At 45.3% G+C, this 288,358-nt stretch overlaps 6 protein-coding genes, 1 long non-coding RNA gene and 1 other non-coding gene across 17 annotated transcripts in view; 5 read left to right on the top strand and 3 right to left on the bottom strand.

Moving 5' to 3' along the window:
* Nucleotides 1-3,012: 3,012 nt before the first annotated feature.
* LOC121549373 lies at nt 3,013-3,067 on the bottom strand. The gene has a single exon (XR_005996813.1). It is a non-coding gene; the product is annotated as a U7 small nuclear RNA (small nuclear RNA).
* A 44,239-nt stretch (nt 3,068-47,306) lies between these two features.
* Nucleotides 47,307-53,284, bottom strand: LOC121549265 (pro-opiomelanocortin-like). The gene is made up of 3 exons (XM_041861126.2): nt 53,150-53,284; nt 48,119-48,245; nt 47,307-47,916 (listed from the first exon to the last, which is right to left on the bottom strand). Exons 2-3 carry the CDS (start codon nt 48,230-48,232, stop codon nt 47,341-47,343), a joined length of 690 nt encoding a protein of 229 aa, XP_041717060.1. The 5' UTR covers nt 48,233-48,245; nt 53,150-53,284; the 3' UTR covers nt 47,307-47,340.
* Nucleotides 53,285-69,000: 15,716 nt separating this feature from the next.
* Nucleotides 69,001-83,907, top strand: LOC121549266 (microfibril-associated glycoprotein 4-like). 2 transcript variants are annotated; one of them, XM_041861127.1, is made up of 8 exons: nt 69,001-69,163; nt 69,823-70,293; nt 81,069-81,188; nt 81,293-81,407; nt 81,664-81,801; nt 81,944-82,160; nt 82,977-83,172; nt 83,459-83,907. In XM_041861127.1, exons 2-8 carry the CDS (start codon nt 69,919-69,921, stop codon nt 83,603-83,605), a joined length of 1,308 nt encoding a protein of 435 aa, XP_041717061.1. In that variant the 5' UTR covers nt 69,001-69,163; nt 69,823-69,918; the 3' UTR covers nt 83,606-83,907. The 2 variants fall into 2 exon arrangements, with proteins under 2 accessions (XP_041717061.1, XP_045066014.1); XM_045210079.1 differs by having other exon boundaries at nt 69,986-70,293.
* A 2,537-nt stretch (nt 83,908-86,444) lies between these two features.
* On the bottom strand, nt 86,445-126,206 carry snx9b (sorting nexin 9b). Of its 6 annotated transcripts, none has more exons than XM_041860399.2 (20): nt 125,864-126,206; nt 111,019-111,105; nt 110,369-110,443; nt 109,211-109,339; nt 100,657-100,734; nt 98,811-98,976; nt 98,317-98,352; nt 97,515-97,638; nt 97,037-97,121; nt 96,745-96,870; nt 96,421-96,538; nt 96,111-96,241; nt 95,863-95,966; nt 95,671-95,774; nt 95,512-95,589; nt 95,311-95,387; nt 88,897-88,986; nt 88,514-88,628; nt 88,271-88,362; nt 86,445-87,889 (listed from the first exon to the last, which is right to left on the bottom strand). In XM_041860399.2, exons 1-20 carry the CDS (start codon nt 125,873-125,875, stop codon nt 87,842-87,844), a joined length of 1,875 nt encoding a protein of 624 aa, XP_041716333.2. In that variant the 5' UTR covers nt 125,876-126,206; the 3' UTR covers nt 86,445-87,841. The 6 variants fall into 6 exon arrangements, with proteins under 6 accessions (XP_041716333.2, XP_045066140.1, XP_045066143.1 ...); XM_045210205.1 differs by having other exon boundaries at nt 97,037-97,124; XM_045210208.1 differs by lacking the exon at nt 100,657-100,734 and having other exon boundaries at nt 97,037-97,124.
* LOC121548811 (DBH-like monooxygenase protein 2 homolog) lies at nt 110,450-145,422 on the top strand. 2 transcript variants are annotated; one of them, XM_041860401.1, is made up of 13 exons: nt 110,450-110,727; nt 134,336-134,553; nt 135,157-135,303; nt 136,563-136,715; nt 137,237-137,320; nt 137,452-137,607; nt 137,708-137,810; nt 138,035-138,207; nt 138,381-138,472; nt 144,014-144,110; nt 144,213-144,403; nt 144,605-144,713; nt 144,809-145,422. In XM_041860401.1, the coding sequence occupies exons 2-13, from the start codon at nt 134,362-134,364 to the stop codon at nt 145,022-145,024; spliced, it is 1,713 nt and encodes a 570-aa protein (XP_041716335.1). In that variant the 5' UTR covers nt 110,450-110,727; nt 134,336-134,361; the 3' UTR covers nt 145,025-145,422. The 2 variants fall into 2 exon arrangements, with proteins under 2 accessions (XP_041716335.1, XP_041716334.1); XM_041860400.1 differs by lacking the exon at nt 110,450-110,727 and having other exon boundaries at nt 134,096-134,553.
* Nucleotides 145,423-151,036: 5,614 nt separating this feature from the next.
* Nucleotides 151,037-189,164, top strand: rps6kc1 (ribosomal protein S6 kinase polypeptide 1). 2 transcript variants are annotated; one of them, XM_041860402.2, is made up of 16 exons: nt 151,037-151,406; nt 158,392-158,427; nt 169,572-169,692; nt 169,775-169,890; nt 170,368-170,461; nt 170,583-170,642; nt 170,725-171,156; nt 172,033-172,157; nt 172,302-172,400; nt 173,561-173,608; nt 174,432-174,564; nt 175,634-177,379; nt 178,299-178,388; nt 183,824-183,906; nt 186,957-187,052; nt 188,429-189,164. In XM_041860402.2, exons 1-16 carry the CDS (start codon nt 151,305-151,307, stop codon nt 188,528-188,530), a joined length of 3,483 nt encoding a protein of 1,160 aa, XP_041716336.2. In that variant the 5' UTR covers nt 151,037-151,304; the 3' UTR covers nt 188,531-189,164. The 2 variants fall into 2 exon arrangements, with proteins under 2 accessions (XP_041716336.2, XP_045066145.1); XM_045210210.1 differs by lacking the exons at nt 151,037-151,406; nt 158,392-158,427 and adding an exon at nt 169,273-169,311.
* Nucleotides 189,165-232,264: 43,100 nt separating this feature from the next.
* Nucleotides 232,265-245,895, top strand: LOC121549267. The gene is made up of 3 exons (XR_005996779.2): nt 232,265-232,482; nt 236,343-236,444; nt 245,636-245,895. It is a non-coding gene; the product is annotated as an uncharacterized LOC121549267 (long non-coding RNA).
* Nucleotides 245,896-286,294: 40,399 nt separating this feature from the next.
* Nucleotides 286,295-288,358, top strand: part of LOC121548813 (prospero homeobox protein 1) — a 44,647-nt gene continuing 42,583 nt past the window's right edge. Inside the window, exon 1 of one of the 2 annotated variants that reach the window (XM_045210213.1) lies at nt 286,295-288,358. This exon is cut by the window's right edge and continues 907 nt beyond it. The gene's annotated coding sequence lies outside the window, so the exon portion shown is untranslated. The other variant, XM_045210211.1, reaches the window with a different exon arrangement.

The following is a 288,358-nucleotide window of genomic DNA, read 5'->3' on the forward strand; positions in this document are numbered from 1 at the left end:
AGGCTTTTAAAATTCAATATTCGTGCACAATTTCAAAGGCGGTAATTTTGTGGATCGACCCATATAGACTAATTAACCAACCAACCCACATTATTCTTTGTCATACACAGATCTGCTATCTTAATTTTCTCACTCAGTTGTCACTAGAAATGCAAATTGTAGTGTATTCAAGGTTTAAAAAGGCTTCTAAAGTTTGTAATTTCCACTTTAAAATGTGACTTGATTTGCCCTAACGAAAAATGTATCAACCCCTACAAAAAGGTCCAATAATTATAATCCACATAATTCACATTTCCTGTTGCTGCAGGATTCTTTTCCTGCTGTGAGAAGCAGGGTCAAATTAAGATAGTGTGTGTATACAGAGAAGTACATTACATATCGAGCTATAAACATGATGTAAATGAGTGTTATTTTGTGTACAGACCTATAAATATAATTTTAGATTGCCATAGTTAAGGGAAAGATCTACTAATATGTTTAAGAGTATACATAAGACCTCTATGTGAGCTAGCCCACTGAGAACTAACCAGCATGGCATCAAATTAGGACAGACTGTGACTGGAATAGGGATGGCCAATAAAGAGACTGCAATATGTCTAGAGTTACTGCCAGCCGGAGAGGAGTGGAGGAGAGGGATGAAGATCTAGTGAGTAGTTCCCTCAGACATATTAAAGGGTGACTGCACTTCCTAATTTGCCCTCATTTTGAAGATTGCTCATTAAGAAATGCTAGTGGCCATAACTGAAGTCAAACGAGAGTTGTCTTAGGGGTGTGGTTTGATGTGGGTGTGTTATGTTCGCATATTGTACCCTGACAGGTACTGTTGTTTGTCCCTCCTGAGTCACCGTAGCAACAGCACAACCACTTCCTCAAAATAGTAACTTCCTTAAAATAGTCTGATTTAATCTAAGATCAATCAAGACATCTGTAGTTAATTTAGTCACGCAATTTTACATCTAGCTAAGGTGTTTGGTGCAGTATATCTCAAGTAAATAAATGTGCACGAAAAACTAGTCAGTGCACTGCATACAGTCTATCGAGTTGGGAAAGTCTGGCTGCGCCCTCAGGACTGATTTCTGAGAACAATAACTTGTCTACAACTTCATCATCTGCAAGCTGTAAAACTATTGTAATTAAAGCACAAGTTCACTTGCTATCAGTGCCCAAAATCACTTGCTAGCTAGCTAACTTTCAAACACATCAGCAAGTGGCCACTCCGTAAAGGGCTTACGGCCAAGAGTTATTTCAACATAACATTAGCGACGGGTTGTCTTATGTAAACAAGTCTGAGGCGCTGCGTAATGGCCAGGTCTGTTTCACTGTCTGGAGGTTCTGGCTGTTGATTGATAGACTGCGTGCAGCTAATATAGCGCAATCCTCACAGCTGTTTCTCTCGTGTTACTGGGCAAGTGGGCATGATCGTAATCCATACCCAACGCTCCAGTGAGTCGTGACGAACTCACTTAAAAAACTACCTTTTTTCCTATTTACACTTTGTAATCAATTTTGACACTAGAATGAATGTTTCTGACTCATATCGATGCCACATAGGCTGTTTAAAACCAGAGAAGTTAGAGATGATCTAGTGTGTAGTTCCCTCAGACATATTAATGTCTGTAATCCAGAGAGATGCTGCAGGAGGGAAAGCAAGTTAGCAACATACCCCACTCCCTGTAATCATACTGCCATTTATTATAGTTTATTACAACTACAGTCACTGTGTTTAGTCCAACGATAGTGCCATGTTATTATATCAAATCCCCCTCATCCTTTTCCTACTGATGACATCATCGTTCTGATTATTAGCCGTTTGTATGCGAGTGGAGAGAACCATCTCTGCCAGTGTGTCTGGGGCTTGTACTTTAAGCTCATGCTCTTACATATTGTCGCAAAACAAAGTACAATGGCAATAATTATAAGTCTGATGATGGTTTGAGTGTTTCTGAACTAGCCAGATCAGGTAGTCTAGAGTCAGTTTAGCTAACTCAGAAACAGACTGGCCTTCCAGGCTGAAATAGCCCCACCTGAAGGTAGTCCATATTCTGTCTGTGTTTTGATAAATGCCTTCTGTACCTGGACGGTGCTGTGACACCTTCTGTACCCGTGACATTGTGAGACTCCTTCCTTCCTGTGCAAGTGTAAACTGACTCCCAATGGGTGTGCTCTATATGTGTCACTGTCATAACCAGTTGATGTCTGTCACTGACAAAATGGTGTCTGGGTTGTGATGTTGTGATTAGTGTTAACTGCCCAATATGCGGTGTTCTGTAGGTTTTGTTTCTACTATGTATTGTCTGTGTCAAGTCAACACATGCCAGTAGTTTACCGGATTGTCCATTGACGTGTCCATTTTTACAACGTTCCTGTTTACTGAGTAACTTTGTCATTGTGTGTGTTCGTCCGTGCATTCATGTGTGTGTGCTTGTGTATTCAGTTATCACCCCAAGACCAAACTAATGATCAAACCCAGTTTACAACCCAGCCCATTGACTCCTCTTCCTCCTTCTCATGAAGAACAATGTAATCAGCATCATGCAGCTCTCTGTCCTTCCAACAAAACCAATGTCAAGTCACAGTTACAGATTAACACAGTATAACAACTCTTTACCCACATGAAAAAATACTATAGTATACTATGGTATAAATACTATAGGAGTCACTGTAGTGTTTTTGCGGACTTTAATATAGTATTCACTGAATAATGTAGTATTTACTGTAGTATACTGTAGTACTTACAGTTAACTATTGTATAAATACTGTAGTAAAAGATAACTTTAGTATATACTATAGTATTTACTGTAGTGTTTTCGCGGATTGTAGTATACTGTAGTATTTACTGTAATGTTTTTGCAGACTGTAGTATACTGTAGTATTTACTGTAGTGTTTTTGCAGACTGTAGTATACTGTAGTATTTACTGTAGTGTTTTTGCAGACTGTACTATACTATAGTATTTACTGTAGTGTTTTTGCAGACTGTAGTATTATTGTTTTATTATCTTTGACATAGAAGTGGAGGCTTTCTCCTTCAGGAAACCTACTGGAGAAATACTAAAATAGCAAATTTTTCATAACCTGTAGGTAGGTCTGGGGTCTGAACGGATAGTTCAGAGCTTCTGCTCTTTTCTATAACCTGTAGGGAACAGAGTATATGGTCTATACTTGGCATGTAGGTTTCTCACTTATGGGTGGCACAAATTGCGATATGGGGAAGGGGAAATGGCAGGGTATATGCAAATTGAATACTGTATTATTTACTATAGTTTCAAAATTGTAGTGTTTTTGCGGATTGTAGTGTTTTTGCGGACATTACTGTAGTATTTACTATAGTATTCTACAGTATACTACAATATTATATTGTAAGTACTACACGTGATTGAGGTGTGTAGTATTCTATAGTAAGTACTGTAGGATTCTATAGTAAACTGTTTTTTTCTTCATGTGGGTACATTTCTTAGTAACAAAACAACAGTTTGGCTTGGTGTAAATGTATTGCGCTATTAGACCTGTTACACCTTTCTATCCACCCATCTCCATTTCCTTGTATAGTAAATGTAGCTCTTTACATTGTAGTGGCGTAGGTCAAGCTATCTAATCTGTGAACTTTGCACTTTAAACTGGATTCCATAGTGACAAAGAGGCAGCTTTTACACAGAGAAAATGCCTTATGATGAGTGCCGGACCTGACTTTGCATGCTAGTGATGTAGCTACGTACAGTTCAATGACCGTCTAGCTGAATATATGTATGTTACTGTTTCTTCCTGATAAAATTTCCATTAAACATTTCATTTTGTCTTTGCCAATTGCACTGAAGATGCTCTGTTTCGAAGGAACCTTTATTGCTGAAATTATAAGAAAAACACACTTAAACACTTTTTATTTGAACTGCATGTAGTAGAGTTGTTGTAGAAGCACCATGTCTCTCAGTACCAATGTCGTAAGATGTAGACATATTGTCAAATACAGTAGGACGCCCACACAGTTGGTGTACATACAGCAACATTTTTACGGACAGAGCTAGTAGAAGTCAGCATAGTTTATTGCCAATGAGTAAAAGAAGAGACCGTTTTAGTATTGGCAGTGACATTGAGGGCTTCCACCATTTTAATGTTGTCAACTGGGTGGGACTTCCAACTTCATTGGCTGATCCCTCCTGGTGACTCTGTTGGACTCCAACCAGGTGATCAGGAGAGATCAGCCAATCGTGAAGAAAATGGACTACCTCAAAATGGAGATAGCCTCAAAGACACTGCCCATGCTGTCACAGACGCTATAATGACACAGATGCAAAAGATGAGTCCTCTATCTATCTCTGAGTAAAACGAATCTCAGAAGTGAGACTGGACTGTGGCAGAATGTCCCCCTGTGATTTCACCTAGCTTTTTCAGGTGAAATTGAATTATTTCTGTACAATAGGCTACAGTGTTTCAAGCAGTCGTAGGTTTTTCCAACACAATACAACAGCATGCGGTTGTGTGTGACTGATTGTCAGACTATAGGTGAGGTGTTCTCTCTCTTCCACAGTTTGATAGACTACAGTATGTGATGTGTTTGTATTGTCATTAAAACACTACTGTGCAGCATTGACTGACTGACTGACTGTATCCTCCTGATCCTGAATGTTTATCCTGTTTGTCCTGCTCAGCTGTTATTTTTTTTCATCCCGATTGTCATTTGATTGGTTGTCAAATAAATGAACTTTACGAATGTTGGCGTCGCCAAAATATGCTGGTATGGTGTTTCTTTCTGAATCTGTAAAGGTCAACCTGATGGCAGCAGCTCTAATACATATTGTAGCATTAAAGGGTATTTCCATACCCACTGAGGGTTGGACAGTGCTCTACTGGGGAGCCTACCGTATATCTGACAGCTGAGTGAAGCAGGACTTTTAAGACCAGGGATTTAAGAATATAATTAGGAGTGTGCCTCTGAGGAATGAAAGACTGTCCACCAGTACAGCACACAGTCTTCTCACATCATTAGTGAAAATGTAGTCTGCTTCAGAGGAAAAGAGAAGGGAAAAGAGAAATACGGTGCCTAGTGAAAGTCTACACACCCCTTGCAGCACAGTCTTCACATTTTGCTACCTTAAAATAAAATCAAAAAAATGTTAAATTAGATATTTTTTCTGATGTACACAACCTACTTCACATCTTCAAAGTGAAATAACAATTATAGACAAATAAAATAAAAATTAAGATATCTCGATTGCGAATGTCTTCACACCCCAGGGTAAATACTTAGTGGAATCACCTTTGGCAGCCATTACAGCTGTGAATCATTTAAAATAAGATTCTATCAACTTCACACAACTCTCAGGGCAACATACATCCATTGTTTTTGTCAAAATTGCTCAAGCTCAGTAAATTTGGTTGGGAGTCATTGATGGAAAGCAATATTATTTAAGTCAGGACTGAGACTGGAACACTCAACACCTATTGGAAAGCCTTACTGGTGCGTCTTCGGCATAAAGATGTGTGTAATTGTCCCTCTGAAAAATAAAACTGTCCCAGGGTTAATTATTTAGAAGACAGGTGGGGTTTCCTCAAACTTTTATCTGGGCTTTGCTCTTTTTAAATTTATTTTGATCCTGAGTTGTGCCAAGTTGGTGGTAATGCCAGCCAAAGGTGCTTCCACCAAGTATTATCTCTGGGGTGTGAAGCTATCACATAATGCTCTCAGAACCATATGTTTCTTAGGCGGGATTTTTTTCTGCAGGTTTCTGCAGGCATAACGTTTTCTGCAGGTGTCTTCCATGTTTCTATTTAATGTCATGTTCTAAGAACATTAAGAAAATGTTTCATAAAAACCACAATAAGTCTAAGAATGTTATTACAAACATACACTATATATACAAAAGTATGTGGACACCCCTTCAAATTAGTGGATTCGACTATTTCAGCCACATCCGTTGCTGACAGGTGTATAAACTCGAGCACATAGTCATGCAATCACCATAGAAAAAAATTGGCAGTAGAATAGCCTTACTGAAGAGCTCAGTGACTTTCAACATGGCACCGTCATAGGATGCCACCTTTCCAACAAGTCAGTTCGTCAAATGTATGCCCTGCTAGAGCTGCCCCGGTAAACTGTAAGTGCTGTTATTGTGAAGTGGAAACGTCTAGGAGCAACAACGGCTCAGCCAAGAAGTGGTAGGCCACACAAGCTCAGAACGGGACCGTCGAGTGCTGAAGCGCGTAAAAATCATCTGTCCTCGGTTGCAACACTCACTACCGAGTTCCAAACTGCCTCTGGAAGCAACGTCAGCACAAGAACTGTTCGTCAGGAGCTTCATGAAATAGGTTTCCATGGCCGAGCAGCTGCACACAAGCCTAAGATCATGATGCACAATGCCAACCGGAGGCTGGAGTGGTGTAAAGCTCGCCGCCATTGAATCATGCTTCACCATCTGGCAGTCCAGACGGATGAATCTGGGTTTTGCGGATGCCAAGAGAACACTACCTGCCCGAATGCATAGTGCCAACTGTAAAGTTTGGTTGAAGGAGAATAATGGTCTGGGGCTGTTTTTCATGGTTCGGGCTAGGCCCCTTAGTTCCAGTAAAGGGAAATCTTAACGCTACAGCATACAATGACATTCTAGACGATTCTGTGCTTTCAACTTTGTGGCAACAGTTTGGGGGAGGCCCTTTCCTGTTTCAGCATGACAATGACCCCGTGCACAAAGCGAGGTCCATACAGAAATGGTTTGTTGAGATTGTGTGGAAGAATTTGACTGGCCTGCACAGAGCCCTGACCTCAACTCCATCGAACACCTTTGGGATGAATTGAAACGCCGACTGTGAGCCAGGCCTAATCGTCCAACATCAGTGCCAGACCTCACTAATGCGCTTGTGGCTAAATTGAAGCAAGTCCCCGCAGCAATGTTCCAACATCTAGTGGAAAGCCTTCCAGAAGAGTGGAGGCTGTTATAGCAGAAAAGGGGGGACCAACTCCATATTAATGCCCATGATTTTGGAATGAGATAGTGTATACATTCTGTTCTCAGCATCAACAGCTTGTTTTTCAAATGAAATATGGTCTGTTTGAATATACAGAAATTATAGGAGAAAAAATAATTGGTTTGAATCTCACTGATGTGTTTGCATGATTAATGCCTAAGCAAATTAATTTCCATTGCTGCGTTTACACAGGCAGCCCAATTCTAATATTTCTTCCACTAATTGGTCTTTTGACCAATCACATCAGATCTTTTCACATCAGATCTTTTTTTAGAGCTGATCTGATTGGTCAAAAGACCAATTTGTGAAATAAATATCGAATTGGGCTACCTGTGTAAATGCAGCCCATGTGTCCTTTCTGTGCTTGGACAAGTAGGACAGATTGTTTTAGTTGTCCAAAGGCTCAAGTCACTTGTTCCCCCCAAAATAAAAAAGTCTGTAACACCACGGGCCAAAAAGGTGACCGAAAATTGTGTTGTATGATGCAAGGAACCACTTCACAAAGTAACATTCATTATTAACACTGGTATTGACAATGGAAGGCTGCTGGTCTCTGATCCCATGTATTATTGTCACGGATTCGGCCGAGGCTGATCCTCCTCCTTGCTCGGGCAGGCTTCGGCGTTCGTCGTCCCCGGAGTACTAGCTGCTGCCGATTGATGTTTCGTTGTTTGTCTTGTTTAGTCTTTATTGTTTACACCTGTTCCCCATTATGTTTGATTGTGTTCCCTTTAATACCCTCGGTGTCTCATTGTGTATTGTGCGTTATTGTTTTTGGTCTTTGCGGCAGTTGCCCTTGTGTGCGGGTCTTGTTATTTTCCCTCGCTGTTCGAGGTTGCCAGTGTACTTTGTTTTGTTGCACTGAATCTAGTAAAAGTTCTGCCAGTAGCTCGGTGTCCTGCTCTTGACTTCGCCTACCGCATACACGTCTCCCTAACAGAATAACGCACCTATTAGACATGGAGTCAGCAGGAGCGGCGGTGCCAGCTGGATCAATAGAAGAGCGCGTAGAACAACAAGCGGCTATGATCCAGGCTCTCGGCACCGCCATGGAACAGGTGGTGAAAACCGTGGAGCGATGGGAAAGAAGAAGTTGGTCTACACCTCCTCCGACGATACCACCACCATCAGCTATGCCCATCGCTTCATCTCCGGGGTCCAGTGGGATTCGGCTCTCGCTCCCGAGGGCTTATGATGGCACAGCTGCCGGGTGTCAGGGTTTCCTGCTCCAGGTGGAACTCTACCTGGCAACCATCCACCCGGCGCCCTCGGAATACGAGAGCGTGTCCACCCTCATCTCCTGTCTGTCCGGCAAGGCGCTGGAGTGGGCCAACGGAGTGGGGTGGAATAGATGCAGACACAGTCAACTATGCGGAGTTCACCCGCCGCTTCAGGGCAGTATTCGATCATCCACCAGAGGGTAAGGCGGCGGGTGAACGTCTATTCCACCTTCGACAGGGGAGGAGGAGCGCGCAGGAGTTCGCACTGGACTTCCGGACACTGGCTGCTAACGCGGGATGGAATGAGAGGGCCCTCATCGACCACTACAGATGTAGCCTGAGGGAAGACGTGCATCGGGAATTGGCCTGCAGGGACACCAACCTAACCTTCGATCAACTGGTGGACATGTCGATTCGCCTGGACACCCTGTTGGCTACCCGCGGACGTCCCGACTCGGGGCCGTCCATTCCATCCCCCAGCACTTCCAAGCCGACCCCGATGGAGCTCGGAGGTGCTGGTACTAGGAGAGAGACCAGGAGAGAGGCCGTCCCCTGCAACAACTGTGGCCGCAGAGGACACACTGCTGGTCGGTGCTGGGGAGGGTCTCCTTGGAATCGAGGCAGTAGGCCGCGCACTGATGAGTCATTCCAGGTGAGTAGGCGCCCAACTCACCCAGAGCTCCCTGTTGCGCATATGTGTAATAAAGTTGTGTTTCCCGAGGTTTCTCCTCATTCCCAGCATAAGGCGCTAGTCGATTCAGGCGCAGCTGGGAATTTTATCGACCGCCATTTCACCCATAAGTTAGGGATTCCTATAGTTCCAGTGGAGGTGCCCTTCCCTATCCATGCCCTAGATAGTCGCCCTTTGGGGTCTGGGTTGATTAGGGAGGTCACAGCGCCGCTCAGGATGTAAACGCAGGAGGGCCATGAGGAGATAATTCGGTTGTATTTGATTGACTCTCCTGCGTTTCCCGTGGTGTTGGGGCTTCCCTGGTTGACGTCTCATGACCCCAACATTTCATGGCAACAGAGGGCTCTCAAGGGATGGTCTGATCAGTGTGTCAGGAGGTGTGTGGGTGTTTCCGTAGGGGCCACGACGGTGGAAAGTCCGAACCAAGTTCCCACCATGCACATTCCACCTGAATATGCCGATTTGGCTCTCGCCTTCTGTAAAAAGAAGGCGACTCAATTACCACCCCATCGACAGGGGCATTGTGCGATAAACCTCCAAGTAGGCGCTGCGCTTCCATGTAGCCATGTGTATCCTCTGTCTCAGGAGGAGACGGCGGCTATGGAAACATATGTCGCCGAATCGCTGAGACAGGGATACATACGGCCGTCCACTTCCCCTGCGTCCTCAAGTTTCTTTTTTGTGAAGAAGAAAGATGGGGGTTTACGCCCGTGTATTGACTACAGTGGTCTCAATCAGATCACCATCAAATATAGCTATTGTGATGTCACGAGAGGCTGTGTCCTGGAGGGACGTTACATCCCCCTGAGATGGCTGCAAACCCAGACAGCTATGGCTCCATCTGCTGGTATGGTCGGGAACTCCAACCCTCTATGGCCAATCTTCCCACGCAGCTGAAACCAATCAGGAGCTGATGAGCTGAAGGTTTGGGAAGTGAAGAGACACAGGCTCCAACCTGGGCTCTCTGGAGGACAAGAGTGCTGCACGTCCACTTCCATGAGGAATATAAGGATTTGGAGATACTTACCTTTGGGAAATACTCACCTTTGGATATATGCACCTGTGGAAATACGTGTGGGACATTTGGAAGGACGTTTTGCTGGGTTGGCCACTAGCTGCAACGTGGAATACAGTAAGACTGGGGAAAAGTTATTTGAGCGAGGGAGAGTTATGATTTTGGATGTGGAAGAGACATCCCTGAACTGTTAACCCTTAAAGAGCCACCAGAGAACAGAATTGTGTTATACTTTCGTTAGTTTCCCAAGACCTTTAATAAAATCCTTGTTTTGGTTGAACCTGGTCTCCTTGCACTACTTGAGCAATCCCGCTGAAAGCTGTGTAGCCTCTCGTGACATCACAGATGGTGGAGAATACGGGCACGCTCAAGCGTTAATAGTGCATGTCAGAGGAGGATATCGAAGGTTTGATCACCCAGTTTTCCAAGTTGGCCGTAGGCTCCCCGCCGACTGAAATGGAGGACATATTGAAAGCCCTTGTTGCTGGCCAGCACGCCCAGATGCAAGCAAACGTGGCTCTCTTGGAGGAGCAAAAGAAAGCCAACCTTCTGAAGGCAGAGGAATTGCAGTTGCAGAGACAGAGGGTTGTCCAAAATACCCGCCCAATAAAGGCAAGTGACTTTATATCTAAGATGGGAGAAGTAAACTACAAGGTGAGGCAACCAGATAAAAGGAAAACTGAGCAGATTTATCATGTTAACCTTTTAAAGAAGTGGCACGCCAGAGAGGCGCTGTTCAGCTCTCTACCCCCCACAGAGACCCAGGAACCGGCGCGAGAAGAGGTTCAGCTGGGTCCAAATCTGTCCCCACATCAACGACAGATGGCCCTGGAACTCGTGGAGCAGAACCAGGATGTCTTCTCCTCCCTTCCCGGTCACACAGAGGTGGTCCAACATGAGATCCGCACCATGCCTGGCCGAACGGTAAACCAGCGCCCTGCACCGCGTGCCAGAGGCTCGTAAAGTGGTTATACAGAAGGAGGTAAGGAAGATGCGGGAGTTGGGAGTAATCGAAGAGTCCCACAGTGCCTGGGCAAGTCCCATCGTACTAGTTCCCAAGCCAGACGGTTCAGTACGATTTTGTAATGACTATCGGAAGTTGAATGAAGTGTCTGAATTTGATGCATACCCAATGCCTCGTGTCGATGATTTAATAGACTCCTTGGGGCATGCTCGTTTCCTAACCACTCTTGATCTCACAAAAGGCTACTGGCAGGTGCCCCTTGACCCCGGCGTCTAAGGAGAAGACAGCCTTTGCCACCCCGGGAGGGGCTCTACCAGTATACCCGACTTCCGTTTGGTCTCCACGGGGCACCTGCCACGTTCCAACGCCTGATGGATCGAGTCCTTGCGCCCCACAAGAGGCACGCAGCGGCTTATTTGGATGATGTTGTTATACAAAGTCAGGATTGGGCCAGCCACCTACCCCCGGGTACAAGCGGTGCTGGATTCGCTCAGGGAAGCAGGGCTCACGGCAAACCCGAAGAAGTGCAAGGTGGCCTTCAGTGAGACAAACTACCTGGGGTACACCATTGGGCGGGGGTTGGTCAAACCACAGGAAGCCAAACTGCGGGCCATACAGGACTGGCCGCAGCCCATCAACAAGAAGCAAGTAAGGTCATTTTTGGGCCTCGCTGGCTACTATAGACGCTTTATTGCAGATTTTGCTACCATAGCTGCACCGTTGACGGAGCTGACGACCAAACGCCACTCACGAATGGTGAAGTGGAACCCTGCGGCGGAGGCGGCTTTCCTCAACCTGAAGCGAGCACTCTGCTCCAGTCCGATCCTGGTGGCACCAGACTTCAAGAAGGAATTCATTGTCCAAGCGGATGCTTCGGAGGTGGGTCTGGGTGCTGTCCTCACCCAGGCACATGACGGTGAAGAACATCCCATTCTCTACCTAAGCAGAAAGTTACTTCCAAGAGAGAAGAACTATTCAACGGTGGAGAAAGAATGTCTGGCTGTAGTCTGGCCCTGGAGTCCCTTCGGTTCTATCTCCTGGGCCGACGTTTCATGGTGGTATCTGATCACGCCCCTCTGCAGTGGATGGCCAAGAACAAGGAATCAAACAGTAGAGTAACCAGATGGTTTTGAGCTTGCAACCGTTTAACTTTTCTGTTGTCCACAGGGCTGGCAAGCACCACGGCAATGCGGACGCCCTCTCCGGCGTGATGCCTTCTTCGCTGCCTTTACCCCGACGAGGACGTCGGTCCCGAGGAGGGGGATGTGTGATGTCACGAGAGGCTGTGTCCTGGAGGGACGTTACATCCCCCTGAGATGGCTGCAAACCCAGACAGCTATGGCTCCATCTGCTGGTATGGTCGGGAACTCCAACCCTCTATGGCCAATCTTCCCACGCAGCTGAAACCAATCAGGAGCTGATGAGCTGAAGGTTTGGGAAGTGAAGAGACACAGGCTCCAACCTGGGCTCTCTGGAGGACAAGAGTGCTGCACGTCCACTTCCATGAGGAATATAAGGATTTGGAGATACTTACCTTTGGGAAATACTCACCTTTGGATATATGCACCTGTGGAAATACGTGTGGGACATTTGGAAGGACGTTTTGCTGGGTTGGCCACTAGCTGCAACGTGGAATACAGTAAGACTGGGGAAAAGTTATTTGAGCGAGGGAGAGTTATGATTTTGGATGTGGAAGAGACATCCCTGAACTGTTAACCCTTAAAGAGCCACCAGAGAACAGAATTGTGTTATACTTTCGTTAGTTTCCCAAGACCTTTAATAAAATCCTTGTTTTGGTTGAACCTGGTCTCCTTGCACTACTTGAGCAATCCCGCTGAAAGCTGTGTAGCCTCTCGTGACATCACACTATCCACTCCCTCTGATTGCTAGTATGACGGAGTCATTACACGGGGCGCGATTCTTCACAAAATTGGATCTCAGGAGTGCGTACAACCTCGCAACAAAGCCTCCTTCACTCATGCTGCCAAACATGCCCTCGTAAAACTGACTATCCTACCGATCCTTGACTTCGGCGATGTCATTTACAAAATAGCCTCCAACACTCTACTCAGCAAATTGGATGTAGTCTATCACAGTGCCATCCGTTTTGTCTCCAAAGCCCCATACACTACCCACCACTGTGACCTGTACGCTCTTGTTGGCTGGTCCTCACTACATGTTCGTCGTCAAACCCACTGGCTCCAGGCCATCTATAAATCACTGCTAGGCAAATCCCCGCCTTATCTTAGCTCATTGGTCACCATAGCAGCACCCACCCGTAGTCTGCGCTCCAGCAGGTATATCTCACTGGTCATTCCCAAAGCCAACACCTCCTTTGGCCGCCATTCCTTCCAGTTCTCTGCTGCCAATGACTGGAACGAATTGCAAAAATCTCTGAAGCTGGAGACTCTTATCTCCCTCAATAACTTTAAGCATCAGTTGTCAGAGCACCTTACCGATCACTGCACCTGTACACAGCCCATCTGAAATTAGCCCACCCAACTACCTCATCCCTATATTGTTATTTATTTTGCTCTTTTGCACCCCAGTATCTCTATTTGCACATCATCTCTTGCACATCTAGCATTCCAGTGTTAATACTATTGTAATTATTCTGCACTATAGCCTATTTATTGCCTTACCTCCATAACTTGCTACATTTGCACACACTGTATATATATTTTCTGTTGTATTTCTGACTTTATGTTTTTTTACCCCATATGTAACTCTGTGTTGTTTTTATTGCACTACTTTGCTTTATCTTGGCCAGGTCGCAGTTGTAAATGAGAACCTGTTCTCAACTGGCTTACCTGGTTAAATAAAGGTGAAATAAAAAAATAAAATAAAAAAGAAATAAAAAAACAAAAACAAAAAAAAGTGGAAGACAGCATTCAGTACCACCTCGGGTCATTATGAGTACCTCATCATGCCATACGGGTTAATGAATGCTCCTTCAGTCTTCCAATCGTTTGTGGATGAGATTTTCCGGGACTTACATGGACAAGGTGTAGTGGTGTATATTGATGACATTCTAATATACTCCGCTATCCGCGCAGAGCATGTGTCCCTGGTTCGTCGGGTGCTTGGTAGACTGTTGGAGCATGACCTGTATGCAAAGGCGGAGAAATGTCTGTTCTTCCAGGAGTCCATCTCCTTCCTGGGACACCGGTTGTCCGCGTCAGGGGTGGAGATGGAGATTGACCGTGTTTCAGCCGTGCGCAATTGGCCAACTCCCTCCACGGTGAAGGAGGTGCAGCGGTTTTTGGGTTTTGCCAATTACTACCGGAGGTTTATCCGGGGCTTTGGGCAGGTAGCAGCTCCCATTACCTCTCTGCTAAAGGGGGGCCCGGTGCGTCTGCAGTGGTCGGCTGAGGCGGACAGGGCTTTTGGGCATCTGAAGGACCTGTTTACCTCGGCTCCGGTGCTGGCGCATCCGGATCCCTCTTTGGCATTCCAAGTTGAGGTGGATGCGTCCGAGGCTGGGATCGGTGCTGTACTGTCTCGGCGCTCGGGTACACCACCTAAACTCCGCCCCTGTGCTTTCTTTTCTAAGAAGCTCAGTCCGGCGGAGCGCAATTATGATGTGGGGGACAGGGAGCTGTTGGCTGTGGTGCAAGCCCTGAAGGTGTGGAGGCATTGGCTTGAGGGGGCTAAACACCCTTTTCTCATTTTGACTGACCATCGTAACCTGGAGTACATCCGGGTGGCGAGGAGGCTGAACCCTCGCCAGGCTAGGTGGGCTATGTTTTTCACCCGATTTGTGTTTACGCTCACCTATAGACCAGGGTCACAGAACGCTAAGGCAGACGCCCTGTTCCGACTATATGACACAGAGGAGAGGTCCATTGAGCCTACTCCCATACTTCCGGAGTCTTGTCTGGTGGCACCGGTGGTATGGGAGGTTGATGCGGACATCGAGCGGGCGTTACGTACCGATCCTACTCCCCCACAGTGTCCAGAGGGTCGGAAGTACGTGCCGCTCGAGGTTCGTGATCAATTAATATATTGGGCTCACATGTCACCTTCCTCTGGCCATCCTGGTATTGGACGGACAGTGCACTGCCTTAGTGGAAAGTACTGGTGGCCCACTTTGGCTAAGGACGTGAGGGTTTATGTTTCCTCCTGCTCGATGTGCGCTCAGTGTAAGGTGCCTAGACACCTACCCAGAGGGAAATTACAACCCCTACCCGTTCCACAACGACCGTGGTCTCACCTCTCGGTGGATTTCGTCACGGACCTTCCCCCCTCCCAGGGGAATACGACGATCTTGGTCGTTGTGGATCGGTTTTCAAAGGCCTGCCGTCTCATTCCTATGCCAGATCTCCCTACAGCCCTACAAACTGCTGATGCCCTGTTTACGCACGTCTTCCGGCACTGCGGGGTACCTGAGGATATAGTGTCTGATTGGGGTCCCCAGTTCACCTCTAGAGTCTGGAGGGCGTTTATGGAACGTCTGGGGGTCTCGATTAGCCTTACCTCAGGGTTTCACCCCGAGAGTAACGGGCAGGTGGAGAGAGTGAACCAGGATGTGGGTAGGTTTCTGAGGTCCTATTGCCAGGACCGGCAGGGGGAGTGGTCGGAATATGTCCCCTGGGCAGAAATAGCCCAAAACTCACTTCGCCACTCCTCAACTAACCTTACGTCTTTTCAGTGTGTGCTAGGTTATCAGCCGGTCCTGGCACCTTGGCATCAGAGCCAGATCGAGGCCCCTGCGGTGAACAAGTGGTTACGGCGCTCGGAGGAAACCTGGAACGCTGCGCATGTCCATCTACAGCGAGCGATCAGGCGGCAAAAAGCGAGCGCCGATCGCCACCGCAGTGAGGCTCTGGTGTATGCACCGGGAGATCGGGTCTGGCTCTCGACCCGACACCTGCCCCTTCGCCTGCCCTGCCGGAAGCTGGGTCGGCGGTTTGTGGGGCCATTTAAAGTCCTGAGGAGATTGAACGAGGTATGTTATAGGTTACAACTGCCAATGAATTACCGCATTAACCCCTCGTTCCATGTGTCTCTCCTCAGGCCGGTAGTAGCTGGTCCACTCCAGGAGAGTGAGGTACGAGAGGCTCCTCCGCCCCCGCTGGACATCGAGGGGGCTCCGGCGTACTCAGTCCATTCCATCTTGGATTCGAGGCGTCGGATGGGGGGCCTGCAGTATCTCGTGGAGTGGGAGGGGTACGGTCCGGAGGAAGGAGGGGCATCCTAGATCCCTCCATGTTGAGGGATTTCCACCGGAGTCATCCGACTCGCCCTGCTCCGCGTCCTCCTGGCCGTCCCCGAGGCCGGGGTCGGCGCACGGCTGGAGCCGCGCGTCAAGAGGGGGGTACTGTCACGGATTCAGCCGAGGCTGCTCCTTCTCCTTGCTCGGGCAGGCTTCGGCGTTCGTCGTCCCCGGAGTACTAGCTGCTGCCGATCGATGTTTCGGTGTTTGTCTTGTTTAGTCTTTATTGTTTACACCTGTTCCCCATTATGTTTGATTGTGTTCCCTTTAATACCCTCGGTGTCTCATTGTGTATTGTGCGTTATTGTTTTTGGTCTTTGCGGCAGTTGCCCTTGTGTGCGGGTCTTGTTATTTTACCTTGCTGTTCGAGGTTGCCAGTGTACTTTGTTTTGTTGCACTGAATCTAGTAAAAGTTCTGCCAGTAGCTCGGTGTCCTGCTCTTGACTTCGCCTTCCGCATACACGTCGCCCTGACAATTATACAGTATCTCCTGCCATTGTGACCTTGAGCAAGGCACTTAACCCCCCACAAAGTAAAATACTGCACTGATAGGCTTCTGTATAAAACACGTGGTCCGTCAACCCTCCATCTGGAGAGCTACTGAGTGTGCAGGCTTTTGATCCAACCCTGCTCAAAGTCACCAGTCAGCTTATCAAGGTCCTGTTGAGCAGCTGATTTTTTACAAAGTGGTGTGTTCCAGCAGGGCTAGAGCAAAAGCCTGCACACCCTGCAACATTACAATTACAACCAAATACCTTTTATGTCTTTATAAAATAATTCCCTCATTCAATGAACCAGGGATCAAATGGCTAAGGTAGCTAACTAAGATGTTTATCTGTTTGTAAGGTTAAAATATGCAGTGTTCAAGGGAGATCTTGACAGCATAGGAGTTACTTGTCAATTAGGCTATTCTAAGAATATTTTTTTACATAGTATTACATAGTATTGATTAGAGGAGAGTCCTAGCCAATTTTGAGCACTTGAGAGACAGTTTTACAACTGGAGTATGCAGCATTGGTTTCATCAACTGCGCACCTGTATCAAATGCATGTCTGCCATTTGCAGTTATACACAAGTGCCAGTGGAAAGTTATTTTAGGACATCAGACATGACAATGACATTAATACATGCTAATAGCTAAATAGTTAACTAGCGAGATAACCAGCCAAACTACACTATGTTCTGAATTGGCTATCTAGTGTGGGGATCTGGATGTGATACCTAGCTTAGAAAGAATGCATTAATGATTAAGCATAAAAGGTTTGTACTGTACTGATATAAATTGTTTAACCTAACAAGCTGTGATTAATGTGAGGAGCTGTTTTAGGGAGTAGGGGGAGATAAGAACTTGTGTCTCACAATACCCGAACACTGCCTCTTTGTGATCTGTGAACCGTCCAAGGACGTGTACTGCAAAAGTGCTGACTTTCTGGATAAGTTGCAAAACAACTAGACACCTGGCAACAGTGGAGTGCCAAGGGGCTGGGACCAGCCTGTGCGCCAACGGATTGGCTGAGTAAGTCTAAACCACGCTCAGTCTCTACTCTGATTGGCCAGCAAGGAGCGGGAACTATCTCTGTCAGAGTATTTTAAGAAGAACTCATAACAATGGCTTAGTTCTGTCACGCGTGCTGTAGGTGGGTGTAGTGGTGGAATCAAACGCAGAACACCGAAGGATAGTCCAACAGACTTTAGTCAATCTCCAAACAGGAAAATATGACACGACTTGCCCGAAGGCAACAATTACGCACGAAGGCGAATGAACAAAAGCGCACTAACAGGTGCGTAACACTCCAACGCAGTGGAGGAAAGCTCAACCGAGCGAAAGGGCGAAAATAAGCCCAACACACGACAGACCAAAATCAATAACACACAACACTAGACAAACACAACGAGAAACTTATAGGACACTAATTAGGCTAAACGAGAACAGGTGTCACAACAAACAGACAAAAGCAAACGAACATGAAACATACAACGGTGGCAGCTAGTATTCCGGAGACAACGAACGCCGAAGCCTGCCCGAACAAGGGAGAGAGGCAGCCTCGGCCGAAACCGTGACAGTACCCCCCCCTTGACGCGCGGCCCTACAAACCGCCGACCCAGTTTCCGACAGGGCAGGCGGAGGGGCAGGTTTCTGGTAGAGAGTCAGACTCGATCACCAGGTGCGTACACCGGTCCCTCACTGCGGTGGAGATCGGCGCTCGCCTTATGACGTCGGAGGGCCCGCTGCAGGTGGACGTGTGCAGCGTTCCATGTCTCCTCCGAGCGCCGCGCCCACTCATCCACCGCAGGAGCCTCGATCTGGCTCTGCTGCCAAGGTGCCAGAACCGGCTGGTAACCTAACACACATTGGAAAGGGGTTAGGTTAGTGGAGGAATGGCGTAGGGAATTCTGGGCCATTTCGGCCCAGGGAACGTACCTGCCCACTCCTCCGGCCGGTCCTGGCAGTATGTTCTAAGAAACCTACCCACATCCTGGTTCACACGTTCCACCTGCCCATTACTCTCCGGGTGGTAACCCGAGGTGAGGCTCACCGAGACCCCCAACCGCTCCATAAAAGCTCTCCAGACTCTGGAGGTAAATTGGGGACCTCGATCAGACACAATATCCTCGGGTACCCCGTAGTGCCGGAACACATGGGTGAATAGGGCTTCGGCAGTTTGCAGGGCGGTAGGAAGGCCCGGCATGGGGAGCAAACGACAGGCCTTAGAAAACCGGTCCACAACGACCAGTATAGTGGTATTCCCCTGTGACGGAGGAAGGTCAGTAAGGAAATCCACCGAGAGGTGGGACCATGGTCGTTGTGGAACGGGCAGGGGTAGTAACTTACCCCTAGGCAGATGTCTAGGCGCCTTACACTGGGCGCACACCGAGCAGGAGGAAACATAAACCCTCACATCCTTTGCCAACGTGGGCCACCAGTACTTGGCACTAAGACAGTGCACTGTCCGGCCGATAACCGGGTGTCCAGAGGAGGGTGACGTGTGAGCCCAATAGATCAATCGATCCCGAACCTCGAGCGGAACGTACTTCCGACCCTCCGGGCATTGTGGTGGACTAGGGTCGGTGCGTAACGCCCGCTCGAGCTCAGCATCGACCTCCCACACTACCGGTGCCACCAGACACGACTCCGGCAGTATGGGAGTGGGCTCCACGGACCTCTCCTCTGTGTCATACCGCCGAGACAGCGCATCTGCCTTACCGTTCTGTGACCCAGGGATGTACGTGATCTTAAATGTAAACCGGGTCAAAAACATATTCCATCTAGCCTGCCGAGGGTTTAGCCTCCTCGCTGCCCGGATGTACTCCAGGTTACGGTGGTCCGTCAAAATGAGGAAAGGGTGTTGAGCCCCTTCAAGCCAGTGCCTCCACACCTTTAGGGCCTGTACCACGGCTAACAGCTCCCTGTCCCCTACGTCATAGTTTCGCTCCGCCGGACTGAGCTTCTTGGAATAGAAGGCACAGGGGCGGAGTTTAGGTGGCGCGCCTGACCGTTGTGAAAGCACGGCTCCTATACCGGCCTCAGACGCGTCCACCTCTACCTGAAATGGTAAAGAGGGATCCGGATGCGCCAGCACTGGAGCCGAGGTAAACAGGTCCTTCAGCCTCCCAAACGCCCTGTCCGCCTCGGCAGACCACTGCAGACGCACCGGACCCCCCTTCAAGAGAGACGTGATGGGAGCTGCCACCTGTCCAAAACCCCCGGATAAACCTCCGGTAGTAATTCGCAAACCCCAAAAACTGCTGCACCTCCTTCACAGTGGTTGGTGTTTGCCAATTACGCACGGCTGACACCCGGTCTACCTCCATCTTCACCCCTGACGCAGACAACTGATACCCCAAAAAGGAGACCGACTCCTGGAAAAACAGACACTTCTCTGCCTTAACATACAGGTCGTGCTCCACCAGCCTCCACAACACTCTGCGCACCAGGGCCACATGCTCGACACGGGTAGGCGAGTACACGAGAATGTCATCTATGTACACAACGACCCCCTGCCCCTGCATGTCCCTGAAGATCTCATCCACGAATGATTGGAAAACTGACGGAGCGTTCATCAACCCGTATGGCATGACAAGATACTCGTAATGGCCCGAGGTGGTACTAAAGGCTGTCTTCCATTCATCGCCCTCCCTGATGCGCACCAAGTTGTACGCGCTCCTGAGATCTAATTTAGTGAAGAAACGCGCCCCATGCAAGGACTCAGTCATGGTCGCAATCAGCGGGAGTGGATAACTGTACTTCACCGTGATCTGATTGAGACCACGGTAATCGATGCACGGGCGTAAACCCCCATCCTTCTTCTTCACAAAAAAGAAACTCGAGGACGCAGGGGAAGTGGAAGGCCGTATGTATCCTTGTCTCAGAGATTCGTCTATGTAAGTCTCCATAGCTTTCTTCTCCTCCTGAGACAGAGGATACACATGGCTCCGTGGGAGCGCAGCTCCTGCCTGGAGGTCTATCGCACAATCTCCCTGCCTATGGGGTGGCAACCGCGTCGCCCTCGACTTACTAAACGCGATGGCCAAATCCCCCATACTCAGGGGGAACGTGCAATGCGGGCACCTGGTTTGGACTCTCCACCGAGGTAGCCCCTACGGAAACGCCCAAACATCGACCCACACACTGGGCAGACCACTCCATCAGAGCCCTCTCCTGCCACGAAATAAATGGGTTATGGGTACTCAACCAGGGCATGCCCAGCACCACCGGATACGCAGGCGAGTCAATCAGAAATAGCTGAATCATCTCCTGATGACCCCCTGCGCACACATCCTAAGTGGCGCAGTGACCTCCCTGATCAAGCCCGCACCCAACGGACGGCTATCTAGGGCATGAACGGGGAAAGGGACATCAACAGGAAGAAGGGGAATCCTAAGGCTAAACAAAACTTCTTATTAACAAAATTCCCAGCCGCGCCTGAATCTACCAGCGCCTTATGCTGGGAATGAGGTGCTACCTGTGGAAAACTCACAGGTATACAGAAATGTGCAACAGAGAGCTCTGGGTGAGTGGGGCGCCTACTCACCTGGAAGGAATCCCCAGTGCGGGACCTGTCGTCCTCTCCCCTAGGAGGCCATCCCCAGCACCTAGCCGCGGTGTGTCCTCCCCGACCACAGTTGGTGCAGGAGATGGACCCCCTAGTAAGCCGACCCCTCCTCTCTCTAGCGCCAGTGCCCCCGAGCTCCATGGGGCACGGCTCGGAGGCGCTGGAGGGTGAAATGGACGGACCCCCTCGGGACGTCCGGCGGGTAGCTAGCAGGTTATCCAGCCTGATGGACAAGTCGACCAACTGGTCGAACGAGAGGCTGGTGTCCCTACAGGCCAGCTCCCGACGGACGTCCTCTCGTGAGACTACATCTGTAGTGATCGACGAGAGCCCGATCATTCCACCCTGCATCTGCCGCTAGAGTACGGAATTCGAGGGCGAACTCCTGGGCACTCCTCCTCCCCTGCCGGAGGAAGACCAGACGCTCCCCCGCTCGCTCCCCTCCGGGGGATGGTCAAACACCGCCCTGAAGCGGCGGGAGAACTCGTCGTGACGTGATGGTGTCCGCGTCGATCCTCCTCCACTCCGCGTTGGCCCATTCCAATGCCTTCCCGGAAAGGCAGGAGATCAGGCGGACACGCTCTCATGTCCCGAGGGCGCCGGGTGCACGGTGGCCAGGTACAGCTCCACCTGGAGAAGGAATCCCTGACACCCGGCCGCGGTCCCATCGTAGGCCCTCGGGAGCGAGAGTCGGACTCCTCTGGGTTCCGGTGCGGGAATGGGCGGACTGGCCGATGGTGCTGGCAGGGAGGGTGGCGGTGGAGGCGTTCCCCAGCCTTGGATGGTGGTGATCACCTCCTGCAGTGCGGTCCCCATCTGCAGGATCTGGTCCCGTTGTTCCCGGACCCGGTCCTCCAGCGTCGTCTGGGCTGCTGCGGCTCCTGCTGATTCCATTTATGGTGTGTTATTCTGTCACGCGTGCTGTAGGTGGGTGTAGTGGTGGAATCAAACGCAGAACACCGAAGGATAGTCCAACAGACTTTAGTCAATCTCCAAACAGGAAAATATGACACGACTTGCCCGAAGGCAACAATTACGCACGAAGGCGAATGAACAAAAGCGCACTAACAGGTGCGTAACACTCCAACGCAGTGGAGGAAAGCTCAACCGAGCGAAAGGGAGAAAATAAGCCCAACACACGACAGACCAAAATCAATAACACACAACACTAGACAAACACAACGAGAAACTTATAGGACACTAATTAGGCTAAACGAGAACAGGTGTCACAACAAACAGACAAAAGCAAACGAACATGAAACATACAACGGTGGCAGCTAGTATTCCGGAGACAACGAACGCCGAAGCCTGCCCGAACAAGGGAGAGAGGCAGCCTCGGCCGAAACCGTGACAAGTTCTCTGAGTGCCCTGCATGGTATTTCAGTGGACCCGTATATACGAACATCATATTTACCATTGAAGTGGTTTGCATTAATTAAAATACTAGTCTATTTAGAAGACGTGTATTGACCTCTTTTGTTCCTAATACCAGATTTGAATTGACGCAACTTAACAATTGGTGACCACCGACTGTGATCTGGTAGAAGGGACTTCGCTGGGTATTGTCCGGCCCATTGGACATCTCTGTCATTGAACGGTGTGTTTCACAAAGAGTCCGGACTACTAAAAAAAGGTTAGCAGACACCTATTGTTATATAACTAAAGTTCTGCACATTGGCTTTATCCAAATTAATTTTGTGAAACACCTGTTTGATGTAAGTGAACTAAATTATGAAACTATTATGAGTAGATAAGCACCATATTGTGACATGCAAACCTTTGGTGAATGTGATGTTAAACCATGGTACCAGAGAGTATTTGTTCTACCGGCAAGTTCCGTAACTGCGGGGTACGGCTAGGTTCGGAGACAATACTGACATCTATCGGCAAGGTCCGTAACTACGAGGGTACGGCTAGGTTCGAAGAATTACACCGGCAAGGTCCGTAACTACGAGGGTACGGCTAGGTTCGGGAAATTTTAGATAAATACTAGCGACTGGCAAGGTCCGTAACTTCGAGGGTACGGCTAGGTTCAGCTGAATATTTTTTAGATAGGGAGGAGGATAGTAGGTGATGTTGAATTTGACAATGTAAAGGTAAAGATAATGAATAACTAGTATGACTAAACTGAAACGTTTGAACTGATATAACTGAACTGTAACGTTGGTGTTTGAAATAACATAATACTGGTTTTAAATAATTATGTTGAGGTATATTATTTGATTTAACGTTTGATGTTTGACCCTGCAAAATACTGGTTAAATAATTAGACTGAAATAATTTGGTTTATCGTTGAAATATAAATATGTACCGACTTTAACTAATTAGGTGGGAATAATTTGATTTAAATAAATAGACTAACGTACTTTAAATAACGGCAGAATATTGGAAACGAAAAACAGACAAAGCCTGTTCTCACTGGACACAGAAGGGAGAGCCGCGAGGGGAGGGGCTGGAGACAGCGAGAGTGTCAGGAAGGACTAGGGGGTGATTTGTGTCGATTGGTAGTTGGCTGGGAACACCACGGGGCGATTGTTTGAGAGGTACCTATACATTTCTAACGATATATACGTATGAACTTGCTCACCTGAACGTAGACGTACATCATGGGTGAGAAAGTAGAGAATATTTACATTTGCATTTTTGGTAATTTGGCAGACTTATGGGAGCGATTGGGGTTGAGTGCCTTGCTTAGGTGTACATCGGCAGATTTTTCGCCTGGTCGGCTCGGGGATTGGAACCGGCGACCTCTCGGTTGTTGGTGCGGCACTATTGGTCACTAAGCTGCCTGCCGCCCCAGATGAGTTTAAGGTTGTGCCGTTGTTTGATCATGTGATAAGGTTTAATGGGTAATCGGACCATAACTAATGTGGTTATGGAAGTAATGTATAAATAGTGGAGAGCCAGTAGGGGGCTCCATTGAACTATTATGTTTTGTTTGGCATTTCAATGGCATAAGGTGAAATCTGTGTGTATGAGTGAATTCGGCGGCTGGTATGGGTGAAGGGAGAGAGAGTTTTTTGCTGAGGTGAAAGCTAGTGCGATTTTCATTTGGTGACGTCACTTGCTCTATGAACTGGAAGTAGTTGCTTTAAGAGAATCGCAGATGGTGTGGAGTGACTGGCGATGTATGTAGAGGGTTCCTGGTTCGAAAACAGGTAGGGACAGTAGGTAAAGCTTTCGCATTGGGGCTATAGACCTAGATTACTATGTGGATTGAGAAATGTGAAAGGTTGAATTAGATAGCTTAAGTAGAAGTATTCTAGAAAGGTCTATGAAAATATGTTACAAGGTCCCCGCGCCTTCCCCGTAGTTCAAAAATGATAAGGATATGAATTAAATGTGTGCTGGTAAATTATAGCAAGTATTTGTTTTATTAATTAGGGCCTAATCAGAGAGAACAGTTAAAGAAATTGAATAGAGAGACAGTAAATGGCGATAGAGCTGTGAAAATTGAGTTGAGGACAAAGGAGAGTAATTTATGGCTCTGGTTAGCGAAAAAATTATAAAAATAATAATAATAATAGAGACAGTCAAGCGAGTTGGGTGGAGCTGTGGGATTTCAAGTGGAGGTCTGAATGCTTGACTGGAAGGCAGTGCTTTGATACATTCTAAGTGTTATTACTTTATTCGATGGGTTGCTTGACGCCAGTGGTGTATACAAATAGTTGGTACATTTTAGAACGATAATTTATTTTCGTTACGGGGAACAGGGGATGCAAGTGGCATTGGCTGTTGTGCTGGGGGAATAGCGCCAGCCTGTGGTGGGTTCTGGATTTGTTACATAAACAAACTTATATTTTAAACTAAAGTGATGGAATAGGCTACAATTATAACATTATCAGAAAAAGGGCACAACATAATGTGTAATAGTTATTACAATTATTATTGATAGTTATTACAGTTATTATCATTGATCCAGTAATGATAGAAGGATAGTAGAGGAAAGGCAGGGGATTAAATCTCATTTAGGGAAAGCAGAAGAGTATGAAATATTAGGGAGAAAATACCATTAACTGAGGGAACATTTGATGTAACCGTGATTGTATTGGCTAAAAACTGAAATATGACATTTACAGGGGGGAAAGGAACAATAGAAGGGGAGACAGATTTTCCTAGGGGGTTGAACAAATCATTGATAATGGATCATTTGAGATTAGATCACATGTAGCAGAGTTAGGGTAATCAATTAAATAATCATTGTATACTCGAGGAATTTTGAGTGGTTTTATGGATTAGTTATGAGGAATTAGATTGATACAAACAATTATTGATGGGTTAAGACTGGGGATATCTGTATCATGTTTTGTGTGTACTACCATCTTTAGATTATAACCAGGAGAAAGAGATTAGCTCATCTCATTGGAATGTTGCAAAGGGCTAGGGGGAGCAGTAGTGAAGTTAGGGAGTATTTAGGTGATAAAAGTGAGCTACCAAATTAAGTGAGGCCTGGCTATTTGTGGTTGTTGTTTTTCAAATTGGGTTTTTCAAACAAAAAACAACACACCTAGTATGATGTTTATAAAGCCTTGTTGTTTCAATTTTGGGGGGGTTTCAGCAGGTCAAGGGTGATAGGTCTTAGAGGAGCACGCACAGTGAATTTTATGGAGTTTTTTAGGTTTTGGCTGAGTTTGGGGTATATATGATTTCTTATGAGAATGAATGTCATGAGGACTTAATGAACACTTGGGATAACTAACATTTATGAAATATTTAGAATAATGGTAATGTTTAGTATACTATGGGATGGAACAGTTCGTTGAATGATTTCAATGGCCTCTGAACTCTGTTTTAACTTTCTGGTGTTAATTAATCATCCACACTAGTAAATTTTAAAGGCATGAGAGGAGGACTTTAAGATAGTTTATTTTACTAAGTTGAGGGTAATTTATAATACTGTGAAAAGTGTGAAGAAGATTATAATTTGGTAATAATATATATGATTTGAACCATAAAATAACAGAAGAGAGAGTGGAGGGATGGCAACTGGATAATGAATTACCAATATTACCTAAGTGATTGTTTAGGTAGGTGGTAATATTGACACATGGGCAAATCATGTGTCAAAAGGGGGATGGTAGGATTAAATAAAAAAATATACGAAGGAGAGGACAAAATACTTAAAAAAAACCCCCAACAAGAATAGAAATTGAGAGCTGAACATGTATGTGTGAAGATAGTTTATTAACCACACCCGTATGTCAGAGGTTTTGTGCCCCACAGGTGAACTAAAGGAGAAGGTGACCCACTCTATCTAACCAGGAGACTGGTGAGCATCCAGTCCCTAAAGAATAAAAACTGGAAGCAGGCCTGTTGGGAAGGGCCCTACCAAGCACTATTAGATCCACCTGGGTGCATGTCACACACTGCAAAAAGGTAAACCCAGCTACACCTGACGAACAAACACAGAGTTAGGAGAAAGAACCGATCACCACTAGGGCTCGGGGGTTGGCTCCTTAATGAAGATTCCCTTACCCTGTCTGATCATCCCTGTGTGAGTTCGATAGAAGGTAAAGCAATGGGTTGGCCTCTGGCGTCTGACATGTTCTCAGGGCGAGGGTGGGGATTCACAGGTCTCCTGACGGTAGGTAGCTGTCTGATTGTGGGGGCCATATTCCTAACACACTCAAACCCTCCTGATCTGCCAGAAGTAGTAGTTAACCTAACACAAGTTAATAAAATAATACCTGAGCACAGTCTACGAAGGCATAGGAGACAGCTAGACGTAGGGAAAGGGGAAGTACTAGGGACCGTAGGGAAGGACATCACCTTTTGAGGTCTTTGGGGAGTTGGGGACTACTGGCAGGTAGTATCGTAAAGGATGGGAGATATATATGTATGTCACCATGTACATCCTGGGACTATGTAGTTGCTCATACCAAGCGGGGGGAGGATATGTCAATCTCCATACACAGTTTAAGGACAGGTGTAGTATTGTGAAAGTAGGGAATTACCAGAAATGGCAGTGCGACCCATATAAGGGTAGGTACTGTCTGAAAGTCTGAATTACGCTAAAACAGGTTACAGACCTGACAAGTGAGATATCCTCTTCAACTGGGGCACCCTATAGAGTAAACCTCTCTGAGGGAGGTAGTGAGACCGGGGCTGTGGTGAAGATAGTGCAAACTGTAGACCTGAAGGAAGTAGTACAGGTGGAGACGGGGTGTGGAGATCTTGACCTGTGGTTGGAATGGATTCAGTATACGGCAAGAACTATGTCTAGAGAGGACTGTTGTGCCTGTGGGACAGCCAAACCAAGGTTAACAACTACTCCGTTCCCCTTGACAGGCTTTAACTCTCTGTCAGGTTTATCCTCCATGATTAAATTGTTCAAGCCACCTGGGAATGTGGTGAAGGAGTCTTGTAGTAACTTGCACTATCTGTATCCCCCGATAACAAAGTCACCCCGACCTAGGTTGCCTCCGTTTGAAGTCTCAGGGGATTCTTATTATTGTTTTTCTAGGACTAATAAGATAGGATACAGGGTAGGGCATCTTAGCTCCTGCTCCCACACAGAGAATGTCACAACTAAAGAGACCATGACTTATCTCTCCTCTTTGTTGCAGCCAGAGGATTTTAGGAACCAAAACCAGGCCCGTGCTGACATCTGATGGTTGTGTGGTGATAACAGATTGTGAACTCACCTACATACGCAAAAAATCAAACGTGTCAGAGACTGGTGAGTTGTCACGTAGAAAGTGGGACCTCATCCCGGGATCCTTTGATGAAAGGATATATATTGATGGGATAGGAGTACCCCGAGGGGTTCCAGAAGAATTCAAAGCTAGGAATCAGAACGCAGCTGGGTTTGAATCAAGTCTTTTCTGGTGGTCAACAATTAATAAAAACGTAGATTGGATAAATTATATTTACTATAACCAGCAAAGATTTATAAACCACACTCGTGATGCAATAAAGGGATTAGCTGAGCAGACAGCGGAAACTAGCTTAATGGCATGGCAGAATAGAATAGCTTTAGAGATGCTTTTGGCTGAGCGGGGCGGAGTTTGTGTTCTGTTTGGATCTATGTGCTGTACTTTCATCTCCAACAATACAGCACCGGACGGGTCCGTGACCAAAGCGCTTCAGGGACTCACCACGCTGACGAACGAACTGGCTGAGAACTCTGGTATTGATAGCTCCCTAAACAGTTGGTTTGATAACATATTTGGTAAATGGAAAACTATTGTTGTAACTATTATGGGTGAAGTTATAGCTTCTATGGGTATACTTGTTTTTTGTGGATGTTGTCTTATTCCCTGTGTCTGAGGGTTGGTGAGAAAGGAGATGGAGAAGGCGGTTTCCCAACAGATGGTGAGATACGGCCCAATCCCGGACTCCGACCTAAGGAATGAAGGATATGACCTACCAGGCTTGGTGGAGTGACACCCTAGAGGGTGTCAATAGGGTGGCAAAATTTACTTCCCTGTTTGTGTTTTATGTTTTAATAATCTTGTGTTTTGTGTTCTATTAATCCTGTGTTTTATGCTTTATTAATCAAGTTAACCATTGTGAATGTTTGTCTTTCCTTATGTGAAGGTTTGAAGTTCCTGGGTGGCTGGTAGCCAATCTAGTACAAGTTAGGTGTAGATGGAAGGACTGAAGGCCTTTTTATTATCATTATTGCCTATTAATAAAAGTGTGATTCTTTTTGTTTGTATTTTAATGAGTGACACCCTGTGTTTTCTTATTTTGGGTTCACACCCAGTGGGTGTGAAAAGGGGGATTGTGGGGATCTGGATGTGATACCTGGCTTAGAAAGAATGCATTAATGATTAAGCATAAAAGGTTTGTACTGTACTGATATACATTGTTTAACCTAACAAGCTGTGATTAATGTGAGCTGTTTTAGGGAGTAGGGGGAGATAAGAACTTGTGTCTCACAATACCCGAACACTGCCTCTTTGTGATCTGTGAACTGTCCAAGGACGTGTACTGCAAAAGTGCTGACTTTCTGGATAAGTTGCAAAACAACTAGACACCTGGCAACAGTGGAGCGCCAAGGGACTGGGACCAGCCTGTGCGCCAACGGATTGGCTGAGTAAGTCTAAACCACGCTCAGTCTCTACTCTGATTGGCCAGCAAGGAGCGGGAACTATCTCTGTCAGAGTATTTTAAGAAGAACTCATAACAATGGCATTAATTAAAATACTAGTCTATTTAGAAGACGTGTATTGACCTCTTTTGTTCCTAATACCAGATTTGAATTGACGCAACTTAACACTAGTTAGTCTGTTGTATATCATTATTTTACCTGCTGCACAAATGTCTCTCTCTCTCTGGTTCTACTTCATACCTTTCAGACCGTCAGTACGGTTGGGTCATTTCCCTAGATAACCATGTCTAGGAAGGATGTTAGCCTAGCCAGCTATAAAATGTGAGATTCAGATTGCCTCTCCATGGTATTCCCTCTCCCCTGGTATTACTAGCATGCTACAAGCTAGCTAGTTTACCAACTCAACCTAGCTACCACTGTGTGTCGTCAGCTAGTTTACCAACTCCACCTAGCTGTCACTGTGTGTTGTCAGCTTGTGTCACGATCGTCGGAGGAAGTGGACCAATGCGCAGCGTGATAAGTGAACATACTTTATTCTTTAGAGAACACCACACGAACAAAACAACAAACGATACGAAACGTGTAGTCCTTGGTTACAATACAAACCATACGGAACAAGATCCCACAACACACTGTGGGAAACAGGCTGCCTAAGTATGGTTCCCAATCAGAGACAACAAGCAACAGCTGATACACGTTGCCTCTGATTGAGAACCACACCGGCCAACACAGAAACAAATGAACTAGAAAATCACCCTAGCACACAAAACACATAGAAACAACACACCCTGGCTCAACATAACAGAGTCCCAGAGCCAGGGCGTGACAGCTTGGCATACCAAACGACGGCCATTCGTGCGTGTTCCGCATAAATCCTGCTCCAGCCCTGTGGTCATAACTAGGCTCACCCGAAATTATTTTGCGGGTGCTGTACAGCTCCCAACAGATTATTGTAGCTCTCTACCCTTACTGTGTATTGTGGTAGCTGTTGTATACAGTCTCTGGTTACTATTATATTAGTTAATTGATGAATCAGTGTATTGCATAAGAAATATTTTATATTTATATTTTATAATTTATTTTCTTCACATTCTGAGCTGAGAGAACACTGCATCACAATGATACTGGGCATGCATGGCTGCTCCTGAACTACAAGTAGAAGATGGTCATGACCTGTGCCCCGCCTGCCTAGGCATTGGCCACCTGCGTGAGGCCCTTTCTGACCCCTGCATTAACTGCACCATCCTGCCTGTGATTGTGAGGGAAGTGCGGCAAGCCAGAGTTGAGGACCAGATTTTCACAGATAATTTACCAGCGTCCGGCGTTGTTCTCCAGGACCCACCCAGGGCCACCAAAAGAGGGACAGCCCACGGAACCGATGGAAGGTCGATTCCTTATCCTCTGTGTTGTGGACCCATTCAGTCTCAACACTAAAGATGGGTCAGAGGAGTCATTCCGAGGCTCTGATCACACGGAGTCAGAAGAAAGCTCTGCCTCACTACGCATGGTCCTGCGTGCGGCCTTAGCTAGGCTAGAGCTTGATGACCCTCAAGCCACATCCCCTGCAGCTAATCCATTTTTTAAGAAGGCCCCAGGAGCTACACCGTTCAGTGTGCCACCTTCAGCAGCTTTTCTTATGGAGCTTCAGAGATGCTGGGCTGACCAGCAGGCTCTTGCCCACCACGGCAAGGACAGTAGGACGCTATCTGCCATGCGCAATGCAAAACAACATGGGCTGGACCATATGCCAAAGATGGAAGAATGCATAACAGAGCTAATGCTCTCCCCAGATAAAGCACTGAAGGATGATGCCCGCTGCCCCAGACCTCAGTGTAGGGTCACAGATGAGCTACTGTCACGGGCCTACGACACAGCGGCCCGCATGGCCCGCATTTGGAACTCCCTCTCAGTGCTCATGCTAGCACAGAACAGGATGCTTCAGCCGGAGCATGCAGACCTGGACCTCTGCAACCTGAAGGACACATCTCTTCAAGCGTTTGCGTTCATGACCAGAGAGCTAGGCAGACTGATGCCCACCATTGTTGTGACTCGTCGCCAGGTCTGGCTCGCCCAAGCCCCAATGTCTGATGACTCCAGACAGGTGCTGAGAAAGCTCCCAGTGGTCCCTGGACTGCTCTTCGGCCCCGCGGCTGAGCGGGCCATCGAACATAGAAAACAGCTGAGTCAGGCTACACCACTGTGGAACCCACAGCCCAGAAACCAGGCATCACAGAGTCGTGGCAGAGGGAGGCCTGATGCGCGTGAACCTCGCCGCTCTCACTCGGCCCAGCCCTATACACGCCCTTGGTCCTACCACCAGCCTAACACAGATGCTCGCCAGAGCCCCAAGAGGCCGTGGTCGTGGTCAGCGCCCCTCCAACCCCACAAACAGACGTGGGGGCAGAAACAGAATGGCGGGGGTCGGCCATTGGCCGATTTACCCAGCAGCACCTGACCTACTGGGCATCACACTCCTCAGACCCATGGGTGGTGATGACCCTCTCACAAGGGTACAGGCTGCAGTTCCGACGCCGGCCCCCAGCATTCTCAGGGATCAGAATGACTTCAGTCACAGAACCCCTGAAAGCTTGCACTCTCCTGGAGAAGGGCGCGATCACAAGAGCAAGATGGCTTTTACTCAACCTATTTCCTGGTTCCGAAGAAAGACGGAGGCTTCCGTCCAGTTCTGGATTTAAAACGGTTCAATGTTTTCCTAAAAGTTCTCCCCTTTCACATGTTGCGGACGGTCGATGTTCTCCAGACAGTAGTCGCAGTGGAATGGTTCACGTCCCTGGACTTAAAAGATGCTTACTTTTACGTTCTTGTGTTACCGAAACACAGGCGTTTTCTGCGGTTCGCCTTCCAGGGCCAGGCATACCAGTTTGCAGTATTACCCTTCGGTCTCTCCTTGACTCCTCGCATCTTCACAAGATGCGTGAGCGCAGCCCTGAGCTCCCTCCACCTACAGGGGATCAAGATCCTTCCTGACCTCGATGACTGGCTCATCTGCACCCCCTCTTGTGAGTGTGCGGCCGAGGGCACAGCGCTGACACTGACCCACGTCAACGCACTGGGTCTTACTGTGAACAATGAAAAGAGCAACTTCACACCAAGCCAAAAGGTCACCTTTATTGGCATGGCTCTGAACTCCCGCACTATGAGGGCATTCTTCTTCTTCTGCAACAATTTCAGTTGAATGCATTGGTGAAGGTACGAATGTTCCAACAACTGATGGGCATGCTCACGGCGGCCTCCGCAGTGACACCGTTAGGCCTTCTTTCTTTAAGGTCATTACAAGTGTGGTTCAATGACCTCCGCATGGACCCCAAGCGGGACAGAAACATCAAAATACAGGTGGCAAGGGCGTGCTACTCTACTCTGCGGCTGTGGAGGAAGAGAGCCTACCTGACTACAGGTGTCGCTCTCTGATCAATTCCGGCAAGGCGGCAAGTAGTGACGACCGACGCTTCACTAACAGGCTGGGGAGCAGTGTGGCAACACAGATCTGTACGGGGAGAGTGGTGCCCCCGCTGGAGGAAAGAGCACATCAACGTGCTAGAACTTCAGACAGTTTACCTAGCCCAGAATCACTTTCTGCCGGTTCTCAAACACAAACATGTCCTGATACGATCAGACAATACATCGACAGTGTTCCACATCAACCATCAAGGGGGAACGAGGTCTGTACGGTCCCTACAGGTGGCCCAACAACTCTTGATATCGGCCCTACCACATCTGGCCTCCCTACGAGCCATTCATCTCCCAGGCAAGGTGAACGAGGTGGCAGATTTCTTGTCGCCACAGAAACCGCCCCCAGGGGATGGAGACTTCACCCACAAGTAGTGAAGATGATATGGCAGCGGTTCGGAATAGCACACGTGGACCTGTTCTCCTCAGAGCAAACATCCCACTGCTCCCTCTGGTTCTCTCTGGCAGAGTCCAAGAGCCCCCTTGGCATGGATGTCTTAGCTCACACATGGCCAGAGGGCCTACTGTATGCTTTCTCTCTGACCCACCTGATCTTAGCAACGCTGCACAGGGTCTCTCAGGCTCAGCACAGGCTGCTGCTTGTAGCCCCCAGATGGCCAGCGAGACCCTGGTTTCCAACCATCCTCAGGCTTCTGGAGGGAGAGCCATGGCAGCTCCCTCACAGACAGGACCTGCTCTCACATTTGGACAGCAGGATATGGCATCGCAGCCCAGATCAACTACAGCTATGGGTGTGGCCTCTGAAGAGCCCGACCCTCTACTGATTGGCTGTGATCCTGCTATTATCGAGACGTTACAGAACGCCAGAGCCCCATCGACCAGGATTATGTATGCTGGTCGCTGGAAGCTGTTTACCGAATGGTGCTCTACCAGGGCGGAGGAACCGGTGTCCTGCTCTGTACCTGTTATACTGAGCTTCCTTTAGAAACTATTGGATTCAGGTCGCTCTGCCTCTACCTTGAAGGTGTATGCCTCAGCCATATCGGCTAACCATTTACGCATCGATGGAAAATCATCAGGGGCCCACTACCTCAGCTGCCAATTCTTACAAGGTGTCCGCCGGCTGCATCCCCTCAGGACAGTCCGCGCAGCATCCTGAGACCTGCCACTGCTTTGACAAAACCTCCTTTCGAGCATACGGAGGAGCCGGACATAAAATGGTTATCTCTGAAAACAGCTTTCCTCTTAGCTATTTCATCAGCGAAACATGTGAGTGAGCTCCACACGCTCTCCATGAGCCCGGTCTACCTACGATAGAAGGCAGACGACCTAGGCGTGACCTTATGGCCCAATCCAGCCTTTTTGCCCAAAGTTTTATCACCCTTTCACATCAATCAAGCCATCGAGCTGGCGGCCTACTGCCCCACTCCTTTCCAGAATGCAGAGGAGGAGCGAGCAAATCTCCTATGTCTAGTCCGTTCCCTCAAACGCTATATACAAGCCTCAGAGTACTACAGGATGTTAGACCAGCGGTTTCTGTGCTTCGATGGGAAGTCAAAAGGCCTTGCATTGTCCAAGCAGAGGCTTTCACACTGGGTTGTGGATGTCATCACTCATGCCTACAAGGGTGTAGGGCTCCCTGTCCCAGAAAGTGTGATGTCACTCGACTAGAAGTGTCGCCACATCCTGGGCTGCGCTGAGAGGCGTCCCCCTGAATGAGATGCTACCTGGTCGTCGCCCTGCACATTCTCGAGATTTTACAAGGTCAACGTTGCATCCTGCCACACCATGGGCTTTGCCATTCTTCCAGTGGCACTGGTGCATTAATCAGAGGTTAGTAGTGCTATCCCACGTGACCTTGTTGGTATGAGTCATCCATACTTTCAACTGGACTGACGGTCTGAAAGGTATGAAGTAGAACGGAAGTTACGGATGTAACTATGGTTCTACGAATACCTGGAAGACCGTCAATACTTTCCTGTCACTCTGAATCTTTTGGGCGAGAAGATTCTCTGAGACAGTGCGTGGTCTGACGTACGGTTTTATATGAACCACAGGCAGTGGCGGTTTTACACGGAGGCCGGGGGAGGCCCGTGCCTCCCTGGAAATGTCCCTGGCCACCCCTGTGGCCCCCCCGTGCTGACCAAATAAAAAAGTATGAATTTATAACTATTTTACACGCGAGCGCCAAAAGCGGAACTAATGCAACGCTCTACACGGCAACGTTCTACACGGGTAAATTAGAGTGGCGCACCCAAAAACTGTATCCTGCCATCTGCCTGCCTGCCACGTGTGGTGCTGCTTCGGTGAATGAGAGCTCAGCAACTACTATTTGCGAGAGGAGCTACGATTTGCAGGAGTCGAAGGTAAGAGAAAAACGATTTAATATCATAAGTGACTTGTTGTTCTTGCACATAGCCTACATGTTCCTTTTGTTCCTCACACATAAATCAAATCAAGTTTTTAAATGTCTGGTCTCGATTTGTTTAGAAATGTAATCATATCTAAGCAAACTCATCGAAGCAGAAGCAAATATCCAAATGTTAGTAGGCTATCCTTGCTAGGTCTACACAATGTTGTGATGTTAACCACGTAACTTCATCCGTCTTGGCTGTTGCATCGCGATAACAAATACATTTTTAGTAAAGTAATCAACAGGTTATCTGCCAGTGTTAAGTAGGGAGGGATGGTTAGGTAACAAAATGTAATGCATGCCCCTACGTTTTTTCTTCTTCTAATAGTTATCATGAAACGAGGAAGGGACATAAAGTCATTTTTTGCCCCAGCAAACAAAAAAGTGAGAGAAACAAATCGAGGTTTTGAGAAAGTTGAGGAAGAGGGAGAGCCAGCATGTGATGAAAGTGAGGGGTCTGACAAAGAGAGGGAAATTCCAGAGGGTGAGGAGGATGAAGAAGAGGGTGAGGAGGATGAAGAAGAGGGTGAGGAGAATGAAGAAGAGGGCGAGGAGAATGAAGAAGAGGGTGAGAAGCATGAAGAAGAAAGCATACAGGGACAGAGAGATGAACAGCCAGAGGGACAGCAAGTGGATCCATGTGGATCAAGTACTGCACCATCAGGTTTGTGATGAGGAAGGTTCTTACTATTTGCAAAGCAATGCAATTACAATGTAATGGTAGGCCTGCTGGGTGTCCTTAAAATGCTGCTTTCTGCTGTTAATTCTTTTTTGTGTCAATATGGTTCTGTTTTTTTTTAAGTAAATACTTTGCCTACATTTTGAAATACATGCAGATATACAGTAAATAAATGTTGTAGTTGTGCCCTATGTTTACTGTCCATCTTCTTCAGATATCAGCAAGTCTAAGTATGACGTACCAGTACAGCCGAACTTGAAGATATTCCCAACCACACTGATGGGGGACAGAAGACGAAGCTTCAGACCAAACTGGTACACTACTCATCCATGGCTTGAGTATTCTGTAATGACGGACTCTACATGTTGCTATGCATGTAGACATTTTAGCACACCAAATGCCCCAGACACCGTTTTTGTTTCAACACCTGGTTTTACAAACTGGAAAAAGGCAACTATGAGAAATGCAGGGTTTTCACTACATGCAAAGTCTGAACGACACAAGTGTGCAATGATCGCATGGAGGGATTATCAAAGAGCTGTTAGAACTGACGCAACACTAACAGATCTCCTTGACAAAGAACACACTAAACAAGTACAAGAAAATCAGGCATACATTAAAACAGTTGGGGAAGTGCTGTTGCTTACAGCTACACAAAACATAGCACAAAGAGGACATGATGAATCTGAAGGGTCCACTAACAAAGGAAACTTTAGGGAAATTCTTAACACAGTTGCTAACCACGACCAACTTGTTAAGAGAAGATTAACTTCCATTCACAATGCAAAGTACACAAGCAAGATCATCCAGAATGAGGTTTTGGGTTGTTTGGCAGAAATGGTTCGGTCTGAAATCATAGAAGAAGTGAAGAAAAGTGAGGTTTTTAGCGTCATGGCAGATGAAACAAAGGATATTTCAAAAAAAGAACAGATGTCCTTCACACTCAGGTACTATTACAATGGGGCCATTAAGGAGAGTTTTCTCCATTTTGAATCTGCAGAGAGGTTAGATGCAGCAGGGCTTACTGGAAAAATAGTACACTTACTGGAACGTTATGGCCTGGACTACAAAAATAACCTCGTAGGCCAAGCGTACGATGGCGCTGCCGTTATGAGCGGTAAGCATTCAGGGGTTCAGGCAAGGATCAAAGAACAGGCTAAATTTGCCTTCTACGTCCATTGTAGTGCTCATTGTCTGAATTTAGTGTTAGTTGATGTAGTCAAAAGTGTCCCAGAAACGGAGGAGTTTTTTTCTTTGTTACAGAGTCTTTATATGTTTACTTCTTCCTCATATGTGCACCCAAAATGGCTGTCTCTCCAAAGAGAAATGTATGGCAGAACCAGAGAGCTGCAACGTTTAAGCGACACACGTTGGTCATGCCGATTTCTAGCCCTACGTAATATCATGGACACTCTACCTGCCCTTAAACGACTACTGCAAGAGATTGCTCAAGAACGTCATGGTGAAAGAACTGTTGAGGCCCGAGGTCTTCTTGCTCAAATTGACCTAGAATTTGTTGTGCATCTTGTTACTCTGCGTAAGTTGTTTGGGGAGACAAAGCTATTGTCTGACATGTTACCGTCACAAACTGTTGATCTGTCAAGTGCTGTTGACTTAGTAAATGCTTTAGTCCTGACATTGAAAGACCACAGGCAGGAGTCTTTCTTTGATGAGTTGTGGGATGAAGCATTGAATATTTGTGAGCAGTGTGATTCTGCAACAAGGTCAGTGGCGAAACGTCAGAAAATGCTGAGCTCTAGACTCAGTGGCTACTGCACGCTAAGCACTGTTGGTCAGAGGGAGGTAGAACGTGACAAAGATATGTTTCTCACATCATTTTTCTATCCTGTAATTGACAGCATGCTCAATGAGTTGAACAGACGTTTCTCCAATACAAACTGTGAGCTCATGAGAAGCATACAGTCTCTCAGTCCCCAGAGTGATACCTTTTTAAAGGAGAGCAATGTTTTTTCATTTGGCCGTTTGTATAATGCAGACATTGATGATTTAGGGCATGAGCTCCATCAATTTAAGAGAGTTTTGGACAGAAAAATACAGAGTGGTGAAGTCAAAAAGCCATGCAGTACAGTTGAGCTGGTTTGTTTTATTGAGCCATACAGGGAAGTTTTCTTTGAGCTCTTTAGACTGTGCAAGATTGCTGTAACCCTTCCTGTAAGCTCAGCCTCTTGCGAACGCAGTTTCTCCACACTGAAACTGATAAAAACCTTCCTGCGGTCCACCACTAGTGATGAGAGACTCAGTGATCTTGGTGTCCTGAGCATAGAGTCCAGAAGGGCCAAGGCTCTGGATCTTGATGTATTTGTGGACCGTTTTGCCAGACAGCACAACCGCCGTATCCTGTTGCTGTAGTGTATCTATATGATATATACGCTAGTAGCGTATGAGTGCCGCTGTGAGGAAAAAGAGATATAATGAACAATAAAACAACAAGCTTGAGCTTCTTAAGACACGGTGGGTTTATCTGTTCTCAATACCACCGGTAAAATGAATGGAGTTAGTCTGGTGTCCACATGAAGTTACGTGTGTAGACAAAGAGTCTGGTGTCCATATGAAGTTACATGTGTAGACAGAGACAGTCTGGTGTCCATATGAAGTTAGATGTGTAGACAAAGAGTCTGGTGTCCATATGAAGTTACATGTGTAGACAGAGACAGTCTGGTGCCCATATGAAGTTAAATGTGTAAACAAAGACAGTCTGGTGTCCATATGAAGTTACATGTGTAGACAGAGACAGTCTGGTGCCCATATGAAGTTAAATGTGTAAACAAAGACAGTCTGGTGTCCATATGAAGTTACATGTGTAGACAGAGACAGTCTGGTGCCCATATGAAGTTACATGTGTAGACAGAGACAGTCTGGTGTCCATATGAAGTTACATGTGTAGACAGAGACAGTCTGGTGCCCATATGAAGTTACATGTGTAGACAAAGAGTCTGGTGTCCATATGAAGTTACATGTGTAAACAGAGACGGTCTGGGGTCCATATGAAGTTAGATGTGTAGACAAAGACAGTCTGGTGTCCACATGAAGTTACATGTGTCTACTTAGATGAACCCACCGTGTCTTAAGAAGCTGAAGCTTGTTTTATTTTTCATTTTACATCATCTATCTTTTTTTCCTCACAGTACCAGTAGTTCCACACACTACTAGAGTGTATGTATGTTTGTATTTATGTATATATATCCCACCAATACTCTCTCAAGAGGTTTTCAAAAAGGGGCAAACTCATGTCTCAAGACCTGCTTCTGTTGGTTCCCCTCTCCTGCCTGTAACTTTCCATCCACATCCCCAAAGTTTTGTGGCCCATTATGACATCACTCCATTAAGTGATTGCTGCATGTACTGCTCTAAGGAAACACTTCTCTCTCTCTCTCTCTCTCTCTCTCTCTCTCTCTCTCTCTCTCTCGATAGATAGATAGAGTTTATGATTTTATTCTTTTGAATTATCTCTGCCAAACATCTATGTACTACAAATCTTCAAGCTCCACAGATGTTTTATGGCATCCACTAAACCTCTTTAGATATTTGTAAATTATACAGTGTGATACCTTTCAACGAAAGTTTATTTTATTTTTACCAACTATGATTTTTCCTTTTGAAAACAAGCAAAGCAAGAAAAAAAGAAACAAAATCACTCCAATCATTGCACACTTGTGTCGTTCAGACTTTGCAGGTCCAGCTTTGACATGATGATCTAACTAACACTAATATTGTAACTAATATTGTAACTGAAATATGTATGATCCTATGATGAGCGATTGCTTACTTCCCTTTCACTCTTAAAAAATTACTGAAAAAAAATGTGTATAAAAAGGTATATGTAGTATATGTTTGTTTAGTGAGCATTCATGCTGTCATTTTTCCTAATGTGAACTATGGTGGAAATGTGCTGTCCTAAATGGACTTGCCCATATATGTTGTAAAGCCTTTTTTGTACACCTGCTCATCAACTGACAGTGAAGTACACAAAGACACAGACACACACACACACACACACAGACACCTGTAATATTCTTGTTTTCATGTTGTTGCTGATATCCATCAGTGTTGTTCATATTGCTACATTGTGTTGACATGATTGTTGCTTTTAAACGAATGTTAACTTAATGTTTATTGTCTGCATCCTATTGGACTACTGGATGTTAATGTGTAACACGTTTCCCTGTTTATGTGCTTTAGCAATACTGTATGTCAATATGGTCATGCTAGTAAAGCCTCTTTGAATTGAATTTCTTTTCTGATTTGGTTTATTTTACCTAAATGGATACAGGGTAGTGTGTTTTGTTTATAAATCACTCAGAAAGTTTTCTTTCTTAAAACAAAATGTGGAATCAACTGTCCACAGTAGTGGGGCTTCCATAAATAGGAAATGGCACATTGTTGTACCCTTTGTTGTATCCTGGAGTTTTGTTCACATTGAATATGAACCCTGTATTTGTACCCTGTACTTTTTAATTTTTATTTATTTATTTATTTTTTCATTTTTATGGCACTATCTCTCTTGCATCTGCACTCTTGTACAAAATACGTGTTATAATAAATGTCATATGATTTTAAAGTAAAATAAAGTTTATAATCTTTGAATATCATGTGTTGCCAGTTTTTTTATGTGTGCCCCCCTGATTAAACACTGGCCCCTCCTTGGCCCCCCTAGTAAAATGTGTCTAGAACCGCCACTGACCACAGGGGCACGTCCTCCCACGCTGTCACATCACCGGCGTGACTTTGTTGTTATTATTACTCGACCTGCGTGGAGAGCGAGGGATGTAATCCATACTTTCAACCGTACTTTCTTCCAGGTATTCATAGAACCATAGTTATATTCATAACTTCCATTCTCTCTCTCTCTCCTCTGGCAACGGCCCACTGGCACACGCAGGTGATGCACAAACCATGACTTTTCCAGGATTTTCATTGCTGACCAAAAATGAACTATAACTGGGTAAATAACTCACTAACTAGCAATGAATATCAACTAATGTGCACACGCAGCTAGGCTCGCTTTGATCTCAAAAACGCACCTTGCGACTGCATGACTGAGAGACTGTTGTAGCCTGTCAATGTAGGCAGGCCTACAATAATTATACTCCGATGCGCTCTGCAGAGATTGGGAGGAGAGTGCGCAACACATTGCATCCAGAGGATACTGATCCAATTCTGATCGGAGTAGCCTAATTTTTTTTATATTGTGATTTTTGTCCATTCGGACAACTTACATTTATATTCTTCTTGTCCAATGACTTTTTTTTACTTAATATGATAAATATAATAATAATAATATGCCATTTAGCAGATGCTTTTATCCAAAGCGACTTACAGTCATGTGTGCATACATTTTTTGTGTATGGGTGGTCCCGGGGATCGAACCCACTACCTTGGCGTTACAAGCGCCGTGCTCTACCAGCTGAGCTGGGCAAGCGGACAAGCGTTAATGTTGAGCCCTATTAATAATAATAATATGCCATTTAGCAGACGCTTTTATCCAAAGCGACTTACAGTCATGCGTGCATACATTTTTTTTGTGTATGGGTGGTCCCGGGGATCGAACCCACTACCTTGGCGTTACAAGCGCCGTGCTCTACCAGCTGAGCTACAGAGGACCACATTACAGTGCATTCGGAAAGTTATCAGACCCCTTGACTTTTCCACATTTTGTTACATTACAGCCTTATTCTAAAATGGATGAAATAAAAAAAAATCCACACAATACCCCATAATGACAAAGTGAAAACAGATTTTTTGAAATGTATTTACATAAGTATTCAGACCATTTGCTATGAGACTCGAAATTAGGCTCAGCTGCATCCTTTTTCCATTGATCATCCTTGAGATGTTTCTACAACTTGGAGTCCACCTGTGGTAAATTAAATTGATTGGACATGATTTGGAAAGGCACACACCTGTCTATATAAGGTCCCACAGTTGACAATGCAGGTCAAAGCAAAAACCAAGCCATGAGGTTGAAGAAATTGTCCGTACAGCTCCAAAACAGGATTGTCGAGGCACAGATCTGGGGAAGGGTACCAAAACATTTCTGCAACATTGAAGGTCCCCAAGAACACAGTGGCCTCCATCATTCTTAAATGGAAGAAGTTTGGAACCACCAAGACTCTTCCTAGAGCTGGTCGCCCGGCCAAACTGAGCAATCGGGGGAGAAGGGCCTTGGTCAGGGAGGTGACCAAGAACCCGATGGTCACTCTGACAGAGCTCCAGAGTTCCTCTGTGGAGATGGGAGAACCTTCCAGAAGGACAACCATCTCTACAGCACTCCACCAATCAGGCCTTTATGGTAGAGTGGCCAGACGGAAGCCACTCCTCAGTAAAAGGCACATGACAGCCCGCTTGGAGTTTGCCAAAAGGCACCTAAAGGACTCAGACCATAAGAAACAAGATTCTCTGGTCTGATGAAACCAAGATTGAACTCTTTGGTCTGAATGCCAAGCGTCATGTCAGGAGGAAACCTGGTACCATCCCTACGGTGATGGTGGTGGCAGCATCATGCTATGGGGATGTTTTTCAGCGGCAGGGACTGGGAGACTAGTCAGGATCGAGGGAAGAATGAACGGAGCAAAGTACAGAGAGATCCTTCATGAAAACCTGCTCCAGAGCGCTCAGGACCTCAGACTGGGGCGAAGGTTCACCTTCCAACAGGACAACAACCCTAAGCACACAGCCAAGACAACACAGGAGTGGCTTCAGGACAAGTCTCTGAATGTCCTTGAGTGGCCCAGCTAGAGCCCGGGCTTGAACCCGATCTAACATCTCTGGAGAGACCTGAAAATTGTTGTGCAGCGACGCTCCCCATCCAACCTGACAGAGCTTGAGAGGATCTGCAGAGAAGAATGGGAGAAACTCCCTAAATACAGGTGTGCCAAGCTTGTAGCGTCATACCCAAGAAGACTCGAGGCTGTAATCGCTGCCAAAGGTCCTTCAACAAGGGTCTGAATACTTATGTAAATGTTATATTTCAGTTTTTTATTTTTGATACATTTGCAGAAAATTCTAAAAACCAGTTTTTGCTTTGTCATTATGGGGTATTGTGTGTAGGTTGATGAGGGGAAAAAAACCCAATTTAATCCATTTTAGAATAAGGCTGTAACGTAACAAAATTTGGAAAAAGTCAGAAGGGTCTGAATACTTTCCGAATGCACTGTATGGCTTTGTTCTCAGAACCAATGGGAAATCAAAAACATACGTTCCCACAACTTCTAAGGAACCAAATGTGCTAGCTGGGATGCAATCAATACTTTTTCTGATGTTTTTTTGTGTGGAATATTTTCTATAGTTTTTCTGTCACTTTGAAAATATGGAGTAGGTTGTGTAGAAAACAAAAATGTATTTATTCCCTATTTGGATTTAACTTTAAGACAGCAACATGTGAAGACTGTGCAAGGGGTGTGTAGACTTTCACTAGCAACTGTACAGTATATAGAAAAGGCCTGAGAAAATGAGACTGATAGAGAAAGAGAGATTATATCTTGAGGCATGGTTTTGGTATGATAATGATCTGATTCACAGACTCTACCCTCTACTGTTCATCACTATCCTTTCTCTTACTCTCGCATTGTCTCTCCCTTTATTTCTCTTGCTCCATCTCTTTCATATTATCCCTCTATTTCTCTCGCTATCTCCCTTGCCCTCTATCTGTGGAACTGCTTTAATAATGACTGAGTGTACTGTAGGTGTATGGTTTTTGATTATGTGCTGTATTATTTGACTGGCTCCTCCGGTAATGTGGTTATAAAACAGAGCACCGCTGCTTATCCCTGCCATCTTTCACTACTGTTTTACGTCTCTCATCACCCTACAGGACCTGAGTGAACCCATCCCATGCACTACCACTTGTCACTTTCTTATACCTGTATATTGACAGCATCAGTGATTTTTATCTTGGTTGCTTGTTTGGTAGACCTCAAATAAACGTCATGTACAGTACAAAAAAGGAAGTAATTTGTGTTGCTTGCCACAAAGCAGTATCTGTTTAATATATACATTTACAATATGGTACAATTTATCTCAATAAAAATAAAGAGGAAAAATAGTATTCCATTTGAAATGATCTTCTGTCATACCCACTCCCTACCACAGTCTGTCATCTATACACAGTATTCAGTATGGTCATTGTTACCGTCATTGTACTTCCTTCAATCAATACTTTCTCATACAGCATTCAAGCTAAGGCCATAAATGAATTCTATAGCAATCAATTGCCCTATTCAATCAAAACCGTTATGGGCTATCCAGGGCAATACTAATATCCCTTTAAAATACAGACAAAAATCCCACAATTTTACCATGCAAGCTTTTTTATACCAGTTTTTTTGTCAATCTGAAAGGGGTAAGGTGTCACGATCGTGTGAAGGAGGAGACCAAAGCGCAGCGTGTTGAGCGAACATCGTAGACTTTATTTAATTAAAGCAACCACGAAGAAAACAACAAATGACGATACGTGAAGTTCAAATACTGATACAGACTAACAGCAACACGGAAACAAAAACCCACAAAACCAAGGTGAAACCACACCGTATAAATATGGCTCCCAATCAGAGATAACGAGCCGACAGCTGACACTCGTTACCTCCGATTGGGAGTCATCTGACTAATCAACATAAAGAACAATTAACCCAAACATAGAAATGCACAACCAGAAATCCCCAACATAGAAATACACCCAACCAATGAAAATAAACAACCCTGGCTCAAATATCAAGGTCCGTGGAGCCAGAGTGTCACATTACCCCCCCCTAAAGGTGCGACCTCCGGGCGCACCAGCATACAGTCTAGGGGAGGGTCTGGGTGGGCGTCTGTCCCTGGTGGCGGCTCTGGCCCAGGTCGTGGTCCCCACCCCACCTTAGTCACTCTCCGCTTCCGTATTCCCTTCCTCATGACCACCCCCCAACTAAACCCCACTGGATTAAGGGGCGGCACCGGACTAAGGGGCAGCACCGGACTAAGGGGCAGCACCGGACTAAGGGGCAGCACCGGACTAAGGGGCAGCACCGGACTAAGGGGCAGCACCGGGCTAAGGGACAGTACCTGACTGAGGGGCAGCACCGGACTGAATGGCGGATCCTGGCTGGCTGGCTCTGGCGGATCCTGGCTGGCAGAAGGCTCTGGCTGATCCTGTCTGGCAGAAGGCTCTGGCTGATCCTGTCTGGCAGAAGGATCTGGCTGATCCTGTCTGGCGGAAGGCTCTGGCTGATCCTGTCTGGCGGAAGGCTCTGGCTGATCCTGTCTGGCGGAAGGCTCTGGCTGATCCTGTCTGGCGGAAGGCTCTGGCTGATCCTGTCTGGCGGAAGGCTCTGGCTGATCCTGTCTGGCGGAAGGCTCTGGCTGCTCCTGTCTGGCGGAGAGCTCTAGCGGCTCCGGTCTGGCGGACGGCTCTGAAGGCTCATGGCAGACGGACAGTTCAGACGGCGTTGGGCAGACGGGCAGTTCAGGCGCCGTTGGGCAGACGGGCAGTTCAGACGGCGTTGGGCAGACGGACAGTTCAGGCCCCGTTGGGCAGACGGCAGACTCTGGCCGTCTGAGGCGCATCGTAGGCCTGGTGCGTGGTGCCGGAACAGGAGGTACCGGGCTGAGGACACGCATCTCAGGGCTAGTGCGGGGAGAAGCAACAGGGCATGCTTGGCCCTGGGGACGCACCGTAGGCCTGATGCGTGGTGCCGGAACTGGAGGTACCGGGCTGAGGACACGCATCTCAGGGCTAGTGCGGGAAGCAGCAACAGGGTATGCTGGACCCTGGGGACGCACATAAGGGCTAGTGCGGAGAGCCGGAACAGGGCATGCTGGACCCTGGGAACTCTCATAATGTCTAGTGCGGAGAGCAGCAACAGGGTATGCTGGACCCTGGGGACGCACATAAGGGCTAGTGCGGAGAGCCGGAACAGGGCATGCTGGACCCTGGGGACTCTCATAAGGCCTAGTGCGGGGAGCAGGAACAGGCCGGGCTGGGCTGGCGACGCGCACCGTCTCCCTGGTGCGGGTGGCCGGAACAGGCCGGGCCGGGCTGGCGAAGCGCACCGTATCCCTGGTGCGTGGAACAGGAACAGGCCGGGCTGGGCTGGCGACGCGCACCGTATCCCTGGTGCGGGTGGCCGGAACAGGCCGAGCTGGGCTGGCGAAGCGCACCGTATCCCTGGTGCGTGGAGCAGGAATAGGCCGGGCTGGGCTGGCGCCGCGCACCGTAGTCTTGGTGCGGGTGGCAGGAACAGGCCGGACCGGGCTGTGGAGACGAACAGGAGGCCTGGAGTGCACAGCGGCCACCACCCGTCCTGGCTGAATGCCTACCCTCACACACTTTGTGTGAGGCATCAGCACAGGACGTACAGGGCGGTGTACCCCTGGCCTGGTGGCCTCCTGGATACTCCCCCTTTTCTCCTCCATCAGCCCCGTCGTCCATGCCGTGTGCCCCCCCCTAAAAAATTTCTGGGGTTGACTCACGACCCTCCGACGATGAACCTGCTGCCTCCGATGCTCCTCTCTCGCCAGGGCCTTGATCTTCCCCCAAGGTCCCTTGCCTCCGAGCATGTCCTCCCAGGACCACGATGTGCCCACCTGGGCCATCGCCAGCCTCTCCATCTCCTTGCCCGGCGCCTCCTCCCATGTCCAGTCACCTTGCTCCTGGACACGCTGCTTGGTCTTTCTTTGGTGGGTTTTTCTGTCACGATCGTGTGAAGGAGGAGACCAAAGCGCAGCGTGTTGAGCGAACATCGTAGACTTTATTTAATTAAAGCAACCACGAAGAAAACAACAAATGACGATACGTGAAGTTCAAATACTGATACAGACTAACAGCAACACGGAAACAAAAACCCACAAAACCAAGGTGAAACCACACCGTATAAATATGGCTCCCAATCAGAGATAACGAGCCGACAGCTGACACTCGTTACCTCCGATTGGGAGTCATCTGACTAATCAACATAAAGAACAATTAACCCAAACATAGAAATGCACAACCAGAAATCCCCAACATAGAAATACACCCAACCAATGAAAATAAACAACCCTGGCTCAAATATCAAGGTCCGTGGAGCCAGAGTGTCACATAAGGGTTTAAAAAAAACATGGTAATTTAAAACCCACCTAAAGATCTAGTCATGATTCCTGCATTTTCACAGACCCTCTAACCAAAATACAGGTATCAGGTCTGTGTGAATGGTTCTCTGCTTCTTTGCAGGTAAATTAATTAACACTTCCATTGTTTAACAACACCCCACTCCCCTCCCAATTTGCCAGTTACCCACTGATATGTATAAAAGGGTATACCTGCAAATAAGTGGTAAAAATAATAAGGGGTTGTTTGAAAGGGGGTCCTATAAACATTGCCTTATCTTTTTTACAGGTAACATACCATATATTGTATGAAAGGGGAATAAGAAAGATTATTTTGACTTATTTGTTGTTTCATTGTTTTATATTGCGGAGCTTTAATTCATTTTTTGTGTTACTCTGGAAACTTGGCCACAGATGGAATACGACCCTTAGTTTTCAACAGTTGCCAAAACTGTTGGTCATCAAAACATTCAGTTCATCTTTCCTCTTTTCCTTCTTTACTACACTCATCCCATCCCTCTCTCTTCTCCCTCCCCTTCCTCTATCCCTTGTTCCTGCTTCCCTCCTCTACTGCTCATTTTTATGGATGACGTGCTTGAGCAGCGTGATCAGGGGCTTATGGGATTGCTGGGCATATGGCTTCATGAAGCCACCGTAGCGCTTGACAGCGGGTGGGCTGCCCCAGCGGAAGTGACCCATCTGATAGGACCCATCCTTCTTATTCTGCAGCCCCATCTCAGTGAGGGGTCTGGGGACTACCTTGGTCTGAGCCTTGGACCCCTGGTTCCCCAGTCTCTGGTGCTCCAGAGCCCCCGCCATCTCGTCCTCCCAGCTGCTCAGCTGCCTGCGTGCCTGCGGGGGGAAGGTGCCCTCGGAGGAGTCCCCCCCTTCCAGACTGGAGGCATAGACTTTGATGGGTCGGCGTTTGCGCCCCATGGGTTTGCCCCAGCGGAAGTGCTCCATGGAGTAGGAGCGTCTCTTGTCGCTGTGGGGCTCAGGGTCAGCATCCAGGGCTCTCTCTCCAGAGGTCAGGGCTGCCAACAGGATGCCCAGGGAGAGGCTGTCCTCGGCGGACTGCTGGGCAGCCGATCTGGGCTCTGGGGATTCGTCCTGGAGCCCACACCTGCACAGGGGGATGCACTCCTGCCAGACGGAAGAAGAACAGTTCAATACAAATGGATGGACAGGAACAGTGTTTTGTGATATATCGAGGGATGGGTTAAAGAACAAACCATGAATAGTGAGTGATGAAAATTGCTATAGATGATGATGAAATGTTATACTGATTTTGATGTAGATGATGATGATTAATGAATGAATGGTGAATACTTTAACTCTGACTCACCAGTATCTTGTCCTCTGAAGTGAGGTCTTTGCAGTGGGAGCTATCCCAGCACTGCCCCCACACCCCAGGGTTGCACACACACACCACCACTAACAGCCAGGATGCACACACCATATTCAACCTATCACTGCACAGGACACACAGAGACACAGGGAGGATTAGCCAATGACAAAGACACATGTACAATTATTGAATTCTGATCAGAAACACGTCATGGAAATAGACTGCAGATGATGAGGCCCATAGAGGAATAGGGCTTGAGTCTGTGGTCATTTCATAAGGCCTTACATTGAATAAAAAGTATGTATGACATAAAAGTGAATGCAGTATTCACAGGTAAACTGGTGAAGGGCAAACTATAAGAATTATGGAATAGAACTAATACCATTGGAATTCTATCACCTGACGTATGTGACGCTCAGACATCCTTTTCAAAGATGACTTCACAGACCTTTGTTTTTCTGTTGCTCCTATATATCAGTGCCCTTGTGAACACACACACACACACACACACACACACACACACACACACACACACACACACACACACACACACACACACACACATACAGATATGGCGCTCATTCATGCCCCTATCCCACGCATACACTGGAACATTTTCTATGAGATATTGTGGAAGATGCGCAAAAGAAGTCTCTGAATGGGAGGCAGCCTTCAATGGCCTTGTGACGCATCTCCCCTAGTCTACCACCCCCTGTTATCTTTAAATTAGAAGTTAGCACATGTTAAAGTTGACGAACCACCGCCCCTGCTTCCTATATCCTTACCTTGTACCTCAGTCATCCCATCACTGATAACCATTCAGGTGTTCTATAATAGAACATAGAACATCCAATTATGTCTTTTCATTCAGAAAAAGAACCCAGCAAACCATAACTTTCCCCTACAAAATTCTAATAACACAACATCTGTCCAGTTGTGTTGATGATTATACAATGTTTGTATTAGGATGGTAAAAGCATACCCCAAAACATTCAATTGGGATCTTTGGAGTGTTATCCCAGGAATTAATCCACTGCACCACTGGGATGGGACTAACACAAGTACAAAGCTGTTTACAGCGATAGTGTAAGAGTTCCAGGTTGTGTTCTTTGTCCTTGTAGAGAGAGGATAAGTACATCTAGAAAAACAAGTACCCTCTATTATTTCTTACTCTACCAATCAATTATATATACAGTAAAGTTGGGATGTTTTGACTTTTATTTCCCTATGAACTTGATTTCAGAAATCATATTACATTTTTATTATTGCCTGATAGATTGTGGTGAGGTGTAAATAGATGTGAAATATGTACTAAGAGTAAGCCATAGTTTGAATCTTATAGCCATAATTTGAATCTTAATTTAAGGATTTCAGTGCAAAGGGAAATCCAATGGAAACATTGGGATTTGAAAGAAAGAGAGGATACTTGTGAATTAATTATTTTTCTCTCTCAATTAGTTATATCTTATCTGCAAAGGCAAATATGAGACATAATTCTCAGATTAAGCGTCAATATGCATGTGTGTTTGTCTGTGTTTGTGTGTTGCAGTGTCAGTGTAGTACACTACATGGCCAAAAGAATGTGGACACCTGCTTGTCCAACATCTCATTCCAAAATCATGGGCATTAATATGGAGTTGTTCCCCCCTTTGCTGCTATAACAGCCTCCACTCTTCTGGGAAAGCTTTCCACTAGATGTTGGAACATTGCTGCGGGGACTTGCTTCTATTCAGCCACAAGAGTATTAGTGAGGTCGGGCATTGATGTTGGGCGATTAGGCCTGGCTCGCAGTCGGCGTTCCAATTAATCCCAAAGGTGTTCGATGGGGTTGAGGTAAGGGCTCTGTACAGGCCAGTCAAGTTCTTCCACACCGATCTCGACAAACCATTTCTGTATGGACCTCGCTTTGTGCATGGGGTCATTGTCATGCTGAAACAGGAAAGGGCCTCCTCCAAACTTGCCACAAAGTTGGAAGCACAGAATCGTCTAGAACGTCATTGTATGCTGTAGCGTTAAGATTTCCCTTCATTGGAACTAAGGGGCATAGCCCGAACCATGAAAAACAGCCCCACCCCATTATTCCTCCTCCACCACTTTACAGTTGGCACTATGAATTCAGGTAGCGTTCTCCTGGCATCTGCCAAACCCAGATTCGTCCGTCGGACTGCCAGATGATGAAGCGTGTTTCATCACTCCAGAGAACACATTTCCACTGCTCCAGAGTCCAATGGCGCCAAGCTTTACACCACACCATGGTGATCTTAGGCTTGTGCGCGGCTACTCGCCCATGGAAACCCATTTCAGGAAGCTCCCGGCGAACACTTCTTGTGCTCACGTTGCTTCCAGAGGCAGTTTGGAACTCGGTAGTGAGTGTTGCAAATGAGGAAAGAAGCTTTTTACGCACTACGTGCTTCAGCACTCGGCAGTCCCGTTCTGTGAGTTTGTGTGGCCTACCACATCGCGGCTGAGCCGCTGCTGTTTCTGGACGTTTCCACTTCACAGTAACAGCACTTACAGTTGAGCAGGGCAGCTCTAGCAGGGCAGAAATTTGACGAACTGACTTGTTGGAAAGGTGGCATCCTATGACGGTGCCACGTTGAAAGTCACTGAGCTCTTCAGTACGGGCCATTCTACTGCCAATGTTTGTCTATGGAGATTGCATGGCTGTGTGGTCGATTCTGTATACCTGTCAGCAACATGTGTGGCTGAAATAGCCAAATACACTAATTTGAAGGTGTGTCCACATACTTTTGGCCGTGTAGTGTATGTGTGAGTGTGTGGTTAGAGTCCAGTGAGTGTACATCGAGCCTGTGCAAGAGAGTCAGTGCAAAAGAATAGAATAAATCCTAATAAAATAGGTGGGTCAATGCAAATAGTCTGGGTAGCCATTTGATGAAGTGTTCAGCAGGGTTATGGCTTGGGGGTAGAAGCTGTTAGGAGCATTTTGGTTCCAGACTTGGTGCACTGGTACTGCTTGCCGTGCGGTAGCAGAGAGAACAGTCAATGACATGGGTGGCTGGAGTCTTTGACCATTTTTAGGGCCTTCCTCTGACACCGCCTGGTATAGAGGTCCTTGATGGCAGGAAGCTCGGCCCCAGTGATGTACTGGCTGTACTGGAACGTCATGTCATGACATTGCAGAATAACAGTCTCGCAGGAATGTTTCTTGTTTGTTTGTTGTAGGTGTTAGTAGTAATACAGTATATTCACCAACATCAGTTGAATATTCCAGGAATGTTCTCCAACATTTTCTATTTCTCCTACATTTTATTGCTGAAGTATGTTCAGGGAACGCTAATGGAACAATCATGTCATAACATCACACTATACCTATATGAGAGTCACCTGTAATGTTTTCATAACCAATTAAACTGAATCCAGACATAACTTCATGAAGTATGTTCAGGGAATGTTTTTGGAACATAATGTCATAACGTCCCACTATAACTTTATGAGACCATTCATTGTAGAAATATTCCCTGCTTCTTTTTTTCTTTTTTTTGGACATATTCATTAAAATAAGCAGAACGTTCCTGTAATGTTTCCTTAGAACCATTTCTATTGCTCCCACATTTTGTTGCGGCAGTATGTTCTAAGAATATACCGGAACATTGTGTTATTACATTCCCTGGCAACCTAATGAGAAACTTTAGGGGAATGTTCTGTGGTAGTTTTTACAGTTGCACAACATGTTAGTGAATGTTAGGAGAACAGTCCAAGGATATACTGTATTTGGTGATCAAAAACATTCTTAGAATGTAAGTGGGATGTTATCAGATGATCAAATCAAATCAAATCAAATTGTATTATCTCTAACCATAACAAGAACTTAATGGGAATGTTAGCTAATGTCCAGGGAATGTTCCCGATTTGCTGAGAATAAGCGGAGCTCTGCATTCCAGAAAGGTCAGCCACTTGTTTCGCCAGAAAGACTAGAAGAGAAAATTCCATTTGCTTTTGATTGGCTCGAAAAAGGTTATCTTGGGGGGAAATTAGCATTGATTTTACAGTAACTTTTAAACTCTACTCAATTGATGACGACAAATACATTGACACACAAATATACCTTTGTGTCCGAAAGTTACAGTAAAATAAGTATTCCCCCAATATTCTCCTAATTACTAACAAAGTAGTTTATATTTTTATTTCCAGCACTACAAAATTCAAAAGGCACTCACACATCTGAGCTATCTTTGTTGCAGGTGCATGTGTGCGGGTTTCTTCTTTATTTCTTATCTCATTTCCAGCACAACAAGAAGTGATGATATGAGTTGGTAGGCCATGCATGCATGTTCATATTTACTCTCCCTGATCAATTGATACCTAATCAATATTTATCATCTCTCTACTTCAGGACAATAATCTCACTGAATGATTTGGTGTTGTATTAGACAGATTTCATTGTATTGGAATGTAATAACCGCACCTTCTTCGCTATTGTAATGAATGGATGTTTTTATTAAACCTTTGAGATGCACCTTGCAAGAACTTTGTTAAACTTTGTTTCAATTGTCAGGAAACTTTAAACGTTACCAAATTCGAATTCTTACTTATAACCTAACATTGATTTCATCGTTATTTGATAGTACAAGTATTGGATGTGTCCAATCATTTGTGTCCTAAAATATTGGAATATTAGTTATCCTAGTTGATATACAGTAAATGTCCAATGTTTCAATGTTTATTTAAATGCCAACTGACTAATCTGTGTTTAATAGAGATTAATAGAGACATTATTAATCTTACATTTATACAACAAATGTATTTAAAACATAATTAAATCTATATTGCAGATAAGCAGATTAGTCAGTTTACCTCCGCTAATATTCAGGGTAGGAATGTTTCCATGCAATAGACCTGTGCAATTATCTATAATCAACACTTTTGCACACAGCCCAGTGCTAAGTCTTACTAACAATTCTCAACAAAATAAGACAACAGCTAATTCAGAGCATGAATGGAAAATGATGCAGAAGTTTGCTGTAGCGTTAGTATGCTGTTTCTCTTTAGCAGGTTCATCTTTCTTACCGTCTTTCACTCTCTCCTTTTGTTCTTCCACAGGTCTCCTGTCTTTCTCTGCAGGATCTCACAGCGCTGAATGGAATGCCTCCTTCTCTCTCTCTCTCTCTCTCTCTCTTCCCTTGGTTGTCTGATCAATTTCTCTGTAGGAGTGTGTCCTGTGTCTATGTCTGTGAGGTGGGAGCTCCTTTTATACAGTAGCCACAGACACGTGGGGGTCGGTGCTCCTGCTGCGTCTTCCTGTTGCGTCTTGCATGGGGGGAGGTGTGTGTGTGTGTGTGTGTGTGTGGGGGGGGTGTTGGCTCACACGTCAACGGGCGACAGGTGAGGTCTTAGCAGGTAGCCGTCACTTGTTGAGTCATGCCACAGCAACTAACTTTATGTGTTTGTGCCACTTGGGGAATCGTGTATGTCTTTGCGTTTATCACTTTTTCAATCATATGTGTACGTGGGCACATTGACACATCTCTTTCTGGGTTTAAAAGGTGACGCTGACACCAGATCTGAGGTCCTCTCCAGCCCCTATTGTCAGTAGATGGATACTCAAAGAGGTGCTAAACACTGCTACCTAATCAGTTACGGAGGAGTGGTGTGGAGTAACATGTTTTCATAGGAGAAAGGGCAGCAGGGAGCAGCGTGCAAATCAATCGGCCTCAAATCAAGTTGGTTCCATTGGTTTTCATCAAGGAGAGTGGCGCAGTGGTCTAAGGCACTGCATCGCAGTGCTAGCTGTGCCACTAGAGATCCTGGTTCGAACCCAGGCTCATGGGGCGGTGCACAATTGGCCCAGTGTTGTCCAGGGGAGGGAATGGCCGGCAGGGATGTAACTCAGTTGTTAGAGCATGGCGTTTGCAATGCCAGGGTTGTGGGTTCGATTCCCATGGGGGACCAGTATGAAAAATAAAAAAATGATGTATGCACTCACTAACTGCAAGTCGCTCTGGATAAGAGCGTCGACTAAAATGTAAATGTGAGAGCATTTAAGGACAAATCAAATTATTCTCGGATATCTGACTCATTGATGATCACCGCTACACCTTAAACCCTTTGAAGTTGGGTTGTAGAGGGGCTACAAGGAGACTCTCACATACACAGCAGTATAGTACCACATTATTGTTTGAAATTCTTATTATCAGGAGCAGTTTTTATTAAACCTTTGAGATGCACCTTGCAAGAACTTCGTTCAACTTTCTTCAAATTGTCAGGAAACTTCCACCTTACCACACACAAGAAGGGTTGAAGCAGACACCCACCCACACATACACATACACACACACACACACACATAGGGTTGCGAAATTGAATTTTCTTATATTTTGGCATTCAGACCCCTTGACTTTTCCCACATTTTGTTACATTACAGCCTTATTTTAAAATGGATTAAAAAATAATAATCCATAGCAATCTACACACAATACCCCATAATGACAAAGTGAAAACAGGTTTTTAGAAATGTTTTCAAATTGATTACAAATAAAAACAGAAATACCTTATTTACATACGTATTCAGACCCTTTGCTATGAGACTCGAAATTGAGCTCAGGTGCATCCTGTTTCCATTGATCATCCTTGAGATGTTTCTACAACTTGGAGTCCACCTGTGGTAAATTCAATTGATTGGACATGATTTGGAAAGGCACACACCTGTCTATATAAAGTCCCACAGTTGACAATGCATGTCAGAGCATAAACCAAGTCATGAGGTCGAAGGAATTGTCCGTAGAGCTCTGAGACAGGATTGTGTCGAGGCACAGATCTGGGGAAGGGTATCAAAACATTTCTGCAGCATTGAAGGTCCCCAAGAACACAGTGGCCTCCATCATTCTTAAATGGAAGAAGTTTGGAACCACCACGACTCTTCCTAGAGCTGCCCCCCAGCCAAACTGAGCAATCGGGGGAGAAGGGCCATGGTCAGGGAGGTGACCAAGAACCCGATGGTCAATCTGACAGATCTCTAGAGTTCCTCTGTGGAGATGGGAGAACCTTCCAGAAGGACAACCATCTCTGCAGCACTCCACCAATCAGGCCTTTATGGTAGAGTGGCCAGACGGAAGCCACTCCTCAGTAAAAGGCACATCACAGCCCGCTTGGAGTTTGCCAAAAGGCACCTAAAGACTCTCAGACCATGAGAAACAAGATTCTCTGGTCTGATGAAACCAAGATTGAACTCTTTGGCCTGAATGCCAAGCGTCACGTCTGGAGGAAAGCTGGATCATCCCTACGGTGAAGCATGGTGGTGGCAGCATCATGCTGTGGGGATGTTTTTTAGCGGCAGGGCCTGGGAGACTAGTCAGGATCGAGGGAAAGATGAACGGAGCAAAGTACAGAGAGATCCTTAATGAAAACCAGAGCACTCAGGACCTCAGACTGGGGCGAAGGTTCACCTTCCAACAGGGCAACGACCCTAAGCATACAGCCAAGACAACGCAGGAGTGGCTTCGGGACAAGTCTCTGAATGTCCTTGATTGGCCCAGCAATAGCCCGGACTTGAACCCGATCTGGAGAGACCTGAAAATAGCTGTGCAGCGACGCTCCCCATCCAACCTGACAGAGCTTGAGAGGATCTGCAGAGAAAATGGGAGAAACTCCCCAAATACAGGTGTGCCAAGCTTGCAGCGTCATACCCAAGAACACTCGAGGCTGTAATCGCTGCCAAAGGTGCTTCAACAAAGTACTGAGTAAAGGGTCTGAATACTTATGTAAATGTCATATTTCAGTTTTCTTTATTTTTAATACATTTGCAAACAATTCTAGAAACCTGTTTTTGCTTTGTCATTATGGGCTATTGTGTGTAGATTGATTAGGGGAAAAAACTATTTAATTAATTTTAGAATAAGGCTGTAACCTAACAAAATGTGGAAAGAGTCAAGGGATCTGAATACTTTCCGAATGCACTGTAATATATTGTACATGTTATAAACTTTTAAAGTTACCAGTAATACAGTATACCCTCCCTTTGCAACCCTACACACCAGTGGAGGCCACTGAGGGGAGGACGGCTCACAATAATGGCTGGAAATTAGTGAATGGAATGGCATCAAACACATGTGTTTGTGATGTATTCGATACCGTTCCATTTATTCCACTCCAGCCATTACCACCAGCCTGTTTTCCCCAATTAAGGTGCCACCAACCTCTTGTGCTACACACACATTATGAAAAACAATGGCTTCCATTGCAGTGGAGGATGATCTGAATACACCATTGTGACTGCTTCATATGATTAAAGGAAACAAGATACAAAAAAAAACCAAGAACATCTCTGTTGGGCTGGGGAAAGAAAGCAATTACACTTAGTTATTGACAGATTTTTCTAGAAACAAAGGACTTTCACGCTTTTCAGTAAATGTTTTATTGATTTGAAAAAACAAAGGGAACCTATGATGTAGGCTAGCCACAGAATGGCAGAGGGTGACGAGGTGGATTCCAAATATAAAGCTTTTCTCTCTCCCATAAAATGTTGCTTTGATGTTGCAAAAAGTGTTTTGAAAAGAGTATTGAACCATTCTTTTTTTGCTTTAAAGGAGCAATCAGCAGTTGAAACTTTAACAAAGCATACCCCCCTCAGCCTCTGATTCGGTAGAAAGCTGAGGGATGGGGTTGGATAAATGTAACCACTCTCAAATTCATAGACAGAGCTATGGATGCATGGCTATGGCCATCCATAACATCAAAGTTATGGTTTTAACCATGTTTTGAGGCTATATAGTGCTTGTTTACATTTACTTTGTTTACAAACATTGGAGTAAAACAAGCTCATATTTTGGGTTCTGATGGGGTATGAGACATTTATAATGGGCCTCCCGAGTGGCGCAGCTGTCAAAGGCACTGCAGTCAAAGGCACTGCATCGCAGTGCTATAGGTGTCACTAGAGACCCGGTTTCTATCCTGGGCTGTGTCACAGCCGACCGGGAGACCTATGAGGCGGCGCACAATTGGTGGGTTTGATCCCGGGCTGTGTTGCAGCGTCGTCTGGGTTAGGGGAGGGTTTGGCTGGCAGGGAGGTCCTTGTCCCATTGCTCTCTAGTGACTCCTTGTGGCGGGCTGGGTGCATGCATGCTGACTTGTGTCGCTAGATGTACAGTGTTTCCTCTGTCCCATTGGCGCGGCTGGTTTCCGGGTTAAGCAAGCAGTGTGTCAAGATGCAGTGCGGCTTGGCAGGGTTGTGTTTCAGATGACACATGGTTCTTGACCTTCGCCTCTCCCGAGTCTGTACAGGAGTTGCAGTGATGGGACAAGACTGTATCTACCAATTGGGGGTAAAAAGTACAACAACAAAAAAAGAATCTATGGGTACATATAATACATTTATAAGTCCAAAAATTGATGTAGCAACTGCAGATTGTCACTTTCAAGATGGATAAAAAAAAAAAAGAAGCCTACCATTAGCTCAAAGACCTGACCTTGTTCTTAAAACGGTGTGTGTGTGTGCGTGTGTTTTGGTTGGGTTAGGAGGCTTTTAATGTTTGGTTACTCATATAAACATCAAACCAGAAGATCACACACTTTGATGTTTGGAATGCATTTCTATCCAGGCTCTGTCGTAGCCGGCCGCGACCGGGAGACCCACGGGGCGGCGCACAATTGGCCCAGTGTCGTCTAGGGTAGGGGAGGGAATGGCCGGCAGGGGATTTTATTTTATTTTATTTTATTTCACCTTTATTTAACCAGGTAAACCAGTTGAGAACAAGTTCTCATTTACAACTGCGACCTGGCCAAGATAAAGCAAAGCAGTGCGATAAAAACAACAACACAGAGTTACATATGGGGTAAAACAAAACAAAGTCAAAAATACAACAGAAATACATATATATACTGTCACGGTTTACTAAGCCAGAACCCAGAAGCAGACCAGGACAAGGTAAATTGAAACAAAGGTGAGTGTTTATTTAATAGGTCCACGAGTGAGGCTGAATAATCCAGGGAACAGAGCGGGTGGCGTGGATGGGTTGTTGAGGGTGCAGTGGTAGGTCCAGTAATGGCTCGGCAGCCGCCGACCATCAGGCAGAGGTTGGGTGAAGGTTCCGGGTGAGTGACTGCAGATAGAACAAAACGGAGGTAAGTATACAGCAAGTCAAAAAGGTGCAAAACAACAAAACTAACGCTAGAAGTTCCAAGGCTGATACACGGACAAACATACTGTTCATGGCTAACGATCCGGCAGGGAATGGATGTTAGGACAGAGCCTAAGAAGGGTGATGATCAGGACCAGGTGTGCAGATTGCTGATGGGATGCAGGTGCGGAAATCAAGAGAGCTCCCGCCTAGCAACGTTGCCCGGCAACCAGGCAGGAGCGTTCCAGAACCCTCGGGAAACTGGAGATCCCGAGCAGAAAAACTAATACCCAGACAGAAACCGACTCAGACTGCAGGGATCGTTACAGTACCCCCCTCCGGCGAACGCCACCGGGCGGACTCCCCGGAGCGCCAGGATGGAGGCGGTAGAAGTCACGAATGAGGTCAGCATCTAGGATCTGTCGCCGCGGAATCCAACTCCTCTCCTCAGGACCATACCCCTCCCAGTCCACGAGATACTGGAAACCCCGGCCCCGCCGTCTGGAATCCATGATGCGTCGCACCGTGTAGGCAGGACCACCTCCGATCATCCGAGGAGGAGGAGGAGGAGGAGGCGGAGGAGGCAACAGAGGACTGAGGAGAACAGGCTTGAGGCAGGAGACATGAAAGGTGGGATGGACTCTGAGCGTCCTCGGTAGTTTGAGTCGAACTGCCACCGGATTGATCACCTTCTCCACCACAAACGGACCAATGAACTTCGGTAACAACTTCCTAGACTCAGTCCGTAAAGGAAGATCCCGTGTGGCCAACCAGACCCTATCTCCGATGGTATAGGTGGGAGCGGGGATCCGGCGACGATTCGCCTGGAGCTGATACCGGTCCGAAACTCTAAGGAGTGCCTTTCTGGCCCGATGCCAGGTCCGGTGGCAACGACGAATATGGGCCTGAACAGAGGGCACTGAGAGCTCCTTCTCCTGAGAAGGGAACAAGGGGAGGTTGGTAGCCATACAGGCACTGGAAGGGAGACATCCCAGTGGCAGATGTAGGGGAGAGTATTGTGGGCATACTCAACCCAAGGCAACTGAGAGACCCAGGAGGTGGGGTTGGAGGAGACAAGGCAGCGTAGCGTGGATTCCATCTTCTGGTTGGCTCTCTCCGCCTGACCATTAGATTGGGGGTGAAAACCAGATGTGAGGCTGACTGTAGCTCCAATGGCCAAACAGAAGGACTTCCAGACAGCAGAGGTAAACTGAGGGCCACGGTCGGAAACGATATCACTGGGCAAACCGTGGACCCTGAAAACCTCCCTAACCAGGATCTCGGACGTCTCCGAGGCAGAGGGAAGCTTGGCAATAGGCACAAAGTGGGCGAACTTGCTGAATCTGTCCACGATAGTCAGAACGACCGTGTTTCCCTCAGAAACGGGCAACCCAGTGACAAAGTCCAGGGCCAGATGCGACCATGGTCGCCGGGGAATAGGAAGGGGGGTGAAGTAGTCCAGAGCTGGGCCGATTGGTACTCTTATTCTGCGCACACACTGGACAGGCAGCAACATAACCCCGAGTATCCTCGGCCATGGCAGGCCACCAAAAAGCGTCTGCGAAGAAACGCCATCGTCCGAGCCACGCCAGGGTGACAAGCCATCTTGCTGGCGTGGGACCATTTGAGGACAGCAGGACGAACCGACTCAGGCACAAACAACCGACCGGGTGGACCGTTACCGGGACCGGGCTGCGTCCGAAGGGCCGCCATCACCTCCTCCTCAATCTTCCACCTAACAGCTCCCACGACGCAGTTCCGGGGGAGAATTGTCTCGGTCTTGGACCCACTCTCCTCCGTCTTGGAGAACATCCGGGACAAGGCGTCCGCCTTGCCGTTCTTAGATCCAGGTCGGAACGTCAGGGAAAAAATTGAATCGTCCGAAAAACAACGCCCACCTGGCCTGGACGGGGAGTTGAGAGCGTCTAGCCGATTGCACGTAAGCAAGATTCTTGTGGTCAGTCCAGACAATAAACGGTTGCTCCGCCCCTCCAACCAGTGGCGCCACTCCTCCAAGGCAAGTTTCACCGCGAGAAGCTCCCGGTTACCCACATCGTAATTCCTCTCCGCAGGCGAAAGGCGACGAGAGTAGTAGGCGCAGGGATGGAGTTTACTGTCCGTGGAGCATCGCTGCGACAGGATGGCGCCAACTCCCACATCAGACGCGTCCACTTCAACGACGAACTGACGGGCCGTGTCCGGCTGAGAGAGAATCGGTGCGTTGGTGAATCGCCTCTTCAAATCCAGAAACGCTCGATCCGCCTCCGGATTCCACTTGAAGGTCCTGATACTGGAAGTCAAGGCAGTTAACGGAGCGGCCACACGGCTGTAATCCCGGATGAATCTGCGGTAGAAATTCGCAAACCCCAAAAATCTCTGGAGCTGCAATCTCGTACCGGGCTGGGCCCATTCCAGAACCGCTCTAACCTTCTCCTGGTCCATCCTAATCTCTCCCCTGGAGATGATGTACCCGAGAAAGGATGTCGTGTGGGCGTGAAACTCGCACTTCTCGGCCTTCACGAACAGGCGATTCTCCAACAATCGCTGCAGAACCTGCCGGACATGCTGGACGTGGTCGGAAGGTTCCTTCGAGAAGATCAGAATGTCATCCAGGTAAACAAACACAAAGAGACCGATCATATCTCTCAGGACGTCGTTCACCATACTCTGGAATACCGCTGGAGCATTGGTCAGTCCAAACGGCATCACCTGATACTCGAAGCGACCCATCGGTGTATTGAAACCCGTCAACCACTCGTCCCCCTCTCTGATCCGGACCATGTGATACGCATTGCGTAGGTCTAGCTTGGTGAACACCGTAGCACCCTGTAAGGAGTCGAAGGCAGAACTCATCAAGGGCAGGGGATACTTGTTCTTGACCGTGATGTCATTCAACCCCCGATAATCAATACACGGTCGAAGAGAGCCATCCTTCTTACCCACAAAGAAGAATCCTGCCCCCAGGGGTGATGACGAGGGACGAACGAGACCAGCAGCTAGGGACTCCTTGATGTAGGTCTCCAAAGCCTCACGTTCAGGTCGGAGATACTGTATAACCTTCCCTTGGGGTAGACAGCTCCAGGGAACAGGTTGATGGCACAATCATATGGTCGGTGGGGAGGGAGTGACAGAGCCTTCTGCTTACTGAACACTTCCCCCAAATCGTGATATGTCTCGGGAACCAGGGACAAATCTGGGGGTTTAGCCTCAATCACCTGACTGGGAACCGAATGGGGACAGGCAGTCTTGAGACAGTTAGCATGACAATCAAGGCTCCAACTCGTTACCTTGCCCGTCACCCAATCGAACGTGGGATTGTGTTCCTTCAGCCAGGGGTATCCAAGGACCAGAGGAACATGGGAAGACGGCAGAATGAAGAATGAAATCATCTCCGAATGATTCCCCGACAACAGCATCTTAACCGGTTCAGTCCTCATCGTGATACGTGCCAGACTACTGCCGTTCAGAGTGGTCGCTTCAATGGCTTCCGGCAATTGCTCCTTGGAAAGCCCCAGCTGTTCCACCAACTCGGCATCAAGAAAGCTTCCATCGGCACCTGAATCGAGCAAAGCGTTAATCGCTAAGCTCTGATTCCTGTTCATAAGGGTAGCCGGGAAACGGGGTCTGACAGAGGTATTGAGAGGTCGAAACTGGCTCGCTAAAAGTCCTCCCAACTTTAGCGAGCCGCGCAGTTTGACGACCGCCGGGAACAGGTGGCGAGGTAATGTCCCGAACCACCACAGTAGAGGCAACAGTTAGTCCCTACGTCTGAGTTGGCGTTCCTCCTTGGTTAACCCGTGCCGCCCTACTTGCATTGGTTCAGAATCGGGAGACAGGACCTCTCCACTAATCCTGTGTGGTGGACGATGATCGACGTATTCTGGTCCAATCCCCGACCCGACTGGAACCTGAGAAGCTGATCGATTGGACGGAACCCATTGCTTCTCCCTCCTTCGCTCTCGGACTCGATTATCCACCCGAATAGACAAGGCTACCAAGCTGTCCAGGTCACTAGGCTCCGGATAGGAGATCAACTCATCCTTGAGCTGCTCCGACAGACCCTGGTAAAAGGCCGCTTGCAGAGACTCCTCATTCCACCCACTCTCCACAGCCAACGTCTTGAACTCGATCACGAAGTCGGCCACGCTGCGGAGTTCCTTGGTGAAGCGAAAACAGGCGCCTAGCTGCGTCCCTCCCTCGGACGGAATGGTCGAAGAGCTTCCTCATCTCGGCCGTGAACCCCTGGTATGAAGCCATGCAGGGGTCTTGTCGTTCCCAAACGGCTGAAGCCCACTCCAGCGCTCGACCACGCAGCAACTCAATCACAAAGGCTATCCTAGCCTTGTCTGTGGCATAAGAGTAGGGCTGTAGATCGAACACTAACCCACACTGCATAAGGAAAGAACGGCATCTTCCCAGCTCCCCCCTCATATTTATCCGGCGTCGGAACCTTGGGCTCACGGAAGGACACCGCTCCAGAAGCGGCAGGCGAGATGGGTGAAACCGGTAGTGGATCCTCCACCGGAAACTTGCGCTGGTTCTGGACCTCCGTCAGACCGGTAGAAAGGTTCCGAACTGCCAACGCGATCTCCTGTAGCTCCGTGCTATGATGGCCCAACATCTTCTCCTGATGGGTAATGGCATGGCGAACAGAGTCCAGGTCCGCTGGGTTCATTACTGGCCGGATCGTTCTGTCACGGTTTACTAAGCCAGAACCCAGAAGCAGACCAGGACAAGGTAAATTGAAACAAAGGTGAGTGTTTATTTAATAGGTCCACGAGTGAGGCTGAATAATCCAGGGAACAGAGCGGGTGGCGTGGATGGGTTGTTGAGGGTGCAGTGGTAGGTCCAGTAATGGCTCGGCAGCCGCCGACCATCAGGCAGAGGTTGGGTGAAGGTTCCGGGTGAGTGACTGCAGATAGAACAAAACGGAGGTAAGTATACAGCAAGTCAAAAAGGTGCAAAACAACAAAACTAACGCTAGAAGTTCCAAGGCTGATACACGGACAAACATACTGTTCATGGCTAACGATCCGGCAGGGAATGGATGTTAGGACAGAGCCTAAGAAGGGTGATGATCAGGACCAGGTGTGCAGATTGCTGATGGGATGCAGGTGCGGAAATCAAGAGAGCTCCCGCCTAGCAACGTTGCCCGGCAACCAGGCAGGGAGCGTTCCAGAACCCTCGGGAAACTGGAGATCCCGAGCAGAAAAACTAATACCCAGACAGAAACCGACTCAGACTGCAGGGATCGTTACATATACAGTGTGTGCAAATGTAGCAAGTTATGGAGGTAAGGCAATAAATAGGCTATAGTGCAAAATAATTACAATTAGTATTAACACTGGAATGATAGATGTGCAAGAGATGATGTGCAAATAGAGATACTGGGGCACAAATAGCAAAATAAATAACAATACAGGGATGAGGTAGTTGGGCGGGCTAATTTCAGATGGGCTGTGTACAGGTGCAGTGATCGGTAAGGTGCTCTGACAACTGATGCTTAAAGTTAGTGAGGGAGATAAGTGTCTCCAGCTTCAGATATTTTTGCAATTTGTTCCAGTCATTGGCAGCAGAGAACTGGAAGGAATTGCGGCCAAAGGAGGTGTTGGCTTTGGGGATGACCAGTGAGATATACCTGCTGGAGCGCAGACTACGGGTGGGTGTTGCTATGGTGACCAATGAGCTAAGATAAGGCGGGGATTTGCCTAGCAGTGATTTATAGATGGCCTGGAGCCAGTGGGTTTGGCGACGAATATGTAGTGAGGACCAGCCAACAAGAGCGTACAGGTCACAGTGGTGGTGGGTATTATATGGGGCTTTGGAGACAAAACGGATGGCACTGTGATAGACTACATCCGATTTGCTGAGTAGAGAGTTGGAGGCTATTTTGTAAATGACATCGCCGAAGTCAAGGATCGGTAGGATAGTCAGTTTTACGAGGGCATGTTTGGCAGCATGAGTGAAGGAGGCTTTGTTGCGAAATAGGAAACCGATTCTAGATTTAACTTTGGATTGGAGATTCTTAATGTGAGTCTGGAAGGAGAGTTTACAGTCTAACCAGACACCTAGATATTTGTAGTTGTCCACATACTCTAGGTCAGACCCGTCGAGAGTAGTGATTCTAGTCGGGTGTGCGGGTGCAAGCAGCGTTCGGTTGAAGAGCATGCATTTAGTTTTACTAGTGTTTAAGAGCAGTTGGAGGCTACTGAAGGAGTGTTGTATGGCATTGAAGCTCGTTTGGAGGTTTGTTAACACAGTGTCCAATGAAGGGCCAGATGTATACAAAATGGTGTCGTCTGCGTAGAGGTGGATCTGAGAGTCACCAGCAGCAAGAGCGACGTCATTGATATACACAGAGAAAAGAGTCGGCCCAAGAATTGAACCCTGTGGCACTCCCATAGAGACTGCCATAGGTCCAGACAACAGGCCCTCCGATTTGACACATTGAACTCTATCTGAGAAATAGTTGGTGAACCAGGCGAGGCAGTCATTTGAGAAACCAAGGCTATTTAGTCTGCCAATAAGAATGCGGTGGTTGACAGAGTCGAAAGCCTTGGCCAGGTCAATGAAAACGGCTGCACAGTACTGTCTATTATCGATCGCGGTTATAATATCGTTTAGGACCTTGAGCGTGGCTGAAGTGCACCCATGACCAGCTCGGAAACCGGATTGCATAGCGGAGAAGGTACGGTGGGATTCGAAATGGTCGGTGATCTGTTTGTTGACTTGGCTTTCAAAAACTTTTGAAAGGCAGGGCAGGATGGATATGGGTCTGTAACAGTTTGGATCTAGAGTGTCACCCCCCTTTGAAGAGGGGGATGACCGCGGCAGCTTTCCAATCTCTGGGGATCTCAGACGTTACGAAAGAGAGGTTGAACAGGCTAGTAATAGGGGTTGCGACAATTTCGGCGGCTAGTTTTAGAAAGAAAGGGTCCAGATTGTCTAGCCCAGATGATTTGTAGGGGTCCAGATTTTGCAGCTCTTTCAGAACATCAGCTGTCTGGATTTGTGTGAAGGAGAAGCGGGGGGGGGCATGGGCAAGTTGCAGCAGAGGGTGCAGAGCTGGTGGCCAGGGTAGTGGTAGCCAGGTGGAAAGCATGGCCAGCCTTAGCAAAATGCTTGTTGAAATTCTCGATTATTGTAGATTTATCGGTGGTGATAGTGTTTCCTAGCCTCAGTGCAGTGGGCAGCTGGGAGGAAGTGCTCTTATTTTCCATGGACTTTACAGTGTCCCAAAACTTTTTGGAGTTAGTGCTACAGGATGCAAATTTCTGTTTGAAAAAGTTAGCCTTTGCTTTCCTAACTGCTTGTGTATATTGGTTCCTAACTTCCCTGAAAAGTTGCATATCGCGGGGGCTATTTGATGCTAATGCAGTACGCCACAGGATGTTTTTGTGCTGGTCAAGGGCAGTCAAGTCTGAGGAGAACCAGGGGCTATATCTGTTCTTAGTTCTGTATTTTTTGAATGGGGCATGTTTATTTAAGATTGAGAGGAAATTACTTTTAAAGAACAACCAGGCATCCTCTACTGACGGAATGAGATCTATATCCATCCAGGATACCTGGGCCAGGTCAATTAGGAAGGCCTGCTCGCTGAAGTGTTTTTGGGAGCGTTTGACAGTGATGAGGGGTGGTCGTTTGACCGCGGACCCGTTACGGACGCAGGCAATAAGGCAGTGATCGCTGAGATCCTGGTTGAAGACAGCGGAGGTGTATTTAGAGGGTAAGTTAGTCAGGATGATATCTATGAGGGTACCCATGTTTACGGATTTAGGGTTGTACCTGGTAGGTTCGTTGATAATTTGTGTGAGATTGAGGGCATCTAGTTTAGATTGTAGGATGGCCGGGGTGTTAAGCATATCCCAATTTAGGTCACCAAGCAGTACGAACTCTGAGGATAGATGGGGGGCAATCAATTCACATATGGTGTCCAGGGCACAGCTGGGGGCTGAGGGGGGTCTGTAGCAAGCGGCAACAGTGAGAGATTTATTTCTGGAAAGGTGGATTTTTAGAAGTAGAAGCTCAAACTGTTTGGGCACAGACCTGGATAGTATGATAGAGCTCTGCAGGCTATCTCTACAGTAGATTGCAACTCCACCCCATTTGGCAGTTCTATCTAGACGGAAAATGTTATAGTTGGGGATGGAAATTTCAGAATTTTTTGGTGGCCTTCCTAAGCCAGGATTCAGACACTGCTAGAACATCAGGGTTGGCGGAGTGTGCTAACGCAGTGAATAACTCAAACTTAGGAAGGAGGCTTCTGATATTTACGTGCAGAAAACCAAGACTTTTACGGTTACAGAAGTCAACAAATGATAGCTCCTGGGGAGTAGGAGTGATACTGGGGGCTGCAGGGCCTGGGTTAGCCTCTACATCACCAGAGGAACAGAGGAGGACTAGAATAAGGATACGACTAAAGGCTTTAAGAACTGGTCTTCTAGTGCGTTGGGTACATAGAATAAAGGGGGCAGTTCTCCGGGCGTTGTAGGAAAGATTCAGGCCATTATGTACAGAAAAGGATATGGAAGGATATGAGTACAGTTCAGGTAACCCTAAGCGTTGGGTAACAATGAAAGAGATAGCGTCACTGGAGGCACCGATTGAGCCGGTCTCGGCGTGTATGGGGGGTGGAACAAAGGAACTATTTGAGGCAGTTTGAGAGGGACTAGGGGTTCTACAGTGAAATTGTATAATAAGAACTAACCCAAACAGCAATAGGCAAGGCATAATTGACATGGGAGAGAGGCATAAAACAGTCACAGGTGTTATTAGATAGAGCTAAGACAACAACTGGAAATAGCGATAACGTTTGGGCTAAGGCTAAACAGAATAAACAGAATAAACAGGACAGGGTACCGTGTAAAGGAACAGTCCAGCAGGCATCAGCTGTGCAGCTGAGTGATCATAAGGTCCAGTGAACAGCAATATGTGAGTCCGAGAGCAGTTCAAATTGGTGCTTCAGCACAGCTAGCAGGGAGCACAGTTGTAGTTTGCGTGTGCTAGCGGGCCGGGGCTGGCAGATGGATCTTCGTGGTCGTCGCAACGGGAAGCCTGTTGAAACCACATCAGAATATTTCGTCGGCAGACCAGTCGTGTTGGATCGGCGGGGCTCAGTGTCAACACTAGGAGGTCCCGTCCGGTTGACAGAGAGGTAGATAGCCGGGAGATGGGCCTGAGGCTAGCTCAAGGCTAACTGGTGCTTGCTATAGGGCAATGGTAATCAGCCAACAACAGGTTGCAGCTAGCTAGCTGGTTGCGATGATCCGGCGCTAGGGTCCAGTGATTCCGGCAGAAAGTCCAATAAGTTCTGGGTCGATAGCACGCTGTGCAGACTGGCCGACGAATTGTCCAGGCTAGAGCTAGAGCTGGCTGGTGGATAGTGTAGGCCACGGACAGTGGTGAAGACGCTAACGGTGACTAATAACAGGTAGCCATTCAGTTGCAGCTACACGATTTTCAGCTTACGGTTCTTGATGAAAGTTATAAAGAAATAGTAGAATCCTTTCCACGTTGGGTGAGGCGGGTTGCAGGAAAGTATATTTAGTTAAAGAATGAAAAGTAAAAATTGAGAAATATATACAAAATAGACAAAAAAACAAGAAACGGGATATTTACACAGGGACAATGAATAAAAGCGACCGCACTGCTACGCCATCTTGGAACATCAGGATGTAGCTCAGTTCGTAGAGCATGGCGTTTGCAACGCCAGGGTTGTGGGTTCGATTCCCACGAGGGGTATATATAAAAAAAAAAGTAATGTATGCACTAACTGTAAGTCGCTCTGGATAAGAGCGTCTGCTAAATTACTAAAATGTAAATATGATGTTGCTGTTTCTGTCTTCATACCTCTGCCTCTAAACTGGTTGGGGTTAGGGTTAGGTTTAAGAGGGTTTCTGTTTGTACTGGTTACAAACCTTGGGTTGCACGAGCCTATTGCAACTTCCTGCTCTGTCTGCATATTGTTAGGGTTAGGATTGGGGTTGGAGTTAGGGTTATGGCTAGGGATGGGTTTGAACCAGGGTGTGGACATGAAGCTAGAGTTAGGGTTAGGGTTTGAGTTAGGGTTAGTGTTAACCTAACCCAGAGGTTCCCAAACCTTTTAAACCCTCACCCTAACCCTAGCTTCATGTCCACATCCCAGCTCATCCCTAACCCTAACCTTAGCTTCATGTTCACATCCCAGTTCATCCCTAACCCTAACCTTAGCTTCATGTCCACATCCCAGTTCATCCCTAACCCTAACCCTAACCCTAGCTTCATGTCCATATCCCAGTTCATCCCTAACCCTAACCCTAACCCTAGCTTCATGTCCATATCCCAGTTCATCCCTAACCCTAACCTTAGCTTCATGTCCACATCCCAGCTCATCCCTAACCCTAACCTTAGCTTCATGTCCACATCCCCAGCCTGGTCTCATAGACTAGACGTAACATAGTAAACGTTTTGTCTGTTTTTTCAGTTTAGTAAAATATTGTACATTTTGCAAATTCGTAACATATCATATGAAATGGGTGATGGATATCCACAAATTAATACATACAGAGAGGCAAAAACGTAACATATAATACTAAATAGAGTGTGGCGTATTTACATACAGAATATTACGAAATGCTCTGAGACCAGGTTGATGTCCCAGCTCATCCCTACCCATAACCCTAACCTAGCTTCATGTCCACATCCCAGCTCATCCCTAATCCTAACCTCACAGCATCTCCCTCCCTCCCTCCCTCACTTTCCCTCTCCCTCAGGTGAATCCTCTTAAGTGGACTATGGGGATAAGATGTCCACTGTGTTACAGCCACACTGCTCTAAATCACTCTTTCACACGGAGAGATAGACAGAGAAAGAGAGGTGGAGAGTGGAGAAGAGAAGGAACGACGTAAACGGAGAGGAGAGGAGGGGAATGGGGAGGGTCTTACGACCAGGATGGTGTAAGGACTGGGGCGAGAGACTGGCCAGGAGAAAGGTAAAGAAATACCAAACTTCTTTGTTTACAGCAGCCTTGTAGCTAACTCTGTACATGTACAGGGGGGTTCTATACTGGGTTTGTTGTTGTGTTTTATTGTGTTGTGTTGCGTTGCATTTCAGTAAAAGACTTGAAGGGAATGCATTGGCCAAGAGCGAATAACTAGGATGTTGTTTTGGAGGGGGGTTTGAGATACATTGGCTTATATATTTGTGTGTCAGTAAAAGCTACTCAGTCATTTGAAAACATGTATAGCAGTCATGATGCAATTAAACTATTATAACCTGGTAGGTTCACCTAGTATTAATTTATATTTATCACACTATTAGAGCAGGTCAAAGGTAGTGGTTGAGAGGTGGGCATCGATGTGAACTGTGAATATGTGAGAGATTAGTTAATGTCTGGACTACGATGGGGCGGCAGGTAGCCTAGTGGTTAAGCGCTTTGGGCCAACAACTGAAATGTCGCTGGTTCGAATCCCTGAGCTGACTAAGTAAAAAAATATTTTGATGTACCCTTGAGCAAGGCACTTAATCGTAGTTGCTCTGCATAAGAGCGTATCCTAAATTATGTTAATGTAATGATGATCTGGTGGTACATATAGGCCTACCAGTGTACAGTGATTTTATAGTACTAAGGCTTTATTGTTATTCCTACAGAGAGAAAGCTAAACCTGAACCTGAACCTGTCAGTCTCCAGAGCCAGACAGACCACTCTCTCTGACCAAGCTAGGACGTTCCAACCAGAGGAGAACAATGGCCTTCCTACCCCCTCACTGTACCCCCCTCTTGGGCTTGTGGTTGTCTCTGTGTGTCCTCCTAGTCCTGGTCCGGGAGGTCCATGGAGAAGACCCTACTAGTCATCAGATCGGCGGGGGTAGCGGGGGCTCCCAGTGCGGGGACTACAGTAACCAGGTGATGGAGGATGGGATGTGCCGTCTGGTGGCCACCCTGCCCCAGACGGAGGACCAGCGCTGTCCAGACATGTTCCGTTGCACAGACGAGGTCTCCTACTGGCTGCATGAAAATGAGGAGAGGAAACAGCAGATTCTGTCGCTGAGGGAGACCATCTCAGAGCTTCAGGAGGAGCTGAGGAACCACAGGCACCGCGTCAAGGTTCTGGAGCTGCAGGTGGGTTCTAGAGATATAACTGGAGGAATAGGCTAATGGTGTAGAGAAATAGATGGCGTTCAAATTCTAGAACTAGAGTTCTAGAACGACAGTGGAAAAACAAGTAGGCCAGTTATAGAGCTTTATGGAAATGAAAGTTCAAATACAGATACAGTGCTCTAGTTTCTGTATGAGTGTGTAAGGCTGGAGGTGAGCCACTGCTTCAGACTCAGAGCAGGACGTGCCAGTGGTCTAGAATTGCAGGTGAGCAACTGTTCTTGAGATACTGCTGTGGTTACTTTACGTTAAACTGAATGCTGAAAGCTTCTGGAACACGCTCTAACCCTACGTCATAAAGGATTACTTCAGCCAACTAACACACACATACTGTAGACACACACATACACACTGACACCTGTCTCTGTTACTCCCCCTGTGCTGTGGCAGCCGGTTGCTTACGGTATCTCTCCAGGTGTCCCTCCCTCCTAGCAAGTCCTTGACCCTGGCGCTAAGGGGATTAGCCCTGGGTACTCTGGCCTGGCTCTCCTGGCCCTGCTGGCCCTCCTCCACCACGTGCTGCCTCGTGTGTCTGTGACACTGGGACTTAGCCCTTTGGCTAACCATGGCTTTTACCTGGTCTGGGACGAAAGGGGGATCGGGCCACTGGGATGTGGTTAGGGATATGGGCTGGGAATAGAGCGCCTGTAGGTGGGATGGTTGGAGTTAGGCCTTGCTTAGGTGGTTGAATCCCGTCTGTCTGTCTGTCTTTGTAATTTCCATTATCCTTCTTACTCCCTTTCTCTCACTCTCTCTGCATATCTCTTTTTCTGGCGTCATACAGTATATTGCCCCACTCTTATATCACAACACTTCTCACCTTATTCCAGGGAAAAAGGGCATAGCAGTTAGACAGACTTTTCTTAGCATGTACAGTACATCCGTGTTTTATGAAAATGTACTATTTATTTATTAGACATTTTGTAGGATGAAATCTCTTGAGATGCACCATCTCGTGTCCAAAAAAACACAAAAAAACAACAACAATACTTAATAACATGAATAATATGGCAACTACTGTCTAAAAATAATAACATTGAAATAATAATAATAATAAAATTAAAAAAGTACATTAACAACATAAAAAAAGTGTTAATAGGCCTACAACTAATAAAAAGTACTGCTACAACTACTAATACAACTAAGTACTTATAATACATACATACAGTGCCTTGCAAAAGTATTCATCCCCCTTGGCGTTTTTCCTATTTTGTTGCATTATACCTGTAATTTAAATGGATTTTTATTTGGATTTCATGTAATGGACATACACAAAATAGTCCAAATTGGTGAAGTGAAATGAAAAAAATAAATAACGGAAAAGTGGTGCGTGCATATGTATTCACCCCCATTGCTATGACGCCCCTAAATAAGATCTGGTGCAACCAATTACCTTCAGAAGTCACATAATTAGTTAAATAAAGTCCACCTGTGTGCAATCTAAGTGTCACATGATCTGTCACATGATCTCAGTATATATACACCTGTTCTGAAAGGCCCCAGAGTCTGCAACACCACTAAGCAAGGGGCATCACCAAGCAAGCGGCACCATGAAGACCAAGGAGCTCTCTAAACAGGTCAGGGACAAAGTTGTGGAGAAGTACAGTTCAGGGTTGGGTTATAAAAAAATATCAGAAACTTTTAACATCCCACGGAGCACCATAAAATCCATTATTAAAAAATTGAAAGAATATGGCACCACAACAAACCTGCCAAGAGAAGGCCGCCCATCAAAACTCACGGACCAGGCAAGGAGGGCATTAATCAGAGAGGCAACAAAGATACCAAAGATAACCCTGAAGTAGCTGCAAAGCTCCACAGCGGAGATTGGAGTATCTGTCCATAGGACCACTTTAAACCGTACACTCCACAGAGCTCGGCTTTACGGAAGAGTGGCCAGAAAAAAGCCATTGCTTAAAGAAAAAAACAAGCAAACAGGCATGTGGGAGACTCCCCAAACATATGGAAGAAGGTACTCTGGTCAGATGAGACTAAAATTGAGCTTTTTGGCCATCAAGGAAAACGCTATGTCTGGCGCAAACCCAACACCTCTCATCACCCCGAGAACACCATCCCCACAGTGAAGCATGGTGATGGCAGCATCATGCTGTGGGGATGTTTTTCATCGGCAGGGACTGGGAAACTGGTCAGAATTGAAGGAATGATGGATGGCGCTAAATACAGGGAAATTCTTGAGGGAAACCTGTTTCAGTCTTCCAGAGATTTGAGACTGGGACGGAGGTTCATCTTGCAACAGGACAATGACCCTAAGCATACTGCTAAAGCAACACTCAAGTGGTTTAAGGGGAAACATTTAAATGTCTTGGAATGGCCTAGTCAAAGCCCAGACCTCAATCCAATTGAGAATCTGTGGTATGACTTAAAGATTGCTGTACACCAGCGGAACCCATCCAACTTGAAGGAGCTGGAGCAGTTTTGCCTTGAAGAATGGGCAAAAATCCCAGTGGCTAGATGTGCCAAGCTTATAGAGACATACCCCAAGAGACTTACAGCTGTAATTGCTGCCAAAGGTGGCTCTCCAAAGTATTGACTTTGGGGGGGGGGGGGGCACGCTCAAGTTTTCACGTGAATAGTTATGCACGCTCAAGTTTTCAGTTTTTTTGTCTTATTTCTTGTTTGTTTCACAAGAACAAATATGTTGCATCTTCAAAGTGGTAGGCATGTTGTGTAAATCAAATGATACAAACCCCCAAAAAATCAATTTTAATTCCAGGTTGTAAGGCAACAAAATAGGGGGATGAATACTTTTGCAAGCCACTGTACATATTTACAAACATCCTCACATAGTGGTGTTTTTATTAGTTAAAACCACAAACAGTTTGATCTTAACATTTGAAAAAGGGCTTTCTTAAATTCACTGTATGATTGTAATGTCCTGATTTCTGTAGGTAAATTGTTCCAGTCAGTTGGGTCTTTGTATCTGAAAGATCTTACTCCAACCTCATGATGTACCCTTGGAATTTGTGACTGCTACTGTTGTTGAAAGGAGTAGTGTGAGTCTTGTAAAGTTAGTAAATACAGGGACATTTTTTATATATACAGGAAACAGGAGGTTGGTGGCACGTTAATTGGGGAGGACGGGCTCGTGGTAATGGCTGGAGCGAAATTTGTGGAATGGTATCAAATAGATAAAACAAATGTTTTTTTCCATGTGTTTGATGCCATTCCATTTACTTAGTTCCAGACATTATTATGAGCCATCCTCCCCCAGCAGCCTCCACTGATACAGGGAAATTTAAGTTGATACATTTAGAAAGAAATTGGTACCAATGCAGCTGTTGTCAGAACGCTGAGTGTGGATGTGGTGCAGGGAATCAAGCGCAGGAACAAGGGTGTTCGTCAACAGACTTTAGTAATCCAAAATAGTAACTCCAAACAGGTGAATAGCCAACCCAACCGGGAGGCATGAACAAATTACGCACACACACAGCAGTGCGTAAAACAAGAAAAGGCGCACGCAGTGCGGACTCTCGACACAAACAACACGAGAGAGAAAAACCATCAACAGCAACAGCTGACATAACAATCACACATAACACCTGCCCCAACACACGATAACTAAATAGGAAACAAAATCAAACACTAACAAGGGACAGGTGTACAAACAGACAAAACCAAACAAACATGAAACATCGAACGGTGGCAGCTAGTACTCCGGGGGACGACGACCGCCGAAGCCTGCCCGAACAAGGAGGAGGAGCAGCCTCGGCCGAAACCGTGACAGTACCCCCCCCTTGACGCGCGGCTCCAGCCGTGCGCCGATCCCGGCCTCGGGGACGACCAGGACGACGCGGAGCAGGGCGCGTAGGATGACCCCGATGGAACTCGGTCAGCAGGGACTGGTCTAATATGTCCCTCCTCGGCACCCAGCACTGCTCCTCCGGGCCGTACCCTCCCACTCCACGAGATATTGGAGACCCCCATCCGGCGTCTCGAATCAAGGATGGACCTCACAGTGTGCGCCGGAGCCCCCTCGATGTCCAACGGGGCGGAGGAGTCTCTTCTATCTCATAGTCCTGGAGTGGACCAGCTACCACCGGCCTGAGGAGAGACACATGGAACGAGGGGTTAATATTCCTGTAATCAATAGGCAGTTCTAACCTGTAACACACCTCGTTCAACCTCCTCAGGACTTTGAATGGCCCCACAAACCGCCGACCCAGCTTCCGGCAGGGCAGGCGGAGGGGCAGGTTTCTGGTCGAGTGCCAGACTCGATCTCCAGGTGCGTACACAGGCCCCTCACTGCGGTGGAGATCGGCGCTCGTCTTATGCCGACGGATGGCCCGCTGCAGATTAACGTGGGCAGCGTTCCATGTCTCCTCCGAGCGCCGCACCCACTCATCCACCGCAGGGGCCTCGATCTGGCTCTCGTGCCAAGGTGCCAGAACCGGCTGGTACCCTAACACACACTGGAAAGGGGTTAGTTGGGTGGAGGAGTGGCGGAGAGAGTTCTGTGCCATCTCGGCCCAAGGAACGTATCTCGCCCACTCCTCCGGCCGGCACTGGCAATAAGACCTCAGAAACCTACCCACATCCTGGTTAACACGTTCAACCTGCCCATTACTCTCCGGGTGGTAACCCGAGGTAAGGCTCACCGAAACCCGCAACCGTTCCATAAACGCTCTCCACACTCTGGAGGTGAACTGGGGGCCTCGATCAGACACTATATCCTCGGGTACCCCGTAATGCCGGAAGACATGGGTAAACAGAGCCTCAGCGGTCTGTAGGGCAGTAGGTAGACCCGGCATGGGAAGGAGACGACAGGCCTTCGAGAACCGATCCACAACGACCAGGATGGTAGTATTCCCCTGTGAGGAGGGAAGGTCTGTAACAAAATCCACCGAGAGGTGTGACCAGGGTCGTTGTGGAACGGGCAGGGGTTGTAGCTTACCCCTGGGCAAATGTCTGGGCGCCTTACACTGGGCACACACCGAACAGGAGGAGACATAAATCCTCACATCCCTGGCTAACGTTGGCCACCAGTACTTAGTGCTAAGGCAGTGAACTGTCCGGCCGATACCTGGATGTCCAGAGGAGGGGGACGTATGAGCCCAATAAATGAGGCGATCGCGTGCCTCGAGCGGAACGTACGTCCGACCCACTGGACACTGTGGAGGACTTGGGTCGGTGCGTAACGCCCGCTCGATCTCGGCATCGACCTCCCATACCACCGGTGCAACCAGACAAGACTTTGGTAGTATGGGAGTGGGCTCAACGGACCTCTCCTCCGTGTCATACCGCCGAGACAGGGCATCTGCCTTCCCGTTCTGGGACCCAGGGATGTAAGTGATTTTAAACACAAACCGGGCTAGAAACATAGTCCAGCGGGCCTGGCGAGGATTCAGTCTCCTAGCTGCCCGGATGTATTCCAGGTTACGGTGGTCAGTTAGAATGAGGAAAGGGTGTTGAGCCCCCTCAAGCCAATGCCTCCACACCTTTAGGGCCTGTACCACGGCTAACAGCTCCCTGTCCCCTACGTCATAATTCCGCTCCGCCGGACTGAGCTTCTTAGAATAAAAAAGCACAGGGGCGGAGTTTAGGTGGTGTGCCAGACCGTTGTGAGAGAACGGCCCCAATACCGGCCTCGGACGCGTCTACCTCTACCTGGAAAGGTAAAGCGGGATCCGGATGCGCCAACACCGGCGCTGAGGTAAACAGGTCCTTCAGTTTCCCAAAAGCCCTGTCCGCCTCAGCTGACCACCGCAAGCGCACCGGACCCCACTTCAACAGAGACGTTATGGGAGCTGCCACCTGTCCAAAACCCCGGATAAACCTCCGGTAATAATTCGCAAAACCCAAGAACTGTTGCACCTCTTTCACAGTGGTTGGTGTTTGCCAATTACGCACAGCTGACACCCGGTCAACCTCCATCTTCACCCCTGACGCAGACAACTGATAACCCAAAAAGGAGACCGACTTCTGAAAGAACATACATTTCTCTGCCTTGACATATAGGTCATGCTCCAACAGCCTCCTCAACACTCGGCGCACCAGGGCTACATGCTCTGCTCGGGTAGAACTGTACACCAGAATATCGTCTATGTACACGACTACTCCCTGTCCCTGCATGTCCCGGAAAATCTCATCGACGAAGGATTGGAAGACTGAGGGAGCATTCATTAACCCATATGGCATGACGAGATACTCCTAATGTCCGGAGGTCGTGCTAAACGCTGTCTTCCATTCATCGCCCTCTCTAATGCGCACCAAGTTATATGCGCTCCTGAGATCCAATTTTGTGAAGAACTGAGCACCGTGTAATGACTCCGTCATAGTCGCAATCAGAGGGAGTGGATAGCTGTACTTCACCGTAATCTGATTGAGACCGCGGTAATCAATAAACGGGCGCAGACCTCCATCTTTTTTCTTCACAAAAAGAAGCTTGAGGAAGCGGGTGAAGTGGAGGCCCGTATGTATCCCTGTCTCAGAGACTCGGCGATGTAAGTTTCCATTGCCTTCCTCTCCTCTTGAGACAAGGGATACACATGGCTCCGCGGGGAGGGCTGCTCCTGACTGGAGATCTATCGCACAATCCCCCTGTCTATGAGGCGGCAGCTGCGCCGCCTAGTCTTACTAAACACCAGTTTCAAATCCTCATACTGGGGGAATATGCAGTGCTGGCATTAGATTCGGACTTTCCACCGAGGTCGCCCCTATGGAAACACCCAGACACAGCCCCTCACACTGAGCAGACCACCCTTTAAGAGCTTTCTCTCGCCACGAAATAGTAGGGTCATGGGTAATCAACCAGGGAAGCCCCAGCACCACCGGATACGCAGGAGAGTCAATCAGATAGAACTGAATCGTCTCCTCATGACCCCCTGCGCCACCATCTTAAGGGGCGCTGTGACCTCCCTAATCAACCCAGATCCTAACGGACGGCTATCTAGGGCATGTACAGGGAAAGGCTTATCAACGGGAAGGAGAGGAATCCCTAACTCTACACAGAACTGGCGATCTACAAAATTCCCAGCTGCGCCTGAATCTACTAGCGCCTTATGCTGGGAACGAGGTGCAACCTGTGGAAAACAAACAGGCAAGGTTATGTGAACGACAGAAAGCTCTGGGTAAGTAGGGCGCCTACTCACCTGGGGGGGACTCCCCAATGCGTGGCCTGCCTTCACCTCCACCGGGGGACCTTCCCCAACACCTAGCCGCGGTGTGCCCTCCACGGCCACAGTTAGTGCAGGGAACGGCCCCCCTCGGGTTCCTACTCCTCCGTTCTCTAGCGCCAGCACCCCCGAGCTCCATAGGGCTCGGCTCGGAGGTGCTGGAGGGTGAAATGGGCGACCCCCACCCGGGACGTCCACGGGTGGCGAGCAGGGTGTCCAGCCGAATGGCCATGTCGACCAGTTGGTCAAACGACAACGTGGTATCCCTGCACGCCAACTCTCTCTGGACGTCCTCCCGGAGGCTGCAGCGGAAGTGGTCTATGAGGGCCCGCTCATTCCACCCTGCATCTGCCGCTAGAGTCCGGAACTCCAGAGCAAAATCCTGGGCGCTCCTCATCCCCTGTCGGAGGTAGAACAGACGCTCCCCTGCCGCCTTCCCTTCTGGTGGATGGTCAAACACGGTACGGAAGCGGCGGGAGAACTCCGCATAGGTAATGGTAGCGGCGTCCATTCTCCTCCATTCGGCGTTGGCCCACTCCAACGCCTTGCCGGTGAGACAGGAGATGAGGGCGGAGACGCTCTCGTGTCCCGAGGGCGCCGGGTGTACGGTGGCGAGGTAGAGCTCCACTTGCAGCAGGAACCCTTGACACCCGGCAGCGGAGCCGTCGTACGCCCTCGGGAGCGAGAGCCGAATCCCACTGGTTTCCGGAAGGTGGACAGGAGGACTGACCGATGGGGATGGTCCGGTAGGTGGGGACGTGGGTACCCCGCTGCTTTCCCATCGGTGGAGAGTGTTCATCACCCGATCCAGGGCGTGACCGATCTGGTTGATCCTGTCCTCCTGCCCACGAAGACGGTCCTCCATGATCTCTGTTGGCGCGGTTGCTCCTGCTGATTCCATGGTGTGATGTGTGATTCTGTCAGAACGCTGAGTGTGGATGTGGTGCAGGGAATCAAGCGCAGGAACAAGGGTGTTCGTCAACAGCCTTTAGTAATCCAAAATAGTAACTCCAAACAGGTGAATAGCCAACCCAACCGGGAGGCATGAACAAATTACGCACACACACAACAGTGCGTAAAACAAGAAAAGGCGCACGCAGTGCGGACTCTCGACACAAACAACACGAGAGAGAAAAACCATCAACAGCAACAGCTGACATAACAATCACACATAACACCTGCCCCAACACACGATAACTAAATAGGAAACAAAATCAAACACTAACAAGGGACAGGTGTACAAACAGACAAAACCAAACAAACATGAAACATCGAACGGTGGCAGCTAGTACTCCGGGGACGACGACCGCCGAAGCCTGCCCGAACAAGGAGGAGGAGCAGCCTCGGCCGAAAACGTGACAGCTGTCTTCTGTTAGGGAGTGACAGCCCATTTAGTGATTCACACATTGTGCAATAATGTGTCTTTACAATTCTTAGATCTGTATAGTAATCCAAGCTTATAGTTTTTAGGGGGTAGATCAGCTTTAATTTTGCAGATAGATTGTAGCTTCCATCAATGTAATTGTCTGCATCACTTCCAATCCCCCATGTATTTTTTGCAAATATATACACTACCAGTCAAAAGTTTGGACACACCTACTCATTCAAGGGTTTTTCTTTATTTGTACTATTTTTTACATTGTAGAATAATAGTGAAGACATCTAAACTATGAAATAACACACATGGAATCATGTAGTAACCATAAAGGGGGGGGGGGGGGTATACAGAAGATAGCCCTATTTGGTAAAAGACCAAGTCTATATTATGGCAAGAACAGCTCAAATAAGCAAAGAGAAACGACAGTGCATCATTACTTTAAGACATGAAGGTCAGTCAATATGGAACATTTCAAGAACTTTGAAAGTGTCTTCAAGTGCAGTCACAAAAACCATCAAGCGCTATGATGAAACTGGCTCTCATGAGGACCGCCACAGGAATGGAAGACCCAGAGATACCTCTGCTACAGAGGACAAGTTCATTAGAGTTACCAGCCTCAGAAATTGCAGCCCAAATAAATGCCTCACAGAGTTCAAGTCACAGACACATTTCACCATCAACTGTTCAGAGGGGACTGTGTGAATCAGGCCTTCATGGTCGAATTGCTGCAAAGAAACCACTACTAAAGGACACCAATAGGGAAGAGACCTGCTTGGGCCAAGAAACACAAGCAATGGACATTAGACCGGTGGAAATGTCTCCTTTGGTCTGGAGTCCAAATTGAAGATTTTTGGTTCCAACCGCCGTGTTTTTGTGAGACGCGGTGTGCGTGAACGGATGATCTCTGCATGTGTCGTTCCCACCGTAAAGCACGGAGGAGGAGGTGTTATGATGCGGGGGTGCTTTGCTGGTGACACTGTCTGTGATTTATTTAGAATTCAAGGCACACTTAACCAGCATGGCTACCACAGAATTCTGCAGCGATATGCCATCCCATCTAGTTTGGGCTTAGTGGGACTATCATTTGTTTTTCAACAGGACAATGACCCAACACACCTCCAGGCTGTGAAAGGGCTATTTTACCAAGAAGGAGAGTGATGGAGTGCTGCATCAGATGACCTGGCCGCCACAATCCCCTGACCTCAACCCAACTCAGATGGTTTGGGATGAGTCGGACGGCAGAGTTAAGGAAAAGCAGCCAACAAGTGCTAAGCATATGTGGGAACTCCTTCAAGACTGTTGGAAAAGCATTCCAGGTGAAGCTGGTTGAGAGAATGCCAAGAGTGTGCAAAGCTGTCATCAAGGCAAAGGGTGGCTATTTGAAGAATTTTACGACCTAAAATATATTTGGATTTGTTTAACACTTTTTTGGTTACTACATGTGTTATTTCATAGTTTTGATGTCTTCACTATTATTCTACAATGTAGAAAATAGTAAAAATAAAGAAACACCCTTGTATGAGTAGTTGTGTCCAAACTTTTGACTGGTACTGTATACATACACATATAAATACATACATATACACATACATACATACATACATATAAATACATATACATACATATATATACATATCCTTTAAAACAAAAATCCTTTATTAATTGCTAACCCTACCACCTCTCCCCTAATTGGAGTAAACTAGTGAACAACAACGCGTAGGCCTCTACTTCCAGCTTATACATACTATATACATTTTATGGACACGGTCTATTTTACAATAGTTCTGTTTTGTTTGTTTTTACTCCTGTCCTTCCTCTACCCTCAACCTCTCCCATCTATTTCTGATGTCCATCCGGTTTGATTTCTATTTGCCATATCTTTCAAACTGTGCTCTTTCACAAAAGTTCTTAACCTATAACCTATATACGTTTTACGGACACATTATGTTTTACATTAGTTATCTTTATGTTATTAGTTGTTATCCAAGCTTATAGTTAATTGTTTTTCTAATATAATCAATATGCTTTCCAAAAGATTATTCAGAATATATCCTCAAACCCAGATATTTCAAACAATCAACACTTTCAAGCATTGTTCCATCACTTGCATGGATTTTGAAATGGCCAGCTGTGGAGTTTATTCTTTGCTGTGTACTTATCCATGCATCATTTTCTTAATGTGTGTGTGTGTGTGTGTGTGTGTGTGTGTGTGTGTGTGTATATATCAGAGTGAGGAGAAGAACCGTATTAACTCATCCTTGGAGAATCGTTTCCATGAATTGGAGACGCACTATGCCGAGGCCACCACACTAGTGCACTTACAAGGGACCCTCATCTACGACCTTCAGGTACACAGTACAGTACAGTACACATATTAATAATCCAAATACTTTTTTCAAACATGTTGAGAGCTTGTTGCCAAGTTTTTTTTGCCGGTTGTCTGTCTCTCTAGGCCCAGATCCATAACCTGTCTCGGCTGGTAGAGAGCGTACGGAGGAACCCTGGCTGTATGATCAACATTGTCGGCACCAGCCCTCAGATGAGTTCAGAGGAGGCCCTGCATCCAGGTACATATACACCCATTCTTGATAAACACACACAATATCAGATATATAAGTTAATATTTTAGCCTTATTTTAGATTTATTTAACACATCTACAATTCATTGGAGCCAAGTTCTACCATTTACCAGTAGGGGGAGACAAGCCTCCTTAAAAGTTCTCATCTGAGCCCAATATCCCACTGTTCATCTCTGCTCAAATACTGCATTTTTTTAGATTGTGTCAAATACTGATGAAACGCTCTGTTTTCTCTGTCCCCCAGAGGTGCAGCATGTGAGGAACTGTCCTATAGATTGTGCGTCTATCTACTATAACGGTGTGAGGCGCTCTGGTCTGTACACGGTGGTGCCTTCACTGGGGGCCATGCCTGTCGAGGTCTACTGTGACATGGAGACAGAGGGTGAGGGTTATATACACTCACACGTGTCACACACAAACATAGTTGGTTTTTGGTTTGAAGAACCAGTTTGATCAGTCAATAACGTTTCCTCATAATGTGTGTTTTGCATGTTTAATGTATACGTATCCTCTCCTTCTCCCAGGTGGTGGCTGGACGATGCTCCAGCGGCGTGTTGATGGCTCTGTGACCTTTGACCGGAGCTGGAGGGAGTATAAGGATGGGTTTGGTGATTTGCATTCTGAGTTCTGGCTGGGCAACGACCACATCCATGACCTGACCAGCCAGGGAGACTATAGCCTCAGGATTGACCTGGAGGACTGGAGCAACAAGCACAAACACGCCCTCTACGAGAGCTTCAGGTGGGGCTTAGAGACAAACATGCACACACAGGCACGCAGCCACATCACACACAAACATAGACATTCTACCAATAGAGTGCCTTTTGGGTAGTGTGATTGGTAGTGTAATTTGAACATTATGTCATGAAAGAATATTATAAAGAATATTATAAAACGGACTGTAAAAGTGACTGGGTTGACCGTAAAAGTGTTGACAATTTAATATTTATCAGCCGTAACTCCCCATGTGACAGGGGGAATGAAAGCTTGTTGTGTGCAACAGGGAGGGGGAATTGAATGCAAGCTTAGCAACAATATTTTAACTTGTTAAAACATTTCTAGCCTATAATGGGTAACAGGGTTGACGACATGTTATGCTCGATGTGCTCAGTTTTCCACCACAAAACACCAGAAAATGGCAAAAAATTGTAGAACCAGCTCACCTGCTTTTACACTATGATTTGACTATTAATGTTCAATGTTTCTTTTGAAAAAGGAATAGTTTTACCATATTAAAACGAGAGTCCAGTTCACGTTTCAGGGTAGACCTTAAACCCGAGGGACAAATGTTAATTTATCACTAATCACATTAAATAGGTAAAAACCTCAGAAATTACTTTTCCAAAGCAACAAAATAACCAGGGCTTTACAACAATGGTGAAAACTTGGGAAAATCTTGGGGTTATGTAGGTTAACTTTTTTGCAGAAGTTGGACATTCCAAAATGGGGATTTTCTGAGAAAACAAATTATTTATTTGAATGAAAACACGCACTGTTATTGGAATTTGGAATGACCCAGACATTCTCTTTTGGGTGGCATTGTGTGTCTCGATACAGTGTGGATGGGGAGGACAGCCAGTACTGTCTCCACGTGTCTGGGTTCAGTGGCACGACGGAGGACTCATTCAGCTGGTACCATGACAAGCAGGGCTTCAGCACCCCCGACACGGGCAACATCTGTGCTGAGATCTCCCACGGAGGCTGGTGGTACAACCAGTGCTTCTACGCCAACCTCAACGGAGTCTACTACAGGGTAACAACCTCAACATACAGACAGACCCATGCACACACACAGCACAATAAATGACCTTATCAGATAGAACGTGAATGGTATGTGAGTGTTTGATAATGTTATGTGTGTAATGATAACAAAAAACATATTCATAACCAATCAAATGTTTTTTTATAATCCCCTTTTTACATCAGCAGTTGTGACAAAGTGCTTTGCCGATATTTACAGACCTATAGATATCTGATCACCGGTATTCCTCCCGTTACCACCCTGACCTCTGACCCTGACTGTGTTTGTGACCCCACAGGGAGGCCGGTATTCCCCCAAGGGGAAGAACCCTCTAGGACCAGACGGAATCGTGTGGTATTCCTGGAAGGACTCGGACTACTACTCTCTAAGGAAAGTCAGTATGATGATCCGCCCACGCACCTTCCGCCCACGTATGTCGCCCTGAGCAACCACCGCATGGCCATGACAACCACCCCTGACAATGGTCAGGCTCCATGATGGCTCGTCTGATCTGATGACATCACCATAGATGTACATGCTCCACACTTTTACAGTGAAATGTTCTGTAACCTTACTCACTGGTCTGGACAAGGAGTGAGATGGATTTTCAATGTGTGCATATATTTTTGCATAATGTTTACATTTGCATATGTGGCCATGCCACCAATAAGCCTGAAGTTCAGCAGAACAGAGCAACAGACTGGCAGGCACAGGAGGCTGGTGAGGGGAGGACGGCTCATAATAATGGCTGGAATGGAGTAAATGGAATGGTATCAAACACATGGAAACCATGTGTTTGATACCATTCAATTTATTCCATTCCAACCATTACTATGAGCCCATCCTCCCCAATTAAGGTGCCACCAGCCACCTATGCTCAGTGAGACAAGCTGAGTCCTGGATACAGTGGCATGTTGTACTAAGGTCTTCTGACCAATACAGACACAACAGATATTATCCAGTGAACTCGGAAAAACAAGTATTGTATGGAAGGGGTGGCACACGTCGAGTAGTCCTTTATGTGTGTGTTGACCTGCCTAGAAGATGGTTGGAGTTACATAGATTCCACAGTCCTGTACTAAAATAACATGACTGTGCCAAACTAACAGCCTATTGCTGGAGGGAGGAAGGGGAACTATACTCCTATAGAGTCACAGTCGGGTGGACAATATACTATACAGTACATAACGTGCTATATATTATACCATACATAATATATAGAAGAGGAAAGACACCGTTTAAACTGCAATGTGTGTTAGTGTGATGACTAAGGGCTGAATCCCAACTGGAAAAACACAAAACTCACATTAATGTCAATCTAACGTTCTTACATTTTAGCAGATGCTTTTAACCAGAGTGACTTAATGGAGCAATTAGGGTTAAGTACCTTGCTCACGGGCACTGACAGATTTTTCACCTAGTCGGCTTGGGGATTCAAACCAGCGACCTTTCGGTTATTGGCCCAACGCTATTAACCGCTAGGCTACCTGCCGCAGTTCTTAAACTGCAGTTAGCATTCAGACATGAGGAATTATGTGTATGTTTATGGCCTTGTGTGCAGAGTGAGATATTTAACACTGTGTGTGTGTGTAGAGTGAGATTTTTAATTATTTGTGTGTATAGAGTGAGATACACTACATTACTAAAAGTATGTGGACACCTGCTCGTCGAACATCTCATTCCAAAATCATGGGTATTAATATGGAGTTGGTCCCCCCTTTGCTGCTATAACAGCCTCCACTCTTCTGGGAAGGCTTTCCACTAGATGTTGGAACATTTCTGCGGGGACTTGATTTCATTCAACCACAAGAGCGTTAGTGAGGAGGGGCGCTGATGTTGGGCGATTAGGCCTGGCTTTGCAGTCAGCGTTCCAATTCATCCCAAAGGTGTTCGATGGGATTGAGGTCAGGGCTCTGTGCAGGCCAGTCAAGTTCTTCGATACCGATTTCGACAAACCATTTCTGTATGGACCTCGCTTTGTGCACAGGGGCATTGTCCTGCTGAAACAGGAAAGGTCCTTTCCCAAACTGTTGCCACAAAGTTGGAAGCATAGAATAATCTAGAATGTCATTGTATGCTGTAGCGTTAAGATTTCTCTTCACTGGAACTAAAGGGCCTAGCCCGAACCATGAAAAACAGCCCCAGACCATTATTCCTCCTCCACCAAACTTTACAGTTGGCATATCTCCTGGCATCTGCCAAACCCAGATTTGTACGTCGGACTGCCAGATGGTGAAGCGTGATTCATCACTCCAGAGAACACGTTTCCACTGCTCCAGAGTCCAATGGAGGCGAGCTTTACACCAATCAATCAATCAAATTGTATTTATAAAGCCCTTTTTACATCAGCAGATGTATACAGAAACCCAGCCTAAAACCCCAAACAGCAAGCAATGCAGATGTAGAAGCTTGGCATTGCGCATGGTGATCTTAGGCTTGTGTGAGGCTGCTCGGCCATGGAAACCCATTTCATGAAGCTCCTGACTAACAGTTCTTGTGCTGATGTTGCTTCCAGAGGCAGTTTGGAACTCGGTAGTGAGTGTTGCAAACAAGGAAAGAAGATTTTTACGGGCTTCAGCACTCGGTGGTCTTGTTCTGTGAGCTTTTGTGGCCTACCACTTCGCGTCTGAGCCGTTGTTCCTCCCAGACCTTTCCACTTCACAATAACAACACTTACAGTTGACCGGGGCAGCTCTAGCAGGGCAGAAAGTTGACGAACTGACTTGTTGGAAAGGTGACATCCTATGACGGTGCCACGTTGAAAGTCACTGAGCTCTTCAGTAAGGCCATTCTACTGCCAATGTTTGTCTATGGAGAATGCATGGCTGTGTGCTCGATTTTGTACACCTGTCAGCAACGGATGTGGCTGAAATAGCCGAATCCACTAATTTGAAGTGTCCACATACTTTTGTATATATAGCATATTTAACTCTTCGTAGAGTGAAATATTTAACTCTTTGTGGGTGTAGAGATAGAGACCCAGCTGCACCTGATTTCAGTCAGAGCTGGGTGCAGGCAGAGTACAGGGTGAAAGACCTCTTTCTTTCCTCCCCTCATAATCAGCACAAACACACTCTTTGACACTCCGCTCCGCTCATAGACCAACTCATTCTCATTCCTATCCATCTCTACACATTTTTCAGACGGGGGAATAAGGGGTCTGCTGTGTGTGTATGAGTGTGTGTGGGTGTGTGTCCTCCCAAATACACACACAGTCCGTCAGAACAAGACATGACTCACACTCACTCCCACAAACACACTCAAAGAAAATGCAGAAATGTACACAGAGTACAAATCATTTTTATTAAATCAAACTGAATTTTTCCTCTTTCTGGGTGACAACGTATCGCAAATATTTCTATACATAAAATAATATCTCAACAACCAAAAAGCACATGCATCAGATAGAATATATATTTATTTGTATTTATCATGTGACGAGAATAGAAAGAGGGAGATTAAAGAATGATTGAAGATTGCACTGCGGTATTAAGTGGAGTGAGGCAGAGAAGAGCAAAGCTGTCAGACACCTGGATAAAGGCATGGCTGTGTATCAATTGGGAGGAGCATTGGCTCGCTGAAGTTTGGCTTCCATGGACAAGGAGTAGCCTCCCATTGCATAACCTCTAACATTCCCCATCGGAATCTGTCCTTCTAGAAGGGAGAGGAGCAGGATTCCATGTTTTGGGAAAGGCATGAAGAGTAAAAACGAGCGAAGCATGCAGTTCTATTTTCTACAGAACGTCAACAAGGCACAGTGACAGGAAAGGGTCGAGCTTCCTGTTAGCAATTGAGGAAGTGAGTGAAGGAAGGGGCGGGGCACTGCCAGCAGTGTTCAGACACACTCACAAGCAAGGGGCGTGGTGACACACTCTCTCTCATATCTGCCAGAACTTAGCTGACATGGCATAATGCAACATCTCTACGCTGAACTGTGTGTGTGTGTGTGTTTCAATCACTTAAAAAAATCATAATCACAATTTCTGTGGAAATGCTGTGATTAGAAAAAAAAATGATGCTGGGGTAAGGTCCAAATGATGACCAACAAAGGGGATAATAACGGACAATGGAGGGAAAACAACATCCACAAAGACGTGCTTGGTCACGGGACAGATCCATAACACATACAGCCAAACATTAGCAGAGAACCAAGGTAAGGAACTGTAGGTTTACTATAATGCGGAACTGAGGAAGTCATGACTAGCCCATGGATTCAGTCAAACATGGAAATGCACACAGTATCCCCTATGCCAGCGAAAGAGAGCTGCGCTTTGAGCTCTGCATTTTGAGTGAATCATTGAGGCAGTGAGGGCAATGCTTAACTGTGCAATATGTTCAGAGGGCCTGAATTTTTGTTATGTTACCTTGACCTGAGACACAGGAAGTAGTCAGTGTTGTTTCCTGTGGGACTGGGCTGTGTGGTGCTGTATGTGGCACCAGCTGTGTATCAGGCACTGCTAACATCCACCCATCTGGTTTTCAACTGTTTATACCTTTTCCTAAACAGTTCCTAGACTGTTTATAACAGATTACATTAGCATCATTAGCTAACGACTCCAGGAAATGAAATTGCACTGAGCGCAAAGGGAAAAAGCAACAGAGAGAGAAATAGAAAAAGAGAGATCTCTAGGGTGTTGAGCTGGCTTCGGCTTGCATCTTCAGTCTTGGGAGGCAGGTGGGTTTACATGGTGGTGAATTGACTGTGTGCTTGCTTCAGCTTCTCAGCAATCTGCCCAAACAAGGAATAAAGAGAAAAATCCCATTGAAAGCCATGTGCTGAATGCCTAAATAAAAGCATTCATCAGATTGGAGAATTGTTGATGGACTAATATTTGTATGTACAGATGTATCTATTCATAGCAGTCACTCTCATTGCAGACCTTGTGACCAGGATCGGAGACAATTGCATGTGAGCATGTGGAAATTACCCATTAATTAATATAATTACAATGCTAGCAATACTCAATTGCTTGAGATCGACTGTCATTCAGGCTAAGAACTCATAGGTTTTCTATTTGAGAAGAAGCTACTGACGTGTGAGCTAAAAGTGTGTTTTCTGGCTATGTGGGAGTGTTTCTTTGTACAGTGTGGCCTGGACGACTGTTCTTACAGTCTCGTAGAACTTCACTTGCTCCTCCAGGTACAGCTGCATCACCCTGTTGTAGTCGTAGATACGGTTGCTATGGAAGTGGTTCATCTCAGCTGTGGGCAGGGAGAAAACAGGAAATCCACTTTGTCACATTATGTAGTACAGATGATGGAACCATCTCTTTATACGCCATAGGCTTACAGCACCTTGTGCTAGCACATTTAACCATTGCTAACACATTTAGCATTAGCCCAGTAGCCTTACCTTGTAGTGCGTATGACATGGTGCTAACACGTTTAGCCATGGTCACTTTGTCCTGAGGGGTGATCTTGCTAGCTGCCACCAGCCGGTCTCCCTCCTTCACCTTCTCTATGGCCGCCTACCAGTGAAAAGAGAGAACAGTCTACAGCTTTGCACAAAATACCTAGGGATTCAACTTTACAGCTATACTGGATTAAACATGGATCTACATTAATGGCAAAGACACTGTAGGTCCTAACCAAAATAAAATGTCATTTTCATATGGTTGTTATTCTCTCTCTCCTCTGCCCTAGACTCAGTATCATGTGAACACCAATTCATCCCTCCCTCCCTCCCTCCCTCCCTTCCTCCCTTCCTCCCTTCCGCCCTCCCCTGTAGGAGCCTACCTTGTGTACTCCAATGGTGTCAGGGAAGCATCCCAGAAGGCCTTTGTACTCATTGTTGTTCTCCATGAGGAAGTGCAGGTCTTTCCTGGGCTACAGGGAGAGAACAGGGACAATTAGATATCAATCACACACACATACACACAGCCGCACAACCCAATATCCGCTGCAAACAGAGCAAAAGCCAGTTCACAATGCACTTTTTGTACTGAGACAGAAAAGCCAATGAAAAAGATGAGTACATTAATACAACTGTGACATCATCATCGGACAAAGAAATAAATATCAATGTTTCAAATGGCAAAAAACAGGAAACCACAAAAAAATGATAGAAAAATGACCAAAAAAGGAGATAATAAAGAACCATGGAGGGAAAACAACATCCACAAAACGTGCTTGGTCACGGGAGAGATCCATAACACATCCATCCAAACATTACCAGAGAACCAAAGTAAGGAACTGTAGGTTTGCTATAATGTGGAACTGAGGAAGTCATTAGTAGCCCATGGATTCAGTCAAACATGGAAATGCAAACAAATTATCCCCAATGCCAGGGGAAAAGTGCTGCGCTTTGAGCTCTGTACTTTGAGTGAATCCATGTACTATCTATAATATACAGTGCCTTCGGAAAGTATTCAGACCCCTTGACTCTTTCCACATTTTGTTAGGTTACGGCCTTATTCTAAAATTGATTAAATTGTTTTTTTCCCTCATCAATCTACATTTACATTTTAGTCATTTAGCAGACGCTCTTATCCAGAGCGACTTACAGGAGCAATTAGGGTTAAGTGCCTTGCTCAAGGGCACATCGACAGATTTTTCACCTAGTCGGCTCGGGGATTAGAACCAGCGACCTTTCGGTTACTGGCACAACGCTCTTAACCACTAAGCTACCTACCGCCCCCAATCTACACACAATACCCCATAATGACAAAGCAAAAACAGGTTTGTAGAAATTGTTGCTAATTTATAAAAAATGAAAAAGTGAAATATAACATTTACATAAGTATTCAGACCCTTTACTCAGTACTTAGTTGAAGCACCTTTGGCAGCAATTACAGCCTCGGGTGTTCTTGGGTATGACGCTACAAGCTTGGCACACCAGTATTTGGGGAGTTTCTCCCATTCTTCTCTGCAGATCCTCTCAAGCTCTGTCAGGATGGATGGGGAGCGTCGCTGCACAGCTATTTTCAGGTCTCCCCAGAGATGTTCGATCGGGTTTAAGTCCGGGCTCTGGCAGGGCCACTCAAGGACATTCAGAGACTTGTCCCGAGGCCACTCCTGCGCTGTCTTGGCTGTGTGCTTAGGGTTGTTGTCCTGTTAGAAGATGAACCTTTGCCCCAGTCCTGAGTGCCCCAGTCCTGAGTGCTCTGGAGCAGGTTTTCAACAAGGATCTCTCTGTACTTTGCTCCATTCATCTTTGCCTGGATCCTGACTAGTCTCCCAGAAAAACATCCCCACTGCATGATGTGCCTTTTACTGAGGAGTGGCTTCCGTCTGGCCACTCTACCATAAAGGCCTAATTGGTGGAGTGCTGCAGAGATGGTTGTCCATTTGGAAGGTTCTCCCATCTCCACAGAGGAACTCTAGAGCTCTGTCAGAGTGACCATAGGGATCTTGGTCACCTCCCTGACCAAGGCCAGCTCTAGGAAGAGTCTTGGTGGTTCCAAACTTCTTCCATTTAAGAATGATGGAGTCCACTGTGTTCTTGGGGACCTTCAATGCTGCAGGAATGTTTTGGTACCCTTCCCCAGATCTGTGCCTCGACACAATCCTGTCTCGGAGCTCTACGGACAATTCCTTCGACCTGATGGCTTGGTTTTTGCTCTGACATGCACTGTCAACTGTGGGACCTTATATAGACATGAGTGTGCCTTTCCAAATCATGTCCAATCAATTGAATTTACCACAGGTGGACTCCAAACAAGTTGTAGAAACATCTCAAGGATGATCAATGGAAACAGGATGTACCTGAGCTCAATTTCGAGTCTCATAGAAAAGAGTCTGAATAATTTGCCAAAATGTCTAAAAACCTGTTTTCGCTTTGTCATTATGGGGTATTGTGAGTAGATTGATGAGGGGGGAAAAAACAATTTAATCAATTTTAGAATAAGGCTGTAATGTAACAAAATGTGGAAAAAGTCAAGGGGTCTGAATACTTTCCGAAGGCACTGTACACAGACAGCACTGTGTCTGAGTGCTAGTAACTACCCAGGACTGGAACTACACAGCTAATGCTATTGATTGGTGGAGGTCAAAGGTAAAAAATAAGTCAAACAGAGTCTGGAGTGAGGACAGAAACCTCTGGACTGGAGCAACACATGCTTACCAGATGAGTCCTCCATGTGGACGCTGCTGTGACAATATCAAAAACAAGGCCAGGCTTTGATTTCAGTACAAACCACACTACACCATCATAGATATAAGTCAGAGAACTGATATTCAAACATTATGTTCAACTGAACTGTCAGGGGAACATAGGGAACATATTGGGCTCTGGTTAGTGCTGGTGGCCTTGAATTAATGTCATGGAGTAATCTATATAAGTCTTGACCTCTTCCCTTCAGATAACACACACAGGATGCTTAGTGAGAGGTTCAAAAGAAGGTCAGAACTAGGATATAAACAGACACTGTGAGGCCACAGGAAATGCATGCGGACATCCAGGAAGTGACATCAGACAGGAGCAGCTTGGGGCGATGAAGAGAAGAGAGAGACCAAATGAACGGGAATAGAGCACAAGGCCTCTGGGGTTACAGGAAGTACTCAGAGCACCCCCAAAGCTGCTCCTCAAAGTACACTAGTATACATTCCTTCAAAGGCTTATTTTGGATTCCAAGGCCTCAACAACAACCGAGACAAAAAAAACAAGGCTACGTCTGATGTATAGCACACATTTCCTTTGAAATACTAATAAACATATTTACAGCCCTTGAGCAACTACACTCAACAGGAGACTCTTCAGGAGCCTCTGAGTGGAATAATCTGCCTCTGTTAAAACTATTCCCACTCTGAGTATCTTTAAAAGAAGGTGAAATCCTGGTTAATGGATAGTGTGCTTGTGTGAGCAATCCCTCCTAGCCCAATGATGATGACCAAATAGCATTCCTTTGTGTATAGTGTGTAAACTGGATGTTGTTTTGTTCTTATTATGACTAAGTAACCAAATTGATCTGCCAGTTTAGATTATTATATATTTTTTATACTGCCACATTATGCCAAACGCTATCATGAAAGAGGACCACAATGGAAATAAGTCGTAGACCTTTTTGTGCTTTTTTTGTGTTTATCCTCAATGATTCTTAATCAAGTGCATACTTTTGTATGTGTATTGTTGGATTCTAGCTTGAAATTTACTTAGTCATGTTACCATTCTAGAACTTACTGATTACATTTTCACTTAGGGGTGTACTCACTTTTGTTGCCAGCGGTTTAGACATTCATGGCTGTGTGTTGTGTTATTTTGAGGGGACAGCAAATTTACACTGTTATACAAGCTTTACACTCACTACTTTACATTGTAGCAAAGTGTCATTTCTTCAGTTTTGTCACATGAAAAGATATACTCAAATATTTACAAAAATGTGAGGGGTGTACTCACTTTTGTGAGATACTGTACATACATACATATCCTTTTTTAACTTATATTTCCCTTCATTACTTTCCCACCCCACCACCCCTTCCCCAATTGGAGTAAACTAGTGAACAACAACGCTTAGGCCTCTAATTCCAGCCCATACATACTATATATATTTTATGGACACAGTCAAATTCTACAATAATTATATTTTGTTTGTTTTTACTCCTGAACTTCCTCCGATCATTTTCATGATGTCCATCTGGTTTGCTTCTATATGCCATATTTTTCTAACTGTGCTCTTTCACAAAAGCTCTCAACCTATAACCTATATACTTATTATGGACACAGTATGCTTTACATTAGTTATCTTGTTGTTATTAGTTGTTATTATTAGTCCCATCCTTCAGCTCCATTCAACACCTCCTATCTACCTCTTAACACCATCCATATTGGATTTCTATTTGCCATATATTTTTCAACTGTACTGTGATATTTTACAAAAGTTCTGAACCTTTCTATTCTCATTGTTTCTACAGATCGTAAATTGAAAATAAACATTTTTGCTAAAAGTATTATTATATTATTGATCGATTGACTATGACTTTTCAGATCACCCAGTAGTGCTATCTGCAGGGTTAGCTCCAGGTAAATATTGCAATCCTTTAGCCATTCCTGGATCTGTGACCAAAAACAAGCTCAAGGTTGGTGTGAAATCATTAAACATGTATTCTCTCTCTTCCCTGTTCAAGTCAATATGTATTCTAGGTGGCGTGGAACATGAGTGATCATTGTTCCAGATGAGGGACTGTTGGACACTGACTAATTGACTTGAGCACGTTTTAGTATGTTTATAACTATATAAGTGGCCTAGCAGTAGTAATTAATGTGTAATGGGTTAGATGGAATGATATATGTGCAAATGTATTTGTGGCAGGAGAAAAGTACAAAGGGGGCCTGTCTCTGAGACAGAATGTTCCCATAATAGTGAGATAGGAGGCATATGATAGAGCTAACACTATAGATTGTGAACTATTGCCCTATAACACTGTCTTATAGCTTCACTGTTTTATATCATTATATTCTCTCAATATGTTATAGCTTCACTGATTTATATTATTGTATTCTCTCTATGTTTTGCATCATGATATTCACTTGAGTAGGAATGGGTTGCTTATTCTCAAATAGCTGTTTGTGTATGTCATTATCAGTTGACCAACAGGAGGGGTAATGGCAGATAATGGGGGTGGGAGTAAGAGTGTGCATAGTGATTATAGGGTTGAAGCCAGGGCCTTATGCCATAGAAGCGGATTACATAGTCAAAGGCCATAAGTCTCGGAGGTGTAAACATACAAATCAACTGAGAATTGCTGATGCTCCAGATACTCAACTAGTCTCAAGAAGACCAGTTGTATTGCTTCTTTAAATCAGCACAACAGTTTTCAGCTGTGCTAACATAATTGCAAAAGGGTTTTCTAATGATCAATTAGCCTTTTTAAATGATAAACTTGGATTAGCAAACACAACGTGCCATTGGAACACAGGACTGATGGTTGCTGATAATGGGCCTCTGTACGCCTATGTAGATATTCCATTAAAAATCAGCCGTTTCCAGCTACAATAGCCATTTACAACATTAACAATGTCTACACTGTATTTTTGATCAATTTGATGTTATTTTAATGGACAAAAAATGTTATTTTCTTTAGAAAACAAAGCAATTTCTAAGTGACCCCAAACTTTTGAACAGTGGTGTATATGTTGGGGTCAATGAAGGGTGGATAGGAACTTGGTATATGGGAAGTTACTGAGTGAGACAAGGGGAAGTGCAGAAAGTTCATATTCTGTTCCTAAGGAGGGAGGCAAAGGGCAACAGTCTAGTTAGTCTCAGATAAGTCAGGCCAGCTGCGGAACTAGGGAGAAGCGAGGAATTCGGCTCGAGGTCAAGTCAACAGATGAAGTGAGAAGAAACCTCTGGGAGGGGGGCCAAAGGGGCCCACCACACTGACTCTCCTACTACAGTGTCACGCCCTGATCTAGAGAACTCTTGTTGGTTGGGTCAGGGTGTGAGTTTCAGTTGAGATCTATGTCATTGTATATCTATGTTTAGATCTAGTTTGGTATTTCTATGTTTGGCCGGGTGTGATTCCCAATCAGAGGCAGCTGTCGCTCGTTGTCTCTGATTGGGGATCATACTTAGGTAGCCTGATTGCCTACCTTAGTTGTGGGATCTTGTTTGTGTTCCTGTTAGGCTTGTTGTGTGTATAGCCCATAGGACTTCACATTTTCGTTGTTTTGTTATTTTGTCAAGTGTTTATTCGTATAAATAAATATGTACGCATATCACGCTGCACCTTGGTCTGACCCGTCTCTCAACGACCGTGACATACAGTCCTATCTCACAAACACACTTCCACGCCCACGAAGATTCTAGCATCAGACAGCACCATCACTACACCAGTGAGAGGAACCAATTAATTCCTGCCTAGCAACAGAAATGTATTGGCTGTCCAGATGTGTAAGGAGTTGACCCCGCCTAGTAGGAGGTTATAAATATGTGCTTGTGTAATCATGCTTTGTCTTTGCAGCTGTATGACCCAGTGGGTGAATAAAGTTGGTTTGAGCTTTTTCTAGTCGTCCGTTTGAGTTTTTACTCTGTTTGTTCAGAACCTAACAGTTTCTTGTTTTTAAATGATCAAATAAACTAAAATGGAAATTCAATTCTGACACTGAAAATAACCACACATTCTGATCATGACTTTAAACCCAGAGGAGATAAAGGGTTAAGAGAGAGACCCAGGAGAGAAACCTGCAGGTGATGACCTGTAATGGTACTGTACCTGCTCAGCCACCATCTGAGCTATCTCCTCATAGGTCTTTCCTGCTGAAGTCATGGCATCGGTGAGGGTGGCCTCTCCTGCAGATACAAGAACCTGGTTTTTACATTACATGCAAGAATACTTATATTGAACAAACTAAAACATACAGAGATCCATATATATCCCATTTAGTGGGGTCAATGTGTGTCTAAGCATGCCTACCTTGGTATCCACTGCTGGTGAAGACAGACGAGAGGTTCTGGAAGGCCTTGCCAATCCTCTGGTACTCTTTGGGCAAAGCTGAGGACACAGATACGGTCATGAGCTATAACTATGTAGCCTGCATAGCTGCTGTGTAGTGTTTATGTAGTGTATACATACGTCCTGTGCATCTCTTCCAGTGCTCCTGGCCCACTGTGAGTAGGTCCTTCACACCATCATCCATGGCTTTGGTGAAACGACTGAACTGATCACACTTCTGCTCCCTGTTATACAATGGAAACAAAATGAAAAAAAAAAACATAACATTTCATATTGTGTATGTCTGCTACAGAGTGGTGTGATGTCACTCACACTTCGATGGGGTCCAGGTCGGGGGCTTCAGGCTCTATGGAGGAGAAGATCATCACTCCCACGTCCTCGTCTTTCTCTGCTTTTCTCTTCCCTGTTTTCCAGTCCTGCAACACAACAACACAGTGCTCAGTAGCCAATTCTAATTGTCACTACCAGTCCTGTACAGTCAGAGCTCCATGTCTAGTCTGATGCTGCACCCCTCTGCTGTTCCTGTTCCTGGGGGAGGAAGATGAGGAAGACTACTGTACCTTCTCGTCCTTGTAGGTCAGGAAGAGTTGGAAGACGTCGCTGTTGGAGACCACAGGGTGCCGACACATCCTGGTCATCCAGCCCTGCAACCTCTCCATCCTCATCTTGATAAACTCCTCCTCAAAACGCCCTGGCAGAGAGGGAGGGAGAAAGGGCTAGAGAGAGCAGATATAAGCTGTGTGCATTGAAAAGAGCACCCCAGCCTCCCCATATTCCTTCCTACATTGAGTGAACTCCTCTTCTATAGGATAGACATAACGTTTTTCAGTGGAGGAGAGAAGAGGAGAGGTTAGCAGGTCAGTCTCTCACCTGTGACCTGCTTGTCCGGTAGAGAGGGGATGGGGATGGCCGAACCAAACTTGTCCAGTAGCCTCTCATACAGCCAATCAAAGTGCTTGTATCGGTGATTGACGGGTCTGTTTGTGGTCTGCAAACCAATCACACAAAGTTAACATGCACTATAATGCCAATGGGTTGGCATAATCTTGGCTTTCGGCAACTGCAGCTTTTCTATGAGACAGCTTGTTATTTATATCAGGCATTTCGACAATGTATCTGTCCCTAGAAATGATAGAGACATAAACATTAATGACCATTCACATTGATACTAGTAGTGGTCCCACAGATACTTACGTTGGGTATGACTTGGTACTCGATGTAGCTCTTCAGGCCGTACATCTTGGTGCCCTTCTTGGGGTCGGCTACGACACAGTCCAGCTGAGCCTCTGGATAGGACCACACTGGACCAACCTCCCCCATCTGTGACGGAGCAGAGACAACACTACTAAATCCTACAAGATGATGCTTAATTGTACTGCCAACATCAGCTATTTGAAAAGACTACAGTACAAAAAATTGCTAAACAACACAGCCAACCACACTCCATTCAATGTCCAGTACTGATGAAAGTCCTCCACCAACTCACATAGATGGTTATCTTATCCTTTCCCTTGGGTGGCTGCTTGCAGAGGAGGAACAGCTCAGGACCAGACTTGGAGAACCCGGGGAACCTGCTCAAAGAAGAACACACAGGGGTAAAGGTCAGGGGTTAAGGGTCAGGGTTTAGGTAGAAAGGGACACTTGACAGTCTGGAAATCCAACGGCAATGGTTTAACAGAGTTGGGCTAACTATCTTCCACCAAACGTCTCAGATTCTAAACCTAAAACTAATATAGCCAAACTCTGTATATTGACTCAATGTTTATGACTGTGGGTAAAACTGGTCTTTAGGTCATGGCTAGTGTTGGTGGGTTCAGTGTGATGGTTTGGAGTAGCAGTAGCAGTAGCAGTAGCAGTAGCAGTAGCAGTAGCAGTAGCAGTAGCAGTAGCAGTAGCAGTAGCAGTAGCAGTAGCAGTAGCAGTAGCAGTAGCAGTAGCAGTAGTAGTAGTCAGCTCTGTCTTACTTGTTGAGGGAGATCTTCATGGAGGAGCCAGTAGCCCCTCCTCTCTGGATGGCCCCTCCATCTCCAGACTCAGAGTTCGACTTCACATCATCCCACTCATCATCCCACTCATCGTCCTCCGCTCCTACCCACACACACACACGCACACACACACACACACACACACACACACACCCTTAGTAACCAAATACATGGAAGAGAGACCAAACAGCATAGAAAGCCTTTAACCGAGATCAGAGAACATGCACTAGACCAGTGGGTTTCAAACCTCTCCTCGAGGACCCCCATCCGTTCTTATTCCAGAGCTAGCACACCTGATTCCAATCATCAACTAATCATCAAGCCCTTGATTAGAGAATTAGGTGAGCTACTTCAGGGCTACACCGAAACTGTGAAACATCTGGGGGTGCCCGATGAGAGGTTTGAAAACCGCTGCACTAGACTACCCCGTGCTATGTTTTGAGAGAAAAATTATAAATATACTGTAGAGTATCTATATACTGTAGAGTATTTGTTCAAACAGAAACCACAACCTACGACCAATCAACAAAACAGCAAACCATTATATCAGTCTAGATAATCAGTTAGATATATCTTCAAAATCAACCAATTCATTAATTTGAGCTATTAATACACTATGTGAATAGCTTTCTTGAGGGAAAATACACACACATGCCTGCAATAGAGAAAGTAATGTAATGTTACTGGTTATACACATGCCAGACATTTTCTTAAAACAAAAAGCAGTCAACACTCGCACAAACAGGGAAACCCTCCCGGCAGGCAATGCATGGTGGGATACCTGACCAGTCAATAAGGTAGGGATATGGATAGATATCTTTGGAGGAAGAAAAAGAGGCACTTTGTTATTTTGTTCATTCAATCAGTCACTTCTTTATTCAGGATATGAATAGTTTTAAAATAGGAAGTGAAAAACCAAAGCCAGCAGAATCTCTGCAAAGGCGAGTGATCTCATAACTATCGCTGACATCACTCTCCCCTGTTTAAGACCACAACTTGAAAATGCATTGCGAAACACCACTCTTCATGCATGCCAAAGGCTATATTCTTAGAACACAAAACATAGATATTAACAACGGATAAAGTTCCTAAAAAGAGGTATAACAAGGGGAAAAAATAATAATCTGAAGACAGACATCTTTCTGCAAGGCTTTTGCCAGAAACTTGCTAAAGTAGGTCTTTACTACAGTATTTCTACCAAATTATTACCAAAGTATTAAGATCCATAAAGGAGCCCTCATTGACCTTTAGTTCCCCTAGAACAGTGGCTCTTACCTGGGCCCTGGTAGGCCTGAGGATGGCTCTGTGCTGTGGAGCCCCAGGGGTCAGGGGCAGCACTCTTGCCGGTCATGGTGCCCTCCGGCTGGGCCGCCCAGTTGTTGGAGGAACCTCCCGTGGTGTCCTGGTTCCATACCGACCACGGGTCTTTACCGTTACTCGCCTAGAGGAGAGAGAGAGAGGAGAGAGAAGAGAGGGAGAGAAAAGGAGGTAGGGGTAAAGGACAGCCTGTTTAACAATCAACCAATACTGGTTTTAAATGACTTGTCAGGGAAATAAAGTACAGGGCTTATAACTTGACTTTATAGAAATTTGAATATAAGACTGCTTGAGAAGAATGGACATAAAACATGAAACAAGGAAGAAAAGATGGTGTTCTACCTCCAACCCTTACCTGTCAGACTACCTCCCCAAACATCCCACTCAAAATACAGAGTCAGAAAACACACACGTGTGATTGTGTGTTGAATGGTATGGAAGTTGAACCCTGGCCTTGAAGGTACAGCGTGTTTCCTCAAGTCACACAATATAATATAAAAAAGTCTCTCTCGCACAATGCCACTGTCACTGTAATGCTTTTTTTAATAATTAAGAAATTCATGCCTCCTATTCAAGTCCAGCATTGTAACGTACTGTACTTGAACCATTCAGATCATGCCAAGGCACGGCAGGATGCAACAAGTCACTGTAAGTATTTCTCCCATTGAATTCCATGGCTGGAGGACCACACAAACAGAACAGACACACATCTCATGCTGTCTACAGTCAGTCAGTCATTCACTGAGACCATAGAAGGACTTTACATCAAGACAATCCACAGGACAACTGCATGCCATGCGTATGGGGCAGACGTTTGCCATGCCGCAAGAATGTGTGTGTAGATCAGGGCTGTTCCTGGAGAGCTACCCTTCCCTAGGTTTTCGCTCCAACACCATTTGTAACTAACCTGATTCATCTTATCAACCAGCTAATTATTAGAATCAGGTGCGCTAGATTAGGGTTGGAGCGACAAACCTACAGGATGGTAGCTATCCAGGAACAGGATTGGAGAGCCCTGGTGTGGTGTGTGTGTGTGTGTGTGTGTGTGTGTGTGTGTGTGTGTGTGTGTGTGTGTGTGTGCGTATGTGAGATGTGTGCATTTGGATAGGAAGTTGCTGACCAAACATCTCCATAGTAGGCTACTTACAGTAAGCCACAAAACAAACAGAGGGAGAGAGAGTACAGTAGAGGAACACTGTGGTGGGGAACACAGGCTCACAGCAGCTGCAGTGTGTTACCACAGAACAGTTTTGAGTTATTCTGCTGAATTGTTTAACACTTTGTTTACAACATATAAAAACAATGGTAGAATTGAGACAAATGATTGCTGGCTCTTGCCTGGTGGGAGAGCATGTTCACTGATCACTGTAATAATTGATTGGTTATAGGGATATGTGAATGTTGAGATAATTTGTTTGGTGTTCTGTGCTGATAAGAAACATTGATCCATAGCGGTGCATGTTGTATCAGAGAGGTGCTGATCAATTTAATTAATCTGTGATGGGATCGGTGTTTGGGGTGTGTGGAGGTGTAGGGGGATGGTAGGCCTGATTAGGCCTCTGATTTGAAGGTTCCAGTTACCATTTACCCTTATCAACTGGCCCCAGGTCAGTTGTAGTTTGATGGGCAGAAAGTAAGTGGATCCTGCTTTGGGGAGTAGGAGAGGGTGGGGGTGGTATAGTGTAAGATCATGCTCTTGCAGGCTGAGCTGGGGGTGGGGGGGGTTGCAGGTGGGCAGATTGGAGATGGGAGGTGGGGGACGGGGCCATGTTTGTGCCCCTGACCCCCGCCCGGTGCTGGTTACCTCGTCTGGGGAAGAGGAGGAAGGGGGGACCGGGGTGTCGGGGGTGTCCGGCTGAGGACTACAGGCCCCAACATCCACCTTGAGGGGAGAGAGGGTGACATCATCACAAAGCGCCTGCGAGTGAAGGGTAACCTGGGCAATGCGGACCCCAAGCGGGGGCCACAGTGAAGTAAGAGTATTTGATGAGAGACAGTTATTTGATGTTCTGTTGTTGACTCCCCTCTACCTTATAATAGGGGTACCATGTCTTCGCAGTTGTATAGCTATCCGTTTTCCAAGAAAAAGAAAAAGCTTGCATCTAACATACAGTGCCTTGCAAAAGTATTCAGACCCCTTGGATTTATTGTGTTACATAGTGCGATTCAAATGGATTTAATTGTCATTTTGTCAACAATATACACAAAATACTCTGTAATGACAAAGTTAATTTTTTATATATATTTTTATTAATACTAAATGTAATAACTAAAATATACTTGTTGCATAAGTATTCAGTTCCTTTGTTTAGGCAAGCCTACATTTGTTCAGGAGTAAAATGTGGCTTAACAAATCTCTGGAGAGACCTGAAAATAGCTGTGCAGTGATGCTCCCCATCCAACCTGACAGATCTTGAGAGGATCTGCAGAGAAGAATGGGATAAACTCCCCAAATACAGGTGTGCCAAGCTTGTAGCGTCATACCCAAGAAGACTCGAGGCTGTAATCGCTGCCAAAGGTGCTTCAACAAAGTACTGAGTAAAGGGTCTGAATACTTACGTAAATGTGATATTTCATTTGTATTTATGTATTTTTTCCAAAAATGTATACAAACCCGTTTTTGCTTTGTCATTATGGGGTATTGTGTGCAGATTAATCCATTTTAGAATAAGGCTGTAATGTACAAAATCTGAAAAAAAGTGAAGGGGTCTGACACCCATGCATTCCCCACAAGATATGCCACCAGAGGTCTCTTCACAGTCCCCAAGTCCAGAACGGACTATGGGAGGCGCACAGTACTACATAGAGCCATGACTACATGGAACTCTATTCCACATCAGGTAACTAATGCAAGCAGTAGAATCAGATTTAAAAAAACAGGTAAAAATACACCTTGTGGAACAGCGGGGACTGTGAAGAGACACACACACACAGGTACATACACACATACATATAGACACTCACTCTACACACATGGATGTTGTATTGTAATTATGTGATAGTGCAGTAGTGGCGTGAGGGAACACACTAAATGTATTGGGTAAAGTGTTATGAAATATAATGTCATGTAATATTTTAAATTGTATATAACTGCCTTAATGTTGCAGGACCCCAGGAAGAGTAGCTGCTGCCTTGGCAGCAGCTAATGGGGATCCTTAATAAATAAAACATACAAATACAAAGGGTCTATATAAGGATCTGTGCCATTTACTTTGAACTGGACTGTGTTTACAGCATGAGCGGTCGTGAGTTGATGCACTTGTTTGAGAGCAAAGTGAGACCTGCATGTAGCCACGTGTGCACATTTTGTTCATATGGTCCTCTGTATGGGTATGGGTGGTCCTCTGTAGCTTAATTGGTAGAGCATGGCGCTTGTAATGCCAGGGTAGTGGGTTCGATCCCCGGGACCACCCATACGTAAAAATGTATGCACACATGACTGTAAGTCGCTTTGGATAAAAGCATCTGCTAAATGGCATATTATTATTATTATTATAATATAATATAATATAGTTATAGATCATTTGTAGTCAGCAATAGGGGAGTGTTTGCTACCTACAAGAGCACAAAACTTCTTCTTTGAAAAGCGAGTCAGGTAAAGAGCTTTTTTTAGTCTTGTGACAGTCTTGAATAAGCTAGGTAGCCATTAGGCAGGGGTAGCATAATTTGTCTGATTCGCTGTAATAATTATATGGGAATAATAATGCATTTTCTTGCACAACACAACAACATTTTCAGTGACCTCCTTGTCTGAAGGACAAGTGGATAAACAGGTTAATGTCAAGCCCTGCATGTTTTTTTCAAAAGTCTCATGGAATGTAGGCCTACATTGAACACCACACATTGGCTGCTACTGTAGGCTAAATGATAGAACAGCTATTTCCATGTTAAAATGCTATGGGATGCATTTTCTCTATTGTTTTCGATGGTAGGCCACTCTGGTAGGCCTACATTATGATCAAATAGCCACAGTAGCCTTCATGGCCACTGTTAAAACTGTAACTTAAAGCGGGTACAGCCTCAGTGTTCACAGTAAACGTGCGGAACATTGGACCCTATGTGTTTTAATAAAATCAACTATATATACAGTTGAAGTCGGAAGTTTACATACACTGAGGTTTGAGTCATTAAAACTCGTTTTTCAACCACTCCACAAATTTCTTGTTAACAAACTATAGTTTTGGCAAGTCGGTTAGGACATCTACTTTGTGCATGACACAAGTCATTTTTCCAACAATTGTTTACAGACAGATTATTTCACTTATAATTCACCCTATCACAATTCCAGTGGGTCAGAAGTTTACAATACACCAAGTTGACTGTGCCTTTAAACAGCTTGGAAAATTCCAGAAAATACATGTCATGGCGTTAGAAGCTTCTGATAGGCTAATTGACATCATTTGAGTCAATTGGAGGTGTACCTGTGGATGTATTTCAAGGCCTACCTTCAAACTCAGTGCCTCTTTGCTTGACATCATGGGAAAATCAAAAGAAATCAGCCAAGACCTCATAATTTTTTTTGTAGATCTCCACAAGTCTGGTTCATCCTTGGGAGCAATTTCCAAATGCCTGAAGGTACCACGATCATCTGTACAAACAATAGTACACAAGTATAAACACCATAGGACCACGCAGCCGTCATACCGCTCAGGAAGGAGACGCGTTCTGTCTCCTAGAGATGAACGTACCTTGGTGCGAAGTGCAAATCAATCCCAGAACAACAGCAAAGGACCTTGTGAAGATGCTGGAGGAAACAGGTACAAAAGTATCTACAGTAAATCGAGTCCTATATCGACATAGCCTGAAAGGCCGCTCAGCAAGGAAGAAGCCACTGCTCCAAAACCGCAATAGAAAAGCCAGACTACGGTTTGCAACTGCACATGGGGACAAAGATCGTACTTTTTTGAGAAATGTCCTCTGGTCTGATGAAACAAAAATCGAACTGTTTGTCCATGATGACCATCGTTATGTTTGGAGGAAAAAGGGGGATGCTTGCAAGCCGAAGAACACCATCCCAACCGTGAAGCACGGGGGTGGCAGCATCATGCTGTGGGGGTGCTTTGCTGCAGGAGGGACTGGTGCCCTTCACAAAATAGATGGCATCATGAGGAAGGAAAATTATGTGGATTTATTGAAGCAACATCTCAAGACATCAGTCAGGAAGTTAAAGCTTGGTCGCAAATGGGTCTTCCAAATGGACAATGACCCCAAGCATACTTCCAAAGTTGTAGCAAAATGGCTTAAGGACAACAAAGTCAAACCTGACTTAGTTACACCAGCTCTGTCAGGAGGAATGGGCCAAAATTCACCCAACTTATTGTGGGAAGCTTGTGGAAGGCTACCCGAAACGTTTCACCCAAGTTAAACAATTTAAAGGCAATGCTACCAAATACTAATTGAGTGTATGTAAATGTCTGACCCACTGGGAATGTGATGAAAGAAATAAAAGCTGAAATAAATAATTCTCTCTACTATTATTCTGACATTTCACATTCTTAAAATAAAGTGGTGATCCTAACTGACCTAAGACAGGGAATTATTACTAGGATTAAATGTCAGAAATTGTGAAAAACTGAGTTTAAATGTATTTGGCTAAGGTGTATGTAAACTTCCGACTTCAACTGTACATTGAGCTTGTGTGATGCTTTAAGCACACTGTTTGATGAAATAACACACAAATGACTCAAAAGGCAGCCAGAGATCAAGATAACCCGACCATCCTCCTCCCGCTCCTACTGGCTTTCGCAGATTCTGCCGTTACTCTCCTCAAGTTACCGGTAATAGGCTACACGAGGAGTCTGCAACCTTTCTCATGTGGAATGCCAATTTATCTTACCATTTCTTACCATGCCAACTATGTAAAAATAGCCTATAAAGCCACCAAATAAAAACATTGCAGCCTGCAGGTAGAAAATATTTGGATAAAAATAAATATCCTATGAATCACATTGGCTACGCATGGCCTGTCTGCAACGAACTTGCATTAACTATTAACTTGGGTCCGGTCCCGATGCTACATTGTATAAAATATTCGGGGCCCTCAGAGTTTCCCCGCGCCAGTGAGCTCTGGACAGAAACAGCTGTAGGCTATTTGCGCAAGGGATAAGTAAGTAAGTAATCAGGTAGGCCTATTTTAAGGCGTTTCCACTGGATCAGAGCATGACATTTCTCCCTTTCACTCTGAGTGGTTATCGAGAGGGAGAGAGCTGGAAAGATTTTTCAATACATCAAGGAACTATTGTCATTCTCAATGGATGTAAAAACAGACTTTGTTTGCTTGCTGTTTGAGGTGAAGAAAACAATACTTTGAGAAGCTCCACAGCTCATTAGTGGTGGTGCGTTAAGCCAATCAGAAATACTAATCAGATCCCCAAATCGGCACATTTGTATGTCTACATTTGTGTGCAAGCCAGCTAGCCTATAGGCCTACTTCTATGCATAATCAGGTGCACGTCCTTACACAACACTGACAGGAGCGCTCCAAACAAAAGACAATGACTAAATTGACAACTTGTAAGTGGAATGAAATAAAACCAAAACTTGTTTCTCACAAGTGTAGCATAGGTTGTGCACTCTGCAAACAACGTGTCCACTCCAACAATGAGAATGGTAAAAGACTGGAATAATATATTGAGTGCACAAATTGCCGGGAGAGAGGGCATTCTAGAGAGAGACGTGCATTGTGCATCTTAGCCACACACCCCTTCTTCTTGGACTGTGCCATCCCCACAGCCTCCACAATGAATTAGTTCACTGAGATGGCTGCGAATAAGACAGGTGTCTAGTGTGCAAAGAGTGTGCAAAGCAGTCATCAAGGCAAAGGGCAGCTATTTGAAGAATCTCAACTATAAAATATATTTTGATTTGTTTAACACTTTTTTGGTTACTACATGATTCCATATGTGTTATTTCATAGTTTTGATGTCTTCACCATTATTCTACAATGTAAAAAATAGTAAAAATTAAGAAAAACCCTTGAATGTGTAGGTGTGTCCAAACTTTTGACTGGTACTGTGTATATACAGTGGGGGGAAAAAAGTATTTAGTCAGCCACCAATTGTGCAAGTTCTCCCACTTAAAAAGATGAGAGAGGCCTGTAATTTTCATCATAGGTACAGAAAAAAAAATCCAGAAAATCACATTGTAGGATTTTTAATGAATTTATTTGCAAATTATGGTGGAAAATAAGTATTTGGTCACCTACAAACAAGCAAGATTTCTGGCTCTCACAGACCTGTAACTTCTTCTTTAAGAGGCTCCTCTGTCCTCCACTCGTTACCTGTATAAATGGCACCTGTTTGAACTTGTTATCAGTATAAAAGACACCTGTCCACAACCTCAAACAGTCACACTCCAAACTCCACTATGGCCAAGACCAAAGAGCTGTCAAAGGACACCAGAAACAAAATTGTAGACCTGCACCAGGCTGGGAAGACTGAATCTGCAATAGGTAAGCAGCAATTATTAGGAAATGGAAGACATACAAGACCACTGATAATCTCCCTCGATCTGGGACTCCACGAAAGATCTCACCCCGTGGGGTCAGAATGATCACAAGAACGGTGAGCAAAAATCCCAGAACCACACGGGGGGACCTAGTGAATGACCTGCAGAGAGCTGGGACCAAAGTAACAAAGCCTACCATCAGTAACACACTACGCCGCCAGGGACTCAAATCCTGCAGTGCAAGACGTGTCCCCCTGCTTAAGCCAGTACATGTCTAGGCCCGTCTGAAGTTTGCTAGAGTGCATTTGGATGATCCAGAAGAGGATTGGGAGAATGTCATATGGTCAGATGAAACCAAAATATAACTTTTTGGTAAAAACTCAACTCGTCGTGTTTGGAGGACAAAGAATGCTGAGTTGCATCCAAAGAACACCATACCTACTGTGAAGCATGGGGGTGGAAACATCATGCTTTGGGGCTGTTTTTCTGCAAAGGGACCAGGACGACTGATCCGTGTAAAGGAAAGAATGAATGGGGCCATGTATCGTGAGATTTTGAGTGAAAACCTCCTTCCATCAGCAAGGGCATTGAAGATGAAACGTGGCTGGGTCTTTCAGCATGACAATGATCCCAAACACACCGCCCGGGCAACGAGGAGTGGCTTCGTAAGAAGCATTTCAAGGTCCTGGAGTGGCCTAGCCAGTCTCCAGATCTCAACCCCATAGAAAATCTTTGGAGGGAGTTGAAAGTCTGTGTTGCCCAGCGACAGCCCCAAAACATCACTGCTCTAGAGGAGATCTGCATGGAGGAATGGGCCAAAATACCAGCAGTGTGTGAAACCCTTGTGAAGACTTACAGAAAACGTTTGACCTGTGTCATTGCCAACAAAGGGTATATAACAAAGTAGAGAAACATTTGTTATTGACCAAATACTTATTTTCCACCATAATTTGCAAATAAATTCATAAAAAATCATACAATGTGATTTTCTGGAGAAAAAAAATCTCATTTTGTCTGTCATAGTTGACGTGTACCTATGATGAAAATTACAGGCCTCCCTCATCTTTTTAAGTGGGAGAACTTGCACAATTGGTAGCTGACTAAATACACAGTGTGGAAAAAAAGTATCTATATATATTTTTTTGTTAAGCAGTAGCAAATATATATGTCGACCAACTGCCTATCAACTAAACAACCGACCAGTCGACTATTTTGGGTCAGCCCTAAAAACATCTTGAATATCTCTTTAAGCATGGTCTACTTAATAATTATGCTGTGCATTATGCATTAAACCACCCAGACACCTCAAAGATAGTCATCCTTCTGAACTGAGCTGTAGGACAGAAATCAAACTGCTCAGGGATGTCACCATGAGGCCATTGGTGATTTTCAAACAGCTACAAAGTTCAATGGCTGTGATGGGAGAAAACTGAGGGTAGATCAACAACATTGTAGTGACTCCAAAATAATGACCTAAATGACAGAGTGAAAAGAAGCACACAAATATACAAAATAAATATATTCCAAAACATGTATCTTATATGCAACAAGGCACTAAAGTAATACTGCAAAAAAGCATGGCAAAGGTATACAAATCCAACACAACACTTCACTGACTAACTGCCTCCTTATTTTCAAGCAATGTGGTATAGGTATGCTTGATGGTATAGGTATGCTTGATGGTATAGGTATGCTTGATGGTATAGGTATGCTTGACATCGGCAAATAAAGGGGAGTTTTTCCAGGATAAAAAGAAACGAGATGGAGCTAAGCACAGGCAAAATCCTAAAGCAAAACCTGCTTCAGGCTGCTTTCCACCAGACACTGGGAGAGGAGCTCACCTTTCAGCAGGACGATAACCTACAACACAAGGCCAAATCTACACTGGAGTTACTTACTAAGAAGTCAGTGAATTGGCAAGTTTTTACTTAAATCTGCATTAAATACTATGGCAAGACTTGAAAATTGCTGTCTAGCCATGTTCCCCAACAACTTGACAGAGCTTGAAGAATTTTAAAAGAATAATAGGGAAATATTGCACAATCCAGCTGTGCAAAGCTCTTGAGAGACTTACTCAAGAAGATTCAAAGCTGTAATTGCTGCCAATGGTGTTTCTAACATGTATGGACTCAGGGAGCTGAACATTTATACAACGACTATATTTTATTTATTTTATTAATGTAAAAAAATATATATAATTGTTCTTCCACTTTGACAGAGTATTTTCTGTAGATTACTGACAAAAAATGACAATTAAATAAATGTTAATCCCACTTTGTAACAAAATAAAATTTGAAGAAATTCAAGAGATCTGAATACTTTTGCAAGGCATTGTAGTTCACACTCATTCATACTCACATTCTATTGTATTTTTCAATACATACACAATCACACATAATGTAACCCCTGTCTTTTGCTGAGTGGTCACCTGTCCTAGACCAATATCTAAAACCAGGGAGTTTAAAACCCACAACCGTGCAGAAATAGCTACGGCAGCTGCTCTTGCTTCTTCATGTCAGAGAGGTTAGGATGGAAGAATAATATTAATTTGAGTAATAAAAGACTGAGGTCATCCCTCACTTCTGCATTCTGCTTTCTTTTTCACTCAAAACATCACACCACCATGGGATAGTTGGGAGCAGTGCATTGTGGTTTAGCAGGCACAGAGGCCACTGTAGTGGGGGGGACTAGTATAGAGTGATAAGCATTAGTAAGGGGTGATTCACATTTAAAAGCAGAGGTAAGGAGACAAGGGAAGCAAGATATTATGAAGTATTGGGACACAGTCAAAGACTCAGAGGCAGACAGAGACATGAGGTTACACCACAATTATGATGATTTAAAACACATTAGCTCCAATTAAATATTTTCTCCATGTGGATAAGCATGTCATTACTTCTTCTGTGTGCTACCTGGTTCTGTGTGGTGTTGTTGGCTGGGGCGGCGAAGGCATCAAAGAACGATAGGTCTGGGGCGTGGGCAGCTGCTGGGGCAGCTACTGGGGGTGCTACATGTCCTACATTTCCCCCTCCTCCTGGGAGCTGCAGACAGAGACAGAGGAGAGAGAGACAGAAGAGAAACGAGCGGAGAGAGAAAGACAGAAAGACACAGAGAGAGAGAGGGAGACATACATATTTACAAACACAACCACATTTTACACCCTCAAGTTCTAAGCTCAAGTTATGGTTGATTTATAGAAGGTTGAGTGACTGAACACCTGTGAGGCCACTGAAATGGTATAGTAAAAATAATTGAGTAGCCACACACCCACAATAGTTGAAGAGGTGCTGACTTACTGGAATGGCTGCACTGATAAACAAAAGCAAATCCTAACTAACTCTTTAGACTCAGTAGAAGTAGCCTTGTACTGCATACACCTCCCCCTCAGATTGTAGTCTGGTCTGGTGTACTGAGATAGAAACCGCTTGCTTTAGAGACACAGTGAACTTTAGTCCTGCTGTTTTCAATGAAAAGCACTATAACAGCATGTGGATCTCAGTTGTCAATGGGAATATTATGATCCTGTAAGGAACCAAAACAGTCTAGGACAGCTGGGGAGGTAACTAAGGGTGAAATAGCTGGTGGGAGTCTGCCCAATAGTAACACAAACACAAACTTCCATCTTGTGAATAAAGAGTGACTCACCCCATACTGAAGTTGTTACTGGATCACACACACACACACACCACTCAAAGGGTCCCTACATCACTGCTCTATATAAACATAGTGATAAAAACCCCCAGTCCTGAAGGGGGTATATCCTGTTGTGGTTTCCCAAAAACAGAGAAACTAGGCGTGTGCTGCCTTTTCCTCCTGCCACAGTCCTGAGCCCATTCCCATTTAAAATCCCAGTAACACTACACAAGTTGCTTATCCATGTGTAGTAACACTGTAGTTACACTACTAACAGGTTCAGGCTACAAGGCGATTGCAACTGGTAAAAAATAAATAGTGAATTATACATAGAAGATTTAAAAAAAGGTGAAACAGTATATGAGAAGGAATAAGACATTGATATACAGTGTAAATGAAGCCAGTTTCATCGACAAGACTCCAAGCCACTCCCTAACCTCGATGTAGTCTTCTGGCACTAGTCCAACCTCTCCTCTGGAATTCTGTGCTTCTATCCAGCCTCCTCCAATACCCTGAAACAAAACACACCAATAAGAGAGACTGTGATTGGCCTTGTGAGGAGAGAGTGGGTTTCATGATATGACGTGATTGACTGATAACAGATTTGATGATGAAACAGTTACAGTCACTGCAGTGACCTTCGAACTGCCGTCACCACATGATAACAGTGACAGTAACATCACGTTGGCTCATCCTACTACAGAGAGGAGCTTTTATTGTCTATGGGATCATGTGAGATATTGCTCATGTGACTTTACAAGGCTGATGTAACTCAAAAACAGGACACAGAACATAGGTGAGCCAGCAAAATATTACTTTTATACTCACATAAATGCCACATGAACTGATGATGTGCGTATAGTGTGGTGTGAGAGAGAGAGATGGGGGAATGATAGGGGGGGTAAGAGCACACGAGAGATGGGGTGTTAAAAAGAGAAAGAGATACTGTATGAGGACAAAAATAGAGACAGATAGAGAGATATGTGGAAGAGAAAGAGAGCGATAGAAAAAGAGAGATGGGTAACGAAGGGGATAAAAAGAGAGAAATTGAATAATGAAGGCGGGGTGGGGGGGGTGATGTGCTCACCTGATTGGTGATAGTGACTGTCTCTCCCTCTCTCACGGTCAGCTCGTTGTTTCCAGGCTCAGCAGTGAAGTCATACAAAACCTGTGCCTGAGAGAAACACAACAAGAGTCAACACAATCAGGGCCATGGCAATCAGGCCAAACACACACACAGACAGACACACATAATCATTTATCTGCTGAGGAGTGGAGTGAGGAAATCTCAACCTCAAACAAGCTAAACTAGTTCTGCTGCCAAGGACTTTTGCTGTGTTGTATATAAACCCCAAACACAGAGCTTGAACCCTGATAGTCCCATTCCTATGGCCTCAACTCACCCTAGTGACTCAGTCCACTAGACCAGTGGTTCCCAAACTGTGGGGCACACCCTGGAGGGTGCGTTTTTTAAATTACATTTTTTATCAACTCAGTCCTTCTTTGAACTTACTCTTGAAAGTTGTAGTAGTAGAATGCACAAAGTGCAATTTCGAAATTGGGTATTGCATCATCAGTTTTCCTCTTGTTATGTCAGTCATTGCATACCTTAGAGAGCTATTTATAATTTGTCAGAAATGTCCAGATCAACTAGCCCATGTCAGATTTTTTGCCCATAGATTTTGTTGTAATGTTTGAGTCACTCGAATATCACATGAACACACATAAGACATAGCAAAATGTGCAGAATTGCAGGAAATTAGCTTCAAAATGGTAACATTTTCTTTGCACCCCATGACAAAATGTGTAGAATTACAGGAAATAAGCTTTAAACCTGCTAAATGTTCTCTCCGCCAACAAGAGGGATGTGAACAGTTTGTGTCATAAACACCTCGGTGTTACTCTTGACCCTGATCTCTCTTTTGACGAACATATCAAGACTGTTTCAAGGACAGCTTTTTTCCATCTACGTAACATTGCAAAAATCAGAAATTTTCTGTCCAAAAATGATGCAGAAAAATTAATCCATGCATTTGTTACTTCTAGGTTAGACTACTGCAATGCTCTATTTTCCGGCTACCCGGATAAAGCACTAAATAAACTTCAGTTAGTGCTAAATACGGCTGCTAGAATCCTGACTAGAACCAAGAAATTTGATCATATTACTCCAGTGCTAGCTTCCCTACACTGGCTTCCTGTTAAGGCAAGGGCTGATTTCAAGGTTTTACTGTTAACCTATAAAGCGTTACATGGGCTTGCTCCTACCTATCTTTCCGAGTTGGTCCTGCCGTACATACCAATACGTACGCTACGGTCACAAGACGCAGGCCTCCTAATTGTCCCTAGAATTTCTAAGCAAACAGCGGGAGGCAGGGCTTTCTCCTATAGATCTCCATTTTTATGGAACAGTCTGCCTACCCATGTGAGAGACGCAGACTCGGTCTCAACCTTTAAGTCTTTACTGAAGACTTATCTCTTCAGTAGGTCATATGATTGAGTGTAGTCTGGCCCAGGAGTGTGAAGGTGAACGGAAAGGCTGGAGCAACGAACAGCCCTTGCTGTCTCTGCCGGGCCGGTTCCCCTCTCCACTGGGGTTCTCTGCCTCTAACCCTGTTGCAGGGGCTGAGTCACTGGCTTGCTGGTGCTCTTTCATGCCGTCCCTGGGAGGGGTGCGTCACTTGAGTGGGTTGAGTTACTGACGTGATCTTCCTGTCTGGGTTGGCGCCCCCTTGGTTTGTGCTGTGGTGGAGACCTCTGTGGGCTATACTCGGCCTTGTCTCAGGATTGTAAGTTGGTGGTTGGGGATATCCCTCTAGTGGTGCGGGGGCTGTGCTTTGGCGGAGTGGGTGGGGTTATATCCTTCCTGTTTGGCCCTGTCCGGGGTTTCTTCGGATGGGGCCACAGTGTCTCCGGACCGCTCCTGTCTCAGCCTCCAGTATTTATGCTGCAGTAGTTTATGTGTCGGGGGCTGGGGTTAGTTGGTTATACCTGGAGTACTTCTCCTGTCTTATCCAGTGTCCTGTGTGAATTTAAGTATGCTCTCTCTCAATTCTCTCGTTCTCTCTTTCTCTCTGAGAACCTGAGCCCTAGGACCATACGTCAGGACTACCGGGCATGATGACACCTTGCTGTCCCCAGTCCGCCTGGCCTTGCTGCTATTCCAGTTTCAACTGTTCTGCCTGCGGCTACGAAACCCCTACCTGTCCCAGACCTGCTGTTTTCAACTCTTTAATGATCGGCTATGAAAAGCCAACTGAGAGACCTGAGCCATAGGACCATACGTCGGGACTACCGGCCGTGGTGACTCCTTGCTGTCCCCAGTCCGCCTGGCCTTGCTGCTATTCCAGTTTCAACTGTTCTGCCTGCGGTTATGGAACCCCTACCTGTCCCAGACCTGCTGTTTTCAACTCTTAATGATCGGCTATGAAAAGCCAACTGAGATTTATTCCTGATTATTATTTGACCATGCTTGTCACTTATGAACATTTTTGAACATCTTGGCATGGTTCTGTTATAATCTCCACCCGGCACAGCCAGAAGAGGACTGGCCACCCCTCATAGCCTGGTTCCTCTCTAGGTTTCTTCCTAGGTTTTGGCCTTTCTAGGGAGTTTTTCCTAGCCACCGTGCTTCTACACCTGCATTACTAGCTGTTTGGGGTTTTAGGCTGGGTTTCTGTACAGCACTTCGAGATATTAGCTGATGTAAGAAGGGCTATATAAAATAAAATTGATTGAATTGATTGATAAACAGTGCTAGTGCCCATAGAAATAGACGTGGCTCGCGCGTGCGGAGGATCTGACTGTGGGAACAGTGTCAGCAGCAACGTGACAAGGGGCTCCTTCTAGAAACAGTAACCCCCCCCCCCAATTCCCTCTACGACTCTCTAAGAGGGAAGTGAGAGAGAAACAGTTAATTATATCACTCCAAGATGAACTTCTTTCACTTCTTCATGGATGCCGTTTTTAGAAAGCTCAGCTTGACCTCTGCACAGACTGGTGTATTGGTAATCCCAAGGCTACAGCAGTAACTACACAGAACCTTGTAGCATTTCAGTATGAAAGGCCTCTGGGAGTTAGGAAGCCATAGCTAGGGCCAAGAGTTATTCTTGGTTAGGTCACATGGTCAGGGAAACCTCCTGACCTACGCTATGTATAGAAGATAAAAGAAAGAGGGGGATGAAAGTCAGGGATGGAAGAGGGAATGCTATTGTCATAATGGTGTAGAATTCACAGAGCTATGTCAGTGCTTGGCCAGCTAGCGTATTGATTAGACAGACTGAAACAATGTCTGTGGGCAAATCCACGTTATTTTGGTTATTGAACTACAGTAAGTGAATTATGGTAACAGAATTACATCATGGTCCCTGATCTGTAAATTTGGATATCACAGCCCAGCGCAGCAGAGCACAGTAGAGTACAGTGCAGTACAATACAGCAGAGTAGAGTAGGGTAAAGTATAGTTCAGTATAGTAGAGTTCAGTACAGTAAAGTAGTGCATAGTTCAATACAGTACAATATACTGTACTATACTCTACTTTTCTTTACTGTACTACTGTATTATATTGGACTGTACTCTACTGTGCTCCACTCCCTATACTGTACAGTATTGCTGTGCCCTACTCACTGTACAGAACTGTGCTGTAATGTACTCAATACTGTACTCTACTCACTGTACTGTGCTATCCAAACTTGTGAAATATACAGTTGAAGTCGGAAGTTTACATGCACGTAGGTTGGAGTCATTTAAACTCATTTTTCAACCACTCCACACATTTCTTGTTAACAAACTATAGCTTTGGCAAGTCGGTTAGGACATCTAATTTGTGCATGACACAAGTAATTTTTCCAACAATTGTTTACAGACAGATTCTTTCACTTATAATTCACAGTTTCACAATTCCAGTGGGACAGAAGTTTACATACACTAAGTTGACTGTGCCTTTAAACAGCTTGGAAAATTCATGTCATGGCTTTAGAAGCTTCTGATAGGCTAATTGACATCATTTGAGTCAACCTGCGGATGTATATCATTTGTATTTTTTTTTCTTCTTTTGTATTTTACCCCCTTTTTCTCCCCAATTTCGTGGTATGCAATTGGTAGTTACAGTCGTGTCCCATCGCTGCAACTCCCATACGGACACGAGAGAGGCGAAGGTCGAGAGTCGTGCGTTCTCCGAAACACAACCCAACCGAGCCGCACTGCTTCTTGACAAAGTGCCTGTTTAACCCGGAAGCCAGCCGCACCAATGTGTCGGAGGAAACACTGTACACCTGGCATTCGAGTCAGCATGCACTGCACCCGGCCTGCCACAGGAGTCGCTAGTGAGCGATGGGACAACAACATCCCTGCAGCCAAACCCTCCCCTACCCTGGACGACGCTGGGCCAATTGTGCACCGCCCCATGGGTCTCCCGGTCGCGGCCGGCTGCGCAGCTAGCACTGCGCCACTCGGGAGGCCCGCTGTGGATGTATTTCAAATCAATCCCAGAACAATAGCAAAGGACCTTGTGAAGATGCTGGAGAAAACAGGTACAAAAGTATTTATATCCACATAACCTGAAAGGCCGCTCAGCAAGGAAGAAGCCACTGCTCCAAAACCACCATAAAAAAGCCAGACTACGGTTTGCAACTGCACATGGGGACAAAAATCGTACTTTTTGGAGAATTGTCCTCTGGTCTGATGAAACAAAAATAGAACTGTTTGGCCATGATGACCATTGTTATGTTTGGAGGAAAAAGGGGGTTGCTTGCAAGCCGAAGAACACCATCCCAAACGCACGGGAGTGTCAGCATCATGCTGTGGGGGTGCTTTGCTGCAGGAGGGACTGGTGCACTTCACAAAATAGATGGCATCATGAGGAAGGAAAATTATGTGTATATATTGAAGCAACATCTCAAGACATCAGTCAGGAAGTTAAAGCTTGGTCGCAAATGGGTCTTCCAAATGGACAATGACCCCAAGCATACTTCCAAAGTTGTGGCAAAATGGCTTAAGGACACCAAAGTCAAGGTATTGGAGTGGCCATCACAAAGCCCTGACCTCAATCCTATAGAAAATGTGCGGGCAGAACTGAAAAAGCATGTGCGAGCAATGAGGCCTACAAACCTGACTCCGTTACACCAGCTCTGACAGGAGGAATGGGCCAAAATTCACCCAACTTATTGTGGGAAGCTTGTGGAAGACTACCCGAAACGTTTGACCCAAGTTAAACAATTTAAAGGCAATGCTACCAAATGCTAATTGAGTGTATGTAAACTTCTGACCCACTGGGAATGTGATGAAAGAATTAAAAGCTGAAATAAATCACTCTCTCTACTATTATTCTGACAATTCACATTCTTAAAATAAAGTGGTGATCCTAACTGACCTAAGACAGGGAATTTTTACTAGGATTAAATGTCAGGAATTGTGAAAAACTGAGTTTAAATATATTTGGCTAAGGTGTATGTAAACTTCCGACTTCAACTGTATGATAGGTTCAGATTTGGTCCAGTCGGGTCCATCTGTGGATGTTAACATAAAGTCCAGGGTGGACTGACCAAATTTCAACTACTTTTGAATGATTAAAGTAAATGGAAAGATAGAGGGGGCTCATGGTTAGGTTTCAGTAAGAGCTGTGAGAGGTGACATTAACTGGAGTGTGAGAGAGAGGCAGAGAGAGTGAGAGGGAGGGGTTGTCCAGACACAGACTGTTTTAACACTCTTGGTTTAACCACCAGACAACAGAAAGACAAAGAAAACAGTTATGAGCTGAACATAACAGTATGCCAGTGGAAGGGAGGACAGTAGCAAGTAACCCAACTGTGGTTTGTAACTATTATGATTTCCCATTGTAGCCAATTCAGTTGCAGTAATTCCGTTACTGATTTTTTTTGTAATTATGTTACCAATTTAGTAACGGAGTTACACGTTTTAATCACTTAATAATTCATAAACAAAGTTGATATCAGTAAAATTACTATAACTAACTGGTAGGTCTTGGTAGACAGTGCCTTCAGAAAGTATTCCTACCCCTTGACTTATTCCACATTGTTGTGTTACAGCCTGAATTCAGAATGGATTAAATTGTTTGTTTTTCTCACCCATCTACACACAATACACCATAATGTGTATTATGGTTTATGTTTTTAGAAATGTAAGCAAATGTATTGAAAATGAAATACAGAACTATCTAATTTACATAAGCATTCACACCCCTGAGTCAATACTTTGTAGAAGTACCTTTGGCAGTGATTACAGCTGTGAGTCTTTCTGGGAAAGTCTCTAAAAGCTTTCCACACCTGGATTGTGCAACATTTGCCCATTATTATTTTCAAAATTCTTCATGCTCTGTCAAATTGGTTGTTGATCATTGCTAGACAACCATTTAAGTCTTGCAATAGATTTCTAAGTAGATTTAAGGCAAAACTGTAACTCGGCCACTCAGGAACGAAGGTTACATATGTAATCATGGTAATGTGAGCTATATGGATCACTCCAATATATTGGTATCACTCCGCGGCGGAGGGATACATCCGAGGTGAGGATTTACAGATTTACTTCCGTGTACACCTGTGTCACGGCTGGGGTCCGCCCCTATATATAGACCCTGTGGCCGCGACACACGTTCTCTACATAATTTTTGAGGCGCCTCTAGCACCGTAGAGGATTGGAGTGATCCATATAGCTCACATAACCGTGGTTACATACGTAACCTTCGTTATGTTTCACTATATTGGATCACTCCAATATATTGGTATATTCCCGTACCAGATTTAGTCGGTGCTAGAGGGACCTGGCCAGCCAGCGGCGAAGTCCCAGCGTGGAACCGAGACGCAGGTGTCGTCAATGTGGAAGGGGGGTCCCGGCACAGTCCTCAGAAGGGGAGGCGACGCCCAGGATCGCTGAACCAGCCACAGAGGGAGGTGCCACATTTACCCGATAGTACCTAGCAAAGGTGCAAGAGGAAGCCCAGCTGGCCGCAGCACAGATATCAGTGAGGGGCACTCCTCTCAGTAGAGCCCAGGACACAGCCACACCTCGTGTTGAATGTGCCACCACAGATTCCAGCACTGGCCTGCCAGCCAGGCGGTATGCTGTCGTAATCGTATCCACGATCCAGTGAGAGAGCCTCTGCTTCGATAGCCCAGCCCCCAGGACTCTCTCACCATAGCAGACAAATAGCTGGTCTGTTGTTCTCACTGACCATGTCTGCTCCACATAGGCAGCCAGTGCCTGCACAGGGCACAGCATGCCGGAGGGAGGCTCAGACTCCCCCGCCACTGCCGGGGGGTTGTAAGCAGACAGGATAAAAGGGATGTTCACATGCCTGTCTGACAGAACCTTCGGGAGGAATGAAGGGTTGGGGCAGAGAGATGTACTCCTCCCACCGGGGTCCATCCGGTAGCACTCAGATCTTACCGAAAAAGCATGAAGCTCACCCACCCTCTTCATGGAAGTAATCGCTACCAAGAAAACCACCTTCATAGAGAGGTGTTTCAAGGAGGCAGACTCCAATGGTTCGAAAGGCGGCTTTGCCAAAGCTTCCAAGACCACATCCAGATCCCAGCTCCCCATTGAGCGGGTCCTAGCTGGACGCAGGCGACGAACCCCCTTCATAAACCTGGAGACCAAGGGATGGTGCCCCACTGATCTGTCCATCCACCCCACATGGCAGGCAGATATAGCGGCCAAATACCTTCTCAGTGTAAAGGCTGCCAAGCGAGACTGCAGGTATTGGAGGACATACTGCACCCCGCATGACTCGGGCACAACCTCAATACCAGTGCACCAAGAGCAGAACAACCGCCAGCGCAACTGGTATGCCGCGGTTGTAGCCGGTGCCCTTGCGCTCAGCATGGTGTTCATTACGCCCTCCTGTAGTCCTAACATGGACCATTGGTGCCGTTCAGCGGCCAATCCCACAGACTGAGGCGGTGCGGTCTCGGATGCCACAGAGTTCCCCCGGCCTGAGACAGCAGGTCGGGTCTCGGGCAGTTGCCAAGGCGTCCCAGACAACGTCTGTGCCAGTATGGGGCCACCAGCAGCAGACGATGCTCCGCCATCCTGGTCCTGTCCAGCACAGCCTGGATCAGGGGAAAAGGGGGAAATGCATAAAGCATTCGTGAGCCAGAGCATCCAAGCCCAGAGGCCCTGGTGGCTCTGACATGGAGTACCACAGGGGGCAGTGTGCATTGCCCAGGGAGGCAAACAGGTCCACCTGCGCCCTCCTGAACTTGTACCACAGGTGCTGCACCACCTGGGAATGTAGGCTCCAGTCCCAAGGTGGCGGGCCCTCCCTCGAGAGCATATCCGCTGCCACATTCAGGATGCCAGGTACGTGCGCTGCGCGTAGAGACGCTAGACGTCCCTAAGCCCAGAGAAGGAGCTCCCGTGCCATAAGATGGAGACGGTGGGACCTCAGTCCACCCTGATGGTTGATGTAAGCCACCACTGTGGGTGTTGTCCGTTCTCACCAGGACATGTCTTCCCTTCAGATGTGGAAGGAAAGATCGCAGGGCCAGCAGTACAGCTCGGAGCTCTAGAGTATTGATGTGTCTGCCGCTCCAAGGGGGTAGCCAACAGCCGCTGGCCGACCTGCCCTTGGTCACACACCCCCAGCCGATCTGGGAGGCGTCTGTGCTGACCAGCTCCCAGCGGCACATCCTCAGCATCTCCACCCCACCTGAGAGAGAGGAGCGACAGCACCACGTCAACAATGCCCTGAGGCACTGTGCGGTGACCCACATCTGGCGGTGACGGTGGAGCTTCGGGTGCAGCCGGTGGGAGCTGAACCACCGTTGAAGAGGCCGGAGATGGAGTAGGCCCAGGGGAATCAGCAATGAGGCCGCCGTCAGCAAGCCCAACAGGCGTTGGCAGATCAGGGCGGATACCACCTGCCCCTGCCGAAAGTGGTCGAGGCAAGATAAGATCGCCTGAACCTTTCTGGTGGGCAGGCGTGCTCTCATGAGGACGGAGTCCAGTTCCATGCCAATGATGGCCACCCTCTTGGTGGGCGTCAGACGACTCTTCTTGTCGTTTACAGTAATGCCCAGCCCGCCGATGTGGGTCAGGAGCGTGTCTCTGTCTGACAGGACCTGGGTCCTGGTTGGGGCACAAATCAGCCAATCGTCCAGGTAATTGAGGATCAACAATCCTCGGGACGTGAGAGGTGCCATGACAGCGTCTAGGGAAGAACCATGAATTCGTAAGCCGTCCCTTCGAAAGTGAATCGGAGGTACTGCCAATGAGCTGGGTGAACAGGAACATGGAAGTACGCATCCCTCAGGTCCAGCGTCACAAACCACTGGTCCCTGGACATGGCCTGCAACACGCGGGCTGTGGACAGCATGTAGAACCTCAGTACCTTCAAGTACCCATTGAGGTTGCGGAGGTCCAGAATCGGACGAAACCCTCAGTCTCTTTTTGGGACCACAAAATAAGTGGAGTAGAACCCACCTAGCCGTTCTGATGTCCCGGAGTGAAGAGGAGATCTCCAGCCGCAGGGTTTTCTTCAGGGGGTCGGCCACCGTGGTGACACGAAGGCCCCTGAATGACGGGGGATGGCACCGGAATTGGAGTCGGTACCCCTTGAGCATTGTGGACAACACCCAGGGGGACTCCACACCCTCCTCCCACTTTGCCCTTTGAGAACGGGAGAAGTGGCCGAGGCCGGGGAAGGGTGTGTCAGGGGTCCTGCCGGGACCAGCCTCTCCTCTGGTGCCCCGAGCGCCTGGGTCCCCCAGGCACGTTCCTATGGCGGTGACAGTTGACAGGTTGTTGCTTCACTGCACGATGTACCACTCCCCGCTGTCGTCCATCAGCACGAGGCGATGGTGCAGGAGATGGACTCCCCCATCGTGCGGGTGCAGGTGGGTGGCGATGGTCCGTCTGCCTTGGACCCGGGCCTAAGGAGGCGGCATGAACCATCTCAGGGTCTCCCGGTCCCTACAAACCTTATCGGTCTGCTCCAGAATGTAATCAACCCCTGGACCAAACATCAGCCCTGGGGTGATGGGGAGAGCGGCAAACATGCTCTGGAGAGCAGCTGGCAGATGGGTTTGGGCCAGCCAGAGATTTAGCCGGGAGGGAACCACCTGGCGCAGGCCACATCCCTCTGGAGCAGGAAAAGCGGGCGAGACACCTCCATCCCGGAGGAGCTCCTCTGTGCCCTCCTGCAGCTGGGACAACAGAGTCTGCAGGTAGGCCTGCAGCAGCATGGCCGCGTTGGTATGGTGGCCAAGAGAGCAGAGGGACCCATGTGGCTTTCAAGTCTGCATCAAAGACTCTGGGGGATCCCGGCTTCAGTCACGGGTGCCGCCCTATAATCTCCCGGTCCGGGAGGACCATGGCAGCTATCATGGTGTCCATGGTCAGGTACTCCCGGAGGGCGAGTGACTCCGCGTCCGCAACATAACTCCATTAACAGTCTCTGCCAGGGGGCGCTTCCGACTCACAGCAGAGGCCCAGCTCTCCTGCAAGGCCTCGCGGAACTCAGCAGAGAGTCATCCCTGTCCACCAGTTTGATGTCCAGTGCAGTGGCTACCCGAGTGAGTAGGCTCCTCATAGCCTCTCGAGACGCTGGGGGCGATGAAGCCCCGCTGCCGGCTTCTGATGGCCTGTCAGCCTGGTAGCCCCGCTCACGGCGGTGAACAGTGCCAGCATTGTCCCCCAGGAACAGCCTATTACTGGCAAACAGGGAACAGCTGTCGCCGCCATCGAAGCTATCAACCTCCTGACGCAGGGCATGCGCCCTCCGTTCCAGGTGGTCCCAGCGGTCCGACTCCTGCCCCCCGTCCAGGACTGGCAGATGGGCTCTGCCTGCGGTGGCTCCGGCCACGCTTCCTGGGAGGGGTACTGGGCCCAGTAGAGGGACTAACAGCCTGCTGGCGCACCACTCCTGAGGGAGGGAGCTTGTCCCCAGCCTGAGCCCGAGCCTGGCTGACCCACTCGCGCATGGCCTCCAATCGCGCCAAGCGCAGGCCTTCTGAGAATACCACACAAAACAGGCATCCAGAAGGGCGCTCCCCCGCCCTCTCCATGTGGCTCAAACCCAGGCAGTGCATACACAAGGTATGCGGATCACCTGTCACAAAGGGAAGCCATAAGCTCAGCCAAGTCATCAGAGCAGGGGTCCGACGCCCTGGGAGAGATTATGTCATGACCCGCTTGGTGGAATAGGAACCCGGTGAGGGATAAATTACCCAGTACCTCTGCAAAAACCGGGGAAGACCTGTGTGGGAGAAACAGGCAGACAAAGAAAACAGCAACCAGGTAATGGATTTGATTGATTTGTTTTTGTTTTACGCCAACTGCAATATTACCTAGCCGGTTTATAATAATAATAATAATAATAATAATAATAATAATAATAATATGCCATTTAGCAGACGCTTTTATCCAAAGCAACTTACAGTCATGTGCGCATAAATTTGTACGTATGAGTGGTCCCGGGGATCGAACCCACTACCCTGGCATTACAAGCACCATGCTCTACCAATTGAGCTACATGTTTAATATCCAAGCAGCAAAAACAGCACCATATGATGGAGTAACTCCGTTAAGGAACTCCAAAGTTAATGTCTCAACTTAGTGGAAAGCCCACCACGATACTCTTACACTCTGCAGGGGAAAGAACAAGGAAAAACCCTGCGCCTCTGGCGCGGGGAGCAGCATGTTAAAGCAATTCACAACACACACATAGAACAAGCCAGTCGGCAAGTTGTGCAAGGTAAATTACAGTTTGTGCACCAAGAGCCACCATACTAATGGATGCACATGGAGTCGTAGTGTAACGCTAACGAAACACAAGTACGACAAACCACGGGCGGAAGATAGAGATCAACCGCGCACAGCGAGTGGAGCACTCAAGAGGAGGGGCTGGCCATGTGGCCAGCTGCAAACAGCCAGTGAGTATACTTCCACGCAAGATATTACACTTAACAGTGACTTACCTAGCGAACTTGAAAGAAAGTTTGTACCTCAAACCATACGGATGTCCGCCGAGAAAATGAAAGAGAACGTGTGCCATGGGGTCTATATATAGGGGCGGACCCCAGCCGTGACACAGGAGTAAATCTGTAAATCCTCACCTCGGATGTATGCCTCCGCCGCATAGTGATACCAAAATATATTGGAGTGATCCAATATTGTGAAACATAACATTGGTAAGCAACTCGTGTAGATTTGGCCTTGCGTTTTAGGTTATTGTCCTGCTGAGAGGTGAATTCATCTCCCAGTGTCTGGTGGAAAGCAGACTGAACCAGGCTTTCCACTAGGATTTTGCCTGTGCTTAGCTCCATTCCGTTTCTTTTTTATCCTGAAAAACTCCCCAGTACATAATGATTACAAGCATACCCATTACATGATGCAGCCACCACTATGCATGAAAATATGGAGAGTGGTACTCAGTAATGCGTTTTATTGGATTTGCACCAAACATAACTCTTTGTATTCAGGACAAAAAGTGAATTGCTTTGCCACATTTTTTACAGTTTTACTTTAGTGCCCTGTTGCAAATGGGATGCATGTTTTGGAATATTTTTATTCTATACAGGCTTCCTTCTTTACACTCTGTCAATTAGGTTACTATTGTGGAGTAACTACAATGTTGTTGATCAATCCTCAGTTTTCTCCCGTCACAGAAATTAAACTCTGTAACTGTTTTAAAGTCATCATTGCCTTCATGGTGAAATCCCTGAGCGGTTTCCTTCCTCTGAGCAACTGAGTTAGGAAAGACGCCTGCATCTTTGTAGTGACTGGGTGTATTGATACACCATCCAAAGTGTAATTAATAACTTCACCATGCTCAAAGGGATATTCAATGTTTGATTTTGTATTTATGTACCAATAGGTGCCCTTCTTTGCGAGGCATTGGAAAACCTCCCTGGTCTTGTGACAAACAATCTACATTTAATCCATTTTAAATTCAGACTGTAACACAACAAAATTTTGAAAAAGTCAAGGGGTGTGAATACTTTCTGAAGGCACTGTATTTGTTACTTCTGTGAACTTTCATTATCCTCCCCCTTCATAAGGGAGAGAAATTAAAAAATATCTTAAAGATACAGTATGTGGGTTTTTGGTAATGGAATTTCAAGGCACAAGGCAATATTTCTTAAACGTACAGAAGGTAAGCAATTTCTCCAAAACTAAATATAACTGTTGATATTAGTTGGCAGGGGTCTTTACTTTTTCTGGTAGATGTTTTCTAAGACCCCTTTTCCATCAGTTTATCCAGAAATCAAAGCCTTTACTTATGCCACATTTTTAAGATGGAAAATTGTTGAAAAATGAATATATGCCTTAATTTCCCAAAAATATAGACTTTCATTTGACACCCAATTTGATATGCTCCTATGAATTTCACATTGGTACTCATGGGTCCTTTTCGATGGAAATGCCCCTGTCTGTCTGTCTATTTAGCACCTTCAGTCTCTGAATAGAGGTCTATTTTAATGTTAGCCTCCCAGCCAGCTTCCACGAGGCCGGGGGACGATTTCATACAGCAACGAAGACGGAGGGACAGAGAGAGGGAGGAAGAAAGAATGACACCGTAGATAGATAGTGAGTCAGTCAGTTTTGCCAGCAATGCAAGTTGTCAGAAGTCTTCTAGGGTGCTCTTTAGCTCAGTGTCTGGATCTACAGCTGGGCTACACCCTGAAGCTGATGGAAGAGAATAGCGTTGGCTAATACAACATTCCTGATGATTCATAGAATGGATTACAATGAGACGAGAGGGTGGAAGCAAATAGCCAACATTTTTTTGAATGTCTGGACAGATCATAGAAAGGAATGCAGAACCTAGGCTATATTATAGGATCTATTTGATCTGGCCTTAGTGTAGCCTACATCCTCTTACTGATGATAAAAGTACAGGGATGTCTGACATGTTTAATTTGAATACTCCATAGAAAGGCTTTGAATAGCATTAGAGGGCAGAACCAAATAGTCAAGATTCATATTACCTCAACTAGCCGGTGCCCCCGCACATTGACTCTGCACCGGTACCCCCCTGTATATAGCCTCCCTACTGTTATTTTATTTTACTTCTACTCTTTTTTTCTCAACACTTTTTTGTTGTTGTTGTTTTATTAAAATTTTTAATTAAAAAATAAATGCATTGTTGGTTAAGGGCTGTAAGTAAGCATTTCACGGTAATGTCTACACCTGTTGTATTCGGCGCATGTGGCAAATACAATTTGATTTGATTTGATGATTCCTTAGAATGTGAAATCAATTTAATTCCTGTCCTTCAAAAGCTACCCCAAAAGGAAGCATGCAGTCTCAAGAGAAATCACCAGAGAGGATGAACTCAAAGGACTGCATGTTTAATACAATGTACACCTCTATAGAAATCTAGGATGCTCCATTATAGAACGTTAGAGGAGGAATGCTTCATAGAATGAATGGGCCTTTCCCTTTCACTCCTAGCCTCATCGCAGCATTTTGTACATAATAATAGCAGCTATGGACTACCTAGTACTCTGCATAGTGCAAGGTTAGTAGCTTGGTACCTTAGTTATCTTTAGTGGGCTTTTATACGTAGCAATAAGTTAACAGCAAAGTGTTAACACTTTCACCCTCTGCCACTAAGTTCTGTGCTCAAAACACTACACTTCCCAGAGTTCTTAGCGTGAAGAAATGACCCGCACTGGAAGGGTAATAAAATGTCACAAGACACTTTTTTAATGACACATATTTTCCATGTTTATTAAAAAGCGTTCCTAAGCCATTTTGAAGTACGAACAAGAGAGAAAATAGATGTCTTCTCCGCTGTTATAATACCAGGGAAAGAGTTAAAAAATGTAACACATTTCGAGGTGAGCGCCAGACTAAAACTACAACTATCCCAGCCCTGATATTCTCCTTCTAACTCTGGTGCTAAAATAATTCAAAATGGATAGATCGCCAGCTTTCAGAAAAATACACTTCTGTAAAGATGTCATCCTACCTTGTTTGCCATTGTCGGTGCATTAATCTATCATTACAGAACGGGCCAGGGTTTTCGTGGGTTACAAATCCTCAACCAGACATTTCGTCGCCGCTCAACTGGGCGAAAACAAGGCACTTCTTCTTGGGCGAGCCGTCGCAGAACAAATTTTAATACATCACTAAATACAAGATGCCCTTTAACCTCAAAACTGAGAGAGACAGTTGAAATGGTTCAGCGCGAAAAAATCCGCGACAGTCAATCGCAATTGTGTATATCCCGTCAACCCAATTTGACGTATCTTTCTAGCGCGGGGAGCAAGATTCCTGTAGCCTACCGGTAGTATGACAAGTTAGTTGTGTGAGTTAGCAGATCCAGGTCAGGACTTTCCTTTCACTAGTAGCCTAGGCCTAGAAAATAACGTCAATAATAATCAAACGTATTATAATAATAATTATAATAATACTAACAACAACAATAATGATGATGCCTAACAATAACATAATATACTAGCACTACTTCTACTTCTAATAATAATAATAATAATTGGTATTAATACATTTAGCTATGTTGTCTTTTATTTTGAAATTGTATTTAAAGAAGGCTACAATTTGTAGGCCTAACAGCAACGATCAGAGAGTAGCATTAATTTGATGTAAAATTAGATAAAAATAAGAATTGGTTAGTGCCATGATGTTTCAATGGAATAATTTAGGTGTTACAATGTATCCTTGTGAAAAAGTTTTGACAGCTTGACAGCACATGACGTACAGGTGTGAAGGGCGCTGTTCAAAAGAGGACTAATAAAATCCAATGTCGCCATCTGCTTGACAGAAGCAGTACTGCAGCCAGGCTGGCTCCATGGTTAAAGGCCTACAGGCCTTCTAATGAATTTACAGTATCAGTGTCCATTAGAAACCCATTCAAATTGTTTTAAGTTTGACACAGGCTTTTCTTCCATCCTATATGAATTTGCTCAGGAGTTTGTCCCACTGTTTAAAATTATTTGGAGTAATAGTTATAGGTAGATTCTGGAAAAGGAATACAAATCTTGGGAGGACAGTCATTTAATAGTTTCAATTATTCCTGTTATTGTTAAAGGTACTAATGTCCATCTTTGTACATCCTGTTTAAGCTGGTTTTCCGATGTTCCAAAGCTATACTGATGAAGTTTCGTCAGGTATTGGGGGATAGTAATCCCTAAGTATTTCAGTTTGTTTTGAACCCATTTAAGTTTAAACTTAGTTTTGATGTCTTTGGATATTGGTTGACCTACCGTCATTACTTCTGATGTCCCTGTATTTAGTCTGTACCCAGATATGACACTGTATTGTTTTATTTCATCCACAGTGGCAAGAACTGACTGAGGTATGTTTGTTAAGTGAAGAATCACATTGCTAATTTGTGTTCTTCCTGGAGACCTTGTATTTTCTGAATGTTTCTTATATTTTCTGGTAGCAGTTCCATACTTAAAATGATGATTAAAGGTGAAAAAGGATCTCCCTGTCTTGTCCCCCTTAGAAGGTCAAAAGAGTGTGACAATGTACAGGTAACTGCCAAAATAAAGGAATCATCAACACAAAGTGTCTTAATAGGGCATTGGGCCACCACGAGCCGCAGCTTTCCATGACATAGACTGACCAGGTGAATCCAGGTGAAAGCTATGATCCCTTATTGATGTCACTTGTTAAATCCACTTCAAATCAGTGTATATGAAGGGGAAGAGACAGGTTAAAGAATGATTTTTAAGCCTTGAGACAATTGAGATATGCATTGTGTATGTGTGCCATTCAGAGGGTGAATGGGCAGGACAAAATATTTAAGTGCCTTTGAATTGGGTATGGTAGTAGGTGCCAGGCGCACTGGTTTGTGTCAAGAACTGCAACGTTGCTGGGTTTTTCACGCTCAACAGTTTCCTGTGTGTATCAAGAATGGTCCACCACCCAAAGTACTTCCAGCCAACTTGACACAACTGTGGGAGGCATTGGCGTCAACATGGGCCAGCATCCCTGTGGAACGCTTTCGACAGATTATAGAGTCCATACCCAACGAATTGAGGCTTATCTGAGGGCAAAAGGGGGTGCAACTCAATATTAAGGTGTTCCTAATATTTGGTATACTCAGTGTATATTGAGGCAAAAATTACAGACAGTAGGCTAGCGTACAAATAGCTATCATTATCAATATCATTCAAATATGAATTATATATTTATCATTTAATACAGTCATCTCGGATTTCATTTGAAGTGTCTTTCTATCCTTCAATTGTTATGCAAAGAAATTGGCAGCTTTATATTTGTAGTCACTGTCACATTCGTTCTGAAGTTATCAGAGGTCACAGAAAGATAGATAAACTTATTGATTTTGTGTTTAGCGGAGATCTTTTGTGTATAAAGTAATAATAATAATAATAATATGCCATTTAGCAGACGCTTTTATCCAAAGCGACTTACAGTCATGTGTGCATAAATTTTTACGTATGGGTGGTCCCGGGGATCGAACCCACTACCCTGGCGTTACAAGCGCCATGCTCTACCAATTGAGCTACAGAGGACCACAAGTGACGTGGAAGGGCAAAAAAAAGCATCTAACGACGTACTTAGCTGTTCTATGAGTGCTCTGAGGCAGTTGTTAAATAACAAGTGTTTTCAAGAGGAATTTTAGTAACGATGGTTTTGGGAAACAGCTCTGAGATTTAAAGATGCTCCAACAAAGGTTCTAACGATGAATGTAGCCTTAAGATGCTTTTGGGAAACCGAGCCCAGTTCAGTTTATGCTTGGTGATGCCACGGGGCGGCCCTATCCTTCCTCCTTCCATTGTGTGTGATATGATGAAATAAGTGCCCTTTGTTATTATACTGTTAGGAGAAATGTAAGTCCTAAATAATAAATATACAGTATATACACTACCAGTCAAAAGTTTGGACACAGCTACTCATTCAAGGGTTTGTCTTTATTTTTACAATTTTTTCTATTGTAGAATAATAGTGAAGACATCAACACTATGCAATAACACATATGGAATCATATAGTAACCATAAAAGTGTTAAACAAATCAAAATATATTTTATATTTGAGATTCTTCAAATAGCCACCATTTGCCTTGATGACAGCTTTGCACACTCTTGGCATTCTCTCAACCAGCTTCATGAGGTAGTCCCCTGGAATGCATTTCAATTAACAGGTGTGCCTTCTTAAAAGTTAATTTGTGGAATTTCTTTCCTTCTTAATGCGTTTGAGCCAATCAGCTGTGTCGTGACAAGGTAGCCCTATTTGGTAAAAGACCAAGTCCATATTATGGCAAGAACAGCTCAAATAAGCAAAGAGAAACGACAGTCCATCGATACTTTAAGACATGAACGTCAGTCAATACGAAATATTTCAAGAACTTTTAAAGTTTCTTCAAGTGCAGTTGCAAAAACCATCAAGTGCTATGATGAAACTGGCTCTAATGATGACCGCCACAGGAATGGAAGACTCAGAGTTACCTCTGCTGCAGAGGATACGTTCATTAGAGTTACCAGCCTCAGAAAATGCTTCACAGAGTTCAAGTCACAGACACATCTCAACATCAACTGTAACCAAAAAAGTGTTAAACAAATCAAAATATATTTTATATTTGAGATTCTTCAAATAACCACCCTTTGCCTTGATGACAGCTTTGCACACTCTTGGCATTCTCTCAACCAGCTTCACCTGGAATGCTTTTCCAACAGTCTTGAAGGAGTTCCCACGTATTCTGAACACTTGTTGGCTGCTTTTCCTTCACTCTGCGGTCCGACTCATCCCAAACCATCTCAATTGGGTTGAGGTCGGGGGTTTGTGGAGGCCACGTCATCTGATGCAGCACTCCATCACTCTCCTTCTTGGTCAAATAGTCCTTACACAGCCTGGAGGTGTTGGGTAATTGTCCTGCTGAAAAACAAATGATAGTTCCACTACGCACAAACCAGATGTGATGGCGTATCGCTGCAGAATGCTGTGGTAGCCATGCTGGTTAAGTGTGCCTTGAATTCTAAATAAATCACCAACAGTGTCACCAGCAAAGCACCCCCACACCATCACACCTCCTCTTCCATGCTTCACGGTGGGAAACACACATGCAGAGATCATCCGTTCACCTACTCTGTGTCTCACAAATACACGGCGGTTGGAACCAAAAATCTCCAATTTGGACTCATCAGACCAAAGGACAGATTTCCACCGGTCTAATGTCCATTGCTTATGTTTCTTGTCCCAAGCAATTATCTTATTATTATTGTTGTCCTTTAGTAGGGGTTTCTTTGCAGCAATTCGACCATGAAGGCCTGATTCACACAGTCTCCTCTGAACAGTTGATGTTGATGTGTCTGTTACTTGAACTCTGTGATGCATTTATTTGGGCTGCAATTTCTGATGCTGGTAACTCTAATGAACTTATCCTCTGCAGCAGAGGTAACTCTGGGTCCTCCTTTCCTGCTGCAGTCCTCATGAGAGACAGTTTCATCATAGCGCTTGATGGTTTTTGCGACTGCACTTGAAGAAATGTTCCGGATTGACTGACCTTCATGTCTTAAAGTAGTGATGGACTGTCGTTTCTCTTTGCTTATTTGAGCTGTTCTTGCCATAATATGGACTTGGTCTTTTACCAAAAAGGGCTATCTTCTGTATACCACCCCAACCTTGTCACAACACAACTGATTGGCTCAAACGCATTAAGAAGGAAAGAAATTCCACAAATTAACTTTTAACAAGGCACACATGTTAATTGAAATGCATTCCAGGTGACTACCTCATGAAGCTGGATGACAGAATGCCAAGAGTGTGCAAAGCTGTCATCAAGGCAAAGGGTCGCTACTTTGAAGAATCTCAAATATAACATATATTTTGATTTGTTTAACACTTTTTTGGCTACTACATGATTCTTTTGACTGGTACTTTTGACTGGTTGTCAGTTTGATAATGCTAATTACTCCTTTGTTATGTTTATCCTGGCAATCTCCACCATTGGATGTTATATGTTAAGCCTATTCCCCATAGTCACCTGGCACTACTCTGTCATGTCTGCACCTCAATGTTATATGTTCCTAATGTTTCCGTTTTGTATCTCCCTTCCAGACCATTACATTCTTGTTATCCACATCCTATCTCCAAGGCCTTACAAGCCACAACTCCTAAAACATCCTTCCTAACCTTCCCACCGGCCTTACAAGCCCTACAAAACCTCAATTCCAAACCCTCCCCCAATGTGCCTCTGTTCGTTCCTGTGTTCAAGTGTGTTTGTGTAATAAATACACCTAAACCTGGATTCCTGCTCCATCTCCTCATTTGCATTCTGACCGATGTGCCATGGTGGCAGCAACAGTCCTGAACCTAGCTTACAGTCCATCCTAGCCCTGGTCCTTTTCTTCACTACTACTATTTGGATAGATAGGAGGTGGAGGATAAAGGTAGATAATGTCTACCGTATCTAATTCTATGGTTGCAGGTCATTACTTGGCACTGATTCTCCTCATAGGCAGTACTTATATGAGTTTGACCTAAAAGTAATGTTACTGTGTGAATTGCATCCCGATTCCCCACCTTTCTCCCAAAGTGTGCACTTGCACACTTTCTTGTATGGATTTAGCAAAGCAATGCTGGAAACTATCCTATGCTTTTAAATCCATGACGAGGAGTGTGCAAGTGCACACTTCAGGAGAAGGGTGGAGAAGTGGGATGTAGCCCTTGTAACTGAAGCCTACAGTGCTCTCTCAATCACTTCTACGCCTAGTCCTGTAGCTGAAGCCTACAGCAAAATATTCTGGATGTAAGTGATACTCTACAGTATGGTAGTGTTCAAGGTATTGTAGTCCCATCCTCCACCACAGTTCTTGTGACATTTTGTTTGAAGGTCAAGTTTCTGTTTGCATACGGTAGTAAATATTGTCAATTGTCAACGCTACATTAGTGAGTTATTATATCCCACAGGGGACAATACCAGATACTCTGTAAGGGGGCTGATCTATTATATGGACTGGAATCAATCTGATTCTTCTGAATTTCTGAAGGGTACAAAACATTTTTGGGGAAGAAAAGCTTTTTCTATATTCGCTTAATTGCTCCAGTCCAGACCTTATATTGTGCCTTTCAACTCATCTATTTTGTGTTCCAACCCGTTGGAAACTATGAGAAGGGAGTGGTTCACCTAGCTAACATCAGAGATCTGTATATAATGATGAGATGTTCATTGTCACGCCCTGGCTCTGGGACTCTGTTATGTTGAGCCAGGGTGTGTTGTTTCTATGTGTTTTGTGTGCTAGGTTGATTATCTAGTTCATTTGTTTCTATGTTGGCCGGTGTGGTTCTCAATCAGAGGCAACGTGAATCAGCTGTTGCTTGTTGTCTCTGATTGGGAACCATACTTAGGCAGCCTGTTTTCCACAGTGTGTTGTGGGATCTTGTTCCGTTTGGTTTGTGTAACCGTAGGACTTCACGTTTCGTATCGTTTGTTGTTTTGTTCGTTGTGTTGTACATTCAATAAATATTATGTACGCATATCACGCTGCGCCTTGGCCCGCTTCTTCTCAAGACGATCGTGACATTCATGTCTCCGCCCTAACAATGGGAATCATTGTCCCATAAGTGGGAAGGCAGGGGACAAGCTTAAGTCCAAAATAAGCCCATAGAAACGCATTGGGCTTATTTTGGACATATTTTGTAAAGAGTGAAACCTCTCGCTTCACCTCTTCCTCTCTGCTAACGTCATTGCTGTGTGCAGGCAAACCCCAGCAGCTCCTCCAGCAGACTGTGGTGAATGATGGACTGAGTCAGGCGCATGAGTAAAATAACCGGATGCAGATGTATTCCTTCCAGACATACAATGCGCCTACAATGGCAATCGAAACAGGTATAGGGGAAACAATCCTCCCTGACCAAACACAGTCTCAGAAAATACAATAAATGTAATGACACAAGGGAAAATCAACCCTGGCAAAATAAATGAGAGAGTATCTCAACCGAGCTACTCTCCTCCCACATAGAACAATCACTCACAAAGACAAGGGGGCAGAGGGAACACTTATACACAGACTAATTAGGGGATGAGCACCAGGTGTGTGTGATTGACAAGACAAGACAAGTGGAGTGATGAGAACGCCTTACACTGGGGAACTACCATGTGATCGGGAAAGGAGATAGATAGGGTACAGTGCGCCGCAAAGGGCTCTGAACAAGTGTGGGTGTTCGATACCTGGGGTGATGCGTGAGTGCCCTGCCTGCCGCCTCCAGACCCAAAATAACGTTGACTGCGACATGAGGTGTATTGTCCCTTCGTGCCACCAGAATGGCACTGTCACTGTCCTCCTCCGCTCTCTCGACCGGCGGCTCCACCCAGCTCCATCTGCTCGGGATCCAAGTTGTCCGGGGTGGGAATGGGAAGACCCCTACCAGGACGTCCTCTGGCTGCCGGCAGATTGTCCAGCCGGATGGCCATGTCCACCAGTTGTGAGAACGATAGCATGGCATCCCAGCAGGCTAGCTCCCGTCGGACGTCCTCCCATAGGTGGCACCGGAAATGGTCGATCAGGGCCCTCTCGTTCCACCCAGACCCCACTGCCAGCGTCCGGAACCACAGCGCGTAGTCCTGTGTGGTCCTCATCCCCTGCCTCAGCTGGACCAGCCACTCGCCCGCCTCTCGACCCTAGGGCGGGTGATCGAAAACCGCCCGAAAGAGGCGAGCGAACTCCCTGTAGTCTTCCAACACGGCTCCTCCTTCGTTCCACACCACGCTGGCCCACTCCGAGTTGTGCGTTCCGAGATGCTGTTCTGCACACCACTGTTGTACTGCTCCATTATTTGCCTGTTTGTGGCCCGCCTGTTAGCTTGACTGGATGTTTTTTGTTTGTCACATCATTCTCGGTAAACCCTAGACACTGTTGTGTGTGAAAAGCCCAGGAGGCCGGCCATTTCTGAGATACTGGAACCGGAACGCCTGGCACCGACGAACATACCACGCTCAACGTCGCTTAGGTCACTCATTTTGCACAGCCTAATGTTCAATTGAACAGTAACTGAATGCCTCAATGCCTGTCTGCCTGCTCTATATAGCAAGCCACGGCCACGTGACTCACTGTCTGTTGGAGTGAACCATTTTTCACTCCTACATGACTCCAGACCCAGGACTTCCAGTAATCCACTGACAGTGTCATTTGTCCATCAGTGGGTGGGAGGGAGCTGTAGGAACAGGTTTATATGGGGAAGGAGGGAGGAGGTAGGAGGAGGGTGGCAGAAGGAGAGAGTTAGAGCTAGGGAGTGTATGTGTGAGTGTGTAATGACCCTGTAGGACTATGTTGTTTGAGTGAGTGAGTGAGTGCGTGTGTATCAGAATCTTAGCGGTGCTCCATAGCTAGGTAGCTGTTTTTTTGGGAGTGTGTGTCTCTCAGCAGGTAGAGTTATCAGTCTCAGGGTCTATTTGTGGGTGACAAGACAGTATGATCCCTCTACTCCTCTCCCTGCTCCTGGCTTGGCCTCCAGGGACCGGGGCACAGCAGGACCCACTCATGCCCTTCATGGAGCACCTTGATACAGACGTCATCCTGAAGTGGGGGTTCAGTGAGGTCCAGGGCACCATCATGTTCCAGTTGACCGTAAAGACCACTGGCTGGCTGGGATTCGGGTTCAGCCCAAATGGAGGCATGGCTGCATCGGATATCGTTATTGGAGGGGTCGGACCTAATGGCACCTATTTCATGGTATCTAAACGATTAACCTGTTATTATTAACTCATTTATAATCATTACTATTAGACACAAGAGAATCAGTGGTAATGTATTCTAGTAGTTGTTGTTCTTTTACTTGCAGGAGTAGCACTAGTTATATTGTAGGTATAGGTCTTAGAAGTAGGCTACTGTAACAGTAAAGTGGTTATAGTAGTAGCAGTAATCATCATCATCTAGTCCAGTGTTTCCCATCTCCAGTCCTCCAGTACCCCCAACAGAACACATTTTTGTTGTAGCCCTGGACATCTCACCTGATTCTACTCATTAAGGGCTTGATGATTAGTTGACAAGTTGAATTAGGTGTGCTTGTCCGGGGCTACAACAAAAATGTGTGCTGTTGGGGATACTGGAGTTGGGAAACACTGATCTAGTCATCTGGAGTTGCAGGTGTCTTGGTTTTCAACACCTGCAAACCTTTGGAAGATGAAATTACTCTTTAAAGTTACATGTGAATGTGTTGCTCCTGCTTAAGTTTCAGAGAAACTCCACAACATTTTAGTTTAATAACACAGAACTCTATTAAGCTTTATATGGACTCCAGGTAACATCAGTATTTCTGTGTTGTCTCTCTTTTAGGATTATCATGCCACAGGGAACTCATTTCCCCTGGTGGATAAGAAACAGAGCTACACCCTCCTGTCCCTGATCGAGGCAGACGGTCAAACCACAATGACCTTCTGGAGGTCCATCTATTCTTGTGATGAGGAAGACTTCCACATCACCGTGAGTCAATTGTTTCACACAGAGACACAAACTGTTAACAAGTAATCTGTACTAAAAGTCTTGAAAGGATTGAAGAGGAAAATCATGTTCCGTTATCATGATGGACTATTTCTATTCATAAAAGGTCAGTTTACAAATATCTAAGCAACCTGGTTTTGAGAGTTGTTCCCTTTTTACCTAAATAAATGAATTCTGTAGAACAAACATAGAGTTAGTTAGTGATGGTTGGCAAAAATATCCTTCCCCATCTGTTGCCATGGTAATAATGGTATGGCCTTTAGGCGCTCACACCCCTGGGAAATAGGATCTGCTCCTATGGCCGTTCCCATGGTTCAGTGCCTAGTTTAAGGTGTGTTATGTTCCATTGTTTGGACCATAATCTTTTTCCTGGGCTCTGCCCCAGGTTTTTACACTATATTGTGGTCTGGCTTTTCATTGTTGTTCTTCTCTTCTCATACTCTCACTACAGGCCTCAATGCAAAGCTCCAGTTTCCTCCTAATCCCCTGATTCATTTCTCTTCTGTTCAGTGTGTTCACTCTAATGTACCTGCTCTTTGAAAGCACTATGGAGACCATCTCTAGTTTACATCCACCTACTGATTATTTTATTTAGATCAATTCAACACAAATAATCAGGGGATTGGAACAATGGCCTAAACACAGGGAGGCAGGCAAACATTTTCAAAAGTGAGCAGTTGTAACCCTAGATGGTTCACAAAAACATTACATTTACATTTACATTTTAGTCATTTAGCAGACGCTCTTATCCAGAGCGACTTACAGTTAGTGAATACATTTTTTTTTTTTATACTGCCCCCCGTGGGAATCAAACCCACAACCCTAGCGTTGCAAACGCCATGCTCTATTAACTGAGCTACATCCCTGCCGGCCATTCCCTCCCCTACCCTGGACGACGCTGGGCCAATTGTGCGCCGCCCATGAGTCTCCCGGTCGCGGCCGGCTGCGACAGAGCCTGGATTCGAACCAGGATCTCTAGTGGCACAGTTAGCAATGCGATGCAGTGCCTTAGACCACTGCGCCACTCAGGAGTCTAAAACAGCATTAATAAAGACAATGGTGTCATAACAAGTGTCAAAACACCAATGTCACCACATTCTGCAGGCCCTACTGAGTGTTTACTGCCTACTAGGCTTTTCCTTCACACGTAGTCCTCACCCTGTGATTTTTGTTTTTCTGTGCTCTTGTATGTTTTATGTAAATTGATGTTGTTTTGTTCTATCCCCCTCTTCTTCTCATAGGAGATTCCAGTGAAGCTGATCTATGCCTATGGGACGTCTGATGACATAAGGTACCATGCCAATAGAAGGGGGACCAAGGAGGTCAACCTGCTCAAGTTCATGCCCAAATCCAGCCCCCCAGACAGCAACTATCTGGACTTCGTTGTGGAGAATGTAAGAGTGACCTCACATACATGTCCTGTAGGGGGATCATGCATTTCCTCTAGATCAGGCACAGCAGGACTTTTAGTTTGAAGTAAAATCTTTTACTTTACTCCTGGGGTGGAACAGGTCAAAGATGATTGAATTAAATTAATTTGAATTAATATTGTGATATTGAATATACAGGAGGTAGTATCTTTAGTCTACAACATGTGACTGTGGAACAGAAGGGATTGGCAACACTTATAGTATTAAAGTGATGCTCCAGAACATTTGTATAATTTCGGCCAGTAGTTTTGAAAGTGGCGCTCACAAGCCAAGACGGGTCCCTGTTTTTTGTGTACTACGTCATCCATTTTGTATGCTATGTTACGTCCTGCAAATTACTATGATTAATTATTATTATTATCGTTTTTTATTTTTTGCAATTCGTATGATATGTTATGAATCCAATTCATACAAAATGTTACAAATCTGTTGTGCTTAAGATCACGGACTGCATCTTTAACACAGTAGTTCCTCTTCCATTGCAGGTTACTGTCCCTGCTGAACATACATATTACCACTGCAAGATCATGAAGGTGCCAAAGCTCAACGGGAAAAATCATATCTATCGGGTAAATGACCCCTCTCTCATTTCATGGTCTAATCATTTTACAATTACATCATAAGTTTGTCATTAGAGTAATCTCTTCCCTCTCCCTGCTTCTTCTCTCTATGCCTCCTTCTCTCTCCCTGTCGGTTTCAGATTGAGCCGGTGATTGAGCACCTGGACCTGGTCCACCACATGCTTCTCTATGGCTGCCCCTCCTCTGTGAACCAAACCTACGAGCAGAAATGCTACATGGGAGTATCAGGGGAGGACTGCATCAGAGTGGTGTCTGCCTGGGGGGTGGGAGGAGGGGTGAGAGACTGCCCCCTTCTGGAAACATTAATATATACACATGCATGCATGAACACACTTTAGTCTGATCTCTGTCTCTACATTGTCTTCTATATTCCAGGCTTTCGAGCTTCCAGAAAAAGCTGGCATCCCTATTGGAGGACAGAATAATGATGAGTTCTACAGGCTGGAAATTCACTACAACAACCCGGCCCAGGAAGCAGGTAACATTTCACGAGCTACTAGCTAGTAATTCAAATTTTCCAAACCACTAATATAGGATTAACAGGTTTACGCTGCTCCAATATTGATGATTAGGTGAATCTTGTGCTAGTCCTTGAATAGAACAAAGCCTACACACCCTGAAGTTCTCCAGGACTTGGATTGAACTAAGCGATCATCTAAAGCCCTCATCATCACGTCTTCTACTCTGTGTCTCCCCCTGCAGGCCGGAGGGATAGCTCAGGCCTGAGGCTGTACTACACTGCCCAGCTCAGGCAGCATGACGTGGGTATCATGACTACAGGCCTACTTGTGGCCTCTGGCTGGGGCTACGCTATCCCTCCCAATGCCACAGCATTCCACAGCTACGGCCTCTGCAACACATCACACTTCTCAGACGTACGTTCAGTGCCCTTTGACACTGTATAAATTGAAGAAGGGTGGGTTAATGTTGGTGACATTGTAGAGCAGATTGTCGTCTAAAAAAAGGAAAAGCAAGCTTACTCTTTCCTTTCTGGTAAACTATGCATAGCTATTTGTTCAAAATGACCCTGCTTTCTGTCTTTCTCCAGATCCTGCCTGACCCTGTCCCTGACCTCTCTGTTTTCTCCGTGGTGCTGCACACTCATCTGGCTGGGAGGAAGGTGCGAGCTGGCCACATCAGGTGAGAGAGAGAGGCATGGTCCCCCCCACATTCTGAAATCGCATTTTTGTCCCCCCCCAGTTTTATCATTGGAATGTGATACAAAACAGTGTGTGCTTTGGGACCATGCGGCGCCTCCGAGCGGTTGGGTAGGCTGTTTGGAGTGTTTATCTGACTGGATAAAAAATATATATACAGTACCAGTCAAAAGTTTGGACACACCTACTCATTCCAGGGTTTTTCTTTATTTTTACTTTTTTCTACATTGTAGAATAATAGTGAAGACATCAAAACTATGAAATAACACATATGGAATCATGTGGTAACCAAAAAATTGTTAAACAAATCAAAATATATGTTGTATTTGAGATTCTTCAAAGTAGCCATCCTTTGCCTTGATGACAGCTTTGCACACTCTTGGCATTCTCTCAACCAGTTTCATGAGGTAGTCACCTGGAATGCATTTCAATTAACAGGTGTGCCTTGTTAAAAGTTAATTTGTGGAATTTCTTTCCTTCTTAATACGTTTGAGCCAATCAGTTGTGTTGTGACAAGGTAGGGGTGGTATACAGAAGATAGGGCTATTTGGTAAAACACCAAGTCCATATTATGGCAAGAACAGCTCAAATAAGCAAAGAGAAATGACAGTCATTACTTTAAGACATGAAGGTCAGTCAATATGGAAAATGTCAAGAACTTTGAACGTTTCTTCAAGTGCAGTCGCAAAAACCATCAAGCGCTATGATGAAACTGGCTCTCATGAGGACCGCCACAGGAAAGGAAGAACCAGAGTTACCTCTGCTACAGAGGATAAGTTCATTAGAGTTACCAGCCTCAGGAATTGCAGCCCAAATAAATGCTTCACAGAGTTCAAGTAACAGACACATCTCAACATCAACTGTTCAGAGGAGACTGTGTGAATCAGACCTTCATGGTCGAATTGCTGCAAAGAAACCACTACTAAAGGACACTAATAAGAAGAAGAGACTTGCTTGGGTCATGAAACACGAGCAATGGACATTAGACCGGTGGAAATCTGTCCTTTGGTCTGATGAATTCAAATTTGAGATTTTTGGTTCCAACCGCAGTGTCTTTGTGAGATGCAGAGTAAGTGAACGGATGATCTCTGCATGTGTGGTTCCCACTGTGAAGCATGGAGGAGGAGGTGTGATGGTGTGGGGGTGCTTTGCTGGTGACACTGTCAGTGATTTATTTAGAATTCAAGGCACACTTAACCAGTATGGCTACCACAGCATTCTGCAGCGATACGCCATCCCATCTGTTTTGGGCTTAGTGGGACTATCATTTGTTTTTCAACAGGACAATGACCCAACACAACTCCAGGCTGTGTAAGGGCTATTTGACCAAGAAGGAGAGTGATGGAGTGCTGCATCAGATTACCTGGCCTACACAATCACCTGACCTCAATTGAGATGGTTTGGGATAAGTCGGACAGCAGAGTGAAGGAAAAGCAGCCAACAAGTGCTCAGCATATGTGGGAACTCCTTCAAGACTGTTGGAAAAGCATTACAGGTGAAGCTGGTTGAGAAAATGCCAAGAGTGTGCAAAGCTGTCATCAAGGCAAAGGGTGGCTACTTTGAAGAATCTCAAATATAAAATATATTTTGATTTGTTTAACACTTTTTTGGTTACTACATGATCAAAAGTTTGGGGTCACTTAGAAATGTCCTTCTTTTCGAAATAAGCAATTTTTTTGTCCATTAGAAGAACATCAAATTGATCAGAAATGAAGTGTAGACATTGTTAATGTTGTAAATGGCTATTGTAGCTGGAAACGGCTGATTTTTAATGGAATATCTACATAGGCGTACAGAGGCCCATTATCAGCAACCATCAGTCATGTGTTCCAATGGCACGTTGTGTTTGCTAATCCAAGTTTATCATTTTAAAAGGCTAATTGATCATTAGAAAACCCTTTAGTAAGTATGTTAGCACAGCTGAAAACTGTTGTGCTGATTAAAGAAGGAATGAAGTTGAGTATCTGGAGCATCAGCAATAAAACTGTCCTTCTTGAGACTAGTTGAGTATCTGCAGCATCAGCAATTGTGGGTTCGATTACAGAATCAAAATGGCCAGAAACAAATAACTTTCTTCTGAAACTCGTCAGTCTATTCTTTATCTGAGAAATGAAGGCTATTCCATGCGAGAAATTGCCAAGAAACTGAAGATCTCGTACTACTCCCTTCACAGAACAGCGCAAACTGGCTTTAACCAGAACAAAAAGAGGAGTTGGAGGCCCTGGTGCACAACTGAGCAAGAGGACAAATACATTAGAGTGTCTACTTTGAGAAACAGACGCCTCACAGGTCCTCAACTGGCAGCTTCATTAAATAGTACCTTCAAAACACCAGTCTCAACATCAACAGTGAAGAGGCGACTCCGGGATGCTGACCTTCTAGGCAGAGTTGCAAAGAAAAAGCCATATCTCAGACTGGCCAATAAAAATAAAATATTAAGATGGGCAAAAGAACACAGACACTGGACAGAGGAAGATTGGAAAAAAGTGTTATGGACAGACAAATCGAAGTTTGAGGTGTTCGGATCACAAAGAAGAACATTTGTGAGACGCAGACCAAATGAAAAGATGCTGGAGGAGTGCTTGATGCCATCTGTCAAGCATGGTGGAGGCAATGTGATGGTCTGGGGGTGCTTTGGTGGTGGTAAAGTGGGAGATTTGTACAGGGTAAAAGGGATCTTGAAGAAGGACGGCGCTTGATTGGAGACAATTTCCTCCTACAACAGGACAATGACCCAAAGCACAGCTCCAAACTAGGCAATAACTATTTAGGGAAGAAGCAGTCAGCTGGTATTCTGTCTATAATGGAGTGGCCAGCACAGTCACCGGATCTCAACCCTATTGAGCTGTTGTGGGAGCAGCTTGACCGTATGGTAGGTAAGAAGTGCCCATCAAGCCAATCCAACTTGTGGGAGGTGCTTCAGGAAGCATGGGGTGAAATCTCTTCAGATTACCTCAACAAATTGACAACTAGAATGCCAAAGGTCTGCAAGGCTGTAATTGCTGCAAATGGAGGATTCTTTGACGAAAGCAAAGTTTGAAGGACACAATTATTATTTAAATTAAAAATCATAATTTCTAACCTTGTCAATGACTGCATTTCCTATGCATTTTGCTATATTTCCTATTCAAACTCATTTCATGTATGTTTTAATGGAAAACAAGGACATTTCTAAGTGACCCCAAACTTTTGAACGGTAGTGTATATGTCCTTCCCACTTCTAAAACCAAAGTTGCACCCCTGGAGAGAGGACACCCAAAAATATGATCATGACAGGGGATATTGTCACTCAATGTCACGAACGTTGACTGATGACTCGTGGAACCAAGGCACAGCGTGATAAGCGTACATTTTATTTAGTACACAACACACGAACAAAACAACAAAACGAACGAGACGTGAAGTCATGAGGTTACAACAACACAAACCTTTACGGAACAAGATCCCACAAACTAACTGGTGCCAACAGGCTGCCTAAGTATGGGCCCCAATCAGAGACAACGAGCTACAGCTGCCTCTGATTGGGAACCACCCTGGCCCACATAGATCTAAACGATCTAGAACAAAAAACATAGAAAACTAAACATAGAAAAATCCACACCCTGGCTCAACATTTAAGAGTCCCCAGAGCCAGGGCGTGACAGTACCCCCCCCCAAAGGCGCGGACTGCGACCGCGCCACACAAACACAAGAGGGTAGGCACCGGTGGAACAGGCACGGGCCGTGCCGGACTGGACACACGCACCACTAGCTTGGCGCGGGGAGCAGGAACGGGCCGGACCGGGCTGACGACGCGCACCACTGGCTTGGTGCGGGGAGCAGAAACGGGCCGGATCGGGCTGACGACGCGCACCACAGGCTTGGTGCGGGGAGCAGGAACAGGCCGGACCGGGCTGGCGACGCGCACCACTGGCTTGGTGCGGGGAGCAGGAAAGGGCCGGACCGGGCTGACGACGCGCACCACAGGCTTGGTGCGGGGAGCAGGAACAGGCCGGACTGGGCTGGCGACGCACCACTGGCTTGGTGCGGGGAGCAGGAACAGGCCGGACCGGGCTGGCGACGCGCACCACTGGCTTGGTGCTGGGAGCAGGAACAGGCCGGACCGGGCTGGCGACGCGCACCACTGGCTTGGTGCTGGGAGCAGGAACAGGCCGGACCGGGCTGGCGACGCGCACCACTGCCTTGGTGCGAGGGACAGGAACAGGCCGGACCGGGCTGGCGACGCGCACCACTGGCTTGGTGCGAGGAACAGGAACAGGCCGGACCGGGCTGGCGACGCGCACCACTGGCTTGGTGCGGGGAGATGGAACAGGCCGGGCTGGACTGGGAACACGCACCACTGGCTTGGTGCGGGGAGCCGGAACGGGCCGGGCCGGACTGTGGAGGCGGACTGGAGGTCTGGAACGGAGAGCTGACACAACCCGTCCTGGCTGAATGCCTATTTCCACACAATATGTGTGAGGCATCAGCACAGGACGTACAGGGCTGTGCACTCGTACTGGCGCTACAGCACGTGGCACTGGCGCAGGATATACGGGACCGAGGAGGCGTACTGGAGGCCACGAGCGTTGAGCCGGCACACCCCGTCCTGGCTGCATGCCCATCTTAGCATGACACGTGCGTGGTGCTAGCACCGGACGTACAGGACTGTGCCGGAACACTCGCGGCACAGTACGTGGCTCCGCATAACACGGAGCCTGCCCAGTCTCACGCTTCCTAGCCTGAGTACAGGGAGTTGGCTCTGCTCTAACTCTAGGCTCCGCCAACCACCCTTTTAGCCCCCCCGAAAAAAAATCTTGGGGCTGTCTCTCGGGCTTCCTCCTCGGCCGGTACCCTCTGCGAAGCCGCTGCTCCTCTCTGTAGCGCGCCTCCACAGTCTCCTCCCAAGGACGGCGATCCATTCCGGCCTGAATCTCTTCCCAAGTCCAGGATCCCTTCCCGTCCAGGATCTCCTCCCAAGTCCAGGCTGTCTGTTCCTGGACACGCTGCTTGGTCCTTTTTGGGTGGGATCTTCTGTCACGAACGTTGACTGATGACTCGTGGAACCAAGGCGCAGCGTGATAAACGTACATTTTATTTAGTACACAACACACGAACAAAACAACAAAACGAACGATACGTGAAGTCCTGAGGTTACAACAACACAAACCTTTACGGAACAAGATCCCACAAACTAACTGGTGCCAACAGGCTGCCTAAGTATGGTCCCCAATCAGAGACAACGAGCTACAGCTGCCTCTGATTGGGAACCACCCTGGCCAACATAGATCTAAACGATCTAGAACAAAAAACATAGAAAACATAGAAAAATCCACACCCTGGCTCAACATTTAAGAGTCCCCAGAGCCAGGGCGTGACACTCAATCCATATGCCAGCCTTTGATATGACCAATACATGTCTGTATTTTGACCACCTGTTGGCGTAAAGTGTCATTGTCAGGATAATTAGCGATAAGCTTTGATGATCGTTCTGGATGGTCCTTCACTCTCAACACCGATGTGCTCTTGATTCTACCCTCCGCAGGAATGGAGAGCAGATTGACTTCTTGGGCTTGGATGAGAACTTCAACTTTGAGATGCAGCAGGCCACCAATCTGGGAAATATTAAGACCATCAAACCAGTAAGCAACCATATACTTCCTGTATTTCAAATGGTTGTCATGGATGAGTGGTATTGTTAGTCTTTAGATCTTTCTTAAGGCAGTATCTCTTCCCCACTGCAGGGCGATGAGATTGTTGTGGAGTGCACCTATAACACAACCAATCGCAAAGGAATCACACAGTTAGGGCTGGCCACCACTGATGAGATGTGTCTAGCCTTTGTCTTCTACTACCCAGCCATCCCTGTCACCAGCTGCTGCAGCCACCCTAACATGCGTGCATACATGGCCATGATGGGGAAGACAGTCGACCAGTAAGAGCCTTCACATTGTCACAGTTTTCACCCACAAATGTCAATTTCTAGACTGGTACTGTGTCTGTTTGTTTTAGTGGATAGTTATGTGCATGCATGACGGTAAGTCGCTTTGGATAAGCATCTGTTAAATGGCATATATTATATTAAGTCCACCGGCTGTTACATGTAAACCAGAATGACTATGTGTGTGCCCCACAGAGACATTGAGGAGATGTTGAAGACTGCAGCTTGGGACCAGGCGTCTACTGCCGTGCACGAGGTCACAATGAAGAGGGTCCCTCAGATTGGGTTCATCATAGATGTCAATGTAAGCATCCACTCAATGAAAATGTTAATGCTCATGCTGTAATTTCAAAACATACTCTCCATCCATGTCGTGTTTGTTCCTTGCTCCTTCTACAGAGCAACTACACCATGTATGAGGGAAACATCCGCAACATGACGGCTACCCTTTCAGTGAGTTGCAGGAGTGATCCATCCTTACAGGGCCTCAACACCACACAGGCCGGGCCCCTGGAGCCATTTAACTACAACACGTCCTCCAGAGGAAGCAGTTCCTGGGTCGTGACCTCCGCTGCTGGAAGTGTCTTGCTGATGCTCTGGATGACAGTGCTATAAGAATCTGTCCAGGCCAAGATGAGAAAAAACATCAGCACAACATCAGGTCCCTGAATTTTTTTTGTCCATTCTATACATTATATTTCTATTGCTCCCATTCGTGCTCTAATAATTACAATGAATTAATCAAAATAGCCCAATGGCTATGTCTATTTAGCATTGATTGCTCTTTGATTGCACTAATCAAGTATACACAGGCAATTGCACATTAGATCAACCAAACTTTGATTTTGATGATAGGTCTTTGTTTATTCATGGAAATAATTATTAGCCTGGAGCGTCCATGATATTTCTGTAAAAGTAGGTCTATTCAATTTTACAACATATTTAGTTAATTTTGTGATTAGACTGAAATTGTGATGAGTGTGATTAGATTAAAATGTGTTTCATCACCTTGACTGTGTTTGTGTCTGTCTTCTACATTTACATTTAAATGTACATCATTTAGCAGACGCTCTTATCCAGAGGGACTTACAAATTGGTGCATTCAACTTATGATAGCAAGTGGGATAACCACTTTTTTTCTTCTTTTTTTTATTTTTATGGGGGGGTGGGGGAGGGGGGGGGTAGAAGGATTGCTTTATACTATTCCAGGTATTCCTTAAAGAGGTAGGGTTTCAAGTGTCTCCGGAAGGTGGCTAGTGACTCCGCTGTCCTGGCGTTGTGGGGGAGCTTGTTCCACCATTGGGGTGCCAGAGCAGCAAATAGCTTTGATTGGGCTGAGCGGGAACTGTGCTTCTGTATAGGTAGGGGAGCTAGCAGGCCAGAGGTGGATGAACGTAGTGCCCTCGTTTGGGTTTCTATGGTGTTTTTATCTCATTGGTCTGTAAATCAAAATCATACTGCTTTGCTCTCTCAAAAAAGTTAAAACATATTGCTCATTTTTCTTTAAAGTTTATGGTTCCTTTCGGTGCTTAATTTGTCAATTGGGAGGTCCCGGAACACATAGTGTGTGTGTGTGGGGGGCTCTGAGGTACCAGAACACATTGAGAAAAAAAGTGTCAAACTCAACGTAGCAGCCAAGTAGCCTACTATCTATGGTGGTGAAACGGATCAGCACGGTGTAATTAATTCAAAGCATTTTAGACGTCACTGCAGTATGCCCAGATACTTGAGTATAGCTGCGGGGCTTACACAAGTCCCAATTTCTTATAGCCTAATTTTCTAGACTTCAATGTACTGTAAGGACAGACGCTTGGAGACGAGAAGCAAGTACAGGGAGTGAACATTTAATGAAAAAACAGACAGGAACAAAACACTGACAGCGTCTGGACAACGGAAATGAAACAACATTAATGCAGACACGGGGATCAAACTGAGGAACAGACAGATATAGGGGAGGTAATTAAGCAGTGATGAAGTCCAGGTGAGTCCAATGAACGCTGATGTGCGTAATTAAGGTAACAGGTGTGCGTAATGATGGGCAGCCTGGCGCCCTCGAGCGCCAGGGAGGGGGAGCAGGAGCAGGCGTGACAGTACCCCCCCCTAGGGAATGAGATGGCTAACGCGAATGAAATGATGAAGGCCAACAAGTCGGGTTCGGGTTAGCGACCATGCCCCCGGTCATGCGGTTACACCATATCAACAAAATATACTCTTGTTTGTTGTATTGTATGTCTCGGCTTGGTGCATGCTCAGGCTGCCCTTGCTTGAACCAGTTTGCATGCACATTGTCACCGGCTGCTTGGTGTTTCCAACAGTGACTTTCCTCTCCCGGAGGCCTGTACCTCGGCTGAGTCTGAGTTATGGGATGGATTTGGGTCTTTGGTCAGATCAAATGTCTCGTTTAGCCTGGGTTGTTGCATGCGGAAGCTGCCCTCGCTCAACCCGGGTCCTGTGCGCATTGTCGCCGGTTGTGGGAGGCTACTCTTGAAGGGAGAGGTTGGCCAGGTTCGGTGGGGACTCCCTGCCTTGGTCAAGCGTCACTTTCCTCTCTTCCCAGACTTGGTAAAAGAAGGGTCCGGCTCGCCTCTGTGATCTGGTTCTATGAGACTGTAGAGACAAGAATAGATAAACGCTGCAAAGCGTTGTTAACGCCAAGGCATGCTAGCTACTGCTACTAGCTATTACTGCCTCCCCACGGTAGAATTGAAGAGCAGCTCTGTCTTATCGAGGTTGAGCTTGAGGTGGTGGGCTGACATCCAAGCTGAGATGTCTGTCAGGCATGCAGAGATGCGTCACCACCTGGGTATCAGAAAGGGAGGAGGAGAAAAGTAGTTGTGTGTCATATGCATAGCAATGATAGGAGAGACCATGTGAGGATATGATGGAGCCGAGTGACTTGGTGTAAAGAGAAAAGAGGAGAGGGCCTAGAATCGAGCCCTGTAGTACGAACACATGGTGCTGACAAAGGACGACACAGGACGACCTGCCAGGTAGGATGCAATCCAGGAGTGTGCAGAGCCTGAGATGCCCAGCCCTGAGAGGGTGGAGAGGAGGATATGATGGATAACAGTGGCAAGGAAGTGGATAGATCTAGGAGGATGAGAACAGAGGAGAGAGAGTCAGCTTTGGCAGAGCGGAGAGTGTCTGTGACACAGAGGAGAGTGGTGTCAGTTGAGTGAGCCTCCTTGAAGCCTGACTGGTTAGGGTCAAGAAGATCATTCTGAGAGGGATAACGAAAGAGTTTGTCATAGACAGCACGCTCAAGTGTTTTGGAAAGAAAATAAAGAAGGGATAATGGTCTATAGTTTTTAATGTCAGATGGGTCGAGTGTTGGTTTGTTGAAGAGGGAAGCTGCTCTGACCATTTTTAAGTCAGAGGGGACGCAGCCAGTGGTCAGGGATGAGTTGATGAGGGAAGTGAGAAGGACTCCAGAGATGGTCTGGAGAAGGCAGGAGGGGATGGGGTCAAGTGGGCAGGTTGTCGGGCGGCCGGACATCACTAGTTATAGGATTTCATCTGGATAGAGAGAGGGGAGAAAGAGGTCAAGGCATAGGGTAGTTCTGTGTGAGTGAGGCCAGTGGACTCAGTAGGCTGAGAGATTGAGGAGGGAGGGGGAGGAGGTGGAGGATTAAGGAGGGAGGAAAAGTTGGAGAAGAGCAGGGGTTGGAACCTATTTTTCTTCTCCAATTGTTTAGTTCTGAACATAATTATATATTTTTTGTTCTGTTCCACTGTTCCGACCAGCAAAACAAAGTTCTAAACTGGTTCAAACCCCCTCAAAATGTACTGTTAATATTGTTCCTTTCTGGAACGGGCAAGCTATTTACATGCATTGGACAGACAAGTGTAGGGCGCGAGATGCGACTGAAATTTTGCGGGTGGGGAGAAAGCGAGAGAGGGTGGAGGTCATCTTGTTGTTATGACATGCATTATCTGAATTACGCCCACAGAATTATACCTACGGAGGACCGGCTTCTATGAAAGAACTTTGAATGTCTTTGAACTTCAGAGAGTTGGCTTAACGATGGAACAAAACTAGCTAGTTAGCTAACAAGCTTGTGTGTGCACAGCGGCACCAGAATTAAACCTTTTTAAAGTTAATAAATCCAATGTGAAATGTAATATCCTTAACTGGCGTTGAAAGAGTTAAAATAGTTAATCCATTCTTCTCCAATAAAAAATCTCTCTCCTTAATTTCTGAATCACGCTTGTAACGTCAGTAGTAGACTATGCTTCAGAGGGGGAGGGGCGGGTAGCCTACACACCCACACACAGTGGCATAGATTTTCAGCTGGCAGGCAGGCTGGAATAAGACACAGGAATACGTTTCTGAGTGACAGAGTGAGGGCTTTGCATAGGTGCTTTGTTGCATTTTTTGTGGGAAGAAAATGCATGGCACGTAAGATAACGGAGGAAATGGAGAAGAAGTTGGTGAAGCAACAGCTGTGCTGGAATGCGAACAATATGGGTGTCAGTTCTGATGGTATGGAGCGGGAGGATGAGGGTCAAGGACCGGAATGGTCGGTAGTGGAAAGACATAGAAGAGAGATCATGATACAGAAAGCAGTGGAGCGTCTAGTAAAGAAAGAGGGCCAAGGTAGGAAGCAAGAGTAGTGATGGAAAGTGGTGATAGTGTTTGATGAGACCACAGGGCCTCACCTACACCCTATCCGACTAACTATTGCAGTAGAGAAAGAGGTAGATGAAGTGAAATTAGCTCGGTTCATTGGAAATGGTAGATTGTTAATATTGTGTGACAGCCAGGCTCAGCAAGAGAAGATTTTGAAAATGGAAAAGCTTAATGGGAAGAAGATTAAAAGCCATGTCCCTGGTGTGTATGCTACATTGAGGGGAGTCATCACCGGGGTCCCAAATATCTATGTCCACAGATGATATTAAAGAAAATGTGATGGGAGGCAGAGTGATAAGTAGGAAAGAGGGTCAAAGAAGTGAAAGCTTATCAGTGATACTGAGGTTTGAGAAAGTCTTGCCGGGAAAAGTACAGATAGGATTCCTTTGTTTCAATGTTAGAGAATTTGTCCCATATGCACTGCAGTGTTTTAAATGCTAAAGAATGGGACATGTGTAGCTGCTCAGTGTAAAGGAAAGAAGTGCCTAGTGTGGAGGGGCACATGATTACGGTGAATGTGGAAGCAATGTGAAGGTTAAATGCTGTAATTGTGGGGGAGAACACAGTGAAGCATTTGGTGGATGCCAGGTACAGAGAGAGGCTAGAGAGGCTCAGAGATATAGGATCAGTCATGATGTATCATGTGCAGAGGCCGTAAAACAGATTGATAGAACTACAATGCAGACTGATGGAGCTTACATGGATGTACCTGTAGTAAGTGGACCTACTGTCAGGGCTGGAGCTTCTGATGGTCCTGGCATGGTTGAGGCCTGTTCAGAAATCTTGTGCTCATGAATGTGCGGTGTCAAAGGACACTTTGATAATGAATAAAGTTGACTTCATAGCTTTTATTGGTAAGATTATCAATACAACTTGGGTTGTGGAAAGCAGAAATGCCAGGTTGAAGGTTATTGTGGAGACGGCAAAAGAGATATTGGGGGTTACAGATGTTACTGTTGAAATGGTTGTTGACATGCTGAACAATCCTAAGGATGGAGTGTTTCAGCATGATATAGATAAAGTTTAATGGGGTTGGGGAGGTTTTTTGGGGGGAGGGTGTGGTAGAAGTTAGGGATTTATTAGGTTTATAACTGTAATTCAATGGTAGTACAGAATTGGGCAGATCATGATTGATCGTACATTCCAGCACAGTAGGTGGCGGGATGCACTTAAACAATTGTTTGCGGACCCCCATCATATCAAAGAAGAAGGAGAAGAACTCAGCCAGCAGGATCAGAAATGCTTAACGTAAAGAAGGTGGATTTTGTCTCTTTTATAGCAATGGTGATAAACGGTACTGCTCAAGTTTGAAAGAAGTCAAGAAAGATCGACATCATTGTTTCTGCAGCTGAACAATATCTGGGATTTAAAGATTTCACATCTGAAGAGCTCCATGGAGTAATGTCTCGAGCGGTCCCAGCCTGAGTAGGGAAGTTTGAGTTATCGAATGACTGAAGGAGTGGGAAGATTTGTCTTGATAATTTTTTTGTTTTTTTTGTTTTATTCGGATTAATGTAAATGTTTCCCTTCCTGTAATGTAATTTACTTTTCATTTGTAAATTTATTTACCCCCTGTCCAGTTGGTGTGGGAATGCACCTCATACGTTTGTTTGCGGACTACCATAGAATAAGAAGAACCACCTCAACGGGAAGTTGAGGGGCAGGATTTTCAGCTTGTCATTTTTTGCAGCCAAAGATTTGTATAACTAACTCAAGATAGTTATAAAAATCTGTCATAGTGGGCAAAACAAGCAAGGAGGTGGGCAGAGCCAAGCACGAGCTAGTGAGATCCTATTGGCGCGCTCTAGTATTTATTTGCATATTTCCTTTAGGGAACGCCTACTCTGAATTGTGCGTGTGCAAAAACTCAATTCGCCCTTGCACTCCCTCTAAACAACGCATTTTTTGAAACATTGGCAAAGGGTCAAGTCTACAAAACGCAGTCCACTCTGTTTGTTACATATTTTAGTTTTGGAAACAGAAAACTCTATGGAGATCAAATGTTTCATCGATGAGAAAATTAGCTGAACGTCGTCCAAAATCCATCTCGCTCCATATTTTACCACTGCTGGCCACTGGTGGGCTTCCTCTCATCACCATATTTGATAGTGAGTGGACCGGATACTTCACATTCATACATCCGGTGAAATATCTGGCTCATTGTTCTATCTCTGTGATGCAGCGGCTATCTGGAACGAAGCAAAGCAGCCCCCGCTTTTTAGACTAGGAATCAGCTGGCTAGCTAATGGCTATGCTTCAATCAGAATGATATCGCAGCGGGAACGAGGAGAACTTGCACGTTTTTATACTGTTACGGACCCCAACAAGCATAAGAAAGGATATACAGTGTACAAAGTCACTGCAAGGGTAAGTTGACAGAGCGAGGCTGTGTTGTTGACAGCTAGCTACCGTAACGTTAGTTAGCAGCTAGCTAGCTAACGTTTTCATTGTTGTTTTATCCTGTCATAACTACAACTGCGAATAATATTCATAAGGATTTGCTGTAGTTGATAAATAACGACATTGTAAACCTTATGTTGGCTGCTTATGTGTGACATTTTTTTTTTCACTTGCTAACGTGCTCCCGTCATTCAGCTAACGTTAACTAGCTAGCTGTCAAACTAGTGCCTGGCTTGCGCTAGCTAATAACTAGCTAGTTTATAATGTCTGACAATGGAGATCGAAAGCTGCCTAGTTAGCCAAGCTCGATGATAACAAGATCAAGAGAGGAGATTACATTGAATGCCACCTTCTGTCATACCACTATATGCTAAATAGATAGTTATTGTCAACAACAGTTAGTTAACTGAACAGCTGCCACTTATAAATCCAGCTAGCTGCTGCACCGTAGTATCTGTGCTTTAAAGCTGTCGACGATGAGTATGACGTGTCTCCTCTCTAACGCCCAGGAAGCTCCCATTCAAATTCCCATTAGATAACTCTGCAAGCGTTATTATGTCAAAATACTTTCGTTACTCACCAAATATGGGGTTTCGCTGAGTAACTAACTTAATTTACTCCCGTTATGGCTGGTATGTACTTCCAAAAAGGTCCAAATAAAATTGTACAAGCAACCTAAAAAATGCCTCTTCGGCAGTGGTGGAAAAAGTACTCAATTGTCACACTTGAGTAAAAGTAAAGATACAGTACCTACATAGAAAATGACTCAAGTAAAAGTCACCCAGTAAAATACTACTTGAGTAAAAGTCTAAAAGTATTTGGTTTGACTTATGTATCAAAAGTAAATGGAATTGCTAAAATGTACTTAAGTTAAAATTCCTTATATTAAGCAAACCAGACAGCACAATTTATTATTATTTTTTATAGACACACTCCAACACTCTATTTTCCTGTCAAAATGTAACAAGTACTTTTGGGTGTTAGGGAAAATGTATGGAGTTAAAAGTACATTCTTTTCTTTAGGAATATAGTGAAGTAAATGTTAGAAAAAATATAAATAGTAAAGTACAGATACCCACAAAAAAACGACCTATGTAGTACTTGAAAGTATTTTTACTTAAGTACTTTACACCACTGCTCTTCGGCACCTCTAATGTATTGGGCTGTTGTAGACTTTCGACCTGTGCCTGGCAGTAAGGTTAGTGCTATTCAGGTTCCTTGGGACGTGAGTGCTTATACATTTTTATGTTGACCTTTTTGGAAGTACATACTGGCCGTAACGCTTGCAGAGCTGTCTAATGGGAGTTTTAATCAGAGCTTCCTGTGCATTAGAGAGGGAACACGTCATACTCATCAACATTTCTAACACACAGATACGGGGCAGCTGGTTGCATACATTTTACTAATCAGTCTCAGTAAGTGCGTATGCAGCATGAGAGAACCTGCAGTCTATGCAATTTATTGTCCAGCAAAAGGAAGTCCATGGCAATGACCCAAAGTGACCCATAGTGCAAAAGTAATCATCATCGTTGCATCCAGACCCACTCCCAGAGATGTTGATGCTCTACCGTTAGTTTGTATTTCACATCAGATTCAGAAAGGTCACATCCCAGCAACGCAGATTTTAGCACTATCAGAGATTATTCTCCAAAGGGAACCATATCAAATCAAATCAAAATCAAATCAAATGTTATTGGTCACATACACATATTTAGCAGATGTTATTGCGGGTGTAGCGAAATGCTTGTGTTCATAGCTCCAACAGTGCAGTAGTATCTAACAATACACACATCTAAAAGTAAAATAATGGAATTAAGAAATATTAAATATTAGATTGAGCAATGTCGTAGTGGCATTGACTAAAATACAGTGGAATAGAATATAGTATATACAGATGAGATGAGTAAAGCAGTATGTAAACATTATTAAAGTGACTAGTGTTCCATTATTAAAGTGGCCAGTGATTCCAAGTCTATGTACAGTGGGGAGAACAAGTATTTGATACACTGCCGATTTTGCAAGTTTCCCTACTTACAAAGCATGTAGAGGTCTGTAATTTTTATCATAGGTACACTTCAACTGTGAGAGACGGAATCTAAAACAAAAATCCAGAAAATCACATTGTATGATTTTTAAGTAATTAATTTGCATTTTATTGCATGACATAAGTATTTGATACATTAGAAAAGCAGAACTTAATATTTGGTACAGAAACCTTTGTTTGCAATTACAGAGATCATACGTTTCCTGTAGGTCTTGACCAGGTTTGCAGACACTGCAGCAGGGATTTTGGCCCACTCCTCCATACAGACCTTCTCCAGATCCTTCAGGTTTAGGGGCTGTCGCTTGGCAATACAGACTTTCAACTCCCTCCAAAGATTTTCTATTGGGTTCAGGTCTGGAGACTGGCAAGGCCACTCCAGGACCTTGAGATGCTTCTTACGGAGCCACTCCTTAGTTGCCCTGGCTGTGTGTTTCGGGTCGTTGTCATGCTGGAAGACCCAGCCACGACCCATCTTCAATGCTCTTACTGAGGGAAGGAGGTTGTTGGCCAAGATCTTGCAATACATGGCCCATTCCATCCTCCCCTCAATACGGTGCAGTCGTCCTGTCCCCTCTGCAAAAAAGCATCCCCAAATAATGATGTTTCCACCTCCATGCTTCACGGTTGGGATGGTGTTCTTGGGTTTGTACTCATCCTTCTTCTTCCTCCAAACACGGCGAGTGGAGTTTAGACCAAAAAGCTCTATTTTTGTCTCATCAGACCACATGACCTTCTCCCATTCCTCCTCTGGATCATCCAGATGGTCATTGGCAAACTTCAGAAGGGCCTGGACATGCGCTGGCTTGAGCAGGGGGACCTTGCGTGCGCTGCAGGATTTTAATCCATGACGGCGTAGTGTGTTACTAATGGTTTTCTTTGAGACTGTGGTCCCAGCTCTCTTCAGGTCATTGACCAGGTCCTGCCGTGTAGTTCTGGGCTGATCCCTCACCTTCCTCATGATCATTGATGCCCCACAAGGTGAGATCTTGCATGGAGCCCCAGACCGAGGGTGATTGACCGTCATCTTGAACTTCTTCCATTTTCTAATAATTGCATCAACAGTTGTTGCCTTCTCATAAAGCTGCTTGCCTATTGTCCTGTAGCCCATCCCAGCCTTGTGCAGGTCTACAATTTTATCCCTGATGTCCTTACACAGCTCTCTGGTCTTGGCCATTGTGGAGAGGTTGGAGTCTGTTTGATTGAGTGTGTGGACAGGTGTGTTTTATACAGGTAATGAGTTCAAACAGGTGCAGTTAATACAGGTAATGAGTGGAGAACAGGAGGGCTTCTTAAAGAAAAACTAACAGGTCTGTGAGAGCTGGAATTCTTACTGGTTGGTAGGTGATCAAATACTTATCTCATGCAAATAAATGCAAATTAATTACTTAAATCATACAATGTGATTTTCTGGATTTATGTTTTAGATTACGTCTCTCACAGTTGAAGTGTACCTATGATAAAAATTACAGACCTCTACATGATTTGTAAGTAGGAAAACCTGCAAAATCGGCAGTGTATCAGATACTTGTTCTCCCCACTGTATATAGGGCAGCAGCTTCTAAGGTGCAGGGTTGTGTACCGGGTGGAAGCCGGCTAGTGATGGCTATTTAACAGTCTGATGGCTTGAGAGAGAAGCTGTTTTTCAGTCTCTCTGTTCCAGCTTTGATGCACCTGTACTGACCTCGCCTTCTGGATGATAGCGGGGTGAACTGGCCGTGGCTCAGGTGGTTGATGTCCTTGATTATCTTTTTGGCCTTCCTGTGACATCGGGTGCTGTAGGTGTCCTGGAGGGCAGGTAGTTTGCCCCCGGTGATGCGTTGGGCAGACTGCACCAGCCTCTGGAGAGCCCTGCGGTTGCGAGCGGTGCAGTTGCCGTACCAGGCGGGTATACAGCCCGACAGGATGCTCTCAATTGTGCATCTGTAAAAATTTGTGAGGGTTTTAGGGGCCAAGCCAAATTTCTTCAGCCTCCTGTGGTTGAAGAGGCGCTGTTGCGCCTTCTTCACCACACTGTCTGTGTGGGTGGTCCATTTCAGATCGTTAGTGATGTGTACGCCAAGGAACTTTAAGCTTTCCACCTTCTCCATTGCGGTCCCGTTGATGTGGATAGGGGCGTGCTCCCTCTGCTGTTTCCTGAAGTCCACGATCAGCTCCTTTGTTTTGTTGACATTGAGTGAGAGGTTATTTTCCTGGCACCACTCTCCCAGGGCCCTCACCTCCTCCCTGTAGGCGGTCTCGTCATTGTTGGTAATCAGGCCTACTACTGTTGTGTCGTCTGTAAACTTGATGATTGAGTTGGAGGTGTGCGTGGCCATGCAGTCATGGGTGAACAGGTAGTACAGGAGGGGGCTGAGCATGCACACTTGTGGGGCCCCTGTGTTAAGGATCAGCGAAGTGGAGGTGTTGTTTCCTACCTTCACCACCTGGGGGCGGCCCGTCAGGAAGTCCAGGACCCAGTTGCACAGGGCGGGATTCAGACCAAGGGACCCAAGCTTAATGATGAGCTTGGAGGGTATTATGGTGTTGAATGCTGAGCTATAGTCAATGAACAGCATTCTTACATAGGTATTCCTCTTGTCCAGATGGGATAGGGTAGTGTGCAGTGCGATGGCAATTGCATCGTCTGTGGATCTATTGGGGCGGTAAGCAAATTGAAGTGGGTCTAGGGTGTCAGGTAAGGTAGAGGTGATATGACCCTTAACTAGCCTCTCACAGCACTTCATGATGACAGAAGTGAGTGCTACGGGGCGATAGTCATTTAGTTCAGTTACCTTTGCTTTCTTGGGTACAGGAACAATGGTGGACATCTTGAAGCAAGTGGGGACAGCAGACTGGGATAGGGAGAGATTTAATATGTCCGTAAACACTCCAGCCAGCTGGTCTGCGCATGCTCTAAGGATGCGGCTAGTGATGCTGCCTGGACCAGCAGCCTTGCGATGGTTAACACGCTTAAATGTCTTACTCACGTCGGCCACGGAGAAGGAGAGCCCATAGTCCTTGGTAGCGGGCCGCGTCGGTGGGACTGTGTTATCCTCAAAGCGGGTGAAGAAGATGTTTAGCTTGTCTGGGAGCAAGACGTTGGTGTCCGCGACATTGCTGGTTTTCCCTTTGTAATCCATGATTGTCTGTAGACCCTGCCACATACGTCTCGTGACTGAGCTGTTGAATTGCGACTCCACTTTGTCTCTGTACTGACGTTTTGCCTGTTTGATTGCTTTACGGAGGGAATAACTACACTGTTTGTATTCGGCCATATTCCCAGTGACCTTGCCATGGTTAAATGCGGTAGTTCGCGCTTTCAGTTATCAACAGTCTTTCCAATGGCTACAATACCACACAACCAGTTCAGTGTCACACACGCACACACAAGGTACATGCACACATACCCTTGAAAAAAGGTTGATTTTTGTCATAAAGGTGCAGATGGGTGAGAGAGAGGGTTATATAATTTCCTCCTCCCTCAGTCTGTCTCTCTCTCTCTCTGGCTCTGTCACTGTGAGTGGTGCAGGAGGTCAAAACACTACAGGATTTTGAAACTGGGACACTCTGACGACGCATTCTGTCTCTGCCCACCATGTTCTAAGGAGAGGGACAGAAAGAATGAATATATAGATTCCTCCTTACCCACTACTGCAGTTTTTTTTCTGTATCAAAAATGGGATTAGGCGGTGGGTGTGACAGAGGGCGTGACCGGGAAATGGCAATGAGCACGATTGGCTGTTGCCGCGGCTACAGAGTGTGCAAAGCTGTCATCAAGGCAAAGGGTGGCTATTTGAAGAATCTCAAATATAAAATATATTTTGATTTGTTTAACACTTTTTTGGTTACTAGATGATTCCATATGTGTTATTTCATAGTTTTGATGTCTTCACTATTATTCTACAATGTAGAAAATAGTAAAAAATAAAGAAAAACCCTTGAATGAGTAGGTGTGTCCAAACTTTTGACTGGTAGTGTAGGTCCATTATCTTTTCTATATACTTTATATCTAGTTTTAGTGGTTTAAGTTTACACTTAAAGCGTTTTTCCATCCCGAAAACACTGTTTGGACTTAAGCTACCCGCTCAAGGATTACAATGGCAGAAAAATCCCTATATTGTACAACACCAGCTGCTAAGTACAATATTACTCAAAAATATATAAATGTCAATAAATCTCTAGGCCTATATTTAAGCAATAATTCACGAGGGGGTGTGGTATTTGGCCAATATACCACGGCTAAGGGGTGTTCTTACACATGACACAACGCGGAGTGCCTGGATACAGTCGTTTGCCGTGGTATATTGGCCATATACCACAAACCCCCGAGGTGCCTTATTGCTATTATAAACTGGTTACCAACGTAATTAGAACAGTAAAAATAAATTTTTGTTCATACCCGTGATATACCACGGCTTTCAGCCAATCAGAATTCAGGGATCGAACCACCCGATTTATAATATGCTATAATAAGTCATTTTTTCCCATGATACTGATGGCTCTTTATTGAAGGTATCGCACATTTTTTGGGGGGGTTGTCTGTGTGCCTTTGATAAAAGGATAAATCTGTTTTCCATTGTCCAGCTATCTTGGAGAGTTGCTGCCCCTTTGTGGTGTGTATGTATAGTGCCCTTTGTGTGTGCGTGTGGTGACATCTCGTTTGTGCACTGCTCCCCCACCCCGTCGCTGTATAATGTCCTCATTGTCAAGAGGCTAGAACTCGGAACCCTCCTCCTCTATTTGTGAATGACTCCACTCTCCACAGCAGAACAGGGAATGGCTACTACTGTTCTACAGGGCCCATCCATCCAGGGTCTCCATTTTGGGTCTGTAGTGCAATAGAGAAGAATAACTTTTGGTGGTGATGATGGTGGTGGGGCTGAAGGTTGCTAGGTGATCCTAATCCGTCTCTTTTTCTCTCCCCCTCAGATCATCTCCAGAAAGAACCCGGAGGACGTCCAAGAGGTAAGAACTACAGGATTATCTGACCATGATGGGACGAAAGTGAGAGAAGAGGGGATAGAGGGAAAACGGAGAGCGTGTGCGAGAGAATGGCTTGAGATTTTGCTCCTATGGCTGGGCATGTTGCAGAGGTTGTAACCACAGTTATAACCGTGGTGACCATGGTGACCTTTGCAGTAGCTGTGACAATATCCACTGTTCTTATCACAAAACCAGACCTTGCGTGTGAACCAGTGTGGGAAATAAAAATTTTGGTCCACCAGCCACTGTGGCAGGTAGATAATAAAATCTACCAGCCACTCTGATTTTTTTACCAGCCAAAATATATTTGTCTTCATAATTACACCAAAAATCACAAAAATGAGCATGCTTTCTAATGTATTACTAGTAAGAATAATTGGGTATATTGCTGAATTTAATTTAATGTGTGACCTGCGTCTTTTAACCAATGTATGTTAAAATAAATCATTTAGATCCAATAATAAAAACAGATAAGCAGTTCAATAACTGACCATCAAGAATAAACAAAGTGCCTGCCCTGCCACAAAATGCTGAGTGATACAGCTTATTTATTATTATAGTTCAGGTCTAAGTAGAACTGTAGAAGCACACAAATAAATCTAGGAGAACAAAGACTTTTGGGAGTGATCCATGCACAATTAGGTGAGACAAATGTTCCGCTGGATCTTTAAGGGACAGGTCGCCGTCCATGATAACTTCGGCACTTGCTTGTCTGTGATGGAAAAAAATCTCAGACTGCGATGTCTTCATAGCAGCAGACGGTTGCAGCAAACTCAAACTTACATTGAAAGACAACCTAGCATGTGAACAAAATGATGTAACTGTTCAAGAAACACGAGAACAAAGTTACACTTTAGTAGCCTTTCTTGTCAATTTGACCAACTTCTACATGTGGGCTTAAAAAAATATACATAAAAAATCCCAAATGCTCTGTGTGCAACGTGGCTGGTGAAATATACATTCTTACGGCCCGTGTACACTAGGGGCGGAACCGCGCAGTGAAAACCCGCTTCCCATTCATTTTCAATGGAAGGAAAACGTTGAGAAGCGGGGGTGGTCGGGGGACTGTTGGGTGGTGCGAACGTGGCGTGGAGGCGGTGAAAATGTTCAGCATTTCCCAACTTTATGCAAATCACCAGCGGCGAACGCTGGGCGATGACCAATCATATCGAGTGGTTCCCATGACGATTTTTGACACTCTGCGACCCAACGCTAGAGACTTTCTTCAGCAAAGCTGGCTGACAAAAATACTATAATGGAAGCAAATGTAAGTAATTATAATGTCGTAACGAATCATGAAAAAAAATGTACAGTTGAGAGGAATAAGTTAATGTAGAGACGATTATGCATAATTTACGAAAATGTCTATTTAGCCAGCTCGCTGGCTAGCTAACGTTAGCTAGCTAGCTTTATGAGCGTTTTGTTGTTTAATGTTTTAGGGACTCCTGAGAACCATTAAACCAGGCTGTTGTCTTGTGAAACAGTGGATGTAAAGAATCTAGCTAGCTAAAGCATTTACTGCAAATTGAAAGTACAATTTTGTAAGCTTGCCTTGCAATGCAGCTGAAGTAATGTAGTTAGCTAACTCTTTTCTTGCTTATTGTGTAGTGGAGGATAAAAATACCTGTATGCCTATGAATGTGTAGCTAGCTATGTAGCCAATCTGTATGTGGACCTTAAAACATTTGGTATGAAAATTAGTTCAGAACAGTGGTTTTAATTGCTTCCACCAGTTAATCATTAGTCCCCAAGAAATTGCAGAAAATTACTGTGACACACATGACTGTTACATGCCAAAATTATAATGTGTTTTTCAGTCATATCCAATACCAGGAGTATCAAACTCCAGTCTTTGAATTATGCTGTGTCTGCGTGTACTATACAGTGGGGGAAAAAAGTATTTAGTCAGCCAACAATTGTGCAAGTTCTCCCACTTAAAAAGATGAGAGAGGCCTGTAATTTTCATCATAGGTACACGTCAACTATGACAGACAAATTGAGAAAAAAAAATCCAGAAAATCACATTGTAGGATTTTTTATGAATTTATTTGCAAACAAGCAAGACTTCTGGCTCTCACAGACCTGTAACTTCTTCTTTAAGAGGCTCCTCTGTCCACTCATTACCTGTATTAATGGCACCTGTTTGAACTTGTTATCAGTATAAAAGACACCTGTCCACAACCTCAAACAGTCACACTCCAAACTCCACTATGGCCAAGACTAAAGAGCTGTCAAAGGACACCAGAAACAAAATTGTAGACCTGTACCAGGCTGGGAAGACTGAATCTGCAGCTTGGTTTGAAGAAATCAACTGTGGGAGCAATTATTAGGAAATGGAAGACATACAAGACCACTGATAATCTCCCTCGATCTGGGGCTCCACGCAAGATCTCACCCCGTGGGGTCAAAATGATCACAAGAACGGTGAGCAAAAATCCCAGAACCACACGGGGGGACCTAGTGAATGACCTGCAGAGAGCTGGGACCAAAGTAACAAAGCCTACCATCAGTAACACACTACGCCGCCAGGGACTCAAATCCTGCAGTGCCAGACGTGTCGCCCCTGCTTAAGCCAGTACATGTCCAGGCCCGTCTGAAGTTTGCTAGAGTGCATTTGGATGATCCAGAAGAGGATTGGGAGAATGTCATATGGTCAGATGAAACCAAAATAGAACTTTTTGGTAAAAACTCAACTCGTCGTGTTTGGAGGACAAAGAATGCTGAGTTGCATCCAAAGAACACCATACCTACTGTGAAGCATGGGGGTGGAAACATCATGCTTTGGGGCTGTTTTTCTGCATAGGGACCAGGACGACTGATCCGTGTAAAGGAAAGAATGAATGGGGCCATGTATCGTGAGATTTTGAGTGAAAACCTCCTTCCATCAGCAAGGGCATTGAAGATGAAACGTGGCTGGGTCTTTCAGCATGACAATGATCCGCCCGGGCAACGAAGGAGTGGCTTCGTAAGAAGCATTTCAAGGTCCTGGAGTGGCCTAGCCAGTCTCCAGATCTCAACCCCATAGAAAATCTTTGGAGGGAGTTGAAAGTCCGTGTTGCCCAGCGACAGCCCCAAAACATCACTGCTCTAGAGGAGATCTGCATGGAGGAATGGGCCAAAATACCAGCAACAGTGTGTGAAAACCTTGTGAAGACTTACAGAAAATGTTTGACCTGTGTCATTGCCAACAAAGGGTATATAACAAAGTATTGAGAAACTTTTATTATTGACCAAATACTTATTTTCCACCATAATTTGCAAATAAATTCATAAAAAATCCTACAATGTGATTATCTGGATTTTTTTTCTCATTTTGTCTGTCATAGTTGACGTGTACCTATGATGAAAATTACAGGCCTCTCTCATCTTTTTAAGTGGGAGAACTTGCACAATTGGTGGCTGACTAAATACTTTTTTCCCCCACTGTATGTATTACAATTATACACTTTAACAGTCTTACCAATCCTGGTCCTGAGACATCAATAATTACACAATGTAGACACATAATTTAACTAGTTAAAGGTTGATTTGTAATTAATATATACAGGACCGGAATTACAAAAACAGTACACTACACTTCCTATGCACTACACTTCCTCACCAGCTCATTTCCTTAATCTGCACTGATCGGAGGACACAGTGTAGCTGTAGTATTTCATACAATTAGAGACTTAATTTCAACCTGTAGAGAATGTGAACCAATTCCAGTAGAGAAAGCTTTAATGAAAGAAGTTCATTATCCAAGTGTTATAAATACATAAAACATGCATTAGAAATATTATAATTATAATATATTATAAATACAAGTTCAATCTGCACATCAATGCACATCTGGTTTGCATTATAAAAACAGAGGAAGAAAGAGGAGGTGGGGAGAGAGGTGTGAGAAAGTGTCAAAGACAGACAAGGGGAAAGAGATGAGATCAAAAGAGCAGGGAAGACGGTATATGATTGATTAATTACAGTGCTACTAAACATCATATTTTCTCAGGTCATCACAATTACATTATAGTGTCTCTAGCGGTGTCTCCTAACCAGCCTTGGGTCCCCAATTGGCCCGAGGGTTATCTTAAAGCGGGTGAGGTGGCGATGACGGGACTGGGGGTTGGTATCCTCTCTCACATCAAAACATACCTACAGATGGAGAGAGAGATGGCATGATTAAGCCTGGTCTTTTTAATTCTAACACTGTCAGTCATCATAATCATCAGGAGGTGAAATGCAAAACTGACCATGGATCATTTACTCTTGGACAACTACATCTCGATCTGTATTTCAATGTAAAGCATCTATTTTATAATACTTCCTGTTGACCTGACCATGCTGTGCCCTCTGTCTCAGGCAGTTCAGAAGCGGGAGGGGTTCACATACAGTACCAGTCAAAAGTTTGGACACACCTACTCATTCAAGGGTTTTTCTTAATTTTTTACTATTTTCTACATTGTAGAATAATAGTGAAGACATCAAAACTATGAAATAACACATGGAATCATGTAGTAACCAAAAAAGTGTTAAATAAATCAAAATATATTTTATATTTGAGATTCTTCAAAGTAGCCACCCTTTGCCTTGATGACAGCTTTGCTCACTCTTGGCATTCTCTCAACCGGCTTCATGAGGTAGTCACCTGGAATGCATTTCAATTAACAGGTGTGCCTTGTTAAAAGTTAATTTGTGGAATTTATTTCCTTCTTAATAAGTTAGAGCCAATCAGTTCTGTTGTGACAAGGTAGGGGTGGTATACAGAAGATAGCCCTTTTTGGTAAAAGACCAAGTCCATATTATGGCAAGAACAGCTCAAATAAGCAAAGAGAAACGACAGTCCATCACTACTTTAAGACATAAAGGTCAGTCAATCTGGAAAATGTCTTCAAGTGCAGTCGCAAAAACCATCAAGCGCTATGATGAAACTGGCTCTCATGAGAACCGCCACAGGAATGGAAGACCCAGAGTTACCTCTGCTGCAGAGTATACGTTCATTAGATTTAGCAGCCTCTGAAATGGCAGCCCAAATAAATGCTTCACAGAGTTCAAGTCACAGACACATCTCAACATCAACTGTTGAGGGGACTGTGTGAATCAGGCCTTCATGGTCGAATTGCTGCAAAGGAACCACTACTAAAGGACACCAATAATAAGAAGAGACCTGCTTGGGCCAAGAAACACGAACAATGGACATTAGACCGGTGGAAATGTGTCCTTTGGTTGGAGTCCAAATTGGAGATTTTTGGTTCCAACCGCCGTGTCTTTGTGAGACGCGGTGTGGTGAACGGATGATCTCCGCATGTGTAGTTCCCACCATGAAGCATGGAGGAGGTGTTGTTATGGTGTGGGGTTGCTTTGTAAATAAATCTGTCTGTGATTTATTTAGAATTCAAGGCACACTTAACCAGCATGGCTACCACAGCATTCTGCATCGATACACCATCCCATCTGGTTTGGGCTTAGTGGGACTATCATTTGTTTTTCAATAGGACCATGACCCAACACACCTCCAGGCTGTGTAAGGGCTATTTTACCAAGAAGGACAGGGATGGAGTGCTGCATCAGATGACCTGGCCTCCACAATCACCCGACCTCAACCCAATTGAGATGGTTTGGGATGAGTCGGACGGCAGACTGAAGGAAAAGCAGCCAACAAGTGCTCAGCATATGTGGGAACTCCTTCAAGACTGTTGGAAAAGCATTCCAGGTGAAGCTGGTTGAGAGAATGCCAAGAGTGTGCAAAGCTGTCATCAAGGCAAAGGGTGGCTATTTGAAGAATCTCAAATATAAAATATATTTTCATTTGTTTAACACTTTTTAGGGTACTACATGATTCCATATGTGTTATTTAATAGTTTTGATGTCTTCAATATAATTCCAGAATGTAGAAAATAGTAAAAATAAAGAAAAACCCTTGAATGAGTAGGTGTGTCCAAACTTTTGACTGTTACTGTATATAAAGAGACCGTTTTCAAAAGAGACAGTGTTCAACAGGAATCTCTGTGTGTCCTCACCTGGTGTCCACACTGAGTGGCTCCAGAGTACTTTATGCTGAAAAACATGCACATACACCCGAGGACAAACAATATAGCGTAGTTACATAAATATAAATGTGTCTTACTATTCTCCATGGTTGGTCCTCCTGCCTATTCTTTGAAGGTGGAAGGACACCTGAGCCTGCTTACTGCACAACACAATCCATCAATCAGATTGATACACCAGTGTGTGGGTTGTAGGGTGTCTAATTGTTCAAAAACATTTTCAATATGGGTGACTCTTAAGAACTTATGTTTTTGTGCAGACATCACCCTTACCTGAAGAGCACCCTCACCTGAGAAGTAGAAATCAAAGGGAAAGAAACTAGGAATTGTAATAGCTGCAGTTGACATAGCTTATTAAATGGAAGAATGCTCTTTATTGCAATGTGGGTGGCTCTTAAAATAGCCTTTGGTTGTGCATAGTGTAGTCTATGGTGTTGCCAGGGAACAGCACCCTCTTCGAAGAATTAGGAGGTGAAGATCTCCTCCACACTGATTGCCTCCCATTCTGCGTTGTTGGCCCCCATCCGTGCAACATCCTGCAGAGCAGCAGACCTCTCCTCTGGCAAACGGCGGAGAGCTGCATGTCCCCTCCTGTTCCTCGTGTCCATCCTCATGAAATTATGCAGGACACCGGTAGCCTTCACACATGCCTGAATTCCCCCATGAGGCAGTCCCAGATGGCCCTGGTCACACTCGCGACAATGTACCCAACTGTGAAGTGCCCTACACGGTAACTGTAGGCAATCGTTTTGAAGGAATCTCCAGTTGCAAGGTATCTGTAGGAATATGGAAGATAATGTTCACCAACTACTTCTCAGATAGAGTTCAATGTGTCAAATCGGAGGGCCTGTTGTCTGGACCTCTGGCAGTCTCTATGGGGGTGCCACAGGGTTCAATTCTCGGGCCGACTCTATTCTCTGTGTATATCAATGATTTTGCTCTTGCTGCTGGTGACTCTCAGATCCACCTCTACGCAGACGACACCATTTTGTATACATCTGGCCCTTCATTGGACACTGTGTTAACAAACCTCCAAACGAGCTTCAATGCCATACAACACTCCTTCCATAGCCTCCAACTGCTCTTAAACGCTAGTAAAACTAAATGCATGCTCTTCAATTGAACGCTGCTTGCACCTGCCCGCCCGACTAGAATCACTACTCTCGGTGGGTCTGACTTAGAATATGTGGACAACTACAAATACCTAGGTGTCTGGTTAGACCGTAAACTCTCCTTCCAGACTCACATTAAGCATCTCCAATCCAAAGTTAAATCTAGAATCGGCTTCCTATTTCGCAACAAAGCCTCCTTCACTCATGCTGCCAAACATGCCCTCGTAAAACTGACTATCCTACCGATCGTTGACTTTGGCGATGTTATTTACAAAATAGCCTCCAACACTCTACTCAGCAAATTGGATGTAGTCTATCACAGTACCATCCGTTTTGTCACCAAAGCCCCATATACTACCCACCATTGTGACCTGTACACTCTCGTTGGCTGGCCCTCACTACATATTCGTCGCCAATCCCACTGGCTCCAGGTCATCTATAAATCTCTGCTAGGCAAATCCCTGCCTTATCTTAGCTCATTGGTCACCATAGCAACACCCACCCGTAGTATGCGCTCCAGCAGGTATATCTCACTGGTCATCCCCAAAGCCAACACCTCCTTTGGCCGCCATTCCTTCCAGTTCTCTGCTGCTAATGACTGGAACGAACTGCAAAAATCTCTGATGCTGGAGACTCTTATCTCCCTCACTAACTTTAAGCATCAGTTGTCAGAGCAGCTTACCGATCACTGCACCTGTACACAGCCCATCTGTAATTAGCCCACCCAACTACCTCATCCCCATATTGTTATATATTTTGCTCATTTGCACCCCAGTATCTGTATTTGCACATTATCTTCTGCACATCTATCACTCCAGTGTTAATACTAAATTGTAATTATTTTACACTATGGCCTATTTAATGCCTTACCTCCATAACTTACTACATTTTAACACACTGTATATAGGTTGTGGTATTGACTGTATGTTTTGTTTATCCCATGTGTAACTCTGTGTTGTTGTGTTTTTTATCGCACTGCTTTGCTTTATCTTGGCCAGGTCGCAGTTGTAAATGAGAACTTGTTCTCAACTGGCTTACCTGGTTAAATAAAGGTGAAATAAAAATAAAATAAAAGGTAATAATTAGACTTTTACATCACCAGGTCATTGTGGATTACTAAAGTATAATATCTCTTATAACAAATCATGAAACATTGGATTGATAGATGCATGTGCACACACGTGCATGTGTAGCATGTGACAACAGCAGGATCATATCAAGGAAAATGAATACATAAATACCACTTGAGGCTTGATGATGAGTTGATCATTTGTAGTGCTAAGGCAAAAACGTATTTGACAGCTGGAGCTGCTATCCTTTCACCCTCTTTCATGGCTGTTAGCAAGCTACCTACAAATGTGTTTGTGTTTTTTCATTTCAATGATAAATGCATCAAGATAGCTAGCTAATATGAAGTTATTTAATTCATCTAGCTAGCTAGCTATACAGTATTTATACGTTAGTAGCTCATTTGTGACCGACCGCCTCGATTCGGTCTTATGTAGTAAAATTTGAAATTGTGTTTTTTTACATTGGATAAAAGTAGAGACTCAGAGCTAGAAAATGGTGTATCATACACTGCAGTTGAGGAACAAATGGGAAAGTAATTCTGCTTTGAAAGTTGAAAAAGTTGTAACCCCACTTTTGAGAAAATGGCCTTGAATGTTTTGGGACACCAACTCGTGAGCTCTTCTTTGTCTACACCCATTCAGCATCATTCTTAAGCCTTCTCTTTAAGGATTCACATGTGAGGCCATGTGCTAAACAGTGAGTACGGTAGTGTAGAACCAAAGATTTCAAGACTAAAGGCTGGTTTATACTACTTCTATCGACATGTCTGTATACAGTTGTCGCAGTGACATCATGAACATTCTATTGTCATCCAACATCAAACTTGTCGTTATAAAAAAAAGAATAAGCACAGAAACGTCAGGCTGCATGACATCAGCATCCTGGGGGTCCAAAATAGCATAAACTGGTGCATTTTAACACCAATAAACCCAATCCGTTAAAAAATGAATTTAGTATACAGTGGGGAAAAAAAGTATTTAGTCAGCCACCAATTGTGCAAGTTCTCCCACTTAAAAAGATGAGAGTGGCCTGTAATTTTCATCATAGGTACACGTCAACTATGGCAGACAAAATGAGAAAAAAAATCCAGAAAATCACATTGTAGGAATTGTAATGAATTTATTTGCAAATTATGGTGGAAAATAAGTATTTGCTATGCAAACCGTAGTCTGGCTTTATTATGGCGGTTTTGGAGCAGTGGCTTCTTCCTTGCTGAGCGGCCTTTCAGGTTATGTCGATATAGGACTCGTTTTACTGTGGATATAGATACTTTTGTACCTGTTTCCTCCAGCATCTTCACAAGTTCCTTTGCTGTTGTTCTGGGATTGATTTGCACTTCGCACCAAAGTACGTTCATCTCTAGGAGACAGAACGCGTCTCCTTCCTGAGCGGTATGACGGCTGTGTGGTTCCATGGTGTTTATACTTGCGTACTATTGTTTGTACAGATGAGCGTGGTACCTTCAGGCGTTTGGAAATTGCTCTCAAGGATGAACCAGACTTGTGGAGGTCTACAATTTATTTTCTGAGGTCTTGGCTGGTTTCTTGTGATTTCCCCATGATGTCAAGCAAAGAGGCACTGAGTTTGAAGGTAGGCCTTGAAATACATCCACAGGTACACCTCCAATTGACTCAAATGACTCTTCTAAAGCCATGACATCATTTTCTGGAATTTTCCAAGCTGTTTAAGGGCACAGTCAACTTAGTGTATGTGAACTTCTGACCCACTGGAATTGTGATGCAGTGAATTATAAGTGAAATAATCTGTCTGTAAACAATTGTTGGAAAGATTACTTGTGTCATGCACAAAGTAGATGTCCTAACCGACTTGCCAAAACTATAGTTTGTTAACAAGAAATTTGTGGAGTGGTTGAAAAACAAGTTTTAATGACTCCAACCTAAGTGTATGTAAACTTCCGACTTCAATTGTAGGTGATTTGATGACGTTGAAATGGTGCTGGAATAGTGGAGGCAGCTCCTGTTTTCTTTGGGACTTGTGGTAACTCTCTGTCGTTATAAATGAATAGTTGTTTAGTAGTCCGAAAATGTCGGAAAGATTAACTTGCTTGACCATGCTGTAGGTCATGTAACTGTTTGTTACATGCAATATGCTTTGTGGACATCACCGGACAGATGTTGCTCTCCGGTTTTGTGATAAATCAAAGATATGGTTCCTGCCACTGTGTCTTCTTATTGTCTCGGCCTTAGGCAAGGCATATGAACTAACAGGTAATAGAGCAAACAACGCAATTATCACAACAGGTTGGAATATGGCTTTTTTGTGGGGAGGCTTGGCTTCCCCAGTGATTTTACCCACGCACCGCTACTGCATATAGAACTGTAGGTTGGTGATACGCTGGAAAGGGTTGCAGCATATGCCTGTACACACACAGCCCTGAGGCCCGCCCTAATACAGCAGGCATGATCCCAATTACGTTTGTGTGTGTGAGAGAGAGAGATAGGAAGAGAGGAATGGGAATACACACAGCTCCATTGTTGAGTAGTCCTTCTTTTTGGGAGTGGTGCTGTGTCTCGTGTCCCTCACACACTGGACCGGCAGCCCAGACCAGAGCACTCCAAGCTGGTGTTCAGACCTCTCTGTCTGCCCTATACTACCTCTGGACCTGGGGCTGGATGTCTGGAGCTGGTCTGGAGCTGGTATGGGGCTGTTCAGGTTGGGTGGAGGGGTTTTACTGGAGTTAGTGAATGTGAGTCTGTTTGTGGAGAGAGAGAAAGAGGGGATGTGAATGTTCTTGTGTGGAGATTTACGTAAGAGGTGTGTGTGTTTGTAGAGGTTTCGTCATGTGAGTGTGTGTGCTCCTAGAGAGTGGTGGCATTGACGGTCATACTTTTTTTCTTGCTAAGACCATCTCTCTCTCTCGCCCCCTCTCTCTCTCTCTCTCTCTCCCTCTCTCTAGATCACGGTGTGGAAGAGGTACAGTGATTTCCGGAAACTTCACCACGACCTCTGGCAGCTCCACAAGAATCTCTTCAGCCAATCAGAGCTCTTCCCACCCTTCGCCAAGGCCAAAGTGTTTGGTAAGGGGCCACTATGAACATATTACATGACATGATGTGTGTGTGTGTGATAAACACAGTGTAATAAACCCAGTGTGTGTAGGTCGTTTTGATGAGACAGTGATTGAGGAGAGGAGGCAGTGCTCAGAGGATCTGTTACAGTTCTCTGCTAACATCCCAGCCCTCTACAGCAGCCAGCACATCCAGGACTTCTTCAAGGTACACACACACACACACACACTCACATACAATCATCATATACGCTGCTGCTACTCTGTTTATTATATATCCTGGTGCCGAGTCACCTTACCCCTATACATATCTACCTCTATCGATCCAGTATCCCTGCACATTGTAAATATGGAACTGACCCTGTATATAGTATGCATACTTTCTCCTGTTCTTATTTTATATCTTGTGTGTTTTTGTTATACCTTGTTATTTTTAGTATTACATTGTTATTGATTACTGCATTGTTGGGGTTAGAGCTTGCAAAAAAAGTTATTTCACTGTACTTGTGCATGTGACATTGAAACACACATGAACACACATGAACACACACATGAACACAGACAAACCTCCTTCAAGGTACTGGTCCACCTAGCGTCACTTTGCTAATAAACATCTGTCCCTGACTCATCATAGGCTCACTGTCCAATTGGCTCCCTCTCTGATTGGTTGTTGGTTGTGTTTCAGGGAGGGGAGGTCAGCGACGGCTCAGAGCTTATTGGACCGGCCGAACCCTTCTTGGACTTCCTGGCTGACAGCCTATCAGACTGCAGCTCTGAAGGTAGGGCAGGACCTGAGGAGTGTTCATTACAGTTTCATCCCAGTTTAACCTCATATTTGAGTAAAAAGGACACCTACCCTTGTATCACTCATTGTTTGTGTGTCTGTGTGTCTTTCTCCAGTTCAGAGGGATATCGGTGGAGCAGATGATTTGACCATTACCAGTCAGTCTGAATATGGAGGTAAAAACAATATTGTGTGTGTGTTTCTACATTCCTGTATTTGTGTGTTGTCTGTACTGATGTCTATGTGTCCCCTCCCCAGGTCCGTCCAGTGACAGTGACCTGACCTCCCTGGCCGTAGACATAGACTCTTTGGCAGAGCTGGACGATGGCATGGCCTCAGGCCGCAGCTCGCCCAACCAGCCACTGGGAGGCTCCAGCACCATCACCAGTACCCACAGCAGCCCCTCTCTGCCCCCCCTGTATGACTACCAGCAGCACCACCATCAGCAGCACACCTCCAACCCAGCCCCCGGCTCCCCAGCCCCCGAGGTCAGCCGAGCCAGCAGGACAGCGCTGTTCCCCTCCAGTCTGAGGAGAGGTAACGCTAACGCTAGGGAAACCAAGAGAGACTACCTGGACAGGGCTAGCGAACACATCCGATTGGCCGTGCAGAAGGAAGCAGAGCAGGACTACCAATCAGCGTTCTCCTACTACAGGAGCGGGGTGGATTTGCTTCTGCAAGGGGTGCAAGGTAGGTACCTTGGATGGAAACACTAGGTACTTTGTTGAGGAAACAATGTTTGTGGTGCTGTGATAAGGGGTTCTGTTGAGAGGAAGCGATGGCCAGCCATGTTGTCACTAATGACTGTTATTAACTCAACACCCCTTGGAACATCAGTTACAGCTCTTAGTCCAGACACACACTACTACGCTACACAATACCTCTCGCTTTCACTCTCTCTCTCTCTCTCGTTTTCACTCTCTCTCTCTCGCTTTCACTCTCTCTCTCTCGTTTTCACTCTCTCTCTCTCGTTTTCACTCTCTCTCTCGCTTTCACTCTCTCTCTCGCTTTCTCTCTCTCTCTCTTTCACTCTCTCTCTCTCTCGCTTTCACTCTCTCTCTCTCGTTTTCACTCTCTCTCTCTCGCTTTCACTCTCTCTCTCTTTTTCACTCTCTCTCTCGCTTTCACTCTCTCTCTCTCGCTTTCACTCTCTCTCTCTCTCGCTTTCTCTCTCTCTCTCTCGTTTTCACTCTCTCTCTCGCTTTTCACTCTCTCTCTCTCGTTTTCACTCTCTCTCTCTCTTGTTTTCACTCTCTCTCTCTCTCGTTTTCACTCTCTCTCTCGTTTTCACTCTCTCTCTCTCTCGTTTTCACTCTCTCTCTCTCTCGTTTTCACTCTCTCTCTCTCGCTTTTCACTCTCTCTCTCTCTCGTTTTCACTCCCTCTCTTTCTTTTCTTCTCTCTCGCTCGTACTCATACAAACACTTGCACTCACCCGATTAGGGGGAAATGGTGTGTTGGTACAAATGCGGTGCGTGATTGATTGGTTTTGTAATCTGAATTGGCTGGTTCTAAGTGTTTGTACCTTATCTAATTCTCCATCTCCCTCTCTCCTCTCTCTCTCCAGGCGAGCCCAGCCCTACAAGGCGGGAGGCAGTGAAGAGAAAGACGGCTGAGTATCTGATGCGTGCTGAGCAGATATCCAATCAGCATCTGAGAAGCAGCATGGGTCAAGGGTCAACACAGACAGTGGTCAGTGGCTACAAACAATATCATTGGCTAACTGATGCACCCTGATAATAATTATTGTAAAAGACAACATTTCTTCTCAATGACTTGCCTGGCTACACAAAGGTTAAATAAAATCAATCTTATGTCAATGTCCATCTATCTCAGGCCATGGGGGCGCAATGCTCTACAGCTGCCTGCAGAGGGGGTCAGCAGAGTCCAGCCGAGGAGCTCAGGGCCTACAGAGTGCTGGGGGTCATCGATAAGGTCAGTCTGGGGAGGGATGGGTTAAAGGTCAGTCATATAGACTGTTTCTTTTAGGTCGGTTCGGATGGAGAGGAAGCCACTTTAGACTATTGAGAAGCATCCTGTGGGCAGTTCTCATCGGGTTCAAAGTGGTTTCCTCTCCTCATCTCCTTTCCTAGATCTAAGAATGTAGAAAGACTACTGTGTTACCTGTTTTCACCTATCCAGGTCTTTAAAATCAGCTAGGATCAAGGAAAGGAGACGAGGAAAGGAAGCCAGTGTGTAACACTAACTATTGAAGTATGTGTCGGGGTGCCACAAGGTCAGTTTAGGTTACTGGTCTTCTCAAACAGCTGCTGGCAAAGTGACTCCAGCACTGGAGCATGAAATGACTTGGCAGGCAGAGCGGACATCGCACAACACAGAATCAATGGAGCTCAGCACACAGGCCAGAGCCACAGCTCTATACAACACAACCAAACACGTATAACATTGACACAGTATAACACACAACATGTGTTGTAGCACTACACAAAACTAAAACCATACAATGTTTGCACACAACTCAGCAACACATCTAAGCACCCGTGGGAATTTGCTCCCTTATTCTGTGCATAAAAAAATGCGGCTAACGAAAGATAACAGCATTGTATTTTAACCTGATGGACAATGACATACACAACACAACACAGCTTTTCTCTTCTCCTCCTCCCTCCTTCTCTCACTTTTAATTGGGGACAGGGAGACAGATGGAGAGAGCTCCTCACCCCTACGCCTCCTCTCCCTTCCCCTCCTCTCCCCCGTCCCTGATGTTGGTGTCTTAATTATATTAGCGCCCTGGCTAGCACTTTCACTCTGTTTACTCACAACTCCATTCATATCCATTTAGCCTGCACCTGTTTGGGCCCAGCCAGGGTCACTGAGAGAATAACACACACACACACACACCGCCACATATGCTCCAGCTCTCCCCTGAGAGAGGGAGCGGGAGAGAAATGGAGATGTCAGAGAGAGGAGGAGAAGTGAAGGAGAAAAGAAATTAAGATGTCAGGAAAGAGAGAGGAAGGGAGGGCGTGCAGGGAGGTGAAACGGACATGATTTAAGAGTGAGGGAGGGAGGCAGGGAAGAGAGGAGATGGAGGGGTAATGTTATGCCTGTATTCTATTTGTCTTTCCCTTCAGGTTCTTCTGGTTATGGACAAGAGAACCCAGGAGACCTTCATTTTGAAAGTAAGTCTATGTGGTGAATTAGTAGTCTTACTAGTGTGTGTGTCAGTCCCATGTATCCAGCCTAACGGTGTGTGTGAAAGCCACCACGTATCCACACTGTAGCAGTGTGTGTTAAAGCCACCATGCAGCATGAGTGTAATGGAGTGAATATGAGAGCCACCATCCGCCCTGAGTGTAACGGTGTGTTTTTGAGAGCCACCATCCGCCCTGAGTGTAACGGTGTGTATGTGAGTGCCACCATGCGCCCTGAGTGTAACGGTGTTTATGTGAGAGCCTTAATGCGCCCAGAGTGTAACGGTGTGTATGTGAGAGCCACCATGCGCCCTGAGTGTAACGGTGTGTATGTGAGAGCCTCAATGCGCCCTGAGTGTAACGGTGTGTATGTGAGAGCCACCATGCGCCCTGAGTGTAACGGTATGTGAGAGCCCCATGCGCCCTGAGTGTAACGGTGTGTATATGAGAGCCACCATGCGCCCTGAGTGTAACCGTGTGTATGTGAGAGCCTCAATGCGCCCTGAGTGTGACCTGTGTAATTGATTCTAATGGCCGTGTCCCTGTCAGCTCTCCTGCTCTGGGGCGAGACGTGTGCCAGATGCCAACACCGCACGCCACGGGCACAGACGACACACACCACACACATTCATTCCTCCACTGAGGACACAGGGAGTCGGGTTTGCAGGGAAATGTTTGCACAACCTCAATGCAATGTTTCTCTTTCATCCACGTCCCTTCAACTTTTGTCCCTCACCCATACAATATCACTCATCTCCTCTCTAACTCTGTCCCCTCAACCCTCCCCCTGGCCTTTCCCTCCCTCCCTCAGGGCCTGAGGAAGAGCAGTGACTGTGGGAGACCCAAGCGGACCATCATGCCTCACTCTGTGCCCCACATGGTGCGGCTGAGGAAGTTCATCGTCTCAGAGGACACCGTGTTTCTGCTGCTACAGTACGCTGAGGGTATGACACACACAGCTTTTGTCTTCCTTTTGTCTCCCTCACTCGCTCCATCTTTCCTATCTCTTCTCTCCTTATCTCCCCTCTTTATCTCCCTCCCTCTCTTCACTCACTCACTCACCCCCTGCCTACCCTTGTTGTAGACAGATGTTTGATAGAGTTGGGTGTATGTCACAGGTCATTATTCTGAATACCAGGTGGTGCCGCGCTTCATTAGCTATGCTAACACCTGGGCCTCCTTATTTTCCACTCACCAACGTGTGTGTGTGTGTGTGTAAAATAGACAGACTCTGATAGCAGTTAGAGTAACTGCTATCCTCACGCTTGTGAAAGATGCAATTAAATCTATTTTTTTTGCAATGCACCTATTGATTTTGATTTACAATCATTTAGAAAATGAATGCGTTTTTCATATGGCATTCAAATATTTGATTGGCTAGCACAATATTTGGTTTGGAAAACTAGATATAATGATATGATGCTTCAAATGGTAGATACAATCCAAGTCTAAGAAAAGCACTAAAACTAGTGCACTACAGGATAGCGAATCTGTCCCACATGAGATGAGCGGACAAACAGCCAAACAAAGTAGTTGAGAGCAGACAGAGGGAGGCAGTGACCTGAGTGACATTCTCCAGTCCAACATGTGGTTGTTTTTCCTCCTAAGTGATCAGGCTGCCTTACTATCATTATCACCGCCAGCAGCACACACCCTATTCAGTCTCATCATACACAACAGATGCTGTCCTACAATCACTCACACCACAGCTGGGTTAGTGTGTGTGTGTGTGTGTGTGTTGGGGGGAGTGTGTGCCCATCTCTGCCTGCCAAGGACAGTTTCTAAATGTTATCATGACCCTTGAGATAATTGAGTCCCCAAAAAATAACAATTTAAACAGTTTTCTCCTTAATGTTGTTCTCTGTCACTTTTCTCTTATATTTACGTTTTGAGCAACCCACCTTGCCAACCAAAACGTTCTTACTTTGATCAGTAAACAAGAGTTTTTTAATTCTCCCCATCTCTTTCTCTCTTCTCTCTTCTCTCTCTCCCTCTCTCTTCTCCTCTGTCCAGGTGGGAAGCTGTGGTCTCACATTGGGAAGTTCCTCCGTAACTCCAGCCCGGAGGAGAGCTTCGACATTCCCTTCATTCAGAAGAGCCACACCACGGCAGTCCACTCTGCCCAACATGCTGCTCCCAAACTGGGCTTGGACTCCGACAGCTCTGGGTCTGGGCCAGGATGTGTGCTCCAGAGGCAAGGGGAGTCTTCTCTTGTCCTCCCCCAGAAGAGTGCTCTGCATCCTGGGCTGGCTGACAGCCTTGGGCCCCAGCTGGACTCTGTAGTGACCTCTGAGTTAGAGGAGTGCACCAACAGTTATCTGAATCTCTGTAATGAGTACGAGCAAGAAAAGGTAGAACCGGAAGCTCTAGGAGAGGAGGAAGAGAAGGAGGGAGAGGGGGGTGTGTTGAGAGGACAGGAAGCATCGTCGCTGGATGTCACCGTCACCACGACGACCACTTCCTCCAGGACTCGCTCACTGCTTAGCAACGACAGCCTCTGCTCTCCAATCAGCGCCCAGGAGCTGCGTTTCTTCACTGAGACGGCTGGGGACCACAACAACGGCCATTGCCAGGACATCGGGCAGGACCACGGCGAGGTGTTCAGCCCCTTGCTCTCCCCCGCCGTTCCTCTCTCGTTGGACCAGTCCAAACGCACCCCCATGGAGTTCTTCCGCATCGACAGTAAGGACAGCGCTAGCGAGGTGACGTGGTGTCCTGACTCGGCCGAGCTGAGGCCCAAACCAGACCCTTCCAAGCCCATCCCCTTCCTGTCCACCTCTGACCTGGGCTCTGAAGTCACAGACCTGTCAGACCTAGTGGAGGAGGTGAAAGGTCACAGAGGTGGGTCTGACCTGTGGGGTCTGGATGGTAGTGACCAGGGCTCTAATGAGTCAGTACCAGTCATCTCCTTTAAAGAGGCGGTGGTGGAGGACGAGGGTCGACCCCCTGACCTCCTGGTCAACCTGCCTGGGGTCATGGCTGGGGGTGTGGAGGGGGTGGTGGGGGTATCTGGGGAGGTGGAGGCCCTAGAGAAGGAGCTGGTGTCCTTGGGGGTGTGTCTGGCCCTGGAGGCCAAAGCTTCCCCTAACTTCACCCAGCCGGACGTCCTGCAGCTCCACCACGAGCTTGAGGAGGGGGAGGAGCTGGCTGTGGGGCGGGCCCTCCCCTCGGGGGACAGACACGCCACCTCTTCCTCTCCTTGCGCCTCCTTGTGGGATGACTGTGGCCTGGCCTTCGGACAAGATGCTAAAATTGACAAAATGGCTTCCGGCGCTCCCGTACTCCCGAATAAGGACTTCCGCCCAGCCAGCGCTGTGTCTATAGCCCCGCTCTCTTCCTCCAACACAGACATTCCATTCGCTGACTCGCTTAGATCCCTTCCTGAAAGATTAGAAGCCATTTTGAACCTACAGGTACACCCTGACAGTTTGGTTCTGAACCCAGACGGGACGATAGCTGGCTCCAACCGCGGTCAGGATGGGACAGGGGCCAGCTCTGGGGCAGAGAGTGCACTAGGCGTTGAGTCCCAGTTCCAGGCCAGTAAGGCTGGTGTGGAGGACATGGTAGAGTCAGATAAGGATGTGTCTCGGCTGTTTGCAGAGCTGGACCAGTTGTCTGCTGTAGCATCCCAGGCCAGGATTCCAGAGGAGTTTGTGAGGTGCTGGGCAGTGGACATGGTCTCTGCCTTGGACTCACTGCATCAGGAGGGCATCGTCTGCAAGGACCTCAACCCCAACAACATCCTCATCAACAGCAAAGGTCAGAGGTCAACCAGCTCTTCTGAAGGGACAGGGCTTTCTGACAACCGTGTTGACGTGATGGGTGTTTTTATATAGTGTTTATATATCAAAAGTAAACTCCCATCATACGTGTTGTGTTGACCTAGTTATATGCATTAGGAGAAATATGCAGGCCTCAATCTAATTTCCTCTGTCGACTAGAAGATCATTTATGAAACAAAGTACGAAGTATTTCACACTGGTGGGGGATTTTCATCATCTTTAGCTTTTCCTTCCAAGCTTAAACTTCTAAAGTTCTGCCAGATTTATTCAAATAGATAGGACATGCCACTCATATTCCTGTCTGTCTGATACCAATGGTTTGGAAACTCCCTCCAAAGCATTATCTTTGTTTTACACCGACCCAAGCTCGAATCTCTCTCCTTCCCTTTCTAGTCCCATCATCTCTCTGTACCTCATTATGGACACTTGTCTAATTATCTGAGTGGCTGTTTTGGTCTCCCCGTGTTTCTCTCTGTGTGTAATTAATGTTCTAAAGGGCTATCAACAGCCCTCTAGTAGTGTAGTGCATCAGTCTGGTTAGCTCAGGCTGATGGCACCGGCTAGCTAATGGCACCATTAGTCCTAATTATACTGTTAGCCGTTAGCAGCTAAACAGGAGTAATCACTGGGGCCGTGTGCTGCTGGAATAGCTCTGTTAGAAAGAGAAAGAGAGAGAGGAAGGAAGAGAGGGGTGTAAGTGTTCTAGAGGTGAGCTGAGTGGACTGTTGTGTGCAGAGAGAGCGAGGGAGTCAGGGTGACACACACGGTTTTTGGAAGTTGGAGAAGAGACTAGTATGTGTGTGTGTACATGTTGGACAGGGATATGTTTTGGGTTTGTTGACATGACTCATTTGTCTGTCTGTCTGTCTCTCTCTCCCTCCATCCCTCGTTCCTAGGCCATGTTGAGCTGACGTATTTCTGCAGCTGGAGTGACGTGGAGGACTCCTACGACAGGGAGGCCATCACCAACATGTACTGTGCACCAGGTGAGAAATACCCACACACAGATCAAGGCAACGCATTTATCAAAGCAGTTTCCTCCATTAGACCTGACTGTGCATCCATGTTGTATTTCCTAATAGTCCGCCACAGTGGACGTGTCATAATACCCAGAAAACCACGGAAATGGTTCCAATGGTTTTTCCGCCATTCATTTTTCACATCGTGAATTTTACAAAGAAAATCTAATGAATTGTGTGTTTGGTGTAGGCTTACCTTGGCGTGACATTTTGATAGCCGTGTAATTCTCTCTCAGACAAGGTGAGTTTCATCAATATATTCTCCTCGATTAACTCGCAAAAATTGGCAGTGCTAAGCATTGATAAAAGTTACCTTGTCCGAGAGAGCGTTGCGCACTTATCAAAACGTCATGCCAGGGTAAGCCTACACCAAACACAGACCTTATATGAAGTAGGTCTAAATTCCCAGACGCAAAAATGAATGGTGAAAAAAATAAATTGGAACCATTTCCGGGTTTATGACTCATACTGTGGTACTCAATTGTTCTAAAATGGGAGCTTGTGCATGTGTGTGGACACCGCCCAGAGTGGAAGTCCTCAGTAGTTTAGTAGTGGGGCCCAGGCTGTGTAGAGAGGTTCATGTTATGCAGACACACAGGCAGAAGTAGGCCACTCTCCCTCCCATCTCCCATGGCCACAAAGGCCTCATTCATACATGAGCAAGGCCACGTAAACAGTTCACTAGAGTAGAGCACTATGTATGTGGGGCCTCGGGAAATTGGGTTTAAATGGCAGTAGAGCCAACTCATTCATACGTGTAGATCTACAGATAACACACTAGAAGACGTAGTTTTGGTGTGCATGCCTTGAGAGTTCTCATTCAGTGATGTCTTCATAACATGAACAAGTTTTAAACCAACACTGACCATAGAATTAAACCTAGTAACAGATGCACAGAAGACCAACATTTTCTGTGACTATTGATGACACACGATTACTGTCATCTATAGTTTTTACATATTTTGAAAGGCTTAAAATGCACAGACATTTATTTATACATTTAGGAACTGAATGTAGTTCCCAGGGTATCCTGTAGAGGGTGGTGTGGCGCCAGCCTGGTGTGGTGTGACTGACCTCTCCTGTGGCCTGAGCATGCCTGTGGAAGCCCTGGCATGCTGTTTAAAGGCTGACTAAACACACTGCTGTTACACACAAGACTCCACCGCACCGTGTGTGCGTGCGTATGTACAACACTGATGCCGCATGACACTGTACTGGACAGCAGCCGACATGCGACACATATAGTTAACATACTGTATGTATCGCTTTGGATGAAAGCAAAAATGACAGATGTGTATATACTTTTATATACTTTTAAGTTCTCTCTCCCACCCCCTCCTCCCAATCCTTCTTTTCCAAACCAACTGTATGACAGAGTGTAATAAGTCTGAAAGCAAAGCTCCATCTTTCTCCACTCATGTAATATTCTAAATGCACTGTAGGCTAAGCCTCAGGCAGGCAGGCCAGCGCAGCAGGAGCACCGTCCGTGTGTTAAGGCACTCTAATGGAGATAGGAACCCGACACTGAGGGACATACACTGAGAATACCCCCCCCCCCTTTGCCCTCAAAACAGCCTCAATTCATTGGGGCATGGACTCTACAAGGTGTCAAGCGTTCCACAGGGATGCTGGCCCATGTTGGCGCCAATGCTTCCAACAGTTGTGTCCAGTTGGCTGGATGTCCTTTGGGTGGTGGACCATTCTTGATACACATGGGGAACTGTTGTGCGTGAAAAACCTAGCAGCGTTGCAGTTCTTGACACTAACCGGTGTGCCTGGCACCTACTACCATACCCCGTTCAAAGGCACTTACATTTGTTGTCTTGCCCATTCACCCTCTGAATGGCACACATACACAATCCATGTGTCTATTGTCTCAAGGCTTAAACATCCAACCTGACTGAAGTGGATTTAACAAGTGATGTCAATAAGGGATCATAGCTTTCTCCTGGATTCACCTGGTCTTGTATACTCAATTTATGTCAAATGATAAAGTCCCAGAGGTCAGCAGGAGTTGTTGCACTAAAGACAGATGACAGAGGAATAAGCAGGCAGAGGTTAGGGAGTTTGTAGGTCAGATGGAAGGTGGAATTGAGTGTTCGCTGTACTTCTTTAATTTGGGAAAGATATTGGATTATTTTTAAAGGGTGTGGTGACTACCTATTTGCTTCTGCGTGGAGGGACATGTAGGTCCATATAGGACTAGTTGTCGAAGCATATCTACATTTTGTGTCTGTGGTTACTTTGGTTCTGTTTGAGCACTTCACTGGGCAGCATGTGGTAGGTGTAGTAGCCACGAGGATCCAGCAGGGGGATTCATGCTCTGTCTGTGAGTGTCTGTCTGACTTCTCTATCTTTGCTTTATAGCCTTCACTCTCACTCACTTTCTCTCTAAATCTCACTTTCTCACACTTTTCACTCTTTCTTTCAATCTCACACTCCATTCTCTCTTTCATTCTATCTACCTCAATGTCATTCTGTAATCCCCCCAGATGTACTTACACCCCCCCTTTATGTATTGCTGTTTACCCAGACAGGGTCAGTCCCAGCTATGGTTCATTCCTGATGACAGATTTATGACTGTTTGCCAGAGAGCTTGCAGGGTGCCTGCTGTGACAGGGCTCTGTGTGTGTGTGTCAAGAGGGAGAGAGACAACATGTTTTCAACACACTTGCACCCAAAAACATAGGAGGAGACTGGGAAAGTATTTCATTTATTGTTCTGGAGTAGTTGTTTATTTGATCTCTTTAACTGATATTAGAACTGATACTGTAAACACCAGAGAGCTTTTCTGTTATTTAAAAAATCCCCCAAAATAAGAATATATTTATTTTTTTACGTCCCTCCTCCCCATCAAACTAACAGCATGTTATTTAGTGACAATGGCATTGTCACTTATTGCCCGATTCACTTAAAGATCGATAGGCCTTAGATTCCCTTTCTCCCTATTGTATCCAACACCACAGTAGGTACATCTGGTTAAGGGCAACTGCTCTAGCCCTTCTCTCTTCACTTCCTCCTACATCACTTCCCGTTCGAACAATGGCTGTCGGTTGGTTTTGGGGAAGTGGAGAAGAGAGAGGAGAAGAGAGAATGTTCCTCCTGGCCCTAAGAGAGGAGAGAGTGCTTTTCTTAAACGACTGACCGAGGGAGAGGGAACTCCTTTGTTGTAGAGAAAAGGGAAGTTCTGTTGTGTTCCGATTCGGACGTTAGACGTCACACCTAGGCTGAGAACACTGTATGGCTCCACTCACTTTCTCTTAGCTGGCTTTGCCTTCCCTTAACTTCACTCTTTTTGTAAAGATCAGCCGAGGTTCCCATTCCTTTAGATGGAAAAAGAAAGACATGGTGGATAGGAGCCATTTTTAATGAACTCACCTGTGTTTTATAGTCATGTAAAATGGAGGCTTACTGTACGAGTGGGTTTTGTTAGTGAACCATGTTCTGTGCATGCATGGGCTCATTCCCCTCTTCCTCTTTCTTTCTCTCTCTCCTCTCTCCCCTCTCTCTCTCTTCCTGCCTTGCTCTGACAGAGCGTTAAGTGTAGCCAGCTCTGCTGTCTTCTCCCTGCAGCTCCTCAGACATTAATCCATTGTGATGACAATTGACCTTGCTGTGAGACGTGTGTGTCCAGTGTCCTCTCCCCCAAGCTCATACCCACGCAGGTATCACTAGTCTGTTCAATGACGATCTCTTCTCCTTGGCTGTCAAAACGGTGGTCATGGGGAGCCCTGAAGACTGGTTGCTCAGTTGGGTGTGTGTGAGCGTGCGTGCGAGCGAGTGCTGGCTAGATGTTCCTTTAGGGGCGGCCAGAGTGAGGAGTATCATAGCCCCAACTGGGGCTCTCTAACCTTGGCTGAAAGAGAGCCCCCTGGAGCCTCCTGGAGAAGAGGGGGCTTTGCCTCTCCTCCTCCTCCCCCAGCTGAGGAGCCTGGTCGCTGGGCACACGCGCTCTGACCCCTGGGCCCCGGCCCCAGGGTTACCAGGCCCCCCTCTGGAGAGAGGAGCGGAGAGAGACACAAGGGGCCATCTGGTGCCCAGTGGAACACATGCACACACACACACACACACACACACACACACACACACACACACACACGCACACACACACACACACACACACACACACACACACACAAACACAGACAAGAGCACTAACACACACATACACCACACAAATGGCACATGCACCAGTGGCCCCCCCAGCCGACCTGCCTGTCACTCCGGCTGTGTGTCCCCGCTCCCCTAACCACCTCTGTGGGAGAGAGAGCCAGGGGCCTGGAGAGCCCAGGGAGGAAGAGATGGAAAGAGAGAGAGGGAGGTGGGGTTAGAGGAAGGACGCATGGCCAACACCACGTTCACCTTGACAGGGTCTTACAGTGTAGGGGGAACCTGGGGGTTTGTCTTCAGTGGTAGAACAGGAAAAACAAACGGAACGAAAGAGAGCTACAGTATAGAGGTGGGTTTGGTTTAGTTTTGCTTTTGCAATGCCAGAAGACCTGCCTGGAAAATAGCATTGCATTGAAAAGAATGGAAGATGGAGGAGACAGGAGGACAAACAGATCAGTGAGGTTTAATAGAAGATGGAGGAGACAGGAGGACAAACAGATCAGTGAGGTTTAATAGAAGATGGAGGAGACAGGAGGACAAACAGATCAGTGAGGTTTAATAGAAGATGGAGGAGACAGGAGGACAAACGGATCAGTGAGGTTTAATAGAAGATGGAGGAGACAGGAGGACAAACAGATCAGTGAGGTTTAATAGAAGATGGAGGAGACAGGAGGACAAACAGATCAGTGAGGTTTAATAGAAGATGGAGGAGACAGGAGGACAAACAGATCAGTGAGGTTTAATAGAAGACAGCTGGAACAAAAATGAGGATGAAATGGAGGGCAGGAGGGGAACGTTGACGAAGGCTTTAAGTGGAAGTGTATTATCATGTATTGTGTCTCTGGACTGGAGAAGTGTGTGCATTTCTGATAGGAGTGTCTGTGGTTGGTACCGTGTGTGTGTGTGTGTTACTGTGGGTTTCTGAGGGTGTGTGTGTGTGTGTGTGTGTGTGTGTGTGTGCGTGCTTTTTCAATTTTTTGTGTGTGTGTGAGGTCAGGTCATGCAGATGGTGTGAAGTTTCCTCAATTTGACTGCTTTTTTTATTATGCAAATCACCCCTTTACAAGACACACGCCCACATTTGGCTCCTTACTGGTTGTGTGTGTGTTTGTGTGTGTGTGTGTAATATGTTAATGAAATAAAATATGAAGTCGTCATTTCGTAGGTTTATTGTGTGGTATTCTCCTAATTTTGCGATAGTGAATTTAAAGGAATCGCGCTAGTCATAAGTCAGACCTGATGTTTTGTCTGCTACATGTCATATTATCTCTCCTCTCTCTACTTTGTTGTAGAGGTGGGCGGTATCAGCGAGGAGACGGCAGCGTGTGATTGGTGGAGTTTGGGAGCCATCTTGTTTGAGCTGCTCATAGGCAAGGTAAGAGGACAAATGGCATCATTGTGGCTGTGCATGTGTGTTAGATGGATCCCTGTGTGTGTGCGGGGGCAGTGAAGACATCTGTGTGGTGGTATATGTTGGCTCTCACTGGCTATAGCTCTCGCTGTGCCAGGGTGGACATGTGACTATCTCTGTCAGGTGTGAGTGTGTGTGTGTGGAAGGTGTTTTAAGGTGTCTGTGTGTAGGTGCGTCTCTTCCCCTCTCTCCCTGGCTGTCTAGCTGTACCAGGGTGGATGTGTGTGTGTGACTTTCTCTAAGTGTGTGTGTGTGTGTGTGTGTGTGTATATATGTGTGGAAGGTGTTTTAAGGTGTCTGTGTATGTGTGTCTGTTGTTTGTGTGTGTGTTTGGAGGTGTCTGTGTGTAGTTGCGTCTTGGCTCCCGTCTCTCCCCCTGGTTCTTGGCTGGTGCCAGGGGCAGCGGTGTGACTTTCTCCCCCAGCCTGGACTCCATCTGCTGGGGCAGGGGGTCACCTCTCCCTGGGCCCTCTCCTGGCTCTCTGTCCCTGGATCAAGGCTGGGGTGGAAGGGAGAGCCAGCTCTCAGGACTCCTTGGGCTGGGCTGACTGACCTTAGATCAGTATAAAGGTGGGAGAACAGGGCAGATCTCTTGGTGCTGTACCATTGTGGCTGTTCCTGGGTCAGGGGAGGAGGACTGGTGAGGAGGGGGAATATCTCTGATCATGGCTGTCTTCTAGCGCACACACGCACAGGTGCACACACACTCGTGACAGGTCCAGAACACTCCTCAAACTTTTAATTGGCCTTAAATTTGAATAAATCCTAACTGACTGCCAGTGGCATAGTTTCATCTGAACAATCTTTAGTTCCCATCACTAGATGAAACAGATGAAACAGACAGCCAGGTTGTACGTTTGTTTTAACATTGAATACACTTACTGGAAGAACTTCAACAAACCCACAGATTTCTCTTTTGGGGATTTTAGTTGAGGTATATTACACACACACGCATACACACACACAGGCGCTCTTGATCCTTGCAGGGTAAGATTTTGCCCAGGGCGATCTTGACTGTTGCTGGGATCTGAGCCATATCTCCTGCAGCATGTGTTGGAAAGAGCAACTGATCTAACTGATGAACTAACAGGGGTTTTCCATGCTAATCTCACATACGCACACACACACCAAAGACTGTATAAAGGGAAGCACACATACAAATATATTATACTGAACAAAAATATAAACGCAACATTCAACAATTTCAAACATTTTACTGAGTTACAGCTCATATAAAGAAATCAGTCAATTGAAATAAATTCATTAGGCTCTAATCTATGGATTTCACATGACTGGGAATATAGAAATGCTTCTGTTGGCCACAGATACTGGACCTTAAAAAGAAAGGTAGGGGTCGTGGATCAGAAAACCTGTCAGACCGTTTGCCTAATGCAGCGCAACACGTCTCCTTCACATAGAGTTGATCAGGCTGTTGATTGTGGCCTTTGGAACGTTGTCTCACTCCTCTTCAATGGCTGTGCGAAGTTGCTGGAACTCGCTGTAGTACACGTCGATCCAGAGCATCCCAAACATGCTCAATTGGTGACATGTCTGGTGAGTATGCAGGTCACGGAAGAACTGGGACATTTTCAGTTTCCAGGAATTGTGTACAGATCCTTGCGACATGGGGCCGTGCATTATCATGCTGAAACATGAGGCGATGGTGGCAGATGAATGGCACAACAATGGGCCTCAGGATCTCGTCACGATATCTCTGTGCATTCAAACTGCCATCGATAAAATGCAATTGTGTTCATTGTCCGTTGCTTATGCCTGCCCATACCATAACCCCACCGTTCACAACGTTGACAACCGCAAACCGCTTGCCCACACGACGCCATACACATGGTCTGTGGTTGTGAGGCCGGTTGGACGTACTGCCAAATTCTCTAAAAAGGTGTTGGAGGTGGCTTATGGTAGAGAAATTAACATTCAATTCTCTGGCAACAGCTCCTGTGGACATTCCTGCAGTCAGCATGCCAATTGCACTCTCCCTCAACTTAAGACATCTTGTGGCATTCTGTTGTGTTGCAAAACTGCACATTTTAGTGGCCTTTTAGTGTCCCCAGCACAAGGTGCACTTGTGTAATGCTGTTTAGTCAGTTTGATATGCCACGCCAGTCAGGTGGATGGATTATTTGGAAAAGGAGAAATGCTCATTAACAGGGATGTAAACAAATTAGTGCACAACGTTTTAGAGAAATAAGCTTTTTGTGCTTATGGAACATTTCTGGGATCTTTTTATTTCAGCTCATAAAACATGGGACCCACACTTTACATGTTGTGGTTATATTTTTGTTTAGTGTATTACCTGGCTTATGTTGTCTGTTCCAACATTTGGGCTGTGTTGGGTTTTTAAGTAAAATCTCAAGGGCTTGTTGTAACACAGTAATTATGACTCCCTGTGTGTAGGAGCATACACACCCCATTACATTGCCACCTGCCTGACATTGTTTGCATAGAGCTCTTCCCTTTGTAATGCATGTTTATAGTGACTTCAACAGAATAGCTGTCTGTCTGTCTGAGTTCCCCCTTCCATCTCTTCCACTAACCTCTCCCCATGTGAAAAACAACCTTTTCCATTAGGTCACAAGGAAGAGCAACAGCCCAGTGAAATCACACTGATATTATCTCTGCTATGATCAGTATTATTTCAGGTGTTTTCTCTCTCGCTTGTCTTCTGTTTATCCAGTCGGCTTTTCTCCTGTAGTGGCCTGCGCAGGCTGGGGGTCTGTCTCTGTCAGCCTCTGTGGCAGCTTCACAAAGTCAGTAGCAGAAACTTGAACAGCTTTTGTAGTGACGGAAACAGATAAATAAACTGGGGTTTGTCTGATGTGTATCTGGGACCATGGAGGTTGATCCAGGCTGGATAATGTTTGATCGCTCCATAGCATTTCACCGTCTGAACGACACTGAGCTAGAATAAAATGATCCGACTGAGTGTCAAATAAATATATGTAATTGTGTGCGCATGTTTTTGATAGTGTATAATGTGCGTTTCTCTCCCTCCCCAGTCTCTGCTGCAGTGCCACCCAGCTGGTATCAGTCGCCACACGGCCCTCAACGTCCCTGAGTTTGTATCTGAGGAGGCCATGTCTCTACTAGTGCAGGTCAGCAGTCTGTTCTATTCTATAATACACATTGTGGCTCCTCCTTCTGTTGTCTTCTCATCTCTTCTATTCGCCTCTGTACTGATGAGTACTTCATGTACTAAAGTAAACACAGGCCTCTCGCACTGTGTATAAATACATCCTATATTTAACACAGCTTGCACTAGGCTAAAGCGCCCTTGCTAATTCCTCATTCCAATGTTTAAGATAAACTGGCTAGAGTTGATGCCGCTCCTGTCTGTCTATCTAATACAGCGTGTGTGATGCGTTATAATAAAAAGTCCCAATGGGTACCCCATAAGTGAGAAGACACCACCCAATGACAGTCAGACAGACATTTTGATTGGCTCATGTCCAGGTTTAATAATGGATTACTATGGGATGTCCTATGGTGTTATGATAGGCATGGAGAACAGCCATTACACACACACATTTTAAAACTGTTTTTTTTATGTCACAAATACATAATCTAATGAATGCATAGAGGTTATAATGAGTGAGCTAATGAATGCATGGCAGATAGGCGATTCCACGCCAGCGGGAGCGGAAAATGTTTTTCGTATCTTGGATTGTTCTGGTAATTCTCACATAGAAACTTCATTGGGAGGAAGGATGTTTGAAATGCTTTATACAAAATGCTTTTATGCTTTTACGAAATGATTTTCATGCTTTACATTTTTTCGACAATCATGATGAAAGTGAAAATGTTAGGCCCTTCGACCTATACATGCCTCCTTTAAGACCTTATGATCTGTGAACCGTACATGATGCAGACAACATCTTGGTGTCATTATACACCTTAGTGTGCTCTCAAATATGCAGTATGTCTACATTCTCAAATAATATTTTTCACATTAATTTATCCAACATAAACAATATTAACATCTCAAAACAACCCTTTTTGACTTTGTTCATTTTAAGACATATATAGTTTGGAACAATATACTCTTTAAACATACAGACAGCATCTTGGTGTATAATGACACCAAGATATTGTCTGTATCATGTACGGTTCACAGATCATAGGGTCTTACAGGAGGCATGTATAGGTCTAAAAAGGGCCTAAAATTGCCAATTTCATCATAATAAAAATGTTTTGTGTTACAAATGTAAAAAGCATGTCAAACAAGTTTCTATGTGAGATTTGCCTGAACAATCTAACATACCGAAAATATTTTCTGTTGATGTTGGTGTGGAATCACTCAGATGTATATCATGTCATGTGCAAGTTATATGACCTGTACCACCAAGGGTTGGCTTTAGATCATGAAAGCTCTCTTGTTTGATCATCACTTTGCTTAATGAGGTATCAGCAAAATAGTTTGTCCTCCACCGCTTGAGTGTTAATAGTGTTTGTTTTTATTTTGTGGGTGTAGCTTCTCCAGTTCAACCCCATAGAGAGGCTGGGGGCGGGGGTGGCAGGAGCAGAGGACATCAAGTCACACCCCTTCTTTGGCAGAGTGGACTGGCCCAAATAAGCCCAGTGCATTGTGGGACGGTGGAGGTCAGAAATGAATGCTGTGGGCGGACCGATCTGCTGACAGGGTGGGCACACACACACGTACATCCAGACGTGGCCAGTGTCAAGTGAACTCTTGTTGTGTCATTTGTTGGGGAGAAATCAGCTACACACCTACCTTGCACATGTTACTGACGTCCTCTTTTTCCTCGTGTTAAGCAGGTTAGACTGTTAAGGAGACATTATGCATGTGGTGCAATAAACTAACTAGTGCTTTTATGGAATGGAGGTTCACAAAGTCAATGAAACGTTTTCTTATTTCAACAAGACAACCAACTTGATTTCAAAGGTCTTCTGACATTTCACAGTCCAATACGTTCCCCTGTATTGATAGGTTGCATACTGTAATCCTTATATACTGGTAGTCGTTGTGGCCAACGTTGCGGTCTCCGACCCAAAATTGTAGATGCCCTCCTCTTAGCCGCAGAGCCAAAATGTTGCCGTGTTCTTATGCTATCTGAGGGACTCAAACATTACAAGATCTATGCGGGCCCCATGCCATGAAATTTTTTAAGTTTTAGATTCTCCCTGACTGTCTAGTTTTGGTGATTGTTAGTTCTCTAAGATTATATTTTCTACATACTTTTATATCTGGTTTTAGTCGTTTAAGTTTACACTGAAAATGTTTTATCCTGAAAATTATTTGCTTTTTATTTTATTTTTTTACATTTTTAGAGTGGTGGCAACAATTTGGCCACTGCTAAACGAATACAGGGGAAACACTGGCATTGTACAGGGGAGATGCATTGTATAGCAGTTGCCATGGTTGGACAATGGTTGAATGAAGGGTGAATATTGGTTGGATTATGGTTGTCTAATGTTTTTGTAGGGTTGACAGAATTGTTTTTACCCAGAGAAACCCACTTTACTGTACATCAGTGTTTCTCTGTGCATTTGATAATATATTATATCATATTTAATGAAAATACATAACTATTATAGAATAAATAATTGATGTTCATGCATTGATCTCATCATGTCCATTGTCATGTAGCCTAAAACTCCCCATCTGTATGTTGTCAATTACTTACAGCTAACTTGTAATGTAATTTATAATCATCTGTCTCACACCCAATCCTGTCCACTTCTACTCTGACCAATACCTACTACTGTCAATCACTCACTGCCTCTACACAATCTTTTTTTATAATGAATGGAGAGCTCCCATTGGATGACCTGACAGACTCCGCCCATTACAAGTCCCACTGTATGCTGCCTACCCTGTTAAAATGGCGGAACACTGTCACCCCCAATTTAACTCCTGCGCATTCCCCCATCACATACTGTCTGTAACTAACCAAAGATCTAGGATCAGCTTACACTAACCCAATATAACCGTAAACTACTCAGAGGAAAAACTGACAATAGATCAGTACTTGGGGACACCTTGATGATTTGAAATTCCGTATTCAAACCTGATTGATTCCTCTATTTTGTTATGGCTGTCTGGTTAATTGATTGACTAACGGCATGGCATGGACCTAGCAGTTAGCCGTACACTTTGTCACTATCCATGTCCTACAATGACCTATTCTCTGAGATGCCCAACACTACCAGTGAGAGATGTTTGTATGCCTGCGATAGTTGGTTTTGTATGTTTCTTACTGTATCTAGCTATTCTCACTTACACATGTTTATGTATCAGTCTGTCCTCTCTGGAAAACAACTTAATAAACACATATCTGGATCATCTATCAGTGGTGGGGGATCTGCTTTTTAGGCCTGTATGTGTGGATTTCAGTGGGTGTGTGTTTGGGAGTGGACAAGTGGTTTTAGTCAGTGGGTTATCATCTGCCATTTGTACTCGGTTCATGGTGGATCTGCCGTGTGTGTGTTTTCTGGGGATACAGCCCCTCTCTCTGATCAGTAGGAGTGATGACACTCCTAAAGAGCTGCTGTCAGTCCTGCTGAGTGTCACCCTGACCCTGATAGAAGCCAACACACACACACACAAGGAGCTGTTAGCATTACCAGTGTATCAGGTTCAGTGACTCTAGTTCCTGGCTCTGCCCTAGTAAGAACTGATTAAGGGCTGATTGCTGGTTAAGACCTGACTCTCATTAGATACACACAGGGTGTGGTTCACTCCACTGCACTGACCACTACCTGTCACTCAGAGTGTGTGTGAGAGAGAAATTGTAAAGGTATTATCCACTGCTCACAAAAGTCTCAGATACATATAGTCACACTTTTCCAGTTGGGACACAATCCACCAAGTATATCAAGCCTATCCAGGTTTGATATCTTTAAAGGAGGGAAGTGATGTGCCTTACAGTTCTTTCTACATGTCTCACCTTATGGACTCTATTGCTATCCTATGGTGTTTTCATGTTGTACAGCATAGTTTGTTGAACTGTCCTGCCCTTGGAACATTCTAGAATCCTCTCAAAGCCGCCTTGCCCTGGGAACAATGGCTCCTCACACACAAAGGACCCTGATGCCAGTGTGTGCGTGTGCCACAGGGAAGGACTCATCTAGTCAGGGGCTAGATTAAGAGGACATGCCAAGGTCCTCCCATGATGCAACAGAATGCTATCAGCTCAAGCCTCAGAGCGGAGCGCCACCAAGACCTGCAGGGAGGAGATCAACCTCTGATCCCCAGCAACTTACTGTTCCACTCATCCCTCTCTTCCTCTCGCTTTGTCTTTCTCTTCCTCAATCCATCTCTCCCTCACTATCTGGCATCCACTTTTCTTCTGTCCTACACCCTGGCATCCTCTCCTTTTTTGTATGTTACTCCCTTCTGGTGTCCTCTCTCTCCCATACATGCATGCAGCCAATTGGCTTGCCCTCTGCGTCATATTGCTGGTGGTCAGGTTTTGTTTTTGTCTTTGGCAGTTTGACTTTCCTCCACAAAGCACAGGAGGACTCCCATAGCCCAGGGTGGGACACACAGCTGAAGAGTTCTGCCGCTTATGATCTCCGGGCATCTTTTCCAGCTTCTGTCAGAGCCATGATGTTATAATGAAGAGACACAAAGCTTTTAGTAATAATAATGTAAAAAATTGAATTCATTTAACTTGTATAGCGCTATTCATTATTATTCAAAGGAATCTCAAAGCGCATAAAAAGCAAGCAAACAACACACCTGCCTTTCTGAAGGTCAGTTCCTCCAAAAGTTGTTCCTCCGTAGGTACTGGTCCTCCATTGCTGAACATTTGGTGATGCCACGGCTGCTGAAAAGTGCACACAAAGTCCCCCCACACCAACCTCCACCTCCTAGGATATATGCTACATGGTCAGAGTAGTGATATGAGGAAGGATGGAGGGGGCTCTACAGGACTATCGTATAATAGAAAGTGTTGAGGTTAGGCACCAAGTGTACAGTAGCAGGTGTTCCACTGTCTCATTCCCCTGTTTCCCTATAACAATGACAAGACAGGGTCAAGCCTGTAGTATTTGGCCTTATCACAGATCTAGGATCAGATAACATAACCTTGATCTTAACTGTTAACAGCACTTCAGGGTAGCATCATCTTACATTGGGGCGCAGGGACCTATAGGGCACATTGTGACCCTGTGACAGTTCCTTAACCTCGCGGCGTAGGTCACTGGTTTCTCCCGGAGACAATTTCACAAGGTCAAAGGGAGTTCAGCGTAAACATTACAGGTCGTTAGGATCATCGTTGTTAGCAATTGTAGGAATGTTGGCTGTAGAATAGTTTATAAATATACAGTATTTGACCTTTGAACCTGTGATACTTAGAGGCCACACTTCTTACCTGAAAAAATACATCATACTATTGGTTATTGCATAAGCAATGACACAATTAAATAAATACAAATCTCAAGATTATTTTATTCTACTGTACATGCTCACATAGGCCAATTAAATTACACCTTGCAGGGCTACACTTTTTTTCAGTTTGTGCATGAGAGAGAGAGAGAGAGATCGAGAGACTAACCCTAGGAGATATCTCTACTCTCTTCAATCTGAATTACACAAGGGTACTTTCTGTGAAACGTCCTCAAACTACTCCAGGTAGACAGGGCGTTTATTTTCTCCCTGAGCGTTAGTTATTTTACCTCACCTTCTGTGTCACATTGAATATGCAGACGGAGGACTTTATATAATACTATTTCCATCCGTGAGTCATATGGAATGGGTCAGATGTTAAGGAAGTCTCAACTGGCTTCCAAAAGACGTGTCACAAGTAATCTCTCCCCCTAGACCTGAGGTGTCTCCTTTTGTTGTTGTGGCAGTGTGTGTGACGAGTGTGGAGCAGTCTCCAGTGTGTTTAGGCATGCCGTTAGCGTCCCAGTAACATAGCATTAGCTTCCCGGTCAACTCAATGGCCCGGCGCTGTCTCAACAGCTTGCTCATGCTCCGATACACACACCTTCTGTGGCTCTGCAGCACCGCTCATTAGTCCTCCTCTCCTCCTTTATCTCCTCTCTCTCTTTCTGCCTCTCTCCTTTCTGCTCTCGCTCTGGGCCAGGGCTGAGGAGGCCGCAGCAGGGGCCCGTGTTAGCGCTTCCTCCCCCCTCTCTGTGACATTGTCGCCGGGCATGGCTCAGAGGCACGGGTCCTTGACTTCTAGAGACAGGCAGAATTAGAGAAAGAGCGAGAAAAAGGGAGGGAGAGAGAGAGTGCCATCAGATCACTTTCCCCTCTCCGTGTCTTGGGCTGTCGCGGGTGCCGCAGGCTTCCTGGAGGGGAATGTGACGCCTGTTAAGGAGCTCCATTCCCAGGAAGGCGGGCCGGGCTGGGAGCGACACAGCGCTAATCTGTGATTCTCCGAGGGGAACTCTTCCTGGCGCCAAGACGCATTCTGTCACTGCACCGCCAGAACCCCAGACCACATCTCACACATCCAGGAGGAGAAGGGGAACAAAAGGAGATAGGGTAGTTAAGCTGATGGCATCTCTCACATACAAGGGGGATGGAAGGGGGGAGATAAGTGGGGGAGATTAGGGAGGTTACAAATTTCACATTCTGTGCATGGGGAGAGAGAGGGGGAGGTTAGCGAGGAGAAGAGGGTGTCTGGTGGGAGGGGAAGGAGGTTAGAAGAGAGAGGCAGAGGTTAGAGGCAGGTAAGGAGGGGGTGAGAAAGGTGGAACCTGGGGGAGTTGGGGGCTGAGCGGAGAGGGCAAGAGCGGGGTGGTGGGGGTGAGTTGTGTCTGTGGGCAGGAGGTGGGGGTTAGAGGGGAGTCGTGAGGGGTTTCTTGAGGGAACACGGAGGTTCCTTGGTGCCCTGACACCTTATGGCATTGGCCTGGAGGGAAACAGATGCTGCCAGCCTTGAGTAGGGCACAGATGAGACCGTTTAGAAGGGGAGGACGTGCCTTGTCTTACCGAGGAGGGAGAGAGAGTGTGTGTGATTATAATGCCCTTCAAAAGAAACACGGCTAAAACAAACCACAGTGACATACAGTAGGATTTTTGATGAGGAAATAATAACTTCCCAATATGTAAATCTATTAGCATTTTTAGAGCATAATGTTACAAAGGATTTAAGATGTGAGCTTGAGAGAATGAGTCACAAAGGTTATTTAGGTAATAATGAGCCAAAGCTCAGAATGTGAAATGTGATCCCTGCATTATTTACTCAGATGGGTGGAAGAGTCAGTAAGTAGTTTAGGACTGTAGGTTCCAAGCCCACATGACCACTGTCACTCTCAAAAGCTGCTGTATATTCCTGAAGCTACTTTAAGTATTTTTCTGTGTAAGTAATACATCCCCTAGTTACCTTCCTCTTCCGAGCCTGAGTGAGTAGCTGAGGAGGTGTGTGTGTGTGCGCACGCTTGTGTGAATTGTGTCTCACATTAGCCTTTTTCCATTAAAGCAATTTCACCGCCCATTGTATTCCTGAAGAGGACCTGGGAAGTCACTAATGGTGTCACACACACACACACACACACACACACACACACCTCTCACGGCGTGCTATCATCACCTGTCACCTGATTGCTGTGTAAAACACACACATTAGCATTGAATGAGACACATTATCACTCCTGATTATGTGACGCTAAGAGGTTTCATACAAAAAAGGACCTCACACCTACCCTCAACAATACCTGGCGTTACTGAGATAAATGCATGTTTCAGAAAAGCTCTGCCACTCCAGAAGCCTGGAGACTGTGGTAATAGTTTTAATGGGCTCTTGTTATTCACATTCATTAGAGGCAATTTTATTATCAACGCTAATACAAATATTGACGTTAACATACCATTTTACATGTCACTAAATAATTCCTGTAAAATAAAACAAAGAATGTAATGCATTGCTATATATATATATATATATATATATATATATATATATATATATATATATATATATTTTTATATATATATATATATATATGTATGGCTTAAGGCATAAGGAAGAAGCTAACATAGACAGACACACACACACCAGTCAGAATGACAGAGGTGACAGCGGGAGGTTGTGCAGGTGGTCTGCTCTTCCCCGTCTTGATGAGAAACAGGAAGTGTCGGACATGTACGCCGGACACACTGGACACATGCTGGGGTCAGAGGTCGATGTCCTCTCCGCTCTGCCATGTTGTCTTAAGTCCTGCCTTCCTAATGAGGTCTAGTTACATCCGCCATTCCTCGGTCGTTAAAGGGGTGGAGGGGGGACATGAGGAAGGAGGGAAGAGGCTGTCATTGACTCATTTTTTTTTATCCTTTTCCTTCTTTTTGTGTGCCCCTCCATCAGATGGAGGAGATCAGGCCAGGGGGGGCTCCTTCCTCCTGCGGCTCAGCAGGGTCACTGGGCGGTGGGGCTGGAGGGGTCCAGGTGGTGGGTTGAGGCTGGAGGATCATCCTGAGGCAAAGACAGAACTAGAACATGGAAGAGCTCCTCTGCCAATATTCAGAGTCACAGGAACTTATGAAATGTAGTTTACTGGCAAAATAGCCTCAGTACGTTGATTGACGCACGGTTCCTATCATAAGTATTCACCACGCTTGGATTTCTTCACATTGTATTGTGTTACAAAGTGGGATTAAAATGGATTTAATTGTCTTTTTTTTTCAACGATCTACACAAAATACTCTGTAATACTCTGTAATGTCAAATATGAATGAAAAACACAAATTTACCTTGATTAGATAAGTACTCATCCCCCTGAGTCAATTCATGTTAGAAACACTGTTGGCAGCATTTACAGCAGTGAGTCTTCTTGGCTAAATTACTTTAGTGCCTTGTTGCATACATGCATGTTTTGGAATATTCTGTATATTTGTATTCTTCTTTTCACTCTGTCATTTAGGTCGTTATTGTGGAGTCACTACAATGTTGTTGATCTACCCTCAGTTTTCTCCCATCACAGCCATTGAACTTTGTAGCTGTTTGAAAATCACCAATGGCCTCATGGTGACATCCCTGAGCAGTTTCCTTCCTGTCTTGCAGCTCAGTTCAGAAGGACGACTGTATCTTTGATGTGTCTGGGTGGTTTAATTTAACACATAATCCACAGCATAATTATTAACTTGACCATGCTTAAAATAGATATTCACTGTCTGATTTGTAATTGTTAGCCATCTAACTCCACTTCTTTATGAGGCTTTCGAAAAGCTCCCTGGTCTTTGAGGTTGAATCTGTGCTTGAAATTCAATACTTGACTGAGGGACCTTACAAATGTTGTATGTATGGAGGACAGAGGAAGTGGTAGTCAAAAATCATGTCAACCCCTATTATTTCACACAGAGTGAGTCCATGCAAGTTATGTGATTATTTAATCGAAATTTTACGCATTAAATGATTTAGGCTTGCCTGAACATAGGGGGTGAATATTTATGCAACAACTATATTTTAATTATTTAATGTTTATTAATTTGTAAAAATGTGTAGAATTGTCTGTTCACTTTGACATTATGGAGTATTTTGTGTAGATACTATTTCAATCCCAAATCCAAGGGAGGTGAATATTTATGATGCCTACTGGAGCAGCTCATTCCTGCTGCACTATATTTACCAAATAGCAAGAAAGTGAGAAAGAGAAACAGAGTGAGTACATACAGTTGAAGTCGGAAGTTTACATACACTTAGGTTGGAGTCATTAAAACTCGTTTTTTCAACCACTCCACACATTTCTTGTTAACTAAAGTCGGTTAGGACATTAATTTGTGCATGACACAAGTAATTTTTCCAACAATTGTTTACAGACAGATTATTTCACTTATAATTCACTGTATCACAATTCCAGTGGGTCAGAAGTTTACATACACTAAGTTGACTGCCTTTAAACAGCTTGGAAAATTCCAGACAATGATGTCATGGCTTTAGAAGCTTCTGATAGGCTAATTGACATCATTTGAGTTAATTGGAGGTGTACCTGTGGATGTATTTCAAGGCCTACCTTCAAATTCAGTGCCTCTTTGCTTGACATCATGGGAAAATCAAAAGAAATCAGCCAAGACCTCAGAAAAAAGATTGTAGACCTCCACAAGTCTGGTTCATCCTTGGGAGCAATTTCCAAACGCCTGTAGGTACCACGTTCATCTGTACAAACAATAGTATGCAAGTATAAACACCATGGGACCACGCAGCCGTCATACCGCTCAGGAAGGAGACGCGTTCGGTCTCCTAGAGATTAACGTACTTTGGTGCGAAAAGTGCAAATCAATCCCAGAACAACAGCAAAGGACCTTGTAAAGATGCTGGAGGAAACAGGTACAAAAGTACAGTGGCGAGAACAAGTATTTGATACACTGCCGATTTTGCAGGTTTTCCTACTTACAAAGCATGTAGAGGTCTGTAATTTTTATCATAGGTACACTTCAACTGTGAGAGACGGAATCTAAAACAAAAATCCAGAAAATCACATTGTATGATTTTTAAGTAATTAATTTGCATTTTATTGCATGACATAAGTATTTGATACATCAGAAAAGCAGAACTTAATATTTGGTACAGAAACCTTTGTTTGCAATTACAGAGATCATACGTTTCCTGTAGGTCTTGACCAAGTTTGCTCACACTGCAGCAGGGATTTTGGCCCACTCCTCCATACAGACCTTCTCCAGATCCTTCAGGTTTCGGGGCTGTCGCTGGGCAATACGGACTTTCAGCTCCCTCCAAAGATTTTCTATTGGGTTCAGGTCTGGAGACTGGCTAGGCCACTCCAGGACCTTGAGATGCTTCTTACGGAGCCACTCCTTAGTTGCCCTGGCTGTGTGTTTCGGGTCGTTGTCATGCTGGAAGACCCAGTCACGACCCATCTTCAATGCTCTTACTTCACAGTTGGGATGGTGTTCTTGGGGTTGTACTCATCCTTCTTCTTCTTCCAAACACGGCGAGTGGAGATTAGACCAAAAAGCTCTATTTTTGTCTCATCAGACCACATGACCTCCCATTCCTCCTCTGGATCATCCAGATGGTCATTGGCAAACTTCAGGCGGGACATGTGCTGGCTTGAGCAGGGGAACCTTGCGTGCGCTGCAGGATTTTAATCCATGACGGCGTAGTGTGTTACTAATGGTTTTCTTTGAGACTGTGGTCCCAGCTCTCTTCAGGTCATTGACCAGGTCCTGCCGTGTAGTTCTGGGCTGATCCCTCACCTTTCTCATGATCATTGATGCCCCATGAGGTGAGATCTTGCATGGAGCCCCAGACCGAGGGTGATTGACCGTCATCTTGAACTTCTTCCATTTCCTAATAATTGCGCCAACAGTTGTTGCCTTCTCACCAAGCTGCTTGCCTATTGTGCTGTAGCCCATCCCAGCCTTGTGCAGGTCTACAATTTTATCCCTGATGTCCTTACACAGCTCTCTGGTCTTGGCCATTGTGGAGAGGTTGGAGTCTGTTTGATTGAGTGTGTGGACAGGTGTCTTTTATACAGGTAACGAGTTCAAACAGGTGCAGTTAATACAGGTAATGAGTGGAGAACAGGAGGGCTTCTTAAAGAAAAACTAACAGATCTGTGAGAGCCGGAATTCTTACTGGTTGGTAGGTGATCAAATACTTTTATGTCATGCGATAAAATGCAAATTAATTACTTAAAAATCATACAATGTGATTTTCTGGATTTTTGTTTTAGATTCCGTCTCTCACAGTTGAAGTGTACCTATGATAAAAATTACAGACCTCTACATGCTTTGTAAGTAGGAAAACCTGCAAAATCTGCAGTGTATCAAATACTTGTTCTCCCCACTGTATCTATATCCACAGTAAAAACGAGTCCTATATCGACATAACCTGAAAGGCCGCTTAGCAAGGAAGAAGCCACTGCTCCAAAACCGCCATAAAAAAGCCAGACTACGGTTTGCCACTGCACATGCGGACAAAGATCGTACTTTTTGGAGAAATGTCCTCTGGTCTGATGAAACAAAAATAGAACTGTTTGGCCATAATAATTGGAGGAAAAGGGGGGGAAGTTAAAGCTTGGTCGCAAATGGGTCTTCCAAATGGACAATGACCCCAAGCATACTTCCAAAGTTGTGGCAAAATGGCTTAAGGACAACGAAGTCAAGGTATTGGAGTGGCCATCACAAAGCCCTGACCTCAATCCTATAGAACATTTGTGGGCAGAACTGAAAAAGCGTGTGCGAGCAAGGAGGCCTACAAACCTGACTCAGTTAAACCAGCTCTGTCAGGAGGAATGGGCCAAAATTCACCCAACTTATTGTGGAAGGCTACCCGAAACGTTTGACCCAAGTTAAACAATTTAAAGGCAATGCTACCAAATACTAATTGAGTGTATGTAAACTTCTGACCCACTGGGAATGTGATGAAAGAAATAAAAGCTGAAATAAATAATTCTCTCTACTATTATTCTGACATTTCACATTCTTAAAATAAAGTGGTGATCCTAACTGACCTAAAACAGGGAATTTTTACTAGGATTAAATGTCAGGAATTGTGAAAAACTGAGTTTAAATGTATTTGGCTAAGGTGTATGTAAACTTCCGACTTCAACTGTACACTCACCGGACAGTTTATTAGTACACCCATCTAGTACCAGTACCCCTCTTTGCCTCCAGAACAGCCTGAACAACGTCGGAAACGTTCCACAGGGATGTTGGTCCATGCTGATGGCATCTCGTAGTTGCTGCAGATTGGACGGCGGTACATTCATGCTGCGAACAGCCCGTTCCAAAGATGCTCTATTGGGTTGAGGTCTGGGGACTGAGCAGGCCACTCAAGTAAACTGAACTCGCTGTCATGTTCAAGGCAATGATTTTCCACTCCTCAATTGTCCAGTGTTGGTGATCGCGTGCCCACTGGAGTCGCCTCTATCATTTTTAGCTGAAACAGTGGAACCCGGTGTGGTCGTCTGCTGCAATAGCCTATCCGTGACAAGGATCAACGAGTTGTGCATTCCGAGATGCCGTTCTGCACACCACTGTTGTACTGCACCATTATTTGTCTATTTGTGGCCCACCTGTTAGCTTGCACGATTCTTGCCATTCTCCTTTGACCTCTCATCAACAAGCTGTTTTCACCCACAGGACTACCGTGTACTGGATGTTTTTTGTTTGTCACACCATTCTCGGTAAACCCTAGACACTGTCATGCGTGAAAAGCCCAGGAGGGTGGCCGTTTCTGAGATACTGGATCCGGCGTGTCTGGCACTGACGATCATACCACGCTCAGTCGCTTAGGTCACTCGTTTGACCCATTCTAACATTCAATCGAACAGTAAATGAATGCCTCGATGCCTGTCTGCCTGCTTTACATAGCAAGCCATGGCCACGTGACTCACTGTCTGTAGGAGCGATCAATTTTCGTGAATGGGGTGGTGTACCTAATAAACTGGCCGCTGAGTGTATATGTAGCCTTCAGAGAGAAAGAAACAGGAGAGAGACAGACAGAGAGAAAGAGAGAGATAAAGAGAGAGAGTGTACTGGGACTCCTTGGATGTAAATGGTTTTGCTTCCCCACCTGTCACCCTGCACACGTGCATACAGAGGTCTTTGATAATGACATAATCGTCCTGGAGTACAGAACCATGGAAATGGACATGATGAGTTGTGTTCTGATCCGTGGGTCTCCTCCATCTATTTCCATTATTATAATATGCTGCTGCTGATGACCTGTACTCACACAATTAGCAGCTACTGAGAGGACTGCCCTCGGAAAGAGACCTGCACTGACACACGCCTTCTGGGAATGTGTGGACGTTTTCATTTGTCTTTCTCTTTATAATTTTTTGCATTTTATTTACCTTGAATTTACTCTAAATGTAAATCTATGGTTTGGTAGTAGGCCTAGTTAGTTGGTAGGAGGGAAGAAGTGAATAGATGTGTAACCCACAAGGTTCCATGGTTTCTTGAGATGTGTCTAGGCTGTGGGCCCATAAGCACTTCCTGGTTTGCCAGGAGGGAAGAGGCGCATAGATGTCTAACCCACAAGGTTCCATGGTTTCTTGAGATGTGTATACTGTAGGCAGTGGTCTCCACCCTGGTCACTCCCTTGCCATGCCCATAAGCACTTCCTGGTTTGCCAGGAAGGGGGAAGCCATCTTGACTGAATGTGTGGTCAGAAATGTTTGTAACTAGGAAAATGTTTATAGTTTAAAAGACTAGTTTCTCATCTCCATACAAGGGATACCATTCTCAAATACTTTTTTAATGAGCGGCTGAACGATTCTACATGTGTTTTTCTGCTACTCATTAAGAAAAACGAGATTAAAAAAAAGGAAAATATATACAGTACCAGTCAAAAGTTTGGACACACCTACTCATTCAAGGGTTTTTCTTTATTTTTACTATTTTCTACATTGTAGAATAATAGTGAAGACATCATAACTATGAAATAACACATATGGAATCATGTAGTAACCAAAAAAGCGTTAAACAAATCAAAATATATTTTAGATGTTAGATTCTTCAAAGTAGCCACCCTTTGCCTTGATGACAACTTTGCACACTCTTGGCATTCTCTCAACCAGCTTCATGAGGTAGTCACCTGGAATGCATTTCAATTAACAGGTGGGCCTTGTTAAAAGTTAATTTGTGGAATTTCTTTCCTTCTTAATGCGTTTGAGCCAATCAGTTGTGTTGTGACAAGGTAGTGGTGGTATACAGAAGATAGCCCTATTTGGTAAAATACCAAGTCCATATTATGGCAAAGCAAAGAGAAACGACAGTCCATCATTATCGACTACTGTTTTCTCAAAATAGTCAGAATGAATCTAACATAAATCAAGATATCTGTTATTAATTTTGACTGTTTAGTGCAGTATTTCTCAAGTTTAAAAAAATTGCATGAAAAACAAGTCTATTTTTTTTTATTTTTTTTATTTCACCTTTATTTAACCAGGTAAACCAGTTGAGAACAAGTTCTCATTTACAACTGCGACCTGGCCAAGATAAAGCAAAGCAGTGCGATAAAAACAACAACACAGAGTTACATATGGGGTAAAACAAAACAAAGTCAAAAATACAACATAAATAAATATATATACAGTGTGTGCAAATGTAGCAAGTTATGGAGGTAATGCAATAAATAGGCTATAGTGCAAAATAATTACAATTAGTATTAACACTGGAATGATAGATGTGCAAGAGATGATGTGCAAATAGAGATACTGGGGTACAAATGAGCAAAATAAATAACAATATAGGGATGAGGTAGTTGGGCGGGCTAATTTCAGATGGGCTGTGTACAGGTGCAGTGATCGGTAAGGTGCTCTGACAACTGATGCTTAAAGTTAGTGAGGGAGATAAGTGTCTCCAGCTTCAGAGATTTTTGCAATTTGTTCCAGTCATTGTCAGCAGAGAACTGGAAGGAATGGCGGCCAAAGGAGGTGTTGGCTTTGGGGATGACCAGTGAGCTATACCTGGTGGAGCGCATACTACGGGTGGGTGTTGCTATGGTGACCAATGAGCTAAGATAAGGCGGGGATTTGCCTAGCAGTGATTTATAGATGGCCTGGAGCCAGTGGGTTTGGCGACGAATATGTAGTGAGGACCAGCCAACAAGAGCGTACAGGTCACAGTGGTGGGTAGTATATGGGGCTTTGGAGACAAAACGGATGGCACTGTGATAGACTACATCCAATTTGCTGAGTAGAGTGTTGGAGGCTATTTTGTAAATGACATCGCCGAAGTCAAGGATCGGTAAGATAGTCAGTTTTACGAGGGCATGTTTGGCAGCATGAGTGAAGGAGGCTTGGTTGCGAAATAGGAAACCGATTCTAGATTTAACTTTGGATTGGAGATTCTTAATGTGAGTCTGGAAGGAGAGTTTACAGTCTAACCAGACACCTAGATATTTGTAGTTGTCCACATACTCTAGGTCAGACCCGTCGAGAGTAGTGATTCTAGTCGGGTGGGCGGGTGCAAGCAGCGTTCGGTTGAAGAGCATGCATTTAGTTTTACTAGTGTTTAAGAGCAGTTGGAGGCTACTGAAGGAGTGTTGTATGGCATTGAAGCTCGTTTGGAGGTTTGTTAACACAGTGTCCAATGAAGGGCCAGATGTATACAAAATGGTGTCGTCTGCGTAGAGGTGGATCTGAGAGTCACCAGCAGCAAGAGCGACATCATTGATATACACAGAGAAAAGAGTCGGCCCAAGAATTGAACCCTGTGGCACCCCCATAGAGACTGCCATAGGTCCAGACAACAGGCCCTCCGATTTGACACATTGAACTCTATCAGAGAAGTAGTTGGTGAACCAGGCGAGGCAGTCATTTGAGAAACCATTATTACCAGAGTGTGTCTGTCTGGCAGTGTTTCATAGTGAATCATGTGTGACAATCCTCTTCAAGGTTAGGAGAGTTTGTACACAAATTAAGTGGGAGACCGTCACCAAAATCACCCCAGAGAGAGTTATTTTGAACTGGACAGTACCTGTATGTTGGTTTCTCCATCCTGGTCCGCCAGGCTGCAGGCATGGTCGAGGATAGCAGGGTTCGGTACACAAATCGGGTTCTCTGTAGGTCCAGGTCCAACAGCCAACAGGTAATTCCAAACAGTCCAGGTCATACACGGTAAATCCTGCTGATATACACTACCGTTCAAAAGTTTCGGGTCACTTAGAAATGTCCTTGTTTTCCATGAAAACATACATGAAATGAGTTTGAATAGGAAATATAGCAAAATGTATAGGAAATGTAGTCATTGACAAGGTTAGAAATAATGATTTTTAATAGAAATAATAATTGTGTCCTTCAAACTTTGCTTTCGTCAAATAATCCTCCATTTGCAGCAATTAAAGCCTTTGGCATTCTAGTTGTCAATTTGTTGAGGTAATCTGAAGAGATTTCACCCCATGCTTCCTGAAGCACCTCCCACAAGTTGGATTGGCTTGATGGGCACTTCTTATGTACCATACGGTCAAGCTGCTCCCACAACAGCTCAATAGGGTTGAGATCCGGTGACTGTGCTGGCCACTCCATTATAGACAGAATACCAGCTGACTGCTTCTTCCCTAAATACAGTGAGGGAAAAAAGTATTTGATCCCCTGCTGATTTTGTACGTTTGCCCACTTACAAAGACATGATCAGTCTATAATTTTAATGGTAGGTTTATTTGAACAGTGAGAGACAGAATAACAACAAAAAAATCCAGAAAAACGCATGTCAAAAATGTTATAAATTGATTTGCAGCTGCCTTGAGATCATTGACAAGATCCTCCCGTGTAGTTCTGGGCTGATTCCTCACTGTTCTCATGATCATTGCAACTCCACGAGGTGAGATCTTGCATGGAGCCCCAGGCCGAGGTAGATTGACAGGTCTTTTGTGTTTCTTCCATTTGCGAATAATCGCACCAACTGTTGTCACCTTCTCACCAAGCTGCTTGGCGATGGTCTTTTAGCCCATTCCTGCCTTGTGTAGGTCTACAATCTTGTCCCTGACATCCTTGGAGAGCTCTTTGGTCTTGGCCATGGTGGAGAGTTTGGAATCTGATTGATTGATTGCTTCTGTGGACAGGTGTCTTTTATACAGGTAACAAACTGAGATTAGGAACACTCCCTTTTTAAGAGTGTGCTCCTAATCTGAGTTTGTTACCTGTATAAAAGAAACCTGGGAGCCACAAATCTTTTTGATTGAGAGGGGGTCAAATACTTATTTCCCTCATTAAAATGGAAATCAATTTATAACATTTTTGACATTCGTTTTTCTGGATTTTTGTTGTTGTTATTCTGTCTCTCACTGTTCAAATAAACCTACCATTAAAATTATAGACTGATAATTTCTTTGTCAGTGGGCAAACGTACAAAATCAGCAGGGGATTAAATACTTTTTTCCCTCACTGTAGTTCTTGCACAGTTTGGAGCTGTGCTTTGGGTCATTGTCCTGTTGTAGGAGGAAATTGGCTCCAATCAAGCGCCGTCCACAGGGTATGGCATGGCGTTGCAAAATGGAGTGATAGCGTTCCTTCTTCAAGATCCCTTTTACCCTGTACAAATCTCCCACTTTACCACCAACAAAGCACCCCCAGACCATCACATTGCCTCCACCATGCTTGACAGATGGCATCAAGCACTCCTCCAGCATCTTTTCATTTGGTCTGCGTCTCACAAATGTTCTTCTTTGTGATCCGAACACCTCAAACTTCAAATTTGTCTGTCCATAACACTTTTTTCCAATCTTCCTCTGTCCAGTGTCTGTGTTCTTTTGCCCATCTTAATCTTTTATTTTTATTGGCCAGTCTGAGATATGGCTTTTCTATGCAACTCTGCCTAGAAGGCCAACATCCCGGAGTCGCCTCTTCACTGTTGACGTTGAGACTGGTGTTTTGCGGGTACTATTTAATGAAGCTGCCAGTTGAGGACCTGTGAGGCGTCTGTTTCTCAAACTAGACACTAATGTATTTGTCCTCTTGCTCAGTTGTGCACTGGGGCCTCCCACTCCTCTTTCTATTCTGGTTAGAGCCAGTTTGCGCTGTTTTGTGAAGGGAGTAGTACACAGCGTTGTACGAGATCGTCAGTTTCTTGGCAATTTCTCGCATGGAATAGCCTTCATTTCTCAGAACAAAAATAGACTGACGATTTTCAGAATAAGTTATTTGTTTCTGGCCATTTTGATCCTGTAATCAAATCCACAATTGCTGATTCTCCAGATACTCAACTAGTCTCAAGAAGGCTAGTTTTACTGCTTCTTTAATCAGCACCACCGTTTTCAGCTGTGCTAACATAATTGCAAAGGGGTTTTCTAATGATCAATTAGCCTTTTAAAATGATAAACTTGGATTAGCAAACACAACGTGCCATTGGAACACAGGACTGATGGTTGGTGATTATGGGCCTCTGTACGCCTATGTAGTTATTCCATTAAAAATCAGCCATTTCCAGCTAGAATAGCCATTTACAACATTAACAATGTCTACACTGCATTTCTGATCAATTTGATGTTATTTTAATGGACAAAAAAATTGCTTTTTCTTTCGGAAACAAGGACATTTCTAAGTGACCCCAAACCTTTGAAAGGTAGTGTATATTGTCACTTTTCTCTTTCTCTGTGGTTCACATATCTACAGCCCCATGCTCTCCCTGGTGTGGCTTGACCCCTTATACGTGGGTAGGCCCCACCTTGCGAGCATTCCCCTTGCTTCTGGGAATTTTAGTTTTTGGCAGTCTGCCATTTTGTGATCTGTAGTTCTTGTCGGGGTGGCCATTTTAGTGAGATGGCACAGCACGTTTATTAGGTCTGCCCTCACAAATCTGTCATTTATCACTCGGCCCCCTTCTTTGCTACCCCTAGGTCGGGCTACCACAGCAAAATAAGCGTGCATGAGGGATAACCCATACACATTACCCATTTCTTTCCCTGGTCTGTGTTTTGGAGATTCAAAAACCACGCATCACCTGAGCATTCTTCTCTTTAGCCCTATGCATCCAGGTGAGCGGGGCATGGTCATTGATGAGGGTGAAGTGGCGCCCTAGCAGGTAATATTTTTGGCTTTCTGGAGCACACTTTACTGCCAGTGCCTCTTTCTCAACCACTGAGTAGTTGGCCTCCCAGCTTCCTGCTTAAAAACAGGATGGGGTGTTCCACCCCTTCGGAGAGCACCACTCCCAACAAGACCCCTGAGGCATCCGTCTGAACAATGAACTTGCGCTCAAATTCTGGTACCACAAACACTGGATTACAGCAGAGAGCCTTCTGTAATGTTCCAAATGCTTTTGTGGCATTTTCATCCCATTTTACCATGGTTGGCCCCCTGGCTCTAGTCATGTTGGTGAGTGGGGGCGGCCACTGTGGCATAATTTGGGATGAATCGCCGGCAGTAACCTGTCAACCTTAGGAAGGCTCGAACCTGCTTCTTATTTACTGGTCTCGGGCATCCTCTAATTGCATCAACCTTCTTAAATTGTGGTTTGATTAACCCTCTTCCCACGGTGTATCCCAGATATTTGGTTTCCTCTAACCCCACGTAACACTTGGCAGGGTTTGCCGTGAGCCCTGCTATCCTAAGGGCGTCTAGCACTGCCTGTACCCGGGGCAAGTGGGATTCCCAATCTGGGTTGTAGATTAGCTGCGATGTAAGCTCTGTGCGGTTTTAGGACCTGGTCCATTAGCCGTTGAAAGGTGGCCGGGGCCCCGTGTAAGCCGAATGGCATGACGGTGTATTGAAACAACCCATCAGGGGTTGCAAAGGCTGTCTTTTCTTTGGCTCTGGGCATCAGGGGGATTTGCCAGGAACCTTTGGCTAGGTCCAGGGTCATAATGTACTGAGCGTTACCAATTTTTCTCCAATAGTTCATCTACTCGGGGCATGGGGTAGGCATCAAACTTGGAGATTTCATTTACCTTCCGAAAATCATTACAAAACTGCCAGGACCCATCGGGATTGGAGACCATCACAATTGGGCTAGACCACTCACTATGTGACACTTCGATCACTCCAGCCGCCAACATTTTGTCCACCTCTGCTCTGATCGCGGCTCGGCGAGCCTCAGGTACCCTATATGCCTCATGCTCACTTTTCTCCCTGGTAGGGAAGCAATATCATGAGCCATAACCTCAGTTTGTCCTGGTATCCCTGAAAATACATCTCTGTTTTTATGGATCAGGGTCTGTACTTGTGCTGGGGACAGAGTAAGTGAAACACACACTTCGGCTGCCTCCTGAGTGGGTGTGGGGTAAGTGACTGTTAGTGTTTTTCTCTCTCTCTCCATGCTTTTAACAGGTTTATGTGATAGATCTGTTCTGGGGGCAGACGACCTGGCTGTTGGATCCGATAATTAACTTCTCCTATTTTCTCCAGTACTTCATACGGTCCTTTCCATGTGGCTAGCAGTTTGCATTCTACCGTGGGGACCAGCACTAACACCTTATCTCCCGGTTGAAATTCTCTCAGGGTAGCCTGCTTGTTATAAGTGTGCCGCTGGTGCTCTTGTGCTTGCCTTATGTGCTCTCTTACGAAGTTTGTGACTGTGGCTATCCTGTCTTGCATGGCCGTGACGTGCTCTATCACACTAGTATAAGGGGTGGACTGGTGCTCCCAGGTTTCCTGGGCGATGTCTAAGATTCCCTGGGGTGCCTCCCATATACCAGCTCAACGGGTGAAAACCCCAGCGAGGCTTGGGGAACCTCTCTAATGGCAAAAATCAGATACGGCAACATGAAATCCCAGTTTTTCCCATCCTTATCGATTACCTTCCTGAGCATTGACTTCAGGGTGCGGTTGAATCTCTCAACCAGGCCATCTGTCTGAGGATGGTTTTTATTAATGTATTTATTTCACCTTTATTTAACCAGGTAAGCCAGTTGAGAACAAGTTCTCATTTACAACTGCTACCTGGCCAAGATAAAGCAAAGCAGTGCGATTAAAAACAACAACACAGAGTTACATATGGGGTAAAAAAACATAAAGTCAAAAAATACAACAGAAAATATATATACAGTGTGTGCAAATGTAGCAAGTTATGGAGGTAAGGCAATAAATAGGCTATAGTGCAAAATAATTACAATTAGTATTAACACTGGAATGCTAGATGTGCAAGAGATTATGTGCAAATAGAGATACTGGGGTGCAAAAGAGCAAAATAAATAACAATATAGGGATGAGGTAGTTGGGCGGGCTAATTTCAGATGGGCTGTGTACAGGTGCAGTGATCGGTAAGGTGCTCTGACAACTGATGCTTAAAGTTAGTGAGGGAGATAAGAGTCTCCAGCTTCAGAGATTTTTGCAATTCGTTCCAGTCATTGGCAGCAGAGAACTGGAAGGAATGGTGGCCAAAGGAGGTGTTGGCTTTGGGGATGACCAGTGAGATATACCTGCTGGAGCGCAGACTACGGGTGGGTGCTGCTATGGTGACCAATGAGCTAAGATAAGGCGGGGATTTGCCTAGCAGTGATTTATAGATGGCCTGGAGCCAGTGGGTTTGACGACGAACATGTAGTGAGGACCAGCCAACAAGAGCGTACAGGTCACAGTGGTGGGTAGTGTATGGGGCTTTGGAGACAAAACGGATGGCACTGTGATAGACTTCATCCAATTTGCTGAGTAGAGTGTTGGAGGCTATTTTGTAAATGACATCGCCGAAGTCAAGGATCGGTAGGATAGTCAGTTTTACGAGGGCATGTTTGGCAGCATGAGTGAAGGAGGCTTTGTTGCGAAATAGGAAGCCGATTCTAGATTTAACTTTGGATTGGAGATTCTTAATGCGAGTCTGGAAGGAGAGTTTACAGTCTAACCAGACACCTAGGTATTTGTAGTTGTCCACATACTCTAGGTCAGACCCGTCGAGAGTAGTGATTCTAGTTGGGTGGGCGGGTGCCAGCAGCGTTCGATTGAAGAGCATGCATTTAGTTTTACTAGTGTTTAAGAGCAGTTGGAGGCTACTGAAGGAGTGTTGTATGGCATTGAAGCTCATTTGGAGGTTTGTTAACACAGTGTCCAATGAAGGGCCAGATGTATACAAAATGGTGTCGTCTGCGTAGAGGTGGATCTGAGAGTCACCAGCAGCAAGAGCGACATCATTGATATACACGGAGAAAAGAGTCGGCCCAAGAATTGAACCCTGTGGCATCCCCATAGAGACTGCCATAGGTCCAGACAACAGGCCCTCCGATTTGACACATTGAACTCTATGGTAAACCGATGTCCTCAACTGTTTCACCTGCCACAACTTACAAAGGTCCGCCATAAGGCGGGACATAAAGGGGGTCCCCTGGTCAGTAAGGATCTGCTTTGGAATCCCTACCCTGGTGAACAGGAGCACTAATTCCTTGGCGATATTTTTGGAAGCCTTCGTCCGAAGGGGAATGGCTTCTGGGTAGCGAGTGGCATAGTCTAGAATGACCCGAATGTATTGGTGCCCTCTGGTGGATTTGGGTAGCGGGCCCACTATATCCATCGCTATCCTCTCAAATGGCGTTTCGATTATGGGGAGTGGCACTAATGGGCTCCTAACCGCTGGTCGGGGAGCTGTTAACTGGCACTCGGGGCACTCCCCACAATGTCGAGCCACCTCAGCCTGAATTCCTGAGTCCCCCCAGGATGTGCCCATGAGCTAGGTCCACTACTGTTCTCCGGTACCGGGTGGGGACCAACAACTGTTCCACCACATCAACCCCTAGTTTTGCCACTCTGTACACCAAACCCTTTTTCATGATGAAGTGGGGGAGACTATTAGGCATCGTCCCATCATTTATGGGGGTACCATCTACGACCTGCACATCTGCTCTGGCTTGCTGCAGGGTCGGATCCTGGGTCTGGGCCATCCCAAAGTTAGTCAGGGACCCTGCCGGGTCTGTTGGTTCTAGATAGTCCTCCTCTGAGCCCTCTGGCTAGTACTGGGCTGCTCATTATCGACAGGGTCTGCCCCTTCTTCCTCATCCTCCCATACTAGCACCTGTGAGGCCCCTGGGATACCTATTTTTTATTGGCTTTGGTTGAGGGCTAGATGCTACTGCTTGCTTGGTCAGGGGTGTTGGCTTCTCAAATATGCTGTTCTTTTGGCCTAACCTCGAAAAGTTAGGAAAGTATCTACCCAGTATTACATCATACGGCATCTTCGGGACCACACTGACCTCATAATCCAGAAAGCCGTCCTCAGTTTGTATGCTCACTAAGGCTGTGGGGTACGGGCGGGTATCCCCATGAATGCTCGTAACACTGACATCCTGATTTCTATCCAGTTTATGAGTCTGCTCTAGGTCTGCTACGACCAAGGTTAACATACTGCTGGAATCAAGGAGGGCTGCCACCTCTTTCCCTTTAACCTTCACCATGCACATATGTTCGTTTCTTGGTCTTTCAAGTACAGTGGTTACCACAGGACATGCATATAATATATCAGTTTCTTATTTTTCACCGATGTTACATTGCCTTGGCTCTTCTTTAATAGGGCAGTATGCCGCAATATGTCCCGGTCTATTACAATTGTAACAGATAACCGGAGTGCCCTCAACCCCCTGTCCCGGTTTTCAGCTTTTGCCGGAGTGTCTCACCCCCAGTCTGGTTCTTTCCTCACATCCCCCAGCTGCTCTCTCCCCTCCCCCCCAATATTGAAACAGTCTTACCCTGTCCGCTGGTTCGCCAGTGCCTGGGGAACGGGGATTTTTCCTCCTGTGCCTGCTCAGCTGTTCCTGCCGTACAATACCGTTCAACCAGGGCCACGAGATGGTCGGCAGAAAGTACCTTGTTCTGGCCAACCCATCGTCGAATTTCTCGGGGTAGACCTCGCTGAAACTGGTCGAGTACGATGGTCTCGACGATCTCAGCGGATAAGCGCATCTCCGGTCGCAACCATTTCCGTGCCAAGTGAATCAAGTCGAACATCTGTGTTTGGGGTAGTTGTCCAGATCTGTAGGCCCACTGGTGGAAGCGATGTGCCCTCATGGTATCGGTCATTCCCAGTCTAGTCAGAATCTCTCCCTTTAGTTTATTGTAATCCTGTGCAGCTTTCAACTCCAGGTTGAAATAAGCTTTTTTAGCATCCCCTGCCAGGTATGGTGCCAGAAGCCCTGGCCATTGTTCTTTCGGCCACTTCTCTCTCTCTGCCGTCCTTTCGAAGGTGGTGACGTATGCTTCCACATCATCCTGCTTTGTCATTTTTTGAAGAAAATGATTGGCCCGCCTCTTGGTATTTGTAGCTGGTAGCTGAGCTCCAATTTGGGCTGCTAGCCCCTGCAGGCCTTCTCTTAACTCCCGGGTGTTTCTCTCTTACTCCTCTCTTAGCAGCTGGTTGGTACGGTGCTGGACCTGCAGCATGTCCTGATGCATTCGCATCGCATCCTGAGGAGCTATTTGTTGAGCTCTAGTTGCCTCTTGTTGGGCTGCCACTGCTTGTAACAGTGCCTGTATGGCTCCTTCCATACTAATTTTCCCCAAGCAAACTGAACGAAACAAACAAAACCACAAAAAAACCTGACCCCTTCGGAGTGCTAACTGAACTTTAAAAAAAAATGTTTTACCTAACCAGCGGTATGACTAGTCCGTTTATCCGGTTCAAACGACAATGTGCCTGCATTCTCCACCACGTGTGACAATCCTCTTCAAGAGAGTTTGTACACAAATTAAGCGGGAGACCGACACCAAAATCACCCCAGAGAGAGTTATTTCGAACAAGACAGTACCTGTATGTTGGTTTCTCCGTCCTGGTCCGCCAGGCTGCAGGCGTGGTCGAGGATAGCAGGGTTCGGTACACAAATCGGGTTCTCGGTAGGTCCAACAGCCAACAGGTAAGTCCAAACAGTCTAGGTCATACAAGGTAAATCCAGCCGATATATATTGTCACTTTTCTCTTTCTCCATGGTTCACAGATCCACAGCACCTTGCTCTCCCTCTCTCTTCCTGGTGTGGCTTGACCCCATATATATACTGTATGTGGGTTGGCCCCACCTTGCGAGCGTTCCCCTTGCTTTTGGGAATTGTAGTTTTCTGTCTGTTGGCCATTTTGTGATCTGTAGTTCTTGTCGGGGTGGCCATTTTAGTGAGAGGGCAGAGCCCGTTTATTAGTTCTGCCCTCACATATCTGCCATTTATCACTCGGCCCCCTTCTTTGCCAGACATGTTACAAAACAGGTCACGGCGGGACAAGATGCTCACGAATGGGTTTACAATGTTTTTACATGATTGTTGGAATGCAAGTGCGCATCGTCTTGATTCTCCTTACATTTTTGCCCAAAACAGTGGCAGACTCTGACTGTTATGATTGGATGGAGCGCAATCACCGCAGCTGGTTCTCCGTGCATGACAATTCTCCATAGGCGTTACAATCCCGTTTTAGTGGGCAAGTGGGCATGATTGTAATCCAACCCTCATGTAATTTGTGACGACCTCAGTTAGACAAATCTCACAAAACTCAGTTTTGGAATATACTGACTTTATGACCAAAATTATCCTACTTACACTTTTTAGTCAATTTTGGCACTGGAGTAAATGTTTCTGACTAATATCGATGCCACATAGGCCGTATTCAACCAGAGGAGTTGTTTTTTTGCATTCAGTTGCCCTTAAGGCATATTGTATTGAGTATCAAGAGAAGTTTCCTCTGTGGACTATTGCTTCTAAAGACCAAAGTTTGGAAGGCTATTTCCAAGGTCTACTTATGTTGGGGTTTTCTTCTATGGACTACTTTCCTTGGATTATTATACTGAACTACACAACTGATCTGATTTCATTTCTTGCAGGGACTGAATTTAATGAAACATTTTTCTTTCATTGATGCACAGCAACATTGTTGCTCAAATGAAATAGAGACTTGATTTTACATTTCCATTTGTGATTAAGAGAATGAGAGTTGATTTTGGGGAATTGTGATTTGATTCTGTATGCCAGCTGATTCATTTGTAAATATACATAATTCTTCACATGACATTCGTGCTCTCAATAGTTTTTCTATTATTGGCGTTGAGTTTAGTGCTGACTGGCCGTTGTAGATATTTACATCAAATGACAAGGCTTCAATCCATCTCTTTCCCTTCTCTATTCTCTTCAATGGCTCTCATCTTCTGTATCTGTGCTTCTCTCTTTGAATATGTTTGCCTCTCTCTCTTTCTCTTTCTCCCCCTCCTTCTCTGCGTCTGTGATCTTTGGAGAATAGGTTGTTGATTCTGGTCTGGGCCTTGGCTCCTGCTCCCTGGTCTTGGCCACACTTCGATCAGCCTCTGATTGGATCAGGGCTTTTGTGATGGCTGATGGGACAGATTTAAGCCAAGTGGCACACACTGAGCGTGCTCAGTAGCGGGCAGATGGACGCCGAGTGGAAGAGCTGTGATTTCTCATTGTGTCTCTGCGTCTTTAGGGGTGCGTCTCGTACCCCCTAAGCAGATCCAACATCCAAAAGCGCTATTCACAAATCAGGGGCGAGCGCTTTCCCAGTCCAAGGAAACGCCTCTCCAAGATCCCAGGACTGGACCATGAGGAGTTTAGAGTGGAATGTAGAGGACAACACATACCTGCTCACAGTTATCATTAATGTCTGGGCTATAGGGTTAGGATCAAATTAGGAAAATAATTTATATCCCGATAAATAATAATAATAAAAATGCTGTAATATAAGTGCAATTTATTTTCAATGAGGATTTAAAAATAATAATAATATGGAATTTCCCTAAAGCCTGAACAGATTAAATTGTTGACCCCAACCCTAGTGTACTAGCTCTTTTGCAAAAAATAAATGAAGTCAAGTCAAAGCATCAGTTTAGTCACAGTTGTCTCCAGCTGTTGACGATGATGTCAGAGGTAAGGGAGAGATTTGAATACCAAAACAGCTGCACAAATGTCTATCTTCTAAACACACCCCAACCCGATTAGCAACGTAAAAGGGTTAAACGATTGGTGGCTAAAAGTTCAAATATCAAGTATCACAAACCTCTGCCCTCTCTAGCAACCTCTGGTCCTCAGTCCCAAATCTGAATAGGGCTTACCCCATTGGTGAGTATAACGTAGTTTCTACTCGTCTGTGTGTGTGTGTGTGTGTGTGTGTTTGATGATTACTGCAGATTACTTACACCCATGTAAAAACAGGAATTAGTTCCTAATAAGAAGTGCTTAAGGCCTAAAAACGTCAAAGATAATCATTAGGCAGCAGGGGGAACATCTCCCTGTGTCACGCAAGCCCTCCCTGGCCCTCCATCACACATTTAAAATGAGTAAATACCCCACCCCTTCTCTTTCCAGTCCTCCATTCCCTCTGCCCCCCTCCCAAAACCCCCACAAACTGAGCCGTCCGTCGTAGTGCTTAACTGCTCCACTGATCTGGACATTAGCAAGGGGGCTTTGCAGTTTTATTTCAGGGAAAAACCATGCGAAAGGGTTTCAGCCCTAAAACTTGGCATGTGTGAGTATAGGGCCAGGAAGGGTGGACGTTATCCCCCCTCCTCTCCTCCTCCCTCCATCGCCATCCTCACCTGTCTATGACTTATTTAGTGAGAACCTCCACAACCTTTTGTCTTCTGTGGTGAGGCGTGGCGAACAGAGCCAGAGCCAGCCAGGAGGCCTCACTGCACAGCGCTGCTCTGCTGCTGTACATAGTAGGACTCTGCTCTGTGATTTACTTAGAAGGGCCATGTCTAGAGCCAGACCAGGCCGGCAGAAGGCAGATAGATGCCTGAGCACCCTGGCCCTGGCCCAGACACCCAGTTAAAGCTGCCGCTACAGCTAATCTCTAATCTGGAGATTTATTCTCTCTTTCTCTCTCCCTCTCTCCTTCTATATCTCTATATCCATCTCACTCTCTCTCTCTCACTCCCTCCCTCTGCTTCTCTGTCTCATATCTGTAAATGGACCAATCTGTGAATATTTCAAAAATGGATTTATCCCAAAATATGTTATTACAGAGTGTCTACCCCCCCCACACACACACACACATTTGCAGATGGTCACATAATGCAAAATCAGCCAGACAAGACGGCTGATTTTAGTGTTGGACGCTGGACTGGCTTGCCTATCTCATGGAGGGTTTCCTTGGTGGATATGCTATATTGTTAGCCACTAGCTGTTAGCCAATAGCATGGAGCCAGCAGCACCAACTGCATTCAGTCCTGAATGCTATAAAGATGGAACAAGGCCCAGCCCAAAGAATGGGAGGGAGAGTGTTCTGAAACCAAGGTAATGGACATGAAAGTGTGGTCAGAGTTGAAATGTAAAATGGCTGCCGTGAATCCCTCAGGTAGCATATTGTAGTTGATGGTGATACCCAACTTGAATTCAACATGAAACACTTTGTGACCTGCCAAGTGCTACATTTGATTTATCATTATTAATAATCATAGAGAATATTTAGTGGCCATATAGCCCAATTATCTTACATTTTCACACAACAAATAAGTGTAAAAGATTTTTGGTCCAGTATCAACAAGCGTTTGACCAGATGACGGTTCTAAACAAGTCTGTTGCATGATAAAGACATGATGTGTCATAATAATTTGGAGGGCCGGCGGACAAAAGGAGCCACTGTTTAACATGCAAATTTATGCGGCGCCCAAGGTTTTCAGACGAGGCAGAATTCTAGTACTTTCTTTTTTGTTTTTGGGGGTTTGGACTTGTTCAATTCATCTTCTTCATGGGCTCCATCAAGGTTCTGGCAAATGACCAGTGACACTAATGTAGTACAGGTCAAGAGAGGAAGGGTCTCACCTAACCCTCCCCCGTTCCCAAAAAAACAATGCGCCCCCCTCCCCCTCAATCCCACTCCCCCATACGTAGGCCCTCGCTGCAATTACGGCCAATCACAGGGCCTCAATAGGAAGCGACCGGGGCTTGTTTGTGCCTCAGCGGTCATTAAGAGGGGAGTGAAGAAAGGAATTAATGACTTAATTGAGGAGGAGAAAAAGGAAAAATCACACCGACTCTGGGAGCTGGGGAGTGTATGAATGGGGCGCCTAGCTGGAACGCTTCTGGAGCAGGGGATTGTGGGATTGCTGAAGTGTGTCAAGATTTTGGTCGTCCTCCAGAGCAGATGGCGGCTCGGCGTTCACATACCATCCATTCTCGTCTTTGTCAACCCAGCCTGCCTCCTTTTGTTCTTCCCCATCGCTTTGATGCTAAAGTTCATAGAGAGGAAGAAAAAAGCAACACAACAACAACACAACTGAAATGTTTGTCTAGTTTACACAAGAGTATAACAGTCTAAACTTATTTCTCCCCTCCCCTCCCCTCTCTCTCTCTCTCTCTCTCTCTCTCCCTCTCTCTCTCTTTCTCTCTTTCTCTCTCTCTCTCTGTCTATCTGTCTCTCTCTCTGTCTCTCTCTCTCTCAATTCAATTTCAATTCAATTTCAATTTCAATTCAATTTTCAATTTAAGGGGCTTTATTGGCATGGGAAACATATGTTTACATTGCCAAAGCAAGTGAAGTAGATAATCTCTCTCTCTCTCTCTCTGTCTCTCTCTCTCTCTCTCTGTCGCTTTCTCTCTCTCACTGTCTGTCTGTCTGTCTCTCTCTCTCTCTGTCGCTTTCTCTCTCTCACTCTGTCTGTCTCTCTCTCTCTGTCTCTGTCTCTCTCTCTCTCTCTCTCTCTCTCTCTCTCTCTCTCTCTCTCTCTCTCTCTCTCTCTCTCTCTCTCTCTGTCTCTCTCTCTCTGTCGCTCTCTCTGTCTCTCTCTCTCTCCCCTGCCCACTCTTTTTCTCCTTCCCGCTCTAAAGTTAGACCAAATCAGAAAGGATGCTTGCTGTCTCCAGTGTTGATGTGGTGGTGTTCTCTAGCTCTGGCCAGGCTTGGCGATGCATCCGTATTCATTCCTCTCTAATGTGGCAGGGGCCTCCTACTGCCAAGCCAAGCCGGCCTCTCCAGATCCAGCCTCACAGCCTGATTATTGTGGATAAACATGCAGCAAGAGATTCTCTCTGGTTTCCTCCTTCCCTCAATCCCTCCATCCCTACCAACAGAGACCAGAGTTCCGCAGAACCTCTAGGATATCCTGGCTGTTGTTATTTTTCTCTATTTATTTTTTCCTTTTGTCAAAGATTTCAGCCAGATAGAGTTTAATCAAGAGGAAAAGTAGACAGCATGCAGTGGGTTTGTCTGTTACTGTACCACCTAGAAAATGTCCTTTTGATCTTTCCATAAAATAATGCAAAATCAATAAAAGATGTGACTTCCCTCTGTAGTTGCACCAAAGTGCGCAGAATCAATGAGGCTCCAAGTCACTTCCCTTTGAGCGTGTAGAACAATTTCCTTTTCAAATGGTCTTTAATGTGCAAGAATTCCTGGAAGCAGTTCTTAGTTACCATACTGTATCGCTGTACCAATTTATGTAAAAGCGAGTCAGAGTTGGAAAACGGCTAACACCTTTTCCTTTCTGAATGATGTATGCTAATACTAACGATGTATTAGGTATTCAAATGTGATCCTTTTAGACAACAGCAATGTTTATTCTCTATTACTCCCTCTGATCATCCACTCCAAAATAGAGGGCTGCACATGAAAGAGAAGAAAGCGAGGGAAGAGAGGAAAGACGAGTGTCTGACACCAACAGAGACCAGCCAACACAACAAAGACACACAGGGAGATTAGCATGACAGAGAATGCTAGCGCTTCACACATTAATACACAATATGAGCCCCCCCCCCCCCAACCAACCGACCACCGCCCTCAAGGGCCCAATGCAATATGCATCTCCTCTCCATCCTCTTCTCACTAACTCTTCCTCTCTTCACGTTTTTCTCTTCTCTTCTTTTATTTTCTCTTCTGTCCTCTCTGCGCTCTTTTTCTGTCCAGCTTTTCTTTCTTGTCTCTCTTCTCTCTCCTCTCTTTTTCCCAGCCTCTCTGCTCTTTCTCAGTAGACGTCTGAAGGGCCCTTGAGGGATGGGGAGACGGGGCCTTCCCCAGGGCAGGGGCCACGGTAGAGGGCCAGGAGGAGAGGAGAGGGCCTCTGTCTGGAGGAGGGAAGGATAGATGGATAGATGGATCTCTGTATGGATGTGAGGAGATGGCATAGAGAGAGGGCCCCCCATTGATGGAGTAAGGACCAGGTTGGCAGCACTTGAGAGCCGCACGTCCCTGTCTCACCCGGGTGCTTAAGAGCCCGGCCACACAATTTGCATTTGTTTTGTTTTGCTCTCAGTCATTTTGGGAGTCCTTTACTTAGTCAGTCAAATCATCCAATACCTCTGGGCACTCTGTGGTCAAATTCACCTCTATTCAATACACATACAATATGTTGTTCAATATATTTGTGAGGAGACTGTTAGTAGGGGTTGCTTTAGTGTTAGTCACTGAGTTTGTTCCAATTAGAGGTTCTTTCCACCATATTTTGGTGTCAACCCCCCTCATTTGGCAGTCAGGGGAGGTAGGATCGCCTAGAGCAACCTCCTCAAGGTGATCCAGAGATCGGGGATATCTTTGAGCCCCCCTGAAGCAAGTGCCTTCTGCACAAAAGACCGGCCGACATGCGAGTGCTGCTAAAAATCCCTCTTCATCAAAGGTACACCCGAATTAGATGCAATTAAGTTGTTTCCAGTTTCTGGCTAAAACAAAAGCTGTGAGATAGAAATGTCACAGTATTACCATTACCCATATAATCATAATCATAACTCCACAGCTTGTCACTCAATAGCACAGGCTTCAAAGCCTGTGAGCCGATCTTTGGGGATAAAGTTACATGGCTTCCACGACAACAGAAAAATATCACGGAGGGGCCATGCGGAATAAAGTCATTTAAACGCTGAAAGCAAAAATCATTTTGATAATGATACCAGTGATAGTCTTTTGTTTGATAATGAGGGGGGTGGGGTGGGGGGTGGCTTTCTGACAGGGATTAATAGTACTGGGTTATTACAACAGTTTCATATTTTGGGACTGAATTAATAATAAGTCTCTATGCACTATTCACTATTAGAATAAAACACACATATGTTGCTAATTGTGGGGGTCGTGTGTAAGTGGACAGGGGTCAGGGACAGGCAATATTGAGGGGAACATACAGGCTTTTTCTTCCTATTGTTATGGACGCTCTAACAATGAAGTCCATTTGGACAGTTAATCATACGCTTTACTGCGCAGGCAGGTAACTCCCGCTATGTGGTCTTATGTGTTTGATTCAACCTATTGGTGAGTCTGTTTTTATTCTAATTGTACAGTGGAATAATTAGGGAAATGATACAGAATTTTAGATGTATTTGAGGTGAATATGTTTAAGCTGCTATTTAGGGGTAGATGTGTTTTTAATCAGCCTGATCTCAGAGCAAAACTTATTATATGTTAGGAAAATCCATGCCACTCCATTTAGTATGATATGTTACGTTACGTGAGGTTACATTATTTGACCCGTTTAGTATGATATATTAAGTTTGATAAGACAGTATGTTACTTAAGGCAAAAATTAAAGGAGGGTGGTTGTTCGGGGTGGATGGATAGGTGTATAACGTGAACGTCTAGCAAACCAAAGGTTGCGTGTTCGAATCTCATCACAGACAACTTTAGCATTTTAGCCAATTAGCAACTTTGCAAGTACTTACTACTTTTTAGCTACTTTGCAACTACTGAGCATGTTAGATAATCCTTCCCCTAACCCTAAACCATTTAACCTAACTCCAAACCATAACCCTAACCTTAACCCCTAACCCTAATTCTTAGCCTAGCTAACGTTAGCGACCTAGCTAACGTTAGCATTAACCACCTAGCCACCTAGCTAACGTTAGCAACAACCAATTGGAATTCGTAACATATCATACATATTTCAAATTCGTAACATATTGTACAAATTTAAATTTGTAGCATATCATACGAATTGTAATTCGCAACATACTATACATCCTGCAATTTGTATTATATTGTAATGTAACCTAACGTAACGTAATATATCATACTAAATGGAGTGAATGGATTTTAGTAACATATAAGACATTTTGCGCTGAGTCCAGGTTGTTTTATTTAATCACTTAGTCCCTTGCTGTTTGTATGAGGCTAGGATGTCAGGAAGCTAGTCAGGAATTTGCTGTTGTTTTTTTTGTAAAATATGTCATATGGAAATACAATAAAGCACTTTTTTGTTTGTCTTTGACTACAGTACGTGCAGTATTGAAATTGACTGTCCAACAGACAACTTTAATCTCCAAGACTCCAACAATCTCTGCACATAAACTCAACAACCAAAACTAGAATGTCAAAAAGCACATTCTTAACTCAAAACATTCTGCCAATGCTTTAGCTTACATTTCTTTCTTTTGTGGGTTGGACGATAATAGCTCAAAACAAAGAGACGTCGTAGTAGAAATGGTTCAGTGCAACAACAAAAGCCTGTGCTGTGTGATTACAGCTGTGGCCGTCATTAGCACGAGCCTCTTTAATGTAATTGATGGAGTGGATTCTTATATCAGACCTCAATAGACTGGGCAGGGTCCCCCCGCTTGTTTGGACTCATCTGTATTCACCGTGAGTGTGTGTGTGTGTGTGTGTGAGTGTGTGAGTGTGTGTGAGTGTGTGAGTATGTGTGAGTGTGTGCGTGTGTCAGCAGAGAGAGAGAGACTGTGATAATTACAACTTCACACTCTTTAGACACTTATAGAAAAGAGCAAAACAAAGCATGGTGATCGGAGTGTGTGTGTTTGTGTGTATATGTGGGTGTGTGGGAGGGTGGGAGGGATGCATCTGTGGATTTTTGGAAAGCGTATACTGTAAGTGTGTTTGTGTGAGTGTGTGTCCGTCTGTTCGCGCGCGTGTGCATGTATGTGTCTCTATCCACGAAAGCGAGACTGTTTGCATTCTCTCAAGGATCCTGACCCTTCCAAAATGACACGTTTTCCTCCCCCCAACCCTCCCCACACATTAGGTGCTTACAAAAGACAGAGCACTAATGCATCATCTAATTGGCCGAGGCTCCTGCTTCTGCCTCTCCCTCCATCACTCTATTAGCTCAGTAATTACCCATATGCCTCGGCGAGGCGGACGTCCAGATAATGGCCGCCTCAAGGGCCCTCGAGCGCGGCAGAGAAGGGCCGCAGTCTGTCGCCGCGGGAACACCACGAGCTCTCCAACTATTTCAGCAGCTACAGCGCCACCTGGGAAAACACAACAGTAGGAGTTTGGCAACTTCAGCACCAGTTGGAGTTTGGAGTTTGGTACCCTTAGGGACTGCCTGCCTGCCGACAAGAGATTGGGATCTCGTTCTGTGTGCAGTATCTGTTTTTCTCTGCCTCTCTCTTTCTCTCTCTTTCTCTCACTCTTGTTCTCTCGCTCTTATTTTCTTCCTAATGCTGTTTACTGTTGCCTGCTGTCTTGTATTCTGTTTTCTCCCTTTAGCACTCTCTTATCTAACTCTCAATTTCCCTATGTTATTCTCTCTCTCTCTCTCTCTCTCTCTCTCTTTTTCTCCCTCCCTATCCATTTCGGCCTTTCCCCTTTCTCTTTTTCCCTCTCTCTTTTGATGCCAACATCAGGCATAATTCACCAATCTTCAATCTTCAGCCTCTTAATTGAAATCACATAATCTTTATAGAATGGAAGCGTCTGCCATCCGATCATCCCCAAATCACTGTTTCTGAAAAGAACAAACAAAGACCTTCTTAAATAATTCCCTGGGTCAGGTCAGCATATAATATGGATTACAGTTCTCTCTGTCTCTGTCTCTGTCTCTGTCTCTGTCTCTGTCTCTGTCTCTGTCTCTGTCTCTGTCTCTGTCTCTGTCTCTGTCTCTGTCTCTGTCTCTGTCTCTGTCTCTGTCTCTGTCTCTCTCTCTCTCTCTCTCTCTCTCTCGCTTTCTTTCTCTCTCACTCTGTCACTCTCTCGCTATCTCTCTCTCAATCTGGGATATTGTCCCATCCCTCCATCCATCCCTCCAGATTGTCAGACTCTCAGCTGACCGGGCCTGGGCTGCATTATCTGTTTTTAAAATCAGATAAATAAATATATAAAGCGCCCATTGGTAATGCTAATATATGTCCTAAGAGGGTCTAAGGCTCCAGATCCATGGACTTAATCTGGGTTTTGGGAGGCATCTTCTCCCGGCCTTTCAGAGATTTGTGAGATCACTGTCCGTCCAGGGGAGGGCCGGCTTGAATTATCTTTGCGTATTGTGTTAATCTGTTGGCATGCAGATTGTGGTGGACTAAGGTTCAAGTAGGGGGGGATTAGAGCAGACCGGGCCAAAGCTGATGCAGGCAGGCTTCTCAAAAGGCCCTGGTGTTTTGGAGCTGGGTGAGATTTTGACAGCCTACACGTCGGTCACCACAGGAACCACTGAAGCACACACACACATGCAGGGACGCAAGCAACCATGCCTGCACGCACGCACACACGAGCACACACACACGCATGCACGCGCACACACACACACCAAACACCCAAATCGCCTTTACTTTCACCCTCTCCAGTCCTGATAATTCCCCTCTTAAAATCTCCCCTCAGACCAACCACTGTGAGAGCGGGACCCAAAATGCACCGCAAACCGTCTAGCCGCCGCACTCCACAAATCCCAAAACCTTTTAGAGCCACTTGACTGGGAGAAATCCATCTGGAGGGGATATTCACTGTCCATTACTTTGAGTCGAATGTGTAGTTTTAACCAAACAATATTTATTTACACAACATAATCTAAATACAGCAAGTTTTTGGCCAAATGTGTTGTTAATGCCTTATTAACGTGTTATAACATAACAGCAAGAGCAGGACAAGGTCCCATAACCTGTTAATTGTTCATCCCGATGCAACAACCAACCACTTTGTGTTTCTACCCTCTCTGATTATCTCTAGAGAGTGATAAAATCACTTGAGGTAAATGAGTGATTGGACTGGAGGACTGGTGAAGTACAACTTAGCAGTCCTTTACCAGCTCCTGTTTGCAAATGGAGCCATGGAGTTTGGAAAATGAGGAGGCTGGGGGTCAGAGTTCACCATAAGGACCAGCCATTGGAAGACTTGGAGGGAGACAGCCAATCACATTCTCTCAAAGCCCTTGACCCGAGCCCTGGAGACCTAACGGGAGAGCCGGGATTTCATTTCAACCAATCACTCACGTTTAATGAGAGCTAATTGAACAATTGAAAATCTCTTAACTGGCTTTATTTGGTTTAAGTCCCTCTGTGACAGAAATACAGTAGTTGAGGTGTACTTGTCTTTATGTAAATGGTAAAATATGTCTCTCAAGTTATCATTGTTAATTATTTATCCTCTGACTGAATGATCTAGGCCCCGTTTCTCAATTCCTATGATTCAGTTGTGTTCAAAGTTACAGTATGTCACATGCTGCCGTCATCTAACCAGGTCTCTCTCTCAAAAGAAGCAACTACTCAGGAAACCTGGTAAAATAAATAAGGAAATAAGTAATATAAATGAATGAGAAATCATACGTAGTTTCCTCAGTAAATGACTGATATTTCTCCCAAAGGGATACGATTACATGCTCGGGTGGAGTGGCACATAGAACATACTCAGTCGGTCCTCAGGTCAAAAGGCTAATGAGTCAAACCCTCGTCAAGGCCCCAGCTCCTACCCAAGACCCCCAAAAAGAGCACCAACTCATGGGTGCGCTTAATTCAATCAACCAAAATAATGTATTTGTTTGTGTTCCATGTCACATCTCTACATTATTAGGAGGAATCTTGGGTAAGCTTTACTGCCTGCGTTGATAAGAATAATGGGTGGGTAGTACTTTAATGGGCCCATCCAGGAAAGCTAGGAGACTAACTAACGTTAATTAAGGAGAGAATGCCTTGTTTCTTCTCTGTTTCTTCCCTGCGACTCAGGCCTTTAAATCATCTTCCAATGAGCAAAGACTTCCATCCACAGCAGTGTTTTGTCATCTCTCCAATTAAGCCATGGACAAGTGAACGTGCAGTTGGAGATGGTCGCTGACTAATTCCTCAGAACAAAAGACAGTTTGTGATCCACGATTTAGCATGAAGAACGCTAATAATGGATGATTAATACAGACGTGCATGAACTCCTTGATTAGTTCCAAACAGAAGCATGTCATATGGTTTTTACTAATGTAATGCATTTCATAATGCGTACCCAATGCAGGCCTTGAATTCATCCCTGAATTCTCAAAAGCAGAGCTTGTATCAAGCAGCAAGTGGAAACTGAGCCTACAATATATTTACAGTGGTCTCAATTAAATAGAAAGAGAAAACACTAAATTGCTCCATTTCCCCCTCTTTTTTTTCTCTCTCTTTCTTTTTCGTGAAATTGCTTAATATAAGTACAAAGTCATGTTTCTAACTCCAAATAAGGCAAAAAGAGCCGTGGGGAAAAGTGTAACTGTCAGAATGGAAGAAAGGAAAACAAAGGCTTGATTAGCATTAATAGAAGGCTGATTAATCTAGGAGACTTCAATACAGGGAAGGATGTTATTATAATAGCCAGAGAAAGAGAGAAAGACCATTCCTATGTATGCCTCTTAGGCCTGTGGATTAAACAACCTTTGGTGGCAGGAGAAACAATGAGTCTTTTAAAAGCTTGTTTAGGAGGAGTGTCTGACGCTCCATTACTGTGCTGTAAGCTGTTTAATAGGTGGCTGGGACAGGTCTTTAAGATCCTAATTCACAATCAGGACCACTAATGATTTGGGCCCGTCGTCTGCGGCCTCGCAGCTTCTCAGGCTCTGTTGCTCAGGAGATGGATGGTGGGGAGTGTGTGGGTTTTAGGGACAGAGAGAAATAATGAGAAAGAAGGGGGGAGGAAGAAGAAGAAACAGAAAGTGGGAGAGGGTTTTAAAGCCGTTAAGTAGATCAGTTTCTTTGTGTGCGGTCAACAGAGGCACTTGAAACTTTTCCTGAGCTGCCGACTGCCGTCGTCTGAGGAGTAAACTCATTCTTCCTTTCAATTCTTTCACTCTGAAACTAAGAAGCTTTAGGAAATGGCAAGACATTTAGTCTATGAATTACAAAGCAGTTTTTTGTCTACAGTTGCCACACAGTTTATGAAATATAAATTTTTGTGTGTTCCAAATATTTGACTGCATAACATAACAAGGGATCAAAAGGTTTCCATGACACCTGAAAATAGTGTAAACATTACTAACAGAAGGGAGAAGAAAGTTGTTAACATCAGCAAAGGACTTTCCACAAACCCAACCAAAACATCAGACAGAAACAATCCCTGTTTCATGTATCCCGTTGATTTATTTTTTACCCTTTTTGACTCCTTAAAGCATTCTGTTTATGTTTACAAATTGATTAAAAAAGAACAGTCAATAATCTGTTTTCCCAAACGATTTTTAATCACCCTTTCAAATATTTGCTCCGGCACCGTAGCTCATGTCGAGTTGTGTCCTTTAGGATTTGAGATGGTCACAAACACACAAAAAATACCCAGAAAAAAATCAACAAATAGACAGCAGTGAGACAGAACAGAACAGTTTGAGGATGAAAGGCGCTAATCCTGACCGCAGCTAATGCTAATGCATGTTTATCAAATATGTAATCGACATTAGTTATAAAAACAGTGATGTGCTTTGCCAGCACTCTGCTCGTTGTTCCGTGATTGCAGAAGAGAAGATTAAGACGGGCTTTAGTGCCGCTCAGATGGAAGGATGGAAGGATGAAAGGATGGTTCTGGGAATTGTGTTTACTGTTACTCAGAGGATGAGAAGTGAGGGAGGAGTGACAGCAATTTTTTTTCAGTATCTTTGTATTAATTGTATTCAGATACATGTACAGTATGGTAACATGACCAGTGGGAAGGTGTTTTGAATCAGTGAAGTGTTTGAATGTGAGGTACTGTAGCAGGTTGTTAATATTGTCACAGATGTGAGGGACTAGGAAGGGGGTAGAGTGTTGTTTGTTGTGTTTAACAGAGTAGGGGGGGTAGAGTGTTGTCTGTTGTGTTTAACAGAGTAGGAGGGGGTAGAGTGTTGTCTGTTGTGTTTAACAGAGTAGGAGGGGGTAGAGTGTTGTCTGTTGTGTTTAACAGAGTAGGAGGGGGTAGAGTGTTGTCTGTTGTGTTTAACAGAGTAGGAGGGGGTAGAGTGTTGTCTGTTGTGTTTAACAGAGTAGGAGGGGTAGAGTGTTGTCTGTTGTGTTTAACAGAGTAGGAGGGGGTAGAGTGTTTTCTGTTGTGTTTAACAGAGTAGGAGGGGGTAGAGTGTTGTCTGTTGTGTTTAACAGAGTAGGAGGGGGTAGAGTGTTGTCTGTTGTGTTTAACAGAGTAGGAGGGGGTAGAGTGTTGTCTGTTGTTGTCTTAGGTTTAACTTTATGTAGGGTTGTGGTGTCTCTCTTGTCGTGATATGTGTTTTGTCCTACATTTTTATTTTTAATCCCAGCCCCCGTCCCCGCGGGAGGCCTTTTGCCTCTTGGTAGGCCGTCATTGTAAATAAGAATTTGTTCTTAATTTATTTGCCTAGTTAAATAAATTTAACAGAGTAGGAGGGGGATAGAGTGTTGTCTATAGTGTTTAACAGAGTAGGAGGGGAGTAGAGTAGAGTGTTGTCTGTAGTGTTTAGCGGTTGCAGGGCGGTTGGTTTGCGGTTAAATGTTTACAGGATGGAGCGGGGGCACAGCTCCTGCCAGTTAGTTCCTAGTCCCCTGGGCGCGTGGAGGAACAGAGGTAACCTATTTTCTTTGGCAAGGTTGAGCAGTCACACAGACACTCTGTTTGTGTTGTGTGATTGCAGTTCTCGTTCTCTCTCTTTTCTCTCCCTATCTCTTTCTCTCTCTTTCCCTCACAGTTTCTCTCTCTTTCCCTCACAGTTTATCTCTCTTTCTGTCTCTGTCTTTCTCTTTCTCCCTCTTTCTCTCTCTCCTCCCCACTTTCTCTCCCTTTTTTCTCTATTCCTCCCTATTTCTCTCTCTCTCCCTCCCTCCATTCCCCTCCACCCCTCTCTCTGTCACACTGGGATGAAGGCAGTCTTGCTGTGCTGTGTGTTTGCCTGCCTGGTTCAAGGCTCTGTTGTTAGTAAATTGGGCCATTAGAAGACACTCTGACCTAACCAAAGGCATTTTGTTCTTTCTGCCATGTTTTTTCTCCTTCTCTCAGTATAAATATATACCTTTGATGGAACGGAGAGACTGGAGAACCATTAACAGATCATTAAATGGCCAACAAATTGGGGTGAACCTTGAAAAAAGGGAAGAAAAAGTATTCTCTCCCTCTCTCTTTTACCCTCACATTTTTTCCCCCCTCATAATAATTCATAATGAAAATCAGATAGTAGTTATGACAGAGGTGAACTCCCGCAAGCACAAAGTCCCCGTCTTTTTCTTTCTCTCTCTCTTTCTCTTTTTTCTCTCTCTCTTTCTCTTTCTTTCTCTCTTTCTCTCTCCTGTTCTCTCTCTCGCTCTCTTTTTCTCTTTCTCTATCTCCCTATCACACACACAATCACTCTAATAAATGTTATCTCCTTCCCCCTCCCTCTCTAATCTTCATCCCACCCATTCTGTCCATACCCCGCTCCCCCTCTCTCAGTGCTGTGGACAGAGGAGGACCTCTTGACAGGGGGATGCCTTTAGGCGAGCCCCAGGCTTTTAGGCCTCATCTCTGTGGCATGGGACCAGATCCCAAATGACACCTGTGTGCCTTGGCATAGCTCCTGGCCAATAGTCACATCTGAAGCTGTTTGCTACAACAAAAGGCTAACTCAACATGGGTCCACGCCCCAATGTTGCACTCCTTCACCTCAAAATCACCCCTAATGATTATACTAATTATTGTTTTGTCCATAATTCCAAACTGACTCTTTATCTCAAAATGGCAGCTACAGTTCCTTTCATGATGTGTGTATGGAGCTGTAAACATCACAAGTATATCAGTCTCTCTCCCTGTCAATGAGTTTTAATTATCAGTGAATGTCAAGGTTCAGCACATCTCATTTCTCTCATCCTGAAACACATGTCTTGTGTAATGCTGTCCTTTTGTCCAAGTACACTCATAACATCCTTCATATGCAGCATCTCTGAAGTATGTTCCATTGTTCCTCAAGTACCCAGGAGTGTTCTGCACTCCAAACGGACAGGGATTGTGATGTTGGAGCATCAACAACCGTCTATCGGCTGAAACAATACAAGCTGAACACCATATTACTCACCTGCATTTAAAAGCCCGGACCTTGACCACTTACGCTGTGAAAGAAAATTACCCAGGCACAAAGCCCGAGCTCTCGTCTCCCCAAAACACATCACTGCACCCTTGTCATTAGAAGTGGAGGATCTATTAAAAACAATTATTGTAGCCCCTTCACTACAGCCAGTTTGGTCTTTGTGAGGTAGTGGATTTGCATCACTGGAAAAGGACAGAGTGGAAACAATGGAGGAGCTGTTCACTCAGAGTAAGACCACACTGTGATCTAAGAACATCATGGAGTGAAACGTGTGGAGGGAGAGATGGAAAGGGAAAAGGTTTTTAACCAGGTATGTATGTGAAGAAATCAGAGAAAATGTCCATGCTTGCTCGATTATCCTTGTATCACAGATAGAGATATACAGTATATTGATACCTGATCTGATTATCTTGAGCTATGTGTACATCTGTGTGTTAATGTAGTTGTCATCGTTGCGGTCATTATTGATTTGGACAATGTTGTTGTGATGGCAGTGTTTCCTGCCCCAGTAGATTGTGGTGCTCTGGGCAGTACTCTGCTGTGTATGTGACTGGCCAGTGGTGTTAGTGTGTGTGACTGGGCAGGGGTGTTAGTATGTGTGACTGGCCAGTGGTGTTAGTGTGTGTGACTGGGCAGGGGTGTTAGTGTGTGTGACTGGGAAGGGGTGTTAGTGTGTGTGACTGGGAAGGGGTGTTAGTGTGTGTGACTGGGAAGGGGTGTTAGTTGTGTGTGACTGGGAAGGGGTGTTAGTGTGTGTGACTGGGAAGGGGTGTTAGTGTGTGTGACTGGGAAGGGGTGTTAGTGTGTGTGACTGGGAAGGGGTGTTAGTGTGTGTGAATGGGCAGTAGGGCTACTTAAAGCAGGACTACATCTAGTGCTGTCATTACAGCTACAGCAGGCCTTTCTAGACAGAGAGGGGAGTGTGTGGGGGGTGGGGGGGTAGTAAAAGGGAAAGCGAGAGGGGTGATAGAGGGAGAAAGATAGTGAGTGAAGGAGAGAGAGAGTGGGTGAGGGAGAGAGAGAGAAAGAGACAGACCTTGCCATTGCATGTGGTTTGGGGTCTTGTAGACTGGTCTCCTGGCAGGAAGAGAGGAGGGAGAAGGAATACAACAGGAGAGTAAACATGAGAATGAGATGGAAGAAAGAGAAAGAGCGACAGAAAAAGATGGAGAGAAAAAGCCAGAGAGAGAGAGGCTAGAAAGAAAAAATGAGAGAAATAGAGGTGAGAGACGTGGGCATTGAGGCTTAATGAGAGGTGAGCCAGAGGAGTACAGAGCAAGGAGAGAGAGAGAGAGAGAGAGAGAGAGAGAGAGAGAGAGAGAGAGAGAGAGAGAGAGAGAGAGAGAGAGAGAGAGAGAGAGAGAGAGAGAGAGAGAGAGAGAGAGAGAGAGAGAGAGAGAGAGCGATAGAAACACAGCTGAAGGAGAGAGAGACAACGAGGAGGTGAGAAGAAGCGTGTGAGTGATAGATGGGACGAAGGGAGAAGGGAATAGAGAAAGAGGGAGGAAAGGAGTTGGAAAAAAGAGCTGGTAAACAAAACGCCAAGAATAGAGTTACAGGGGTTGAGGTGAAGAAGAGGGTGAGCGACAAGGATAGAGGGACAGGGTTAGAGGTGAAGAAGAGGGTGAGCGACAAGGATAGAGGGACAGGGTTAGAGGTGAAGAAGAGGGTGAGCGACAAGGATAGAGGGACAGGTCAAGGAAAAGTGGATGCAGGAAGGAAAAGCTTTTGTCGTTTTTATTTTAAAGAAGGGAAGATAGTAGAAAGATAGTAGAAAGATAGAAAGAAACAAAGGAATGAGGAAGAGACAAAATCGTCAAGAAAAATAAACCTGAGACAGTGAAGTAAGAGAACAGGGAGTAGTGAGAACCTTACTCTATCCAAGAAAACAAGGAAATACTATTCAGCAAAATGCTAAATAAAGACGGCAGGAGTGAAGGAAAGTCACAAAGGAAGCCTGGAGTAAAACAAAAAACAAAGACTTGGCTCCATACCAAGTTCTGAAGGAGTTTGGGACACTGGCACCACCCCTCTCGTTCCCCCACAGCCCCCCTCCCTGGTTTAGCTCTCCCCTATAAAGGTGATGTATGAGCTCAGAGCTGGATGTGCCCTTGTCAGGCCCTGCATCTGAAAATGGTGATGGATAGAGGGAGAGGGGGAGAAGGGGAAGGAAAGTAAGGAATGCAGGTGATGGAGGGATGACAGTGATGTAGCACTTGCCCCTCATACCGCCACGTCTCAGACAGCTGTTTAGCGATGGGGGCGCAAGGAGGGGGTGTTAGAGGTGGCGGGATGAGAAGTATGTGTGTGTGTTTGTGAGGGGACAGACGATAGGTATTTTGGGGGGTGCCCTATGACTTTGAGACGGCGAGCAATTTAGCAAGTTGAGAAGTAGAAGTGTGAAGGAACAGAGGACAAGCCTTCTATACTGCCTGGCCTGCTATACAAGGGTGACATTATGTTTCAGTACTAGGGACAAGGCTATAACTCCTCTCCTGGCCTCACTGTGGCCTCCTCAGCCCTGCTCTGGCCTCTAGGCGAGCCCCAGGCTCCAAGGCCTTCTCCCAGTGGCTGGGGACCAGATCAGAGTCACAGACCCTACCACAGGCTACAAACTCCCTAGAGCCATATTAAGTGTAATTTGTCTATCGTTCCGTCTGTGTGTCCTTCTTTGCCTGTGTGCCTGTATCTGTGTATGTGTCCCTGTGTGTGTGTGTGTGTGACATTTATCCCCCACACAGCAGGTATCTGAGTCCCTTTCCCTATTAGCAACGGGGGCTTAGCCAGTCTCCCTTGGAGCCCAGTGGGTCTCCGACCAAGGACTCTGGGAATATCAGGAATATCAGTCACACAGCGCTGTGGAACGTGTGAGCGTCAGGCATAAATCAAAGAGCTTGTCCAGGGCCATCGTAAGGTGGCGAGAGTTTATGTTGTCCGAGTTTCACTGAGCTGTAAATCATATGGATGGACTGCAGGAAAGGACAGGAGATGGGACGGTGTCACAGAGGTGTCACAAAAGAGTCTGCGTCCTCACCACTGGGCTGGGTCACAATTCTCCTCGATGGCTTCCTTCTTTGTCTCCTTTCCCTAGAGATAGGACAAGGTGTCTGAGAAGACTGTTTCAAATAGAGCCCTAAGTCTTCTTGTCTCCTGTTGTTTGTGATCACATTTAGATAAAAGGTCTGTAGAGTTAGCCAAGCACTCTCTTTCTTTCTTTCTTTCTTTCTTTCTTTCTTTCTTTCTTTCTTTCTTTCTTTCTTTCTTTCTTTCTTTCTTTCTTTCTTTCTTTCTTTCTTTCTTTCTTTCTTTCTTTCTTTCTTTCTTTCTTTCTTTCTTTCTTTCTTTCTTTCTTTCTTTTTCTCTCAATCGCTCTTTTAATCTCTCGCTCTCTCTCTTTAATGGAGAGAGGAAAGACAGAATCTGTTGCTTCTCTGTAACTCTCCTAAAGTAGGGCACATAGCAGGAGTAGGAAGGGGCAGGGGGTTGGGTCAGGGTGACATGGGTGACATGGGTGGAGTGAGAGAGCAGGGGAGGGGGGAGAGAGAAGCGGATTAGGAAGAGAGGGGTGGGGTAAATAGTTGAAAGGAGGAGAGGAGGGGTCAGGGGAGTAGAGGAAGGGAGGGGTGATGGAGGGGTCTGGGTATGGGACAGTTAGATGTGTGTGTGCGTTTGTGTGTGTGTGCGTGTGCGTTTGTGTATGTGTGAGTGTGTGTGTGTTTATGTGTGTGAGGTGCACATGTGACAGAGAGCAGTATTGACAGGCCAGGCCGATGTCCCTGAGAAAACCTTCAGAATTCAATCCTATCGATCTCACAGAGGAGTGGAGGACTCTGCCCCTGGACCTTACCCTGAGCCATTACACACACACACACACACACACACACACACACACACACACACACACACACACACACACACACACACACACACACATACATACATACATACATACATACATACATACACACACACACACACACACAGATACACAGATACACTTACCACCAACATTCACTCACCCACATGAATACTCAGAAATGCATAGAAACATTCAAAGGCACACACACATACACTTGGCTGTTCCTAAAGCTACAGGTGATATTCTCGACTCTTACCACGAAGATCTCACTAAGTTCTAACTGTAAGTATTATGCATACTTATCAGATTATGAGTGTGTGTGTGTCTTTCTAAGTGTATTTGTATGAGTGGTTCCATGCATGAGTGTGTGTCTGTGTAAGAGTGTGACTGAGTGTGTGTTTGAGAGGGAGCAGGGGGAGGAGGGGGAGGAGGAGGGGGAGGAGGGGGGCATGGGGTCCATGTGTTCTGTGACCTTGGTCACTGCTGAAGGGACCTAGTTTCTTGCCAAGCCAATCAATAAGCTAAACAGGCGGAGGATGGCTATTTGGAGCATGGGAAGCCAAAGTCAAATACTGATAGGTTATCTGCCTGTCCCAGCACCACTTCTGTGCAAATATTGGACCAGCACATTTTTCACGGTGACTTGCATTTAGAAAAAAAAGAAAGAGGGGAAGCTGGGAGAAGAGGACATGGTTCAGTGGTCCAGTGGGTACATCGCAGGGCATTACCCCCCCTTCACTCCCCCTCTTCCCCTCCTCTCCTCCTCCCTGCTCCACACCCTCCCCTCATCCCGCCTCCCTCGCCCTCCTCTAACCCCCCACCAACAAGTGCACATACTCTCTCGAGGGCATTAAAACACACATGCACGCACACACGCACACACACACGCACACATGCACGCACACACACACACTAATTCAAGACTAGTAGAGAAATTACCAGGAATTTACCCAGAAATGTAAAACGGTAATAACGCCCTAATAATCAATGAATAATAGTACTCATTGATACCACTAAATGTTCTGTTAATTTATATACCAGTGGAACAACATTGGGAAGGTTAGAGCATTGGGCCAGTAACTGAAAGGTCGCTGGTTCGAATACTCGAGCCGACAAGGTGAAAAATCTGTCGCTGTGCCCTTGAGCAAGGCACTTAACCCTAATTGCTCCAGGGGCACTGTACAATGGTGACCCTGGCCGTGAGCCCACTCCCTGCGGGTGTCTCAGGGGGAGATGGGATATGCAAGAAACACCTTTCCATTACACACTTGTGTGCAGCAGGACAAATATAAGCACCCCCCCAAATTATTATTATTATTATTATTAACAGTACCGTAAAAGAAAGTCCTACCCAATAGTTGTTTTTGATGGTGAAAGCTAAAAGTGAACAGGTGGAGACAACAGCATCTCTAGAACTGATCTGATCTCCAGTCAGTGATGGCAGCTGTATCTGATCAATTATGGATGAATGACCCATGTCAACCACTGTATTATAACTACTGGAGAACAAGCACCCAGTCCAGTGTGTGTGTGTGTGTGTGTGTGTGTGTGTGTGTGTGTGTGTGTGTGTGTGTGTGTGTGTGTTTGTTTGTGTATGTGTGAGCCACTCTGGAGAGAGCCCGCTGAGACGTTTCAAAGCAAAAGGTGTGTGTGTGTGTGTCAGATGTGTGTGTCAGGTGTGTGTGTGTGTGTCAGGTGTGTGTGTCAGGTGTGTGTGTGTGTGTCAGGTGTGTGTGTGTGTCAACGCCAGCAAGCGTTGGTACAGTACAGTAAACCCTGGAACAATGACTTCAAGAGCAGCACACAGAAAAACACATTAATTATGAGAGAGGAGGGATCAAAGCAGAACTGTGACATGAAATAAATGAATTAACGCTAGAAAAAATATTGCCATCTGGACTAAAGTTTTCTATATCTGACCGAGGAAAACTCAGACTGTTCAGATGCTTGGCACAGGTTGTTCTTTTGTTCTTTGCATCTTTCTAAAGGGGTATGAATATGATTATTATTATATATTATATAATGATGTATATAATATAATATATTCATTATATTTTATCGTACTTTCTGAAACAACACAAAGGTATATTAGATATTTGTCAAATCAACTTTTTGAGAATCTGGGGTATGTTCAGCGTTACCATTTTTTTTGGAAATACTACATAAAACAGAATTCAAGATAATTGCTCACTTCTGCAACAGGTAATTTTGTAGTGAGTTGGTAAATTCTGGACCATATAATGTACACAAGTGTATACTTGATAGAGGAGAATTCTCTTGGCTCTTCCTCTCTCAGCAGGGTGATGTTGATGTTTTCTGTTTGCTTCAGCCCTTATTCTTGTCTCCCTCCCTCCCTCCCTCCCTCACTCCCTCCCTCCCTCCCTCTCTCTCTCTCTCTCTCTCTCTCTCTCTCTCTCTCTCTCTCTCTCTCTCTCTCTCTCTTTTCTCTCTCTCTCTCTCTCTCTCTCTCTCCTCTCTCCCTCCCTCCCCTCCCTCTCTCTCTCTCTCTCTCTCTCTCTCTCTCTCTCTCTCTCTCTCTCTCTCTCTCTCTCTCTCTCTCTCTCTCTCTCTCTCTCTCTCTCTCTCCTCTCCTCCCTTTCCCCCCTCTCTCTCCCTCTCTCTCTCTCCCCCCCTCTTTCTCTTAGGATGACACTGGGCACTGGTCCTCTCCCTGACCATCTGGGCTGCTCCTCCACTAAGGGCCTGAGTGTGTGTGTGAGATAGTCACTCCTCCTCGAAGGGCATGTGTATGTGTGTATTTGTGTGTGTATGTGTTTGTGTGTGTGTATGTGTTTGAAAGCCATTCATCCTTGAAAGAGCCCATGGCGTGTATATATTTGTGTGTGTACGTGTTTGTGTATGTGTGTGTGCAAAAGAATCTTCCTTCGCCAGGTGAACATCTGCTACTTAGTGTCCTTACTGCACAGCCAGCCAAGGCAGAGAGAGTGAGCTAGCGGACTTAACCCTTTCCTCACTAAAACAAATAAAGCAACATGACTTATTAGACAGAGTTGGAGTAGTTGAATAGAAAAGAGTAGAGTTAGAGAGTTGTTGTGTAACAATATAATGTGCCTGTCTGGTGTGCACTACTTGTGTTTGTATGTGTGTGTGTATGTGTGTGTATGTGTGTGTGAATGTGTGTGTCGTGTGTGTGTGTCTGTGTTTTTTCTTGTTGTGTGTGCCAGGCGGATTAATAGTGTTATCCATCCCTGAGGCTGTGCTTTTGTCTCTGTGAGTAAGACAAGGTTTAGTCCCTACTACCACAGAGAGCCAAGCAGAGGTCTGGATGGGCTTAATCACAGCCATTAGAGTCTCTGGCCCAGAGGAGTCTGATAGCAATACCTCCTACTGCTCTCTGCTTTAATACATGGTGGCCAGGCCACAGTCACCCGGCCACTAAACCACTGGATTACTGCATGAGCTCAACTACTTAGAGCTGGTTCTCTCTCTGTCAGTCTTTTTGGATGCTGGTGCTTGATCTTTCTGCTGGCTCTAAATGCACTTTCTTCAGTCGGATGCAAAACCTTATTAAAACAGTGGCTGTCTAGCCTCACATGGCTGTCTCTAGCCTCTCTCTCTCTCTCTCTCTCTCTCTCTCTCTCTCTCTCTCTCTCTCTCTCTCTCTCTCTCTCTCTCTCTCTCTCTCTCTCTCTCTCTCTATCTCTCTCTCTCTCTCTCTCTCTCTCTCTCTCTCTCTCTCTCTCTCTCTCTCTCTCTCTCTCTCTCTCTCTCTCTCTCTCTCTCTCTCTCTCTCTCTCTCTCTCTCTCTCTCTCTCTCTCTCTCTCTCTCTCTCTCTCTCTCTCTCTCTCTCTCTCTCTCTCTATCTCTCTCTCTCTCTCTCTCTCTCTCTCTCTCTCTCTCTCTCTCTCTCTCTCTCTCTCTCTCGCTCTTTCTTTCCTTCTCTGCCCTCCGCGTACTCTTTCCCCCCTCCTCACACACACACACACACACACACACACACACACACACACACACACACACACACACACACACACACACACACACACACACACACACACACACACACACACACACACACACACACACACACACACACACACATTGAAGCCCATATTGTACCTTTTTGTTCCATGAGTAAACAGAGTCATTGTGTTTGTTTCTCTCAACCTCTCTGCTGCAGCTGCTGCTCCTCCAGCCTTAGCAGAGAGAAACCATCATCATCGTCATCATCGTCATCATCATTATCGCCATCATCATCCTGCTTAAACACAACACAACAAAGGTAGGGACAATAGCTCTGCAGTGGCTATGAGGAACACATCAAGGCCCTGAGAGAGAAAAGATGGTTGGTAATGTCTGCTGTACAATCAACCGTCTGAATAGGAAGTTTTACCTCGACCCTGGGATGGGCCCTTTCTTCATCTTTACTCAGTATTGGGTGTTGTGTACTCAGTGGAGTGGTGTGTGTGCCTGTGTGTGGCATGGACAATAGGGACAGGTGTTCCTGGGTTTACCTACACACACAGCTGTCCAGGAGAGAGAGAGACGCACCCATGAGGCTCAAGGAGAGGCTTTCGCTCTCTGACACTCGTCCATCGTCTGTGACATTGTTAACCTCCTTCTCGCTTCCTCTCTCTCTCCTGCTCTCTCTCGCTCTCTTTCTCCCAAATTCAAATTCGTAAAATGTCACACTTCAATTTTTTTGTATTGATATATTTTCTTTCTTTCCTTGTTAGTTCTTTGAAACGTTGTCCTTTTTCTGCACATTGAGTCATTTTCTGGCATCAGAGAGAGATGAGAGCTGAAACTGCAGGAGCGGACACTCCCAGGGCCAAGTCTCATACGGCAGCACAGTGCGAAATTAATTAGAAAAGGAGACAGAGAGAGCTGTGTGTTTATGTGTGTGTCAGTTGGCCTTTTTATCCATCTCCTCACCACTACAGACAGATAGACGGAGTGAAAACGCGTTCCTGCCACAAATCCTTCAGAAGGGTCCTTTTTCTGCCCTCTCTCCCTCTCTCCCTCTCTCCCTCTCTCCCTCTCTCCCTCTCTCCCTCTCTCCCTCTCTCCCGCTCTCCCGCTCTCCCTCTCTCCCTCTCTCCCTCTCTCCCGCTCTCCCTCTCTCCCTCTCTCCCTCTCTCCCTCTCTCCCGCTCTCCCTCTCTCCCTCTCTCCCGCTCTCCCTCTCTCCCTCTCTCTCGCTCTCCCTCTCTCCCTCTCTCCCTCTCCCTCTGTCCGTCACTAAATCCACGTTTTCCTACAACTTAAGCACTTAGCTGTAATCCCCATGAAAAGGCGACAGCACAAGTCACTCTCCTACCATTAAAGGGACACAACAGGGGCGTGTTCGGGACTCACTTAACTGGATTGAGGACAAAGCCTGCGGTTGATAAGTTTAGAGCCGAGAAGAATCCGCCGTTTACACCCATCCCATTGTGTGTTCTCTTACATTTACTCTCAGCAGTCTAAGCTGCTTTTATCCTTTTGCGCGTTTAATTCCTGTGACACTGAGAGGCTTTAAAATATGTCCCATTTCTTTCTCTCTTTTTTTTCAAACAAATGCCACAATAAAAGATTTAGACTGGAGAATATCTCTATCCACTTCCTGCAAACAAAACACAGGGGATGATACTGTATTATAAATTTTTTTACTTCTTGATTTTCAAAATCTGTCCCTTAGAATGTAACAATTTGTTCTAATCTCCTAACATGGAGAATTAAAGAGAGAATTGGAAGTGTGTTCACTGTTCATGATATGCTTGTCTGTGGGACTGAGGCAGTGGAAGAAACGGACGCCAGTGTCTGCTGTGGAGGCTAGACAAGGCCCTAATACTCCCTGTCCATTGGGCTCTGAAGAATGAAATCAAAGCAATGACATTGAAACAGAAGCAGCCAAGACAAGAGACGAGGGACGTGGCTACATTGTCCTAGCCAGACCGTCCAAGCAGCATCTCAGAGAAACAAAGCCTTCTGTGGTCGTGGATGTAAAATCAATTAACGACATGTTCATGTAAAGCCTTTTAAATTGTCTTGTTGGGGTTCGCTCTGTGGGAGACTGCCTCTGTGTGTCACAACATACATATACAACAGAAAACATGGTCACAATATTCAAGGACAGATGGATGGTTATAGATACATGGAGGTTGTTTCATTCTCCTCTATGGTTTGGATGGGTCTTATTATGAGCCATGTACTGCTATCACCAGCTATAGGGAAACGTGGCTAATGTCAATGTCACTGCCCCACTGTCCTCTTGTAGATAACTCTTCAGCACACACTCACTTACAATGTGTACAGTGGAGCTCCTGACTCCCCTAACACCACATGTTCAAATGTGTTGAAAGATACACACATGGGGAAACACTGGTGTGTGTATGTGTGTGTGTGTGTGTGTGTGTGTGTGTCTTCTAGCGCCAAAAGACTGCATGTGTAAGACTGGTTGGCGACTGGTTGTCTGGTTTGCTGGTGGAAGTATGGTATGAAACCCTGCCATAGGCCGATACATTCATATCATGTATTTCAGGCTGCTACAGTTTGTTCATTACCTATAGAAGGAACCATCAACCTTGGGCAAGACACTCTGTCCTCTTTGATTTCTCAAGTGCGCATCACCAGCGTCTTCCGTATCCAAGCGCCATGGGACTTCTCCTCCCATCGCCATGATGACAGAGGCATCGGTCGTCCGCGGCAACGTATGGTTCCCACTTAAGCCTGTAGCATGCGAGGCTCCAGATGCCGGCAGGCTCCTTCTCCTGCTCTAAAACAGGCCAGGGAGGTTAATGCACTCAAGGCAGGATAAGCAACCAGCTGTTGGCCTTCTAATATTTAAACCTCTCCTCCCTCCACTCCCTCCACGCATGCATCTCTCCATCCATCCCTCTTTCTCTCCCTCCCTCCCTCTCCTAAGAAAAGGGCCAGGCATATAAATCTCTCTCAAATGGCAACATCTGCTGGGTGCATTTCAGAGCAGCCAAGAGCGTCTTAACTCCTCCTGAGCAACAATGTGGCCATTTTCTCAGCGAGCGGCTGATGGGGGACTTAGCAGGAGATAAGAGCAGATAATGGCCCTGCGGAATACAGTCGGGATGGAGGGAGGACGACTGAGCTGAGGAAAGGAGCTGCAAATGTCAGTCCGGGGATCCGGGTCCGCACTGAGAGGATGGGGGGAGGGGGGTCTTATGAGACCAGTAAAGTGGTTTTGTACACAATGCTGGGACATTAGCATGGTAATCTGAACATGCTTTCATTTAGATAAAGATGTGTGTTGGGGTAGAGGGGTAGGGGGAAGTGTGGTTGCGTGTGGTTGCATGCGTGCGTATTTTCATGCGTGTGTGCGTATGTGTGCATGTGTGTGTTGCTATGGCTAAGCGAGCATTTGGTATCGCTCACAAATGTAAGTATTGCAATGTAGATTCAACATGACAAGTGTATACTTTAAGAGGCTTACCATATGTACTGAGACCCTTCCAGGCCAGAATTATTATATGGGACAACCATGTTGTAACACTATGACATTTGTCATTGTATACCACTAACAGACTTCACCTGAAATGCTGTGTAGTTTGCCCCCTAAATTACAATACATTATATTATACCATGGCATTGTTGAATACTCGTTTCTGACAGGCTTGAAGGGCATTCTAGAGCGTGCATTATTTCCCTATAACACACGGTATAATTACAATGTATAATTCAATGGCTATGAAGTTCATTCTTACATGTTGTATGTTTGAGCTGCTTTTGAAAGCAAAATGTGAATTGAAAACATTATTGTTTTGGCATTGTTGAATTCGATTTTCATAATAGCAAGCTATTTGGTTAGCTAAGCTAGCAAGTCTGAGATTACCAAGGCAACTACTGTAGCTAGCTAGCTAGCTAGTAAACTTGCTAGCTACTTCAGTGGATGTTGTTACATTTCTACTGACAAATGAATACATTTCTACTGGCAAATGTGTTAAATTATAGCCATGGTATGAAATGGATAATTAACTCAAGGCTCTATGCGTTCTCTGGAAAGTAAGTGTCCTGGAACACACCTTCCACGTCATTCTTTATTTTCCAGTGAACGCATAGCCCCTCGTTGATTGCTCCTTACATACCATACTATAGTAACACCTCGTAATGCATTCGTTTCTAAACTTTTATTGGTCTGTTTGCGGACTTGTAAGTCCTGCATGTCTGTCGTATCCTGGTCTCTTAACACAGCAACATCAGCCCCATGCACCCTGTAATAGAGGCATTAATTATCTTAATGACTCTAGTACATTTGTGGTCAGACAATAGCCTTTGTCTGTCATGGTTGGCAGGAGTGAGGCATCTTAAACATTGCCATTTAGCCCTGACGTAGCCTTGAAACAACCTATTCCAAACTACTGTAAATCACTGTTATCATTTCTCTATTTAGCAAGACACAGACTCGGGTTCCGGTAATGGAGTTTTCTAGAAAACGATGACTGAGAATAACACAGGCAGTAAACCCTAATGATATGATGGAACAGGTGATTGTTGTGTAGTATTCTTTCTAAATTATACGTACTTATCAGAATGATCCCAGTTTGAAAATCACAAGTCATGTACGATAGCATGAAATGGGTTTAATAAAAGGTTGACAGACAGTTAAGTCAAGAAACAATGGACATTCTGTAGACATAGACAGGCAAGTACATATAAATATCCAGTCAGTCACCAAAATGGTGTAGAAATAGCGAGTTCAACAGAGAGAGAGAGCGAGAGAGAAAGAGACTGTAGACAGATAGCTACAAAGAGACAGACAGACAGACAGACAGACAGACAGAGATGCAGGGCGAAGTGAAAACCCAGAGGTAGTAGACCATACAAGCAGGCTAGCATCCAGGCTGGCACCCAAATAGTCAGTCTGCTACTGTGCCCTTGTTGACTATGACAGCATATCACCATGCACACAAGTGTGAAAACACACGTGCACACGCAAGCACACGCGCGCACCACACACAGACACACACACACAAACACACACACACACTCAAACAGTGCCGCTGTAGCATGTCCTCATCACATGCTCTTGTCATGTACACTAAAAGTGAGAAGACGCAACAGCTGAGTCCGCTGTGTGTCTGGAAAGGGTGAGGGAGGGAAGAGGGGTAGATGGAAGAAGTGTGTGTGTGTGTGCGTGTGTACGTTTGCGTGTTCATGAACGTGTGTATGTGAGTGTGTGTGTTTGGGGGGGAGTAAGGGGGAACAGTCTGGGCGCCGTGACCCTTGATAAAAGCTCTTTGACACTCAGCTGTTTAGCAGCTCAAATTATCTTTGCTCCAGGATCGCACACATAGTAGGACCTTTGATGCCACCCTCACCTCATGAAAACCAATAGTGTGGGTGTGTGTGTGTGTTTGGGGGGGGGGGGGTCTGTCCATGTAGTTTGGTCTGTCCATGCAGTCAGGGGCCTGTTGGGGGCACCCTACTCCACTAGCACCCTCCACTCCCCCTTGAACTGATGTCTGGCCCAGAAAGACAATTCCCGTAGAGAAGTCAAATTTGAAAATTGAAAATAAGACTCTTAGCCATCACCTTTGTGCACAAAATATCCATTAAATTACTCAAGTAATTGTCTTAGAGGCAAATGTTTTTCTACATCACTCACAGCCAAAGATATTAACATTTTCTATTCATCAACTGTCTGTCATGTTTCTGGATGACGTGCTCGTGCAGGGCTCCAGTGGGCACTGAATGCTAGTGCGCAGGCATATGGGCCATGTAAAACCGGATCTATGAAACAGCGTACGTGAACGTGAGTAGATTGCGTTAACCCTATCAGTCCTAAGACCCCAGCAAAAATCATATTTTCATTTATCTGACTTTCATTTCTCTGCATGTCCAGGCCTTATATTTAGCCTCACAATGAAGATATTTTCCATGTTCTTTTCAGGACAACCAGGGCTACAAGTAGAACACAAAACGATTTGACATAAACAGTTGCATTCATGAGTTTTATTGACAAATGTCCGCCAAAGCAAAAGCCTGATAGAAATGAATTATATGAATGCTGTGAGTACAGAAATTGTTTGCTCAGTGGGAAATGATTATCCAACTAATCAGTGACAACTGTGTGGAGTTTGGAGTTTGTGACAGCAACTATGTGAGCTTATTACAGTATTATAGACAGTATGTCCTGGGATTTCCTATGATCTTCTATGTAGAGGAACCGCTTACCTTCTAATGGTTTTTGTGTAGCAAAGCATGTGTGTGTTTGTGAGAGTCTCAGTTTTTCATAGAAAGTTTGTAACTCAAACTATTCTGGCCCTACAGACGTTTTTGTAAAAAGACCCGGCCCCAGGCCCCTTCGGGATCGCCTTATGTCTAGCTCACACATACTAATGGATACCAACGGATGCAGAAGAACTAGACAAATCCAATGGTACAACCCAAAAGTCTGTAGCTCAAACACACAATGTTTAAAAGGGTTTGAAGTACAAATTGCGCCGGCGTCACGTTGTGACTCATTTGGGTTAAGATGTCTCCAGTTCATTTATAAGCTCAGTGCTCTCTGCTCCCTGCTCCCCCTTAACACTGTGGTGACAGGTGCTTCGGTCAAAGAGACAATGGGGCTCCTCTAGAGTTGGCACCAGGGACACATTATACAGAGAGAGCAGGAGAGAGACACAGAGAGTGGGTGGGTGGGGGGCGGGGGCTGGGGTGGAGAGACACAGAGAGTGGGTGGGTGGGGGGCGGGGGCTGGGGTGGAGAGACACAGAGAGTGGGTGGGTGGGTGGGGGGCAGGGGGGTGGAGAGACACAGAGAGTGGGTGGGTGGGTGGGGGGCGGGGGCGGGGGCGGAGAGACAGAGAGTCCCTCCCAACGGACCCCTAAAGTCCTAAAGTGAGAGAAAGATCAAGAAGAGGGATGACAGTGAGAAAGAAAAAGACTAAGACTAAGACGGAGAGAGAGATAAATCTAGGAAGGAACAGCAAGAAAGAAGTGTGAGAAAAAGAGACTGGGATGGAGGGATGGAAAGGAAGAAAGGAATAGTGAAAGACAGAAAGGGTGTGGTGACAACTCCCCAGCCCTCCTGTCTGAACCCCAAGGAAAAAAACTTTGTTGAAAGTTTTGGGCTGGCAAGTCTTTGATTCCACCAGTCTGCAATGTGACTCCTCGGTCCTCACAGCACAAAGGATGTGAGACCTGGTCTTCTTTTCACCGCCCCCACAATGCTGGCCCTCTGTGCCAAAGTGAATTCTATGGCAGGGGTACAACATGGTTAGTAGTGTTTGGTGTATTTTTAGTAGGAGCGTAACATATGTTTCCTGGATGGGAGCCTACACATATAAAAGCCCTAGGCCCCCAAGGGGGAATCTGAATAAAACTCATTATCCTGCACCACCATCAAAATAATACACCCCCTTGGATTCAGAGAAAGCACAGAGGAAGTCTCACCTTTTGCCCATATACTGTGCAGGTTGGCATTTATTGTCATGAATCTTGGTCACTAGCTGGCACAGCCAAAAAGTCATAAAATCGGATTTTAAACCTAACCTTAAATTAAGACCAAAAGCAAGTTTCAGTTTTCATGAATCTTTACAATATAGACAATATTCACTTTGCAGCAGGCCCATCTCGTGGAAATCGTGAGATCGCCCCCCCCTCCCCTCCCTTTAACCCTCAGAACAGCCTCAATTCATCAGGGCATAGACTCTACAAGATGTCGAAAGCGTTCCACAGGGATGCTGGCCAATGTTGACTCCAATGCTTCCCAAAGTTGTGTCAAGTTGGCTGGATGTCCTTTGGGTGGTGGACCATTCTTGATACACACAGGAAACTATTGAGTGTGAAAAACCCAGCAACATTGCAGTTCTTGACACAAACCGGTGCGCCTGGCACCTACTACCATACCCCATTCAAAGGCACTTAAATATTTTGTCTTGCCCATTCACCCTCTGAATGGCACACATACACAATCCATGTCTCAACTGTCTCAAGGCTTAAAAATCCTTATTTAACCTCTCTCCTCCCCTTCATCTACACTGATTGAAGTGGATTTAATAAGTGACATCAATAAGGGATCATAGCTTTCAACTGGATTCATCTGCTCAGTCTGTCATGGAAAGAGCAGGTGTTCATAATGTTTTGTACACTCAGTGTATATAATGTAGTGTCAGCTACCGTCCATTCAGGTGACCAGTGTGTCTGAGTAGCTGTGTCTCTGTGAGGTACTGGTAATGTTAACACACACCTTCATATGCAAGGAAAGGGATATGAGGTGTGTGTGTGTGTGTGTGTGTGTGTGTGTGTGTGTGTGTGTGTGTGTGTGTGTGTGTGTGTGTGTGTGTGTGTGTGTGTGTGTGTGTGTGTGTGTGTGTGTGTGTGTGTGTGTGTGTGTGTGTGTGCGTGTGTGCGTGGGTGCGTGTACGTGTACGTGTGCGTGTGGATGTGTGCTTAATGTGTGTGTGCGTGCTTGGCACCTCACTAGGCCAGGTGCAGGGCTGGGTCGTTGGTCACGCCGTGCGTTGTGATTGGGATAAACAGGGTCTCTGCCCCTCCTCTCCAGGGACCCCATTTCCTGGTATTCTGGAGTCACTCTTTGTAATGGGAGGAACACAACATCACAACACCAGAGAAGATCAAACGCTGCTCTCTGTGCTGAGTCAGGGTTAAGAAAAAGTAGCCCAGAACACAGAAACATGCGTGACTGATGAACATGTATATCAAATCTGCTTTAAGCTAGGCTGAGAGAGACACTTTCAACAGATGTTAGTGGCTATGCTGAAGAGTGTCATCAGGGCATCATTAACAACCTTATCATTAACTGTGACTTTATAGTAAGTTATATTTCAGGAGATAATCAAGTAATCTCACGTGGTGGACAAGTTTATTTTCGACTATATTAGCCCCTCCATAGCTGATTGGGTATTAAATATCTTGTTGAGATCACTTATTTTAGTTTGTCTTGCGCTCTACATTTCCTCTAACCCTTTTTTGCACAGAAACAGATTTGAATCCTTTAACTTCCATTTGAACCACTCCATAGACAACTATAACAGGAAACGTTCTGTTATGACAATGCTACTGATTTTGTCTTCAGCAGACTGGCTCTGTTTCGCATCACAATGTTCAGTCACGATAACTTCTGTCACTTTACACCACACATTTCCTCTACCCGTCCTCTACACATGCAAACAAACACATTTTCATTCCTTTCTTCTGAATCAAAGAAGAAACTCTCCCCTCTCTCTCCCCTGTCTCCCCCCTGTCTCCCCCGTCTCTCCCCTGTCTCCCCCCTCTCTCTCCCCCTGTCTCCCCCCTGTCTCCCCCTATCCTCTAAGGCAGGAAGCTGTGAGGCTCAGACGTACTGTACAGTCCCGCGCGTCTGGGCCGGAACCAGGATGTGTTGCTAGGCACAGGGATGATTGTGTCAGCACTTACTGGCCGCTCCGTTTCCTTACAGGTGATCTCCTGAATGGACACTGACAGATATACGTTTCCTGCTATTTTTCACTTTGCAGGGGGCAGAAAAACACAGAGCAACACTGCAGGCTTAGAACAGAGCAGAGCGGAGCGGAACAGAGGGGACTTTCAGTCACAGTGTCACCGAGAGAGACCTCTGGTACCATCAACCCCTCCCCTCCTGCCCCAGGACCTCGAGGTGACCCGACCCCCTGGGGACGAACACTCACACCCACCGAGGAAGAGGATCTGACTCCTGGTGGTGGGTAACCAGGAGAGGAGAGGGCGGCACAGGGAGGGGATTGTATTGGGGGACTTTTGGGATACTTTTATTTCTGATGTGTTTGATTGACCTCTGGTGGCAGGCTCAATATAGGGAGGGAAGGGAGGGGAAGAGAGGGAGGTGGAAGGTCGAGGATGCAGAGAGAAAGGGGGCCATGACGTGTGGGGTTTGGGGTCATTCTTTTGATTGATGACGTGGTTGATTGCTGTTGGAAAGTTACCTTTCTACCAGAGGGTACACAGTGGGTACAGAGACAGGCTACAGAGGGAAGGAGAGAGGAAGGGGGGAGTTATGGAAGAGGGGATGGGGGTAGAGGTTGGTATGGGGGGGGTCATTCTTTTGATTTATGACACAGTTGATTTATGCTCATGGATATTACCTCTCGGAAAAGTGTTTGTGGCTCGTCTGAAGTTGTGTTTAGTTACATGTCTGACGGGCAGAAGTGATTTGGCCCCCCATTGTTTCCAACTGTAACATGAAGAGGGTCATCTCCATAGAAGACAGAGGAAATCGCTTTTTGATTGGTTTATAATGAGCAGTAAACGTACCAGTTGCTCAGACCGGTAAAGAACCCTAGAAAGAAATACTTTATCATTATTGTTATCATAGATAAAACACGTTTCATGTTGTCTTAATGGATAAGACATGTTTTAGGATGAGATCACCTAAAGCAATTTTATGCTGTGCTAGATTTTAGGCATTCAAAATGAAATTACATGTATCTTAAGTTACACAACAAACCTCACCCTAAATATGCCCCACAATGGTATCGTGTCTACTATCATGATTCTTGAGTTAACCAGAGTTCATGTGTAGATAGATAGGGGTAAATCCCCAACACAAATAACCACAACTTCCTCCCATTCAAACACTCTGTCTCCATACATTTCTATTGACTAGATATTGAGTAGACGTTCTATAATTACATTGACTGCAATGAAGAAGTTAACCCAGTCTGGGTCAGCGGTGGCCTTTGAGAGTGTGACCTGCAGGGCTGTTTTTATGACGGGTGTTCTCAATGGCCACTCAGGACGATTCTTCTCCATGACGAGGTGTTGAGAGAAGAGCAGACATGGGAAGTACACATATGCGTGTGTGTGTGTGTGTGTTTGTGTGTGTGTGTCTAACCCCTGGGTGACTCACAGACACAAGGAGGTGACAGGAAACACCAAGGTCAACCATGGTCTGGGACCTCTGAGTCGGCCATTTTGCTTTTGGAAGACATAAATCAGATGAAACGGCCAGTTCCTCTCCTCTTCAAAGGCCTTTGTTTTACAGAGGTTATCAGGAGGTCAGAGGCAATTGCCTGTATAATGGACCCACTTAGCCAGCCTGATAAGTGTAACAGTAAGGAACACACAGTCCTGCGACAGTCTGGTAGTCAGCTAGAAGACAAGGAATAAACTGATGTTTTCTCAGGCGCTGAGTTGTATCACCTCAATGTGACAGCGTCGGCCATTTTGACGCGGTGTCGTCTGCCAACGTCAACCATAAAGCCATTGTTTGTGTTCCTGTCTGAAGAGGTTTTTACTAGTGACCCCGTCTGGGTGATTTACTGTAGGGCAATTCCACTGTAACAGAATTGCGCAGATTTTTCACTTCAAAATGTATGCCAAACAAAAACCGTTGATTTAAAAAACTATACAACTCTATGCACAATGACTACTTTAACAAATTACACTGAAAATGGTACAGAAACACATTTACTGGAAGAACTGTGCAGATGCAAAGTTTGGTAACAGAATTTCTGTAAAATCTCCCCCAGTTTTTTATGTGACCACATTTTCTAAAAACTCTGTTAAACATCTGCTCCAAATTAAGATTCAAAGATGTCTGCAGTAATAATGGAGTGTCAGGTACGACATGACACCTTGACAACGTCTGTGGATATTGAAATAACATTTCACCTACTTTTCAGCGTTGGTCGGTGCTCAGTGGATGCTGGTTACAGTAAACAAAGCATGTGTTTAGTGAGTCCGCCAGATCAGAGGCAGTAGGGATGACCAGGGATGTTCTCCTGATAAGTGTGTGAATTTGACCATTTTCCTGTCAAAATGTAACGAGTACTTTTGGGTGTCAGGGAAAATGTATGGAGTAAAAATTACATAATTTTCTTTAGGAATGTAGTGAAGTAAAAGTAAATGTTGCCATAAATCAAGTGGAAGTTGATTATTTTATTTTTTTTCATTTTAGTCATTTAGCAGATGCTCTTATCCAGAGCGACTTACAGTTAGTGAGTGCATACATTTTCATACTGGCCCCCCGTTGGAGTCATTAAAATTCGTTTTTCAACCACTCCACAAATTTCTTGTTAACAAGTCGGTTAGGACATCTACTTTGTGCATGACACAAGTAATTTTTCCAATAATTGTTTACAGACAGATTATTTCACTTATAATTCACTTTTTTTTTTATGTAGACCTCCACAAGTCTGGTTCATCCTTGGGAGCAATTTCCAAACATCTGAAGGTACCACATTAATCTGTACAAACAATAGTACGCAAGTATAAACACCATGGGACCACGCAGCCGTCATACCGCTCAGGAAGGAGACACGTTCTGTCTCCTAGAGATGAACATACTTTGGTGCGAAAAGTGCAAATCAATCCCAGAACAACAGCAAAGGACCTTGTGAAGATGCTGGAGGAAACAGGTACAAAGTATCTACAGTGGGGAGAACAAGTATTTGATACACTGCCGATTTTGCAGGTTTTCCTACTTACAAAGCATGTAGAGGTCTGTAATTTTTTATCATAGGTACACTTCAACTGTGAGAGACGGAATCCAAAAATCCAGAAAATCACATTGTATGATTTTTAAGTAATTAATTTGCATTTATTTGCATGACTTAAGTATTTGATCACCTACCAACCAGTAAGAATTCCGGCTCTCACAGACCTGTTTGTTTTTCTTTAAGAAGCCCTCCTGTTCTCCACTCATTACCTGTATTAACTGCACCTGTTTGAACTCGTTACCTGTATAAAAGACACCTGTCCACACACTCAATCAAACAGACTCCAACCTCTCCACAATAGCCAAGACCAGAGAGATGTGTAAGGACAGTTACACCAGCTCTGTCAGGAGGAATGGGCCAAAATTCACCCAACATTGTGGGAAGCTTGTGGAAGGCTACCTGAAACGTTTCACCCAAGTTAAACAATTTAAAGGCAATGCTACCAAATACTAATTGAGTGTATGTAAACTTCTGACCCACTGGGAATGTGATTAAATAAATAAAAGCTGAAATAAATCATTCTCTCTACTATTATTCTGACATTTTACATTCTTAAAATAAAGTGGTGATCCTAACTGACCTAAAACAGGGAATTTTTACTAGGATTATTTGTCAGGAATTGTGAAACACTGAGTTTAAATGTATTTGGCTAAGGTGTATGTAAACTTCCGACTTCAACTGTATAAATGGTAAAGTAAAGTACAGAAACCCCAAAAAACTACTTAAGTAGTACTTTAAAGTATTTTTACTTAAGTACTGTACACCACTGCTTCTTCCCCGATTGCTTAGTTTGGCTGGGCGGCCAGCTCTAGGAAACGTCTTGGTGGTTGCAAACTTGTTCTTGGGGACCTTCAATGCAGCAGACATTTTTTGGTACCCTTCCCCAGATCTGTGCCTCAACACAATCCTGTCTCTGAGCTCTACGGACAATTCCTTCAACCTTATGGCTTGGTTTTTGCTCTGACATGCACTCTCAACTGTGGGACCTTATATAGATAGGTGTATGCCTTTCCAAATCATGTCCAATCAATTGAAGTTACCACAGGTCGAAACATCTCAAGGATAATCAATGGAAACAGGATGCATCTGAGCTCAATTTTGAGTCTCATAGCAAAGGGTCTGAATACTTATGTAAATAAGGTATTTCATTTTTCAATACATTCGCAAACATTTCTAAAAACCTGTTTTCGATTTGTCGTTATGAGGTAGTGTGTGTAGATTGATGAGAAAAAAAAAATATTGAATCAATTTTAGAATAAGTCTGTAACGTAACAAAATGTGGAAAAGGTCAAGGGGTCTGAATACTTTCCGAATGCACTGTAGACTCTTAGCTTTCATTTGACACCAGACTTGACATGCTCCTATGAACTTCACATGTTGGTGCTCATGGGTCTTTTTACATGGAAATGCCCTGTAGTGGCTGGGCGTTGGAGGATTCAGACCCTACACTCCCCTGAGGATTACAAGGTTAAACATTCAGTCCGTCATGTACAGTACAGCTGATATTGATGTACTGTAGTTAAAGGTGCCTTTGAATCCATATCAGAGAGCACCATGGGAAACATGTCAGCCGTAGACAGACACTTCAAGGTTAAACGGTGTTAAACACATTTTTTATCCTCTTTGCTAGACAATGTTTGTCTTATTGTCAATCACACCATATGTCACCCTTTTATGTTTGCTCTTTCGGTCGTGAAACAACTTTTCTCCTCGTTGCGCCCCACCCCTCCACCCTCATGTCTAATTGCAGGTCACCCTCACGGTTGTGTTGTTGCACCAAGGAGCAGGCAGGGCCATCTATGTCGCTCAGCTCAACCACGCTAACCAATGCTGGCTAACTAACGTTCATGCTAGCCTAGCGCTGTGATCTCCAGCTAACCTTGCCACAGGCCTCTTTGTCTGTGCACACGGCTGGCTCCATCCCCTCTGTTATTGAGCGAGGCTAAATCAATGGCGAATTGCTGGCACTGTTCACAGGACAGTGACCGAAGCCCAGCCTGCCCCCCCCCCACCCCCGTCCCCCGGTCCCCCCTCTCTCCCTGCTCCCCCCTTGCCTCCCTCCTCCCTGATTGACACTTGAAAGGTGGCCGAGGACGGGGCCGGAGGCGATGTTCCGCGCTCTGGAACCCTCCGTGCGGGGTAACAGCTGGTGACATCTGCAGAGAGGCCCACAAAAGGCAGTTGAAAGCTGCGCTTGTGCCCCCTCCTTCTCTCCCCTTCTCTCTCACTCCCCCCCTCAGCGCCTCTTCTCTCTCTCTCTTTCCCTCTGTGACTCTCTCTCTCTCCCTCAGATGTCCCCTCTGTTTCCTAAGAGCTGGCCCTTTCGTCTGACACAGTGATACAGGCGCCCTGGCGCATTTGAAATACGCTTGAAGAGTTTACGTGTGTGATGTGTGTGGTGTGTGGTGTGTGTGGTGTGTGTGGTGTGTGTGGTGTGTGTGGTGTGTGGTGTGAGGTGTGTGGTGTGTGGTGTGGTGTGTGGTGTGTGGTGTGAGCTGTGTGGTGTGTGGTGTGAGGTATGTGGTGTGAGGTGTGAGGTGTGTGGTTTGTGGTGTGAGGTTGGTGGTGTGAGGTGTGAAATGTGAGGTGTGTGGTGTGAGGTGTGTGGTGTGTGGTGTGTGGTGTGAGGTGTGTGGTGTGAGGTGTGAGGTGTGAGGTGTGAGGTGTGAGGTGTGTGGTGTGTGGTGTGTGGTGTGAGGTGTGTGGTGTGTGTGGTGTGAGTTGTGTGGTGTGAGGTGTGTGGTGTGTGGTGTGTGGTGTCTGGTGTGTGGTGTGCGGTGTGCGGTTTGAGGTGTGTGGTGTGTGGTGTGAGGTGTGTGGTGTGAGGTGTGAGGTGTGAGGTGTGAGGTGTGAGGTGTGTGGTGTGTGGTGTGAGGTGTGAGGTGTGTGGTGTGAGGTGTGTGTTGTGAGGTGTGAGGTGTGTGGTGTGAGGTATGTGGTGTGAGGTCTGTGGTGTGTGGTGTGAGGTGTGTCGTGTGTCGTGTGAGGTGTGTGGTGTGAGGTGTGTGGTGTGTGGTGTGTGGTGTGAGGTGTGAGGTGTGAGGTGTGAGGTGTGAGGTGTGTGGTGTGAGGTGTGTGGTGTGTGGTTTGAGGTGTGAGGTATGAGGTGTGAGGTGTGAGGTGTGTGGTGTGAGGTGTGTGTTGTGAGGTGTGTGGTGTGAGGTCTGTGGTGTGAGGTGTGAGGTGTGTGGTGTGTGTGGTGTGTGGTGTGTGGTGTGTGGTGTGAGATGTGAGGTGTGTGGTGTGAGGTGTGTGGTGTGAGGTGTGTGGTGTGAGGTGTGTGGTGTGAGGTGTGAGGTGTGAGGTGTGTGGTGTGAGGTGTGTGGTGTGAGGTGTGAGGTATGTGGTGTGATGTGTGTGGTGTGAGGTGTGAGGTGTGTGGTGTGAGGTAGGTAGTGTGAGGTGTGTGGTGTGTGGTTTGAGGTGTGAGGTGTGAGGTGTGTGGTGTGAGGTGTGAGGTGTGAGGTGTGAGGTGTGAGGTGTGAGATGTGAGGTGTGAGGTGTGAGGTTTGTGTTGTGAGGTGTGAGGTGTGTGGTGTGAGGTGTGTGGTGTGAGGTGTGAGGTGTGAGGTGTGTGGTGTGTGGTGTGTGGTGTGTGGTGTGAGGTGTGAGGTGTGTGGTGTGTGGTGTGAGGTGTGAGGTGTGAGGTGTTGGATGTGTTGTATGTGGTGTGAGGTATGAGGTGTGTGGTGTGAGGTTTGAGGTGTTGGATGTGTGGTATGTGGTGTGAGGTGTGAGGTGTGTGGTGTGAGGTGTGTGGTGTGTCTTTGTCTGTGTCTGTGTCTGTGTCTGTGTCTGTGTCTGTGTCTGTGTCTGTGTCTGTGTCTGTGTCTGTGTCTGTGAGTGTGAAGTGTGAGGTGTGAGGTGTGTCTGTGAGGGAGAAGGGGAGAATGAGGAAAGAGACATGCAGAAAAAGAAAGACATTGCCTGTGTGTGTTTTACATCACAAAAACAGAAAACACTTTTCTTTTTTAAACAGCCCCCTAGTCATTTCAATCCATCTTTCTCCATTCCTTCCCTGCGTATCACCCGATGCCACTTCATTTGATCTCCTCATGCACAAAACAACTGCTGTATTGATATGGGTCCACACACCCAGTTAAAAGGCTGCTTTTAAGAGCTCCCTTTGTCCCGGTTCAATCACATTACCCTCGCTCAACTCACAGCGAGTGCTTGGGAAGCGGAAGGGGGTATCGACTCCCGTTAAAAGAATCCAAACGTGTTCACTGACGAGACACACACTGCCTGCAGGAATGTCAAACTTCTGACCCGAGCTCTATCTCCCATGTCTCTGTCTCTGTCCTAGCTAGCGCTTGGCTCAGGACAGCCATCCGCTTTTCCCTCTGTGCTAAAAGTGCTCAAGTTAACATTGTGGGAGTGTTTATGAGATGTTTATGAGACAACATAATGATAGAGCGTATGTAGGCAGGGAGAGAACAACAGCAAATAGCTACAGAGAATAATCTGAACTTGGATAAAGATACACAACAATATAACAAATAAAATTCTTACTGAAGCCTACTGACCACTTCTATCTAAATAAATGATTTAGTCTATCTTTGAAAATGTTTCAGTGTATTTTGTTTTACAATGACCAACCAACAAATTATGACTGGAATGTCAACCTCTTTAAAGAGCAGATGTTGCGTTAGTTACAATACACAGTTTCCAGAACCTTATTTTCTGAACAAACCCTAAAACTCCCTCATCCTGCAGGTACGGACAGGGTCAAAAGGTCAGCATGATCCAGGTACCCTCTCTTCATCCTCCCTCCCTCCATGAATATTTCAGCGGTGTGTGAATCCCTCCTTTCAGGGAGCAGGAGGCGCTGACTGAAGGTTTCTTCAGGGCCCAGGTCTGGGCTGACGGACGAGCACAAAACAACCGTCAAGCCCCGGACATGAGGGCAGTGCCACGGCGCAGCGTACTGTAGCGTTATCCCTTAGCGGAAGGCTAGGCTGCTCCCCCACAGTCTCCTTTGTTGGGCTAAACCTGGAGCATGAATGGAGAGGGAGACGTGAGTGACAGAGGAAAACGTAGCGGGGGATAAAGTGAGATATTGACCTCTCAATCGCTGTGTGACTGAGGAGGGAGAGGGGAGAAGGTGCAGCGAGTCAGTGTGTGTGTGTTTGTATATATATGGGAATATGTAGTATGTGTGTAGTAAGTGTGAGTTGGTATGGTATACATTTATTGGTATATATATGTGTGTTTGTGTGTGTATGTGTGTGTGCATGCGTGTGTGTGTGTGTGTGTGTGTGTGTGCGTGTGTGTGTGTGTGTGTGCGTGTGTGTGTGTGTGTGTGTGTGTGTGTGTGTGTGTGTGTGTGTGTGTGCACCTGTATTGGCATGTGAGTCAGTGAGTGTGTGAGGGGTGAGAGAAAGTGAACAGCTCGACCATAATCATGTCAACTATAGTGACAGCGGACCCAGCCAAGGCACCAACGTACCTCATCCTAATGTACTCTACCTCCCTGTTCTCTCTCTGACCCTGCACAGTAACATGAAACAAGATTCCCCCCGAAGATAATATTCAGTTTCAGCTGTGCCACAGCAGAGCAGCACATCCTGTCTGCCCCTGTCCAAACCCCCTCCAAGACAAAGCAGGAAGGAACTCTAGCTTCTTGTTATTATGACATCTGGTAACATGAACTCCTTGGAAGACTTCTCCTGTCATCCCAGCCTGAGGTCTTCTTTATTCCACAGGCAGGCAGGCAGGGGATCTAAAGGTCATGACCCCCCGGACAGATTATGCTGGAACAGGGGCACAGTGTTGAAATCGAATTGAATAACCTTATTGGGCTTGGCTGGCGCTGAACGGCTCTCTGAATCAAGACCATTCAGACCTGTTTGTCAGACTACAGTTCAGAAGTTTGATGTGTTGTGAAATATTCCATAGCTCAGACAAATAAACATTTGGGCACTGTCCAGTGGGAGTGAAGTATGTGCTCTCACACAGAAGTGATCTCTTTTAAATGACTCCCTATTTGTAAAACTTTTTCTAGCCTACAGGTGTATCCTGAAAGAAAAACGTTCACAGGTTGAGAATTAAAAGTAAGTAGGATTTTCTCTTTTATAATTTACTTTCGGTGTCCATTGTCCAGACATTCTTGTGTATAGCAGATCGTGGTAGCGAACAAAGAGAAGTTGACATGAGCCCTGTGACATAGACCTACTCGTCCTATTTTTAAAGTCTTGCTTGTCGCCTATTAATATTCCCGCGCTGTAGTCCGTGGCGGGGTTCAAAGGCGCATGCCACGGTGCACGAGATGACAGGTCTGCTGTGGTGCTGAGCGAGCCAAGAAAGTGACAGCCGCGCACCCGCTCTCTCTTGTTAACGAAATAAATAAATGCATTCTGAAAAGCCAATAAGCGGCGGGCGGAAACCAGAGCCAATGATCGGTGCGTCAAAAACAAACAGTTCGGCCATTAATCTCTCTCTCTCTCTCTCTCTCTCTCTCGCTCGCTCTCTTCTAATCCATCCCTCTCTCTCTACCTCCTCTGAGAGAATTACTGCCATAGATGTATAATTCACTGCGGTTTGGCTTTAGAAGGCAGCGGTTCTGTCGGAAAACACAGTGACAGCCAAGTTAGAGCGCCCTCCTCATTCAACTGGGCCACCTGTTCGCTGGGGAGGGGAGAGAGAAGAGAGAGGGACAGAGGTACAATGCTTGATTTATATTTAATCTCTCCTCTGAGTTTAATGACTTTGTTGTGTTGTGGAATATGAAATCACCTCATTTTTACATTTTAGTCATTTAGCAGACGCTCTTATCCAGTTAGTGAGTGCATACATTTTCATACTGGCCCGCCATGGGAAACGAACCCACAACCCTGGTGTTGCAAGCGCCATGCTCTACCAACTGAGCTACAGGGGACCTCATGTATTAAAGATGACAACTTAAAGGAATCCTATACGGCTATAGGGCTATTGGACTTTTATTGTGGACTGCTTAAGTCAATTTGCTTGGCAGCCTTGTGTAGGCTATTGGCGTTTGTCTTAGTTCATTCAAGCTACTTTGTCCCATCACAAATGTTCTCAGGAGACTTGCCTATTGGTCTGTGTCTATTTTCCAAACAATTAGGCTTTAGCCTGCACTACAAAGCCTATGATATAGACCTTTCAGTAAAGGCAGACCCATGATACTGACTTTCATATCACCTACTGTACACAGAGACCCACCAATAAATCTGGTTGAAACAATATTTATATGTTTCTTGCCAATAGTAGGCATTTTGAGCTGTATGAAAAAGTGACTGAATCAGTGTGTGCATGTGTGAGCGTGCATGCGTGTATGTGTGTATGTCTGCCCGTGCACGCATGTGTGTGTGTGGGTGTGTGTGCGTGCGTCATTAGGGGATGACAGTTTTTGGAGGTGAGGAGGAATAACAGTTATGGCTTTGGCAACGCATCTCCCTCGCCCCATCTGCGCTCGCCCCTGCGTTCGTCTCTGGGTTTCCTGGGCCATGATGAGGGCTGTCAGGGGCTCTTTAACCTCCTAACTGATGCTCCCCACTGGCCCTAATCACACATTAATGACATCAGGAGGACCCGGGGGCTGACTGCACCACTGCCTGCACACACAGAGTACTGATGAAGAGCTCAATTATACAGCAGGAAGATATCATAACTGGGAGTGATCTGGGCATGGAGGTCTGAGGTTATGGACTAGCAGGCTAGATGGACTGCAGGAGATGGGCACAAGGAGGCCTGTGTTACTAACCTTAGTTGGAGTGTTATGGGTAGGGTGGTAGTTACTCTGTTCTTCCTCTTTGAGGTGTAGTGTTGTCGGGGATGTGGAAGTAGGGTCCATCCATGTCTAGCTCCGTCGTTGCTTTCACAGGAACATACAGATCCACGCATGAGCCTGTCATTAAACAGATGCAGGAAAGATGGCCTGATCACCCTCCCCCTCCCTGTATGTGAGCGTGCGTGCATGCGTGTGTGTGTGTGTGCGAGTGTGTGTGTATTACTTAATTACTATGCACAAGGAATGTATCTGTGAAACACCTCTGAGTGGGAGAACTTTTCATGTTTCATAAAACATTTATTTGATTGCTCCCAGATACACAAAAACACACACCACACACACACACACACACATAGCCATGCTGCGAGCCCAGTCCTGTCCGTTCCTCGGTGTGAGATGAGTGAGTGTGTTTGTATGAAATATTAACAGGCCATTTGGTCCTCTGCTCCTCTCTTTGAGAGCTGGATGTTGGCCCTGAGTCTCTGCTCCCTCTTTGAGGCCATCTGCTGGGTACAGGCACCAGGGAGATTTCCAGGAGGGGGCCCTGTCACCCAGGCAGGCAAGCCCAGAAACGAGCACCGCCCTGGGGATCGATTCGCCCGACCTGCTGAGTGACAGAGCATCAAAGCTCCCAACCTGCCAGATCACTGAACATGCTACAGGGCCACTGATATGTAAACGCACTGCTTACCGCCTGGCCACCAGGGACCACGACTCTTCTTTTGTGGGACTTCTAAGTGGTGTATCTATCTGTCACTGTTTAGTTCACTGCTATTAATGTACAGCTTTGTAGAATGAGTTTGGTCACAGAGCACTTGACACAATGCTGGGCTCATCTCATGAAAGACTTTCATTCCGGTTTAAAGCCTGGCTGCACGGTTAGAACCCTCTTAGAACCCTTCTCTATAATCTCTTGGAACCGCTCTTGTTCTAAGAATTGACATAGGACCAATATTTCTCTATCCTCTGGCTGGTTCCAGGTTAAGTCTGCCCAGGAGGACTTGGAGCTAAAATTAAGCCGCCCGGAGACTCCTCCAATCGAAGATATCTGATTGGCTGGCTGACCAATCAATTATCCACACTTGGAGCATAGGAAATGCCCACTGGTGTTGTGTTGCATTTAAAAGTTGACCACAAAATTGTATACCGCTATCAGAAACAATCTCTTTGATTTCACCCATTCTGAAATTGAATTGGGAAACTGCGTTCCTTCTTTACCTGACTAGAATAATATTTTATAACAGAAGCATGTTTTACATTACAATTACCTTGTTATTGTCGTTGTCATTAGCCAATACTCACCCTAGTGCAGGTATGTGTGTGTGCTAGCTTGTATGTGCGTGTGTGTCTGTGTTACTGTTGACATTTACTGTCCTTGTTTTGTGTAATGGATTTGTCCCTGGCAGCGGCCTGTTTGCAGGGTGTCTTATGAGGCCCCTGGGTTAAGGAGGCTGTATTAGCCCACTGAAAACTGATTACACATCAGACAGCTGGTGCACAGGCACAGCAACACTATTAGCATAATTGAAAATACAGAAATTAGAGCCTGCCAACGTAAATGGTCAAAAACGATTAACCAAAAACTATAGTTGAATCAATGCTCGGTAAGCCTGTGTGAAGAAACAAACGCCCTGTGGGTTATTTTAGAAGTGCCAATGCACTGCCAATTTTTCTGGTGTATTCTAATTATTGATTGTGGAGTGGATAAAGCACTGTTTTATAATTAGATTAGTCCTTAGTGAGTTATAAACTACACTAACACCAAATAAAGACGTCTCAGGTATCTAGAGTTGGCAAAACATCCAAGATTATGGTCCAATAGAATAACTTATAGGAGAGGGGACCAGTCTTATCCTCCTCTCCTCTCCTCTCCTCTCCTCTCCCTCCTCTCCTCTCCTCTCCCTCTCCTCTCCCTCTCCTCTCCTCTCCTCTCCTCTCCTCTCCTCTCCTCTCCTCCTCTCCTCTCTCTCCCTCTCTCCTCTCCTCTCCTCTCCTCTCCTCTCTCCTCTCTCCTCTCCTCTCCTCTCCTCTCCTCTCCTCTCCTCTCCTCTCCTCTCCTCTCCTCTCCTCTCCTCTCCTCTCCTCTCCTCTCCTCTCCTCCATGCCAGTCTGTGTCTGCCCTCATCCTCTGGCCGTACCAGGGCTCTTTTCTCGGGTGGACGAGTCATAGACTCACGTGTACTCACATACGCGAGCGTGCTCAGGCCCACTTGTAAGCACGCACATTCTCTCTCTTGCTTTCTATCTCTTGCACACACACACACACACACACATACACACACACAAACACACCATGTCTTGGCTCTCCTCTGGTAGGCCAAAGCGTGCCAGGCTAACTGTGCCATGTGTGCTCATGTGTGACGCTCACTGCACCTGGGGCCCTCACCATAAAATACAGCCATCATCAGAAACCTCATTCACTACTCACCACACTGGGACAACTCAGACAGAGGATCCTTCTAAACAACACAACCAATAACCTGGTCTCTCTTGAGCATACACTGCCTTCAGCATGGAAAGGGAAATATTATGGCTCATTCAGTCATGTAAATTAGCCACAATAATGTGTCAACAGAAGTCGCAAGAGGAACAACAACAAGCAATGCTGAAGAGACTGGGTCATATTTTATTTTGGGTTTTGCAGAGGGACTGGTAGTATTACCACACGTTGTGTCTCCCTTTCACTCTATGTAGTGGCATTAGGGCCAAGGCTTTCAACAGTCTTTATGCATAAATATGGTGTCGTATTACTTAGCCCTGTGAAGTACATTAAAGAGGGTAGATAGAGTGGATAGCCGGAGCACTAGCCCATGGAAGTGTGACACGACGGAGAAGAATAGATTTGATAGTGTGTTAATGGACATTTTCAGTGTGGGATTACATACACCCCCTGGGGGAGGCCTACTGTACACACACACACACCAACGCGTTCTCACACACACACCAACGCTTTCTCACACACACACCAACGCATTCTTACACACATGCATGAACGTGCTCACACAATCATGCAAGGGAAAAACTTTACACGCATCTGCCCTTTTCAAGAGGTAAACTGTAGACAGTATTTGTATATGAAAGTGTGTTAGGGCGTGAGTGAATGAGTGAGTGAGTATGTGTGTGTGTGTGTGTCTGTGTGTGTGTCTGTGTGTCTGTGTGTGTGTGTGTGTGTGTGTGTGTGTGTGTCTGTGTGTGTGTGTGTGTGTGTGTGTGTGTGTGTGTGTGTGTGTGTGTGTGTGTGTGTGTGTGTGTCTGTGTGTGTGTGTGTGTGTGTGTGTGTGTGTGCTGTGTGTGTGTGTGTGTGTGTGTGTGTCTGTGTGTGTGTGTGTGTGTGTCTGTGTGTGTGTGTGTGTGTGTGTGTGTGTGTGTGTGTGTGTGTGTGTGTGTGTGTGTGTGTGTGTGTGTGTGTGTGTGTGTGTGTGTGTGTGTGTGTGTGTGTGTGTGTGTGTGTGTGAGAGATGAGGGTTAAATGGGGGTTGCTGAAGCGTTCACATTATTACAGCACGTTTTCTCTCATGAAGTAGACCATTGTTTTCTCTCCCATGTAAATCTCTCCCCTTTAGGATGGGAATACTATAATCCCAGATTAGGAAAGATGGGTTAGGGTCCACACACTCACACACACAATGAGCCTGTTGTGTTTGTTTGTGTTTACGTGTGTGTCAGTGTGTGTGTGTGTGTGTGTGTGTGTGTGTGTGTGTGTGTGTGTGTGTGTGTGTGTGTGTGTGTGTGTGTGAATGCAGCATTGTTTTGTTTACTCTACTGGTCAAACATCTGCGGGAGGAGGCGAAATATTCTCACACGTCTACTGTAGCTAACATACTGGATGCTACGCTACGCGGGCGGCTGTCGTCATTTGGCATTAACGACATTCACTGAGCTTCCTGCTGTCTGGGTAATAGAACACATGGTCACAACTCTAATCAACACATGTAGGCTAAAGATGAAAAAAACAATGTCCTATTTTAGTGTAATACAATAAATGGAATGACTGTTGTAACTTTAAGAGGCTATGCTATGGATTCCAGTTGGACTGAACATTTTGAGTCGATTCACCTTCTTAGAACCTCTGAAGCCTTGGATCAAATGGAACTGTCAAGATCATTTCAAATCACTCTCACTTTCAGTGAACCATATAAGCAAGGATTACATTGGTATTTTGTAGGTGGTTGAACTGTCTGTATTTTACTCCCAATAGTGTGCTCCTCTGCCTTCCCCTCCAATACCCTGCATGTACATTCAGAGCCTCACAGAACATGTATAGGTACATACATCTTATAGCATCTGACAGGATGGCCTCAACATATATCCTCCCATATGATTTAGGCATTAATATTGCTCAAACCGGGGCCGTATGGGGTCTCCCTGCATTAAGGCAGGGGCTACGGCCCCCTCCCTGCCCTCATAGTTCTTGGCCAGTCATGCAAGAGAATCTGTGGGTCACAGAAGGGCTGGAAAAAGCTCACAAGTTGTTCTCTGTGACAGATGTCCTCTGGAAGATCCCCCCTTCGTCCCCCACCCTATCCCTCACCCTCCTCCTCCCTCCCTGTCTCCCTCATTCTCTCTCTCTCTTGTCCACTCACTCTGATAACTCGAAGCTGGGAGAGAGCACTGAGCGGAGGTCCCTAGCCTGCTTAGCCTACTTCCCAAGACCCGGTGGGTGCCATGCATTGAGAGAAAGTGTCTGTGAGTGTGTTTACGCATTAGGATAAACACAGTCTTAGCACTTTGTTCCAACTCTTTTATGAGTGCTGCAGATGCCGTGCCTCCCCACACTGTTAATCCTAACCCTACGACATCCATGTGCCACGCTATACAGAATGAACCACTTTACGTGTTCATATAGGGCACAGCTTATAGGTTCAACACTTGGGCATGAATGATTTTGCCATTTCAAAAGTTGGGATGGACAGTGTAGATATTGGATTGGAATTCCCTGTCTTATTAATGTTGATGTACAGTGGGGAGAACAAGTATTTGATACACTGGCGATTTTGCAGGTTTTCCTACTTACAAAGCATGTAGAGGTCTGTAGTTTTTATCATAGGTACACTTCAACTGTGAGAGATGGAATCTAAAACAAAAATCCAGAAAATCACATTGTATGATTTTTAAGTAATTAATTTGCATTTTATTGCATGACATAATTATTTGATCACCTACCAACCAGTAAGAATTCCGGCTCTCACAGACCTGTTTGTTTTTCTTTAAGAAGCCCTCCTGTTCTCCACTCATTACCTGTATTAACTGCACCTGTTTGAACTCGTTACCTGTATAAAAGACACCTGTCCACACACTCAATCAAACAGACTCCAACCTCTCCACAATGGCCAAGACCAGAGAGCTGTGTAAGGACATTAGGGATAAAATTGTAGACCTGCACAAGGCTGGGATGGGCTACAGGACAATAGGCAAGCAGCTTGGTGAGAAGGCAACAACTGTTGGCGCAATTATTAGAAAATGGAAGAAGTTCAAGATGACGGTCAATCACCCTCGGTCTGGGGCTCCATGCAAGATCTCACCTCATGGGGCATCAATGATCATGAGGAAGGTGAGGGATCAGCCCAGAACTACACGGCAGGACCTGGTCAATGACCTGAAGAGAGCTGGGACCACAGTCTCAAAGAAAACCATTATTTACACACTACGCCATCATGGATTAAAATCCTGCAGCGCACGCAAGGTCCCCCTGCTCAAGCCAGCGCAGTTCCAGGCCCGTCTGAAGTTTGCCAATGACCATCTGGATGATCCAGAGGAGGAATGGGAGAAGGTCATGTGGTCTGATGAGACAAAAATAGAGCTTTTTGGTCTAAACTCCACTTGACGTGTTTGGAGGAAGAAGAAGGATGAGTACAACCCCAAGAACACCATCCCAACCGTGAAGCATGGAGGTGGAAACGTAATTCTTTGGGGATGCTTTTCTGCAAAGGGGACAGGACGACTGCACCGTATTGAGGGGAGGATGGATGGGGCCATGTATTGCGAGATCTTGGCCAACAACCCTCCTTCCCTCAGTAAGAGCATTGAAGAGGGGTCGTGGCTGGGTCTTCCAGCATGACAACGACCCGAAACACACATCCAGGGCAACTAAGGAGTGGCTCCGTAAGAAGCATCTCAAGGTCCTGGAGTGGCCTAGCCAGTCTCCAGACCTGAACCCAATAGAAAATCTTTGGAGGGAGCTGAAAGTCCGTATTGCCCAGTGACAGCCCCGAAACCTGAAGGATCTGGAGAAGGTCTGTATGGAGGAGTGGGCCAAAATCCCTGCAGCAGTGTGTGCAAACCTGGTCAAGACCTACAGGAAACGTATGATCTCTGTAATTGCAAACAAAGGTTTCTGTACCAAATATTAAGTTCTGCTTTTCTGATGTATCAAATACTTTTGTCATGCAATAAAATGCAAATTAATTACTTAAATATCATACAATGTGATTTTCTGGATTTTAGATTCCGTCTCTCACAGTTGAAGTGTACCTATGATAAAAATTACAGACCTCTACATGCTTGAGGAAAACCCATCAAATACTTGTTCTCCAATTTTGGCAGCCCCCCGCAAGGGACACACATACAGTTTAGTAAAATAATAATAATTAATCTTCTGTTTGTTTGTTAAATGAAGTCTTAATTACAACTGATGCCTTTATGGTGTAAATAAAATCCATAACACCATGTTTCTCACGTCTCTACTTGTATTATTGCTTCATATATTGCCTAATGCCCATACACTGAGTGTCTTGAAATGCTCTATATAAATACTTTTTATTTTTGCTATTTATTTTATTCAGTAACAACTTGATTTTTCAATCTTGGAATGTTTGACCAATCTAGTTCTGCGTAGGTGATACATTTACTCCAACTGTAACGGTTCTTTACAAACCTCCATTATTCTATACTAACCCCCCTATTATACCTCCTACATTCTATTATACCTCCTACATTCTATTATACCTCCTACATTCTGATATACCTCCTACATTCTATTATACCTCCTACATTCTATTATACCTCCTACATTCTATTATACCTCCTACATTATATTATACCTCCTATTCTGATATACCTCCTACATTATATTATACCTCCTACATTCTGATATACCTCCTACATTCTATTATACCTCCTACATTCTATTATACCTCCTACATTCTATTATACCTCCTACATTCTATTATACCTCCTACATTCTATTATACCTCCTACATTCTTATATACCTCCTACATTCTATTATACCTCCTACATTCTTTTATACCTCCTACATTCTATTATACCTCCTACATTCTATTATACCTCCTACATTCTATTATACCTCCTACATTCTATTATACCTCCTACATTCTGATATACCTCCTACATTCTATTATACTGTCAGAGGCTGATGTGGATGCGGTGTTTGAGTCAGGCGCAGGACACAGAAGCTTAGTCGAAAACGACTTTAATTGTCACAAAGACAAATACAAAATAACGGGCCTCAAAACACAGGAGGCGAGCGATTACGCAGACAGTGCGTAAAACACTAACAACTAGAAAACAATAACATACACCAGCGGACAGGCGGACAACAACACACAACTGCAAACAAAACCAAAGGAAACTTATAGGTGACATAATCAATACATAATACGAAACAGGTGCACCAACAAGACAAAACCAAACAAACATAGAGAACATCAAGCGGTAGCAGCTAGTACTCCGGGGACGACGAACGCCGAAGCCTGCCCGAACAAGGAGGAGGAGCAGTCTCTGCGGAATTCGTGACATATACCTCCTACATTCTATTATACCTCCTACATTCTATTATACCTCCTACATTCTATTATACCTCCTACTTTCTGATATACCTCCTACATTCTATTATACCTCCTACATTCTGATATACCTCCTACATTATATTATACCTCCTACATTCTATTATACCTCCTATATTATATTATACCTCCTACATTCTAAAATATACCTCCTACATTCTATTATACCTCCTACATTCTAAAATACATCCTACATTCTATTATACCTCCTACATTCTATTATACCTCCTACATTCTGATATACCTTCTACATTCTCTTATAGCTCCTACATTCTATTATACCTCATACATTCTATTATACCTCCTACATTCTGATATACCTCCTATATTATATTATACCTCCTACATTCTAAAATATACCTCCTACATTCTAAAATATACCTCCTACATTCTGATATACCTTCTACATTCTCTTATACCTCCTACATTCTATTATACCTCCTACATTCTATTATACCTCCTACATTCTATTATACCTCCTACATTCTATTATACCTCCTACATTCTATTATACCTCCTACATTCTATTATACCTCCTATATTATATTATACCTCCTACATTCTAAAATATACCTCCTATATTCTATTATACCTCCTACATTCTAAAATACATCCTACATTCTATTATACCTCCTACATTCTATTATACCTGCTACATTCTGATATACCTTCTACATTCTCTTATACCTCCTACATTCTATTATACCTCATACATTCTATTATACCTCCTACATTCTGATATACCTCCTATATTATATTATACCTCCTACATTCTAAAATATACCTCCTACATTCTATTATACCTCCTACATTCTAAAATATACCTCCTACATTCTGATATACCTTCTACATTCTCTTATACCTCCTACATTCTATTATACCTCCTACATTCTATTATACCTCCTACATTCTATTATACCTCCTATATTATATTATACCTCCGACATTCTAAAATATACCTCCTACATTCTATTATACCTCCTACATTCTAAAATATACCTCCTACATTCTGATATTGTCACGCCCTGGCTCTGGGGACACTGTTATGTTGAGCCAGGGTGTGTAGATAATGTGTTTTGTTTCTATGGGTGCTATTTCTATGTTGGCCAGAGTGGCTCCCAATCAGAGGCAACGAGTGTCAGGTGTTGCTGGCTGTCTCTGATTGGGAGCCATATTTATACAGTCTGTTTTTCATTCGTGTTTGTGGGATTTTGTTTCTAGTCGGTTGTGTTAGACCGTGAACTGTCACGTTTTCGTTTTGTTGTTTTGATCGTGTCTCTAATAAAGAGTATGTTTGCCTGCAACGCTGCGCCTTGGTCCTCATCTCTGTTCGACGAGCGTGACAGAAAATCCCACCACAACTGGACCAAGCAGCGAGTCGAGGAGCCATCGCCAGGGAAATCCCTAGCAGATCTCCGTGGCAGCCTCGACTGGGTCAAGCCGAGTGAAGAGCAGAGAGAGTGGACTTGGGAACAATGGAGGAAGAGCTTCGACTGGGTCAAGCCAATTGAGGAGCTGAATAGCGGGGAGTTGGAGGCAGAAGAGCGAGAGTTGGGCGAGAACTATAGAGGCCTGGCCCACGGGGAGGAGAGACCCCCAGAATTTTTTTAGGGGGGCTCACGACGCGGGCAGCAGGAGCCGCGAGAGAGCGGTCCAGCGGGTTGGCAGAGGAGGCCGCCAGGTTACGGGGGCCACTGGTAGAAGAGGGGATGGAAGGTGTAGAGGCACGGCGAGAGGTACTGGGGTGTGTTACCAGTCCGGTCCGGCCCGTTCCAGATCCCGGTGTAGGGCCAGTGGTGTGTGTCCCCAGTACGGTCCGGTCTGTTCCTGCTCCCCGCACCAAGTCAGTGGTGCGCCGTCAGCCCGGCTCGGCCCGTTCCTGCTCCCCGCACCAGGTCAGTGGTGCGCATCACCAGCCCGGCTCGCCCGTTCCTGCTCCCCGCACCAAGTCAGTGGTGCGCTTCGCCAGCCCGGCTCGGCCCGTCCTGCTCCCCGCATCAAGTCAGTGGTGCGCTCGTCAGCCCGGCTCGGCCCGCTTCCTGCTCCCCGCACCAGTCAGTGGTGCGTTTCGTCAGCCTGGTTCGGCTCACTCCTGCTCCTCACACCAAGCCAGTGGTGTGCGTTGTCAGTCCAGCACGGCCCGTGCCTGTTCTCCACACCAAGCCAGTGGTGGGCGTCGCCAGTCCGCACGGCCCGTGCTCTGTTCCACTGGTGCCTGGTTCGGCACTGGTCAGATGTTTTACGCCGGAGCTAGAGCAATCCGCTCCATCAGTGTGCAGTCCAGCTCCGACAGCGGGGCCAGACCGGACCAGGGGTACTTTGGGGGGTTGGAGAGGGAGCGGAGAGCAGGCCCGAGCCGGATCCGCCGCCTAGGCGGAGTGCCCACCCGGTCCCTCCCCTGTAGATTTGGTTGACGCGGTCGGAGTCCGCGCCTTAGGGGGGTATTGTCACGCCCTGGCTCTGGGGACACTGTTATGTTGAGCCAGGGTGTGTAGATAATGTGTTTTGTTTCTATGGGTGCTATTTCTATGTTGGCCAGAGTGGCTCCCAATCAGAGGCAACGAGTGTCAGTGTTGCTGGCTGTCTCTGATTGGGGAGCCATATTTATACAGTCTGTTTTTCATTCGTGTTTGTGGGACTTTGTTTCTAGTCGGTTGTGTTAGACCGTGAACTGTCACGTTTTCGCTTTGTTGTTTTGATCGTGTCTCTAATAAAGAGTATGTTTGCCTGCAACGCTGCGCCTTGGTCCTCATCTCTGTTCGACCAGCGTGACAGAAAATCCCACCACAACTGGGACCAAGCAGCGAGTCGAGGAGCCATTGCCAGGGAAATCCCTAGCAGATCTCTCGTGGCAGCCTCCCGACTGGGTCAAGCCGAGTGAAGAGCAGAGAGAGATGGACTTGGGAACAATGGAGGAAGAGCTTCGACTGGGTCAAGCCAGTTGAGGAGCTGAATAGCGGGAGTTGGAGGCAGAAGAGCGAGAGTTGGGCGAGAACTATAGAGGCCTGGCCCCACGGGGAGGAGAGACCCCCAGAATTTTTTTAGGGGGCTCACGACGCCGGGGCAGCAGGAGGCCGCGAGTAGAGCGGTCCAGCGGGTTGGCAGAGGAGGCCGCCAGGTTACGGGGGCCACTGGTAGAAGAGGGATGGAAGGTGTGGAGGCACGGCGAGAGGTACTGGGGTGTGTTACCAGTCCGTCCGGCCCGTTCCAGATCCCGGTGTACGGCCAGTGGTGTGTGTCCCCAGTACGGTCCGGTCTGTTCCTGCTCCCGCACCAAGTCAGTGGTGCGCTTCGTCAGCCCGGCTCGGCCCATTCCTGCTCCCCGCACCAGGTCAGTGGTGCGCGCAGCTCCGGCTCGGCCGTTCCTGCTCCCCGCACCAAGTCAGTGGTGCGCTCGTCAGCCCGGCTCGTGCTCCTGCTCCCCGCACTAAGTCAGTGGTGCGCTTTCGCCAGCCCGGTTCGGCTCACTCCTGCCCTCACACCAAGCCAGTGGTGTGCGTTGTCAGTCCAGCACGGCCCGTGCCTGTTCTCCACACCAAGCCAGTGGTGGGCGTTGCCAGTCCGGCACGGCCCGTGCCTGTTCCACTGGTGCCTGGTTCGGCACTGGTCAGATGTTTTCACGCCGGAGCTAGAGCAATCCGGCTCCATCAGTGTGCAGTCCAGCTCCGGCCAGCGGGCCAGACCGACCAGGGGTACTTTGGGGGGTTGGAGAGGAGCGGGATCAGGCCCGAGCCGATCCGCGCCTAGGCGGAGTGCCCTCCCCGGTCCTCCCTGTGGTATTTGGTTGATGCGGTCGGAGTCCGCGCCTTTAGGGGGTACTGTCACGCCCTGGCTCTGGGGGACACTGTTATGTTGAGCCAGGGTGTGTAGATAATGTGTTTTGTTTCTATGGGTGCTATTTCTATGTTGGCCAGAGTGGCTCCCAATCAGAGGCAACGAGTGTCAGGTGTTGCTGGCTGTCTCTGATTGGGAGCCATATTTATACAGTCTGTTTTTCATTCGTGTTTGTGGAATTTTGTTTTTTAGTCGGTTGTGTTAGACCGTGAACTGTCACGTTTTCGTTTTGTTGTTTTGATCGTGTCTCTAATAAAGAGTATGTTTGCCTGCAACGCTGCGCCTTGGTCCTCATCTCTGTTCGACGAGCGTGACAGATATACCTTCTACATTCTCTTATACCTCCTACATTCTAATATACATCCTACATTCTATTATACCTCCTACATTCTATTATACCTCCTATATTATATTATACCTCCGACCTTCTAAAATATACCTCCTACATTCTATTATACCTCCTACATTCTAAAATATACCTCCTACATTCTGATATACCTTCTACATTCTCTTATACCTCCTACATTCTAATATACATCCTACATTCTATTATACCTCCTACATTCTATTATACCTCCTACATTCTGATATACCTCCTACATTCTATTATACCTCCTACATTCTAAAATGTCCCCCCTACATTCTATTATACATCCTACATTCTAAAATATACCTCCTACATTCTATTATACCTCCTACATTCTATTATACCTCCTACATTCTGATATACCTCCTACATTCTATTATACCTCCTACATTCTATTATACCTCCTACATTCTATTATACCTCCTACATTCTGATATACCTCCTACATTCTATTATACCTCCTACATTCTAAAATTTCCCCCCTACATTCTATTATACATCCTACATTCTAAAATATACCTCCCACCATCTATTATACCTCCTACATTCTATTATACCTCCTACATTCTGATATACCTCCTACATTCTATTATACCTCCTACATTCTATTATACCTCCTATATTATACCTCCTACATTCTAAAATATACCTCCTAAATTATATTATACCTCCTACATTCTGATATACCTTCTACATTCTCTTATACCTCCTACATTCTAATATACATCCTACATTCTATTATACCTCCTACATTCTATTATACCTCCTACATTCTATTATACCTCCTACATTCTGATATACCTCCTACATTCTATTATACCTCCTACATTCTATTATACCTCCTACATTCTAAAATATACCTCCTACATTCTATTATACCTCCTACATTCTAAAATATACCTCCTACATTCTAAGATATACCTCCTACATTCTATTATACCTCCTAAATTCTGATATACCTTCTACATTCTATTATACTTCCTACATTCTATTATACCTCCTATATTCTATTATACCTCCTACATTCTATTATACCTTCTACATTCTATTATACCTCATACATTATATTATACCTTCTACATTCTATTATACCTCCTACATTCTATTATACCTTCTACATTCTATTATACTTCCTACATTCTATTATACCTCCTACATTCTATTATACCTCCTACATTCTATTATACCTTCTACATTCTATTATACCTCATACATTCTATTATACCTTCTTCATTCTATTATACCTCCTACATTCTATTATACTTTCTACATTCTATTATACCTCATACATTCTATTATACCTTATACATTCTATTATACCTCCTACATTCTATTTTACCTCCTACATTATATTATACCTCATACATTATATTATACCTTATACATTCTATTATACCTCATACATTCTATTATACCTCCTACATTCTATTATACCTCCTACATTCTATTATACCTCATACATTCTATTATACCTCCTACATTCTATTATACCTCCTACATTCTATTATACCTCATACATTCTATTATACCTCATACATTATATTATACCTTCTACATTCTATTATACCTCCTACATTCTGATACATTGGTAAACACAATTATCCTATTCCCATAAGTGTGTCTCCATGAGAAGGATTAGGGGATTTGCTGTAACTAACCCTCCCTTTCCCATGAGATGTCATTCTGATTGAGACAAAGATCAATTAAATAGATGACAGGTATCTTTAAATAAAGATCAATTAAATAGATGAGAGGTACCTTTAAATAAAGATCAATTAAATAAATGAAAGAGGGGTATCTTTAAATACCGCAGAGTGACTGTGAGGCCTCCCTCATCCTTTAATGTAATGAGAAGAGAGGGAATAAAACATTTGTCCTCAGAATGAAAAGGTGATTTTTCTTGCCTTATCCTAATGTAGATTAGATGATAAACATGGACAGGAGGGATCTGGACTAAAGCTACTGTGTCTCTATGGTCAATCTACTGCAGGCTGCAACCTCGTCTCACGTAGACCTGTCTGTCTGTCTGTCTAAGTGTGATGACAAAACCAACATTAGTCATGGTTTGTTGAGTGTATCAGTGTGAACACACACACACGCATACGCACACGCACGCATGCGCAATCATTTTCATCCTATTCACGGTCATTTTCAACTTCTCCTTGTTCCAGTCTGTAATACCCACATGTCTTAAACTGACCACCATCATTCCTGTTCCCAAGAACTCTAAGGCTTCATGCCACAATGACTACCGCCCTGTAGCACTCACATCTGTAATCATGAAGTGCTTTGAAAGACTGGTTATGGCTCACATCAACTCCATCATCCCAGACACCCTAGACCCACTCCAATTTGCATACCGCCCCAACGGATCCATAGATGACGCAATCTCAATTGCACTCTACACGGCCCTGACCCACCTAGATAAGAGGAATACCTATGTGAGAATGCTGTTCATTGACTACAGCTCAGCGTTCCAAACCATTGTCCCCTCTAAGCTCATCACCAAGTTTAGGACCCTGGGACTGAACACCTCCCTCTGCAACTGGATCCTGGACTTCCTGATGGGCCGACCCCAGGTGGGTAGGCAACATCACCTCCGCCACGCTGACCCTCAACACAAGGGCCCCACAGAGGTGTTTGCTTAGTCCCCTTCTATACTCCCTGTTCACCCACGACTGCGTGGCCACCCACGACGCCAAAACCCGCATCAAGTTTGCTGATGACACGACGGTGGTAGACCTGATCACCGGTGGCGATGAGACAGCCTACAGGGAGGTCAGTGACCTGGCAGTATGGTGCCAGGTCAACAACCTCTCCCTCAATGTCAGTAAGGCCAAGGAGCTGATCGTGGACTACAGGAAACAGGGGGGTGAGCATGCCCCCATCCACATCAACAGGGTTGCAGTGGAGCGGGTCGAGAGCTTCAAGTTCCTTGGTGTCCAAATCACTAAGGACTTAAAATGGTCCACACACACGTGCACAGTCGTGAGGAAGACCCTTTACTCAGTACTTTGTTGAAACACCTTTGGCAGCGATTACAGCCTCGAGTCTTCTTGGGTATGACGCTACAAGCTTGGCACACCGGTATTTGGGGAGTTTCTCCCATTCTTCTCTGCAGATCCTCTCAAGCTCTGTCAGGTTGGATGGGGAGCGTCGCTGCACAGCTATTTTTAGGTCTCTCCAGAGATGTTCGATTGGGTTCAAGTCAGGGCTCTGGCTGGGCCACTCAAGGATATTCAGAGACTTGTCCTGAAGCTACTCCTGCGTTGTCTTGGCTGTGTGCTTTGGGTCGTTGTCCTGTTGGAAGGTGAACCTTCACCCCAGTCAATGCCTCTGAAATATATCCCCACAGCATGATGCTGCCACCACCATGCTTCACCGTAGGGATGGTACCAGGTTTCCTCCAGACGTGACGCTTGGCATTCAGGCCAAAGAGTTCAATCTTGGTTTCATCAGATTAGAGAATCTTGTTTCTCATGGTCTGAGAGTCCTTTTGGCAAACTCCAAGCGGGATGTCATGTGCCTTTTACTGAGGAGTGGCTTCCATCTGGTAGAAACATCTCAAGGATGGTCAATGGAAACAGGATGCACCTGAGCTCAATTTCGAGTCTCATAGCAGAGGGGCAGAATATTTATGTAAATATGGTATTTCTGATATAATTTTTTTATATACATTTGCAGAAATTTCTAAAAAACTGTTTTCGCTTTGTCATTATGGGATATTGTGTGTAGAATGGAAAATAATTAATTTAATCCATTTTAGAAGAAGGCTGTAACATAACAAAATGTGGAAAAATTCAAGGGTTCTGAATATTTTCTAAATGCAATGTATATCCATATATGCACTATATATACAAAAGTATTTGGACACCCTTCAAATTAGTGGATTCGGCTATTTCAGCCACACTTGTTGCTGACAGGTGTATAAAATCGAGCACACAGCCATGCAATCTCCATAGACAAACATTGGCAGTAGAATGGCTGAAGAGCTCAGTGACTTTCAATGTGGCACCATCATAGGATGCCACTTTTCCAACAAGTTAGTTCGTCACATTTATGCCCTGCTAGAGCTGCCCCGGTCAACTGTAAGCGCTGTTACTGTGAAGTGGAACGTGTAAAAATCCCTTATGTCCTTACACAGCTCTCTGGTCTTGGCCATTGTGGAGAGGTTGGAGTCTGTTTGATTGAGTGTGTGGACAGGTGTCTTTTATACAGATAACGAGTTCAAATAGGTGCAGTTAATACAGGTAATCAGTGGAGAACAGGAGGGCTTCTTAAAGAAAAACTAACGGGTCTGTGAGAGCTGGAATTCTTACTGGTTAGTAGGTGATCAAATACTTATGTCATGCAATAAAATGCAAATTAATTACTTAAAAATCATACATTGTGATTTTCTGGATTTTTGTTTTAGATTCCGTCTCTCACAGTTGAAGTGTACCTATGATACAAATTACAGACCTCTACATGCTTTATAAGTAGGAAAACCTGCAATATCGGCAGTGTATCAAATACTTGTTCTCCCCACTGTATATACTGCAGAGTTGCTTAGGAGCCAGGAATGAGGCGACCATGTCAATTGGCGCCATCTTGAACAATTCTCTGCTTCCGCACGGCAAGCGGTACCGGTGCATCAAGTCTGACACCAACAGGCTCCTGAACAGCTTCCATCCCCAAGCCATAAGACTGCTAAATATCTAACTAAATGGCTACATGGACTATCTGAGTTGACCCTCTATGCACACTCACAGGACTCTACACACTCATGCACACTGACACTCCAACACACACACTCGTGCACAAACACACACACACACACACAATCATCATATACGCTGCTCCTGATGCCTAGTCACCTTACCCCTATACATACAGTATTTACCTCTATCAATCCAGTATCCCTGCACATTGTAAATATGGTACTGGAACTGACCCTGCATACTGTATACTTTTGCTTACTTACTTTCTCATGTTCTTCTTATTTCTTATTTTTATTTCTCGTGTGTTTTTGTTCTATCTTATGTTATTTTTAGCATTACATTGATATTGATTACTGCATTGTTGGCTTTATTGCTGGCAAGAAAGGCATTTCACTGTACTTGTGCATGTGACATTAAAACTTGAAACTTGAAACACACAACCTGCTTACACAGTCTTCACCCCAAAGGTAGCTTCCTAAACAGGGCTGTATCACAATGTCTGTTCATTTCACCGCCCCTAAATTTGGGAATAAACACCATTTGTTGGTCAGGCTGGTTATTAGGGAATGAGAGAGAAAAGGAGGGAGAGAGGGAGAAAGTGTGTGTGTGTGTGTGCATTTTCTCCGTTAGAATAATCCCTATAAAATCCAGATTTCTCAATCCGCAGCTCAAGCTGACAGTTTAAATAAAATCATTATAATCCCACATGGTAAGAGAAATGAAAATGAGGGGATTAAATGGAGAGCCACCCCCCCCACACACACACACACACTCTCTCTCTCTCTTTCACCCCTGCCTCCTCCAGGGGGATCAGAATGCCCCCTTTCCCAGCCTCGACACCCCACCCCCCACCCCCTATGTCCTCCCTAGGGACAGGGGCAGAGGGCTTAAGACAGATCTAGATTTGGGATTGGTGCTTGTGCTTATACACATCCTCCTCCCTCCCCCTGTCCCCCTCCCAACCTGTTCCACAGTACTTAGCCACAGTCCTACAGTCCTCAGGAATGTGTCTGTGTGTGTGTGTGTGTGTGTGTGTGTGTGTGTGTGTGTGTGTGTGTGTGTGTGTGTGTGTGTGTGTGTTCGGGGGAATATAATAATTGGACATTGGAGAGATGTAGTAATCCAATCAAATCATAGTCAATGATCTCTCGTTCTCTCTCTATCTCTCTCTGTCTGTCTGTCTCTCTCTCTCACTCCCTCTCTATCTCATACCCCCCACCCCACCCCCGTCATGATTCACTCACCATATTATTTAGCATATTATTTTGCCAATCAGTAGTCAAAACCCAAAACTCCTTCACTATTGCCATTAATAATCCTGCTGTACCTTCCACCCCTGGCTCTAATTTAAAGAAAGCTCCCGTGCCATTTGTCCCTCCAAGGCCTCTGTGATCGTCGCCCCAGTGACCCCCCGTCCCCTCGGAAGGCTCCGGAAGGTTGACCTCTGTGTCATTGGTATTCCCGACGAGGTGGGATTTTAATCTTTAATCCCGTATCCCTTCCCCCCGGCACGGATCAACTCATTACGGAGAATACACCGAGTGTCATCACCCATTACCCACGATGCAGTGCAAGTGCAGTGGTACGGACTGCCGGGCCCCTGTCTGTTTTTTGGTGAGCGATCAGCGCTTTCAGTTCAGTCGCCGACTCCATTCACCACTTAATCCCCCACTTACTCATCCTTCCTGCTTCCTCCCTTCCTCCCTCTATCTCTCCATCTCTACCCCTCTTTATCTCTCAATCTCTCTCTCTCTCTCCTCCAATCTCCCTCTTTCTCTCTCTTAATTTCCATCTCAGCCTTTCGCTTTACCATTAACTCTCTTTCTCCCATGCACTCTCTTTATCTTCAACTCTCTCACTTGCTGTTCTTTCTATCGCTCCCTCTATCTACCCACCCCCAATATCCATCTCTTCCCTCTTTTCCCCCTCTTTTCTCCTTCATTCTCCCTCTCCCTTCCTTCCTCTTAAAGGATCATCTTTAGCTAAGTGCTGTCCACTTTATTTCCAATCTCTGCCTCTTAAGTGACCGTCTGATAATCTCAGACCGCTAGTCTCCAAACGACCCATAGGAGGGCTGTGGGTGAGACTGTTAGCCCAGAATGACGTTCCTGATCTGGTCAAGACTGTGCCGGGCCCTGGGTCCTCTGGAGCTGCTGGGGATATTGAGGCCATGGTGTCATGGAGGAAAGGGCCATGCCAGAAGCTCTTGGCGTGAGATCATCAGAGCAGATGGACATCTATCTCTCTCTCCCTCACTCTCTTTCTCCCCTCAATGTCTCTTCCCCTCTCCATCTTTCTCTCTGCCCCTCTCCATCTCTCCATCTCTCTCTCTCTCTCTCTCTCTCTCTCTCTCTCTCTCTCTCTCTCTCTCCTCTCTCTCTCTCTATCTCCATCCCTCTCTGTTCATCTTGGTCTCATTTCTTTCTCTCCCTCTTCCTTCCATTTTCTCTTCTTCTCTTAATCTCTCTCTCTCTCCCTCTTTTTTTACTGAGATATTCTCTTTGTGGAACAGGGAATGGGTCAGAGCGTGTAGCACTGAGAGAAAATAGAATAAGACTAGTCTGGTTGTTTAGAGCTCAGATAAAAGGCCATCGCTTGGCAGGGATACATTTTGTTTTTCTCCTGGACACACAAAAGAGGCAGTGAAAGGAGGGAGAGCGTGAGGGGGAGAAAGAGAGGGGCGCAGACGATGCAGATTTTTTGTGAAGATTCTTTCTGTAAAAGGAGGTGACACTGGATGCACACACACGTGACACACAGAGGTTGTGCTGAATGTCCAGGATTCATAGTATCTCCTTACAGAAAAGAAAACCCTTAGTCAGGACACACACATACACACACACTTGTGTTGCTTCCCGCTGTCCTCTTCGCGGGTCATTGGCTGAAAAAAGCCCCTGTCACGTTCCTTTGGGACTGAGCTCTGACAAGCCGGCAGAACAGGATAAACTTCCTGCAAGGAAAACCAGGAGGATCAGGAATACCCAGAGGGCTGGTTTGTCTTCCCTCTTATCACAAGACCCAGAGAATGACAGGGGATTCCCATTTCAACATCCCCTAACAGTCACTTAACAGCTACTTCAACATATGTCAAACAATATTAGGGTCAACACTTGGTTACAGTTGATTTTACAGTTCTTTACTTATATGATACTTACTGAGAAATGACTTGTTGCAAACATTTATCTACCAATTACTCTCTTCTTCTTTATTTGAGCTAAATAAATAGCTAAATAAATACCAGGCAAATAACATCTGATAAAATAACTAAAATGAAGCGTCAAAATGAACAGCCTGATTTATGTCATGACAAAACTCCTTAAGACACATGGATGGGTCATGTTCATGTTATTCATAACAGCAGATAAAATTAGACCTAGTCCCACAATAGAGAGACTGTCAAGACAATGTATCTAGAATGGCACACAGGTGTTATGACTGTAGGTCATATATAGCCAGATTAGCCAATGGCTGTGGCATGGAGGTGTGGTGGAGCGTTCGCATGCACAAACACACACACACACACACACACACACACACACACACACACACACACACACACACACACACACACACACACACACACACACACACACACACACAGAGCTGTCTTACTATACTTGTGAGGACTTTTTGGAGACCAACAATTGATTTCCATTCAAAATCCTATTTTTTATAAGCTCACATAGGTGCTATCACAAACTCCAAACGCCACATAGTTGTCACTGACTAGTTGGATATTCATTTCCTACTGAGCAAACCATTTATGTACTTACAACATTCATATACATTCAATAGAATTCATGAATAGAACTGTTTATGTCAAATAGTTTTGTGTTCTACATGTAGCCCTGGTTGTCCTGAAAATAAAATGGTAAAACACTTAATTGTGAGGCTAAATATAAGGGCTGGAGATGCAGATAAAAGAAAGTGAGATAAATGAAAAGCCGATTTTTGCTGGGTTCTCGGGACTGATAGGGTTACCCTTAACCCCTAATCCTAACCCTAATTTTAACCCTAACCCTAACCCTTATTCTAACCCTAACCATAAACCTAACCCGTAAGCCTAAAAAAAAAAATGTTTTACAAGTGAGGACCGGCAACACTTCTCAGAATTTTAGTTGGTTTACTATTCTTGTACTCACAAGTATAGTAAAACGTGTATACACACACGCACGCACACAGACACACACACAAACAAACACACGCACACACACACACACACACACACACACACACACAGCTGACTGGAAGAAGCTGCTAATGGGAGAAATGAGAGGAGGATTACTGAAGGCTCTCTGCTAGGAACAGCCCTGAGCGTCTGTGTATCTGTCCGTTAATTCCATGGCAATCTACGTGTGTGTGTGTGTGTGTGTGTGTGTGTGTCTGGTGTCTGTCTGTGAGTCTCTCTGGAGAGTTCTGTCCTCCTGACTTCTCCGACTGCCAAGTGTGTATGTGTGTGTGTGTGTGTGTGTGAGTGTGTGTGTATAGGGCATCTTTTATCTCTATGACAATGACCCCACAAATAGGCGCATGCCACTCTATTCCTGTCCTCTCAAGGCTCCTCTGGCGTTTTAGGGGATCTGCCGAGGCATACCAGGGGTTAAAGGGAGATTTGGAAGGGTTGGTGTGTGTGTGTGCTATGGTGTGTCTGTCTGACAGCTAGAGAGAGAAAGACAGAGACAGGCAGGGTTAGGGTGGGTTGTTTGCTTTGTTTCACCCTGCATTGTCATAATCAAGGGAAACAATTAAATCTTTACCCAACACTTCTTGCCTTCTTTTTCCTTTGTTAGCTTTTATTGTCTCTTGGGGGGTCCACTATGAGCCTCACACCCTGTCTGGCTCACGACCTGCCTTTTCTACACATTGGGTTCCAGACACATTAGCTATTCTTCCTCTGAGCGGGGGGTGTTGTGGAGGAACCGTCAGGTAGTGTAGTGTAGTGTAGTGGTGCAGTGTAGTGTAGTGTAGTGTAGTGTAGTGTAGTGTAATGTAGTGTAGTGTAGTGTTGTGTAATGTAGTGTATTGGTGCAGTGTAGTGTAGTGTAGTGGTGCAGTGTACTGTAGTGTAATGTAGTGTATTGGTGCAGTGTAGTGTAGTGGAGTGTAGTGGTGCAGTGCAGTGTAGTGTAGTGGTGCAGTGTAGTGTAGTGGTGCAGTGTAGTGTAGTCTAATGTAATGTAGTGTAGTGGTGCAGTGTAGTGTAGTGTAGTGGTGCAGTGTAGTGTAGTGTAGTGGTGCAGTGTAGTGTAGTGTTTTGTAGTGGTGCAGTGTAGTGTAGTGTTGTGTAGAGGTGCAGTGTAATGTAGTGTGGTGATGCAGTGTAGTGTAGTGTAGTGGTGCAGTGTAGTGTAGTGTTGTGTAGAGGTGCAGTGTAATGTAGTGTAGTGATGCAGTGTAGTGTAATGTAGTGTAGTGTAGTGGTGCAGTGTAGTGTAGTGTTGTGTAGAGGTGCAGTGTAATGTAGTGTAATGTAGTGTAGTGATGCAGTGTAGTGTAGTGTAGTGTAGAGGTGCAGTGTAGTGTAGTGATGCAGTGTAATGTAGTGTAATGTAGTGTAGTGATGCAGTGTAGTGTAGTGTTGTGTAGAGGTGCAGTGTAATGTAGTGTGGTGATGCAGTGTAGTGTAGTGTAGTGGTGCAGTGTAGTGTAGTGTTGTGTAGAGGTGCAGTGTAATGTAGTGTAGTGATGCAGTGTAGTGTAATGTAGTGTAGTGTAGTGGTGCAGTGTAGTGTAGTGTTGTGTAGAGGTGCAGTGTAATGTAGTGTAATGTAGTGTAGTGATGCAGTGTAGTGTAGTGTAGTGTAGAGGTGCAGTGTAGTGTAGTGATGCAGTGTAATGTAGTGTAATGTAGTGTAGTAATGTAGTGTAATGTAGTGTAGTGATGCAGTGTAGTGTAATGTAGTGTAATGTAGTGTAGTGTAGTGTAGTGATGCAGTGTAATGTAGTGTAGTGATGCAGTGTAGTGTAGTGTAGAGGTGCAGTGTAATGCAGTGTAATGTAGTGTAGTGATGCAGTGTAATGTAGTGTAGTGTAGTGTAGTGATGCAGTGTAGTGTAGTGTAGAGGTGCAGTGTAATGCAGTGTAATGTAGTGTAGTGATGCAGTGTAATGTAGTGTAATGTAGTGTAGTGTAGTGTAGTGATGCAGTGTAGTGTAGTGTAGAGGTGCAGTGTAATGCAGTGTAGTGGTGCAGTGTAGTGTAGTGGTGCAGTGTAGTGTAGTGTAGTCTAATGTAATGTAGTGTAGTGGTGCAGTGTAGTGTAGTGTAGTGTAGTGGTGCAGTGTAGTGTAGTGTAGTGGTGCAGTGTAGTGTAGTGTTTTGTAGTGGTGCAGTGTAGTGTAGTGTTGTGTAGAGGTGCAGTGTAATGTAGTGTGGTGATGCAGTGTAGTGTAATGTAGTGTAGTGTAGTGGTGCAGTGTAGTGTAGTGTTGTGTAGAGGTGCAGTGTAATGTAGTGTAGTGATGCAGTGTAGTGTAATGTAGTGTAGTGTAGTGTAGTGGTGCAGTGTAGTGTAGTGTTGTGTAGAGGTGCAATGTAATGTAGTGTAATGTAGTGTAGTGATGCAGTGTAGTGTAGTGTAGTGTAGAGGTGCAGTGTAGTGTAGTGATGCAGTGTAATGTAGTGTAATGTAGTGTAGTAATGTAGTGTAATGTAGTGTAGTGATGCAGTGTAGTGTAATGTAGTGTAGTGTAGTGTAGTGATGCAGTGTAATGTAGTGTAGTGATGCAGTGTAGTGTAGTGTAGAGGTGCAGTGTAATGCAGTGTAATGTAGTGTAGTGATGCAGTGTAATGTAGTGTAATGTAGTGTAGTGATGCAGTGTAATGTAGTGTAATGTAGTGTAGTGTAGAGGTGCAGTGTAATGTAGTGTAGTGATGCAGTGTAATGCAGTGTAATGTAGTGTAGTGATGCAGTGTAATGTAGTGTAATGTAGTATAGTGTAGAGGTGCAGTGTAATGTAGTGTAATGTAGTGTAGTGTAGAGGTGCAGTGTAGTGTAGTGTAATGTAGTGTAGTGTAGAGGTGCAGTGTAGTGTAGTGTAATGTAGTGTAGTGTAGAGGTGCAGTGTAGTGTAGTGTAATGTAGTGTAGTGATGCAGTGTAGTGTCTTCAACGCACCTGAGCCCAACCAGGCACACGACAGGAAGAGGGAGTTGCCATCCTAACGTTAAGTGCTCACTTCCTGCTATTTTCTGACCATCTCTTGAAGCAGGAAGTCGTTGGAATGGAAAAAAGAGTGACCCCAAAACACCCGGGAGAGGGCCAACGTGCGAAAGAGGCGAGCTTAAGCCATCCCCAAAGTGCGCCAGCCCCAACACAGATGCCAGCGAAAGAGGGGAGGGACGTAGGGATGGAGGGAAGGAGGAAGGGGGAAGGGAGATAGAGGAGGGGGAGATGGGAGTTCATGGTGCGCTCCTCCTGGGTCGCGTTTGGGGCGTTGGGCGGCACGAGAGGCAGGATGTTATGGTTTATTTAGTGCTGTAGTGTGGGCGGTGTGGACAAGGTGCATGGTGCCCTCCGCGCCAGTCTCAACGTGATTTATGGCCGCGCTGGCAGACACCTCTGTCCACGGGGAAGTCTTTGAAAACGCTGGAAGTGTGTGTGTGTCTGAGTGTATGTATGTGTGTCTGAGTGTATGTATGTGCGCGTGTGTGTGCGCAGCACTCTGTGTGTGCGTCCGTTCATGTGAGTGTGTTTTGAAGGAAGCAGCTTTGTGGTCCGTGGGCTGCTGGTTTTTAACCTGTAGCTGAAGTGTGCTTATGCATGGCCCAACTGAGAATGGATGAGGCAGGGCTCTGATTAATTATAAACACAGCACCGAAAATGGCATCACGTTAAGAGATAGAACATTAAAGACAGAGTGCAGCATATTCGGTTCAACTTCAGTTCGTTATATGATCAGATGATTACGGTCACAAAAAAAATGCATATGTCCACCAATCAACAAGTGTCATCAATGTAAAACATACTGCGCGGCAGGTAGCCTGGCGGGTAAGAGCGTTGGGCCAGCAACCGAAAGGTTGGATCGAATCTCCGAGCTGACAAGATAAAAATCTGTCGTTATGCCACTGAGCAAGGCAGTTAACCCACTGTTCCCCGGGCGCCGATGAAGTGGATGTCGATTAAGGCAGCCCCTCGCACCTCTCTGATTCAGAGGGGTTGGGTTAAATGCGGAAGACACATTTCAGTTGAATGCATTCAGTTGTACAACTAACTAGGTATCCCCCTTTCCCTTTCCCGCCTTCCCCTACTATTTTGTGCAGGTATGTAGGTGTTTACATGATTTGTTACTGCGGCGTTGCCCTCTAAGACGCTAGAATGTCCTCAGTGTGAAAGGTAACAGAGGGGTCAAGAGAGGTCATGGATGATAGGACACTCCAGAGGCCTGCTGGGAGCTAGCCCAAACATCCAGACAGGGGGTTAAAGGTCATGGATATAAGTAAAATAGAGGAGGGGGTGCAAATGCTTAGCGAGGTGCAGACTAACAGAAACTTAAAGAAAGTTACCACTCAACATTGCTGCCAGTGATTTATTGGAGAAGCAACGTTTCGGCAACTCTGAGGAAGGTGTGTGTGTGTGTGTGTGTGTGTGTGTGTGTGTGTGTGTGTGTGTGTGTGTGTGTGTGTGTGTGTGTGTGTGTGTGTGTGTGTGTGTGTATACTATTCCTGTAGGTCACCTATCATTAAATGAAAGTGAATGTGTGTGTTTTTACTCTAAGAGAACTCATTAACCTGTGTTATATTTGAAGTCTCCCGCCCATTGCTCTCTAATGTATTTTCCATAAAGTGTTTTTAGATTTAATTTGGCTTCCCTTTGATTTTACGACCCTCGCCTCTGTTATTGTAGGATATCTTAACGGTTCCTTGTAATTTAGTTTTATGACACGGCAAATCGAATACAATACACCCCCCAGGGAGCAGCACTGACCTCCCCGCCAACAAATATAATTACCGACATCACAGAAGTGAAAACAGACCACCGCACGCTTATCTTTAGGCCTACTCGTTTTTTTCTACGTCTCACAGGTTTGCACGTGCTGGGGCTTACCGGTACGGGCACATCACAGACACGGTGAAAAATAGCTAAATATAGCAGCTGAGGTCTGGAGGTGGGTGGGGATGGAAAAGATAGAAGCCCAGTGTCCAGATCCCCGCTGCGAGCCCAAAGCCAACCCTCAACACACTTCTACGGAGCAGCTTTGACGCACCAGGGAGGCACACACGGAGGCAGTGCAGAACTGGGCACTTAAAATGCCATGTTAATGGTATGGTTTACCGTCGGAAATGGTTGACAATGTCTTTGCAACCTGCAATAGGCCCATATAGGAAAGCCATGCCATAGGCAAAATAGTTTGAGGTCCCACACACATAAGATTTGTTTAGCCAACCTCAGTACTGCATGGTTAGCTACAAACGTGATCTTTTTTAGGAGTTGACAAGTGAGAGGTCAACACGAACAATGTTGGTCATTCCCGTGGGTGCTGTGAGTGTTTCAATGACATGAGAGTAGGTTGCAATCCAAAGAAGTGTCTCTCTTTCTCTTTCTCTCTCTCTCTCTCTCTCTCTCTCTCTCTCTCTCTCTCTCTCTCTCTCTCTCTCTCTCTCTCTCTCTCTCAAAAGAGGGGATAAAGGCAGGCAGAGACAGAGAGAGAGAGAGAGAGAGAGAGAGAGAGAGAAGGGAGAAGTGCTGAGAGAGAAGTGCTGAGGGGGCTCTTTGTCTTTGAGCACTATAAGCCTCTATCTATTTCATGGTGTCATTGTTTGTTTTAAGGACGTCGGCTGTGTTTAATGTAGTTCCAGGGCATTTCAGAGCTTGTCTCTGCCGAAACACCTCCAAGGCGCGCAGTGCGCTTCGGTCCGCCGGCTCAGTCCACTGCCTGCCTTGCATAGATTCTCTTTGACTCAGCCCTTCCTACTCTGATCCCAGTTGTTGTGTTCTCATCTTTTCATCTACTTTGTTGATGTATTATTCTGCATTTCAAGGTTATGCTAAAGAGACTCAACTGTGTGCTTAAAAGCTTCCTGTAGTGCCATTTTTTGAAAACCAAAATGTAGATTTGTCAATTTGTAATTCTAGCTGCAGTTGTAGCGCATATAACAGGCGAAAACGTAAAGTAGGCCTTTGGAAGACCAATTAAGATGTTTAGAAAAGATCTGCAATTTTAATGAGGGTTTGACTGAAGCCATATTTCTTTCAGCTTTAGTGAGCATTTTTTAAATTGCCCATTAATTCCAAGACATGTTTTCTGAACTGAAAATCATATTATACAAATAACATGACACACTTCTCCAAATACGAGATTGTGTTTATTTTTTATTAGGCTATATCATTCCCCACTACTACTTAACTCTTATCAACAGGTATATGTCAAATTGTTTTGTGTGTGTGTGTGTGTGTGCGTGTGCGTGTCTGTGTGTGTGAAAGAGAAATGTACAAACACACAATTTTTTAAATACAAAATATGACTCACTCCTCTCAGAGAAGAGTTGGAAAGACATCTGATTGAATTATTCAGCATTAAATGGAGCTTGTTTACAGTATCCAGCGATTGAGGACCCCAAAACACACAAACTGCTACCCCTCCCATCCTCCCCCTTCCCTCCTGTATTTACCACTGAAGCCTAGGATTGTTGAGGGGGAGAGAGGCACTGGGTGATTTGGGGCATGGCTGGCCTGGTAGAGAAACACAGTGCCAGCTCTGGTAGACCAGTCTAACCCTGCCAGTCAGTCAGTCATCAGCAAGAAAAAGAGGGTGGCACCACCAGGAACCACAGTCTCACTGTCCTTGTGCCATTTATTCATAACGTGGATGATCAATTTGACTAGTCATTGTGGGGAAGTAGATACATCCTGTATATCCAGAGGTATAGGTTGTGTTTACACAGAAAGCCCAATTCTGATCTGTTTCCCAATTATTGGCAAAAGATCTGATTGGTCCAAATAACAATTGGCAAAATATCAGAATTGGGCTGACTGTGTAAACACCACTTATAGAGTACCACAGTACGAGTCATAATAGCCATAAAACCTAGCGGTCAAACAAGGAAATGTTTCCAATCGTTTTTCCACCATTCATTTTTTCCATTGGGGATTTTTAGAAACACTTAAAATAAGGGCTGTGTTTCGTGTAGGCTTACCCTGGCGTGACGTTTTGATAACCGTGTAAATATCTTTAGGACAAGGTGACTTTTATCAATATATTTGCCTGTATTTACCCCCAAGTTTTTAAAATTCTAATTACTGTTAATGTGGCTATCATAAAGAACTACAAATGCCATGATGATCTGGACGAGAGGTAAAGGTAAGAATCTCTGGATTAACTATCTAATGTTAGCTAAATGTAGTAATGGCCCTGTGTAGCTCAGTTGGTAGAGCATGGCGTTTGCAACGCCAGGGTTGTGGGTTCGTTTCCCACGGGGGGCCAGTATGAAAAATGTATGCACTCACTAACTGTAAGTCGCTGTGGATAAGAGCGTCTGTTAAATGACTAAAATGTAAATGTAATGAATAAATTGGCAACATTTATTTAAATGGTCAATTCTGTGAACTGTCTTGTGCAATTTTTTTAATTTACACAATACTTGTTAGCAAAGGTGTCAGCTAGAGTTAACGTGCGGGAGCTTGCAGGGATTTGTAGTCTTGTCTACTTTGATGCTAATTAGCATTTTTGAATCTGAGAGTAAATAGAGACTAATATATTGATAAAAGTCACAATGTCCATGAGAGATTTACATGGTTATCAAAACGTCATGCCAGGGTAAACCTACACAAAACACGGACCTTATTTTTATTTTTTAATTTTTTTATTCCCTATGGGAAAAATGAATGGTAGAAAAACTATTGGAACCATTTCCCTGTTTGACCGCTAGGTTTTATGGGTATTATGACACCTCCACTGTGGGGCTCTATTGACAGAGATAGCAACCTAATCATCCTAATTTCCAAGTACAGTTTTCCTCTTTAAGTAATGTATCTTTCTCTCACTGACTTTCCTTCAGTACAAAACATAACATCCAGATTAATGTTTTATCTCTCTTTCTATTTCCCTTACAGAGCCATCATCATCATCATTGTCACCTGCAGGGACCTGGTTCTCCAGTGAGCGTGTCTCTGATTACACTTGAATACATCAAGTCGTGAGGTTGTGCATCCTGTTGGGCCTGGTAAGAGTGTGAGATGCCCACTCATTCCCAGCGCTCGCTGCCGTCTCTCCCCTGCTCTCCTCTTCTCTTTTCTCCTCTCCAAACAAGAACCTTTTTATCCATGGACCCCGAGACCTCTCTGGAACAAAACAGCTTTTAGTTTTATACCTCTTTCTCTCTCTCTCTCTCTCTCTCTCTCTCTCTCTCTCTCTCTCTCTCTCTCTCTCTCTCTCTCTCTCTCCTCTATCTCTCCTCTCGCTCTCTGCCTGTGTTTTCACAAATAGCACCTATTTTCTCTCTCTCTCTCTCTCTCGCTGCCTGTGCTTTCACAAATAACACCTCTCTTTTCTCTCACTCTCTTATTTTCCCTCTCTCTCTCCCTCTATCTCTCTCCCTCTCTCTATCTCTCTCTCTCCCTCTCTCTCTCTCTCTCTCTCTCTCTCTCTCTCTCTCCCTCTCTATATCCCCTCCATCTCTCTCTCCTCTGATTATTTTTCTGAGAACTGTCTTGTGAAAAGCGTGGAGCGTTGTGGTCAGATGATCATGTCATTATCTGATTGAGAGGTTTTTCTAAGCATCGTTGCTTAACAGGCTACTTCCACATGTACTTTTGTCTGTTTATGTTGATGGACCTCCTTATGCCTGTTTCTCAAAACCTGCATGTGTTTCACAGAATAATGTCATCATAGGTAGTTACCTGGGAAATCACATTGCACTGGCTTTTAGTTTGTGTTATCCAGATCTGAATGTAGGCTCCTTGCTGTTTATAAGCCAGTTGGCATTGGTGCACTGAGATTCTGGTGAATGTGTATGAAAAGTCTACACGTTTCTTATGATTGTGAATGATATAGATGAAATTGTAATTATCATGAAATAATTCAATAATAACAATAGCCATAAAGTTAAATAAAAAATACATTGGTATGTATAGCAATGAGGTGTGAAATTGTGTCTGGTAAAATAATAATATTATTAATAATAATAATACATAATAATACACAATAATGATGATGATAATAATAATATTAATAATATTAATAATATTAATAACAATAATAATAAATAGTAATAGTAATTTAGAATGCTTATTATAATTAAATCAGCATCCAAAATGATTTTCTCTTGAGGCCCGTTGTTGGGTGAAATTAGTAAGGAGGGAAATAGGCCAGTGACCCATCTCAGAATTCCTGCCTGCCTGATTTGTGCGCGCGCCTATTACCAAGACCAGCCAGCGGATTATAGTTTAAAATTTACGTTAATAAAACCTCTGGGAGAAAAGCATATTTTCATTCTCTCCCTTAATGCCTCCTCCCGTGTTGATCCACCAACTCAATCCCTAATAAATATGTCAATAAAGTCACCCATCAGCGCGTAATGCGCCGCTTATCAGCCGTGGCCATCAAGGTGGTGATGCGGCACACTCGACAGAAAGGGAAAAATTTGTTTGAAATAAATAGTGTTGATCCATCTGGAATGGACCGAGATAAGAGGTGCCAGTGTTAACGAACACGTTTCCGCTACACCTCATCCGAGTCTTCCTTTTCCAAACACAGTCTATTTAATGTCCCGGCCTGTTTTTCCATGGAGCGTACGCACCGAGGGCACCGTGGGGAGATGAAGCCAAATTAACTGGCCGAGTTGGGGAGCGGGGAACGGGACACCTGCTTTGGAAAAGAGACTCCAGACACTAAAGTTCGCTGACTTCATTGCAATTTATTCGTCCTCAAAAACACTTGCTTGCGACATGGAAAAGAGACTCGCCTTTCCTTTTTGGCATTTGACAGAAAGACATAGGAAAATCATAAGACTTCTCATTAAGCACGTCGGAATCCTGCTTATGTAACGGATAGTTCGTTTTATTATAGCAGGCATAATGGACTTTAAAAAGTGGACTGGAACTTTGCATCTAAGGGTTTAAAAACAACAGCTGTAGCTCCATAAAAATAGGTGCAATTTATATTGGATTAAAGATAGCCCAGTCACACCTGATGAGTAATGTTTCGTTTCATTAACATTAGGACTACATAATGCAAATACTACTACTAATAATAATAATACTACGACTACTACTACTACTACTAATAATAATAATTTACACTTAGGCTATGTTTAAAACTCCTCTAAAAATAGAAATTCAGGGGACATAGGCTACATGTAGCCTATATAGGCCTACACATTGACGCTAACCACATTCCTGATTCCTATGAAATCGTATTATGAGTGCTGTCAGTGCATGTAAAAGTAGCATAAGCCACAATACGGAGTAGCCTATAATGTGGTAGTCCATTATCCGTTAATGTTGCAGAGTGACGGTCATGGATGTTCTGCCTCCACAAAATATTATACATAACGAGGAGCCTGTTGAAAAATGTTTTAACACACGACTCAATAAACCATTAGAAATCGTGTATCAAAATAACAACTAGGGGCTAATTCTATTCACACATTTTGTGTACATATATTTATATATTTAATTTAGGGAGGAAGTTTATAATTATTATTATTATGAACACATACGGAACAAGGGCTAACGACAGAATATTTTACAGAACACCGGTTCAAATATCTACTACAAACATGCGTGAAAATTGTACACTGAAATATAGGCTATAAATCACAAATATTTCGAAGTGGATAACATGTCTATTCAATTGATTAGGTGCTGATTAGTTGTTACAGGTGTCTCGAGTTACAATATGCAGAGGGAGAAAGTAAGGCTAAGAATTCCAAAGGGCATAGTCAAATCTTTGCAAACTAAACGCCTATAGGCTACTTGCCTGAATATCAAATATGAAACATGAAATGTGAGGATTATAATTTATCATCTAAATGGATCATTGCAATGCATATAACGACACAGACTGATATTTGCTTAGTTATAAATATAGTATTAATATGCAGTGAAAAAGAGAGATGGAATTTTGTTGAAATTAGTCTCACTCTGTGACCTGTGAATGAAATAAAAGTTAGGCCTAACACAAACTCGTATTTGAGATGGCTCCAGCCCGTGTTATCAGTAACCTAATAATCACATACGGTTTGACATTCCATGATATAATGTAGTCAAACCTTAGCATATTGCTCTGTGGTCGGTAAATCAAACGATGGTAGTGATATATCTACACCATGCCCCCGCGCCCAATGCCATGTTAAACCCCTGGCCTCAAGAGA

This window comes from Coregonus clupeaformis, chromosome 33, assembly GCF_020615455.1.
Source record: "Coregonus clupeaformis isolate EN_2021a chromosome 33, ASM2061545v1, whole genome shotgun sequence".
NCBI classification, from domain to species: Eukaryota; Metazoa; Chordata; class Actinopteri; order Salmoniformes; family Salmonidae; genus Coregonus; species Coregonus clupeaformis.

Bases quoted from the DNA above. Each gene is read 5' to 3' on its own strand.
- LOC121549265 (XM_041861126.2), bottom strand. From the start codon at position 48,232: ATGGTGTGTGCATCCTGGCTGTTAGTGGTGGTGTGTGTGTGCAACCCT. The intron at 47,917-48,118 runs GTGAGTCAGAGT...TCCGTCTGGCAG, and splicing joins CTTCAGAGGACAAGATACTG to GAGTGCATCCCCCTGTGCAG.
- LOC121549266 (XM_041861127.1), top strand. From the start codon at position 69,919: ATGGCCTTCCTACCCCCTCACTGTACCCCCCTCTTGGGCTTGTGGTTG. The intron at 70,294-81,068 runs GTGGGTTCTAGA...TGTATATATCAG, and splicing joins TCAAGGTTCTGGAGCTGCAG to AGTGAGGAGAAGAACCGTAT. The intron at 82,161-82,976 runs GTGGGGCTTAGA...GTCTCGATACAG, and splicing joins GCCCTCTACGAGAGCTTCAG to TGTGGATGGGGAGGACAGCC.
- snx9b (XM_045210205.1), bottom strand. The intron at 98,977-100,656 runs GTAACCAGCACC...TCTCTCCTCTAG, and splicing joins CCTCCTCTTCCCCAGACGAG to GCGAGTAACGGTAAAGACCC. The intron at 95,967-96,110 runs GTACAGTAGTCT...GTTGTGTTGCAG, and splicing joins TGACCTACAAGGACGAGAAG to GACTGGAAAACAGGGAAGAG.
- LOC121548811 (XM_041860400.1), top strand. From the start codon at position 134,293: ATGATCCCTCTACTCCTCTCCCTGCTCCTGGCTTGGCCTCCAGGGACC. The intron at 135,304-136,562 runs GTGAGTCAATTG...TTCTTCTCATAG, and splicing joins AGGAAGACTTCCACATCACC to GAGATTCCAGTGAAGCTGAT. The intron at 137,608-137,707 runs GTGAGAGACTGC...TCTATATTCCAG, and splicing joins CCTGGGGGGTGGGAGGAGGG to GCTTTCGAGCTTCCAGAAAA.
- rps6kc1 (XM_041860402.2), top strand. From the start codon at position 151,305: ATGATATCGCAGCGGGAACGAGGAGAACTTGCACGTTTTTATACTGTT. The intron at 158,428-169,571 runs GTAAGAACTACA...CCCTCTCTCTAG, and splicing joins ACCCGGAGGACGTCCAAGAG to ATCACGGTGTGGAAGAGGTA. The intron at 174,565-175,633 runs GTATGACACACA...TCCTCTGTCCAG, and splicing joins GCTGCTACAGTACGCTGAGG to GTGGGAAGCTGTGGTCTCAC.